This window comes from Amaranthus tricolor, chromosome 5 (genome assembly GCF_026212465.1).
Source record: "Amaranthus tricolor cultivar Red isolate AtriRed21 chromosome 5, ASM2621246v1, whole genome shotgun sequence".
NCBI lineage: Eukaryota > Viridiplantae > Streptophyta > Magnoliopsida > Caryophyllales > Amaranthaceae > Amaranthus > Amaranthus tricolor.
Genome location: NC_080051.1, coordinates 28494493 through 28778598, shown reverse-complemented (window position 1 = coordinate 28778598; position 284106 = coordinate 28494493). Strand labels below are relative to the sequence as shown.

Sequence of the window (284106 nt, the reverse complement as noted above, 5' to 3'; positions counted from 1 at the left end):
ACAGATCAGGTAAAGTACTAAAATCAGATTATGATTTTCGGATTAAAAACAAATAAAAGAGAAAATCAAAATACATAAGATAAATCAAAATCATAATCAGATCAACATAAAACTGAGATAAATGAAAAAAAAAAAAAAAGCCAGAAGAACTAGAGAAATTTCGAAAAACCCAGATGTAAAGCTTAATCAAATACAAAACCAAAGATCAGAAACAAAACCAGCTCTAATCCCTCTTTTCGTCAAATATAGTGAAAGAAAACCAAAGAAATGAAATCAGAAACAAACCCAGAGAATTGAAATCACAAACAAAGCCAAAGAGTTTAGGGTTAGGAGTTTTCAGAGATTTAGAGATTTAGAGAAATCACAAAAAAAAGTGGGGGGGGGGAAACGGCAATGGACGGGAAATGTGATTAGGGTTAGGAGTGGGTAGGGGTTAATTTATATAGTAAATTAATCAACGGTTACATCAAGGCCAAATAAAATCCAACGGTTGATATCAATCCCACCATTAATATTAGGAAGTTGGAAAGGTTGGTTTAAATGGGAGAAATAATTAATTGGGATAGTGTATTTAAATGGGGGAAATAATTAATTAGGATGGTGGGTTTAATGGGAGATTAGGTGAGTTTTTAATGGGAATAATAAATATGGAGTGAATATTAATTTTAGTTGGGAATATATAAAGATTAAATAATGACAGGTATAAAAATTAAAGAGGTATAGAGTAGGATAAAAATAGGGGTAGGTAGAACTTTAAATGATTGTTTTATTACTAAAAACGGAAATGTAGCAAGTAATATGAAATTTTCCAAAATGAAAAATGTAGCGAGTATTATGGAACGGAGGAAATATTTTGACTCTATTTTAATTGCATCAACACAATTCATCATGTTTCATCATTTAATTATCAAATACTCCCTCATATTCTTCCTACTTGTCTCATTTACTTTTTAATTACTATTCACTAACCACTATTAATTTGTATTTTGTTATAATTATAAGTTAAAATATAGTAATATAGGATGTTATTTTATTCGTCTCAATGAAAATATCAAATTTTTAATTTTAATCATATACAATTAAAGATATTACAGTTAAATTGTTATATGCAAAAAAAGTAAATAAGACTATAAATAGAAAAAAATGTTTACATTTTCCTTTAAATTACACATATTTTCTCATTGCTACTGGTGTTATGGTAGAAAGATATAGGAGTACTTGATAAAAGATGGTGGGGCAAAGTGTCCTTTCTCCGTACGCGTTGTCACGCTGGCAGTCGTAGTACTACTAGTTGATCTGCATTCCGTAGCATTCCAATTTCAAATAATGAATTATGCGTACGTCACTGCCAACAATAGCTCTAACGATTAGTCTAAGTCAACCTTCCTATTTCCAACCCATAAAATTCCTCCCTCTAATCTCCACGTCGGAAGATTATGCGTTCACACTAACATTCAGATAATATCCCTATTTTTAACACGAGTCCTCCCATGCATATTAAGAAAATAATAAAAATACTTAAATTATGTAATTAGATTTAAAGTATGAAAAAAAGAAAGAAAATATATGAATAAAATATTAAAGCACTCAAAATAAAAATGCCATACAATTAAAAAGACAAAATAAAATGGAAATTGTTGCAAGGAAATACTAATCCAACAATCCTAACTACACATACTACAATTATGTCCTCAACTCTACAATTAGCTACATTAATTTATACTGTTGTTTATACTTGACCTTTGCTTTCTTTTAGTATTGTTAATATGACTTGAATTTGTATTAATTGCCTTTTATATATATACATATCATACCCAATGTATCCTGCTTATAGAAAACTATGATCAGAGCCTGGAAAAAGAAAAATGACGACAACTCATACCCATAGAAGAGAGTGTGGTTAAAGAGTCCCTCGGCTCGAGATCTTCAAAGAGAGAGAAATCTGCAACTTACAAATAGAATACGTACAAAGAACTAACAATAAAGATAAAAGTAACAAAGGAGGTAAAGAGCGATAATTATAGGCAATGAACAATAGCAAACGATGGGTAAAAGGGACGGGTTTAGTAATCTAAGACGTGGATAAGGTCCCGCCAATTGCCTCTATCCCTGGTCAGGTCCTTGGAGAGGTGAAGTTTATGCATATCACTTTTAATTCGTTCCTCTCACGTTCTCCTAGGTCTTTCTCGACTTCTCTTGCCCTCCACTATGATGCATTCGATCCTTCTTACTGGGGCATCATGTGTCTTTCTCTGCACATGCCCAAACCATCTCAACTTATTCTCCCGCATTTTTGCGGGGAGAGGTGCAACCCATAACTTCTCCCTAAACTCCTGGTTTCTTATCCTATCCATCATAGTATTACCACATATTCACCTCAAAATAAGCATTTTTGTTACTACATTCTCTGTTCGAAAACCTTTTTTACGGGCTAACATTTAGTCTCATATAACAACGCCGACCTAATTACAACGCGATAAAAGACTAGATAAAAATCAAACTTGATATTTTATCAGAAAAGTGGGATATTTTACTCCATTCAAATAAGAGCAATTTTATATTGTATAGAATATTGAACCAATAGCATATGATTTCTGAAATTTTAGCATGACAGAGTGGACTACATTGTTTGGAGCCGAATGCAGCGATGAGATACAATGGTAACATTATTTTTTCCTTTCACATTTTCTGAAATCCAGCTGCAAAATAGAGTAGTAGAGAATCAATTCCTCCCCAACAACCTTGAGTAATCAATGATTTTAATTTAATGCGGCACATAATGTAGCATGTAACTCTGTTTTGAAGGATCCAATTTACATAATTTTAGCCATATTGGTGATAATAAAAAACTTGTTTTTAATTGTTATTCTTTGGTAACAAGTTCTGCTACTTTATATAAACAAGAAGTCCACATATCATAATAAGTCATTTTTAAATAGTCCGTTATAATTCAAAACCAAATAACTATGAATTTGCCATCGAAAAAAGGACATTACATAATAAGCTAAAGAGAGGGAACGAATAACTAATAAGAATTAAAATCAAATTTCTTATGAGAAAAGTGCACTACAAGCTCCAATTAAAACAAAACTCAAATTTTTATGTTTGTCTTTTTTGGCTTTTTTTTTTATCTTACATTTATATTTGTGAATTTTTCGTGCCAATTCATTTTTAGTTCAAATTTCGCCACAGACATTAAGTGTACATAAAAATTATATTATAGCAATTTCTTCTTAATTTTTTTACAAACACGATAAATTTCATATATAACATAGTCATTTCAGAATTTGGTTGGAACAAAAAATATAAAAATTAATCTCATTCACAAGATGATTATTTTTCCATATTAAACACATGTATAATAATTCAAAATTATTATGTGAGCCAACTAACGTTAATTTGCTATTTTGCTACTTCTCCAAATTCTCCAAAACAAATCACAAAACTTGTTAATGGATTTCAACATTAGAAGACCATAATTAAAACCGCCCAAAAAGAAATGACCCACTCTTGTACTTTGTTGCTGCTGCATATTTCTACGCAATTAATGCTAATTAGAAACATAATCTTGACCATAATATTTGGTTGTGTCTTTTCCTCAATACATTCCTATTTGTATCAAGGAGATAATATAAGAATGTTAAAAGGAGATAATATAAGAATGTTAAAAAATAACTCAATCAAATATTACAATTGAAATGAGAGGTATATAAAATTCTAATTTATAATTTTCTGTTATGTTGATTTTTAGTATAATGTAAAAACTCACAAAAAACCGTTTTAGTATGATGCGGGTACTAATGGATTGGCCCAAAATAAAAAAAATTTAATTTTGACTTTAAAATTATCAATTCTAACATTAAAGTGATCAATTTCAACGAATAGAATTCAAATGAAATTGCAAGATATCATGTTTTTAAGGCACTTTGAAAAATCAACTTCTATTAAGAAATTGCATTATGCAAAACCTTTTACTGATTCAGAAGAATAATAATGGTTAATTCTAATTCTATTGTAGCATTGGTAGCTCAATGTTTCTAATATAACAATAGTAAAAATAATGTTAGAGCTTTAATTCTGGAAAATTGAAGTCGGCTTCATAATTCACTATATGAGTTTCAATGGTCGTCTACATAAATTTTTCTACTTTTCACTATACCAAGGCGTAAGAAGCGTGAAGCAAGTAGTTGAGCAGTGGACGCCCCATAAGAATTGATTTTTGGATCATCATGGGATACGACTAAGTTTTACATAGATGATTGTCATTAACCTGGTAGTTAAGTGTAATTGAAGAAGGTAATTAAAGGAAATTCAATTTATTATATTAAGTTGATTTGCTTAAAGTCTGACTTCACCCGTTAATTTTCTCTATGGGTCAATCCGTTAAAGACCAAGCTATTTAAAAAATAACGTGCTTGACTCTTTTAAAACGGACTAGATCACAACCTTTTAAAGATACTGGCCCGTTGCATAACTTTACAACTGAATACACACCTCTTCTAGCGGCCGGAAGGGAGCTAAGGAGTAATAATAAACTAGCTACACAAGTACACAACGAGTAGGAAATATAGAATAAGCAAGCTAAGAGCGAATAGCGGTGCGCAATGGGCATAGAATACAATGAAGCACAGTAGACCGCGTATTCTCTATTTGTATGACTAGGAAACACTAATACATTACTCTTAACAAGTACTATATTTGTAATCAATAAATTAACACAGTTGTATATTACACAAAAATTAAGAAATTATGAGGGAAAAGTTGAACTGTAAGATGAGTATAAAATAATTAAAATAATAGAAACACTTCTATAAAAATAAAATTATAGCAAAGTAAAAGAGACAGATTAAAATGAAAAGTGTGACAATCTATTAGAAACAAGAGAGTATTATCTTACATTTAATGCTAATATTGACATTATCATATGCAATGATCCCACACCATTCTCACGTTCTTGGAAGGAACCTTCATCATTCTATAACCAATTCTTATTCTTATATTATATATAAATACATAAACCTTTCTATATTTCTACCATCACAAGCAAACAAATAAACCAAATTAAACCCATTTGAATAATTCTTCTATATTAAACAAAAACAAATTAAATTACCTAAAAATAATCAAATTAAATGGCAGGTGGAAAAAGGAGTTTGATGAAGCTTAAAAAGTTTATAGTGAAGCTAAAATGGTGCATAAAAATGTTGCAACCAGTACAAACAATTCCAGGGAATGAAGAAATGCTTATGTTTCTAGCAAGACCTAAAGAGCCCACATTAGTGCCTAAAGGTCATTTTGCAATTTTAGCAGGAAAATGCAGTGAGGATGAAGAACAAAAAGACCTAAAAAGGTTTGTAGTAGACATCAAGTATTTGAGAAGTCCACAAGTTTTGAAACTTTTACAAGAAGCAGAAGAAGAGTATGGGCTCCATCAACAAGGTGCATTGGTTGTGCCTTGTACTTCTCAAGAGTTGCACAAGATTTTAGACAACTTGTAACACAATTCGACTCGTTTCTTTGAATTTGTTACATTGCGGACTAATTAATTCAAAGAAATAGAGGAATTACTTTGTTCAATATATTTGATGCAGTCTACACTTAGCTAGCTAGTTCTAGGCTGTCCATATGATTTAATTATATCTTTTTTTTTACTTTTATTTTTTAAAGTGAAAATTGATAAACTTGTAGTTCTTTGTAGGTGAGTTGTGATCCCCTCATTAGCAAGATGCATTGTGTTTTTGAGTTGCTTATTGCTATGTTGGGATACATAAAAATACATGATATATATATATATGTTTTGATTAGTTTTGTAGTACATCATGATGTTCAATATTCGCCTAAAATAACATTTTTGTTAATTTAAATTTAAAAAAAAAAACTATTTTCAAAATATTTTTTTAAAAGACTTATTTTTGAAATTTTTAACAATTTTGATTATGTAGTAATTATATGTGAATCTTTTTTATTTCATTCTAGCCTATAACCTATTACTTGGCGAGGGTAGAAGTATACTTAATTTCTCATCCACTCAAACAAAGAAATTGTTAATATTGTCCGTGATACTTTTGATATTATTAGCGATTTTCTTTGAGGTAAAAATATAAATTAACTTATTTAACTCTGAGCTAAAACAGGACGTACTCCTCAACTTTAACATATATATTTCTAACTTATTCAACTCAATTGCTCACTAACAAGCCAATATTAAAAAGAGAAATTTAATGTGTATATACTATTTAGAAAAAATTATGCAGAATAATTCCACTTATTTTCCATCTAATGTGAATAATCCCTACTATTGGTTATTTCTAAATTATCCAACCTTTGTATATTGTTTGCTGATAGCACCCGTTTTTACATTTTAACTGGCTATTATAGGTAACTACCACCAAAGAGGACTAAGTTAAGATCAACCAAGAAGCATAAGGGAGAAGAAGTGAGCGTAACGACTAGTAGGTACCTACAGTAGCCAGTTAAAATGTGAAAAGGGGTGCTGTTAACAAATAATATACAAAGGTTGGATTATTTAGAAATAATTAATAGTAGGAATTATTCACAGCAGATGGACAATAGGTGAGATTATTTTGGATAATTTTCCCTACAATTAATACAAGTTTAAATGAGCCGTTAGAATTTTTCTATGAGCAAGGTTATTCAACCAATAAAAATAATGTTATAAAATTAAAAATGACTACAAATTTAAAAGATAACTACTTTTATTTAGAAGTGATATTCAAAAATAATTTATCCGCAGTCCATATTGAAGAAAAATTATACAACATGAATATCTATTTCTTTTCCATCTCATAATATTTATGATAAATTAAATATATCTAATTTTAATTTTGTGTTTATGTTTAGATAAATTAAAACATTACACCTAACAAAAATAGATCAAATGGAAAAATAAAATAGAGCAAAATGGAGAAGAGTAAAATTTCTTAAAAATTGCAGTAAAACCATCCAATAAAAGGTTTGTGAGCTCGGTTATCTAACCAGTTGCGAGAGTTATTCATGGATTGAACAATCCAGTAGTACACAACAAGTATAATCCTCTTACTGATCTCCAGATCTCATCAATGGTGTACAAGGCGCCTCCACCGCCATCGCCAACCTCAATCACCAATCCTTCATCACCAACCACCACATCCCAACAACAATTCTCCATCAAATTTGGAACTCCAGAAGCTCTATCTCAACTCCACAACCTCACCGATGTCGGTACAATCACTCGCCTACTTCATGAATGCATCGCTTACCAACGTTCTCTTGACTTCGATCTTGAATCTCTCCTCTCTCAACGTTCTTCTCTCGATAATCATCTCTCTTCTCTCCTCAAATCTGCTGAAATCCTTTCAATCGTTCAATCTGATGCCGATCACATCCTCTCTTCCGTTCGATCGACTTCTGTCCTCGCTGAAAATGTTTCTGCTAAAGTACGTGAACTTGACCTAGCTCAATCGCGTGTTTCTTCTACTCTTCTTCGCCTTGATGCCATTTCTCAGAAATCTGCTTGTATTGATTCTGTGAAAATGTCATTAGAGTCTGATGATTATGAATCTGCTGCTGAACATGTTAAGAAGTTTCTAGAAATTGATTCCAAGTTTCGAGATTCTTCTGGAACTTCTCAAAGAGAAGAGTTGATTGGTTATAAGAAACAGTTGGAAAGTATTGTTAAAAAGAAGCTTCTTGCTGCTATTGATCAAAGGGATCATCCTTCTGTTGTTAGATTCATCCGCCTTTATCCTCTTCTCGGTATTGAAGAAGAAGGATTACAGGTAATTTTCTTTTCTTTTTCCCCCTTTTTTGTGAATTTCTTTGTGTATGACGTGAATTTGGATGAAATTTTATAAAATTTGCGAATTATTACCTGTTTTTAACATAGACATTAGTTTCGTAATGTTTGATATCGTTTGTTTGGTCGTAGACTTAGGTTTTGAAATCATAGTGGTATTGATAAATATGGACAATGTAGGTATGTTTGAATGGATAAAGTTAATGATTTCCCCTATTTTTCATTGATTGATTGGTGCAGGTGTATGTGAGTTACTTGAGAAAGGTAATTTCAATGAGGTCTAGGATGGAGTTTGATCAATTAGTGGAGTTGATGGAGAGTAGTTTTTCGACTAATGGTAGTGGTAATAATTTGGTTAATTTTGTTGCTTGTTTGACTAATTTGTTTTCGGATATTGTGTTGGCGGTTGAAGAGAATGATGAGGTTTTGCATAGTTTATGTGGGGAAGATGGGATAGTTTACGCGATATGCGAGCTTCAAGAAGAGTGTGATTCAAGGGGATATTTGATATTGAAAAAATATATGGAGTATAGGAAATTGATGAAATTGACGGAAGAGATTGTCTCTTTTAGCAAGAATTTACTTTCAGTTGGGAGTGCAGAGGGTCCTGATCCGAGGGAGGTGGAATTGTATTTGGAGGAGATTTTATCTCTTTCCCGGTTAGGTGAAGATTACACAGCTTATATGTTGTCAAAGATCAAAGGGCTGAGTTCTATTGATCCAGAGGTTGTTCCTCGAGCAACCAAGGCTTTTAGAAGTGGGAATTTTAGTAAGGGCCTTCATGAGATTACTGAGTTTTATGTCATTTTGGAGGAATTTTTCATGGTGGAGAATGTGAAAAAAGCTATTAAGATTGATGAGCATGTGTCCGATAGCTTGACAACTTCCATGGTGGATGATGTTTTCTATGTATTGCAAAGTTGTTGTCGAAGGGCCATATCCACTTCCAAAAGCAAGTCTGTGGTTACTGTTTTGGCAGGCGCTGCCAACTTGTTAAGCAATGAGTATCTTGAAGCTCTACAACAGAAGATGAGGGAGCCCAACCTTGGTGCAAGGCTGTTTCTGGGAGGCGTTGGTGTTCAGAAAACTGGAACAGAAATTGCTACAGCTTTGAATAATATGGATGTCAGTAGTGAATATATCACTAAACTCTGGCATGAAATTGAGGAGCAATGTACAGAGGTAAAATCAAAACTTTCTTTTATATATTGGCTTAACTACATATTGCAGTTTTGTACTACTATTTTACTTGCATACGCTTCTGAAGTACAATCCGTTCGTGGATCATCCACCCTTTTTGACAGTGCTTAGCGTGTCCAAAAACTAAGGAAAAATAATTAGTTTAGTCTTCTGAGTATTTTCAGTCTTAATGCTGACTGTATTTGAATCTTGTACAAGGATCAGGCTCATTATTTGTTAATGTAATTTTTGCAATTAGTGTTATAGGTGCATGAGAAATTACTTCTATATTTTTAGGCTTCTTTCCAATTGATTATGGAACTTTTTCACACCCTTCCCTTATAACTAACATTTTTATAGCTTTATGCTTTAATTTTTGGAGATGCATTTCACCCTTCCATTGTTATTTTCTAATAGCTCTCTTTTAGTTTCTATGTTATATCTTAGATAAATCCAGCCTTTCTTGCTTGTCTTGTGTTAACAGGCTTATTTTACATGTGACTGGCATTGAAGGTTAAATACTGATGATTTCTGCTGATTTTCCATGTTTTTACTTGCTTTTTTCCTCTAAATACAACTCTAAGCCAGACCAATAATATGAATGATCATAGATGAAAACATAACCAGATGTTAATAAGAAAAAGAGCTTAACCATGTATAAGCTTGAAAAAATTCAAGAAGCAAGGGAAGATTGAGAGAAGAGAAGAGAAGCTGGAAGGTACTGAGTTACCTTCTAGTTTAGGCACAACTAAGAGACTGCAAATTATTGCCGATTTGCATCTTTTTTGTTAAATTAGTTTTTTTTGGGTTAAAAGAAGATAGACTTGAAAGAGGGAGAGATAATGAGTGGTGGTGGTGGTGGTTGGTTTATGTTTTGTAATGATGATTACAGAGCAATTGCATGACTATTAAAACATATCGAAAGAAATGATGATTTCTTTCATTATTATTTATATGTTGAGGAAGAACAAAAGTTGTGAATACGTATTTATTGAAGAAAGTGATGGTTTTTTGGTTTGTGTATTTCATATTAAGTCTCTCTACTTAATATTTTGAGTAAATATTCTAATGATCTAATCTATAAATTCTCTCAGAACCAAAGCTTCATTTTGAACTATCATTATTATTCTACTAGTATGATTTAAGCTTTTAATGAGGAAAGTAAGCTTTGAATGGGGAAAGTAGTATCAAAGTACTAATCGCATAACTAAGTTGTCCAATCAAAATGGAATCTTGCTGCAATATCGGTTTGTTAATGAGTATTAAAGTCTGGGTTTTCCGGATAACACAAAGGTCGCATTGTATGAGGAAAGCCACTAAGAGGTTGGATTATACAAATCAATATTTCCTTATCTTCTATGCATTTCCAAATTTGGCGTTGTGGTTTTTTTTGGCCTGCCAACGGAATGAATTATAGCGAGATTGTTAACATTTGGTCAAATGTCCTCTAGATAAAGATGCTGTAAAATATCATAATTGTAAAATAAGAATGTCCTTTAATAACTTTCAATATTTGGTTTTAACAGTTTTTCTTGTCTGTTACTCTTGCTGATATGATCAGTTTTAGTGGGATATCTGATATCCATGGTGTCCTTTCTGTTTGGACTGAATGAGATTTTCATCAAAAAAATTGTTGGACAACTTGCTTTCTTGGTTCATTCGTTAGAAAAACTTCATTTTAAGACATATCTTTGCTTTTGGAGAAATAATAATGATTTCCATCTAATAAGTACCAATTCACCTTTTTTGTAGGTATTCCCAGCACCAGCTGATAGAGAGAAAGTAAAATCTTGTCTGTCCATGTTAGGAGAGGTGAGCAACAGTTTCAAGCAGGCATTGAATGCTGGCATGGAACAACTTGTAGCTACTGTCACACCTCGGATACGCCCAATTTTGGACAATGTAGCAACAATTAGCTACGAGTTATCTGAGGCTGAATATGCAGATAACGAGGTTAATGATCCTTGGGTACAAAGGCTTCTTCATGCCGTTGAAACTAATGCAGCTTGGCTTCAGCCTGTAATGACTGCCAACAATTATGACACCTTTGTCCATCTCATCATTGATTTCATCACCAAGAGGCTTGAAGTCATTATGATGCAGAAAAGGTTCAGTCAACTTGGAGGTTTACAACTCGACAGAGATGCTAGGGCTTTGGTAAGTCATTTCTCAAGCATGACTCAACGAACTGTAAGGGATAAATTTGCTCGACTTACCCAAATGGCAACAATTCTAAACTTGGAAAAGGTCTCTGAAATTTTGGATTTCTGGGGGGAGAACTCGGGGCCAATGACCTGGAGACTGACTCCTGCCGAGGTGAGAAGAGTGCTGGGTCTCAGAGTTGATTTCAAGCCTGAAGCTATAGCTGCTTTGAAACTGTAATTTTTTTGTAGATTTTATGTTAAATGTTCATATTTTCTTTTTTCCATTTTTCCTTATGATAGTTCCCTTTTGATGCTTGTATGAGCACCTTTTATGGGGAAGAATATAATAACTCCTGAGCTGTACCATTTACCAAGTTTCCCCCTTGGTTTCATAAAAAAAACTTCTTATTCAAGAGGTACCTCTGTGAGGCTGTGTTCTACTTTTGTACTTGCTTGGTATTTAGATTGTTCTTCGGGTATTCTATAACTCTAGCACAGCGCTTTGTGCATAGTGCAAACCTCGGGTTAAAGGTCTTTTGTCACATTAGCCACTTACATCATTGACACCTAAAAGGTGAAATCTTCAGAGCTGCGCATAATCAAAACCCCGACAACTGAAATTGTCTTCTTGGTGCGGTCTTTTTTTCGCTTCCAACTCTTTAACAGAATTTCCTTCTTTTACTGCTTCATGTACCGTGCTCTATGCACCATGCTCCATTCTCCATTCTCCATTCTCCTTGCTCCTTGTTCACTACATGTTTTTCAGTTCAGCAAGGGCTTGCAACAAGTTATGATCTAAAACTACAGGTGATGCTTCTGAAAATGTCTGTAGAAAACTCGCTGCTCGTGGGCTTATATCTAGGCCTGTCAAACAGATCAAGTTGGGTCGGGTTTGAGTTCGGGTCATATATAAACAGGTCAAAAAACCCTTGACCCAAACCCAACCCATTTAGTTAATTGGGTCGAAAATCACAACTTTGACCCGACCTGCAACAGATCAAGTTGACCTGATTTCGACCCACTTAACCCGTTTATAATTTTTTTTGTTTTTGTTTTAAGGTTTTTAACGTTTATTAAATCTAATTTTTTAGGCTTTAAATTTAACTTTATGTTTTGTTGTTGTTTTTGTATTTACTATGAAGAATAAGAAAATATTAAATGAACTAAGTTTAGTTTATACTTTATTGATTTAACTCGAAATCAACACATTTATTAAATGAGTTATATAGGTTTTTTCAAATTTAAAATTTTGACTTGAAACTAACCTATTTAATAAACAGATTAGGTCGGTTCGACCCATTTAATTAATTGGGTCAAAAGTCTCAACCCAAACCCACTTATGTCGGATTAGATTTAGGACGGATCAACTAATATCTGTCCATTGTCCTGGTAAGTATACTGCAATCAATTTATGTTTAGATATTTTTAGCTTCGACTTTAAGGTAGAAATATTGCTTTGTTCCCCTTCCTCCCTTTTTTGTCCAATTTTACTGTAGCTGGTATAAAAGTTAGAATATATGTCCATTTTAGTTGATATAGTACTACATTAAATTTTCGATACTAAAATTACCATTTAATACCAATAAGATCCTTAAAGGCTGATTATCCTCTTGATGCTTAGAAGTTAGAACCATCCAATATGTTGCTTAGTGCAAATCATTACATTCAGATTTCAGATTATCATGATCAATTTCTGATAATTTTTACTATACATCTTTTGATTTCAGATTCACATAAAAATTTTTAAACGAAAACATAAAAACTGTTGGAATACATGAAATTTGAAACCTTATACATCTCTTGAAGCGATTTGAATCTTAACGGATGGAACACAAATAAAATTACCAGGAAGAAAGAAATGGCAAACCGGAGAACCATGCTCATATGGAAAGGACAAAGTGTGACAAGCTACCCATTTTGAAGCATGCACTTCTCTTGGTTCATGCATTATTGTGTAATTTCCGAATAAACTACCAAATTTTGCTTATGGTTGGGTGTATTAGTCTTTTTGGTTTGAAGATGACATAAAACAAAACACAAGAAAAGAGTAAAATTGGTTACATTGAGTATCAGCTATGTTACTCGGATTCTTCATTTTGCTTCATGTACCCGTGTCTAATTCTTGATGCTCGAACATTGGTATGACACTTAGGCATTTTATTTTAGGCATAAAATTGAATGTATTTTAGATGTATACGACACTTTTAACACGTAATAGTATCAAACATAAGTACCCGAGTCCAAGCAACATAGAGTATCAGTTATGTACTTAGTTTCTCATGCTATTCTGTGTACCTCTTTGTTATGTTAGAAGCCCAGTAAAACACACACAATCAAAAGTATCTTAACTCTTAACCCTTTTTGTCATTATACTTCTATTGAACATCTACTTCCAACCTTAGGGAAAGTTAGTATTGGATTTCCCTTGACTTAGCACGGATAAACTCTATAGGGCAAAACAAAAAGTCACAACTAAGACTCATAATTAAGATGTCCAAATTTAACCTGATTAATCAAAAGGTCCAAAACTGAGTATGACTCTACTCGATCCAAAAATATTCCACAAATAAATATCAAATTAGATTGGCAAAATATTTACTTACGCACATGTGACATGACCTAAATTAACTCGACCAGAATTATCGTACCCGAAACACACCCGAACACCCAGTTGTACACATTTGGTCACAACTCACAATCATCATGTTGCCTTATCTTTTGAGATTTCATATACAATCATGCTTAGTAAGAGTTATTCAAAAAATTAGCAAGAATTTATATTATGATAATATGGAAAAGTAAATCCTAGCTCTATAAGGTGGAAGCAGCATACTAGCAACAAATGAAGCATAAAGTCCATGAGTTATTCCCATGAGCTGATCATGTGTTCCCTTTTCAGCAATCACCCCATTTTTCAGTAAGGCTATGGTATCAGCACGCTTAATGGTGGCTAAACGATGAGCAATGATCACCTTTGTTCGATCAATCATCACAACGTCCAAAGCATCTTGCACGATTCGTTCAGACTCAGCATCAAGTGCACTTGTGGCTTCATCAAGAAGCAGAATTTTAGGATTCTTGATTATGGCTCTTGCAATGGCTATTCTTTGCTTTTGTCCGCCTGACAACTGCACCCCTCTTTCTCCCATCAAGTGGTTATAGCCTTGTGGTAGTCCCGAGATGAAGTTTTGCGCATTTGCTGATGTCGCAACTTCAATGATCTCTTTTTCAGTTGCATTTCCTTGCTTTGCATAGGCTATGTTGGCTCGGATAGTGTCATTGAATAATATTGGCTCTTAACTTACTAAACCCATTTGTTCTCTCAGCCAACTTAGCTTGAACCTTTGAAGCTCAACTTCATCTAACAGCACTTGAATCGTATAGCTCCGAGTCGCGATCGCGTGGGCACTTGAATCGCCCCAAAATAAATTCGTATGAGAGAATTATGTCCAAAATACTAACAGACTATCATGAAAATCGAGAATAATCAGTTATGAGAATAATTGTTTAAATTGGGAATTCAATTGGGTATTCCTTTAATCAAGTATTTAGAATTATTTTATATTTTTTTATTGGGTAACTATGGATGGTATGAATTTTTTGAGTATTATTGATAGCGATGCAAAAAGGTAGCTTGTATTATTATCTTTTGGAGTTAAAAGTTGATGCACACAAGGTGTTTGTTCAAATGCATCAATGAAGTTCTTTGGTATTCTAATCTGATTTTCGGTCGAAGAATTTACTCATAAAGGTAAACTACAAACATCTAATATCTTTTAAAGCTAATTTAAGCATTTTTATGTTCAATTGATGATGGGAAAAATATTGGTTTGATTGCTTTATTTATGTAATAATATTATTATTATTGTAAAATGATCTTAATAAAAATTAATCCTGTTATAAAAATTCTATTTTATTAAAAAGTATGTTAATATTGTATTTATTTAAAGAGATAACAAAAGCATGTTTTATATGTTATTGACTTATAAAATATGAGTCTTGAAATATCGTATTATGAAAATGAAGTATGATTGTTGATTTCAAAGAAAATCAAGTGAATTATTATTTTGTTTTATATTGAACTATTCAACACTGAAAAACGTCCATTTTTGGGAATTGGCAACGGATATTTGTATCCGGATTATTGTGAAATCTTATAGCTTGATAATAGGTAATGGTTATTCGGATCGGTCTCGAGCCCCTGACCGTTCGTTCTTGCAAGAACCGTATATTCGGTGATGACGATCACCCATGTTCTCAGGATTTAGATCAAACCTACTTCCTGACGGTCCATATATTCCAATGTTTTAAAGTGTAGTTATATTGTTGTTTTAATATGAGTTTGAATAAATACGTTTGGTATAAAGTTTTGTTTGTTTCGCAAATGAAATCATATGTTTCATTTGCCGTATTGTTTCGCTATTGACTTGTAAAGTAATAGCCGCATTTTGATTTTCGCTATTAACTTGTAAAGTTGTAGCCGTGTTTGATTCACTATGAAACAAGATTCTTATTCGTATTTATGTCGATACCAAATGGTATTTTAAAAGAGTTTGAGTTTTGATAAATTAATGTTTCATAAGGAGATACCAAACAAGGCGAGGAGTTCTTTTTGAAATTCATAATGTAAATTAGATATTTGTAAATTAAATTGTAATAATTTTATAATGTTTTTTAAATATTATTCACTTATTTAATGTAAAAAGTTTTAAATACTCTGATATTGATTTGCTGTGGCTATCCAGCCACAGGTCGGATTCAGCCCAAACTTCAATAAGTCTTCCACTGTGCTTTGTAGACAGTATTATTATACTGTTTAGCTGGTTTGGGCTGTTTCAAATAAGTCTTCCGTTGTATTTTGTAGACAGTATTATTATACTGTTTAGTGGGCTGCTTCACAAGTCAAAATGAATTATTGGTGAAAAACTAATCTCATAAAAATCTTAATATGAGCGATAATCACCCACCTACATTCTAAACACCAAAATGCTTAATAGCTTGGTGTCAAATAAAAATAGCTTGGAAGAGAACTTGTGACCTAATGCATCACATAGGTTATCATACTAATGAGTTGTTATCACTTAGGTTATCAAACTAATGAGTTATGATCACTTATCAGCACAATAGTAGTGTAAAATCTAAAAGGAAAATGAATAATATGAAATCCTTGCCCATATTTTATATGCAATAATATATATATATATATATATATATATATATATATATATATATATATATATATATATATATATAGTAGAATGAGAAAAAAAATGGTGAAAATGATAGTTATCCTGCCGTTCCAGGCAAGTTTTAGGTCTTAGACGAAAAATAAAAAAAATCTTTATATAAATAAAGTTTTAATTTTTCTCTTAGAAGACCGACAGTTTTTAATAACAAGAATAAAAATTAACTCAATTTGAATTCTTTATAAAGTGAATCCGAAGCAGTGGTACCATTAAATTACCCCAAAAATGACCCAGATTGACAGTAGTTATTGTAACTTTGACAAAAACCAATCGGACATATCTTGAGCGAGGAGGTAATCATATTTAATACTATAAATAAAGATATTATGGTGTTGGTGGGTAAACTTGTGCAATAAGTTATGGAGTACTAAAACTCTTCTGAATAGCAAGGAACTCTATATACTTCACATCTTCCATTACTCCAATATTCTCGCTCAACTCTTCAACTCTCTCTCCCTATTCCTTTCTTTGATCGATTCATCCAATCAATTATGGCTCACAATCCTGAATCTTCTGATTCGTAAGTCTCAGATCTATTTATTCGTCGTCTTCCCTGCAATTGTTTTTCTTTTATATAATTTTTGCCCTAAATTTAATTGAATCTGATTTCGTTGATTTGATTTTTATTTTGGGTTTTGGTGGGTACAGAAAGGGAACGAAGAAGGACTTCAGCACTGCGATTCTCGAGCGTAAGAAAGCCCCAAATCGTTTGGTTGTAGATGAGGCTGTTAATGATGATAATTCAGTTGTTGCGATGCATCCTGATACCATGGAAAAACTTCAACTTTTCCGCGGTGACACCGTCTTAATCAAGGTCTTATTTTCTCGGCTTAACTTACTTTTGGGTTTGCATTTTAGGGTTTGTAGCGTTTATGTTCCCGATTCATGTTTATAATCTTTATGGTTTTTGTTTGAGGATTATTGAAATTGAAAGGATTAAGTAACTTTTACTTGGGAATTATAATTGGGTTTAGGTTTTTTGACTCGGAAAGGCCTTCCTAGTTTTTCCAGATGTGATTTAGGGTTTGATTTGTGCGAATTAGGTATTTTTGTTCACCAAGGGGGCTATTGGGCTGAGATCCTTTTTCATAAGATTTTGTTTGTGGGTCAATGGAGACTTTTTTGATGGAAGCCTTATCCGATGGGTTTGATGTTTGTATTATCAAGTATTATTGAATATTACTTGACATTGAGATGGTTGTAATGACTATGTTATGCTTTCTTTAGAATCTTCTACTTAAGATGTTGAATGAAATTAAAATTTGAGTTGAGAAAATTTCGATCCTGTGCCTTACTTTATCTATTTGTTACTTCTCTTATGAAAGTTCCATTAATACAGTGGTGACTTATACATAATTAGAGCAAAAAGAGGGGTCTGACACCTCTTCGATCTAGTAGTTTAAAGAGTGGAAGGTGATCTAGGATAGTATAAGTGACATGTCATGTAGTATTGTTATGTGAAGATGTCTTACAAGCTTGATACTATTCTTAGTTGATGGTTAGGATTAGCACTGGCCACTGTTAATACAAGAGCCGGTAGAGTTATTATAATTGATTGTCCATATTTTTGCTAGAATTTGGTTTTTTTGTTCATGTGTTCTGTTTTTTGGACAATTTTCAGGGGAAAAAACGTAAAGATACAATCTGCATTGCACTTGCTGACGAGACATGTGAAGAGCCTAAGATTAGGATGAACAAGGTTGTGAGATCTAATCTAAGGGTGCGGCTTGGTGATGTGGTATCTGTACACCAATGTCCTGATGTGAAATATGGGAAGCGTGTCCATATTCTTCCTATTGATGATACAATTGAGGGTGTCACAGGAAATTTGTTTGATGCATACCTGAAACGTAAGTTTCCTTTCTTGCACAACACTGAAAATTTTCTATTGCAATGCAGTTAAGCTAAGTCAACTACATTAAAAAGCAGTGTTGATCCCATATTATTTTCTGCTCATTAGCTACGGTTTTATTGTTTATGAATATTGATTACTTTTTCATCTCAAATTATGTCATTATACTGGTAATACCAAGTACTAGTATTGTTGTGTGGTTAATTAGACTTTACAGTATTGATTTTAATCAACTTTAAAAGGAAATAACAACAGTCACATAACACAGCTTTTTGAGATAAATGTTGATTCATTATTGTGATTTTTAGAGCTCAAATGTAAATGCTTGTTGATAAATCACTTGGAGATATTCTATGTACTGCTCTTTTCTTGATAGGTTTCTTTTAGAGAGCTAGTCTGATTAGCAACTAAGTTTTGGTACTTGTTATAAGAGGGTCTTGTTGAGGGTTGTCTCATTACTCCTAGTTCAGTAATGCAATTTGACTTGTTGAGCATTGAAGGTGTATCTCTCATCAAAGGTCCTTCCATTTTGCTTCGTTTTTATTGTTTGAAACAAATTCTGATGTTGACTATTCTAATTTTATGGGGCAAGTAGTTAGTAGATCTACTGATCTCTAATTTGATACTGTGAACTATGAAGGCTCTTAGACATCTACTGCTTTAGTTCCATACTTCATACTATAATGGTTTTAATGCTTTATTAAAAATGGACTGGAATTTGCAGATATGATAACATTAGAGTCTTAACAGATGTTGTGTAGATTTATTATTGCTTCTAATGCAGTTGCTTATCATGAAATTTCTAAGCTAAATTTCCTTCATGTATCATCCTTTTTATTTGTATTATGTAAATTATAGTATAATAGTGGCTAAATTGTTTTTGTTTATTTTTTCAGCTTATTTTACTGAAGCCTACCGTCCAGTGAGGAAAGGGGATTATTTTCTTGTGAGAGGGGGAATGAGAAGTGTTGAATTTAAGGTTATTGAGACTGATCCTTCCGAGTTTTGTGTGGTCGCCCCAGATACCGAGATCTATTGTGAGGGTGAACCAATCAAAAGAGAAGATGAGAATAGATTAGATGAGGTTGGGTATGATGATGTGGGTGGTGTTAGGAAACAGATGGCCCAAATTAGGGAGCTTGTAGAATTACCATTAAGACACCCACAATTGTTTAAATCTATTGGTGTCAAGCCTCCTAAGGGAATTTTGCTCTATGGACCTCCAGGATCAGGAAAGACTTTAATAGCCCGTGCTGTGGCAAATGAGACTGGTGCATTCTTCTTTTGTATTAATGGGCCAGAAATCATGTCAAAATTGGCTGGGGAAAGTGAAAGCAATCTTAGAAAAGCTTTTGAGGAAGCTGAGAAGAATGCGCCTTCCATCATTTTTATTGATGAAATCGATTCAATTGCTCCCAAGCGAGAGAAAACTAATGGAGAGGTTGAGAGGCGTATTGTTTCCCAGCTTTTGACTCTTATGGATGGGCTTAAATCTCGGGCACATGTTATTGTTATGGGTGCTACTAATCGTCCCAACAGCATTGACCCTGCACTGAGAAGATTTGGTCGATTTGACAGAGAAATAGATATTGGTGTTCCAGATGAAATTGGGAGACTTGAGATTCTCCGGATTCACACTAAAAATATGAAGCTCTCCGATGAAGTAGGGATCTCTTTTTTTCGTTTGAAATTGCTGTTAACATATATCTGCTTTGATTTATTTAATTCAGTTCCCTTCATTGAACAGGTCGATTTGGAAAGGATTTCCAAGGACACACATGGTTATGTTGGTGCTGACTTAGCTGCCTTATGTACTGAAGCTGCACTTCAATGCATCAGAGAGAAGATGGATGTAATTGATCTGGAAGATGAGACTATTGATGCTGAGATCCTTAACTCCATGGCTGTTACGAATGAACACTTCCAGACTGCTCTTGGGCAGAGCAATCCATCCGCACTCCGTGAAACGGTTGGTTTATGTTATGATTTTATCATTAAGGAGTTATCTCTTAGTTTGTTGTGATTGCTTACGACTGGCTTGTCTTTCAGGTCGTGGAAGTTCCTAATGTCTCATGGGATGACATTGGTGGTCTTGAAAATGTCAAACGGGAGCTTCAAGAGGTGCTTATTTATTCTTTAATCCTTCGTTTTTACTCTGAGTAATGTGACTTCTTTTTCTATTAAGTACTGTAACTTATAACAATTTCAATTTTTTCCTATTTCAGACTGTACAATATCCCGTGGAGCACCCCGAGAAATTTGAGAAATTCGGGATGTCGCCCTCCAAGGGAGTTCTTTTCTACGGACCTCCTGGATGTGGAAAAACTTTGCTGGCAAAGGCTATTGCTAATGAGTGTCAGGCTAACTTCATCAGTGTGAAGGGTCCTGAATTACTAACAATGTGGTTTGGAGAGAGTGAAGCTAATGTTCGAGAGATTTTTGACAAGGCCCGTGGGTCAGCTCCCTGTGTTTTGTTCTTTGATGAGCTTGATTCAATTGCAACTCAGGTGCGCTTATCAAACTGTTTGGTAGTAACTTGTTATAGCTTTTCTGTGCTATTTACTGATGGAAATGGTGTCAACTTTTTTGTATTGGTTGATAGTGGTGAATTTTCTGACATGTGGAGTTACTGAATATTTTTAACATTCTACTTCGGTTGAGGAGTCTATCTCTTTGTTATTACAAGGGCAAGGTTGCATACTTTCTACCCCTGTGGTACTGGGGCCGTGTAATTTGTTATTTTATGGATGACCTTGCCTCAACCCATGCTTTATTTGGTTCTTACCATATTATCAATGCAAATTGTCATTTACAAGTTACATATGTAAGTTTCTTTTCACGATCATTCACATTGATTGCAATTATGGTCTGTGGGTGTATTTTACAGAGGGGAAGCAGTGTAGGTGATGCTGGTGGTGCCGCTGACCGGGTTTTGAATCAACTGTTGACTGAAATGGATGGCATGTCGGCCAAAAAGACTGTTTTCATCATTGGAGCCACGAACAGACCGGATATTATTGATCCAGCTCTTCTGAGACCCGGACGTCTTGATCAGCTAATTTACATACCTCTTCCGGATGAGGAATCTCGCTTATCCATATTTAAGGCAGTTCTGAGGAAGTCCCCTATTGCCAAAGACGTTGATCTTAGAGCGCTTGCCAAATACACTCAGGGGTTCAGTGGTGCAGATATCACTGAAATATGTCAGCGGGCTTGCAAATATGCCATCCGAGAAAACATTGAAAAGGCAAGTATCTTTTGATTCTTCAAATAAATGATTTCATCGTCATATCGTTCTTTCATCATTTACGTTTCTTTTCGAAATTGCAGGACATTGAAAGAGAGAAGAGGAGAAGTGAAAACCCGGAAGCAATGGAAGAGGACGATGTAGAAGACGAAGTTGCTGAAATCAAGGCTGCTCATTTTGAAGAATCAATGAAGTATGCTCGAAGGAGTGTTAGCGACGCTGATATTCGTAAATATCAGGCATTTGCTCAGACATTGCAGCAGTCAAGAGGATTCGGCACTGAGTTCCGGTTTAACAACACAAGTTCTGGTGGTACGACTGGTGCAGATGCATTTGCTGCCTCAGCTGGTGGAGCTGATGACGATGATCTCTATAATTAGATTCTCTTTGGTTTCCTTTCTATTTTCACATTTCTCCCAATATAATACTTTTCTCTATTTTTATTTTCAAGATGACATTTATTTATGTGGTTCAGCCCATCTTTTTTTCACCTGTGACTGTAGAATCACATCCTGATGTTGGAATTTTATTCAAACGTTTAAGTTAATCTTTAGACGTTAATACTACATTTACTTCTATTTACTATAATTAACCCTTTTCTTTTAATGGGTATACCGTATACGTATACTCTTCAAAAAATACGCATGCGGATAGACATTTTATTTTTCATTTATTATATTTTTGGGTATACCATCTAATATAATATTTCTGGTTATACATAATAATGAGAACTGAAAAATCAGAGTTTGCTTACACAATAATTTTTTAAAGAGAAAATGTTTTGGCTGTTCAACATGGACAACGCAACATAATAAGTGGGCCAATTACCCATTCACCCAATCCTTGCTACTTTGATTTACTTGTATTTTTTAATCTTTGTTCAAAATAATGCAAATTATAAACCAAGTAATAGAAACTTTCTTATAAGTCTCATTTTTCTTAGGATATTATGTTATTTTCTTAAAATATTGAAAGTTTGATTGAGTTTTTTTTGAACATATGAACTCATTTGATCTTCATAAATTTAATTTAAAACAATTTACTCCATAAAATTACAAAATATGCAATGTCATTTTTTTATTGTTAGAATAAAATACAAATAAACCACTAAGCCATTGATTTATTTATAAAATACAAATAAACCACTAAGCCATTGATTTATTTATTAAATTTTTTAGCAAATTTTTTATATTGAAAACAAAAAACTAATAAATCGCCAAATAAATTAAGTATATTTTATAAACTATTATGTGATCACAATTTATATTAAAAAAATTAAAATATTCTTTAGAAAATCATGTTCTATTTGAATACACAAAATTTTGTCATTCATTATTTTTTGGAAAAAGATTCTCTATTTTTACTAGTATATGGAGTAGTAAACGGAATACAAAAACAATGATTCGAGAAGGTCCACGCAAGCCAACTTTGACTATTTGTATACAAAGGCTGCCAATTCATGAAAGCAATTCATATCCAACACCAACACAAACTCGGTCATACTTTCTCTTTCATAAGTATTATACCCACAAGTTCCAACCCATAATAACATCTAATATTATATTCACTTTTATTCATTTTAAGTGTCTCAGTTATTTTATATTCTCTATTTTATATTCTCTATGTACTTATTCAATTCTTAATATATCGAATTATGTATAATTAAAAATTATAAAAAGTTAATATTAATAATTTTAACATCAAAACAAATCAAATAAGATCCCACATGACTATATTTTAACTTGTAGATTAATAATAAAATGCAATTTAAAAGTGATAGATAAATAGTGTTTCAAAAGTAGATGAGACATCTAAGGTAAATAGGAGGAAGTATGTCATTTAAATAATAAATATTTCAATATTATATGTCATGTTAATTAAAAGTATTTTAAAACAGAAATAATACTAATATATACTTTTGGGCTTTTTTTTTTTTACTACACCTATTATTTATTCTATTTATAACTTTAATCTTTTTTTTTATTACTATTCAAAAGTTTCACTTTCATTGCTTTTTTAACCAATATACTCCTATATCCTAGGAGTATTATTTTGCAAATGGTAACAACTTTTTTTTTTAAGGAAATCATGGTAGATTTGTTAGTAGAATAAGGTAAAAAATTAAATTAAATTGTAAATATTAAAAGAGATAAAATATATAGAGTATGAATGAAGATTTTAAAAGTAGTATGAGTGAATACAATGTGATTATTGTTCAAATATTAAAAAGTAGTAAATTGATTAGAACATGTAAAAATAAAATTTGTAATAAAACATTTAGTTCCGAGTGAGTACATAGCACAAACTCCATATGTTTAAATATTTTCAAACATCAACTATCTATAATTATTTAATTCCTAGTTAATAAATGATAAAATAATATTGATAAATACCAACAATTAAACTTTGTATTGAATATTGATAAATGGAGTATTAAGGAATTATCTCATTACAATATCTCAATCTATGCCCACTCTGCAAAAACAATTACCCTGGCTTTAATTATGTATCATGTTTTCGTACAAGCTTCTTAATCCATTGCTTACTTGTTTATTATAATACATTTTAATCTCCGACTTATTTTTCACATTAACGACAATGTTAAAGCTTTAATCCAAAAAGATTGAAATCGACTATATAAATCAATACATTAATTTCATAATCGTTGATATGAATTTTCTTCTCCGCTTATTTCGATTTTCTAAACTTGATTAATAATGGAAAACTTGATAGTATAAAAAAAATAAATGAAGCAATTACAATATAATGCACTACCAAAAAAAGTTCATTAAGCAAGACAAAAGAAGGTCTACATCTCCATATATTTAACATTTGGCACAACAATACTAGACTTAAAATCTAAGAATTGTAACAATAAAAAATAAAAAAATACACATTATTAATATGTGTTTCCTTTAATTTGTTAAATAAATACTAGTACTATTTAATTCATATTTATTTATTGTTGTTGCAATTAAAAGTCTAACCTTCAACATTGTCCCGCCAACAAAGCAAGATTGCTACACAACGACGAAGAATGTATAACTTTGTGCGTTGTTTCTTGACAACATGGCTGCATTTCTTCCCAAATGAAGCCTTATTTATGCTTCTTTCTTGTTGTTGTTGTTGTTTTTGTGTTGTTATTGTTTCTGTGGTTGTTGTATTCATGGTGTTGTAGTTCAATAACCATAATTATTCAAAGAACAAAATCAAGCTAATAGAATGCTGAGAAAGTGTATGTGTACGTACGTTAATATAAAGCTGAAGACAAGTAGAGAAGATTAATATAATAATGAGAATAAGTAAAGGGTGAAGGACACTGTTAGATGGTCAAATGATTCCTTAACTCTACACATATTAAGGTACGGTTTTCCTATTTTCAATCTATTTCTTATTTTTATGTCTACTTTTTGCCTTTTATTTCACATTTTCTATGTCCTTTTCATTGGGGATAAACCATCTTTTAATTACCACCAACTAATTACTATGCCTTAAAGATTAACAATACATCATCATCATCGTATACTACAATATATTCCCCCATACGAATTATTATTAGGGTCTGAAAAAAAAAAGGATAGCCGCAATCTATGTCCATATATAAAGGAAGATGTATTTAGAGAGTCCCTCGACTCGAAAAAGGTTCTCAAAAAGAGATATATATTCCTAAAACAAAAAGAAATGTATGAAGTTAAATTCGCAAGCTCGCATTTATCCTCTCAGTACATAGTGAAAATCGAATTCTTATCCCATTTTTAAAATGTTTTGTAAATCAATATTAAATGTTTTATAAACATTAATCCAAACTAACTTGTAAAAATAATACCCTTTCAAAAAAAAAAATAATGCAAGAAAAACTACGGCCAATTGATTAGATTAATTACTTCCTTCATTCGTTTTTATTTATTCACTTTAGTTTTTTCATGCTTTTCAAAAAACTTTGCCTTAATATCTTTAAGTACGCATTATAAAAATTGTAAGGGTTATATATTAAAAACCTTTGTATCAAGACGAATCTAACAAGATCTCATATAAATATATTTTATCTTTTATATATATATTTCAAAAATTAAATTTAAATTTCTCTCTCCTAAAATAGAAAAACTTAAAATGAATAATTAATTGGTCGTAGTTATTTTAATGGATGATTTAATAATAATAAAATAAGGGCTTAAAAGTTGTAGTGAATATATGTACATTGTCATAAAATTTAATGTTCATTTATGAAAAAAAATAAATAAAACAAGTAGATATAAATAGAACTTTAAGAGAGAAAAAGCTAGTAAATAAAATTTAAAAAAATAAATATATTAAAACCGAATATATATATATATATATATATATATATATATATATATATAATTGTAATTATTTCAAAAAAGAGTATTAAATATGTTTGGTTGTAGACATTAAAACATTAGTTGCATCTTGCATCACTTTCAAATTCATGTTAAAACTAGAAGCATAGCAGCAGGGTGGTCAAACACGGACTGTGACTGTCACTCTGTTTATATTGACAAATATGCAGGGATCAGGTTTTTTTATTTATCACCTGCTTTTAATTAATTATTATTTTATCATCACATTAAATTTGACTTATTATTCCTATCTCATTGAATTTACAACATTTAATATAATTTCTGGTATTTAAAATAAAATGTGCAAATTCAATGCAACATAACAATGTATTTCTCCTTTCAATCATTTTGCGCCACTGAGAGCACATGCTCACTTCGTTTCTTATAAAATCACACTAATTTTTTTTATTTTAATTTGTCTCATTTACTATGTAATATTTTCTTTTTTTGATAATAGTCTCACTATCTTTTTTTATTTTCGTCTCAATCACCTATTTATCTAATTTACGCGTATTTTGTTTTATTTTTCAATCACAAGTAATATTTACACACCATAAAAATGAGAGCAATTTCATAGGGGCAGAGATAGTATTAATCACAAATTATTATAGGGAAAAAATGATGAATATTTTCAATATTATTCTTAGTTATAACGACATTAAAAACAAATAAATAGGCAATAAAAAGATAAAATAAAGTTCATATATGTAAAATATCCCTAATTTTGTTTGGTATTAGAAAATTTTTCAACATTACTCTTGTATAAGAGCTGGATAGTGAGTAATAAAATAGAAGTAAATATTATGAAGGAAAAAAGCGTAATAAGTAATAGAATGTTGTCAATAATACAAGTTAAAAAGATCCCGATCACATATAATTAATCTAGTTTTTTAATTAATTCTATTAATATTGTAAATGATTGCAACAAGATTCTAAGTGATCATTCAAAGACTAATAAAAGTGATCAATTCAATTTAATGTAGGGTCGGCACTGAGACTTGAGAAGTCCGGAGCAAAATATTAAAGACAATGTGAAACAAATAAGCAAAATTAACAAAAAAAACAAAAAAAATGAGATTTGGGTAAGCTTAATTCTAAAAATAAGTGTCTCTATATCCGAGCCTAAAGTTAGGTTAGTTCGTAGTTACTAACAACAAATAAAAAATTGGTCAAAAAAAGTCAAAATTGTTTGTTCGCAGTTATTAATTTCGAACAAAAGAGAAACAATGTTATACTGTTAGAAGAGACAAAAAAATGAAAATCATGTTAGTTCGTAGTTACTTATTTTTGGAATTAAGTTTACTTAAAGCTCATTTTTAAAATTTTTTTCGTTAATTTTGCTTATTTGTTCACATTTTCAATATTAAATACGAACGTTGACCCCTAATTACAAAATATACTATTATGGAGAGTCTTGTCTCTTATTGGGCCGGCTCTAGTTTGATGTAATACTTTAAAATTGATGTGCATATTAATTAGATCAATCAAATAAAAATTATTTCATTGTGAAACCTTCTTATTCCAGAATTTGTGAAAAGAAATATATTGCTGAATGCAAGAGCCATGGGCCCATGGAGGGTTTACTTACAAACAGTAGCCCAGTAGGCAGTAATCAGCAGTTAGCAGCTCCCTGATCTTCAATTTTTGTACAACTAAAATTTACCCAAAGTTCACGGTTCTTTTTATTTTTGTCACCACCTTTTTTTTTATTCAAATTACTAAAATATCTTTAAGTCTATTTTTAAATATAAAATCAATCATCATTACTACTAAATTAAATTTTTTAATAATAATTTAATTAAAATAAAAATATTAATTTTAAAAAAGAAAACAATTTTTTAAAATCGGAAAATAAATCTAATCATACGTTTTGTGTTGAAATTTGATACATGATTACTCTTTTGGCCAAATCGTTTAATACGAAAATCACATTACAACAATGTTTACGGCATTAGAACCTAGACTTCAAGATCTTTCCAATGATATATTATATACCCAATTCCGACAACCGAGCAAGAAATGATGATCGTTTAAAATTTGCTTGTACTGAAATTTGATATATATTCAATCTTTTAGGCATAACTTTTTATAGAAAATTGTATTAATGTAAGGTTTGTGGCATTAGAATCTAGACTTCAAGATCTTTCCAACGACATATTATACGCCCAATTCTGACAATTGAACGAGAAATGACGATCATTTAAAGTTTGCAGTGATGTCTGATATCCAGTGGCACGTGACGGGACCACAGTATGGTCGCGTAAAATACACGATCGGATCGCGGTCGAGTCGCACGTTTTGAGCGACCATATTGCGGTCCGGTTGCGCATTTTACGCGACCATACCGCGGTTCGGTCACACGCTTTACGCAACCATACCGCGGTCCGATCTCGCGCGACTAGATGTTAAAAATCCCTGCAAACTTTAAATGGTTGTCATTTCTTGCTCGATTGTCGGAATTGGACATATAATATGTCGTTGAAAAGCTCTCAAAGTGTAGTTTCTAATGACTCAAATCTTGCATTAATACAATTTTTCTATAAAAAGTTATGCCCAAAAAATTAAACATGTATCAAATTTCAGTACAAACAAACTTTAAACGATCGTCATTTCTCGCTCGGTTATCAAAATTGGAAAATATAATATATCATTGGAAAGATTTTGAGGTCTAGTTACTATTTCCATAAACACTACAATTATGTGATTTTCCTATTAAAAGTTATAGCAAAAAAGTGAACATATATCAAATTTCAACACACTTTTTTAAATTAACAATCGTTATCAATGCTTACCGAATCATTTTGGTAATTATTTTCATTTGTCACAGTAATTCGATTTTTAGTTTTAGCTTGTTTTAGTTCAATAAGTGTTCGGAGAGAGTTTTTAGAGAGATGTTAGAGATTGAAAGTTTGAAAAGTAACAAAGATAATTTTGAAAGTTTAATAAATAAAGGGTGGTGACAAAATAAGAAGGACTACAAAGTATAGTAATATCCAAAATTTATACCAAAGTATATTTCATTTTACAGTACAAGCTTTATAAGTTAGGATAATTTCAATACTTCTAGTCTCTAGGTGATTGAACTTTAAAATATTTAGTTTTTGTTTATCAAATAAAATTTCGACCTTTATATATTTTTTTTTCCTAAGAGACATTATTTTTGTTTTTTATTTTAAATTTTTAAGAGTTATAAGTGATAAAGTCCTTTAAAATAAATGAGATAAAATTTTTAAAATTTAACCTTTTCTTTTTTTTAACGAAAATTAAATTTTTTTAAAGTTGATCGCCTAAAAATAAAATTTTTAAAATTAACTTTTTCTAATTTCTAACGAAAATTAAATTTTCCTTATTATTCTTAAAGGATGATAAAAACTAAATAATTATAGTTCACATTTAATACTGATTTTAGTCAATTGTTAGTTTTACTTGAAAACATCAACTTATAAAAAAGGTGTTAATAATATTATCAATGTTGGGGGTTTGTACACTTAAAATTAATATTTCAGCTATATTATTTGGATGATACTATTTTTGTCTTTTGTACAAAATTAGGGGCGGCAAAAATTGATCTGACTTGCTAATCCAACCTAAACTTAACTCGAAATAAGTGAGTTAGGGTTGAGACTTTTGACCCAATTAATTAAATGGGTCGAACCGACCTGATATGTTTATTAAATGAGTTAGGTTCCGGTCAAAATTTTAAACCTGAAAAAAAACTTGTATAACCCATTTAATTAAAATGTGTTGATTTCGAGTTAAATCCATAAGTATAAGCTAAACTTATTAGTTCATTTAATATTTTCTTATTTTTCATAGTAAATACAAAATAAACAACAAAAAAACATAAAGTTAAAATTAAAGCCTAAAAAATTAAATTTAATTAACGTTAAAAACCTTAAAACGAAAACAATAAAATTATAAACGGGTTAAGTGGGTCGAAATCAAGTCAACCTGATCTATTACAGGTTAGGTTAATGCTGTGATTTTCGACCCAATTAACTAAATGGGTTGGGTTTGGGTCAAGGATTTTCTGACTTGTTTATATATGACCCGAATCCAAACCCGATCCAACCTGATCTGTTTGACAGGCCTATACAAAATATAAACTTCAAGCATATGCTAAATTTTGACATATTAAACATTGATGAATACTGATTACTGCAATGACGAATTCAAAACTCAAATTTGGTGAAAGAAAAAGTATACAAAATAATTCATGATTATCAATAAATCAAAATTGAATTGATAATTACTTTTCTTAGTCTTCTAATAGGAACATGATGATCATCAATAAATCAAAATTGCCTTTTTGAGTAACTTGTCTTCAATATTTACAAAATGAAATAATATCTATATGAATTTTGATATATAGCATGTCGATTTTTTTGGCAATTTTATTTAAGCATGTATGTCATGCATAAAATAATTTTTCAGGGTATATATAATTTAAACACCATTACAACTAAGGTTGATTTAGGACAAAAAAGCCCGTAGCACAAACATATATTGTTAATTCAAAACAATAAAACGTAATCAATAATCGTAACAAATTATCACAATAAGATAGAAAAAACAATAATAAACTAAACAAAATAAAAAAAAAAGTACACTAAAATCATAAAAATTTCATCCTATCAAAATCTACCACATAAGAGTGATTTGTTAACTTTACAAATCATCGTTATTTACTAAGACTTCCTCAATTAAAAAGAACTTGTCTCAATCAATATTATGCATTTTGATAACCATATCACCTCATTATTGTATGATAAATTTAAAGGCAGATCCTAGAAAAAGTGATGTTAGCAATTTATATAATAATAATTACATTCAACAATGTACAATTTAATTAAGAGTGTACTATTATCCAAAGGCAACTATTTTGAATAACTTATATCCCTTTCAAACTAAATGCGAAATGTGATTTGGAGGCCACTCTTTTAAAAAAAATTTCCATTTTAATCTGTAATATGAATATAAATGAACAATGTATATAAATGCTAAGTTAATGACTATGATTATGACTATTACTATAACTACTGCTAATATAAATGAAAAATAAAATATGAGGAGAGATGGCGCCTCCAAGATAATCAACAAACACATATCAATGCATAGAGCATAAACGTCATACATGCATGCTTGATTTAAATCAACAAATTCAAAGAAGCACCATTATTATTGTTCATGAACTTGTAAGCATAAAACTATACACTATCAGCCGCTATGTATATATGGTCTTGTAAGGTGTTGAAGAGCAGCTACTGCTATAAGGAGCAATAGCATTATTGTACCCTCATCCATGTTTTGCATTGAAACTTGTTCTATATTTACTTTATTTGCTATATTTTTGTCCACACACTTCTGGTACACGGTACTAAAGATAGTAATAATTATCTAGAATAATCTAATGTTTTCATAATTGTACTATAATTATCACACCTATTGATTAACCATGAATAATCTCAATTTTAGGGGTAATTTGCCCGATGATTTGCTATATAGCAAGTTTTATTTTTTAAAATAAAAGATAAATTAAAATAAAATATCGAAAAAATGTTAAAAAAATTTCTGATTTTTTTTTATTATTTAGAACTTTTTATGTAAATTTACAAAATTTTTTTATAATTTTACATTAATTTTCAATTTAAATTTTTGGTGAATTATCTATCATAACAGGTCATTGGGTTAATCAAGTTTATTCTAGGCAAATACCCCATAAAGTTGGGATTATACATGATTAATCAATAAGTGAGATTATTATAGAAAAATCATGAAAATTTTGGATTATTCTAGAAAATTTTAATGTAATATTGGTCGGAAAATTTTCAATTTTATGCCATCATCATAATTAATTAAAACTTTTTCTTAATATTAGATCGAATTATGCATGTAATGTAATCTTAGATATTGTATTCTTTATGGTATATGTATTGGCAATGTTAACAATATCCCTAATACCCATTCTAGCCCTCACAAAAACACTATAAATACATACTCTTAGCCTTGTAATTCTAGTAAGAAATATATGTGTAAATTCCTTTCTTTTTTATTCATATGAAAATCTTTCTTGTTCAATCTTATATTTGTAATATTCAATCTTTCTTCAATATAGATCTACAATTGATTTGTCTTTCTATTTTGTTTATCTGTGTACAATTTGGTTCTTTTTACTGTTATCAACATGGTATCAGACGCCTCGACATGTTATTTCGTCTCGTTGGTAAACAATTTACTTTACTAATTGTTCTTTCCTTATTTTTTTTCTCTTTCTTTCTCTGTCTTACTTTATCTATTCTTTCCCTCTTTTTCTTCATCTTCTCTGATTTCTTTTTCCTTTCTCTGATTTTTTTTATTTCTTTCGTTTTTCGTTCTTTTTTTTCCTTTTTCTCCATTTTTTTTTTCTCTTCTTCATCATGTCTGCTACATCCTCTAATTCCAACAACAAATCCCTCGATCCTATTCAAGATCCTGCTTCACCATATTACCTTCATCCTAGTGATTCTCAGCTTTTGTTAGTTCCAATCCCGTTCAATGGCACTGGCTTCAACGACTGGAAACGATCCGTCACCATCACTCTTTCTTCCAAAAATAAACTCGCGTTCATCAATGGCCAGATCCCTCAACCTAATTCTTCTGACGCCAATTTCAAATCCTGGGAAAGAATAAACAGTACAATAATTTCTTGGTTTATGAAAGTTCTTGATCCTCAAATTGCTCGGAGTGTTTTATATTTTCCTACTGCTCAAGCTATTTGGCAAAATCTTGAAGAAAGATTTGGGGTCACTTCTGGAACACAGATCTATTCTCTCACTCAACAAATCTTTGCTATTGATCAAGGTTCTGATTGTCTTTCTACTTATTTCACCAAGATTAAGATGCTATGGGATGAATTTGATGCTTCATATCCTCTACCTATCTGTTCTTGCACCAATTGCACTTGTGGAATCAACAGCAAACTTACCCAAATGCGAGAAGAACAAAGATTGATACTGTTTTTAATGAAACTCAACCCTACATATAAAACCATTCGCGGAAATATACTCATGCAACAACCTCTTCCCAACATTTCTTATGCCTATCGTTTAATTATGCAAGAAGAAAGACATTCTGATTTAGTCTCACACATCAATCCCACCATTGACACAGATATTGGTCTTGCTGCTGTTCATAAACCAAGCTCCTATTATAATTCAAACCAAATATCTCCCAAACCTTCTCTTTATGGCAATAAGAACATCAACACAAGAAAACCTAATCCATTCTGCAATTACTGTAAGAAACAAGGTTATACCAAAGAAAGCTGTTACAAATTACATGGTTTCCCCTCTACATCTACAAGGAATAATTGGAACAACAAGAAGATTGCCGCAACAGTTCAAAATGAAGTTTCTACCTCCAGTAACACTGTATCTCCAAACCTTACTGTTGAACAATATAACCACCTTCTTTCTCTTCTTGCTCAACATAATACTCCTAATATCCCAAATGAAGCTGCTAATGAAGACAACGCCTGCCTTTTAGCTGGTACATCATGCTTTCTTTCTGTAACTAAATCGACTTGGATAATTGATAGTGGTGCTACTAACCACATGTGTTGTGATATTTCTTTGTTTTCTTCTTACATTCCTGTTCCTCCCAGCACTCATAATAACATCACCATCCCCAATGGCAATCTTGTTAAAATAACTCACAAAGGGACTATTATTTTAGGCCCTGATCTCACTCTTCACAATGTTCTTTACGTTCCCACTTTTCATTTCAATTTAATTTCTGTACCCAAGCTTTGTAATGATATGCATTGTTCTATTAATTTTTTCAAAAATTGTTGTTCTGTTCAGGGCCCTTCTCTGAGCAGGCCAATCTTGCTTGGTAAGCTCGTTCAAGGTCTCTATCATCTTGTTGACAAATTCCCTGAATCAACCCAACAACACCTCACAGACTCTCCTACTTCCATATGTTGTGCTGCTTCAGACATTGAACACACCAAGCTATGGCATCTCAGACTTGGCCATGCTCCCTTCCCTGTTATCAAACATTTATTTCCTTCTTTGAATGTTACTAATTGCATAAATAATTGCCTATGTAAAATTTGTCCTTCAGCTAGACAATCTAGACTCCCTTTCCCTCATAGTTCCATTAACACTAATCAACCTTTTCAATTGATTCATATGGATGTTTGGGGACCTTATAAGCATTCCACACATAATAATTGTAATTCATTTCTTACTATTGTTGATGATTTCACCAGAGTCACATGGATTTTTCTTTTAAAAACAAGATCTCAAGTTCATATTTTTTTTGAATATTTCTATTCTTATGTTGCAACTCAATTTCACAGCACCATTCAAGGAGTTAGAACTGATAATGCTCCTGAACTTTGTCAAGGCAAAATCAAAGAATTCTATCACAATAAAGGCATCACTAATTACAAATCTTGTTCTTATACTCCTCAACAAAATGGTGTTGTGGAAAGAAAACACAAACATCTATTAGAAACTGCTAGAGCTTTATATTTTCAATCTAATCTTCCTATTCAATTTTGGGGTGAATGTGTTTTAACTGCTGCATATGTCATTAACAGGATGCCTCTTCAAAGTTTAAATAATATTTCTCCTTATCAAAAATTGTTTGGCATTGCTCCTACTTTAAATCACTTAAAATGCTTTGGTTGTCTTTGTTATGCCACAAATATTTCACCACACAAAACAAAATTTGAAACAAGAGCCAATCCATGCGTTTTTCTTGGTTATCCAAACAACCAAAAAGCCTACAAATTATATGATCTCACTACACACAAAATCCTAATTTCCAGAGATGTACATTTTTATGAGAAACATTATCCTTATCACCAATACTCAGATAAAACATATAATCAGCCACATTATCCTTTTTTCTTACCTATATCTACCTCCCATAATATTTCAGTAGATGATATTTTTGAAAATCCTATTTTTTCTGATCCACAATCTTCTAATACCCACATCATTCCAGAGGTTCATTCTCATCTTCCTCCTATTGCTGATTCTTCTACTAATACTAATACAAATAGCAATATCACACCTTCTGCTTTGATAAGACATTCCAACAGACCAACTAAAACACCTAATTACCTTTCTGATTATATTTGTAACAATGTATCTTGTATTGCTAACAATTGGTGTTCTTTAATGTCATGTAATGCTTTCACCAACTCTCAGCAATGTTTTATGGCTCACCTCCCTTCTGATACTGAGCCCACTACATATAAAATAGCATCTCAAGATCCCAAATGGGTTCATGCTATGCAACAAGAATTAAAAGCTTTAACTGCAAACAACACCTGGATATTAGCTGACCTTCCTTCCCATAAGAAACCTATTGGGTGCAAATGGGTATACAAAACAAAGTTCAAAGCTGATGGTTCCATTGAAAGACACAAAGCCAGGTTAGTTGCCAAAGGTTACAATCAAAAATATGGTATTGACTATGCCGAAACCTTCTCCGCTGTTGTCAAAATGGCCACCATCAGAAGCATTCTCACTCTTGTTGTTCACTATAAATGGAAAATATTTCAACTTGATGTAAATAATGCTTTTCTTCATGGTGATTTACATGAAGAAATATATATGAAAGTCCCAAATGGTGTGCCAAATCCACACAATCAGGTATGTTTACTTAAGAAGTCAATATATGGTCTTAAACAAGCCTCAAGACAATGGTTTCACAAACTTCAAATTTTTTTAACAAATCAAAATTTTGTTCAATCAAGAAATCATTATAGCCTCTTCATAAAGAAGGATGGCAATAACATTACCATCATTGCTGTTTATGTTGATGATATAATTCTAACTGGAAATAACATTCACTGCATTTCTCAAATCAAGAATTACCTTCATGAAACATTCAGTATTAAAGATTTAGGCATTTTACATTATTTTTTGGGCTTGGAAGTTGTTTACATTGATGCAGGAATATTTCTTTCTCAAGCTAAGTTCACCCAAGATCTTCTTAAAGAATCAAAACAACAAATATTCAAGAAAGTTGTTACTCCTCTGCCACACAATCTACAACTAACAAATGATCAGGGACTCCTTTATGATGATCCCAGTTATTACAGGACTATGGTTGGAAAGTTGAATTTTTTAACCAACACAAGACCTGATCTTGCCTTCACAGTTCAATACCTCAGTCAATTCATGCAAAATCCTCGTATTCCACATGCTTCTGCACTCCAACATACATTAAATTATGTTCATTCTACAGCCAATCAGGGCATCATCATCAAAGGATCTGTTCAACTGCAACTACAAGCTTATTCTGATTCAGATTGGGGATCATGTCCAAATACCAGAAGGTCCATCACAGGATACATATTACTTTTGGGTTCATCGCCAATCAGCTGGAAATCCAAGAAACAAAGCACAGTCTCAAGATCTTCTAGTGAGGCTGAATACAGAGCCATGGTCTCTGCAGCAAGTGAAGTCACTTGGTTGGTCAGGCTTTTGGAGGAACTTCAACTCACATCCTTGAGGCCTGTTCTTCTTCACTGTGACAACATCAGTGCCATTCACATTGCCAAGAACCCGGTCTTCCATAAACGTACTAAACATATTGACATTGATTGTCACTTCACAAGAGACAAGGTCATGGAGGGGCTCCTGCAGCTTTCCTATCTTCCCACTCAGAATCAGTTGGCTGATGTTCTTACAAAGATTCTACCTTCTCATCAGCATAATCAATTAGTAAGCAAACTTGGTATGTCATCCATCCCTAGTTTGAGGGGGGGTGTTAACAATATCCCTAATACCAATTCTAGCCCTCACAAAAACACTATAAATACATACTCTTAGCCTTGTAATTCTAGTAAGAAATATATGTGTAAATTCCTTTCTTTTTTATTCATATGAAAATCTTTCTTGTTCAATCTTATATTTGTAATATTCAATCTTTCTTCAATATAGATCTACAATTGATTTGTCTTTCTATTTTGTTTATCTGTGTACAATTTGGTTCTTTTTACTGTTATCAACAGGCAATATTGCCTAACCTAGGACTTAAAATAATATATGTAATATTCATTTTATAACGCCTCTTCTTCACTTAATTAAGACTAGTCTCACGTAACTGAACACACGATTTGATGTCGTATAATTGAATTTGACTTTGATTTTTACTTTAAATAGAATTTAAAATTATGTGAAATTCAATATGGACACAAGAGCTAATTTTAAACCAACCCCAAACATATCTAGTCCCACGCTTGTTCTTCACTACCCCATCATGTTACTTGTCGACTGTCGTCCTTTAATTTCTTCTTGTAATTCTCCTTGTCGTGACTATTCAATTCGATGTACCTTGTATCAATACCATTTAAACTCTAAAAAAGTCATATTGGATGGTAATAAAATTTAGGGGAAAAAAAATCCACATATATTAAAATGAAATATAATTTTTTAGAGTCATTATAAAATAAAAAAAACGTTATGAGTAGATTATTATATCAATTTTGATAACATATTTTTTTGAGTTAGTATAGTAGTGGCCGGGGTTTTTTGCTTTCACTTTTGTAATAGGGTTTAAATTAATTCTTATCGTCTATAAGAGCGAAAGATTAATTTTAATTCGAAATCAGTAAAAAAAATAATTTTAAAAATAAATAAAGGGAATCATGAAAATGGAACATTGATTTATGATAAGTTGTTTGAAATTGAACCTTTAAAATCAATTGTCATGCAACGTTACAAAAGAAATTGAAGCATATGATGAACATGGTCGTTACTTTCAATGAGATGGTTTGCCCTTTTCAAAGAAATTTTTTGGGTTTCCTGGGTCTTTAATGTAAGTCATGATAATGCCGGATACTCTTTAGGAATTTGGATAATTTTATCTTAAATTTTTAATTAATCTGTCTTCCCTTTGGAAATTAAAACTTTTTCCTTGGATTCCAATCTTTTAAGGGAAAATTGAATAGAATTCCTCCTATGAAATATATAATATATATTTCAATCACAAAATCTTATGAAAGACTGTCCTCAAATGGGCCAGCCCAACAAAAAATTAAATTAAAAATATAATTTTTTGATTTTATTTGATTAAATAAATGCATTTAATTAAATGAAAAACTGTAGCCATCATTTGAATTGTCTCATTGTTACCCGGGCCAAATAATGTGATAATTTCTACTCATCATTAAACCAAAACAACTATAGGAATTTACTAATCTTTCTTTCTCTTGAGACAAAAACCCTTTTTCATCTTGTTTTCTTCTTCTTAGTTTCTGCCATTTTAAATTACTCTCTTTCATAAAAAATCTTGCTTAGTTTCTGCCAATTTTTTTCTTTCTTTTGCTTAGTTTTCTTTCTTACTTTCTGTCATTTTTGAGTTTCTGCCATTTTCTTTCTTTCACCAAAAAATCATAATTAGTTTTCTTTCTTTTTCTTAGTTTCTGCCATTTGGAATTTAATCTGATCTAAGTTGGGATTTTTTTTGTTTTAAGTTGTCATTATATAACTTATAAGTTGGCATTAGTATGATGTAAGCTGACATTTAGTGTGATTTGAACAGAGTAGAAATGATTGATTCAAAACGTTGAATTGTTTGCTAAGGAGAAGAAGAAAATAATTCTATTTTTAAGTTGGCATTAGTATGATGTTTTTATCTGTGCAAATCGAAATTAGGTTATCTGTGCAAAATGGCTTTAGATTATTGTAAGTTGGGATTAGGTTATCAGTGTAAATGGCATTAGATTATTGGAATTAGGTTTTTGTTGCATTATTGTAAGTTGGGATTAGGTTATTGTAAGTTGGCATTAGATTGGCATTTTATACAAAATAAATTGGCATTAGTTTGATGTAAATTGATATTTATTATATTATAAATGCACGTTAAGTATGCTATAATTGTATGATATATGTTGTTACAAATATATTGTACATGCATGTTTAGCGTGATATAAGTTGGCATTAGATCAGTGTAAATTCCCAATATATAACTAATAACTTGGCATTAGTTTAATATAATTTGAGATTTAGTATAATACAAGGTTGACAAATTGAGAATTAATATAACTAATAAATTGGCATTAGTTTTGTATACACAGGGTTGACAAAGACATCTGTACTCATTGCAAACCAAATCTCTTCTTGTGTAATAGTAAAGAAGAGATCAAGCTTACATTTGCTCAGATTGTTGTTGTGAATAGGCTTCAATGGTTGTTAATGGTTCGAAGAAAATCAAAGCGAAAAAATGTATCATAAAAGAAGAAGTTGTGTGTAGGGGATTGAATAAAAAACAATTTAATTGTGTGTATTAAGAAAATTTATGATGCACTAAATTATGTGAGATCGTTTATTGTTATTATTTGTATATGTTATGACAAAGATTTTGTGTATCTTAAATCCTTTTACATTTTAAGGATTTTGTGTTTTAATGCCTACTTATATCATCTTTAGTGCTTACTTATACTGTACTTAATGCCTAATTAATCAGATTTAATGCCAACTTACATCAGACTTAATGTCAACTTACAATACACTTACTGCCTACTTACATTAGACTTAATGGACACGTACATCAGATTTAGTTCAAACTTACAGCACACTTAATGTCTACTTACATCAAACTTAATGCCAACTTGTAGTACACTTAATATCTACTTATATCATCTCAATTTATATTTATATTATATTTATGTTTCATACTTAATACATACTTATATCATATCTAATACCAATTTACAGCACACTTATTGCCTACTTACATCAAACTGAATGCTAACTTACATCAGATTTAATGCCAACTTACAGCACACTTAATACCTACTTACATCATACATAATGCCTATTTACATCATACCTAATGTCAATTTACATCAGACTTATAGCCTACTTACATAAAACTTAATGCCAACTTACATCATACTTAATGCCAATTAACTCTAATGTAATTTGGTACTAAGTCTAACTTAAGTTTGCACTGACCATAATATAAGTTGAGATTAATTATGCTTTAAGTTGGTATTTATTATTAAATTTAATGTGTTATTAGACATTCATAAAGAAGCCTTTAAAAAGTTGATATAAATTGGCATATAATATGATGTAAGTTGGGATTATATATAACATAAGTTGGCATTAAAAAAGATGTAAGTTGGCATTAAAAGACGAATCCCATTGAGCCTGTGTCACGAAATCTTCGAATTCTTGCATAAAATCATCCATGTTGTTGAAGATGAAGATAAACGAAATGGAGGGAGAATACCATTTGAATCTGATATTTTTACCTTTAATGGATCCAAAATTAGAAAAGTTTTGTTAGTAATTACCTTATCTCAGTTTCCAATGAGTTTTGCAATTATAGCCTTAGAATATGTAAGGTTTTCTTGGGGACTGTTGTTAGCTGCTGAGATTGCTGTTTTTTTTTTTAACTTTTGATTTATATTAATTCATAAGAGGTAAATGGGCCTGAACTAATAAAATACGATTTTGCTAAATTTGCTATATATTTTTCCAGAGATATTATTATCTTGATTAATTTGCTACAATTCATTATACAAACATACCCACTCACATTTTCTAATTCAGGATCCTACATTTTCACTTCTATCTTATCCATATAAATCTTCATCCACATGTGTTTTTTAACTTGATAGAAAGAATTTTAAGTAGTATGTCCTTGTCAATTTCTAATTTGACTCAACATTATTTCAAAATCCAGATAAGAGTTATGACTCATAATTTAAAAATCAAAAGCAAAATGAAGTCAATCGTAACCCAAACTTAATCGTTTTAATTTTTTCAGTTTTGACAAATTTTCGATTCTGTATCGTTATTTATCGAAGTCCACTTTATCTCTTGTCAAATTTTTAATTTTATTTTAATGTTAATATCTTATCTTCAAAGACACAAAGTTAAATATTTATCCAATTTTTTTATAGAAAAAACCCCAAATATATATTTTATGATAAAAGGAAAATTTAAATTTAAAAATCTTAGCTTTAACCCATAAAATTAATTCGATAGTAAAAATGACTTGACTAAAAAATAGTTAGACTAATGAGAAGTCTAATAAACAGTCTTAGTGTCTTATCCAATAGGAGAATTAACAATTTAATGTTTCTTTGGTTTAACAAGAGCTCATGGCTGATCACACATCCCAAAGTTGAAAGAAGACATAGAATAGTGGTGGCTGGTGGGTTGTAGGTAATTGGTACCCTCCTAGGGTGCTACTTGGAGTGGGCTTTAATCAAGGGTGTTTGTTATAAATCGTCACTTTTTTATTTTATCGTCATTTTCTAATAAAATTACAAATTTGCCTCTAAATTTAAATTTTGTTTAACAAATGTAAAACGCACTTAATAACACTATTATCACTTTAAAAAAATTAAATTTAAAGTTTAAACGTAATCCCGAACATTTTTATCGCGACCCTGTATATATTGAATTTTCAGTAACGCCCTTGCATGATGTACGAATTCAAACACGGTACAATCTCTCTAAAAACGTTCTTTGATTTTAAACAAGCTGATAGTTGTAATCGATTTACTATGGCTACCGAAAACGACTATGAATCGGATTGGGTACGTACTTTAATCGATTTGAATCGGTGTATTTTTTTGAAAAAAAAAAAATTGCAGTCGCAAAAAACGTGCGAGTGAACCACGGTGAAGTCGCACAAAACGTGCGACTCCACCGTGGTTCACTCGCATGTTTTTTGCGACTCCACTGTGGTTCACTCGCACGTTATTTGTGACTGCACCGCGGTATACACGCACATTTTGTGCGACTGTTTTTTAATTTTTTGCATTATAATTTTTTATTTGTTTAGTAATTTATATTCTTATTATGTTTTAATATACGTTGTAGTAAATTAATAATAATAATAATAATAATAATATTATTATTATTATTATTATTATTATTATTATTATTATTATTATTATTATTATTATTATTAATTTAAGTAATTTATAACTTATATTATTAAAATTATTATTATTTTGTTATTATTAATTTAAATAATTTATAATTATATATTATAATTTATAATTTGTATTAAATTAATTATTGAAGTAAATTATGATTTTTAATTAATATTAATTTGTATTACTATTATTTTAATATTAATTATTAAAGTAAATTATATTTTTTATTTATTATTGATTATTTTTATTATTAATGTTTGTATGTATAATTTTTTAATAACCTAATGTATGGTCTATTTAATATTTTAAATTTGCATGACTTTGAAAACTTAGGAGACAATGTAGATTACTCCGGTAGATTTGTTACGGATAGGGAATTTGATTCCATAGATGAATTACATAGTTGGGAAGATGAGATAACAATAACAATTGGTTTTCAATTTATACGTGCTTCTTATAAACAAAAACAAAGACGTTCTAGAGTTAGTTTGTATTTAAGATGTCACCGCTATGGTAATATTAGGGGTGATTTGCATAACCTAGATAATGCTGCCCGACCTGGTTCTAAAAGTAGAACATGTTCATGTAAATTTATAATTGTAGCAAGTAGTCGTAAACCAGGAGAAAGACCTTGGACGGTGAGGGTTTGTCCTGGGGTAAAAGGTAGACATAATCACCCGTTTTTAGTGTACAGAGATGGTCATGTAAGGGCAAATAGGATGATTGTAGATATTCGGGAGCACACACGACAACTTTGTGCAACCGGCATGCAACCTGTGTTTATCATGACTTCAATTAGGGAAAATTTTTCTGGTTTTTTAACTAGTATGAATCAGATATACAATGCTAGGCAATCAATAAGGAGATAAGAGATGGAGGGTATGACTCCCCTTCAACACTGTCTTTATATGGCCACAGAGCTTAATTACGTGGTCTAGACAGACTTGGATAGTGAAGGGGGATTGAGCAGATTATTAGTTGCAAATACTATCTCTATCCAAATGATACGTACGTGGCTGTATGTTGTGTTGATAGATACAACGTACAAAACAAACAAACAAAATGTGGCCACTCTGTGAATTAATAGGAATGACGCCAACCAATCACAACTTCTTGGTTGCGTTCTGTTTGATGCGAGATGAGGCGGTTGTGTCATATTCGTGGGTGTTACAGGGATTGAGAGATATTTTAGGCACAGATCAGACTCCTAGCATCATCGTCACTGATCGAGAGGAGGGTTTATCTGCAGTTATTCGTGATGTCTTCTCAAGTAAAAAAGTTTTGTTGATTAATTATTGTTGTTCTCTTTATTGAATATGTCTTAATTACGTTCAATGTTGTGTTTAATGTAGATGTGCGACATTTGTTATGCATTTAGCATATTGCCAACGACGTTGAGAATACGGTGGATAAGTTGTGTGGCGGAAAAAGAAATCAACAAGGGCAAGTATTCAGGAAAAGTAGATGGAACCCCTAGGTTGAAATTTCTACACTCGACGAATTTGAACAAAGATGACAATCGATTGTGACTACCTGGTCGGTTAGAAACAGAAAGGTCGTGTGATATTTGGCTGGAACTTGGATTCCACTTAAAGAGAAATTTATGTGTGCATGGATGAATGACTGTTTACACATGGGTAACCAGACTACCAGCAGAGTTGAAAGCCAACACTCACCTTTCAAGTATTATCTTGGTAGCGGTAATAGCTCATTTGACACCCTCTTTAGAAGGGCACACGCATAGATAACAAACCAGCAAGCCAGGATCCGACAAGCTCTACAGGAATCCATGAATTTTGTTTCAAGGTCGTTGCGACATCATTTCTTTAGACCTTTATATCACCATGCATCTATTTTTGCCTTGAAGAAGTTGCGGCTTGAGCATAAACGTATGTTAGATTTGGGTGATTATGTATTTAACAAATGCGGTTGTGTACTTCAACGCACCCATGGATTGCCATGTGCTTGTTATTTATATATGTCGATCGGTTCACAAGGTGCTTTGTATTTGGATGACATTCATCCATTATGGAGTACTTTGACATACACAGAGGTAGGAGATGACCCCCAACGAAGGAGTATGGCACGCAAACGCCGATGGCAAAGAGTATTTTCAGTCGTTGGTCGATGAAGTCTTAAAAGCTGATCCCGCAGTTGTAGGAAAATTGTCTCAGGTATTTGAACATGAATTACACCCTAATGGAGCCGATATACCTGAGCCTTACGCAAGTCTACCTAGAAAGAGAAGACCAACCACACGCAAAACCCTTAGAAGAAATAAAAGCGCATTTGAACATAGTAGATCATCTTCTCGTGGTCGAGGGTCTAGATCTTCATCCCGCAGGAGATCCAGTGGTAGATCTAATGGTCGAAAAACACAATCTTCTGTTGGAATTAAGTTTAGTTTCAACTTATTCGGTGACTTTCTTTTTCGTTATTTAAATTAGTTTGTTACAGCTTAATCTTACTAACCTTATTTTGAATAATTACAGATGATCCAGGAGGTCGTGATTTTTCACTGTTTCCATGGCCCAATCACATCCCGCACATTCTCCCTCTTTACTTGTTTGATTGGATTGATGTTATAGGTGATGGTAACTGTGGTTTTAGAGCTATTGCTGCCACAGAGTTGGGTGGTCAGGAGGCATGGCCTCTTTTAAGACGTGCAAACATGAATTAATAAAAGGCATTGACGTAAATAAATAAATAAATAACTGTGGTATAGTAATGATGTAAATTAAGAAAAGCATTCATGTAAACATGAATTAAATATAATGTAAAAGGCATTGACGTAAATAAATAAAAGCATTAATGTAAATTAGTTTAACTACAGTCTATGAAGGGTCGTGCCCCTTAAAAGCTTGCCGTTCGGCAAATAAATCTTTTACATCACCAAGGTATACATTTAAAACATGTCTTTCCCGGAGGGTCATTTCTGCAACAAGAGGCAATGTCAACAATGGAGCGACTCGACTCGGCCATTCATTTAGAAACTGTGAAAAAAAAAAGCGAAAAAGGGTGTGAACAAGATATTAAATAACATCAAAATAACACAAAGACATAATAGAAAACAAATAAATTCAAAAAAACTTACGTATTCCGATCTACTTTCAGCTGGACCAAAACCGGCACTCGGTCCTTAGCACGAAATGGATGAGTCGTACGAAATCCGCAATACGACCGCGGGTCAATCTCACGAAACCCGCGACTCATCCATTTTTTAAAATTTTTTTTTCTTTTTTTAATTAAAATAATACGATTCAAATAAAAATTACCTCGATTATTTGTTTGCGAATTGAATTTCTTAACTTTTGCTCCAAAAATTTTATGTTGTAATTTCTTTTTTTAAGTGTGGTAAATGAGTTATTTAGTGAGGTTAGAGTATAAATAAGAAATTTTTAGTTCAGTGGCAAATTCGTAATTTTTTAATATTCAAGGGTAAATTCGTAATTTCAATGAAGGTGGCGAAAAAATACAAAAAAAAATAGCGATGTTTAAGGATCGAGTTAATCAACCATTTCTTCCTCTTTGTTTTTAGAGTGTTTCAGAGTCACATCTCAAAATCCAACATCAAATGGACTCTCTTGCCTAGAGTCTCCCTAATACCTATTCCCTACTTGAGTTGTAGTAGAGCTATATATTTAAAATTAACCCGATTAATTGAATTAGAGTATGATCTAATCTAATTTGACTCGAAATAATCATATGTAAAAGTTAAAATTAAATTGTTCATATATTAACATACTTAATTTCAAAGTTTAGAATGAAACTCCGTTTTCTCTTTATTGGAGAGCTTATGTACCCTTAAATGGGTCTTTTCTATTCATTTATTGGATTTTTAAGTCTTTCTATGTGAAAGTTTAGGGTGACGATTTTAATTTTATGGATGTAATTAATACATTGATGAAGATCTTTGCGGTGCTAGAAAATATGGAAATTGCAGCTAATCAAAAGACTTTCTTGTTGAAAGTTATTGAATCAAACAACTATGTCAAATAGGATATGCAAAAGACTTTCTTTATTTGATTGTTATTTGATCTCAAAATTTATGGGGTTGCTTGTTGTTAATTAAAATAGATATTATATGACTATTTTTATCAATGAATATTATCTTACTTCGATAAACAAAAAAAAAACATTCTACTACAAAATTTTTTGTCCCCATGAAATTACCTAACTTTTCAATTTAGTTTCATCTTGATAGAGTCTTCACATTTTAGTAAAATTGTCGAAAACATTTACTTCACATTTCAATGAGAAAGTAATATTGACATTTATATATCGATGTTTGTGTGATTAAAAATTTATTTTTTGTAAATATATTCGGAAAAATGTGGTTATAGCAATATATGAAATAAATCAAAATAAGTGAATAAAATAATATTGTCTCCCTAAAATAGTTCCCCAAGATATAGGAATAAAATAAAGCTAGTATATTCTTGAATCTTGGCATCACGTGATGTAACAAACGCATATTATATTTCAAAAATAAAATAAAAAAAATAGTAATTGGCAACAATCGAGTATAGGCGTGCAAGAGAATTACAAGTATGTGGAGTAGAAGCGTGTGAGGAAGGCAAAGTAAGCGTGCCAAAAGGGTTGTGGTCAATCACGTGCAGCCACCAACTCATTTATATATACGCATGGAGAGCAAAGCAGCACAAACTCAAATCACCCAACAAATGAAAATTCCTACTTGCAACTCATCAAACCACCCAATAAGACTAATATAAACTTAGTGTATAAAATTATTATTTATTATGCTCTATTTTAAAATTGTCTTTTAGTATCTTATGTTTTTCACTGTCCACTTGATCAACTCACACTTTTTAACTCCTACTTCTTATGTTTAATATTGGTGTATGCTATTTTAGTACCGTTAACACTTTTTAAAACTGATGCATGTTATTTCAGTAACGGAATGTATTGAAGTAGTTTTTCTAAGGAAGCAAAGAAAAAAGTGATTTTTGTACTTCTTACAAGCTTTTTGTATTGTTGATTGTTGTGTGACACACAATATAAGAGAGTATTGACAACAAAGTGGGACAGAAAAGGAGATTCTTTTGTACAAAGTATATGCGATCAACCTTTAACTAAAAAATGGAGGGAAATTTTGAGATGAAGTCATCAAAGTTTAAAAGAATATGTGTGTTTTGTGGGAGTAGACAAGGCAAGAAGATTAGCTATCAAGAAGCTGCCATTGAACTTGGCAAAGAATTGGTATTCATGGGTTTTTCTTTCTTTCTTTCCCTTACTCTCATTATATTCATTTTCATGCTTTTTTTTATGCTTGGATAAGGCTGGAAAATCCTCTATACACTAAAAAAAAAAAAGAAAAATTGTAAAATGTAGGTGTCAAGGAACATTGACTTGGTATATGGAGGAGGAAGTATAGGATTAATGGGTCTAGTCTCTCAAGCTGTTCATAGTGGAGGTCGGCATGTTATAGGGTAAGTGCTTTCATTTTGTATATTGTAATCATATTTTTCTCATTCAATTTTCTCCCTTTATTTTACCTTTTTGGTTTTGAATTAGTGGATTCGTTTTTTTTTTTAAATTTTTATACACTTAATTAACACAAAAATTAATAATCGAATTAATTCAGCACACGTATAAAAATAAATTTATATTATTATATTTCTAAATTCGGCTCGGAAAGAAGAAACATGATGATTGAAGAAAGCATGCTTTTTGTTAGTTAATGAAAGGACTAATTGATTGAATTTATGAAATAATATTGTTATTGTCATGTTTGTGCCTCTGTTTGCAGAGTGATTCCCAAGACTCTCATGCCTCGAGAGGTATGTCTGCCTGTGCTTATTTCCCTACAAAAAGTCTTCAACCTTTTTCATTCTTGCACTATTTTAGTACTTCTAATAGCAATATCACTACAGTGCATAGAATTACCTTTTTGATCGCTTTTAACTGCCTTATCTTAATGCTTAATTCTTTCTGTTCTTCCAACTTACTGCTTTCTGTTCATTTGTTTACTACCCAACATTCGTCTCTAAACGTCTACAGAAACTAACTACACTACCATTCTTCTGTATTATGTTGCACAATTTAATATTAATAAGATTTTACCAAAATGGCTCGAATCATGGCCCAACAAGAATTAGGCAGACTCGAGCTTAAATTCCTCTTGCTAGTCGCCTTATCCATAAGATCACATTAAGACCACTTGTTTAATGGAGAATCAAAGTTTTGATACTCAAAGGTTGATAGTGTTCTTCTTGTTTCCTTTCTTTGTGTTTTATCTTCGTGTGACTTTTTTTGCTTGGCTTATTCTGTAATGGTAACTTTTTGTATTCATTCTAATTGTAAGGGAATCAATTAGTGGACAGGGAATAGCTCAATGTAAGATATCTTTGAACCATAAAAATGAAAAAAAAAAAAAACAAAAGAAGTTACGTCATTTCTTCTAATACGTTCTAACTTCCTTGTTGTTTTAGAGGTGTCCAAAATTTATTTGATAAACAGAAGTATAATATATAATCTAACTTAACACGAAATAAATAAATTATAAAATCAAATCAGATTGTCAATATATTTATTTTGACACGAGCACCGAAATTAATTGAACTGATATCAGGATATGATTTTCAAAACGGTACCCTCTAATGTAAGTGAGACTCATGATTGCCTTTCCTGGTTAGGACAATCACTAAAAAAAAAGTGTAATTGGTTGTTTATTGAAAAATGAAGGGCCTAAAAAGGTATTTTGTTTGTTTCTTAGGTTTTGAATGATGGTTTTACAGATAACAGGTGAAACTGTAGGGGAAGTCAAGGCTGTGGCAGATATGCATCAAAGGAAAGCTGAGATGGCTCGCCATTCTGATGCCTTTATTGCATTACCAGGTCTTATTCATTTTCAATTATCTTAGCTAATCTGTTGAGACTCTTTAACAAAAAACAAATTTAAAGTCTAATCCATTAAAAATTAATGTGTATTTATTGTATTCTTAATGCCAATTTATATTATTCTTAATGCTTACTTACCGCATTCTTAATGCCTACTTTCAATATCTTAAATGTCGACTCACATTATTCTTAATACCTATTTGCAATATTTTAAAAAATATATAATAGACCGGTCCAATTAGAGATGGTCTCTCAAAGGGACCATCACTCACAAGAATTTGTGTTATCTTTTAGTGTTTTATTAAGTAACAAAGTTACACTCAAGATGTTCATTCGGGTTATTATATCAGTTTCGAGTAAAACATTTTCAGTGAATTTGGAATTAGATTTTGGGTTCATATTGACATTTACAAAATTTAAATTCATTTTCAAAGTCTAGTCAAGGTAAGGTTTAATTATAAAGATGAATAAATGTCAAATTGTTAAGTCTGTTTTAAACACCACAATTCAATACATATATAGATAAGTATTCAACCCACTTAATACTAATATCTTAAATTTAACCTGTCTAACCAAAAACTTAGATAAAAAAAAATAATAAAATACATATTTTGTAGTCATAATCATCAACAAGTGACAGAAATAGAAAGAAGTAACATACTGGCAGACCATCACTAGGATAAAGCACTAAACAGGTTCATTCAATGAGATGCCTACCTCACTTTATTTGAGTCATATACAACCTAATTTAACCTATATCTTGTATCACTTAAAACAGGTGTCAAATTATCCAAATTTTTAACAGGAAAATTAAAATGAGTCACAATCATTTAGGCAATTACAGTCTTCTTTTTCAAATTAATTATAGTTTATTAAATAAATAAATTAGATACATATCATGTAGCTACAATTCAGAATTTTATTTCCTACAAGCCAAAATTAGAGAGCTAAAAGTTCAAGGCATTGTCCTTTTCTTGAGTGATCAAAATGATTCATTGTATCGGTTTTAAGTCGGTTAAATTTAACTTAATAGAGTAGAAATTATATAATATCTAACAAATTCTGAAAGGTAATTAAATCATTTTTGTATAATAAATCCTAACTAAAAAATATTGACGTAAAATCATATCTCAAAGATAAATTTCAGATTTAATAAAGTTTTCAAGTAAATTAGAAATTGGGTAGACTATCTTGACTATTCAACATCTTGCTCTAATAATTATAGTTCTTAATAGTCATCAGATCATGGAATATCCACCTTTCAAAGTAAATATGTAGTCCAGTCTCCAGAGCATGTTACAATGTGATAATGTTGTCTGTTGTCTCACCCTTAAATGGTAAAAAACATTAGGTAAAGCAGTAGCTATTTTTATCATGATTCCTCACCAGTTAGGCATCAATTATTCTCCCATTCTTTCCCAAATACTTGATGATCATGTTGGGATGGTTTGTCCTATATTGATAAATTAAATATAGTATGTATATTTTATAAGTCATTAAAGCCCTTCTTCTTACCGTATAATTTTGAATAATTTGTAAATTACAGTCTTAAAGTTTAGCACTTTTGCATATTAGAGCTTCAATGTTTATTTTTTGCAAATTATAAACACCAAAGTATCAAAGTTTACAAGCTCAGGTCTTTCGAACACTTAACCTAAAATTTCGACCATCAAAATGGTCGGTATTCGGTATTTTGGCCTGAACCTGTAAACTTTGATAGTTTGATGATTGTAATTCGCAAAAAATAAATATAGAAACTGTAATTCGCAAAAAATAAACTTTGATACTTGCAAATTATTCTATAACTTTAAATGGTATCTTCTTGGCTTATGAAATGTGTGCATCCCATATTTTTTCAATCATATGCTAACATTGGCAATAAGTCCAACAAGATCAATCCCTGATCAAACCTCATCATTTCAATGGGAGGACCTAATAGCATTGGGATAATGACATATATGTCTAGCTTGGAATCAAATATTAGTGGGTTGATTGCTTTTCGTTAACCTTTTTCATGGGCTTCATATGCAGGTGGTTATGGAACTCTAGAGGAGCTACTAGAGGTGATTACTTGGGCTCAACTCGGCATTCATGACAAACCGGTATAATTCCTTATTGATCTTTCTTGAATTGAGAGTCTCAGTAATAGCAACCTCTTTATCTCCTTTGATATGGGTATGGTGTCTCCCTGTCTTCCAACCCTTCCTAAACCGTGATCCTAGCTTCTATATATGCGCGGGATACATAGTTATCAAAATCCCAATTCTGATCTACGATTCAACGATCTTATGATCCAAAAATAGGCGACTAATCCGAATCGTAGGTAGGATCTTAATGTGGTAGAATCGTGCGATCCTATTTAGCTTGAGAATTTAGGTGGTGAGATCATAACACGATTCTACGATCTTACAATTCATCAATCCGATCCCACATAGATAGTTTCAATAGTAAAACATTTTTATGTAATAGAGATTTCACAAACATATAAATAAATATTAAAATAATTATATCAATACCTAATAAAAATCAAGTTTTTCTTGATTTGCAGTTAAATGATTACTTAAAGTATTTTTTATTCAAAACTTAATAAATGATGTCAAATAAGTTTTTACTCTTACTTTAAAACTTAAAAAAGAACAAATATAATTGATAATCAGTAATTCAAATCACATTAATACACATTTGTAGGATCACACGATCCGATTCCACTAATTTTGATCCTACCCCCTCAATGATCCTAAGTAAAATTTCGATCCTAATAACCTTAGCGGGATATACTAAGTATGATGATAATAAATAATGCAAATGTGTGCAAATGTGTAGGTGGGTTTACTGAATGTAGATGGATACTACAATTCCCTTCTCACTTTCATTGATCAAGCAGTGGAAGAAGGGTTTATCAGTCCTAATGCACGTCATATTATCGTTTCTGCTCCGACAGCTGCAGAATTGGTAAAGAAATTGGAGGTAATAAAACGTATTTTGTTGGGATTTATCGGTCAATTTGTACTTGTACAAACGACCTGTTTGGTAACCGATACTAAATGATGGGAATGAGAATAATTTGAAGTGTAAATTTTCATTATATGTATCCTGTCATTTCCGTGGTAATGAAAGTTTGATCATCAAAAAGTTTTTTTTCACAATCTTTCATTACCGCTTAATACCACATTTTGAAATGGTAATGCATTGAAATGAATTTTGAAACGAAAATGAAATCTTTAAAGGGGAATAAGCATGACTAAGAGATATTTATTTCTACTAAAATTGCACCAACTTTTCATCACTATTCAACCATTTAGTATCGATTATCAAATGGGTCGAAAGTGCTTGGCATATAGCTGAATCAGGTAATCATTTGGGCAGTAAAAACTAGAAAGCCATACATATTAGCATTTTCAACTACTTAACGACCAATTTCGTGGTTGATACAACCCACTCAACGACTCTCTATTGTCGGTTGCAAATGCTGACCAAATTTCGACTGAATAATACTCCCCCAATTCACTACTAATATCTTATTTGCTTTATAGATTCTATCCAATGCACTTATTTAATTCTTAATATTTCTAATTGTGCATAATTAAAGATTATTAAAAGTTGATATGAATAATTTTTACATTGAGACGAATCAAACAAAATACCACTTGACTATGTTTTAACTTATAGATTAATAATAAAATGCAAATTAAAAGTAAGATGAATAGTGTCCAAAAAGCAAATGGACATTAGTGTTGGAAGGAGTATTAGCCACCGTGCTAAACCCGTCCACTCAAAGTAGTCGGTAACTGATTGCCAGACTACTTTAGGTGGTCGTGTCTCACTCGTTATACGGAGTGATTCTAACTTGGGGTTCAATTACCAACATAAAAGCTTTTAACTTTGGTTCGAAATTAGAGACAGAGGGAAGGAAATGGGTTGGATCTGAATCGAGACTAAGTAGACCCGAATCCAGATGCTGGTCCAAATTTTTAAGATCCATATCCGTATTTGTGGATCTGACGGATTCAGGATCGGGTCCGGGTCAAAGCTAGTTATCAAACAAAGACTTCAAATTAACACTTACAACTAGCACTTATCACCAAATTAAACCCTAAAACAATCAATTACATAAGCAGGAAAAAAAAATTCAAAAAGCCCCAAAATTTTAACCCTAAAAATCGAAAATCAAATATCAATATTAAACCCTAAAATAATCAATTACATAAGCAAGAAAAAAATCAAAACGCCCCAAAATTTTAACCCTAAAAGTCGAAAATCAAATATCATGAAAAATATAATTGAAAAATCTTGAAAAATTGCTAACCCAAAAATTCGAAAATCAAAAATCATGGAAAATCAATTTACACCTTAATAATCAAAGTACAACTGATAAATCAAACCCATTATATCAAAATCATCAAAAATACTATAGAGAAGAGAGAGAAAATCCCTAAAATTAACCGTAAAAATTCTACAATAAGCCAGAAAAAAAATCACAAGAGAAGAGTATTGACCGGCAGTGGTTAGGGCTGCAGTGAGAATGAGACAAAGAAGTACAGCGAGAACAATAGACCTGCCTGCGGTGGTTGGGAGCAGTGAGACAGAGAGGAGCAGTGAACCAACAAAATCATCGAACCGGCAAGATAGAGGGTGGATGAGTGTTTGAGGGAGAAAGAGACACAAGCTGGGAATTGGGTAAGTGCCACTGCGGGATTCCTTTAGTTTTTTCAATACGACCAAATTTACTCATTAGGGATAAGACTTGGGAATTAGGACATTTTATTATATTTATCCACATTTTATTTATCTAGTTGAAAGACTTTTTGAGCTTTTTTTTTTTTTTTGATTTAAATTGTCTTTGTTCTTCTCTTGTTAAACCCTGACTATAATTTATATGAGTGGAATATAATAGGTAAGATGGTGATTATGATCCTAAAAAAAGGCATTTTATTTTATTTTCATTAATACAGATTTTTAGGATTTACGGATCTAAATCTAGATACTTTTATGAGAACCAGACTCAGATTCGTCAATTTTACGGGTTCATAAAATGGACCTATACCTGGCAAAACGGATTCAGATCGGGTCTAGGATCCATTGTTATCTCTTGATACAACGATGCTCGTCTTATGGTAAATTTAAGTTTGCAACTAGTTGAGATGATGAATTGACATGGTATGACGTTGAATTTGTGCTAACAGGAATATAAACCTTGCCATGAAGGAGTGAAATTGAAAATGTGCTGGGAGGTGGAGCAGCTAGAATACAACAAGCAAAGTGATATTTCAAGATGATAATCATCAGAAGCATAGGATCTAAATGACTTACTAGTAATGGACTGAGGACTGAGGGGAACCGGAACATCACTAATTTTATAGACTTATTAAAAATCACTTAAATGAGATTTTCTTTTTTTTATTTTGTAAATTATCATTTCAGACAATTTGCTGTTATTCAATGAAATTGTAACTATCAAATCTAGTGGAAAATCTCCTCTAATTTTCTCATATTACATGTAAAATGAATTATTTCTCACATTTTTCTTCAAAGAAGAATGGTATTAGCATGTATTTATTTCTTTTTATTATTTTTTTATATGTCAGAAAATAACTAATATTTAATTTCACGACAACAAATAAGAGAGAGGTTGACTACATATAATCTTAGTGGCCTACTCTTTCTATAACCATTTGGCTTTAGAATATAATCTCATCAATTTACATGCAGTTAATTTTCTTCTTATATGAGTCTTATTGTATACAAGTCAAATAGCAAAATTATCGATAATGATTATATATCCAATATTATTTAATTCTTTTGTTTCTTTTGATCATTGAAAAAGAATATTACATTAATGGTACACTCTTAATTTTCTCATTTTCAATAACTCAAAATAAGTGAATTTTAATACAACGATCACAAAATACAAACAAATCATTTACTTCCTCCATTTCAACTTAATTGTAACATTTGCTTTTTCACGTAGTCCAATGCACTAATTTAATCCTAAATATCTCTAATTATGTATAATAAAAAATTATAAAAATTTGATATTAATAATCTTTGCAATGAGACGCATCAAACAAAATCTCACTTGACTATATTTTAACCTATAGATTAAAAAATAATCACAAATTAAGAGTGATGAATGAATAGTGTCATTTTTACCGATATTACAACTAATATGGAACGGAAGAAGTACAATAACTATGATTCAAATAATTTAAATTTCTATTTTATTTTAATATATTTTCCAACACTTTCAAAAGTATAATCGAAATAGAATTGTGAAAAGTATTCTTACATATTTCCCCAAATGATCATTGCATCGATTTAATAATCATCCGTTTGCGATTCAACAATGATTGGGCTTGGACACTTCAAAGAAAACATGATTTTAAAAATTGATCCAACGGATCAAACACATATTGGCCCAATAAAAATAACGATTGTTGGTGTTGTGGTTGATCCGACATGAGAAAGAAAAGCAGAGAAAATGGTGAAGCATCATTTTTAAATTTGAAACATGACTCATTAGAAAATTATTTGTTTGTAATGTCTCATGGCACTAATACAAAATTTGTTTTAGTTTTGTAAATGGGTTATACTTCCTCCATTTCAATTTACTTGCAATATTTGTTTTTTTACGCAGTCCAATGCATTAATTCAATTATTAATATCTCTAATTATGTATAATAAAAAATTATAAAAATTTGATACTAATAATCTTTGCAATGAGATGAATCAAACAAGATTTCACTTGACTATGTATTAACTTGTAGATAAAAAACTAATCACAAATTAAGAGTGATGAATAAATAGTGTTATTTTGTCTAATGTTGCAACTAATTTGAAACAGAGAAAGTATGAAGCAATTAAAAATTTCAGCAAATTTTGTAACAGATCGTCTCACTATGAGACGAGTTTTTTACAAAAGGCTTATTAGTAAAAAAAATCATTAAAAAAACAATGAAATCTGAATTCATACTTGTACAAGTTATAAATAGTTTTAGCTAACTCAATTTAAGTCGTCTCACAGTGAATGACCTCAATATAAAAAATCAGCAGCCCGTCTTTTATGAGATCGTCTCACCATGAGACGAGTCCATACAAGTAAGCCCATTTCTCTAAATAATCACTTTGAAATTATAAGTGATCACTTTAACTATAAAGTGATAACTTTAAAACTATAAAAAGTCATCACTTTAAAAATAAATGTATATTAGACCAACCCAATTAAAATAGTCTCACCGTGAGACCGTATCATATGAAAATTTGTGAAAAATCTATCACCAAATGGCAAGGCATCAAAATTGAAATGTAGTCCAATGAGCAATGGTTTATGGAGTCTAATGGAACCGTTGTGAATTACAAGTTTGAGCCTTTTGTGTAAAATTGAAGTGGACGGAAAACTTCTGTTTTTTTTCATTAAAATTATTGACTTATACATAATAATGAATTGTTGATTATGATGATGATAATATTGATTATATCAATGATTTCAGCTAATAAAAAACCACTATCTAAGCTTGTTGGGATACCATGCAAATAAATTCAAATTAAATATCAATTTTACGTGGATGGTATTTGATCATTTATGAGAAAAATCATAAAATTAACTAAAAAAATAGAAAATTTCACTTCGCATTCTAACGTAAGTTTTCCATATAAAATGATCATACTGGTTAATTGTATTAATAATGCATTAATGTGGGGCAATCTATTTAGATCATTAAATAAATTTCTTTATTCTACAACTAACAAAAGAGAAAACAAATATCACTTTGATAAAGTAATAATTTCATTGATTTACAATTAACTAAAAAAGCAAAAAAATTGTTGCAGTATCTTTTTAGGTCATCAAATAAATTAAAATTAAAAATTTGGTTATATTGATTTTTAATATCAATTCTTCAAAAAAATTTGTAATAGTATTTGTTTTTTATAAAATAGCAATGTTTAGCATTTTAGGTTATTATTTCTTTATTCTACGATAAATTATATTTATCATTTTACTAAGAATTATGTGCATTATATTGTACGGGTTTTATACTAGGGTATTAATAAAGCTCTTATCCTTAAATACGTTTTCTTTTTTACATTAGCATTCCCACATTAACAAGTGGCAATGGATAAAAACAAAGAAGAAAAATCAATTAGTTCACTACAAACATGATTATAACTGTTTCGGTTGTGAAACGAGGAAGTGTAAAAGACACTTAAAATACCTGGAGATAGGTGGAAGTGTGATCAAGAGGAGCAACTCGTGGAAGGAAGCGACTTGAATTCCTGCGAAACAACACGTTAGCCTTGTCCGGGGGGTGATTTCCCGGAAAACCCCTCCGACGCTCAAGTCAGATCGGGAGACAGAAAGTAATGAATATATGATAATGAATGAATACAAGATTAACGGATTGTAGGATGAGTTCAGATCAATTGAAGGAATATTTGATCAAGAATATAGATTGTAAGTAGGAGGGTAGTGTCATTTTTGTGGAGTAATGATAGCAATATGAAAGCTTAGTCCGGTGCAAATGATGTACGCGACATGTATTTATCATGGTAGAATGGAGGTTAAATGGTGAATAAATGTGGGAATCATGGGGATGATGGGTGAGTGGTAGATTATGGTGAGTAATGGGTAGTTATTTTAAGAAGTTATTGGACCGAGTTGGGTGGTTAGGGTTTGACTAAATAAATTACGGGTTTATTTATTTGACCCCATAACAATAACTCTTACTATCTCAGTTCTTTTTGGATTACAATAGAGTCATGTTTGTAAATAGAGTCATATTTGGAAATGATGATTTTATTTGAAAATTTAGAATTGGCTCAAATTTATTGCTTGACAAATAAAAAAATTTCAAATTAGGATTTTGATCAAATTCCACCATTGTTTTTAAAGTAATTAAAGTTGAAAATTTAAGAATAACTACTCAAACCTATTCTTCATTTATAATTTCATAATTGAAATCCATAATTTGAAATGAAAAACGTGTTCCCAAACACTACATAAAGGACCTTTACATAAATGTTAAAAAATGATGGAATCAATTGAATCATGTCTATAAGACTAAATGAGAGTTGAAATGTATGGATGATAATAAATAAAAGTGATGAAGATATTTCCACAAATATAAAATTATAGCAAATTAAAAAGTCCAACTAATAAAAAAATGACAAAATTAGGACTCACTTAGATTGATTGTAAATATTTAAGAGATAAATAAAAGCCAAAGTAGGAACATAGAGTTAATTAGATAGAAGCTTAAAAGAATTTGATTGGATACAATCATACATTCTATTAATTTTATTGTATAATAGCAAAACGCAATTTGATTGTGAGCATGTGATTTGTCTTTTTTTTATTGGACAGTATTAATGAAATTTGATTAATTTGCATTTTCGAATTACCATATTTACACATTTGCATTTTTCTAAACATTTTTATATTAATGGATGCAATAAATCACAATTATTCCAATTACACTGATATATACATATATATATATATATATATATATATATATATATATATATATATATATATATATATATATATATATATATATATATATATATATATATATATATATATATATGTGCATATATATACATATATATATATATATATATACATATATATATATACATACATATATATATATACATATATATATATATATATATATATATATATATATATATATATATATATATATATATATATATATATATGTATATATGTATATATATATATATATACATATACATATATATATACATATACATATATATATATATATATATATATATATATATATATATATATATATATATATATATATATATATATATATATATGTACATATGTATATATATATATATATATATATGTACATATGTATATATATATATATATATATATATATATATATATATATATATATGTATATATATATATATATATATATATATATATATATATATATGTATATATATGTATATATATATATATGTATATATATATATATATATATATATATATATATATATATATATATATATATATATATATATATATATATATATATATATATATATATATATATATATATATATATATATATATATATATATATATATATATATATATATATGTACAATTTAGAAAATTATACTGGAAAATAGATAAAATATTAATTACACTGGTAAAAAATTATATTGCAAAATAAATTACATTCATTCCAATTATACTGCAATTTATTAAATTAGTAGAAGTACATAATTGTCCTTTTTCCAGCAATGGTTGTTAAAAACAAAAATGACATAAATTTCATTTTATTAATCATTAAAATTAGTCATTTATATTATTAGACTATCATAATTACAATTTTGAATTGTTGGGAAAATGTCAAAACTATTAAACCGGATGACAATTATGGAAACAAATAAATTAATGCAAAAAAATCAACCAACTCCAATCATTGTGTAGGCAATCAGGCTATCTTAGCTACCAAATATAGTGCAATAAAAATCAATCAACTAAAAATATTGTTTGATTTTTAGAAATGTAATTATTCATTTATTAAAATAAAAATGTATAAACACTTTCATGACATAAATTACAATATAAATAGCCCCATATGGCCATTCCAATAATTTGCTCATATCATTTCTATTCTCTGAACCTTTAGTGTTTAATAATATTTTTTAATATAACCATAAGTTTAAATAACATTCAAGAAATTCAGAATGACAAGTGAATATGGAAAATCAATGACTATTAGTAAAAGTCAAGGACAAACTATATCCCATATTTGTCTGTTCCTATTTAAGCTTTTTTTAGTTATGGACAATTTTATTTCGCCATTTCTAGAGTGACTATTAGAAAAAGACTAAGAATTCTCATATGCGACAAGGATGGTGAATTATATCATCGTACTGAAAATGTAATATATATATATATATATATATATATATATATATATTTATATATATATATATATATATATATATATATATATATATATATATGTATATAAATATATATATGTATATATATATATATATATATGTATATATATATATATATATATGTATATAAATATATATATGTATATATATATATATGTATATATATATATATATATATATATATATATATATATATATATATATATATATATATGTATATATATATATATTTATATGTATATATATATATATGTATATATATATATATATGTATATATATATATATATGTATATATATATATATATATGTATATATATATATATATGTATATATATATATATATATATATATATATATATATATATATATATATATATATATATATATATATATATATATATATATATATATATATATATATATATATATATATATATATATAAAGAGGTGTTTTAAAACCCATAAACTGTTTATTAACAATCTATTTTGGGTTTCTTTAAATTTAATTATTTTTCAATTACAATATACATATGTAAATACTTATTACCTTCATTTAATATTTTTATTAATCTAAAATTTCATTAAGATATTAACGTATTTAAAACTCCGTGTATTACTCGGGTTTCTATACTAGTAATAATTAGTTTTTTTACATTGGGGTATAAATTTACCCTCATTCTATTTTTTTCACAAGTATTTCTATTATTTGATTTGCACCTCTACTCACTTTTATTTCAATAGTTTGACTTTTTTTTCACCCTTATATATATACACTCAATCCAAGCTAGAGAAAAAAAAATCAACTAAACACCAAACCAAATGATTTTATACTCATTATATTCGTTCATTCCATTTTTTAAAGCCAATAAATAAATTAGTTATTGTTACATTAGTGTATCATTTTGGAACAAAACACTAGAAGTATAAACTTTTCAGGGGAAATTTTATGTTTGTTAAAAAAAAATAAAATTTATGTGATAACTTTAAATTTTCGGCTTTTTCATATGGTAGAATTTTTTTTTTAATCTACGTGGTGACCTTGATTTTTCAATTTATCTATGTAGTAGACAAAAGAGAAGTTTTTTGTTAACTTTACGCTATTTTTACCTAACGTAATGACATTTTTTTCAAATAACAAAAGTTGTGATTACACTAATTGACCACATATTTCGAAATTTACTCGAAATAAGTATTTAATTTAACCAAAAATTAAATATTTTATCTACCACATAAAAAAATTTGAAGCTCTAAATTACTACGCATATTAAAAAAAATACAAAAATTTAAAATCACCACCCAAAATTTTCCTATATTCATTGAGCTTATTAAAAATTACTAAAAGAAAAAAAGAAAAAACAAACCCAGTAAAAGGATTTGATTTTATTAAAATATACTCCTCTAACTCCTAAGTTAACCAAAAGGGACAAAGGAAAAAACAAAAAGAAAAAAAAAAGAAAAAAAAGCTTTTTTATACAACTGTGCTGAGTGTTGCTGCAACTATTTGGACCCTTTTGTTCTTCTGTCTTCCTTTTTCCATGATCCAAAGCTTCCATTTCAATGAATCTTCCCAAGTTCTAGAGAGAGAAAATATCCAGACTTAGAGAGAGAAACAGAAGAGTGAAAGAAACAGAAGAGTGAGAGAAACAGAAGATTTTTGTAAAGAAGAAACAGTCAGTGTTACACTTCCATTTGTAGGGATGTCGGTAGAGAGAGAAAACTAAAAGAGTGATATAATCCTTTGGTATTTCTATTGGGTTTATTATTTTCAACCAATTTTAGAAAGATATTTTTGTTTTAATGGTGTTTTTCTCTGTTTTTCCCCATTAATGTTCTTGTAAGAACACAAATTATGTGCAGATCTTGCTCTTTTTTCTGCTCAAAACTGAAAATAATTCTTATTCATCCCTCTTATTTCATGAAAGTTTCAACGTTTTGTGTTTGAATTTTGATTTTTACTTTACCCAATAAACAATTTACCCTATTATTGTTTTTTATGGTGTTAAAAATGAGATATAATATTTCTATTTTATAAATTTTGGAACAATTATTGGTAATATTTGTCAGCAATGCTAAATTTTTTGGTGGGTTTTGAGTTATTTTTTAGTTTTTGGGGTTTTTGTTTGTGGGAAAGTTATTGAAGCCTGAAACTAGAAATCAAGAGAAGAAATATTTTACAGCAAAGTCTGAATCTTTTTGGAATTTTCCATTGATGACAACCTTATTGAGGTAAGAAAATTATTAAAATTGTAAAAATATATAGTATTCATTTATCTGATTTTATTTATTTTTTTCAGATATTTTTCATTTGTGGCATATGATGACCAGATGTTTAAATATTCATTCATTTGCTTTGTTTTGTTTTGACAGATTTTTTTTGATTAAGAAGTTTGTTGTGGGGTGGTTTTGTGGGTTGAAATAAGCTTAAATAGTGTAACTTCTCTTAAGATATTTACAATGATTACCTTTATGGATACAAAAGATAAAATAAAGGAAACTGATAATTGTTTAGATTCTCAATTATGGCATGCTTGTGCTGGAGGGATGGTTCAAATGCCAACAATTGATACTAAAGTTTATTACTTTGTCCAAGGTCATATTGAACATGCTAATGGAAATGTTGATTTTAGGAATTTCCCTAGAATTCCTCCTTATGTATTGTGTAGAGTTGAGGATATAAGATACTTAGCTGACCAGGAAACCGATGAGGTTTATGCGAAAATTCGATTGATTCCTGTGGCTAATGATCTTGATTATAGTGATGAAGATAGTAGTGTTAATGGTGAGGTACAAGAGAATAAGCCTGCTTCATTTGCTAAGACTTTGACTCAGTCTGATGCAAACAATGGGGGAGGTTTTTCAGTCCCTCGTTATTGTGCAGAAACTATATTTCCGCGGTTGGATTACTCGGCTGATCCACCTGTTCAGAACATTCTTGCTAAGGATGTTCATGGGGAACCATGGAAGTTTAGGCATATATATAGAGGGACTCCTAGGAGACATTTATTGACTACTGGTTGGAGTACATTTGTGAATGCTAAGAAGCTAGTTGCTGGAGATTCTATTGTGTTTTTAAGGACTGAAAATGGAGATTTGTGTGTTGGGATTCGGAGGGCAAAGAGGGGAATCGGAGGAGGGCTTGATACGACTTTTGGGTGGAATCCCGGATCCAATGTTTTGAACTATGGTGCTTTTTCGGCTTTTCTTAGAGAGGACGAGAATAGGGTTATGAGAAATGGTAATGGGGTTGGTGGTAATGTTTCGGTTAAGGGGAAAGTGAAGATGGAGTCTGTTATTGAGGCTGCAACTCGTGCTGCGAAAGGGCAGCCTTTTGAAGTTGTTTATTACCCTCGTGCTGGTACACCTGAGTTTGTTGTGAAGGCTGGGCTTGTTAGAGCGGCACTCCAAGTTCGTTGGTGTTCGGGAATGAGATTTAAGATGCCGTTTGAAACGGAAGACTCTTCTAGGATAAGTTGGTTCATGGGCACGACTTCCTCTGTTCAGGTTGCTGATCCTGTGCACTGGCCCGATTCACCTTGGAGGCTGCTTCAGGTACGGCCTTCTTTTTTCATCAATGTCGTCGTTATCCTTACTTCTGCGATGTTTTGAACTTGAAAAGAAGACGCACTTTACGTCCTTTGCATATGTGAATTGCGATGTTTATTCATTGTTAGTAACATTGTCACATGATTAGTTTATCATAAAGCGAATTATAATCAGTTTCGAGCTATTTTTGGGCCGTTTTGAGCTAACTGTGAATTCAAAAAGTGAATTAGTTGCCGAATTATGTTACGCTGATTAGGAGAAATTGTTTTAGTTCTATACTCATTTCATAGATTTTGTCGAATAGAAAACCTGGTCAAATAGACCAGTGTCACATGATTCACTAATCTTCTCGCGAAGCGCGAATTGAAAAAAGCGAATTATGATCAGTTTAGTGCTATTCTTGGACAACTTTAAGCGGATTGTGAATTCAAAAAATCATTAGCTAGCAAATCATGTTACACTGGAATATACCCCGACTTAGACGGGCATAAACTAGTTGAATAGAACCTTTGTCTTGTGTTTGTAAAGTTGCCTTGTGCAAGTGAAGTTCAGGACTGAATCTGGCTTCATTAACCTATCCAGCTGGAAGTCTTTTGCCTAATAAATGTCATCAATGATAATTAAAATTCAAATGGGAATTTCTTATCAATAAATTATTCCCTTCAACATCATGTTTGAGCTGGAAGTCTTGATTTATTTCTTAATCTGCTTTGTTTTATTTGATGATGTACATGTTTTTGTTGACTTTACAATAATTGACTTTGCTAACAACCTGCTCTTTGTTGAGTACTAGGGCAGTTTGGTGTCTTTCATTGGGAATATTATACTGGAATCCTAAATAAACATCCAAAAAATGAGATATATTATGACGAATCCGATCAAGTTGAAGTTTCCTTGTAGATTTGGACAATCATTGTTGTTATACCTTACCATATTCTTATGTTTCTTATGTAATCCTGATGTTTGACTTAGCACATTTGTGTCTATATTACTCGGGCTCTTCATTTTGCTTCACGTACCCGTGTCGGATCCTTGTTCCTCGGACATTGGTATGACACTTAGAAACTTCTTTTTATGCGTAAAATTGAATATTTAGACGTATCCGACACTTCGACATGTACCAGTATCTAACGTCAGTACCCGAGTCGAATTAACATAAATATGTATACATGTAGTTTACAATTTTACTAGACGCTTGACCTTTAACGAATCGGATATAACCACTCTCTTGATATTCGTCGATTGAAATTCTTTCCTTCTTTTTCTGAATCATCTCGGTTTATCGGATTATGTTTTCTGGCATTCTATAGATAATTCTTAGATTCTTGGTTTTGCAGGTGACATGGGATGAGCCCGATTTACTGCAAAATGTAAAACGTGTTAGTCCATGGCTTGTGGAATTGGTATCGAATATGCCAGCCATACATCTGTCTCGCTACTCGCCACCCAGAAAGAAATTCCGACTTCCCCACCATCCAGATTTTCCTATGGAAGGCCAACTTCTGGTCCCCACATTTTCCGGAAATTTTTTAGGGCCAAGCAACCCTTTCGGATGTTTACCCGACAATTCTCCTGCAGGCATGCAGGGAGCCAGGCATGCTCAATTCGGTCTTCCACTGTCCGATCTTCATATGAGTAAATTACAGTCGGGTTACTTTTCAGGTGGCTTCTCAGCACTTGATCACAACACCACACTGCCCAATCGACCGTCCAGTTCTCTAAATTTTCAAAAACCCAGCACCAACGATAATATATCGTGCCTACTCACGATAGGAAACCTAAACCAATCAGGTAAGAAATCCAATGTGACTAAACCACATCAATTTGTGCTTTTTGGTAAACCAATATTGACAGAGCAGCAAATGTCTCTAAGTCGTTCGGGTGACACTGTCTCACCCGCTCCTACGGGTAATAGTTCATCTGAAGGGAATGTCGACAAAGCAGGTAATGTTTCTGATGGTTCTGGTTCAGCACTAAACCAGGATCATTGCTCTACGGAACGACTTCCTTCTCTCAAGGAAAACCGCCTAGAATTAGACATGGAACTAGAAACGGGTCACTGTAAAGTTTTCATGGAATCGGAGGATGTTGGCCGTACTCTTGAGCTAACGTTGCTTAATTCTTACGAAGAACTTTGCAGCCGGCTGGCTAACATGTTTGATATAGAATGTTCCGACATACTTAACCGTGTAGTCTATAGAGACAGGAAAGGTTCATCGAAGCAAATTGGAGACGAACCTTTCGGGTAAGAATTTCCGATGAATTTTGTATAACTTCAATATGATATATATGCTTTTCTAACGCTAATATCTATTTGCACCCGATTTTAATGATCCTACAGAGAATTCGTGAAAAGGGCAAAGAGATTGACGATCTTGATGGATTCAAGCAGCGATAACATAGGAGCGTAGAGAGTAGAGATGTTTTAGACACCAAAAAAACAAGTGTAATTGTACAGGTAGATCGTCTTATGGCTGTTTCTAGCTTCACTAGGATTGATGCCGATGTTAAAGAAAGCATATTCGAGCCAATTTTGATCCTCAACTGTTAATCTTCAAATATGATTTCCTTACCTATAAATTTTCGTATGGATTACGTTTCAATGTGCACTAGAAATGTTTCCCATTTCATAATTTCCTTCGTTTCTTTGAGCTTTCACATCGATTTACGTAATGTAAGAGCATGATTATTGTTACTCGTCAATATACCTTCTAAGAGTTCCCATTATTTGGGAATGTCAAATGTGAAGAATGAAAAGTTAAAAACACCTTTTCCATGCTTTTATGTCAATACTGATTTTGAGAAACAAAAATATTCTACTACTGTAAACTCTTTTTGTTTTCAACTTACGTGCGCTACTTCTAAATTAACTTGGCAACCTAATTAACTGAATTTATTGAACTTTTATAAGTTTTTTGGACAATTTTTTAGTTCGAACGAAACCGATGTGTTTGTTTACAAAAAAAAATAAATTTTAATCACTGGATTTTTTCAGATGACGTTTATGCTAACTGAGACAGTAAGTATCTTTTATATAGAAAAAAATGTAGATGAAAAATAATAAAGAAAATACTGAAAATGATGTGTTGAAATAATATTGTGGGTTTGCAAATTTTTATTTTATTTTTTTGTTAAATTTGTGGGGTTGTAAATAGGAATATAAAATTCAAGGAATTTGGTGTTGTTGAAAAAAGAACAAAAATGCTTTTAGTTTAGGAGTAACACTCAAAGAACAAGTGTTTAGGAGTATTTTTTGGCTGTTAGGAGTGGAAAAGGGTGTGTGGATTAGACATATTGTAGTGTACAAAAAAGACAAAACTGTAAGAGGACAAAGAATAAGTATGTTTTTACAACATTTGATGAATTAATTTTTCTAATTTATTGTAACAACTTTATTTTCTTCAAAAAAATTAATATTATGAATAAACAATTTAATTTGTTTATAAAGAGCGTATAAGCTAGTGCTATTGTCATTAGTATCAATTTTACTCAGTTAATTGCTCCATCATGTCTTTGAATTTGCTACATGCACCTTCCATCCTATTAATTTGTATTATTTTTTATTTTGGTTTGTCCTATTTAATTTGCATTATTTTTATTTTTAGATGATGGCTCTCATCCATGCATTTTAACTATTTTTTAATTTCATCCACACAATTCATTCTCTCTTTATTAATTACCATTTTTTTTAAACTTGCACACTTTCGCTTTGATGCCATTCAAAGAGGACAGATGATTAACATTTAAAATACTCTCCTTCTAATTTGCCTTATATAGCAAATTCAAAAAAAAAAAAATGATTATCTATTATTATCCATAAATTACATAGATTGTACTTTTATACAAATAGTTTAGTAGAGTTGAAATTAGAAGACAAGAAATAATTGAGTTTTGTCTCAATTATAATCATTATTTTTTTCGAGTAAAATCTTAACTACACTTCCCTCATACTAATTCAAATCATTTTTCCCAAGTAAAATCTTATCTACAATTTTTAGTGGAATATTCTTTCTTATCTTGATTCTATGATAAAAAAAAATAAAGAATAAGGAAAAATTGTAAAAAATAAATTAATATTTACCCGATCCACTAAAAATAAATAAATTAATAATTTATTTTTAAATAAATTCACCTATTCGATGTAATTATCAAAAATAAATTTATTAAAAAATAAATTATAAATAATTTTTTTTTCGGCGGGATCAAGTAAAAAGTAATTTATTAACAATTTACCATAAAGAGTAAAGGAGACGTAAAAAAAAGGTAGGGCAGTGAAAGTTCACAAAAAAAGCGTGACGAGCCTAACATTAGCTGACACATAGTAAGTTGTGATTTCAACATCATGTCGTTGGTTTGTTTCCCACCCTATTCGCAAATATTCCTGTCCTTCCAATTTTATTTACAATTTCTTATCTAATTTTAATTTAATTACTCCCTTTTTGATTTTTTATATGAAAAGAATCAAGAAAGGTATTATGGATTGAGATAAAAAACAATCATTGTTGCTTGAAATTTTAAAATTAAGTAAATTTATTTTAAAAAATAAATTAATAATAATTGAAGGAGTATCATCAATATAAAACACATATTAATTTAATTCGTTATGGTACCTTGAAATAATAAATAAGTTGATGATAACATATAATACTTTAAAGATAAGATTAAGTGAGACTTAGGATTTATACATTAGGTTAAGAAATAAATTAAGATAATGAAAAATTGTAAGGTTAAATCATTTATTAATCTATCTAAGTGAAAAAGTTACATAATTATATCGCTTTGATCCATATATTTTGCTATAGTTTTCTTATTTTATTAGAAGTATTTTTTTATTTATATTTAATTTTTTCTAATCTAATTGACAATTTTATATCTTTTTTTATCCCATAGACATTTCTTACATCTACTTAGAGCATCAACAATGAAGAGGATAAATATATCCTCTTCACAATTTTATCTTTTTTTCTCCATTTGATCCATTATTTTCTCTTTCCTCCACATTATTTTTCACTATTTAGATCCCCTTTCTCATTCTATTCCTTTAATTGTCCAACATCTAAGGGTATACTCTTTCATCCTCTTTTCACTTTCTCTCTCCTACTCACATATACCCCACCATATATTTTTTTTTCCTATCCAAATTTAATAATTGTAATTTGTGTAATTATTGAATATAAATATTTGGATCCATAATTAAGGATAGGATAATGTGAATGAAATTATCAACAAGAAAATGAGTTTAGATGGGTAGTATAGAAGAGAGAGAAAAGACCGAAAAATTAAAGTGTGTGAAATATAGGCAACTTTATGTTCATTTTATAGAAAAAAAAATAGAGCCGTTGGTGAAATTATTTCGAAGTTTTACTTTACCGTTTTTTTATGACCGTTTTAAATAATACCGTCGTAAAAAATCAAACTTAAATGCAACTAATCAAATTGTGCCAAGTGTACCAATTATTGCATACCAAATCCTTTTTTCTTTTTTTTTTCTCTCTTTTTCTCCCTTCCAACGTGTGAAAGCAATTTTTTTTTGTTTTATTCAATTCTCTTCCCATCATCTTCATCCTCTTCATGAAGAGGATCAAAAGTATTCCTCTTGCCTAAGAGGATTGTAATACTCCCTCCACATTCAAGAGGATATCCTTAAAAAGGAACTAAAAGGAAGGGATATCCTCTTCATTGTTGTTCATGATCTAAGAAAAAATTGTCTATAATTTCTATATAGAATTTTATTTGATTTGTTTTAATATATCTTTTCATAATTTTTTTTCTTTTATAACTTTTACTTTGTGTGTTTATATAAGTTTGAAGTATAAAGGAATTAAGAAATGATTTTTTTTAAAAGATAATTATTATAGAGTAACTTTTAAAAGGATGAATTTGAGTGGCAAAAAGGTAAATGTGGTATAGAATAGAAAACATATAGAAAGTAGTAATTTTTTTTTTCCCAAAAATTAATACTATTGCAAAAAAAATTCAAAACAATTAACATAAAAAATATAACAAATATAAAAAAAATAGGAGAAAGTGATTAAAATAAAAATTGTGGCAAGTTGAATGTAGAGAACGTACAGTAGTTCTTAATCCTTATCAAGTTTAGAAGTTGACTTTAATTCAGAAAAAATATGGGGATTTGGGACGATAAGAAAAAGAAGGAAGGATTTACAGAGAACAAACCGATGAGCGCCATGTGGATGTTTGTACGACAAATCTGACATAAAACATCTCTTCTTTCTTCTTCACTTATATAAGACAGCAGTCACGCCACATCACTTCTTTTCGTGTACTACTAATCCACCCATTCATGTCTCCTTTTTTTTTACGTTTTTTTTTTTTAAATACTTTGAGTTTTTTAAATGATGCAAAATAAATAGAAAAATATTATTATTTGTGTTTTTATTAATTTTTTTTGAAGTAAAATTTGTGCTTTTATTTTATATAAAAGTATTTTTTCTGTTGTTATACGTATTTGTCTTTTTATTTATGCAATTGTTTCACTTATTAATATATATTAATTTTATAAAAAATTGAAATCACAAAATATAGTGTCTATTTCTCCTTGTATTTAGGCAAAAACTTAAAAAAATGGCTATGTGGAGATTCGCGCAGCAAAATAACACAAGTCCGGTTTATTTATCAAAAATTTTTAAACTTGTGGCCCTTTATAATTAAAATAGAGAATTTTTAAAATCAAAATAAAAATTCAATACAATTATATGTTAAATATTATAATTAAATAAAAACTCAAAATTTCTAACTACTGTAGTACTAACTTTATATTTTTGGCAAATGTCATATGTTTAGGGCTACATATAACCATTAATGCTAATAAGATTTTTTTATATTCCCCATATAAATCATGAGTAAATTTTTTTTTTCAATATAAGAGCAATTTATTACTTTAATTTTGTGGTGAACTTGTCAAAGATTAATTATTTTACAAGGCTAATTTAATGAGTAATTTGTTGATCTATTAATAAACTTGTCAAAGATTCCATTGAAATTAGTCCATGTACATTTATTATAGGAATTAAGGGCTATGTATAACAAAGTCCTATATTTTTAAGTACTACAATTATATTTTCAAGGATTAACTTTATAAAAATAACTTAAATTATTTGTTAAATTAAATTTTTATCTTTTATGTTAAGAAGGAAGAGAAAAAAAGTAATAGGTTGATGAAAAATTATTGAATTAGTTGGGATGACTGAATAAAAAAATATTTAACTTCATACTATTTTATCCGATATAACTCAAGAGACTAACAGAAGGAATAATAGTGAAAAGTAAAGTGTAAAATAAAATTATTTTTATTTTGCTTTCATATGTAAAATAAAATTATTTTGCTTTCAATAATTAGATGAGAAAGCGTGTTAATAGGTATAATGAATAGGCACTAAAAAGTGAGCACAAAAATAGGGAAGTGATAATAGTAGTATCAGAAGAGTATTAATGAAGAAGAGGCACATAATTATGGTATTAATTAAGTTATCGGGATTGCAACATTTTAATTTTTATAAGGAGCAGCTCCAAACACAAGGTCAAGGATAGTTATGAAAGCAAAGGAAGCCGGGCCCCATTCATTTTTTATTATTTTATGGTTGAAATTTGTGTAAAACAGCATCACTAACTCATAACATCTACTAAATAATAACATTATTAATGAAATAATTAATTAACTACAGAAAAATAAAAAATCAGCCACACGTGAGAGTTTGAGACCCCATGGCCCACATGGAGTATTCAACAATTATGAATTCACGTGTGGGTGACGTCATTGTAAGAAAACAGGTTCAGCATTTTGCGGCGTTTTGAAGATCGAGCTGTTTAATGTTCCTTTCTTCCCCATGTTTTGACCGTTTTTACCTGGTTCATCTTCAATTTAAAGCTATCATATATAATTAATTTGGTTTCATAATTCAATATTTTAAATTCTTAAAAGAAATTTTTTTTAAAAAAAAGTTTTCATTTGTTTCTCTTTAACTAAAAGTTTTCATTGTAGAATCAAATGAAAGGAGTAAATGAAACTATTGTAGTGTTGCTTAATTTACCAAAGTACACGTTTTGGGGGGATTATGAGATACAAGGAAAAAAAAGGAAGAGACAGATGATTCCAATTTCCAACTTACAAACTACAAAGCAGCATTGTTTTGATGTTTACTATTTTTCACTTGTTTTCAGCGCCTAATTTGTTATGTTTGCTATGAGGTTAGAGTGTATATTTTCATCATCATTATCAACAATTTCATATCTCGCTCGAAAACAGGGTTTAGGTGACGGACAATCCATGTCCATACTTCCTTGAGTGGGAGTGCCAGAAGAAAGCAGCCAATTTAACCCCCAAAAGGTGAGAACCCTGCATAAAGAGAAATGTGATTGACATTATTCTCACAAGAGCAAAACAACGAAACAACAGTAGCCAAAACAAGGGGTGAGACAATATAATAGACTTGCTGGGTAAAAAAAAGGACAAAAAAGGGCGAATAAGAGGCAATTAGACATCAGAGTAGAAAGGCAACTAAAGAAATTATTAATAATCTAGAATGCAAATCTAACGTCTCCAACTTTTCCTATCTAGAGTATATATTATATTTATAAAAAATATATATAAATTCTATATATCGAGACACATTTAATGAGAAGGAACATGAATATATTTTAAATTTAAATATCCATAAATGATACATAATTTATCTCTAAATGTATAAAATATTTTAAATGTAACCTTCAAAGCGAAAGGAATAAATGTGAAGTACTTCTATAAAAGAGTCCTAGAAATAATAAAATAGAAAAAAAAAAAAAAAAAAAAGAAGTTTGCTTAAAAATGACTCCAATGGCAATGGCATAGAAATAGTTGTAAAAATTGTAATCCCAATGCAAGATGAAAAGACAAATGAGGAGGGAGAGAAGACCAAACACATCAAATTTGGGGACTGACTTTGAGAGATCCGAGTCACGCAAAAGAAGGATGTCCACCCACAACTACATCCGTGCAATCCTTCTATCCCTCTTCATTTGGTTTTTCTTGTTTTTCCTATGTTGCTTTTTTTTTCTTTTTACTTTTTTTATTAAAAAGTAAATACAATCTCCTATTACCAAAAAAAAAAAGAAAATTTTAATTCATCTTATAAGCGGTAAAAAGGAAACCCGTATTCAAAAACAAAAACTCATTTTACTACATATGATATTTAAATTCGTTTCCTAAAGTTTGCTACATTATCTTTATTTGGATATGATTTTATAATAGCCCACCGTTAGATAATTTCATAAAAAAGTTGCTCAACAAATATCAATGCCCAACTGCGTTACCCCAAACAATACCAAAGTCAAGTTGGGCTTCTTGATGAGATATTTAGGCCTCTTATGTACAAGCACTCTTAAGTTGTTTTGCTGTTATCTCTTTGTCAATCCCCCGACCACCAGGCACCAACATTATATTATCCTATTGTCATATGGGAGGAGTTTGGATGTCGGATATGCACAACCTCACCCAATCAAAAGAAACAGCAATCATTCCGTGGAGTACCAACTTTGTTGAAGATTCAATACTTTAAATTCTTTTGCAGTTACAGATTCAATATAAAAACAATAAATAATAGTAAGGTATTTACAATGGGATGAAATTGTAGAGTAGGTCATGACATCTGGGGGGAAAATTGGGGATAAACCATTAAATTAGCTACTATTTTCACATAAGGTAGCAGAAACATCAAGAAAAAGACGGTAGTTTCTTACGTGTTTTTTTCCTTTCTTGAAAACCAAATCGACCAAATTACTCATTTGAAAGAGAATCCGCTTCCTTCAGGCACAATCTCATGATTTCAGCAAGCTTCCTGCTAGCATCCAGGCAGAGCTCCATTCCCTGTTTTAATGTATCAATTAGTAGGGCAAGGTAAGAAAATATTTGTCAAACTAGCAGAGTAGGATACACGTTAAGCAATCAATTCATCCTCGAGAAACGCGTAGGCAGTTTTAACACGTAAGCAATAGAAACAGAAACACGTAATTGTAGCAGAGTCGACACAACAGCACAATGTTCAATATAATGTTTCGACTTGCCTTGTAATCTCACCAAGTCGATTAGGAATGTCAAAGTTCAGTTTGCAAAGAGCTATTCGCTCAACGGTTCATGAATAAAATCTGAAAAGACTCCTGTATGAGGGTTCACACTTCACATTAGAGGTCTTCATTTGGGTCATCGGGTTAGGTGTTTCGGGTTGGTTTGAAATCGGGTCAAATCGAGTTCAGTTATGAAGTCGGGTGAATTTCGGATCATCGGGTCTGTTCTGAACACCTCTACTTCACATGAGCACCACCATTATACTTGCGTGTAATAGAGAAGTGATTTGCATCAGACTCTTATCTACAATGAATTGAATGTCAACTACTTCACATCAAAAAATTAGCACAGTCTAATTTGTGACTTCGATTCAAAACTATCACTATTGTCACATGCAAAAACTGATAACGGTGTTATACTTACACAGATGGGCAGGAAATACATCCAATATAGAGGAGAAAATGGACGGTTATACCTCGTGCATTTTGGGGGCTGTCCATTCTCCAGTAATAGTCAACTGCGTAACCTCTGACCGAGAAGGCATATAGGTAAGCATCAAGCTTCCATCTTCATTGCGTTCCTCTTCTAGAAGAGGATCAATGATGAGATTGTTCCCAAGAGAAGACTACAAAAGAAAGAATATATTGTTAGATAAAAATAGCAGTCTAAATCACTGGTAAAGTTTATTTGCTGCAGATTGTACACAACATACAAGGCTCCTTCACAACTTACACAAACAGCAAATCTAATCAAAGACACCCTAAAATTGGCAAGGTGGAAAATAGTAAAGAGCGAAATATTGAAGAATCTGATTCATTTCCAATCATACCCCTCTTTGGGGAATCAGAATTACTATTGAATACAAAAGAATAGTCATACAACCAAACAAATGATCATAAATACGCAAATACCAATTCTGGGTCTCACATCTGTGTAAAACTGCACCTAACTAAGAAGGGTTGTGAGGGAATTGTCTGAATACCAAACATATAAAGAGCATCCAATTAGTACACTACCAAAAAACTTCTCAAACTGCACACATTCTGTTAGCAACAGCATTCCAATACCCAATATCATAAAGGGCACCCAATTGTTTAAGTCGGGTTGAACAGGGTTGAATTTTCATTGACATTCAGCTCCGTGGAATTGTCGATTTCGAGAAGTACTAGCTCAGGTCAAAGCCTTCAAAATTCAAACTTAGATTATTAGAGCCAAAGATTTATAGTTTTTTGGTTTTGAAGTTTATAAAAGACTAGAAAAATGGCTCATTCCATCTTATTTATGTGAGATTAAATATGATGTTTGCTTTCATCTGTCAACCGGAACCACGTTGTATGGAGATATTGTATGCAAGGGTAATGTTGTATGAACCAATTAACCATCAAAACTTGTTTAGGTAGGAGATACTTAATAGCATTAGGTTGATGGAATGTTGTTGTACAGAATTAAATATGTTGACGGTAAAAAATGTCCATTTGCAAAAGCAAAAGTCAAAGAAAGAATAATGGATGTATTCAAGTGCAAATAATGCCTTATTAGTTGTTAGATCACATTATTCACAAATGGAAGATATTTGGATATAACACAGGCTTGTGCTTAATTTTATTGACATAAGACCATGTTATTTTATTTTACATAATGCTGCTGTGATGTATTAAAATATTGTAAGAGGGAAATAGGTAAGAAACAAAAGAGGAAGAGAAGTTAAGAGGTTGAAGAATTGAATATGGGAAAGAGAAGAGAGAAGAGGAATGTTCAAAGTTGATTGTAATTGCAGCCCAGAGAATTTGAGTGGTCAGTAGTTGGAAGTTGGAACAACCTTACAACAGAATAAAGATTACGCTCAAACTATGTATGCCTTAATCTCCCTACCCCTCTTAAAATCTTACACTTGAAAAACTTCTAACGTCTAACCACAACATAATTGCTCTGATTGATTTTCCCTTCTAGCTGATAACTTCTTTACAATAACTCGGTAAAGTCTTGACTCTAGAGAATAGGACGTTTCTTATGGTGATCACAGCTGTCTACTAGTTAGTTTAGTTAACATATCAAGCTCCTCATCTTAATTACAGCCCACAGATACAATGATAGTATCATATTGCAAAAACACAAAACAAAGCTTCAATATAATCAAAGTAAATGCCGAGTTAATGATATACGACTATGTAAAGTGTTGCTAAGATGGCTAAGAAGCTTTAAAGCCCGAAGCCACAATAAGCAGAGTGAGCCATACATAAATCGACAAAGTGTGTGGTAACCAGGAAAAAAGATCAAATATTGGAGAATGATTGGCTCCTACACATACCATGGGGCAAGTATAAAAATTAGGCATCATTATGTTCAAAGGGGAATGAACTTCAAACAAGTACCTACGGGACACTCTATACAAAAATATAAAAATCAAAAAAAAGGGGGAAGTAAATTGCTCTTACAAGTTACAAGCACATACCGCAAAATGGATGAAAGCTCTCTAGGGTCAAAGTTACACCAAGTCACCAATTTATAAACAACATTTTATTACCCCCAACGCCATCATGTAGATCCAACCTAGGTGGGGCTTGTAGGGACTAGGATCAAAGGTTGTTTCGGATTAACCCTCGGTAGCAAACATTATTTGCAACTTCACATAAAATAAAAAGTGCATGTGCTTTAATAAGCCTTTTTTATGTAGTCCAATAAGTTTTTAAACGAAAACAACTACAAAAGTAAATTAAAAAAGACACGTATATATAAGAATCATATAACCCACCAACGACAAATGAACCTTCTCTTATCCACCTTACACCGCAACCTGGTCACATAAATCACTTCTCCATTGGTTATACTCTAAGCAAACCAAGGTAAATAAGAGAAAGAGAGACCAGTGTCACATGGTTCTGTGGTTTCACCCGCGAATCACGATTCGGTTCACCCGGCCCAAATCGGGGTTCGTTCGCCGGATGAATCGCTGATGGGAGCGAATCGGTTTTCGGCTACCTTAACTGAGAAGAGTATAGCATGAAGACGTTGCTGAATGTTCTAGGCTTTGCTCTTCAAAAAGATATTGTATAAAAAAGGAAAATTTGCAAAGAAACACCTTTTAAAACCCCTTTTTTGTAAAGAAACACCTTTTATAATTTTTTTTGTAAAAAACACCTTTTAAGAGACTTTTTTTAAAAAAAAACACCTTAAACCAGTTTCCGGTGACTTTTGTCAACTTTCCGGCGTTGACTATGCCAGTCAACGACGGAAAGTTGACAAAAGTCACCGGAAACTGATTTAAGGAGTTTTTTTTTTTAAAAAAAAGTCTCTTAAAAGGTGTTTTTTTACAAAAAAATTATAAAAGGTGTTTCTTTACAAAAAAGGGGTTTTAAAAGGTGTTTCTTTTAAATAATAAAAAAAAATTTTAAAAAAATTATTATTTTTTTTTTGTTATTATTATCATTATTATTATTATTATTATTATTAAAAAAAAAAATTATTTTTATATAATAATAAAAATAAAATTTTTTTTCAAAAAATAATATTAATAATAAAAATAAAAATAAAAATAAAACAAAAATTTTTAAAAAAGTTAAAAAAAATTTTTAAAAAATTAATAATAATAAAAAAAATAAAAAGTATAAAAAAATATAAAATAACAATAATAATAATAAAATTAAAAATAAAAATAAAATTAAAATTTTTTTTTTAAAAAAAAGAATAATAATAATAATAATAATAATAATAATAAATATTATTATTCTTTTTTTTTAAAAAAAATATTTTTTAAATTTTATATTTATTTTTAATTTTATTATTATTATTATTATTTTTAATTATTATTATTGTTATTTTATATTTTTTATACTTTTTATTTTTTTTATTATTATTATTTTTTTTAACTATTTTTAAAATTTTTGTTTTAATTTTTATTTTTATTTTTATTATTAATATTATTTTTTTAAAAAAATTTTATTTTTATTATTATATAAAAAAAAAATTTTTAAATTTTTACAAAAATTAACAATAATAATAATAATAATAATAATAATAATAATAATAATAAAAACAAAATAAAAAAATAATAATTTTTTTAATTTTTTTGTAAAGAAACACTTTTTATAATTTTTTTTGTAAAAAAACATCTTTTAAGAGACTTTTTTAAAAAAAAAACACCTTAAATCAGTTTCCGGTGACTTTTGTCAACTTTCCGGCGTTGACTTTGACAAAAGTCACCGGAAACTGATTTAAGGTGTTTTTTTTTAAAAAAGTCTCTTAAAAGGTGTTTTTTTACAAAAAAAAATTATAAAAGGTGTTTCTTTACAAAAAAGGGGTTTTAAAAGGTGTTTCTTTGCAAATTTCCCTATAAAAAATGAGAAAAGAGAACAATAAGAAGAAGAAATTGAAACATAAAAGAACAAAAGTCTTACATGATGAATCAAAATAGAAGATTTTGAGACTACATATGATTTCAAGATTAAAATTTCACCATTAAAGGCCTTTTTTAAGTTTCAGCTACTTGAGGGGGAAGTCCATCGTTTCAGGTAGGAAGAAGAAAGAGTTGATTACTAAGGAAGGGAAAAAGATTAGAAGTAGCTGAAGTAATTTACTGTAGAAGAAGAGTAAAGGGAAAAAGAGTAGAAGTACTTTCTAAATAAATGTGAAAAAAAGTGAAGAAAAGTAGTAAAACTCTTAGTATACCATGCATAACTTATATCATACACAATTCTCAAATTGAAGTTGTTAAAAAAAGTGAAAGTACTTTTCCCCTCCTATTTATTATTATTGTCTCATTATTATTGTACATATTCAATTGTAAAAATTTTGAATTTTATTTAGTTAAAAATTATAAAATGTTGATTGTAATAAAATGTTTGATATTTTAAATAAAATAATATGAAAAACTCTGAACAAATAAAATGCATGAATCATGCAACTAAAAATCGAATCAAACAATCTACGCGAACGAACATATATGTCAACTAGCAAATCGCGAATCCGAATTCGTACAATGAATCATGTGACATTGAGACAGACCATAGATGACACACCTAGTCATGTAGCAATAAAGAAGAAAGCGTGTCCAAGAGACCATGACAATACGCTCAACAACTATCCTAGTCAAATTCATAGACAAATCCATTGTAAGATGTGAGAGCAGCTCGAGAGTTGAGACTAAGATAAACAACAGTATAGCCGAAATTCTTTCTATTCAAATTACTATAGGGATTTTCCACCATGACATATCCTAACACTTGAGAAATTTTTATATATTTCAGTGCTGAAATGATCAAAGACATCTCGTCCACAAGACTACCAATTCAAAAAGGGCTCGAGGCACACTTTGAAATAAATCATCTCTTAGAAATCCAAACAAAGTTTAAAAAGACTTCGATACAGAATTCTGGATGAGAAGACATTTCTGTAGGTGGTTTTCGGAATACAGGAACTTGTTCTGGTGGATAATATTCAGTACCTAAAACTCTAGTAAGTTTCATTTTGGTATGAGGCATTCTCAAGATTCTAAGTTAAAAAATTGTATAGTTGCAGTGATCAATACTCATAAGCCTGAGTTATGATGTTCGCGTAGATTTCGTCTCAATAAACCAAAATGACGCTCAGATTACAAGAGCTGGTTATGACTTGAAAGCGATGCTAGTCTTTACAATTCAAAAGGTTAGTCAGCGAGAAAAAACAAAGACAGAGATGCATACCAGAGAGACTGCTGCAACCAAATCATACATCAAGATCCCTGCATCAGCTAGAGCAAGACTCGCACATGATACAATGACAGGAAGTTCGCCTGCCGAAATGAAATACAGAATCAAAAAAGAGAAAGAAGGGAATCCATTTTAATGACACTACATATTTTGCCAAGAGACCAACATCTGGCACGTCATACAACAGTTCTATTTTCAGGCATGTATACATCGCAAGTTATTGGTAGATTAGATCCACAGATGAAACGGTTCAGATAGTAAGGGCAAGGAGACTCTTCCATGCTCAGGTAGCAAAGTAGCATAGCAGTGGAAGGATGATCGTCTTACCAAGAAAACCAGGGAGACAATAGTAAGATGGTGAGCAGGGGGAGGTGATGGGGCACACGGCTAGTTTACAGATAATCAGAAGATAATGTTGGGGATTCAGTTTCTTTTTCTTATCCAAGAAAACACTCTAACGCCCAATGGATGGTTTGAGCATGTAGGGATCAAGTTTCACAATTGAGTTCGAACAAGCCTATTTAAACCAACCGTCTGATTCTTGACTCAACCGCACAAACGGTTCATAAAGAGTCAAACCAAATTGGAAAGTCAAATTCATCCCGTGAAATCAAACCGCCTCATTAAACCAACCCTATAACTAATAAGGATTCAGCACATTAACATGATTTAAAATCTTTGCATCCTCCTGAGTCTTCTGGCCATCATTGCTAAAAAGGTATTATCTTGAGAAATCTAGTCATGGTATACAATGCTAATATTGTTTTTAAAAATGTGTTACTTGCTTTGTTCCTCTTCAAAAATGTGACAGTTCTTTAAAGTAGGTTGCATGATTTTAAAAATATACACTTTATTTCTAGTCTTCTACGGAGGAGCCGATACAGAAAACAAGACCAAGCATAGCAAATACATGAAAGCATAAGCTGAGAAGATCTCAATTTCTAGAATCATTCTCAATCACCAACTTACTGTGTAGGACAAAAACATTTGCTTTTTGAAAGGAGCCTGATATTCCACAGGAAAAATATTATTTAAATACTTACTTCCACCAGATTCCGTAACTAACGCAAAAACATCAACTGTTGTCTTGGGAAAGGATTCCAATATTATTGCACCCTCCAAAGCTTTGTGAAGCACTGAAGAAAACTCTTTGTGTTCAGAAACCTGAAGAATAGTTTATATTAATAAATAACAAGAGAGCTCGTCATGAGCATCAAAAAGAATATTAACGGAAATACACCATCCATTTAAAGTTCAAGTTAATCTTTACCTGTCCACGAACATGGGTAGCAAAAGGTGTATAGCTGACACTGCAATTTAGTCGGCCAACATTACTGTACATCATTGCCTTCTTACTTTCTCTCGGTCCAAATCTGAAGCGAGAAAAATGTGTTTTCTTAAAAGGACATTTTGAAAAAAATTATTTGAAAAAGGAAAATGAATAATAATTGAATGCTTATGCTGTATGTTGCAAAGGTATACATTTGAAAGACATTTATTTAATGTTAAAAATACAGATAATACATACTATATTAATCAAATGAAATAATAATCGAAGTTATCTTTTGTACTCCCTCTTCTTAAAATATCTCCAGAATTCCACTTGCCAATCTAGTGAGTGTTATTGTATATGCCCAAACCAACATTTTCTGTTCTCCTATCCTTAATTTTGCTACTCAAAGATCTCTTATATCCACTTTTGAATTGTCTCTTATAGTATGCTCACACAGCCACCTTAGATTATGCATCTCAACTATCTCTACCTTCTTACTATGATCCCTCTTAGAATAGGCCAGATGCTGAAACTATTTATCTCGGCCAAACTGCACAAATTATAGAAAGTGTGTTGCAACTTTGCTATGCTCCTTCTTACTATTTATCTCAACTATCTCTACCTTCTTACTATGCTCCTTGGAAAAAGTGTGTTGCAACTTTGCTAGATGGGCTTTCAAAATAATGGAAGAAAAAAATATGTGTATGAGCTTGCTTATGACTTCCAAGTTCCCCCCAAAAAAATAAATTGTGATTCCTACTAACTGCTACCTCAAGTTTGAGTCAAGCTAGCATCATAATCACCCAAACTCCAACCTGCTGTTGACTTCTAGCTGAAGCTTGGCAGACAGCCAATCCCCCAAAAGATCCAAAAGAACCCATTTATTTCTCTTACTAGTTTCTATAAAAAAAAATGGCGTCTTTCTTGGAGTAAGAACCCTTGACCAAGGATGAAGCAATTAGGGATTCCATTATATCATGACTCATCATTTACATGCAGTGAAGCCATTAGGTTACATAAAAGTCATGAATGTTGGGATAAGCAACAGGTAAGAATAACATACAGTACACTTGACCAAATAAATGGAACTAAAATTTGAGGATTCCTAACCAAATGCAAGGCATAAATCATAATTCAGAAAGAAAATGTAGTCTTTTTCCAGAAAGTGATGTACTCACACAGACACGATAACCTTGGTGTTGCCAAATTCAGCACATGCAGAACCAGCAGCAGCACTAACGACACCAGTTTTCAAGTCTGCAAAGAAAGAAAGAGAATAATGAATAAATAATAATGTGATCACATAATCAGGTCAATACAAGAAAATGTATGTTCCTCAGCGGATTCAATTAGTCACCCCGACTACTATATGATAGACTTGACTAAATTTCATATTCTGTATTCTGTACTATTTATTCATTGCTGGGTAGCAGAAATGCATACCATGCTTTTGTCATTAAGCCTATGTACTTGCACAAACAAAGGTGCAAACCCCTTCCCCAAGGTGGGAAACTCCTCAGAGATGCTAGGTCAAAGGTGAGTTTTGGTTTCAGCCAATTCTACATAAGCTCACTAGATGAATTGTGATCAACAAAGGTCAAACTAAATCACATAAAACAAGGAATCACATAGACCTCTTGAACAATTCAATAATAAGACACAACTATCTAATAAATGGCGCTATCATACACTAATTTCATTGGGGATGATTTCCGGCGAGTAATATACACGAGTATTAGATGATCAACAAAAGTTTACCCTTACGAAAAAGTAAGCGCACAAGTGTAGAGATATAGAATGCAAAAGATCAAAAAGAACCAGCAGGGACGAAAGGAGAATAAAGCAGAGATGAATCTGACAAATCTACCAGAGTAAATAACAAAGATATCAAGTTGAAATCAGCAAGAATTTCATCCTTACTTTAAAAGGTATCAAGTCAAAGAGGCCCATCAAAAGAGGCAACCAAGTCCTTAAGGTAAGGAAGAGTGAAGATCTTATCCAGGCTTTATTATGGACTTCAGATCAAGGGAAACACTTCACAAAACTTAAGTGCCTATTTTCACTCTTTTATTCTTCTTATCAACCATGAAGCTTAAATAAAGGAAGAAAGTATCGATAATACTACCATGAATGTCTCGACTTTGGAATCTCTTAGTTTAGCTTAGCCAATGTCAAGGCAGGAAGCAAGTAACAATGCATTTCAAAGTTACGACAGGCTACGATCATTTTAGAATTTAGAACCACAAGGTCCAGCAATAAGCTATTGACACTAGACAGAGAAAATTGCTCGAAAAGCTACCAGAAATAGCAAACTAGTTCGCTAAAATCATCTACTTTCGATGTCAAAATATACTGAGTTTTTGCCTGTAATGATGCAATAAAGTTGGTAAATGCAAGATGAATCTTATACTATCAATAGCGAAACATAAATACATAGAGAAATGGCTTTCAGTATTCTGTTGGTCAATATTAAATACTCTTGCATTCAGGTTAAATAAAGCTTTGATCACTAAGATTGAAAAGAAATATACACGGTATTGAACATAGAACGGTCGAAGAGACATTGAGCTTTAGTACAACGAAATTACAGAATCTGTCTCCAATGTCAACAAAAAAGTGGCTGAACATGCATTTACTCTTCTTCCCTACAATGAATCAGCTGGTGACCATCGATTATCTGTCTCCAATGTCAACAAAAAAGTGGCTGAACATGCATTTACTCTTCTTCCCTACAATGAATCAGCTGGTGACCATCGATTTTTAGATAATCTTTCAGTCCATAATAATTGAAAAGTTCCTAATTTAATTCATTCCTAATAGAAACCACTGTGCTCTATGGGAAATTAAAAGAAAGAACGAGAGTATGGGAAGAACAAAAATGATAGATTTTCAAGAAATCAAACAAACTACTTCCTGGACAAGGCAAAGGCTACTTGAACTGCAAGATTTGATCGGCAGACTTACCTGCCATCAGTATGACATATTTCTCTCTTTCTCTCTTTCTCTCCCCCTCTTTCTTGCATTCTATCCCTATGGAGCTGAGAGAACACCAATGCATGTACTCTAACAAGGTGTACAGGGAAAAAATATACAGTGATCGGTACCTTCTTGAAAACAGTTCAGTGAGAGTCCTTCACCTCCCTAAGCCACAGATAGTCCATTATGATTAGCCTAAGTCATTGCCTACCAAATGCCGAACATTGAGGCAAATTTGTTCAACCACTGCACCCACAAACTGAACTTTCCATTCAAACTGTGTTACTCAGACATGGGCAAACGCGCCTGATACAAGAACATCCAACTGTTGGGCATGTGATTTGTCAAGGCTTGATACATTGAACACCACGACAGTACTCAAACTAGACAAGGATGTAAAGACACACATCATTCATGAATCATGTTCCACTTTATAAACGTAGCGTTAAAAAAAGGGTATCGCTCATATCAACCAAAACACCAAACTGCAATACCCACATATGGATTCCAAGAGCAAAAAGCAACCCAGAACCAATATGACCAAGAAAAAATCAAAACACGCATGGAGCATCCAGTATTAGCAAGATAAAAACAACCCATCTTCCAAAAACGAAAACAATAAACCACCAAAGGCAAGAAAGTAGACGTAAATTAAAATCAATAACCCACAAACATCAGAAAATGCAGAAGAAAATGGAGACTTAAAAGGGTAAAAAAGAGGAATGAGAAGGGAACATACAGGCAGGTCTACACTGGTAAAAACCACGGCCATCGGAACGGACTCCATTAGAGGAATTGAAAGTGGCGTTTTGAGGTTTCTTCTTTTGGGTAGAAGGGGAGTATGTTGGAGTTGTTCCTGGTTTAGTTGACATCTTCTGGGTACTTGTACTTGATTCAGTAGTGAAAATCACTAATGGTTACTCCAATCAGCCTTGATTTTGTTTTCGTTCTCTGCCGTTATTTGCTCGGTGGCCGGTGGCGTTCTTCGCGGCTTCCGAACTCTGCTATGAAAAAGTGGCGGTGACCCGGAGAGTTTTAGGTTTAAATTCTAAGTCGGTGCTGTTTTCCTATGATGTCCTAATACATTAAATTTTGTTATTTAAAGATAATTATAATACAGAGATATAATGTAAAATAAATAAATAAACAAAAGAGATATGATTCTTTTCCCAAAATATTGTAATTTAGGAAAATAATTTTCACATGTCAAAGTTAAAAATAATTTTCTATCTACCGTCCACGTCAGACAGATTTTTCAAAAGAAAAAAATATTCAGAGCAAACCGCCATATTTGGTAATTTTACGATAGCGGTTTGCTTTATTTTATTAAAAAAAGCAAGAAAAATCTAAAAATATAGAGCACAAGTTTTGATCCCATAACCTCACAACTTAACAACTTAAGTGCTAACAACTAAAGCTTTGGAATTTTTATGAAGGAATAATACTTACGCACTAATTTAACTTTTTTGAGATGAGGTAAATCTCAAAATTATTACACGAAGCAAAAATAAGTATACTAAATGTTTTCATAACCAACTAATGAAAACACCAAACCGCCAGTGTGACGGTTTAGTAATATTGTAATTTTTTTTAAAAGTATTGTTTTAAATAAAACGCCAAGTGAGGTAGCGTTTTATATTAGATGTTACACCAAAACTGCTGTTTTGAGTGGCGCTTCTAGCAAAAGAAAGGCAAAAAAAAATTTTTCTCACCAGTCCTATGTGGACGATAGATAGGAAATTATTTTTCCCTTTGATATAAAGTGAGAATTATTTTTCTAAATTACAATATTTTGGGAAAATTCAAGAGATAAACATTAGGAGTTTTTACTTATTTTCTCTTATATTATAAAAGTGGCGTATAAATATAAATTTTTATGGATGATTTTTTACTTTATATTTATTTTTGGATGTAAACGCATTAAATATCTTAGACTTTAAAACGAATTTCTCATGTATAGTTGCAAATTAAATTAAATTGTCTTGACAAAAAGATGTTGAACTATACTAGCATGCTAAGTACTAACCTATTTATTCTAAATATTAAAATCGTTAATTTCAATGACATTCTGAGCTAAATATTTCAAATTCAAGGAAAACAATCAATTTTCAAAACATAAAAACAAAATATGCATTATGCATTCATGTTAAGTTTTGGGAGAACTATGTACATGAGTATATCCGATAAGAAACCAAATAGAACTAAAAAGGTAAAATGGTATTTTTAGCCCCAAGAAATATGTATAAAGAGCTAAAAATTAAGAGTATTTATGAAGCATAATTAATCATATAAAATTCACAATAATTCACTATGTAGATTTTAAATTTTTTTTTAAGTATTATAATTAACCATACAAAATTTCTTAAAAACACGAGTTTTTTTGAATTTATAAGTGTATTTCATCTGAAAATATGATAAAAGCACATTTACTTGTATACCATATCTTTCTTAAAAGACAAGGGATGACTAGCACTTTACAATTTTGCAAACATTTCCTAAGTTAACATTCTAATAAAAGTAGATGACTCTTTAATCAACAATATGCCAATTCAAAATGATCGTGGTTGAAAGCTTTTTTTCGCTCTTAACAAAGAGTTTCGTTTTCAAGACGTGTACGAGGAATTAGTTTCCCTTTCCACTGCGATAGGGTTCTCCAATCTTACCTCCGGGTTGTACATTAAGTAAAAAAGTTCATAGAAGCATTCAATTTGACACTTAATGGAACAAAAAACATTTTTCTTACATCATTAATTTACCCACAAGGCCACAAAACCATTCTTTACATCAGAGTGCTGCATCATGAATTAGTGCCATTCATCCTCACAAGTAGAGAAACAATCTAATGAAGGCAGCCCAATATGAAAGAGTTAAATTAAGCATCCAACCTAGACTGCATAATGCATCGAAAATACATAATCCAAACAAAAAGGATAAAAACATCCGGAGCATATTCAGAACTTCTCTACGCGAGGACTATAATAACTAAGTAGTTTTCGGGCACCTAATGCACAAAATTCACCAAATCAAAGCACAGTTTACTTTGTTATTCTGTGCTACTAGTTGGATTCATCTGCAACAATTAACTAGCAATCTTCCTAGAGAAAAGTTCAGCCTTGAGTTCCTCTTAAAATTGGCGCCTTGGTCTCGACTCTGCAGCAGACACACGGATAGATCTCCCATTTAGATCCTGCATATGCAACCATGGGATTCATCAATCGAACGAAGGAGAAACTAATAACTAAGCATTATAGTTTATAGTTTGAGATATTTTATATGGTAAGCACCAACTATTGCAAAAGGCGAGTGGTAGTAATTCTTAAAATTTTTTCCACAAAATAGCACCCAACTCTTGGAAAATTAACTACAGTAACATTATGGAGGTAAAAACGTTTAATTTCTGTTAAGTTTTGGTAAAAGTCATAAATGCCCCTAAAAAGTTCCAAATTTTTTTCATAAAATAGCACTCGACTCTTGGAAAATTAACTAGAGTTATGTTTCCGTTAAATTGGGCTTTACATTTGGTTTTTTTTAGGGGCATTTATGACTTTTACCAAAACTAAACAAAAATTAAGCGTTTTTACCTCCATAATATTACTGTAATTAATTTTTCAAGAGTTGAGTGCTATTTTGTGGAAAAAAATTTTAAGAATTACTACCACTCACCTTTTGCCATAGTTAGTGCTTACCATATAGAATATCCTTTTAGTTTTGTATTATTCATACTTCTATAAGCTAGTAGATTGTAGCAAAAATCTAAGGGTGTGTTTGGTAAATAGTTTTCTATTGACTTTTGACTTTTTGATCAAACATACAAAAAAAAATGTTTAATAAATGGTTTAAGCAGACTGAAAACCCGACTTTTTAGCCAATACCCAAAAGCTACTAGGATTAAATTTTTCATTGACTTTTGGTTTTTTATCCAATTTTTTTCTAATAAACAACTAAGAACTAATAATTATTTTTAAGCAAACATCTCAATGGTCAAACTAGCTAACAACTCCAACAACCACCATTTGCCAAACAGAACACTAAGAACAGCAGGAACTTCATTTATCTCGACTCCATACCCAAGTTAAACAACAAAGAATTTAGTCTCAATACTCCATAATTATGTCAGCCAAAAGAAGCTGAATGATATTCAAACCTTCAATAAGAAAAAGTGATCAACATTTTTTTTTTTATAATGAAATTGTTTTTTTAGTATTTACCTCACTATCATTATATACCTTAAGTATATAATGTAAGCAAGCATTTAATTTATACCATAAGCAATCCCCTAACCAAGGATGAAAGAGACGAGATAATGTTTCCGTTAGAGTATAAAACATATGCTGACGCCTCAACCAAATAATTGCATAACATTACTACCAGGGTTTTGTTAACAATTGTTACGATAATATTATGCAACTCCACACTCAAAAGCACTAGAAACCACAATGATATATTCTTCAGCGTGAAATCAAACCGAAGGATATTAAAAGATGTAACTTACCACACCATCCAAGGATTCAATTGCATTGTTGACCTCATCGGTAGAACTGTAAGTTACGAATCCAAACCCTTTGGAACGACCACTATCCCTGTCATAAATCACCTTTGCTTCTAATACATCTCCCATTTCACTAAACAGGGTCTTAAGGGCAGCATCATCAACTTTCCATGAAAGATTGCCAACATGAACCTTGTTGGCGCTTTGAAAACTCGGTCCGCCTCTACCAACTCTGGGAGAAAAATCATCTCTTTTTGGTGGGGGAGGTCCTGCATTTACCCTTAAGGATCTCCCCTCAAGTTCCTACAATCATTATAACATTCTTTAGGTGAATAAAGCAGGGAAGGTTGTAAGCTATCCATTATGACTAGTGAAAAGATTGAAGTAAGAAACAGCAATAGTGTTTCCAATTGACACAACACTTGCACAAAGCTGTAACAGTGCACTTTTTCCCTTTGAAGGCCACAACGCCCCTTACATTGCTACGGCAACTTATCATGGTATAAAAAGCGGGGAACAGAAGTGCACACTCATCATTACATAGGTATTGTTTCCAACGCGTTCTTCTTTACATTAATAGGGAGGTACAAATATCTGAATGACTATGAGCCATACTCAATAATCTAGCATTTTCATCCACAAAGATAAGCAAAATTTACAATTTACACAATTGCAGACAATCTTCTTACTGTTTTAACTTCCCTACTTGAAAAGACTACCCTTGAGAACACATGCAAGTACATTTCTAAACCTTTTTTAAACTCTCTCCAATTGCTTCACATTAGTAACAGTTAGTAATCTAATCTTAAAAGTGTCGAGGAACCAATTCAACCAAAAGCTTAAGCTGATGGTTGAGACCCCAGAATATGTTATATACTCTTAACAACGCCTCTCACACAAGATCCCTTTAGGCTAAAAGTGTGGATGCGACACAGATCCTCCCCATAAATGGGGCTTACATTAAACATCAAATTATGTGAACTTACTTTAGATTAAGGAAAATAATCATTTAGAGGGGAACCAAAACACCTACAAATTCAATCACAAAGGGGCAAGCAATCCACATATTATCTAAATTTTATGTTGAACAGATAAACTTCTCAACTAAACCAAGTTTAGTAGACCTAGTATAACCTTATCCAAATCTGTCCTTATTAAACATTAGATTTAAACCTGTGACATTTCGTCAAATTAACTTCTAAACAAACTCAACCAAAAGGTCTAAGCATATGGTTTTAGCCCCGGTATATCTTACATACTCAACCAAAAGATGTAAATTTATGTTACAACAAATGTATCTTTCACTTGGTGCACACAATATCAGAAAATTCAAGTTCAAAAAGTAAAAGAATTTACATAGCCATTGAATTGTTGGGCAGCTGCTTCTACATCCTCAACTGTGGACATAGTCACAAATCCAAACCCTCTGCTTCTTCCAGTTAATTTATCATATATAACCTGTACAAACCCAATAAAAGTATTTGCTTAGGAGAATTACCCAACAGCCAAAAATGATAAATTCTTGGAAATACCCAAAATCAAAAATGGGTACTGATAAACGATCACAAAATTTATTACCTCGACCATTTCAACAGTACCAGCAGACCCAAAAAGATCAGCAAGTTCAGCACTGTCAACATTAAAGGGAAGATTACCCACAAAGAGCTTAAGGTCAGGAGAAAACTGAGGCTGTTGTTGTTCTTCTTCACTCAATACATCCTCTTCTTGTTCAAACTCAGATGAAACGGCGACATTTTGCACAAAACGAGCAGAAAGTGATTCATATCGTTTGAAAGAGGGAAATGCGATGGAATTGGGTGCAATTATGGATGGTGAAGAAGAGAATAAGGAGAAGAAAGGAAAAGAAGATGATGGAGGTTTAGAGAGGGTAAGAGTTTTAGGTGTAAGGGAAGCAATAAAGGATGTAGAAGCCATGGTTATCTGAAAATGGAAAAGCAAAGATAAGGCTGCCACTAATTGCAAAGAGGGAGACGAAGAGGGAAATGAGCGATAAGGTTTTCAAAGCAGCTGCGAGTTATCTGTAATTCTGTAAGATATTTATCCTCACAAATCAAGCAACTTGAAACTTGGAATATAGATATTTTTCCATGATATTTTGAATACAATGGATCTTGTTTAAGTTGTAGTATAACACTATTAACATATAAAGATATGGGTTTGATGTTTATTTAGTTAACTCTTCTTAAAAAAATATTCGATGTGTAAGTGTAAAAATATAGCGTATACATATATTTGTCACTCTCATTTTCGAATTGCAATACTCCTAAATAATGTTTAGTAAGTGAATAATTTATCATGATTGGGGTTCTCTAAAATATATTCCATCCGTTTTTATATGTTCTTCTCAAATAGAATTTATGAATATTAGTATCAAACTTTGACTATAATTTCTCATCAATCTATATAAAAAAAACATGTTTATGTAGAATCTTAATAAAAGAATTAACGTTTAGTCAATTATTATTTGCAAGAATTCTACTGCTTCGTCTTTATTTTATATAAGTTATTTTCGATTTTTCTTTAAACTTCAATGTTAATATTTGTGTTAAACCCTTTGATAACAAAGAACACTACTCTTAGCGTGCTATAGGATTGCAACAATTTTCTTTTTGGTTCAATCCACAAAATTTGCTATGATTCAGTTTTGGACAATGACTTAAATTTTTTTTTAGTTTTCAAATATTTAATTTATTTTTAAATCTCTTCTAAACATATCTTTCATTTTCTTATAATGCACACTTTTTAGCTCATAACATACAAAACACTTAGCTTATACTTTTAGCAATTTTCACGGGAAAAAGAGATATTAGGGTGCTTATACTTAGCTTGTACTTTTAGCTTATACTTTTTAGCTTACACTTAGCTTATATTAGGGTGTCAAAATGAAAAATTATTTTGCATTGTTTTTTCATTGACTTTGACTTATTGATTCTCTTATTTCTAATAAACAACTATTCGACATACCTAAATGACTTTTTCAACTAGCGTAAAATCCAAAACAATAAGAATTCAGAAAAATACTTTCAACTATTCAAAGAAACCAATTAAAAAACTAACAATTAATCTCCAAGGCTCCAACCACTCACAATCAAATACCAATGGCAAATAGTTGTTTTATCATACACCCTCATATGATTCAACAACCACATTTCATTAGCATGGGATGTATTCAACTATTTATATCCCAATACAGAAATTCCTAGTCAATAATAATGATTTGTAAATTACTATAAAAAGACAATAAAAATAAATAAAATATAAAAAGATATATAATTCCAAAATCTCTCTCTTATCAAATCATAATACATAAAGATAATTTATTAAATTAACAAATAACCGTAATTTACTTAGAACATTAACAACTTAAATTGCAACAACTGCACGCCACACGCTACACGCACGCATCAACATGTAGTTTCAGTTTCTCGCATAAACATTTAGGTAGGAAATTGGCGTCCATTTTCAAGGAATCTGGAAACTTAGGAGGATTCGTTCATCTACTCTTGATCTTGCTGTTGTACTGTCTTGCTGTTGAAATCCCTTGAGGTATAGTCCATTCAAAATCTCATCCTTTTTACAATACTGTATTTTCATCAATTACACCCAATTCAAGCTCTTATTTCTTCCATTTCCATATTTTGATCAATTACACCCAATTCAAGCACTTATTTTGGGAAAAAGTTCAAATCAATTTTTAAGCAAGCTATAACTGCTTCTTTTTTGTGACATGCATAATGATGACTGACTGTTCTTTTTCCTGTGGTTTATTATCCAATAATTATAGTAGCTTGATCGAATGTGTTCTTTGTTCATCTTGTTCACCTTTATTCGATAAATTTTTCACTTTTTAGTGTAATACTGTTTTTTTTATTTCTAGGGTTTCATCAACTTATCAGGCTAGAGAATTGAAGTTTTACTTCCTGTATTTTTTATACACTCATTTGATCATTTTCCAGTGCTTTGTATTGGTTTGCAAGAATGATTTGATTCCCAGTAATTGGGTGAACTATTGGCAATTGATTAGAAAGTAAATTCTGTTCTCTCTAAGCCAATGTGAGTGATTATGTTAGGCGCTGTTTCTGATAAAATTAAGTTGCTACTAGACTACAAGCTGTGATTCGCAGGCGGTACAATTTGGTCTTGTGTTAATTAATTATGTTAGGATGGGAGAAGATAGCGGGAAAGGAAGGCGAGGGAAATGAAAGGATATTATTTTGCTTATTTAGATACAGAGGGCAGGTAGGCGGGAGGGAAAGGAGTTGGAGGAGAGAGTTCCTTAACACTTTGTACAAAACAAATCCTTTTAACATAGGAAACTTTTGGAAGGAAAACACGTCAATCTTCCCAGATCCCTTCCCTCTCTTTTCTTTTCTTCTTAAGATGTTGTCAAAACATACTATTATTGCTGTTGATCTTTGAGGAAATTTCTATGCAATGTGTGATATGGTGGCTGGATGGTTCATCTATGCTATGTGTCGTATTGATCAGTTATTCTATGTTTGATAGTACTCCACCACTCCTTAACTCGCCATGGTTCCTTGACACTTTTTATGGGTATAGACACTATTTTTGGAATTATGCAAAAATGGTTAATTTGGAAGATTATTTATGTACCCTTGTTTGAGATGAGTATTCTTGTCCATCATACATAACTCTTCAGCTTTGGTTCTTGTCTTGTAAGAAACTGCTATTTTTTCATAGCAATAACAATAAACAATGCCGAACCTTAGTCCTTTAAAATGTAGTCTAGTCCTGATGATGATTCGCATAAATTCACCTCCTCTATGCATGTCTTTCTATTGTCATATGGATATCTAGGCCTAGGTTTTCATATCTTCCCTCAATCATTCCATCTCTCTCCGGTTGCCGCCTTTGTTACACATCACTAACCAACAAAGTCGGTTTCGGCCTTTGAAGGAAAATGAACTGACTATAGATCAAATGACATCAAACATGGAGTGTTCTGTTCTGTACATGAGTGATTGGCTTCTTAAGTTAGGAAGGTAGTATTCATAGAATTTGTTGACTTGTTGTGAGGCGGTGTATTTTGTACCTTGTTTGTTTGGGTTTTTCCACACCCTTTTTCTTAGTCTTTGCATAGTCGGAGGATTCTCATTATGGGTGCCTTTTGTTGAAGGTGGCTTATCGACCATTGCTTGGACATTGAGTTCAGTGAAAAATAAAAGTTCTGCTACCATTTTCCGCACTGAAATTTGTTCTAGATATAGGACTTGAGGTGGAATCCTTCTAGCAAGACCACAAGATGGGTTATCTAGCTCCCATCTGACTATCTACCTTGGTAGAGTTTGGTAGTATTAGCTGCTGGAACAAAGCTTACATAATAGAGATGTAAACGTTACTCAGTAAGCATGAGTTGGAGTTACAATGACTTAATCATAATGCACAATATCTCCCACATCAGCGTATCATGAACATATTGTAGAAATTTTTGAGCTTACCACAACTGATTTATAAGCCATAAAGCCAAGTCAACTTTACTTGTACTTAAAACTTATAAGAACATAATCTTCTGATACGAGGGGAGGTTCTGAGCATGTTCAACATGTTCGAGCGCACCTGGGACCTGGCCCCGGGAAATTGGAAAATCAATATTAAATTATGTAGTATATGCTAAGTGTTTAAAGATACAAAGTTGTTAGAAAAAATATGAAATTGCACAAGCCTTCAAAGAATTTGTCAATTATTGCTCTGCCCCTGGCTGATACATTAGTTACTAGGGATGACTTTTAGTCTAACCGCTTTGTTTTAACATTCACACACCACACCTTTCAAGTTTGTGTCTATCTTGTATTCCTTGCAGAATTTATATGAAGCCTTGATCAAGCATTCCAAATCCGGATTAGTAGGATCAGGTAATCGAATAAACGAAGCAAAGATGGGGTTTGTCATAGTTATCTCGGTGCCATTGCTCTTACTACTCTTGATCATAGTTCTAGCTGCCTATTTGCTTGTAAGGGCTCGGCGTCGTTCTGTAGCGACACAGCATTTCGGCCCTCCTGCTCCGCCACCATTTGCAGGCCCACCGCCTCCTGAGGTAAAATCATCACAGGTTTAATGTTTTTGAACGAGGAATTAAGTGCATGGCTATTGGAGATGCTTGATAGTGTGTTCTACTCGAGTATGTGATACGGTTTTGAAGTGTCATTTGTGTAAAGAGAATTAATTTATATATGTATGTTTGCATAGTTACATATGTGGCTGTAAAACTTCAGGATGCTCAAAAATGTTATTTTTTTTTTAAAAAAAAAAAAAAAACAGAGCAGTTAGTAGGCAGTGCTGGAGTTGTGAATATGAGAAAAAGAATACTAAAGCTATGAACACGAAATTAATTTGTATTTTGTGTTCTACTTAATTTGCATTATTTTGAATTACGTTTACAATGTAAGAGTTTTTTCACCTAAATGATACTTATAAATAAACACAAATTGTTATTTGAGACCGTCTTTTATAAAGACGGTTTTAAAAAACCCAGCTCAAATCTAATTTATGTTAATTTAAGAAAAAACTGATGCGCACGTGTGAAATGAAATGTGAAAAATCACATAATATATTTGAAATTATAACATTTATTTGGGGTTATAACATAATATATTTGATGTTATATCAGCATATATTTGGGGATTATATCATAATTTATGTGGGGTTATAACATAATATATTTGAGGTTATAACATAATATATATAGGGTTATAACAAGATATATTTGTGGTTATAACATTATGTGTTTGGGGTTATAGTATTATATATTTGGGGTATATAATGATTGAGGTTATAACATAATGGTTTGTGTTTGTAATTATAACATCATATATTTTGGTATATAATGGTTTGTGTTTGGGGTTATGGTATTATGTATGTGGGAGTTTTAAAATTATATAGTTGGGTATATAATGATCTATGTATGAGGAGAGTATAGTATTTTTATAATATCAAATATATTATGTTATAACCCCAAATATATGTTGTTATAAACCCATATCTATTATATCATAACTTTAAATATATATTGTTACAACTCTAAATATATTATGTTATAGCCCCAAATATATATTGTTATAACCCCATATATATTATGTTATAACCTCAAATATTTATATTGTTATAATTTCAAATATATTATGTTATAACTCCAACTAAATTATGTTATAACCCATATATGTTGGTATAACCTCAAGTATATTATGTTATAACCCCAAATAAATATTGTTATAAAACCAAATATATTATGTAACTTTTCACATTTTATTTTACACGCGCGCGTCAATTTTTTTTTAAAACTAACATAAGTTAGATTTGAATTGGACCTTTAAAAGTCGTCTTAGGTCTCTTAAGAGAGCACCTGGTAAGTAAAAGAAAATTTGAATAAAATAAGATGTTTTAACAATTTAATTCCAAAAATAAGCTTCGTGAAAACTTAATTCCCAAAATAAGCGTCCGTACATTCAAACCTAGCCTTGGAGTAAGTCGCTGTTACTAACAGCGACTTAATATATATATATATATATATATATATATATATATATATATATATATATATATATATATATATATATATATATATATATATATATATATATATATATATATATATATATATATATATATATATATATATATATATATATATATATTTATTATTATTTTTTTTTAAGTCGCTGTTAGTAACAGCGACTTAATGCGTTTTAAGTTTTCATTTCTCAATTACTTCCTCATTCCAACCTACGAGATTAAGGAGTTGAATAGTTAACCTTAAAGTCGCTATTACTAACAACGACTTATGGAGTTGACTGGTCAACTCCCTAAGTCGCTGTTAGTAACAACGACTTATGGTTTTTTTTTTTTGTTTTTTTTTTTTTTGCTCTTTCGCTGTTAGTAACAGAGATTTACTCCAAAGCTAGATTTGGATGTACGGACGCTTATTTTGGGAATTAAGTTTTCACGAAGCTTATTTTTTAAATTAAATTGTTAAATAATCTTATTTTATACAAATTTTCGTAAGTAAAACAACAGAATATTATGGGATGGCAGAACTTTGTGGGCATCAGTTCCAGGACGCCTTCAATACTTTTGGACTATGTTGGCAGCCCAAAACCTGAAGGTGGGCTTAGACTGATGGTTCTGGAATTTTTGAAATTGTTGAGCGAAAAAATAAAAAAAATTAATCAAATAAGCGATTTTTTAAACTTTTCCCAAAAGTAAGCGTCTAAACCCCAAAGTTGTGCTTTGGAGCTGTTCGCAGTTACTAACTGCGAACAGGTCAAAAAAGACAAAATAGCTGTTCGCAGTTAATAACTGCGAAAAAAAAAAAAAAAAAAGAAATTTTTTTTTTTTTTTTTTTTTTTTTTTTTTTTTTTTTCTGTTCGCAGTTAGTAACTGCGAACATCTATTTTGTCTTTTTGCTGTTCGCAGTCTAACTGCGAACAGCTATTTTGTGTTTTTTGAACTGTTCGCAGTTACCAACTGCGAACAGCTAGTTTGTCTTTTATAGCTGTTCGCAGTTAGTAACTGCGAACAGCTCCAAAGCACAGCTTTGGGGTTTGGACGCTTACTTTTGAAAAAAGTTTAAAAAATCACTTATTTGATTAATTTTTTTTATTTTTTCGCTCAACAATTTCAAAAATTCGATGATTCTGTACATTTGGAATCAAGCAATGGCTAAATAAATATACTTGGAACTTGGCCAAAAAAAGTGGCTATCTCTTAGTTGGGTTGCGTTAACTAGTCATAATGAGTATGACTTATTTTTATTTTTATTTTTTTTGAATTTGCTATAATTTTTATATATAAATATGAATTTACATTATTGCTCTGTATATCATAAACTAGAAATTCCTAATCAATCACGGTGATTTGCAAATCACAACAAAAAACAAAACAAAGAAAATAAATGAAATATAAAACAAAATCCCAAAGTTCCTCCCCTCAATATGCCACATAAGAGTGATTTATCAAGTTAACAAATAACCGTAATTTACCTAGACAAACTCTATCATAAACAATCTTTAGCTTTATTTTCATCTAATCCACTCTTTTTTCAATCACTTTTCTGTCAATATTTTGCTTATCCTAAACGACATTTAAAACTTCCTTTATTTCATTATACTTGTTACGTTTGATTTTTACACAATTCAATGCGTTTTTTGGATCCTTTAATCTTGAATTACGTATATTTTAAAAATATAAAATTTTAATATTATAAATGTATGTGATTAGACGATTTAAATAAAATTTCATTTGACTATATTTTTCTTACACATTAATAGTAATATATAAAATAACCTTCAATAATACATAGTATTGATAATCGTAATATAATGAGTAATTTGTATACGAGAAAGTATATAATAACAAATGTAACATATTTACTATGACAGAATAAATATGCACAAAAAATAGGGGTTGGAAACTATGTAAACCGCTTGCTAATGCACATGACAAGTATCTTTCACATGGATGTATATAAAAGTTAGGTGCACTCAAATGCATTTTAGTTTATTTTTATACTTAATAATATTATTTTATTAGTATTTAGTTTAAAAATGAAAGTCATTTGTCTATTTCACAATGAATCATAATAATAACAAACCAAACATTCACCTATATTTTAGATGCATCTAAGGACTACTTCTCTACCTTTGAATAAATAAGAAAGAGAAAGTAAGTTATTTACTTATTTTTAAGAAAAAAATAAATATTTGTTGAAAATAGATAAAGAGAAAAGTTAAATTGTATGAATAATATTAAAAAGAGTTAAAAAATTATAAATAAAACTAAAAAAGAACAGTTTATTTTCAAAAATAAAAATAATACAAAATAAGACCAATAATTTAAAACAGTAAAAATAACCATAAAAGGTGTCCATTTGTAGATAATTGGGGGTGATTGAAACGTACAAAGCACCTTATGTTGTGAGGTTATGATGAAAATTGATGGCGAACTACTAAAAGGCAATCAATTACATATGCATATGGCCATATGGGTACATATGGTTTAGGGCAAAATATTTTAAAGTGTGCAACAAGTGGGTTTGATCATAGGAGTTCTATTGTCTAATTTTAATAGAAGGAGAAAAAGTTATTTTAATTTTTTGATAGGATTATTAATAAAACAAATAAATAAATAAATTTGTGGATAGAGCAAAGAGAGATAAATTTATAAATAAGATTAGGATTTGGGAAAGTAAATGTGAAATCAAGGAACATATCAAAATAGAAAAGGCAACCATAAAAAATGTAACGAAATTATCAAAGAACCAATTCAATCAAAATTTAAGCTAGTGGTTAAAGCCTACGATATGTTGTAATAGTATAGTCTATCAGAGCTCAAATGAGAGCCATTTAGACTTAATTATAAATGCATCATAATTTTTCCTTATGTTCAACGCTTATAGTTTCAGCTAAAAGGAGGGGTAGATGAGCTAGATCTAATTTTCTCATGTCAAACAATTACGTGGTTACAACTTAGTAAATCGTTAGATATTTGTACATACCAAATATAGAAATTATAATACTGTTATGAGCTAAAACTAATATTTATTTCATCTGTCCATAAAATTAACTCTATTTTTATTTTATTGCATGAGCCCATGAAATACACTCTTTCTTTAAATTATTTTTATTTATTTAACTTATATATTTATTTTATTTACATATTTTTCTTACTTATCAGTAATATAAAAATTTATATTTTTTTATTTTTTCCATCAAATATATGTATGGCAGATTTGGCGGAACACCGTACACACAATACATGAACCTAAAAAACAATACCAAGAATATGGCAACAAAAATGAATGAGCAGAATTGAAGGAGATTGAAGATTAAAGATAGATAGTGGTGAAGTATGCCCCTTTATGTTAGGTCAGAATTCAGAATTCAGAAGTGGTAACAGTACATACAGAAATTTTTGATTAATTACCCTTATTTATAAATTATAAAAAGAAAAAATAAATATCAATAAAATAAACAAAATAAAAAGATAACTTAAAATTATAAAAACCTATTGCTATTAAATTTTTCTACATAAGAATAGCTTGCTAAAATTATAAATTACCGTTATTTACTTAGGATAGTTCTAATTCCTAATAATAGGTGCTACTGTTATCTGCTATCTGCTTCCTGCTACTTCTATCTTACGTGAATTTCTCAGACTAATCCAGAAACATTCAAATCATGACAAGTTATTCAGACTCCATACTCAAGTGGTCAGTAGTCATTGGTCAGTAGTTATTGGTCAGTGGTCAGTGGTCAGTAGTCAGTGGTCACTACTCACTTCCTCACTGGCTACTTTTCTCCACTTCAGTATTTAATATGGAGTTGCTAAATTTCGCCAGCTCTTTTTATTTTATCGTCACCCCTTCAAAATTACATATTTACCCCTGTAGTTTAAAAAATTACAAAATTGCCACTGGACTTAAAAGTTAATTAATAAATGTAAATCACGCTTAATAACACTATTAAGAATTTAATGCATAAGATTTGTCTATATATGTCGAATTCTGAGATGCGTATGAAGTACGAATTCAAACACGGTACTATCTCTCTAAAGTATCTCTCTAAAAAGTGTTAAAAAAGTTGTAACCCGTAATTGGTTAAATATGGCTAACGAAAGCGACTATGAGTCGGATGCGGTACGTAAAATTGTCGTTGGAAATTTTTTTTTTAAAAAAAAAGTCACACAAATGTTGGCGATTGAACCATGGTTCAGTCGCACAAATCTGGGCGACTGATCCTAGGTCTAGTCGCCCAAATTTGTGCGACTGACCCATGGTGTAGTCTCCTCATTTTGGGCGACTGTTAAATAACTTTTTTTTTATTTACGTATTAATGTTTTTTTTAATTACTATTATTATTATTATTGTTAGTACTATTATTATTATTATTGTTGTTGTTGTCATTATTATAATTTTTATTGTTGATAATTTTATTTTAAAATTTTTTAAATTTTTTTATTTACGTAATGTTTTTATTATTATTAAAATTATTATTATTATTATTATTAATATTATTATTATTTTTATTATTATTATTATTATTGTTGTCGTCATTATTATTATTATTATTATTATTGTAGTCATTAATGTACTTAATTTATATTATTTATATTTCAAATTTGCAGGAGTTTGAAAACTTTGGAGACAATGTAGACTACTCCGGTAGCTTTGTTACGGATAGGAAATTTATCTCCTTAGATGAGTTACATAGTTGGGCCGATGCGATATCAATAACAATCGGTTTTCAATTTACACGTGCTTCTTATAAAAAGAAAGAAGGACGTTCTAGAGTTAGTGTCTATTTAAGATGTCACCGCTATGGTAATATTAGGGGTGATGTACATAATCTAGATAATAATGCCCGACCTGGTTCTAAAAGTAGAAGTTGCGGGTGTAAATTTATGATTATAGAAAGTAGTCGTAAACCACCAGAAAGACCTTGGACGGTAAGGGTGTGTCCTGGTGAAAAAAGAAAACATAACCACCCGTTCTTGGTGTACAGAGATGGTCATGTAAGGGCAAATAGGATTAATGTAGATATTCGGGAGCACATACGACAGCTTAGTGCAACCGGCCTTTATTATGAATTCTATTAGAGATAATTTTCCTGGTTTTTATGCTAGTATGAATCAGATATATAATATTAGGCAATCAATAAGGAGAGAAGAGATGGAGGGTAGGACTCCCCTTCAACACTGTCTTCATATGGCCACAGAACTTAATTATGTGGTCTGGACAGACTTGGATAACGAAGGGCAATTGAGCAGACTATTAATTGCAAATCCTACCTCTATCCAAATGATACGTACGTGGCCGTATGTTGTGCTGATAGATGCAACGTACAAAACGAACAAACAAAAGTGGCCACTATGTGAAGTGATCGGAATGACGCCAACCAATCACAATTTCTTGGTTGCATTTTGTTTGATGCGAGATGAGGCGGCTGTGTCGTATTCGTCAGGGATTGAGAGATATTTTTGGCACTGCTCATACTCCTAGCGTCATTGTAACCGATCGAGGCGAAGGTTTATCTGCAGCTATTCGTGACGTCTTCCCAGGTAAAAAGGCTTTGTTGATTCATTATTGTGGTTATATCTAATGATAATGTCTTAATTACGTTCAATGTTTTGTTTAATGTAGATGTGCGGCATTTGTTATGCATCTGGCATATTGGCAACGACGTTGAGAACATGGTGGACAAGTTGTGCGGCGGCAAGAAAAATCAACAAGGGCAGGTATTCAGGAAAAGTAGATGGAACCCCTTGGTTGAAAGTTCTACAATCGGGGAATATGAACAGAGATGGCAAGTGATCGTCAGTAGGTGGTCGGTTAGGAACAAAAAGGTCGTTCGGTATTTGACTGGAACATGGATTCCACTTAGAGAGAAATTTGTGCGTGCGTGGACGAATGATTGTTTACACTTGGGTAACCAGACTACCAGCAGAGTTGAAAGCCAACACTCGTCTTTTAAGTATTACCTTGGTAGAGGTAATAGCTCATTCGATACCCTTTTCAAAAGGGCGCACGCACAGATTACAAATCAGCAAGTTAGAATCCGACAAGCGCTACAGGAATCCATGACTTCTGTAGCAAGATCGATGCGACAGCATTTCTTTAGACCTCTATATCGCCACGTATCTCTCTATGCCTTGGAGCAGCTCCAGCTTGAGTATAACCGCATGTTAGAACTGGGTGATTTTGTATTTAACCAATGCGGTTGTGTAAATCAACAAACCCATGGATTGCCGTGTGCATGTTATTTACATATGTCCATCGGATCACATGGTGCTTTGTATTTGGATGACATTCATGAATTCTGGAGTGCATTGAGGTACACGGAGGTAGGAGACGACCCCGATGAAGGAGTACGATACGCGAACGCCAATGACAATATATAAAACTTACTAAAAAAAAATTAAATACACATTACAACATACAAATTTACACTAATAATTTATAAAACAAAACATGAACATATATTTAATAATAAAAAAATAACAATCACAATAATAATAATAACATTAACATATATTTAATAATAAAAAAAATAACAATCACAATAATAATAATAAAATTAATAGTAATAACATTAACAACAATATTAACATACTTCAAAACTTAAATTAATTATTCCTAAATATACGGAAAAATTAAAAAAAAATTTGAAGAGGAGCCGCCCAGATCTGGGCGACTCCTCTTCAATTTTTTTTTCAATATCATAATTTCAAAACAATATATAAAACTTACTAAAAAAAAAAAATACACATTACAACATACAAATTTACACTAATAATTTATAAAACAAAACATGAACATATATTTATAATAAAAAAAATAAAAATCACAACAATAATAATAAAATTAATAATAATAACATTAACATATATTTAATAATAAAAAAAATAACAATCACAATAATAATAATAAAATTAATAATAATAACATTAACAACAATAATAACATACTTCAAAATTTAAATTAATTATTCCTAAATATACGGAAAAATAAAAAAAAAAATTGAAGAGGAGTTGCCCAGATCTGGGCGACTCCTCTTCAATTTTTTTTTTCAATATCATAATTTCAAAACAATATATAAAACTTACTAAAAAAAAATAAATACACATTACAACATACAAAGTTACACTAATAATTTATAAAACAAAACATGAACATATATTTAATAAAAAAAAAATAACAATCACAATAATAATAATAACATTAACATATATTTAATAACAAAAAAAATAACAATCACAATAATAATAATAAAATTAATAATAATAACATTAACAACAATAATAACATACTTCAAAATTTAAATTAATTATTTCTAAATATACGGAAAAATTAAAAAAAAAATTGAAGAGGAGTCGCCCAGATCTGGGCGACTCATAGTTTTATTTTTTTTTTCTTTTGCAACTAATTAAATTAAAAATAACTTACCTCGATTAATAATTTGCGGATTGAAGTTAATTTTTGCTCCGAAATTTAGCTTTTGTAAGTTGATTTTTAGTTGTAGTGAGAATAACTTTAGTTGGAGTGTGGTATATATAGAAAATTTTAACTTTAATGGCAATATTGTTATTTTTTGAAAATCTAAGGGCAAAAAGTTTGCCTACAGAATAAATTTATACCATATAATCAAATTTATCATGCCATATAATCAAATTACCTCATGTAAAATTATGACATTTGACAAAGTTTTAAAGAACTATTATTTGTCATTTTACAATTTTTTTCCCCTCAATTTTACAATTTTTTTAGTAGTACTTATGATGATGCTTTCTAAATGATAGTAAAATACTTATTTGTTCTAATCAAATTACACTTTTCATTCTAATACAAGATTATTTAATGAAAACAATATTAATTGACTAAAATGAAAATTATACATCCATAAGGTCTTTCAAGAAAAAGTTTTTATTTGGCGTATTATATTATTTGTAAGAAAAAGTGATAGAATACTAAATTAGAAAAAATATATATTCATGTTTATTGGAAATACGTGATGTAATTTAGCTGTCTAATCTTTGCCGTATTATAACATTATTATTTATTTTAGTCAAATAAATGCATTTTAATATTGACCATTTTATTTATTTTTCTAAATTAAAATTGACCTAATATTAAAAAAATTTAGTCAATGTTGAGGTGCTCATCTTATACGAATAATAAATATAATTTCAACAATAATGTTTATTGGAAATACGTGATGTAATTTAGCTGTCTAATGTCTTGTACATTGCTTGGCCACATGAACCTACATGTGGTTGATGAGATAAAGCCACATAAATTTTTCTGTCTTACTTGATTACTATTAATAACTAATGATGATTAATATTCTTAAACAATTTATAATTACTTAATAATACTTTTTGATTTGATAGATGCAACATTTCTTCTTTAAACACGATCTAATCGAATTCTAATACAGAAATTTGATAATAATTAATAATTATTAATTAATAATTAATTAATTTTGTTGGCCGTAATTTAGAATGGATCTCAAAAGGACATTGGGATGAGAATGATCCATAATATTTTTGTTAAAAAAATTATATTTGAAATTAAACTATCAATTAAGACGAATTTAAGTTTATATATATTAAATAACTAGTAGACTTGCTATTTATTATATATATATTTTTTATTTTAGGGTAGACCGAGGAAAAGTGTATCAGAATTGGATGAAAATCGAACTTATAATATTTATTAAAAAGAGTATTTACTCTCTAAATAAGATAAAATTCAATTCTCACGTACTATTTGTTATAGATAATATAGATTACTTTGGAGGGTAAATTAATATTTATTGACATTGATCACCTATTTGATAATCAGTCAAATATTATATGCATATTTAATTAATAATTGGAGCTAGAATTAATTTTGATTGTAAGGAAACATGGAAAGAAAAATCAGTGAAAATTTGATGACAGTGACTATGAGTCAATGAACACTGTCGATGACTAAGAATTAAAATGCATAATTAGTTTTTAATTTCATTATCCCAACTTACTTCCTCTTGTATTTCAATTTGACCAATAATTTTCTTATTTAGTTTTAATTTGACTTTCCTATTTATAATGAAGAAAAAACAGATAAAATTTTAAAACCAAAATGTAAAAAGTTAGATGATCTTAATTAGCATGTCATTTTATGGCATTGTTAGAACTAAGATCAAAAGTGTACAGACTATTGTTAAGTCATTCATTATTATTGGCTTCTTATAAATACACCAATTTAATTTGATTTTTGTGATATATATTTTCTATATAATATATTACTATTAAATATTTACATTAGAATATATATTATCTAAGATGAAAAATATTTGATATTAGTTATTGACTATCTAAAATATTTTATTACAATCCCCCATTCCACTGAAAATGTTCTATTTACTTTTTGACACTATTTACTTATTTCTCTTAATTTATATTTTATTCTTAATCTATAAATTAAAACATAATCAAGTGAGATCTTATTTGATTCATCTCAATACAAAGATTAGTAATATCCATTTTTTATAATATTTCATTATGTATAGTAAGAGAAATTAAAAATGAAATAAGTGCAATAAAATGAGACATTGTTCAATGGAATAGAGGTAGTAATATATATTGATTTAAATATTATTATACTTATGATTTAATTATCATATATATGATCATATATATATGACGATGACCCAACATAAAATGGGTGCTTTGGCACATTCTTGAAGGTTATTAAAACATTAAAAGATGAAATGACCATAACTGTAACACCCCGATATTTTCCGATATATTAAATGATTTGCTAGTAATATTATTATTATTATTATTTTTTTAGAAGAATATATTATTTATTAAATTATATTAAATTATTTATTTTGTTAGTAGGTTAGATCATGAGACTTCAACCTTTAAGGCAATTAAAACCATTTTAAGTCCAAACCTTTTTCCTAATCTATATTTAATTTAAAAAAAAAAAAAAAAAAATTAAAGTGGGAAGGTGATTGGATTTGGCCAGCCATATGGAGAATTAAGAAAATTAAGAAGGATTAGTAACTTCTTAGGAAGATTGAAAGATCAAGGAATTATTGCCTTTCATAAGTATTGCCTTAATTTTCCTTAATTGCCTTATTTATCTAATCTCTTAATTTTCATTACATCTTTTCATTCCAAGCCATTGCAAGTAAGAAAAACACTCCCTAAACCCTCAAATGACCATAACTTTGTGCTCAAGACTAAAAATAGGGTAGTATTTTATTTTTGAATTACATGGAGAGTGAAATCACATTTCATTTTTGTTAAAAACAAGTGTTTTATGTATACATGGTTATTGTCTTTTAAAAAAATGCATTAATTTGATAATATTTTTAATTTATATATTACAAATTTTTTTCTAGACATTATTAGTTGATAATACAGAAGTTATGATACATATTTTTTATAGAGGAAGTAATTTATTATGAGGGGTGTGAATTGAATTTTATTTCAATTGAAACATGTATCATTTTTCAAAGGTAAATCCATTAACTTGATTCTCATATAACGTCTTAAATTTTCAGCCTATCTTATATTAGGAGGGGATATGAGTAATCAAAACTCTTGTAAGAGACCGTTTCTCAAAGAGATAACCTTAAAAGCTTAATTTCTTATTTTCTCCTTAATTTGTATTAAATGGACTATTTAGTCTAAATATGTAATGCGTCTTTTAAAGAGACTGTCTCTCACAACAATTTGTGATGAGTAATTAATATATTTAGTTATTGATTTCTTGAACTATTTGATGAGAAGTCAAATATATATATACTATGTGCATATTTGGAATAAATATTGAGAAATAATCTTTATAGTTAGGAAATTTAAAAAGAAAAATCAGTGGAAATTTAATGCCAATGACTAATTGACTACGACTCAACTAACACTAACTGATAAGTGATGATTAATATGAGTGGTAATAAATTATTAGTTCTTATTTTCAAGGCAACTTACCTCCTCTTATATAATTTTATTTGACCAATTTTCTTTTAGATAATTTGACTTTCTTATTAATAAAGAAGAATAAAAACAGGTGGAGCAATAAACATGTAAGATTTTTAGAGTACATATACAGTTAAATGATCATAACATGTACTTCTTCTATTATTTTGAGTTTGTTATAAAATTGGACAAAGTTTTTATTAAAATCGTTTTATCGTGAGACAACTTAATATGGGCTGATTTAATATTTAGTTAAAAAAAAAAACTAGAAAAAAAATACTACTTTCTTTTACTTAATTCTTATTTTAAAAAAGACATTAATTGGGCTGCTAATAAACCTGTTTTATGATGAGACGATTTCATACAAGATATTTTACTAATAGTGATATTTCTCTTCGCAACATACATTCTGCTTTTTCATTTTAATTTGCTATTAAAAGTGAACATTGTGTGGCATTAGTGCATTACAAATAGAATTTCAGAAGGAAAAATTATAGATTGTGTGAATGCAAATTTTAGTAAGACAATTTAGGGAAGGATGATGTAACTTCTTGTACTTTTTTTTTTAAATGCTTTTATGATATATTTAGTCCTTATATAAAAAAACAAACTTGGATTATTATAAATAATTATAAGGAAAATAAAATACGTTCCTGTATATAAAGAACGAATAAGAGGACTAGATTTTATAACGATTATTAAATATTGACTTAATAATGAATATTAACTTAATAGTTATAGTTAATATTGATTTATTATAGGACTAGAAATTATAATTAATTTGATAATTAATATTATTATTTTTATAATATTTAACAATTATATTTATTTAATATATTATAATTAATATCATTATTTTGATAATCAATTTAATATATAGATTTAATATAATTAACAATACAAAATATAAAAATTATTATATATTTTTGTATATAAGATCATCATATATGACCAAGACTGAAACATAATCATATGGGTGATATTAAGATATTATTAGAGGTTGAAATTTCAAAAGACGAAAGACCACAATTTTGCACTCAAGATTCTGACCAAAGCGATTTTCTTAAAATCGGTTGATTTTTCTAAATGGAAAGAAAATTATATTTTGAAATATTTATATGATGGGAAAGATTTATTTCATTACTGTTTAAAATGTCTTTCTTGTTTCTTGAGGTAAAGGTGTGGTTTTGATTTTCATCTCGTTTTTTTCTAGTTTTTCTGGCCTACTTTGTAATAAAATAAATCCTCTCACCTTAGTTTTAATATATTAGTCTAATTCATTGCAATTATTTTTTTTTTCTTTTTATTTGTCTACTTTAAATTTTTCAACTTAAGAAACGAATTTAAATTAAGTTTTTAAAATATATATTAAAGATAGAATATATTCATATGAGATTTATTAGATTTGTTTTGATGTAATGTTTTTTAATATATATTTTTGACAATTTTTTAATGTTATATATTTCGAGATATTGAAACTCATTTTGTTTTGAATTGCATATAAAAAATAATATGAACAAACAAAAAGAAACCATGGGGAGTATTTTCTTAAAGAGGAAACAAATCATCTACATACGTAATAGATTTCCCTTCAACGGAATTCAAATTTGCTTAGATTACTGTTAGGTTTGAATTTTTAGTTAGGTGCATGTTAAACCCAAATAGGACTAGGTTAGTGTACAAATTAAACTAGGATTAGGAACTAGCTCTCATAACTGATTAAAAACAAATTCACACACATCGTAAAAATTTTTTTTTTTAAAAGATGACTCTAATATTTTTTTTGTTCAAAAAGAAAAATTATTAGAGTCATAATTTTTTTTCAAAATTTTAATATTAAACCATTATTTATTTGATCCGTTGAAAATAAATTTATTATTTATTAAAAAAATAATCTATTAGCTACATATCGTATTTTAATTTGTAAGTCAATCAACTAAAAATAAACAATAAGTATGTTTATTTTCAGCAATTATACCTAATAGTTAAGTTTTTCTAATAATAAACAATATGTAAATTTATTTTTAGTATATCGTGTTAAAATTGTATAATATTGATATTTTTTATTTATATTTATTATTCTTGATTTGTGAATGAAATTTGAGTAAACATGTAGTAGCTCAAAAGGTTAAAGTGTGAACAGAGTATATAAGAAAATTAGTGAATCATTCAAGTAAACTTCATATGTAAACGGTTCGTCTAATAACTATCCTTTAAAGCATACTAGTATTTTCTAGGTGAGAAGTCCTGTGGCACTTTATATCGTTGAATGATCCATCAAACCTATTGCTTCGACTATTCCGAGTTTTGATTATCGCTTTTTAATTGGTCTTAAAAATATTATTTTTTTAATAATTTATAATTTTTTCCTAAAATTTTCTCTAATAAAAAATTAACTAACTATTAATTTTTACCAAATACTAACAACTAACTTAAATAGTTGACTTATCAGTTAATATTTTCAATTGGTCAAACCAGCCAACAACTTCAATAAATAACAATTTATTAAACATATCCTTAGTTTAGAGCGAATAATATGACTCAGTACATCTATAAGCTAGTGAAGAAACAATTGAGGAGCTAGCAATGCACAAAATAATATTGTGCTTTTAGTTCATAGTAGACTTATATGCATAATACACAGATGTTCAGGTGGTATTATGCTTGTGTTTGCCTATGCTATGACTCGAGTGGTTTAATTAAAAGCTTTATTAATAATGAATTATGCAACATATAATATAGAAAATGAACAAATATAAAAATGAGTGTTCGACCTACTCTATAGTACATTCAAGAATTCATCACTGACATGTCCATTAGAGAAACATAAAACCTGAGAGTATGGATAATTCACATTAATTAAGGTGAAATTTATATCTGAACTTATCTAGATCATGACATGACTTGCGTCATTTAATAAAAAAATCTATCAATATTATATTGTGTAATATATTAAAAAAAAATAACAAAGTAGAATTATATTCTATATGCATATAGAGATAAGTGTTTGGTCCATTTTATATAAATATTCTTAAGTTGTTCTTTTTCCGTTACCATTATACTTGTTTGTGACAAACTGATAGTAATATTAATTTTTCGATTATACATATCAGTGCAAGTGCAACTATTTCAAACCGAAGTTAATATACTTGATATGTACTACATGATAAAAACATGAAATATGGAACAAATAATACACATAAGAAACAGTCCTTTTGATTGGTTGAATTTTCAAAGACATTTTAGGTTCAGACTCGGTGGGTTGTGAATAAGCCTACATATCATAATGTTTTTTTTTACTGAAATTTCCATCTTAAGTTGTGTTTGGTACCATCTTCAAAAAAATGTGTGGAAAATGTGATATACAAATAAAAAGAAGGAAGATGAACCAGCCACATAATACTGTGCTGAAACTTCCCTTACAGAAAAGTTGTGGGTCCAATAAGACCCATTTTATAAATGCTTAAATCATATTTGGTCATGTACTTTACCAAACAATTTACTCAAATATTTTTTTCCTTCAAAACTTCTCACCTACCAAACCCAACCCAAACCTAGTGGGCTCAGGCGGGCCCCTTGTTCAATTTTTTTAGAATTGAGTTATCATATGACTCGTCTTTGTTTGACTACAAAAAAGTGAAGGAAATCACATATAAGTCATACTTCAACAACCCTTCAATCCCACTTACTTACCCCTTCATTTCCTAGTAGCCTAGTAGTGTGTTTGGGCTCCGTTTTTCATTCTTTTCATTTTCCACCCTACGATGATCTAACTCACTAATCAACGGTCATCCTTTCCCCCAACCAACCCCTCCATTCTCTATTGTTTTCTTAATAAAACAAGGTGTTTGACAACGACTATAGCTGATAGCTGATTAACATGACTAATTTAACCAATTAATTTGTTACTTGATTTTACTAATTGATTTTGAACACGCTGGTGGAAATATATTGGGTCAACCCAATATGGTCTCACCGTGAAATGGTTTCACCGTGAAATCATCTCATTTGAGAATTTGGGGCACAAACTGTTATATGAGACGAATTCATCGTGAGATGCACCTTCTACATGGGTTCAATAGCCCAACTAATACAAATTATTAACATATAAACTTCTTGTTTCAAGCTCATCTCACTAACAAATGGTTTCTAAGAAGAGTAGCCCTACTTCTTACTGTTTCAAATATCAACCTAAATTTTTAGGCTCTAATGGAGTTCGCACTTTAACATAGTATTAGAATTCTTAATTATAAATAAGTAATTTCACTTATAACTCGAAAAAAATACAAGTGAGATGCAACTTCTTGCTAGTGGCAATGTTTGATCCTTAACATCTTATGTGAAAGGTGACCACCTAATCAACTCAACTAATATTTGTTTTTTTATTTTCTATTGCAGTACTATTAAATTTTTGGCATATTTTATGTATCATTAGTTACTTGCCTACCCAAACAACCTGTTACATCTACCCTTGCCAATATCAGACATGAAAATTAGCATTGATCTCTATTCCATTAACACTTTTGAGTTAACAAGCTTTCACAATACTAATATAAATTATAACGAAAACTTAAAAATTAAAAATCTCACTTTTAATCTATCCGATAATAAAAACTCATCTTTTAATTAATACATAAATATCTCACCTTTATATCATTTGTTCATTTAAAATAATTTTCGATAACTTTGTATGTTAAAATAAGTTCTTGTGACTCGCAATTGATGCATATATACGTCGTGAAATAATAAAAAAGAGTTATAGATATAAATATAAAGCTAAAAGATGCAATGCAATAACAAACAACAAAAAGAGTTATGGATGTAACTATAAAGCTTAAAGATCCAATGCAATAACAAACGACCAAAAGTACTTCAAATGAACAAATAATATAAAGTTGAATTATTTATATATTGATCAAAAAATTGTAATTTTTTATTATCCTAAATGTAAGATTTTTAAGTTTCAATTTTCAATAAAAAAATCTTAGAGTTTCAACCATCCACAAAAATTCTAAAAATTTTAGTTGATGTGGTTTTTTAACAATTAGAAGTATTTTTATAATACAAGTACTTTTTTTAATCTAAATGATAAACAAAAAAAAAAAAAAAAAATGATTGGAGGCCTTGTTGTGTAATCAGCCCACCACTCTCCTTACCTACCACACCCAACACCTTCATCTTCCAATTCTATTTAAAGCCCAACCTCCTTTCTCTCTCCTCCTCAGCTAAACCAACAAATTACACTTAACCAAAAAAAAAACTCTTCTCCTCAATTTCCCCCATTTCTCTTTCCATTCCTCCATTAAAACAACCTTAAATCTTCAACAATGGAGAACTACCAAAATGGATCATCCGAAACAGGTATTTGCATCGCCAAACGCACCAAATACGACGATCCATTAAACTGGGGGAAAGCAGCCGAGTCAGTCACCGGTAGCCATCTCGATGAGGTCAAGAAAATGATCGAGGAATACCGTAAGCCGGCTATTCGGCTCGGCGGGGAGAGTTTGACTGTAGCTCAAGTAGCCGCTGTTGCTGGCGCCGATAATGCTTCGGTAGAGCTTGCCGAATCGGCTCGTGCCGGAGTGAAAGCTAGCAGCGATTGGGTGATGGAAAGCATGAACAAAGGAACTGATAGTTATGGTGTTACCACTGGTTTTGGTGCTACTTCTCATCGGAGAACTAAACAAGGTGGTGCACTTCAAAATGAGCTTATTAGGTAAACAAACTTTCCTAAATTATACATTTCCGTCTCTAGTTTTAAGATCTTATAATTATTGTGTGTTAATTTTAAATTATTTCTTAATTTTTCGTATATTAAGCTGATGATAGTATAGTTGTACTAGTATATTGAGGTCCTTTCATTTACTATAACATTTTACACATGTTAAAAACACTCTTAATTTTACATAAAATTTGAATAAAATTACAATTTATGCAATTAAAAATAATGTTAAAAAAATGTAGCAATTTTTAGTAGCATAGGATTTTGATTAGGTAGCACGGATCAATGATATTCAATATGAATGTTGTGGGACCCAATATTCTAATATGGATCATGCAAAAACGGTGAATTTTTTTTTTTTGGAATTTTAGTGTTTTTTATGTCTTTATTTATGAATTTTAAGTTCCAGTTATCGAGAAGATGAAAAGTGTTGCATTAATTACTCAAAAATAATTATTGATATTAAAGCAGTAAATAGAATTAGACCAGAAATACAGACGGATAATGTATAATTAAGTGTTATTACCCACCTTTCCGTACTAATAAATTTATTTTTTTATATTTCAGTTTATCTTAATGAATTTTTTAATTTCTATTTTTGGACATTTATACTCCTTATATTTACTCATTTATTATTAAATTCTAAATAAGTCCACCACTTTAATCCACGAAATTCAATGCCTTAATCTCTATGCAAAAAATGGGACAAATACATTGGCAGTTGTACGATAAATGAGATTAGAGTAAAATAGTTAATTAGCTGAACCATCATTTTCAAGAAGAATAGTAGATCCAAATTTCATGAATAATAATACACATTTATGCTATTCAAATTGCGGAAAAGACTAAAAATACCCCATCAGCACAAATCGAGGGAGACGTGAGTTGTAGTATGTAATTTATTAAAAAATATCACTAATAATGCATGTCTAAATTAAAATAATAATATATTTCGCTATTTTCATTACATTTTCTTCAAAATCAAATTGATTAAATCAGAATTATTTGATAAAAAATCCTAAGATTAATAATCGAATTGATTTAAAACACGTGTAAAGTCAAATGTCGGAGACATCATATATTAGTATTTAAATGATATATTAGTATAAATAATGAAACAATATTATAGAATGATTTGATGAACGCGTCGTATAATGAACTGTAAGAAGCCATGTGCCAGTTATAGTTCGATTATGGCGTTGACATATTTTGCTAATCATGCTGAGGAATCTGTTCATTGTGCGGTGCCACCGCTTTTTTTTTTTTTTTTTTTCTTAGTGCTTAGCCTCGAATAGTATTGGACTAAGTCTAAATATTAATATGTGTGACAGTCGGATGCACAAAGCGAGTATTAATAGTCAAATAGTATTTAAGAAATTTTTAAACAATTAGATGGTATATATAGCGTAATAATCAAATATTATCTTTGGTGAAATTTTTAGGTGTGGACAAAAGTTATTAAATTTATTTGGAAAAATACATTATATGATAGTTAACCCAAAATAGTATTTCTATTAGATTAGATTAACATCAAATTTGTGAATGACTTTTCATAATTATGTATTTGAAAGTTAGTTGAAGGTCCTAATAGTAGGTTGTTTAGCTAAATATTAGCTTAAAATGGCATGGCTCAAAATGTTTAATACTAGAACTTACACAAATTTATGCATATGGGATGTCCCTCAAAGTTTGGAAAAACCACAACCTCAAAAAGTTTGAATTATAACTAACTTTTCTCCCTACCAATTAGGCACTAAAACATACGGCTCTTATATGGAAATACAAATCTATCAATTATATGTTTTGTTTTGAATACTCCTAACTCAAAATAAATTTTAAGAAAAATTTGGCTATAATCTAAATATTGTAAAATAAATTTTTAATGCAAAATATAAAAAACTGGTGTTAAATTTAGAAAATTTTATTTGAAAATGACTCATGAATTTAGGAGTATTAGATATTGATGCGTAACATAGTCCTTACAATTTTCACCAAACTTGTAGAGAAAAAATCTAGTGAATTGGGTGTTGTGAGGTGTACCTACTTCAAGGCAGACAATATTGCCACTCTTGGGGAGAAGTTGACAAAAGCTTTTGGTGAACCATCCCTTTTATAGTATAGATAGGAGTATAAAACTTGCCTACTAGGATTACTAGACTTGTTGGAACAATTAAGTGGGTTGGTTTATATTCAGTCGAGTTTTAAACAAAACAGATTAAGGATTCATTTTTATCTTATTTGTATCACTATAAAATATATAAAAAATTAAAAAAAAATTTAGATTAATTCTTATAATAGTGAGACTACAGAGTTTTTCAGTCTTAATTGTAAAATGTTAATTCAAAATTTAAAAATTAATGGAAAAATATACTATGAAAATTAAAAATTTATCAAAATATAAAAGCGGTCTATTTTCATAATATAAAAGCGGACTAAATTGATCAGTTCTCAATATGATGAAAATATGATGAAACTTAGTCGGATCAAAATTAACATGTCTACTCCTAAACCACTTAGAGGAAGCTGAAATTGACCAAATAGATTTCATTGTCATGGACAACTTGGAACGTTGTTATCGTGCAAAGTTGTCTCTACTCTTCAATTGGATAGAGATTTTGTCTTATTATACATTAACCTTTTATTTTTAATTGGTTCTGTGTTTATCAACTAATTCTCCACCGACGCTAAACCAAAAGAAATGGGTTGGTGGCCTCTTCAATGAGCATTACTATCATCCACAAAGTTGGGGTAGTTAGAATTTTAACAATTACACTTTTTCTTAGTTAATTAGATGTTAAATGTCATGATCATCTATGACTATTTAAAGCTTGAATTTGTTTTTTGATTTTAATTATTGATAACGAATAACAAATATAATAACAATAATGTCAAAGTCTTAATCATAGCAGATTGATGTAATTTTAATTGTCGAAGAACGAAGCTTGATAGTATAACTAATAATACTAATCGGTAATTAATTGACACTGAAACAGATTTTTGAACGCTGGAATTTTCGGCAATGGAACCGAATCAAGCCACACATTGCCTCACACCGCAACTAGGGCAGCCATGCTTGTGAGAATCAACACCCTTCTCCAAGGTTACTCGGGCATCCGCTTTGAAATCTTGGAAGCCATCACCAACTTACTCAACCACAATGTCACTCCTTGCCTTCCCCTTCGCGGAACTATAACTGCCTCCGGGGATCTTGTCCCTCTTTCCTACATTGCTGGGCTATTAACAGGCCGACCAAACTCCAAGGCCGTGGGCCCTAATGGAGAAGTCCTTAACGCGGAACAGGCATTTAAGTCTGCCCAAATCAGCTCAGGTTTCTTTGAACTTCAACCCAAGGAAGGTCTTGCTCTTGTTAATGGTACTGCCGTAGGATCAGGGATGGCATCCATGGTTTTGTTTGAAGCGAACATTCTGGCTGTTCTATCAGAGGTAATATCAGCTATTTTTGCCGAAGTTATGAATGGGAAACCCGAGTTTACAGATCACTTGACTCACAAATTGAAGCATCACCCTGGACAAATTGAGGCTGCTGCCATCATGGAGCACATCTTAGATGGTAGCTCATACATGAAGGCTGCTAAGGCTTTACATGAGATGGACCCACTACAGAAGCCTAAGCAAGACAGATATGCTCTCAGGACATCACCCCAATGGTTGGGCCCACAAATTGAAGTCATCCGTTGGGCCACAAAGTCCATCGAGCGTGAGATCAACTCTGTTAATGACAACCCTCTTATTGATGTGTCCCGAAACAAGGCGTTGCACGGTGGAAACTTCCAGGGTACTCCTATTGGTGTGTCGATGGACAATGCAAGATTGGCTCTTGCAGCTATTGGTAAATTGTTGTTTGCGCAATTTTCAGAATTGGTTAATGACTTCTACAACAACGGGCTTCCGTCAAACCTTACAGCAAGCAGGGACCCCAGCTTGGACTACGGTTTCAAGGGGGCCGAGATTGCAATGGCTTCTTACTGTTCCGAGCTTCAGTTCTTGGGTAACCCGGTTACAACTCATGTCCAAAGTGCCGAGCAGCACAACCAGGATGTTAACTCCCTTGGGCTCATTTCAGCTCGTAAGACTGCTGAGGCCGTGGACATCTTGAAGCTCATGTCATCCACCTTCCTTGTGGCGCTATGCCAGGCTATTGATTTGAGACACTTGGAGGAAAACATCAAGCATTCAGTGAAGAACACCGTCAGCCAGGTATGCAGACGGGTATTGATCACAGGGGCCAACGGTGAACTTCACCCAGGAAGATTCTGCGAGAAGGAGCTCATCAGAGTAGTCGAGAGAGAACACGTGTTTGCTTATGCAGATGATCCTTGCAGCGGAACTTATCCCTTGATGCAAAAGCTCCGTCAAGTCCTGGTTGATCAGGCTTTGGCTAATGGCGACAGCGAGAAAAATGCCAGCACTTCAATCTTCCAAAAGATTGGAGCCTTCGAGGAGGAGCTCAAGGCACGGCTTCCTAAAGAAGTAGAGGCAGCACGAGCAGCATATGATAATGGTAACCCTGCTATCCCAAACAGGATTAAGGAATGCCGGTCTTATCCCTTATACAAGTTCGTTAGAGAGGAGCTTCAGACCACCTTACTGACCGGAGAGAAAGTGAAGTCTCCCGGAGAAGAATGCGACAAAGTATTCACTGCACTATGCCAAGGAAAGATCATTGATCCTCTTTTGGATTGTCTCAAGGAGTGGAATGGAGCTCCTTTGCCTATCTGTTAATAAAACCCCCAAAAGGGGTCGCGTTTTCACTATCATGTTAATCATGTATCTGCTTCATTTTGTTAAAATCTAATGTTCAAAAATTTATTTTGTCTTGTGAGGATTATTAGGGTAAACAACTTTTTTTTTCATCCCCTTTTATGTAATGTCAATGTAATCATTATCACATATTAATTACTTTTTTTTTTTTGAGCAAATCACATATTAATTACTTATCCCTTAAGAACTTACAAATTGGGTTGTTAAATCCCAGGAGATAAAGATTTCAACTCTTTCTTTTGGAATAGTACTGTTTTCTGATGAATACTCCTTAACATTTGGGTACTTTGACATTTAAACAATATAATGGTACTTCTATATTCTAAATCTAAACCACTAAAAATCATGTTGAGGAATAAGGAATCGTCATGAATCAAATCTCTTTTTGTACAAAATCTTTAAAATAAGAGTTAAAGCTAAAATCAATATGCATGAATTTCAAATTCATGTGGAGACTAGAGCAAAAATAAGTTCAGCCAAGTAAATTCAAGTCCAGTTGGCAAAAAGTATAGCTAAATAAAAGTAGTTTGATTAAGTAAAAATAAGTATAAAATTTAGTAATATAAGCTCATTTTAATAAAAATAAATTCAATTCAATAAAAATAAGTTTATTCGGCAAAATAAGTTTAGTTCGACAAAAATGGATTCAGCTAAGCAATACCAAGAGTAATGGAACATTAGTTCTCGCTTTTAATAACATCTGCACATTTTACACTTTTTTTCTCTAATTCATCAAACAACTAGCTTTTTTTACATAACCCCAATACCATTAAATTACTCTCATCCAAGGTGAGGTTTGAAAGAGTCATATTTATGCAATTTTACTCTTGTTAATGATTTATTAATAAAGAAATTATTTCTGATTGGTCCATTGTAATACCCCTGAATTTCCGACCCCTTGTACAAAACAAAAACCTTAAAGGGCGGGAGGAAATTCGAGTGTTACATTAAAATAAAATAATAATAAACTTTTAAAATGTCAGTGGAAAATTCGACAACATCTCTCCTAAAAATCGAACATGTGGTAGAACAATTAGCACAATAAAAACATTAAACATAATCTAAGGCATCATTGCCTTTAAAATCTCACACCACGACAGAATGATTTGTCGCCGGCTTCTCAAGTCAACATGCCAAGCATGGATCGTGGTTCCAGTGTCGACGCTTGCGTTTTAAAGTGACTTAACTCCTTAAAACCATACAGAGTTATAAACTACGCAGCGGAAATACAAATATACAAGGGAGGACACAAGGCCTCATAACAAAACATATACAATCAAAGTTTACAAAAGATAACAAGAGCTACAAAATCGAAAGATAATGGTATGACACAGGTTATGCTTCGCCCTCATCACTCTCCTCAATGCAATGCAATGCAAAAGAAGCTCCAAGACCAACGTGCCATAGCAGAACAATCATAGAAGGTCATCAACAATCAAACATAAACACAAACACGTATACGTCAGTAACTAGCATCAAATATAATAAGGCCAACTACTAGGTAACATTATGTTATACAACATAAGATGATTTCATAAGACACAAGCACAGATAGTAACCGTATATCGTCCACTTATACTTCTTGATCTCATTACGTCCTATTTAACCCGAACCATGTGTTCTTGGGTAGAATGCAGGTCTTCACGCTCCTCTTTTCAAAACATAAACTCTTGCAAAACACGCTTAGTATCAACTTGACCAAGGCATTAACAGAATACCTAACACATGACTTTATAGAGCTTGTCTATCTTAAGGTAAGTGTGATCATAGTCTGTAATATCCTTGAGGTAACTTAACTTAGGCACACTTCATACTAGCACAAACTATTCTATCAAGTAGTAGATATTCTATCAATGAGTAAACGTTCTATCAATGTGTAAGTTTTCTATCAAAGAATGAACCTCCTATCATTAAATAACTTTCGATCAATGAATAAACTTTTTATTAGTGGATCTTTTCTCTACTTGCTAGCATAGTGACACGGCCAAGGGCGTTATCGGCCATCCGGCGCCCATGGCAAAGAATGAGCTCGTGCCCCCTCTAGTTGACCCTCTCGGGTCCTACCTTCAGGAAAAACTAACACACTGGGGTACTAAACCAGTGAAGAGGCCATCGTATTGGCATTTGAAAGGCCCGTATGGTAACACCTCGGTCAAGGGGCGGTATCGGCCACCCGGCGCCCAATGACAAAAGCATGCTCATACCCCCCTTATGGTGATCCCGTCGGATCTCACCTAGGGGACTACTAAATCAACCGGACATAATCCAATTGAGTCATGCCAGTTAATCATAATCTAATACTTTATCAGATGGAAATAACTCCCACTTTCGACTATTAATGAGCGCCCTGGGATAGCAGCACGCCAAAACCCACTTAGCCACTCAATAAAATATGAAATTCACTTATAAAGGAGTCATTCTAACTCCAAGTAAGGCATAATCCAATTCTTAAATAAATAAAGGGGGTGGTCCCCGCCTCCTACTAACACTCTCATTCTCTATAACTATTCTAAGCGCAAGGATTTCATAGTCGATAGCTTTTCGTATAAAGTGTATTCAGTAGTACCTCATAGTTTCGATACAATGCATATTATCACAATAAACAATAATGTCTTAAAGAAAATTGTATATAAGGGTTCGTTACTGCGTGTACATACCTGTAAGCGTCACTGCATGATCAAAAGTCACAACATCACCCAACTAAGGCGCTACTTTCTTCTTATGAAATGGGCACCTATATAAGTCATGAGTAGAACTAATAAGTTCCTTAACTACTTTGTTATACCAAACTAAATGCCCAATTAACCACTATCACCCTTTCAACATGAGTTTTCGATTACTCTAGCACGCACACAACTTATTTAATACAAGTCAAAATTATTAACTCAACACAACATAAGTCTTCCCATCAATTTAAGAGAAAAAGGATCGTGTGAGTCATTCCTTTACATCAACCAATTTGAGTTATATCGATCCACGTTACTTTAAGATAACATATCAATTCACACTTAAATCTTGCAATGTTAATGTAATGACGAATCTTAAGTTTATCACATCGCAATATCATCTATAATATTCTTCAAGGTTAGAAAGAACTATAATCAAGACATCATAACAAGTAACTTCAATAATTCTCAACAAGTTGACACTATGTTCATAGCCTTACTAATATTATTTACTTATAACTTCGATAACCTAACAAGAGTACTTATAATCAACATTAATACTTTCTTTTACTTCAACAAGGCCAAATAAAATTACCATGCCTAACGAAACTCCAATATTCAACACAAATAAAGTTTCTCATGTACTAAGACATCATCAAAATAGCACACAACCATTATTTTCATCCATACTTCAATCTCTAAGTCATAAATATGTTCAATTCATCAACACACTCTTACCCACAAAAAGATTCAAGGAAAATAATACAAGTTCAACACTTTTCATTCATATTTCTAAAACCTAATTCATAAGTACATTCAAGTCATCAATCTATTCTCACTCATTGCAAGATTCAATAACAATCATACCAAGTTCAACCCTTTTCTCATAAACTTTATAAGTTTTCAATTGGAAATAAGATGAAATCAAATAAGAGAAAGGAGATGGCTCACAAAAATAAACTAGCAAGAGGTTGAAGAAGTGAGAGGAGGTCGCGGAGGTGGTGGCACAGGGCCAAAAACCGGCTGCCTGGGTCCTGGGTCCTGTTTCTTTGCTCAGGCGTACAAGGGGTCAGAAATTCAGGGGTGTTACACCCATGATAATAAACATAATGTGCAACTTCACATAAATAAGAAGTGTACATAATTTAATGAGTAATTTAAGTTTAGTCCATTGTAATACGAAATCAAAAAACTATTGATCTCCTAACAGCTAACTACTCCTTAATATTTCTACAAAAGCCCTTTGTAGCAACGGAAGGGGACAAAGAAATAATGGGATTTTAATTGTTAGACCAATGCTCTTAAATGAGGTCGAATATAAAAAGGATTTTGGACCTCAAGCTCATAGTCATACTCTGTCGGACTGTCCCAAGTACCACCACCAATTCATATATGCCGATTCTTATTTGTCGCCACCCTTTTCATTTTATCGCCACCCCCTCCTAATGAAATTACGAATTTGCCCCTGATCTTTAAAAATTTACAAATTTGCCATTGAATTAATAACTTTTCATTTTCATTTTTTTTTAATTTTTTTTAATTATTCTTATTTATATTATTATTGTTATTATTATTATTATTATTATTATTATTATTATTATTATTATTATAACGATTATTATTATTATTATAACGGTTATTATTATTACGGTTATTAATAATAATAATAATAATAATAATAAAATAATAATAAAAATAATAATAATAAAAAAAATTTAAAAAAAAAAAATACCAGTCGCACAAAACGTGCGACTGACAGTCGCACAAAACGTGCGACTGACAGTCGCACAAAACAGTCGCACGTTTTGTGCGACTTATATTTTTTTTTTAATTTTTTTTTATTATTATTATTATTAATATTGTGGTTGTTATTATTATTATTATTAAATTATTATTTTTGTTTTAATTATTATTATTATAATTGATGTAAGAAAGAAAGCGTAAAATTTTATTATTAGAGGAAACCCAAAATACAAATATTGGCTAGATTATAGAAATTAGGAGTTTATAAATTACTCCAATACAGAAAATCTTAGCCAAAACAAATTTTTTTGGGATGATGCAAAAATAATGCCTAAGACTCCTTTTATAAGGAGAAGAATAACAAGCCTTTGTTATTCTTTCGATGTGGGATAATGATAAACATTAATCTTCCAATGTGGGATAATGAAAAACATTAATATTTCAATGTGGGATAATGACAAACATCAATCTTCCAATATGGGATTCAAGACATAACCTTACATTGGAAGATTGATGTTTGTCATTATCCCATATTGGAAGATTAATGTTTTTCATTATCCCACATTGGAAGATTAATGTTTATCATTATCCCACATCGGAAGAATAACAAAGGCTTGTTATTCTTCTCCTTATAAAAGGAGTCTTGGGCATTAGTTTTGCATCATCCCAAAAAAATCTGTTTTGGCTAAGGTTTTATGTATTGGAGTAATTTATAAACTCTTATTTTCTATAATCTAGCCAATATTTGTATTTTGGGTTTCTTTTACTAATAAAATTTTTCTCTCCTCTGCATGTGGACTTAGTTGACACATTGTCGGTGAACCACGTAAATGCTGTTTGTTTTGTGTTTGTCAATTTTTATGCTTTCTTTCTTACATCAGTTATAACAATAATAATTAAAACAAATAATAATTTAATAATAATAATAATAACAACAACAATATTAATAATAATAATAATAATAATAAAATTAATAATAATAACCGTAATAATAATAATAATAAAATTAATAATAAAAAAAAAAAAAAAAATATCAGTCGCACAAAACGTGCGACTGCTTTGTGCGACTGTCAGTCGCACGTTTTGTGCGACTGATATTTTTTTTTTTTTTTATTATTATTATTATTTTTATTATTAATGTTATTATTATTATTATTATTAGTATTATTATTATTATTATTATTATTAATAACCGTAATAATAATAACCGTTATAATAATAATAATAACCGTAATAATAATAATAATAATAATAACTATGATAATAATAATAACAATAATAATATAAATAAAAATAATTAAAAAAATTAAAAAAAAATGAAAATGAAAATTTATTAACTCAATGGCAAATTTGTAAATTTTTAAAAATCAGGGGCAAATTCGTAATTTCATTAGGAGAGGGGGTGGCGATAAAATGAAAAGGGTGGCGACAAATAATAATGCCTCATATATTTGTTGGTGAAAGTTAAAGCCATGAACCATCCTTCTATTCACTTTTTAGGTGTTTGTTTTTATGATGATACATGCATCAATCATTTAGTGATTATTGACAGTTATTCTTGTTGGGTAGGGAATGAATCCTGTGGTTGAAAATTTTGCATCATTTATTCTCAGAAATTTTACTCCATTGACATGATCTATCAGTATAGTTATTGCAGTTTTCCTTTGATCAGGCTCATTTATTGGTGCTGCATTATTTTAGATTGCTGGATAGGCTGAGAGAAGGGAGACAACATGAAAATTAAAATCAAAACATTACCTAAAAGAACAATATTTATTCCAACTGAAATAAGACCGGCGTTGCGTTATAGGGTTTCTTCAATTTGTGCTAACAGGCTTTACCAAAACGAATACTCTTGCAAGTAGAAAATGTTTTATTTAATACTTGTATGGGAAATTCAACATTAAAACAAAAGGTGATTCTTATACTCTCGTCATCAACCCACATATATTATTAACCCTCAAACCCTCGAGTACAAATAATCATTTGATTAAAAATCCTATTAATAGGCAGATACAACTTTCAAGCTTAGATTTCCCTTGTTACATACTGCCAAGCAGAAGTAGAAGAAGATATTGCATCGTGTAATCAAGCTGATGTGAAGAGTCATGCAGAATCTCCAGCTGATGGGAGCTGGACAATGATTCATCTGGCCAAACAACAACCTCTGCTGATACATTGAAGCTAAGCCATTTGATGTAGACACAAAAGTGACTGACCCAGGTGGACAGGTGTGAGGCTGAAAACCTTGCGTGGTAATAAGCAAGAGCCAAGATGATTCGAAGTATTCATGCCGTATGTAATGTAGTAGACTTCCCTGGTCCGATAAGTAAAGCTTTTGGTTGGATTGTTGGGATGATCCTTTGACATGGTATCAAACGCCAGTATGACAAAAAGACTTTGATTTGACTCAATAATTTTACTAGTAAGTTTTGTGTTTTACCCGCACTTTAAGTCTTTCTACACTTCTAGCCTAATAGGCTATCGTGTGAGGAGGCATACATATAACACATTTTGGGCCACCAACTATTTATTTAAGCTGTTAGTTAAGTTGGTTTATTAACATGATTTTATATCTATAAGTACAAGTTGATATAGATGGTGGACCTGAAAGGGTTATGCTGCGGCTTCAGCACTTGCCACCAATATCCCATGGGCAGGGAAGTTGAACTACTGCGAAGAAAGAAACGTAGGATTGCATTCAATATATCATCTGCAAGCACAAATAAGTCTCATTTAGAGCTATAGTCCAAGAGGACTGTGCATTTAAGTTGTCAGAGACAATACAAAGATACATCACTGATTTTGCAAGATATATTGCTAAACTGAACATTATATGAGAACACTAAAGACTGGAATTGCACACCTAATACACTCAGAAATGTCAAGCATAAGTTCAGCAAAAGGGAAGGAAACATGTGAACAACAACTTACTGAACAAACAGAAGTATGTCCACTGCACGGCTAAACTAAACTCTAAAGGAAAATTCGAATTACAGCTTCATGGAATGTGGAAACTGGAAAGTGTCTTTACATGTCATTTTTAAAAGGTTGTACTGCCAAGTAGATTAGCTCAAATATAGAGATGGTTTCAAAAAAGCACCACAATCCAATTTGGGCTCGTCTCGGCTCGACTTGACTCATCCAGAAATTAGTTTATCAGCAAAGTTAGAACTCATTATCACATTTTAATTATTAGAAGAGTAGAATTTTTAAACTATTGATTTCAGCTTACAAGCTAGGGGATCACATTAACATAAGAAAAAATAATACACATCCTTCGAAATTTACAGATATTGTTAAGTATCCTCTAGCCCCAAAATCTTACGTATAATATATTAACCGTCTGAGAATAGAGCAAGTGGTTAGAGCACATGAGGTCTCAGATTTGACACCTTTTACATAGCAATTTCGAACATGCAATTGTATGGGACACTGTTGCGAGGGTTGCCCCAAGGAGACCGGAGTCTACCACCCACGTATATGTATGTGCTCCTGGGTCATAAGTGCAAAAAAGATATAATTACAAAGAGACAAGAAAAGTATTACCATTGAGCTGAATAGCATACAAATTCATACTTCATGCTTGTTTGAATATTGTTTAACAGGTCGAGCTCAAGTTCAGCTCAAAGGCTCGAACTCAGTATAAACTTCTCAAGCCAAGCATCAACAAGCTATTCTAATTTTAGCTGAGTTCAAGCTCTAACGTAGTGATTATGAATCATACAAAACCAAGCCATGCTTAAGTTCGGCTTGACTCAGCTGACTGGCAGTCTATAAGCTATTTGAGCTGTGCCTTATAGAAAAAAAAAACAGGCTGCATATACTATAATAAACAAACAAAACTCTTGACTTTCAATTCCAAAATTCACACAAAGCCGAAAAATAGTCAAATTTTATACCTTGTAACATCAAAAATGACCTCTGCTTCTGAATTATGGACATCAAAGTTCAGAGTATCAATCAATAACTTGTTTGCATGAGCTTTATTAAAATGTAACACCAATTCTAGTTTCATCTGTGTCAATGAACCCTCGGACTCTCTAAGCAAGAAATCATATTTCTTGTTAGCCTCCTGAATTTCCATTTCATGTTTCGTCTGTTCATAAGATGTAGAAAGATAAATTAAGGATTTCAAGGCAAAAATAGAGTTTTAAAGACTAAAGAATCATATACCTTAACATTGTGAATCTAAACAACTTCTACCTCTTCTTTTAGTCTCATTAGCTCATTTTGAAATGGATCAGCACCAAGAAATGGAAGCAATCTATATCTCGAAGTTGAGGTTCTTGCATAGAGCTATCAGCTGACTGCAGGGTACCTGTACAAGCAAAATTTGGAATACGAGGCTGCTTCCAAACAGCAGATGATTGCCGTATCGATGGCATCACAATCTAATCACAAGACACCCAGGCCACAAATGCTCGAGGTTGACAAGAATACTCAATCTGAAGTACAATTTGATACAACAGAAGCACCAGCAGGCTGCATGAACCCATTACAGGAAGATTTATAGAGTAGTGCCTGCGCAAACAGAAATTATATAATTAGAGCAGCCAATCAAACTAACAAGAAACTTCACTACAACCACTATCTTGAAAATTAAATGATATAAGTCACATTTAGTTCACCTTAAAAACAATAATATTTGGTAAAAACAAGTTTAGGTCACCTTAAAACAATAATATTTAGTAAAAGCAAGTGGCTAGCACAATCCTATTCAATGTTGCAGTCAGGTTGAAGGATAGGGAGAAACAAATCTTACTGAAGTAGAGTCTCTGCCGTCTGTGGCCTTCTGTCCTGCTGCTATGTATAGCAATGGACAGCAGTGGTCCGTTTTGCCTTTCTTTGCGTTTTACTCCCTATTGGATGCCGTCGTGGCCAATCTTTATTGCTTTTGGGCTCCCCTTGGTGTTTACAGGAGTGTGCTTGTTTAGCCTTAGGTTGTATCAAGCTTTTTTTGGAGATAATAGTATCCCACATTTTCCAAAAAAAAAAAAGTTTAGGTCAGGCAATATAAGCTCTCTGTGGTTAGAATCAACAGTGGGAAGAAGAACACAAAATCAGTAATAACAAGTTCAATCCAGGAAGAAATAACCTAAGTTGGGAAGGTGAGCAATAGAGAGCCTTGGCTGCCTGTCGGTCTACTCAGTAATCTTTATCTAGTGGTCAGATAATTTGAGTTTCAAGGAACATCCATATTCCATAACATGTGCAATTGTGCATGCGTTAGAAGTTAATAGATCCAGAAAAGAGTGAGCTTCAAGGAAAAGTATTAATTAGATTAGACACACGCCACACACCAGAGTGCATGAAAGAAGGCCCTCCAGACTGCAACAAGCGTAATGCATTCTGCAAACAATTTTAAATAAAGCCCAGTGAGCTCGTTTGAACAATCCTCGAATTATGTTTACACCCTTGTACCGTGCATTTCTCTCTAGTCTCATAAAATATATCACGAATCTCATTCAATCCTAAATCCTCACTAAAAAGGTAATATTTGGTGACAAATGTCTCTCGTGTGAGAGGGTGTGATACAAAATACTCCATGTATGTTGGGCTTCAACAATCAACTCAAACTATTGGTTGAGTTGGATTTCTGACAACGCCAACTTAGAAAGACAATGAACGTTTGGCAAAGGAATTCAACGATATTACTCTATCTTACACAAAAATCTGCACAACTACGCTCAAAACATTCTTTTTGGGTAGAACCTCTATCATAAACTCAATTCATCCTCTAAAGTCACCTTATAGTCAAACTGCAACTGGACTTGCATAAATTTGAACACCACAGCTATGGCATTAAACTGAACCCCTAATCTATTTCAATTCTCTACTTCTACTCCTGTTATTTGGATTATTGTTTGGAGTTTGGCTTATTGTTACATTAATTTGCAATCACGTTATAATTGCTTAAATACGATCTACAATCACTATGATGTCTAAACTATAAAATCTTGTAAACAAATTATAATTCTTTTAAGATTAAAGATTGTAAAAAAAAAGGAGATCACCAACGAATCATACGATAACCAATACAGAATAAAAGCAATGGCATCATAATCTTCATCTAAAAAGACTACCTCATAAGCAATTGAATAAGACGATAACCAAAATGACGATAGAAAACCTAATTTTAGCGTTTTACAAAAAAAAATCCTAAGTGGATGTTTAGGACAGAGAATTATCCCAAATTGTCTTAAGCAACACAATGAACAGAATTGAAGACATTTCAAAACAATGGAAGACGTAGGGATTTACCTAAATATAAAGAATGAACGAGTACCCAGACTATACAATGGCAGGAGCACCCCACTCCCCAGGAGCGACGAACAACGTGCAACAACCAAAGAGCAGCGGAAGGGAGCAGCACAGAGAAGGGGGAGAGTTAGTATTTGATTCGAAGAAAGGACGGGGGAAGAGAAACTGATGCATTGTTTAGATCATTAGATGGAAAAAAGGGGGAAAGATGGGATGAATTTTGGTTAGAAATAGATAAAAATGTGCACCATTCTATTTACTTCGGTTATGTAGGACCTTTGACAAAGTTTTGCCAAGTTCTAATGTTAAATCTTTTATCACTTATATATGATATATAGGATAATTATCATTCATGAATTAAGCATTAGCATATATTAAAATAACATATATATTTATACATCTAATATTTTTTAATGACTATAATGATATTTTACTATCAAGAAATTAATTTCATACAACTCGTGTCAAATTTAAAAATGCTAGTATTATAAAGGAAAAATTATCATAATAATTCAACTTTTACTCGATTTTCCTGTAATATTCCTAATTATTAATTAGTCAAAATAATCTTAACTTTGAGACATATTTACCTAGAGTAATCCATGGGGTTGGTTACCTGTCATATTGGTAATTTTTTAAAAAAAAATTAAATAATTAACACAAATCGAAAAAAGGTAAAAAATTAATTAAAAAAACTAATTTTTTATTTTTAAAATTAATCAGCCACGTCCTACTCGACAAACCCTACCCCCACCGCATCCCCTCCCCAACAGCAGCAACCCACCACCCCATTCCCTCTCCCTCTCCCTCCCAACCTGCAACCACCGCATTCCTTCTCCCTATGTCTCCCCAACAACCACCACCCCATCCCCTCTCCCTGCCCCTCCCCAACTGTCACCACGCAATCCTTCTTCCTACCCCTTCCCAACTGCTACGGTGACCGCCCACAAGCTTGAAATTAATGGCGGTAATGTACCAACAAAGATTTTGCAATCTAAAGTGGTTAAGATTTCTCTTATTTGGTATATCTTGTAGGGATCAAATTCTCATTCTGATCAATCATCATCAGCTTTCATTAATTGTCTCCTAATTGCTCTTCTAATAGCAATTGTGGTGGTCTAATCTTCTACCCAAGATGATAAAATTGTGGTAGTGGTGGTGGATAGGACTACGCCGAGGCTGAGCCTAGTTAATGGTTGGGGGGGAGGGTGGTAGTGGGGTGGTGGGAGAAGGGGTGGCAGTGGGTAGGGCTGGGGTATTCTAATTTTTTTTACTCTTTTTTATAATTATTTTTGTTATTATAATTTATTTTTCCTTTTTTTTGCCAATTAACCTATAAAAATAGGTTATATTTTAACATTTTTGGATAAGTGACCTAATAGTTTTGGATATGTGACTTAATTATTCATAGTTAATCAATAGTTGAAATTATTATAGAAAAATAAGTAAAAATTTAATTACTCAGAATAATTTATATGGTGGACTTGATAATCCTATTAATTTGCTCCACTCCTAGTCTCCTACAAACAATGGCAATTGAGTCATTGACATTGGTTCCTATCCCTAATTGTTGGTTTGTTACTTTGTTTAGCCTTTGGTTTTTGGCATATTACTTCCTACATTTGTATAGAAGTCTATACTCAATGAAATCCCCTCCTCACTCGCGTTCCTTTTCCTAACTAAACCAACAACCAAACACAATCCCCAAACAACACCAAATCTCATCTACCAAGCTCAAGAAATGAACATCAATGGCGACAATACCCCCAACAATCCACTTCCTCCTACCAGATGGGATCACCGTTCAACATCCGGAATCCTCAAATCAACCGCCGTTATCTTCTTCTCTCTCTTCCCTTCATTCTTCTTCCTATCTCTCCTTCTCTTCTCCTTTCGTACCCTCCTAGAGAATGGCACCGTTTATGTCACTTCCTTCATCGACCGTGACCCATCTGTTAAATCCCTTCTTTCCCGCGTCGACATCGCAGCCAATAATCAAAATATCAATAACCCATCTTCAGATTCTCTTTCCCCTTCTTCTGTTCGTCACCGTCGTCACCGCCCTTTTCTACATCTTACACGTGTCGGAACCCTAGATGATGATTTCTTTTCTGGCGATGATGATGATGATCACCGATCCCTTTTCTTTAATTCACGAAATTCGTATTCTAATTATACTTTTGTCACTCTTCAAGATTTCAACCCCGTATTTAGGGTTTCCAAGATTGAATTGGAAGAGAATCTGAACAAGAAAAACGGTTATAATAGTACCAGTAATTTGAGGCAGGATGATATTCAGGAGGAGGAGAGAGAAAATATTGTTGATTTACGATTCTTTGTGGCGGGTTTGGAATTGGGTCGTCGTGATGCTGCTGCGTTGTTAGTTATTGTGAGTGTTCTTTCTGCTGCTTATGGGTGGATTATTTTGGGGTTTGTCATAACTTATTCATGGGCATTTGGTATTGTTTTCATTTCTGTTGTGAATGATTTGTTAGGAAGGTATATTTCTTTTATTGATTCTGTTTTGAATGGGTCTAAATTGGGGGTTAAGAAGCTTTCTGGATTTATTCTTATGAGGTGGGCTGTTAGGGACGCATTGACTCAGATTCTAGGGTTGTGGTTTTTCGGTGAAATTCATGATCAGTACTCGTTTTTTAAGCTGTTTTTGAGGTTAAAATTGATGCCTTTTTCGGTTAGTTCACCATGGGTGCCAGGTTATGATAGGGAGGTTTCAGGGTTTCTGTTTGCTTGGTACTTGATGGATACAATTGTGTCGTTCGTGTTTGCTGTCGATTCGTGGGTGACGATTGCAAACACGAGGCGAGGTGGTGGTCGTGACATCATTAAAGAAGGGTGTTATTTGTTGGCAACAATGATTCATCAATCTATTCAGCTCAAGTGTTTGGAGTTGATTTTGTGTGGGGCTTTTATGAGATGGGTTATAGCTGGATTATTTGGGAGATCATTTGCTGTTCTTTTACAGGCCTTGGTTGAGGTTTATTTCATGGTGGCGTGGTTGATTTATTACTTTTCGGCGAGGTCTAAAGACGCTAATTTCAATGGGAGAACATTTGGGAACAGTGATATAGAAGGGTTGATTGAGGGCCTTAGATGATGCTAAGTATTGGCCAGGTGAAAAATTCACCTGTTGGATTCAGTCTATGTTTGAATCGAAGGGTCGTGCTAATCTTTGGACCCGTTTTGTCAAGTGTGATCCTGCTCCGCGGATGTTGTAAGAGTGCTTGATTTGGTGCCGCCTTGAGCAATTCGTTGTATGTACTACATACCAAGGCAAGATATTGCTTGTGTACATTTTTGAGAGACCTGCTCCATGTGTATATTTCTTGCCATAATTTCTTAGCTTTATTTTTGAATTTCTAATTGCATTGATGCCATATATAGCAGGTTGCTGATCCTCTGCAGTATGATAGGAACTTGTTGCCCAATGTATTGGTTCTTAGTGGGAGTCTGTTGAACAAATAGGGTTAGTCTTTGCAGCTCCTCAATTTAAAACTTAGTATGTATAAAAGGAATGAAACATGATTATATCCAAGCATAAATTAAAACTTGCTTGCATTTCAGTGTGGCCTTAATCTCGCATTTTTTTGCTGATTTGCTCAACTTTGCCCTAAACTTTCTTCACAAGTGACAAGGGGTAAAATTTAACACAATGGGGAGGATGGGAATTTTTTTTCCTTGAGAACTGATCATAGTGTAAAAACAAGGCCGAATGGCATCGCATCGGCGCGTTGTAAAGGTTTTTAAAACAAACAAACAGATATTTCCCGTGTTGTATAGGTGTAAAAAAACCCGCGTTTTGGGCCATATCAAGGGATATCTCATCACTCTCGTTATCAGATCACTGTTCTGTTACCGCGATTGCGATCGTTTCCGCATTTTTATACTATGGTACTTACGTACTACTATGGTTATGAGGTGTGAATATCAAAGCTTTAATCTATGTGTTGATTTATGTTTCATGGATTTTGGACACAATATGTCTGGGAACCATTATTTGCTCCTTAACCTGGATTATGAAAGTATGTATGTTACTTGGTACTGATGTCGGTTATTTGTACATGTTCAATTGTCGGTACGTTTAAATATTCAATTTTACGCCTAAAATGAAGTGTCTAAGTGCCATACCAATATCCGAGCTTTAAGGATGCAAAATGAAGAGTCCGAGTAACCTACTGTTTGTCAAATTGATAAACAGCTTTAGTTCATAGCGAATAATCTTCTTTTGCTAGTAATTTGGCATGAGCTGTTAGATAATTAGGTTGCTGATTGTTTACAATTCAACATTTTCATTTATATCTTTTGAAATTGCTTTACCCCTGTTTTGTGGTTGTTTGGTTTTTAATAATGTTTATTCTGATATATACAAATTTTCTATTATGTAAGTCGTTACTTCTTGTTGTTGAATTGGTTCTTAGTTTTGCAAAACTTCTAGAACATATTGTAATAGCTATTCTATTTTCCATTTTGAAGTTACCTTGATAATTTTGAGATTATAGCTAGGTTCTTGCACTTTTGAATTGCTATCATGTTGTGGTGTCCCTTTTTTGTTCAATAACATTGTGTTGGATTTATTCCTTTTTTTTTTTATTGCTTCTGATGCGTAGCTGTATTTGAAAAATTGTGTTGCTTCATTCTACCGTAACATTGTGTTTGGATAGAGAAAAAAGGGGAAAAAGAAAAGGGAGAGATTTAAAAGAATTAAGGATCTCTTGGTTAAATAACAAAAAGGGATGGGAGGGATTTGGAAGGAAAACATTGACAAATTTTACAAAGAATAAAATCTCTCCTAAAGTAGAAAGATTTGGAGGGAAAACACTAATTTCCTTCCTTTTATCTTTTCTTCCCTTCTAAACAAACAAGATGCACTCTTTTCTTTACCCTTTCCCTTCCCCTTCCCATCCCTCCCTTTCTTTTCATTTTTGATTTGCTATGTGTAAAGATGATAGATATTTAGATTTGTGCTCTCAAGGCATCTTTGCTGCCTTTTTAGTTACCTGGAAGTATTTAGTTTACTTCCAAAGTGCGACTAACACATCTTTACATGTGTTGCATCAGCTTCCCGAAGCAGTAGTGGCGATCGTTAGTAGTTATTTTTCTCGGAGGGGTTTGTATTTCTTTTTCAAATGTATTTCTAATGATTGCTTTGTGCTCATGTTGTGTGGCCTACAGATCTAGAGACTAAGTTGATTGACGAATCTTGTTTGTTATAGCTCTTTGGAGGAGGTAAGCTGCTAGACGAAGAGTCGCTCCGTTAGACAACTTGGGTTTTAGGCCCAAGTCGTAAGAAAGGTTTGGTGTTGATAGTAGGCAAGTATAAGGGATTTGGTTGATTGGTTTTCTTACAACATCATGTGCTTTGGGACTCCTAAAGTTGTTTTCCTTTCCAAGAGCGCTCAGCCAAACCCATGGAAATGTCTCTTAGAGGTCGTTTTTGTTTCTTTGTTTCATGATAGGTATTGGGGTCTGAGTAAAGTTGAGATTGAGAACATCTATATTTGTATCATATTAGTTCATCATGCTTTTTCATGGTAGGGATTGATCTTTTTTTCTCCTGTAGGATACAAATTAAGATCAGAAATGGGTAGAAACATGGAAGAAAGTTATTTTCAATTGCTTTACGTTGTAGTTTTGGTAGGTTGGTGCCTTGGCGGGTGCTTATTTGTTTTGCTTTTATTGGTGCAAAGAGAGCCATGCACAAGGGCTACGATGTAGATGTATTTGATCCCAAGCCACGATTATGATCAATACAAGACAATGTGCTTACAATGGTACTTAAATTGGTCTATTTTCGGTGTTAATTTTGCGTAACGACAATTGCAGCTGGGTTATGGCTTTTTTGTTTGAGCAACACTAGGAAGGGTGAGTGAGTTTAGTTTCTTTCCGAGCTTGGAAGATTTGGCTTAAGGTCAAATGTGGCTCATTTAGTCGTTTGCGTTTGATCTTGGTTCCAACGCAGGGCAAGTACATTTCCTCTTCATTTTAACGCTCAAAGTTTTGTCATATTTCTACATGTTTGAAATGTATTTTGATTTTGTAGAAGTAGAAATACATTGCATTATCAAAGTCTTGTATCTAAAATTTTCAAATGAATAATAGTCGTTTTAGATAAGCAAGTGAGTCGATGTTTCATGTGCACGACTCGTTTGTGTTTTTAGGCGAACAACTTAAACCATTAAAACACAAATCCCTAAAGTTGATTCTTACTATATCCAAAATTGTAAGAATTTGAACATTTGATTTGAAATGAGCAAATTGAATAGGAATATCTCTTGTCCTAATCAATTCACTCACACTAGGATAAAAAAATATCTAGTGATGTCGATAATTCACATAAAAATTACATTAAATAATATTTGATTACGATAATTGTCCACGTTGAGCTATAAGTAATCATTAAAAAATTCATTAGTAATCAAGCAATATTTACATCAATAAAAAACTCATTAACTTATTGTTATTTGCATCATAAGGTCTTCATCTCTGTTGTTTAAATGATGTTAATTGACATCAAATTAGAGCTGTTCTAATTACACCATCAATTATCAATAAACAATATAAAAAGTGAGATGGGAGGTAGAGGAATTAATTAATCAGAAATTTTTAAATAAAACAGTTTCATGGTGAGACTATTTCTATTGAGCGGACTCATACAATTAGTGTGTTAAAATGATCACATACAATTTTTAAGTGATCAATTAAGAAAATAAAACTAATTATATAGACTCATCTTATGGTGAAATGATCTCATATTAGCCGTTAAGTAAAAACCCATTTCCTCTTATGACCAGTTAGTTATAAAATTATCTTTGAACATCTAACAAGAGTGTCTTTTAATCATACAACTTGAAACACATTTTAAAAATATAGAAATAGCAATGAATGATCTTATGTCTGGTTTCATGAGAGACCATCTCTTTGAGAGACGTCTCTCATGTCCGGTTCTTTAATGCTTAATGTTTACTCTTAATTTACATTTTTCTAGTATGGGCTGAGCCAATTCATAGTCTAACATAGACTAATTTGCATAACGTTTATTATTATGCACCATATCTGAATCACTTATACATATCCTACGATGCACCCTTCACTCTCCACTCCACTTTCACGCTTACCAACCCATCTCTAGTGTAAAGTTAGTGCATGCACGAGCACTGTTTGCACTGAGTTCATATAAGACCAACTCTTATTCCGATACAAATAACGAAGAAATGAACCTATATTCTTAACTGGTACTCCAATAATCAAGGAGATTAATTACCAACATATGCCAAGAATGTGAACACCTAAAGAGAAACAAGAAGGAATAATGTTTTGAGAAGCTTGGTGAAGAACATCAATGAAAACAGTTTCATGACAAGGAATCCAAAGCTTGATTGGTGTAGGAGAATCATCAACATATTTATCTCTTGATAATTCTAATAAATCTACAAACAAAGGATGGTTCACTAACCCTATTTTTACTACAAATCTTTTCATATTGTCTCCAACATACACAACTGTATGACCCTTTGGAACATCTTTTGGGATGAACGGTTTTCGGGTTTTTCCTTTTTTGTTGGGTTTTTTATCCCAAAATCTCCATGGAAAACGACAACAACAAGAGTCGTTTTGATGCAAATGTTTTAGTAGAAGCAATTTTTTGCTTTGTTTTCTCCATTGCTTTATTGTAAACAACATATTAAACCTTGTTGGTATTTTGGTGTTTTTCATAGTTGAGGAAAATTAAAATAGAATTTGTATAAAAAAAAAATTGAATGAGATAATGAGAATTTTATAGAATGAGAACAAAGATGAAAGGATTAGGTTATTTATAGTAGGATTAGGTTCTAGAATATAAAAGCAAACAGCATATGGGATTTCTATCAGGTGGCTAGCTAGCAGTGTTACTCTTATGACTGACTACTTAGACCAATGTTTACCTTTTTCAATCACTACCTTCTTGTTACTATGCATGATTCTTTTCTTAATTATTATTTTCTCTTGTTTTAATCAAATTATTATTTGATAATGCACTGGATTTTATGGAAAATGGGAGATAACCACGTGGGACGAGTGAGTAAGAGAAAAAGTGATAATTTAACAGTAATGTACTGGTTTTAAAGTGGTCATTTACAGTCTTAAAATAACCAATTTTAAGTAATCACTTATTAAATTGGTCTTAAAGTGATCACTTGCGACCTTTAAGTAAGTTTTATGAAATTCACCCATATAATCCATCAATTTCTTTAATTGATTACTTAAAAATTATAAGTGATTATTTGAAAACCATAATAAGTGATCATTTATTTAAGATTTTAAGTATGCATTTTAAGACTGTAAAAAATTTAATCAAAAAGTTAAATAAAGCTTTGTTCGCTATTACTAGCAGTGAACAAGAGAAAACTTTTTTATTTTTAACTTTTTTTTCTCCTAATTTATCTCTATTTCCCGATTAAAGTGGAGGGATGATTGTTTTGTGATGTGTGTGATTAACTTTTGACTATGTTTAGGTGTGGCCCACTTTGTAATTTTTAGTAAATGATATAGAAATTCTTTTAGTTTATTCTTACAAATCATAAATAGTCAGCTTATGAAGACCAGCCGTCATTAGTTAAACATGTGATTTAATTTAAATCAATATAATAATGTATTAGTGTTCTTAAAATGATAAAAGAATTCCACCAAGTCATCAGTAAACAGTAATAGAATTAAGCACTACGGAGTAAGGAGTATGACTTCAGTCTTCATTAGTATTTAGTGGTTGGTATTCAATCTTATGTAATTTTTATTTCCAAATCCAGTTGGTTATTACTAACGGTAAGTAGCCGCACCCATGATCAAAATTGGTTTACTTGGAATAATAATAATTATATCTTTGTGGAGCCCACCAAAAGCATTTGATTTTATGATTTTATCTACTTTTTGATGTTAAAATAGCTTTGTTACTTTCTAGTTTCTAGTATCAATCAAAATGGGCATACTAGAAAGGAATTCATTGAACAATTGAACTTTAATTTAATTTTTTATAACCTGAATATATTGAGTATGATCATGATGAGAATAATTATATTTGTAAACAGTCGTGAGTGTAGTAATTAGAATCAAATTTGGGTGTTTTACCATTGTTTTAAATTAATTTATTTTTAATTATTTTTAGTTGTGAAATTAACAATGTAGTAGCACGGAGAGAACATTGCATTTTGCATTGGGCATTTGCCCAAAGACAAGATGGTCTACATTCGGTGATGCAGTTTGGGCGCCCAAAAACAAGAAAGTTTTACGTCATACTTCATAATAATAAAAGAAGTAGATATCCACTCATTCTTTGTTGATTGAAAAGTTAGAATAATTAATTAAGAGTATTCCTTTCCGGTTTTCAAGTTTTTTCTAGAAATTGATAGTACAGTACAGCTTGCCCTACAGATAATTGGTCCTTATTATATAGATATTTTCATAAAAAAATATATAACAAACTCAGTAAGAACAAAAATAAAAATATAAAACTCAGAGGATTGACGAAGTAATGTAGTAGGAATAACAAAGAATCCAACCCTAATCTGACTCGATCCAAGAAAAATAATTCGATTCGAGTCCAAGGAAAAAGTTATCCGACTCTGACTTCAACTTTACGATCCGACTCCGAATTAGAGACGGACCAGAGTTGAACCTTATAAAAAATCCGACACTCCGACCCAATTCTGACCCTGAAGGAAATTTGACTTTTACTTTAATATTTTGTTTCCTTTAAAACTCTAGACGTGACTAATTCAAGCTCTCTCTCATACTAATTATAATTTTCGATTTTGAAAAACTACTTGGTATTTTTATTTAGATTAATCAATCAAAATACGACAAATCAGATCAAGAGAAATAAAATACGCTATGCGATAAAATTTTGTTAACTTGTAGTAGTAGGACTATTTTTCTTGTTAAACTTAAATTTAAAGTATATATTTTTTTTGTCAAATTGTATTTGAAATATATATTTTGTTAATTTTGTATGCTTTAAAATCATTAGTACAATATCACAACGATAAAGTTTGATAAAAAACCGACTCCGCATCTAACTCCGTTGGAAGCCCGAGAGTCCAAGTTGGGGCAAACTTAGAGTTTGCATAATCCGATTCCGAGTGAAGGTGAACTGAAAAAAAGTCAGACTATTATTCAACACAAAGTCGGAGTGTGTATAATCTAAGTCGAGTCCGACCCATCGCCATCCCTATAATGTAAACAAATGTTCAAGGGTCCTTTTATGGAAAAAAAAATAATAATAATAATGATTAATTTAAGCTTATATATTTTCACCCCTTTTTCAACAATTTTACTTCGTTGATTTTATTTATATATTTTCACCTTGTCAAAGAAATACATATGTAAACATATCGAAGCTGGAATCCAGGCCCCGGAAAAATGTAAGCCAAAAGCCAGTCCTTTAAATCGAGAATGAAATGAGCACCTATCACGAGTAGCCCAAATTTGAGAATCATAACAAGTGTTTCAAGAGCAAAAAAACAAAAACGTAAAGCAACTCACCTTGAGGCTTGAGTGTCAACAGTCTGTAAGAGAACAGTGTTCACTTGTGCATTAACTACACTATAAGAATGGTTACCATCTAAAATTACACCAAAAAGTTGAACATTTAAGTACAAGGCTCAAAATTCAAAGGACCTCGGTCCCAACAGGCTTTACAGGTTTAAATGACAAAATATGGCATCGGTCATATCATGCGGCTGGATCCCTGATGTCGAAGGTATTTACATAACCTCTCTTAGGCGATGAGTTGCTTGACTGAAGGACCTTTACAATGCTATATATGATTATCCTTTTCGCTGTCACGTTAAAAAGCTAAGCCTCTGGTGAAGAAAAAATTATCATCTCAACAATTAGAGATTACTTCCTGCCTATGTAGCTACTCAACAAATCTGCTTTCTAATAGAGATGAACACATCAGTTTAACCCGGCTAAAGAAGGGGGCATACTTTATCATTCATCTTGAGCCTGAAAGTCGTTGGCCTCTATTACATGTAGACTTCCGAACAGGAGGATCTTTGACAATTTCCGTCACGCGGTCCATCAGTGTTTTTGGAAACGGTTGTGAGCCACTCCTCTGACAGTTGTAGTGATCGGAAGGGGGTCACAACGACACCCACAATGTCACTCACAAGACAATCAACCAATAACTCTAACAAATCAACCCTATCAATTCACCAATATTAATCAACCAATAATACCAAATTGTGGACAGCAATATGACAGTAAAAATAATCAATAATAAGCGAGAAATAAATCACAATCAACACACACAAATTATACGTGGAAAACCCCTTCGATGTGAAGGATAAAAACCACGAGACCTTTTGAGGAGTCCACCCTTATTTCTCTTACTGATAATTGAGGGAAAAAGAACCCTAAATCAGTCTAAAAAGGTTCATACACCCACCAACAATAGCCAAGAACAATAAGAGATCAAAATAGAGTAAAAGGTGAAGAATAGCACCAAAAACGTCAGGTCTGTTCTGACAGCAATCCCGACCAAACTGGAGCTCCAAACGACGATCAAAACCAGTCAAAACGAAGCTCTAGATGTCAAGAACAAGCTCACCAAATTTCAGCAAAATCGGACCACGGGAACTCCTCCGATCGACCACTTGATCAAGCTGGTGCTGGCTGAAACGAAAATCACAAAACCCTCTTTTTTCCTTCCTTTTTGTTTTTGTGCCTTTTTCTGTTTTTTTTTTTTCTTTGCTGATTACATCAAGCCAAGTAAAAAATGACCCTTAAGCTTCTCTTAGAAGCCCCATAAATAGGTCCATAAATAAAAACCAAAAAAAAAAATATTACCCAAAGCAATACAAGTATTGAATAAATGGGCTGGACTCATAACACATCAGTGTTTTTGGAAACGGTTGTGAGCCATTCCATTGATGCTGATCATCCTGAATAACAATTTGCAGATTAACGCATATTTCAAAGAAAATGTTTACATAATTTGTCATCCACTTCACTTTCATAACACATTAACAGCAATTTGCAGAACATTCATATTCTACAAATAACATTTCTAATCGGTGTGTCATGCACAGAGCTTAGTTTTTCTTTAAGAAATCAAAGACCCGAATATAGTAAGAAATCGCACTAGAAAACAATTTTATCCAGCATTTGGTGCATTTAATCAACTATGTGAAGTAACAAATAGCCTTAATGAGAGAAAACAAACAGGATTTAAAAGTGCAATCCACACCGCTAATTAAAAAATGATCAAACCTTGTTTTCAAGAAAAGCAAGACATCTCCTCTCGCATCTAAAAGTTGTCTATAAGGTAAAGTCTATAAGATTTAAAAGTACAAACCTTGTTTTTAAAAGGGTAATGGTTCCCTCCAACTTATTACCGCTCATTTCTCACTCAACATTAATAATAATAGCACTAAACCATTACCCTTATATCTCTTTACGTAATCCCTTTCTGTTTCATTTGTCATACCAATCTTTTATGTAGCTCGGTATAGAACTTAGATTCGGAAATAAATTGAAGAGGACTGATCAAGTTAGCTATCGCTTTCCCTCTCCTTAATCCACCTTATGGTTTGCTTTAACATTTTAGTTGTGAAGCATTTTACTAGATCAATCCATTTTGGTGGGGTAAAATATCAAAGTAGTTTATTAACTTTCTAAGTTGTGACAACTTATCATTTCTCGTAGTCTATTGATCTGCTTTAAAGTTAACTTTTATCTTTTACCTTTCTGTGGCCTACGTTCTACACGTTGTATGATTGTTCTCTAGGCCTGAAATGAACAAGTGTAGTTTTAGTGAGCAGAAGACAACAAAACCGCCGCGTGTTTCCCTGGTTTCAAATAATCAGCCAGCTTATCAAGTTGCAAGTATGTCTGTAACCGTGTCATCTCGTGCCCTAAATGTTTTCATAGCCAGGCTACTAATTTTGATGTTTTCCTCTGGAGGAAAAAAGAAGACAAACATTAATTCAGTTCAACAGGTTGGTGTTCAAGACATCAATGTTCCTGTAATCGGTAAAGACAGATGATTTCCTTATAATTTTAGGATTGAGGCTTTGACATTGTTGTTGTGAACCTTCCCCAATATAATTTTGTTTCCTGAGTAGATTCAGTATACTACTTTTTCATATGATGAGGGGAGAATTTGTCATACGGAATAAATCAACTTGATATACACAGCTGTTTGGTTTTGCATACTGTGATAGCAAAGATTTAGTTGATGCCATCAAAAGCACCTTAAACAATGCATTTACCCTTGGAGGTCATGCATTCAAATAATGGGATAGATGGCCTAGTACCAAACTATTAGCTAATAATGAATTATTAATACCAATAATATTTCAATCAAGGAAAAGAACATAAAATGGTCAAGCAAGTATCCAATAAGCACAGCTCTTCTGTCAAAGACATGTTCTGGTACAATGGAGAATGAGTTTTGTTAGTCATATAAGAGAAACTCACATAGATAGCATTATGTCATGGTACTGCTCCCATTTACGCATATTAAAGCCATTGATTAGAAGTGAACGAAAGAAATTTAAAAATACAAGGAATGAACATTGAGAATCAGATAAAGATGCAGTCAAAATGACATTACTTATGTCAGAGATGTATAAATATATGTGATTGACATTACTTATGCACACGTCAAAATGACTGCAAGTCACAAGCATGAAATACAAACCTTTCCTGCCTTTGAAATCTGAATGTTTTTCTTCACAAGGTTGCGCCACTTATCCTGCGAAATCCATAAGTTGTCAATAAAGCACGTATAAAGAACATGTTGAAAAGATGCAAATGGAAACAGCTAGAACAAACACTACACTGATATCAGTAGCTGTACGACTTGAAGATGAGAAGAAGGCTCTCTTTACACTAGTCCATTGTCCTGTACCAAATTGTGACATACCATTAATCAATGCTGCCACTTCATCCAATGTCCAGGGCTTGGTGTTCTTCCTCCGGTCACTCCTTTTCATTGATTTTCTGATGTTGAAGCCAGAAGATACAGGTTCATATTCTTCATCTGAATCAAGTTCCTGCATACAGCGTGTCTTGTTACTAGAACCAAAAGTAGCAAGTCCAAAATTAGAACTGTAACAAGCTTGTAGGAGTCCCTAGTATATCAAGCTTCTAGTCCACATTAAATAAGGGAATTTAAAGCTGGATAATTGTGCTTCATATATCAAAAGAGATTGTGTGGAGATGGACAAATTAAATTAGGAACTGAAACTTCACAAAATTTTTTGATTAAGAAAACACAATATCGCAAGTTGTATAGCACTTCAAGGATCCCAAAAGGTCCAAAGGTTTACTGTTAGCATACGGAGCAAGTTGTTGATGTCCATCTGTTAATGCTCACATCCATGATCATTTCCATGCATTCATATGCTTAAGATGATAAATGTTGGAACAAGATAATAACCCAAAATTTTCTAAACAGCTGAACTAACTTCAACTGCAAACACTGGGCAATTTAAGAACCTTTTGAATTACTTAATGTAAAAAATTTAATGAATTCGAGTAAAGGTAGGAACATAAGAAAATTAAGATATTGAATAAAATCCATATACACCAAATTGCTTGCCAGAGCCTTTGATGCTTTAATTTCCAATGCTTTCCTTCCGTACTTCTTCTGATACCTAACTTCAAGATCTTTTTCCTTTGTCAAGCTAGTAGGACGTTTCTTTTCCCCATAAAGTCTTGACTTCAGCCACGGTGATCCATCAAGATACCTAAGTGGAGGTCTACTCGATCTCCTTTGTCTAGTATTTGCTATTTGGGTTTCAGCACAGCTGTCGGTTGATAAGTTATCTGTGCATTGACTTACTGAGCCAGCATCATCAAGAGTGCCAATGGAAGTGCATGGTGGTTTCACAGAGATGAGAGAACAATGACTTTCTTCTCTATTTTGACCAAAGGTGCAAGCATTCTCCAAAGAGCTTTGAGTATCACCAATTTTCAAAAAATCATCAATTTCTGTGAGCTTGTAAAATTCATCTTATCCTCCACTGGTCTCGTGCCAACATTTGCTCCTAGAGTCACCATGCATTTCATCAGCACTTGATTGTCTAAATTGATCAAACATTTAGGCTCTAGAATAGGTGATTCAGATACCCCTACTTCATTGCTAGTTCCTGGAGAGTGGATCTCAGATCTCAAATCACCTGAACTCAATTCATCACAGAATCTATAATCCAAATCAGGGACCTATTTTGCAAAATCAACATCTGGATTTACATAAAAACTGAGTTATCTCTCCCAGTCGTTCGAGTGCCAAAGTAAAAATATCAAGCACATATCAAACTGATATTCAGAAGCATGTGAGAAGCTGACTGCTACAGGTAAGTTAGTCATTTCATCTTCAAGCAGCATTCCATCAAAATCCTATACGAGTAAATTCATTATGCCACATAAACATAAACACAAGCTAATAATCCAATGGCGAAAAAACAGAGCCTCATGTGCCATGTTACCAAATACAGAGAATCAGAGTACTTATTTCCAAATATTCAGAAGTTCAAATTTTTTTATTTAAGTATGAGTTTCCATATAGCATCAGAAAAAATAGACTTCGAACTTGTCATGAGGCAAAGCTTGATTAAGCATCAATATGCATCATGTAAAGGGTCTCATAACAAACTTACATTGCTATAAAAAATGAGTGACAAAGAAGATATTAGTTTTATTTGTACATTCAAAGTTACAGTGGTAAATGATAATTTTCAGACTTACAAAAGGTCTGATTCTCTCACAATGACCTAAGCAACTCCTAATAACACTCATAATATTTCAATGCCTTTCTCTCTTTACTCTCCAACATTTATACCATTTTCCCTCTCATTCCCTGACTTTTTACCTTCGATTGCCTACCGCTATGCCTGCTTTGCAAGCCAATCTAAACAGAATTACTAGCCATCCCCAAAATTCTCCCAATTTGCCAGTTCATTACAAGGGTGCAAAACACAAACTACATGATTACCAAGCATAACAGTAAGATATAAAATATAAGAAGATTCAGAAGTAAGAGCAAAAATTGACCAATATAGATCACAAGCAAACAAAAGAGTACATCAAAAAGTGTAAGATAAGAGAAAAAAGAGAGAAAACAAGCATTGAATCGTATTCTGAAAAGATGGAAAGCACCTAAGCATCAACTCATAAAATAATTTAAAGTCCATACAAAGACAAAACAAAGACAAATTAACGTTAAAAGGGACCATCAGACACCAAGCAGTATTGTTATATACTTGATGAAAGAAAATTGTAAGCACATTGACATACAATGTGACAAGATTACTTTTACATTTACATGAGAAAGAAAACGAGGAAAGGGAGACATACACTGCATCTTATTTCGCCGTTCCCTTTTCCTGTCACATCAGAATTCAACCCACCTTCAGGAGCACATGAACCATGCAATTTAGAGTAGTGTACTATCACTATATAAGGTATATAGTGGAAAGACGAAAGTAGAGAAGAAACAGATGTAACTGAGAAACTGAGATACTACAATTACACAGGTTTTCGGTGCTTTATAACTGATAACTCTCAAGAAAATTAGTCTTGCTAGAATACATCAAGCCTAGGGAGCATTCTCAGAAACCAAAATTCATTCTCACATTCAGGTTTGCTTTACTCTCAAAGTATACAGGTACAGCAGAAACAGCAAACTAAACAGGAAGTGTTGTCAATACATGGTCAAGAAGGATTAAGCATCAATGCAGCATTCTGCGAATAAAATTCAAAGTCCTCCCCCCAAATAGAAAGCAATCTTGGGCTTTCTTCTTCAAAGGACATGCATAAGACTGGTTTTTCCACAAGATTATGAAACATAAAATCTCATTGCATGTTGACCATAAAGATTGAAGTTATGAATACAGAAATACAAGTATATAACAAATGCTGAAAGTGAATAGCATTAATTTGAAGCACAGGAACAATCATCTGTTAAATCCACAGAAAGGGGCCATATTATTACATTTATGGACACAAGGATTTTCATCTTTTGTTACTTTACTCAAAATCTTAGATACTCAAAAGATGAAAAACAAGAATAAGCTATCTCATTACCATTTTTAATAATGAGCTCATAATGAAATACTGAAGAAATATCATCAATTCTGAATGTTTTATCAAAGTTTGCATCAACATATAAAGCAGGGGAATCATCTTCTTTAGGTTGAGTCCATTTATGTCTAAAACCTCCATAAGGAAAATCAGCAATGCACCGTTCTCCTTCCTTAACCTGAGAGAAAGGAAGGGGTGAAAAGGGTTACAAAACAAACACTAAATCTCAGATAATAGTGGAAGAAGTAAAATTAAGAATACTCTTTCATGTCTTTTTATACTTGTTTTGTTTTCACAATTATAGCAAATTTGAGACTGCCTCAACGCCTTGAATAGAAATGTTCATTGGGGCATCAGATCAGTTTCAGGTTAGGTGTTTCAGGTGTGGTCAAATCAAGTCTTGAGTCCACATCCGTTTTTACGTCATTGTAAATCCATTTTTGAATTCGGGTCAAAGCCGACTTCCATTATACAAGGTCGGGTAAAGGTCAGATCGAGGCTGTTTAAAACAGTTCTAACCTTAAAACATTCTACTGCTTTAATAGCCAAAGTAAACATTTGAATTAATCGAAAAGTCAAAAGGCACAACATAACGAGAAATTCAGAAATCAAAAATAAGTTGTGCTTTAACAGGACCGATATTGCTTTGTCTTAAAGCTTTCTCACAGCTTTACAAATAGCCCATGTGAACATACAAATTATCACGTGATATAATTGACACCAAAAATTATTCTTGGGTTCTCTTATTTTGGTTGGTATTTAACAAACTTGAAACATAATTCTAAAATACAACTTCTTTCCATCCCTGATTCTTAAACTCCAATAGTATTTTGCAATTTACATCCACGGTTTTGCTCCATTTACAATGATTTCAAGATAGAAATTGCATTTTCAAAGTTAAAGCTCTTCATACAAGAGATTACAAACAGAATATCACTATATACAAATTCAAATTGCCTTTTTTGACCAAGTAAAAGCTCGCCTTCCTAAGAATATGTAATAATAAAAACACAGGTAATTACAAAGATATCATTCTGCAATCACGTTGAAGTAGACTTCAATTTGCATAATTCTTCCCGATCGCTTTCTAGGTATCTTCATCAATTTCATTTCCTATTACCAGCAATAAGTAGCACAAGAAGTTCCAGCATAGTTTGTGTTGCATTCAACATGAAGAAAGTTCTGGACTATGTTAGTTGGACTCGGTTACTAATGTTGGATACTGGTAAGTGTCTAAGTGTTGGATACGTCTAAACTCTAAACAATCAATTTTACACCTAAAATGAAGTGTCTAAGTGTCATACCAATGTCCGAGTATCGAAGATCAAACATGGTTACGTGAAGCAAAATGAAGAGTCTGAGTAACATGAGTTCCGGACAACTACATTTCTCATCCTCAAGCACACTGGTCCCACGTCTAGAAACTCCCAGATACGATAACCTTATATGCTATGAAGTTTTCAGGTCCTAGCATGGAGTAAAAATGAGCTTGTTCCTTTACATAACAACCACTTATTACATATTTTGAGTTTACCGAACAGCAAAACCCCATTACGTATTGTATGATTTAAAATTATGAAGTAACAACCATTATAAGTTGTTGTTTTAACATATCTCCCAGTATATTCTTTATTATGATATGTATTAGGTTCTAAAAAGTTTATTATAAGCTTTAATTAAGATATTTGTTATAGAGAACTTGAATTATTATGATAAAAGGAACATTTTTAAGTTGACGCATCACATTTTGATAGCTAGGAAACAATTCATAACACCCAAAGGTGCTGCGGCTATCCCGATCATTACCACAATCTTTCCCTTATGGTTCCAAGTATCACTCGCTAACATGATTAAATAACACATAATTTTTAAATATGACATGGCTCAATTACAAAAAAATGCAATTGAACTATGTAACAGTTGTGCAAATGAATTATGCATGTACGCTTCCACACAATCTTTAGTGGTCATGCAATAATTTTACTTTGGATTTTGGAAGGCTACTACTGTCAATTCTACCTCTGTTCGTTTTTTTATAAATCTTTTTTCCCTTTATCATCCATATTTTTTGTTTTTCCCCTTCACAATCTTTTCAATTTTTTACTTTCTACATTCTCACCTTATTTATCATTTTTGGTCTCCTTCTCTCCGTTCAATACCCATCTCATATGCATGTAATGTCATACGTGCATCACCAACATCAGATTTTGTTGCCATAGTAATATGGAGTATTAAATAAGAGTGGAGGTAGTAATACTGTCAACAAGGAAACACCAGGTTCATTTCTTGTCAGTTTCATATTATTCATAATGTATTTTGTAAACATGAAATAATAGTTCTCAACGCGTGTATATTAGATTAGACCACCATCATATTAGTCTAAAAGCACGGGCAAGGAAAAAATAGTCGTCAAAATGATCAGACAACTAAAAACTTGAAGTTTCAGACAGCATAGATTAAGTCAAATCTGCAGTATTCTCCAAGTACAAAACTAGCTCTTAAAATCAGCAAATTGGCAAGTACAAAGCAAGCATAACAAAATGGCTAGTAAAATCCAAGCAACACAGGTTATTTGAAGACATAGAAATTAGTCACTGAACTTAAAATTCTCTTACAGGGAACTATTTGAACCACGTTGAGCATAAATGCAAGAATAAAAACACAAACATTATTTTTTGAAATGATAAACAATTGCAATTGTATTCATGCAATCAATTGACACCGACTTGAACTGTTTCACTTGATTAGTTGATAATATCAAGCAAATTTAGCGCACATTTTTCAGACATAAGATGGCTAAGAATATAGAATTAGTTATCAATCACTATATACCAGCACCAAAAACAGCGAAATTTTATGCATGAAAATTTAAAATCACAACTGAAAATTAATAAAATTACAAGATGATGCAACGTTTCAACTTTCAAGCAATTAATCGCAGCACAACTAAAAAATAGAAAAACTTAAATTTAATACAAAAGTAAGAAATCATGGAATTGCGGAAGTGAAATTGCACAAGTAATTGAAGTTCGTTGTACAAACAGAAGTAGAATAAGAGAGCGAAAGTAAAACCAAGAAAGGAAGCATGGTAAACCTCATTCATGGCGGTGAGCAGCAAGATTGAGAGAGGAACCCAGTAATTAAGTAGTCTGAGACTCAGAGGAAGAAGAGAGAGAAAGAGGAGGCAATAAAAAATGGCGCATAAATGGAAAGCGAGGAACGTCGCAACCGAATAAGGCTCCACCGCCTCACACAGTCACACTTGATAGCATAGCAGATTGCTGTCTTTCGGAATTCAGATTTTAAGAATCTTTTTACCATCGGATAGACGAAAATGTACTGTTTATTTTAGCTGAAATAGGATTTAATTTTAAAGGTTAAATATGCTTTTCTAAAATGACAAATATTGTAGTATGAACAAATAAATTAAAATTGTCTATGTTATAGCAAGGATAAATATTTATAGATGGAGTAGATATACATTAGAAATGATTTAACAATATCTCACATGCTAAAGTTTAAGTTTCTAGATGAAGATAGGTGAGTCGAACAAGAAAGTGTCTATGTATTTATACTTGTTTTGAGTTAATGCAACATGTTTATTACAAAAAAATATATTCATGCCTATGCATTTTTTAGATCATTTATATATATATATATATATATATATATATATATATATATATATATAAATAATCAAGAATTGATACATTAAAACTATATATTAAAACATAATTATATTTTTTCCTTAAACCCTATTCAATAAACAAGGTTAAAATACAGATTCTGAATGGTATAAAAGTCAAAAGTCAAACGGTTGCAAGTATAAAAACTTAGAAAATATTATGTTAGATTTTTTTTCTTGATTGTATTCTAATTTTTTTTTTGTTAGATTTTAGCTAATTTATATTTGTAAAGATCTATGAATTATACTATACTAGTGTAGAAGAATTATATAATACGGCTCCTACACTATTATTATCTAATTGATTTTCGAACAGTATTCATCAATTACTTTTAATATGTGTTTTGTTCTTGATTTATAAATTAAATATAGTCAAATGTAATCTTTTTTTATTCATCTTAATATATATTTTATTAAATAAAACTTTTATAATTTTTACTAAAATACAATTAAAAACATTTAAGATTGAAATAATACATTAATAATTGATGAATAGTGAAGTATTTATAATCAAATGAATCGACATCTTGTCCATTGGATTTAGCGCGGACCCATGACGTCATGACCCCTTGACCAATCACTTGAATCGAAGCATACGTGTCTGTTTAATATCTAAGATTTTATCATACTTGTGTAGTTGTGTTGCTTGTGAATTGCTAATACAATAAATTAGTTAATTGAATTAATGATAAATTAATGAAGCTTTTAAATTGAAAACATGAAAAAGACAACTCAATAAATAATAATAGAAATACTTTATTAAAAGACAAACCATATTCATAACTATTTATAACTACAATTGAAAACACAAGTTGAAGTTTATATATATTATTTTTTTTTTTATCCATTTCATTCAACTAATTTTAAAAACACTTACAAATTTTAATCAAGTAGAACAAACTATAAAAAAGTATATATTGTATAAGTAATTAGCTACAATAAGATAACCTTGAAACATAAAATGTATAGTCACATAATACTTCTATGTTTTTTTAAATTTACCAAATTTAATAATTTTATGTGAAATTTTTTTATTTAACAAGGAAAACTCTAAATAACAGAGAAATTGATGTTCAACGATTCATTAGTTGATGGTAAAAATCAATTCTATCTTGTTTATCATGAGGAAGCTTGAAGGTAGTTTGGTCTTCATTGTGAAGCCAACCAAACTTTTCCATGAAAGGACTAACCAATGTTGTAGGAGGGTAATCTTGAATACAATCCTCCCATACATTATCATCATCCCCATTTAAGTCCCTCATCACCTCCCACAAACAACTATTACACTTAAATCCTGACCCAAAAGCAAGCATTAAAACCCTATCTCCTCTCTTAAGCCTCTTTTTAGCTTCCATATAGGCTAATTCATACCATAAACTACAAGCTGACGTGTTCCCAAACCGGTGGAGGGTCATCCTTGCCGGTTCAAGATCATACTCATCTAACTTAAGATTTTCACCTATACCATTAATAACAGCTTTACCACCAGTATGTAAACAAAAATGATCGACTCCAGTTTTAAAATTAATAAACGGTTTAGATTTATTACTCTTTTCACCTATATAAAATCTCCTTATCATAACAGCAACCACAAACTGAGCTAATTCCCTTATCGGTAAAATCTTAGGAGCTAATTCTTTAAGATTATCAACCAAACATCGGGTCGCGGCTTTAGGAATATTTTTACTTAGGTAAAACCCTAATCTACCAAGAGAATCCTCAACTTGCATACCACTTTCATATGAATCATCCTTAGCCCCATGATGTGTTCTTACCAAACATTTGAGTTTGAACATAGCCTTCTTCCTTAAAGACCATTTATTAGTCAATAAAACAGCACACCCACCAGATCTAAACAAAGAATTGGTTAAAATCATGGATTTATCATTACCTGTATACCAATTTGGGGCTAAAGATTCAGATGTCACAACTAAAGCATATCGACGCTTTTCATTTCTAAAAATGTTTTGAACTACATTTATAGAAATCATACTAGCACTACAACCCATCCCACTAAGGTTATACACCTTAATATCATCCCTCATCTTATAATGATTCACAATTCTTGACGCTAATGAAGGGGACGGTGAAAATAGTGACACATTCACGACTAAAACGTCGATATCTTGCGGAGAAATGTCGGATTTAGCGAGCAGATTTTCGACGCATTTATCTCGGAAAAACTCGTCCATTTCGTCTAAACCGTCTTGAAGCGTCGGATTTTCTTCACGACCCATGAGAATACTTCTTGGAGCGTACGTATCTTCCCCAATTCCAGATCCGACTACGGCTTTTAGAAGAAACTGAAATTCTTTAAGACCCAGATGCTGATTTCTCATCAAAATTTCCCCAGAAAATTCAATGCTAACTTTACGATCATCAGTGGGTTTGAAGCATTCATACCCAAGAATGTAGCAATCTTGGTGTCTTTTTATATAAACCCATTTTAGGAATTCGAAAAGGAAATAAAGGGTAGGAAAGAAAATTACTAAAATGAATAAAATCCCCATTTTTAAATTTTTTTTTTTTTTTGTTGTTGTTGTGGGATTGGGTTTTATTACTTGTCTAAATTAGCAAGATCATGAAGTTTATATATATATACATATATATATTTATGTGAAGATTAGAAAAGTTTGATAAGTAATAAATGTGGTAAGAAAAGCCAACTTCTAACAACTAAATATTATGTGATTGGAGGAGGTTTTAGCTTATAAGGTTGGACATGTGAGTATTGGAAGAAGAAGCTATCAAGCCAGACTGTTTTCCATTGGGTGCCATGGGTGGAGTTTGTTTGGGTTTGGGACCATATTGCATTGATGAGAAAAAAGGTCGTTTCAGAAGGGACGGGTTGGGGAGATGGGATTGACATTTTAGTGTTCACGAGAAATGCTTAAGGTTGGAACTTTCTAAAACTAAAAGAATGACATGGTAGAAGTTTCTTATTAGTTTATTGAGCAGCAGAGCTCATACCTTCGTTACCGTATTGCGACTGTATTGTAAAGATTTTTGTGCTTAATGCAATTGAAATATAAGTCGTTTTGATTGTGAAATTATATGTATTGACCGTGATACTTGTTTCTCGATCATTACCGCAATTGTAACTAAAATTGTATTTTTTCACCTTGGTGGAGATATTAGTAGGCAAAGTCTGACTACGGTGAGTCGGTGACCCTCCGTTAAAATTTGTGAAAATATAATATGTATAATGTATTTAACTTATAAATAATTTTGGTTTAAGTTTGAATCACAATACTCATTGTTTTTACTCTCTACTTACAAAATTGTTTAGAACACTTAAACTCCTTGCAAGTTTTGATCCCCTTACCTTTTTTTATGTTGATACAATAAATTTCGAACCCAATCAACTAAAGTCTAGACTTTTTATTCAAATCTTTTATCTGGTTAGTAGTAACAATATAAATACACTTATGAATATATATTGTCGGTTAGAGGTAATACTGAGTTGAAAACTAAATACATATAAATTGAATTGAATTGACTAAATGTAGTTGAAATAAATTAAACTTAATGAAAATTAACTGATATAAATAAAGAAATGAATACATAATTAAATATAAGAGTAAAAAAAAAGCTAAATTAAACCGAAAGCTCAAAAGGAATAGAGTTGAAATGAAAAATTAAATATTAACTTATTTAGTCTAATTAGAATGATATTTTCCCTTGATCAAAAAATCCACCACATAAATTAAGATCATTGGTGACATAATTTTTTTAATAGCCAATAACAATGACAAAAGTCCATTGTTTACAATGTCCTAATACCTTTATCTTTACTTCAAGCACTTAATATTAACAACCACCAAGTCAATGATACACCAATATAGAAAAGCAAAGATTTCAAAATCATTAATTTGTTCAAAAGTAAACACGGTCCAAATTACTCTTTCAATCAATCAAATATGGGTCATTAAAGTTAGAGGAGAAAAACAACTAATAGGCATTTAGTTTAAATTAAATAAAAATATAAAAAACAACGTAAAATGATCGATATAAACTCCATAGCGATTATTCTATGACTGTTTTGTTGGTCGAAGCTCAAGCGTTTATTTGCAATGTCTATCTTTATTTTGAACCAATTCATTTTTTTTTTTTGAATTTTATATATTATAATTTAATATTAACAAATTTTAATTTAAATAGTTCAAATTTTATGATAAAGTTCATATAGTCAACTAAAAGGTAAAATTTATTACATGAGGATTAAATATATGGGCAAAATGCAGTGATCTATTGTACACGAATGTAAGTTACTTTAATGTCAGTTCATCTGCACAGCATAGTGCATATCGATGATAAACACACAGCTACAAGGACACATACGTTTAACAACTTTCAGCGCATTTATCCTCACTCCAACCATTTAACATTTCTTTATTCATACTGTCTCATCAAAAAGTTTATATTCTCTTAATTAGTTGTGGATCGGGTTAAATTCGAGTCATATATTTCAGATTAATTTAAAATCGAATCTTACGTTCACATTATATTTTTACATAATCGTAAATTCATATTGCAATTGGTTCAAAGTCGAATTCAATTAAAAGACGGTGAATGTCAAATTGTCAAATTTATTTTGAATATTTCTATTTATAATTTATATTAATTGGACTATTTAACTCATATCTTGACGGTACATAAAACTGTCTTACATTCTTGTATCCACTTATTATTAACAAGTTGGCAACCATCAACCCGGGCCTATTCAATTTATTTTGTTTAGAGTTGAATGTCTGGAGTATGTTTTGTCCTGGGTCCGGTGTTGACTATCTTCATAGAGTAAACTAGCAAGCATACAAAATCAATGCAAAGTTTTTGTGGGTGACCGTTTTTGTAAAAGACTATTTTTAATTGGGTTGACTTATTATATATTTTTTAAAATATTATAAGTAAGTATTAAGAATAATTTAAGTTGACATATAAGATATTGAAAGTAGCCATTAAGAATACATTAAGTAGGCATAAAAAATACGATAAGTAAATATTAATCTGATGGGCTAAACGTAAGATACATCTCTCAAATAGACGGGCTTTCAAGAGACTAGCTGCAAAATCAATATGTACGTGGAAAAAAATCCCTATTTGTCAATAAAAAATTTCCCATTTGGATTCAAGACATATCTTTAGTTTCGAAATAAAATAAATTAAATACTTTGATTATGATAAACTTAACCTATTATAATTGAGTTAAATTTTTTATTTTTTTATTTGTTTGGCGTAGGATAGTGTAGGGAAAGGAATCTCTATAAGCCCAAGTCAAGGAGAGAGGAAATTGAATCCTTCACATAGGTCGTAAAAAATAATTTTCAGTTAAAAATCCTCAACTATTAGACTAATATATGATATTTGATTGAATTTATTTAATGAGCTAGTTTATTTTTGTCAATTTATGTTTTTTTATATTTACATACTATTGATTTTAACTCGATCAAATGCGTTATTATTTCTCCTTAATTGAATTATTATTGTACAACACTATTGTAGGAGACTAATCTAATGAAAGAAATTCACGCATTATATTTTTAATGAAGATTTTATTATATTTTATCCATTAAACTTGACAATTTGTTAAGACTTGAGAGAAAGAATAACACAACCATCTTCAAATATTAGAGTAGGCTGTGAAATTAGTTACATGAACCTAAACATTATTTCTAATGATCGACATGTAAATTTTTTTTTATTCGATTTGATTTTTAACCATCTCAATCTGTATATCAACATTCTTTATATTTATTTTCACTTCTATCCTACACATTTTGCACAACATTAAAGAAATTATTTATAAATTTTTAAATATAAAATAGCTTATATTATATTGATGCTATAAAAGTGAGTTTCATCTGAATAGAGTAAAATGACTCGCATCTAAGTAGAGTTAAGTGACTGTGGATGTGGACCAACCATAGGTTAAATCACAAGATATCTTGCTTTTAATAAAAATTGCCATTAAAAGTTGACATTGTGTTTTGGTCTAGACTGAGGCCTTAATTGCTATCAAAATCAGCAGCACAAATTCAAGAAGAGTAGTTGTGGAAGTGGTTTAGCCTTAATTGCCCAATTGCCAACCAAACCCTATAATCATACATAGTTCACCACATCTTGACTCATTTTATATGCAAGTTGACAACTGCTACCTTAGAACCTAGATTCACAAAATTTCATTGATTACATACGTTTTTGCTAGATGTGAGAGCTTTTAGATTAAATAAGCAAATTTAACCAAAAGAGTAGTATTCACTTTAATGAAGAGTTAATGTCTAATTTTCTTTTTTACACACTATTTATTTTTTACTTTTAATTTGTATATAATTTTTCATTTATGATTTCAAACATAGTCAACTGGAATCATGTTTTATCAGTCTTAATGTAAAAATTATTAATATCAATTTTTTATAATTTTTTATTATGTACAACAAGATATAATTCAAGATAATGCACTACTCATTCATCACCCTTAATTTGTGATTAATTTTTAATCTATAAGTCAAAACTTATTGAAGTTAAATCTTGTTTGATTCATCTTAATGCAAAGATTATTAATATTAGATATTTATAATTTTTTATTATACATAATTAAAAATATTAAAAAATAAGTTAATATATTAGAGTACGTAAAAAAATTAAAAGCTACGATCATATGACAAGACTAGACTTGTCCACTTGGAACATTGAAGATACATCTTCAACGGTTGGGAATTTACTTGCTTCTAAAGCTTTTGTGAAGAGTTCTCTTGCGTGAGGTTGACGATTTGTTGGATAGTCGTGAGGATGAGGATCACCACGACCATAAATGAGTCTTCCTCATACAAGAAAAAATAATTGTTTTAAAAGACTTTCATAGTAGATTTGTTGGAAATGATAGATTGTGTAACATTATGAGACTCTGAATTATCAATATAAGTATTTGAGAGATTATATAATATAATATTATAGTCATTATGATAAAAATGATAGAAGATTATATATTCGAAATTTTTTTAATTTTTATTTTAGTTTACAAGTTTAAGAAAATGTTAATAAAGATAATATGAGTGACATTTAAGTGATGACAAAGCTGCTACTAGGTAAAATGGATGAAAAAGTCAAACTAAGTTGTATTATAGCCTTATACGAGTGAGAATTAAAAGGTTACAACATACTCCAATTAAAGAGGCCAAAATCTACATATAGGAAAGAAAATTTAAAACCTATTAAAATTAAACATTTAAACTTAACAAAAAATATTATTTGATTATTTAACATTTTTTCTTATTTTCCTACAAAAAAATCTCTTATTAAGTTATTGGGAATAATTTTTTTTACAAAAATATGAATGTATAAGCTAAAAAAAATAATTAGAAAATAGATGATGCTAACTACTACAAGTCTACAAGTCATGCATTTGTTAGTCGGTTGTGACTTGTGATGGGTTGTTGGTATTTAACACTTCTATGATATGACTAGAGGTGTTTAATGGGTCGGGCTTCTATTTTTAGCCCTTATCTAGCCCGTTTTTAGAAGAGCTTTGTAAGAGTTGGGTAAAAAATAGGCCGGGTCAAAAACGAGTTATACCATATTTAAAATGAAGCGGGTTATAAAACGGCTCAATAAGGGCCGAAAACGAGCCTTTGTAAATAGCATAATTAATGTATAATTTACATATTATAAATGACATTGTCAATAAAATTAATATTTTTTCAATTTAATTATAAATGATAATTTAATTGTTATAAATTGATAAATGACGATTACAATAATTTATAGTAGTAAAAATAGGCCGGGTTGGGCTTTGAAACCCGTCCCATTTAAAGCCCATATTAATTTTAAAGGACCCTTATCCAGATCGGTCCAATTTTACTTAAATCCGATCTGACCCTTATCCAGTCCATCAAAGATATGACACGCACCTCCTTTGAATTGAAATACTTCTACGAGACTACAAGTGGCCACTGGCCAGTGGGGAGCTGCTTTGGTACATAAATCTCTAGGAAACTAAAAGTAAAAGATGTTTTAGAATTACAATCACTATTATTATTTCCTTTATACTTCCTTTATTTTCTATATTCTTTCCTGTTTAAAATATTTTATTTTAAAAGAAGAAATTTGATTAAGATTTTTAAGATATATATAGATGATAAAATATATTTATATAGGACCACATTAGATTTATTTTAATGTATACTTCTTTACTATATATTTTTTATAACTTTTTATGATGTGTATTTAGAGATATTAAGCTCAAAATTTACTTTAAAATATATGTAAAAGTAAACAAGAAAAACAAAAAAGAACATAGAGTATTTTATACTTATATTGTATGGAAAGCCAATATAAGAATGTTACGATTTCAAATCTCATTCATCTATATTTATGATTTTATTTTTACTTATGCTTCTTTTAATCGTTTATTTATTATTTATAAATTTTGTTGTATTCATTAATTTTTTATTCTAACAACTTCCCACTAGCCACCCCTTATATTAGAAGGCCCTATGTTTTTTGAGTCTCTTTAGCGGAGATATATGTATGAACCGTTTATTTTCTATCCCAGACCCTCTCTATATGCAAGCTTTTTAAGATATAATAGTATGGTAAAATACTAAAATATGCTATACCTAGATATAGAAAATTTTTATAATGCATTTGCAGTTAGGGTTGCACACGGTCCGGTCTGGTCTGGTTTGACAGAAAAATCAGACCAGACCAGAAATTCCGGTCTGGAAAATTTTCAGACCAGACCAGACCAGAACGGTCTGGTCTGGTCTACGGTTTTTTTTTTTTGTATTTTTTTAATTGAGTGAGAATCTAAAATAAACGATAATCTGTAAACAAAATACATCATCAAATCCGAAACATCACAAATTAAGGCCATTCACCCAAAACTTAAGGTATGTCTGATCATGAAAACTGGGTAAATTCTTGTTCTTTATAACTTGATTCCTAATTTTTCTTTAATGGTAGAATTGATTATCATTTTCCAGATTTCTGGTATCAATATTCAGATTTCTGGTAGAATTGATCTCTCATTCCACTTTTCATCTGATGAACATAATGGCTCCCAATAATGCGCTACCTGATCTTGTAATGAAGATTCAGGCTTGATGATATCCTCTTTTAATTTGTATGTGATTGGAGGAGGAGCGTCGAAGCCTCGAAGAAGCACAGAAGCACTGTCGACTGTCGATGGGTTGAAGGCTTGAAGCTCAAAGAGTTGAAGCCTCGAAGGAGGCGAGGAATTAGAGAGGAGGCGAGGAATGAGAGAGGAGGCGAGGAAGAGAGGAGAATGTCACGATTTTGGAAATGGAGATGGAGGCAGCCAGCAGGAGTTCACGAGTAGTTGCCCTAATCCCCTAAAATTTGATTTTATTACGGTTTTCCGGTCCGATTTGGTTTGAAAATTTAAAAACCGGGACCGGACCGTAAACCGTTTTTTTTAAAAAAAACCGGACCAAACCATTTAGACCGTAGACCAGACCAAATATTTAATTTACGGTTTAGACCAAACCGTGTTCAGCCCTATTTACAGTTCTATCTCAAAAGATTCTCATACAGTCATAATATATATACATATAAGATGACAAGAAGCTAAGACCACCTACATAAATGTTTGATTGAGTTTGAGTTCATACATTAACACGTTATACATTATTTATTTATTTCTCTTAGTTTGTTAAATTTATATGGTTTTAGAAAATCATTTTTAAGTTGATTAGTGAAAAATAAAACTATAACTTTTAATAATGTGTGTAAATTTTGAGAAAATGAGGATGAATATCCACAAATAAAAATATAACAAAATCAATCAAAATAAAGAAAAAGACAAATGAACGACAATACATATTAAATACTTATGCAAGTGAGTCAACCTTCAAATCAGAGGTCCCTAGAAAGTCTACGCAATCAATGAAATGTATTCATAGAGATAAATTATTAACAATGATACATAACATTAGAATCTAGTCTCACATCATTAAATTGGCAAGATTTGTACATCAAATCTATATCTAATCAATAACTAATCCCAGGTCAAAAGCTAAGATATCATCCAATAGTACGTTTATAATTGCTTGGATAAAAATGAGTCATTAGATTTCGAATAAGCCAACTACTTCCGTTTCATAGAATTTGCGAAAATTTGAAAAAAAATAAATTTATTATCAAAAAAAATTTAAAATAAGCTTTAGAAAATTTTAATCTTCAAAACAAGTAAATGAGGATCTTCATTCCAAACTAAAGTCAGGTATGTTCATTGTTATAACAGCTGGTGAACGAACATGTTTTAACTTTTTTCGTCCCTTCTAACGCTATGACATTGCCTTCATTTTATTCGTTATTAGTAATAACGATCACAGAATTTTGACTTTTTTTGACCAGTTTCTTTGTTTGCTATTAGTAACAACGAATATACCTAATCTTAGACTCATATACAAAAATGCTTATTTTAGGAATTAAAATTTCCCAAGTCTTATTTTAGGAATTTTTTTTATAGTAAGCTTATTTTATCTATCTTTCTAGAATTTAAAACATATGTTTAAAAAGTTTGAACATAGGAAACCTAAATGTATATAGACAATGTCCCTATCGATATAAGTTTAAGGAAAGTCAAGCCCTCAAATTAGACTAAATGGTAGCCAATCAATTAAGAAATTTTCATCAAAATAGCCCTCAAAATTATTATTTAGCTTTCTAAAATATGCTTTAATAATCATTTAGTTTATGCTCCTATTAACTTTGATTCCACTCAAAATTATTCGAAATCCGCCATCTTCGGGACTATCATTACATAGCAATTAACTAAACTAAAACTCTAATGTTATTCATGAGATATTAATTTAACTTCTTTTTGAACAATTTTAAATTATTTGAAGAAGTGTTATAAATTGATAAGAAATATAAAAACTTGAAACTTAAAAAGATTTTAAAAAGAAAGAGATAAATTCCCAATTCCCAATTCCCCTTCAATGCTCTAAATTTATTTTTACAAATAAATTATTACTAAACTAATAAGAAAAAAAACGTCAACTATAAATAACTCCATAAAAAGGACACTAAAGAACATTACCAACAATCAAATTCAAGTGTGCAAACAAATAGAAGAAAACAAACAAATTGGTTCAGAAGTAACCAAATCATTTCAGATACTTCCCCAATTGAAAACCATTTTAAGGATATGTTTTTATAATATTGCTACTTAAATTTAGACCTAATAATTTTTCACTTGATCTGAACTCTAAAATATTAGGTCATTTCCCAAAAATTTTAACGCAACCTAAAAATTCAACACGTAAATGATTGCATCAAATCCAATCGCAACACAAACCCGTATTATTTTAATTTGTTTTCTTAATTTTGTCAACTTTATTAATTTCACATCATCATTTTTAGTAGGAATCATTATATTTTAAGTTAATATTTCTTTATTAAAGCCTTAAAATCAATATATTAGTCCATTTTAATACAAAATAATTTCTATAAAAAAAAAAAACTGAATATTGTAAATAAGTTTAATGAAAGGAAAAAAAATAAGAAAAATCTGTCCAGAAAACAATTTTGGCAAATGTACTTATATTTGTATTTCTATTTCATTACAATTACACAAGTCTCGAAGCTGCAAGTTTCCCTAATCATACGCTAAAATCTTAAACCACCTAATCCTACAATTTGTACCCAAACCTAATTCATCAATTTAATAAAGGTGGATCCAAAATTTTCATCAACTTTCCTCCTTTTTTCTCTTCACATTTCAATACAGTTTCGAACCAAGCCTTGAAGCGGTTCAGGGTCAGCTATTTAACTGTACCGAACCATCAATTTACCGCTTATGATGTAACTGGCTTAGCTACAGATAATCATACCGATAATGAATTAGCGGTTAACCACCAACTAAAATATGCCTTGTTACAAGAACCACATACAAAACTCACATGGTTAACCATGACCCCCAACAAGATCGCCAAAACGGGAGCAGTGATTTACAGGATTTGGTGAATCGACCCCAAAACTACCCCAGTCACAAGCGATGTGTACAATTCTCATCGTTAACCTCTTGGTGAGAGTAAATAAATGTTAAGTTTAACCCCCAAAAACCCACTAAAGAGAAGAGGAAATAATAACTAAATGTGCACATGCAACTACGATTCTCATAAGGCTGATGTGCGATCAATTCTCGATTCTTCCTAAATTTCATACATAAAAGTCGGCGCACAAATTTTGTATCTTCACCTTTCACCATCAGTTTTTTCACTAATTACATTTATCCCATTTTTCCTACAGAAAATAACATTAATGGCCTACAACATGCATGGATTATAATAAGAGATACCTCACAGAAATTCCCAGCCTAAGGTCATCCACAGCTTCACTGATGTGCTTTAGAACCAGCATTATCTATCAAGCCTCGTATCTTCACATCATAGTAAACTTCTTCCACTCTTTTCAAGTCATACTTCATACCTGCGATGAGGCGGACTATGCTTAGACACTTTTAAGGTCAACTAAATAATATAATAAAACTGGGTTGCACTAGCAACTTGCATATAAAATGGTAATACACAATAGAAGCAGCTCAAAAAACAGATTAACACACCATCAAACTTTTTTCGTAAAAAGTCATTCTGAAGGTTTAGCGTTCGAAAGGCTGCATGAAGTCCAGTCAAGAGGTTCAAAGCCTCTCTCGGAGAATCATAGTCTCCATATGTCACCCTATTGACCACATATCTAGGCTGCATAAAAAAGGCTATATCAATAAATAGTCACATTTATCTTAAGAAATCACCAAAAGAGGAAGTCACTGTTAAAAGACTACGAAATAGCCTGCATTTCCACACAATAGTCAACAATCGTGACTAGATTGCACAATTCATACAGGCGAGATACAGCTAAAATACATGTAAAAACAACTGAAATAGTCATTCGACATTCAGTGAGAAAAATACCACCAAAGGCCACTCTTCAGAAGACAACAACTAATTCCTGTACTCTGCTCTTCAAATTGACAATCCAAACCAATTCAACAACTTTCAAGACATAAGTAAGCAAAACTTGCCAAGGAGACATAGAAAGCTATAGCTTGAAAAACAAATTACCAGTTCATTGGACATGAAACAGATTCCTACAAAAGAAACAACCTTACATCAGTATTCAGTAGAAATACAATCAGCAAGCTATTTCGAAAACAGTGTGCTTAAATAATAAAGGCAAAAAATTAGAACAAAATCACTTAACATTATTCTCCTAATAAAGTCTTTCCAACATTATTTTTGTAGAGGTTCTCTTTAAAAAAAATAAAATAAAAATAAAAAAGAACTTTAGCTTCATCTACAAGAAATTTGAAAATATTTCAAAAGGCTAGTATATGCAAGTCCAATAATAGTGAAGAAGCTGAATATATACAATAATTTCACCAATAGAAGTCAACAGCACCAACAATGTCAAAGTTGTAATCTCAAATAAATGATATCTGCAGCAAGAACCAAGACTTATCACCTCCACTGATCTTCCTCAAAATTCCCCCCCACTCTTTCCGTTCATTTGTATTGACTACAAAGTGTTGGCAATGTATTAACTTTCAATTCGTAAGTAAAATTTCTATTTAATATCCCTGATAATGCTTATTCTCTGAAAGATGTATTCCACATAAGTTAACAATTAACAATTAGCAGGGGGCAACTAGTTTTCTCTAGAACATGCTTATCCTCTGGAATATGTCTTTCCTGTATAATGTTTTTCTCTTTCAATAAAGCCTTCTTTGAAAATTGAAATACTCAAAACTCCAAAAAATAAGAACATAAGAACGAAACTTAGGGAGTAAAATTTAAAATTAGTAGGGGGCGGCTTGTTTTCTGGAGAAACAAATTTGTCAAATTGCTAGGGTGATGCAATTCAATCATTGCCTATGACACTCTCAAAATGTAACTAGAGAATATGTGCACCACAAAAGAAAATAAGCACTCTATGGGTGAAACAGTATAATATCAGTGAAAAGGAAAGAGTCAACAAGTTGATTATGTTATTTTCTTTTTCAATTCCCCATCTTCCTGTGTGTGTACATGCACACAAATAATATACATACATGAACTAACAATACAACTATAATTACTGCAGTCTACATATACTCCAGCATCAGAACTTGAGCAACAACAGCCAAGTGCTATTTGACCATCAACATTTGAAGCTATAACATGCAAAGCGTAAGAGCAATAGCACAGTAACTTAAAGCAGTGGATGCTATGATTTTTTCCAGAGTTGGGAAGATTCTAAAAGCATATCTTTTAGGGTATTTTAATATTTTGTTCATAAGTATACATACTAATGCAGTCTTAATTTCTCACCTACTAGATAGTCTTCGATGTCGAGACCAAAGTTCAGCTCATTTACTGCAAGCAGAGAAAAAAAAAGAGGCAATCAGCAATCAGCATTGAGAGGCTACTCTGTAGTCAGTATCCCATAAACATAGCCAACAGCAAGAGATCATGGATTTTACACACTTTTGCAATCGCAAAGCACTTTAGCTACACAAAGAAAAGTTACTTATTTAGTATCAAATGATATCTTTTATATTCAAAGATTAGCAAGAGCAAAAGGAAAAAGGCAATAATCATTCCGTTACCCCAATGCCATTAAGGTTGTCCACTTAGGTGGGGTTTAGGTGATACACAACCTTACCATTGTTAATGATAACAAAAAGGTTGTTTTTGATTGTTTTTGATTAATACTTAGTAGCAACTATTCCCTCTATCCCACCAAATTTTCCCCATATGCATTTGGAGTGAAAACCAAGAAAATTGGATAAATTGATATTTTATGGAAAAGTGAGAAAAATGTGTGATTGAGATGAAAAGGTAGGTTAAATACATGGATGAAAGATAATAAAGGAGTGTGAGACATAGCCACAAATAGAAATAAAATAAATTTAGTGGGACACACTTAAAAGGAAAGTGGGGTAAATTTTCGAGGACTAAGAGAGTATCAAACATCATCTACAATTTCAAATGAATAAGAAATCCACATGATTCAATAAAATATTTTAATATAGTCATTATAATGAATACAATATGGCATGGTTCCCACATATCACCTTAAATGTACTAGTTGACAAGACATATCTTCCTTTGTCCCCAAGATTTTGCTCCATGAGGAAGGAGATTTTAGAGAAACGTAGTCGTGTGGGTGGGCCAAGGAGAGTGGGAGAAAAAAGATATAGAGTTGGTAGCACAAGCTTCCAAAAGGCCAATTGGGAAACTCACAGGGATGAAGAAATTACATAGCAGAAGCAGATTATGCTCAATATCCAATGTTCAAAATAATATCGATGAGTTTTGCACTTATGATGTGAACAAAGTGTACTCCTAAAGCTAAAGAACAAATTCTATCGAACGACCATTAGACTAGCGCTACTATATGGATCAGAATTAACAACATTCTAAAAAACAAAAAATACGCATAAAATGATGATTAAAATTAACCGCACATCCAAGTTTCTCTTCTACTTCAGGATGCAGAAGAAGATTTCCAGTCTCTAACCAATGCATAAACGCAAGCAGAGATACTGCAGTTTGCGTTTCACACCTCCAATCATTATGGTATCTACATATCATACAAAACAAAACATCAAAAAATCATGGTGCACTCCTAAGTCCCATGTAGTACCAATCGACAATCAAAGTAAGAAATCATCAGAATAATCTACTAGTTTCAGTCGTCAAACCTGTAGTACTGACCAGGACACTCTTGAACGATCCCAGAAAGCTGATTATAATGCTCCTGAAGCACACCTATATGTGACCTAGCCTTCTCTAACACCTCTGTTTTTGCATTAAAAAGAACCCAAATCAATGACAACCGTATTAACTGGTTTGGTTATTGGTATTAACTGGTTTGGTTATTGGTACTAACTACTAAGTGATAGTAAGCGCAATCAGTTTTATTCTTAATTGTCAAAAAAATATGTATGTCATTACCATGCTAATGAAGTTACCATCATAAACATTTTCCAGTACCACCTAATATATTACATAAGTGGAAATAGATGGAAATGAATTATTTGTAGAAAATAGAGTTTAACTAATTAAAATTCATTAAAGGTCCATTACAATTATCACAATTTAAACCCAAAACAAGCAAGCCGTAAATGTAGTTCATAAAACTAAAGTTTATATACCAAATGCAAACTCCATAAATTCATCATTCATACAATCCTATAGAAAAAAAAATCAGAACTCATCATATTTTCATCAAACAGGAAACCCAGAAAATGTGAAGAACAAGATATATACATTTTCTATTTCAAAATTTAAACGAGTTTGCATTTTAGTTAGAATAGATAAAACCCAGAAAAAACAATGCAAAATTTGATACAAAATTTACCAGATATGGAACGAGGTTGATGAACAAGAAGAAGATTGGCGAGCATTATTCTAGTGACGGACTCAATTTGAAGGGCAATATTACGAATTCTATCCCGCAAGTTGCCGGATTCATCAAGTTGGCTTCGGAAGCTTTCAAATTGGTTCCCTATGGTACCATTGAAAGGAGCAGTAGTAGCATCGTCCGCCATTCAAGTTCTCAGAAAAGATGATGAAATCAGAGAACGAAACAGTAGGTTTATTGAGCAATTAGAAGGGAGAGAAAGAGCAATGGTGCGAGGTTTAGAGGGGGGGGGGAATTTGGGGATATATGAGGGTTGGGGTCAAGGGAAATGGTCGAAACACTATCGAGTACGCGTTTCGAAACGCCTTCATTTTTGTACTACGTCTATGTTTTGGGTCGGTTCTGCGTTATATAAAATAAAATTACCCGGGACGTTTATTTTTTCACAAGATTCAATATACTAATTTAATTTTTAATATTTTTAATTATATAAAATAAAAAATTATAAAAATTTGATATTAATAATTTTTGGATCGAGACAAATCAAGAACCTATTTGACTATATTTTAACTTATAACATAAAAATGAATTACTAATTAAGAGATAAGTGAATAGTGTAATTATTATCTACGTTGAAAATAAATCAGAACGGAGGAAGTACCATACGTTTCTTTTTTATAACATTTTTCATTTCTAGTACAAGTAGTTATTTGTGACAAGTGCATAAATTTTTTTATTAGTCTCCAAGTGGATATTTTTTTTGTCGTGATGTCCTTCTAAATTTGTATTTGTGAAAATCTTTTTATTATAGTTATTTTTTAATTTGTAGATGTAGACAACTTTTTATTATGATTTTCTTCTTGTTTTAATATTTGTGCAAATTATAAATTAGACATTTACTTTGAATTGGATTGGGTATATAAAAAGGTTATGAATTCTTTAATCTAAACATAACTATTTTAGTTAATTTGATCGTAAATCACAACTCTAAATTGATTAGCAACATATTAAGTAGACCTAATTTTAACTCAATTAAAAAAGATAAAAATAATATACCGACACAAACACCCCAAGCCTTCATTAGCATGATTCATTTATAAATTTATAGAAGTACTCCTAGTTTTTATGACTAATCATATGATCTGTATATTCTCCACCTATTATAAAATAGAAAAAAACATTTTAATACTCCAATGCCCTCGCTTAAATTGAGTGTGAATATTTAAGGGAGTAAAAAAAATCAAACTAATGAAATAAAGGTAAATATAGGTGCAAATGATGTAATTGTAATAATTGTGAAGAGATAAAATGAGAGTAAACTAAAAAAAATGAATAAAAAAAGAGAATGATCTCTACTTCCCCCTAGGGTAAATTTGTATTCAAAATGGAGGAATTAATTGATATTTTATCCATTTTAATTACTTTCTAACTAATTTCTCTACCATTCTAACAATCAAATTTTTTTATTCTTCTATCTAACTAACTTTGTTTTCCTACTTTGATTTTTATTTACCTCATTAAATATTTACCCTCAATCCAAGCCGCGCCCATAAGGTAACTATTAAATTTCAATGAAAAATAGCATCAATGTAAAAATATTATTTGACACAATTACTTAATTATTAAATAAAATTTATTCATGTACCCTTAATTCCCCAAGTCTAGGTAAAAAAATTAAATTAAAAAGATTGGCTAATGCAAAGATATTTTCTCTTATCCATCAAAATAGCTGAGGCAACATAATCCCTATATAGCTTCCTTGAATTTAGGCAATCGTCACTCATTACCATTTACATTATAATTCAAAAATTAAAGTGTTCTTCAACACAAAAAAATACAAAAAAAAAAAAAAAAAAAAAAACTTAATACCCCAGTTTCAAAAAACCAAAATCATGTGAAAGATTATTTATTATCTTAAATTCCATCTAATATTGAATTAACAATTTTAATTCATATTCTTGAATAATCTTTGTGATTGTTCTCTATTAAATGATTTTGTTTTGATGAGAACTCTTAAGATTTAAACATCAACACCAAAACTCATAGGATAATGATCATCATTTTTTGTTTTATTTTCCACTAAAAAAAAAGCCCTTAATCCTAAGAGTTCTTTCTTTAACATTTATTATTATTATTATTATTATTATTATTATTATTATTATTATTATTATATTAATTAAAATGAAGAAAATAAGAATTTTGAAGTGTTTACAATATATTTTGTTATTGATAATTATAATAAATTTATCATCCACATGTTTGGTTAATTCACAAGAAGATTTAGCTGAAGATGATGATGGCCAAACAAGAAGTCCAGCAGCACTTCAAGTTGTTGCGCAAATGTTGTTCAATCAACTTGCTAATATCACCCATGTTTTTGAGCCTGATATCAAGAAACATTTGGGCTTTTGCGTTAAAGATGTGTATGTAATTTTAACATTATTTATCATCTCAATGTCATTCAGATATATTTTTATGAAAAAAAAAAATGTATTTTACATAAAAATTTAATTAGTTGTTATTATGTATTTATAGGCAAGCTGATTGGAAATCGGCTTTTAACTTTTCCGATGACCTTGGATTTTTGACATCCTGTATGCAAAAAATAAAAGGTAAATCCTTAAATTAACTCATGTTTATTCAAAAACAATTCTAATATATGCATGTCATAATTATTAGTTTGGTTTAAATTAGAGAGATTTTAGGCGCTTATGTCTTTTATTTGAGTCTCAGAAAATGATACTTCATACATTCAAATATGTTAATGTAGAAAATGTGCTACAAAGTTTATTTTATTATAAAATATACCTATATTTTGTTAGTTTCTTATAATAACTATTATTATAATAGTAGATTTGTGTGTTTTATCGTGTATGTTTTGTCTTGTGTATATACGTCAATAAATCAACTCAACTAAAATTTTCAATTATGGTTGAATTATGGTTGAAGCTCTAGTATATGTTATATACTCTAACATGTCTTCTCACACGATAGCCTTTGGGCTAAATGCAACTCAAACTCTCATCATACCTTGCGTTGAATGTTTTACTTTAAATAAGGGGTAGTTGAGATTCAAACTCGTAATCTCTTATCACACTGGCTCTGATAGTTAAGGAATCAACTCAATCAAAAACTGAAGTTAATTGTTGAGGCCCGTGATAACTCTAACAGTATATGTATAACAATAACACTCATTAGCATACCCAATATATTACGCTAATAGAAACTATGTTTTATACGGTATAATATAAATATAATACTATCTCATGTATAATTAAGCTTAAGTTGAAATTGGATGCAGATGTTCCAAAAAGAGTATGTAATGCAGCAGAAATAAAGATTTACATGTTAAGTGTAATAGACGGAAGTCAAAAGAGTTCAAATTACTTAAAGCCAAATAAGAACTGTAATTTGAGCTCTTGGATTGATGGGTGTGAACCTGGTTGGGCATGCACTGTTCCGAAAGACAATAAAGTTGATATGAAAAACTCTAAGGATATTCCTGATCGAACCCAAGAATGCAAACCTTGTTGTGCTGGTTTCTTTTGTCCTAAGGGTATCACTTGCATGATTCGTAAGTATTATTTTTTTAATCTGTTTTATTAATTTTACTATATTACCTAAATGAATAAATAAATAGATAAAATAAGAAAACATGTTAAATTTATTGGTAGATGAAATAAAATTGTTCGAGATAATTTAAAAGTATTATAGGACGTTCGAAAGAAATCGTACTAAATTAAGTAGGATATAATAAGTAATTATTGGAGAATGTATTGGAATTTAAATGGATCATTATGAGCAATTGACAACAATCACATAACAAAATGATGTGCATTGCATACTATACTCCCAAGTTGCTTTTTTTTTTGATTGCAATATTTAAATTTAAAATTCTAACTTTAATAATAAAGTTTTTCTTATCTATATAATAAAATATAATTATGAGAAATCTTAATATTTAATTTATTTAACTATTTTTTTATAAATTTTTAAATCTTACAATTAAAGTTATTAATTTGAATTCAATTGGCATTGATATATGCATAGAAGTAAATGAAACAAAAAAAAAAAAAAAAGGGAATAACATTACGAAATGAATTATGTAATTTTTTGTTTATTATTTAAAAGATTGTCCATTAGGCTCATATAGTTCAGAAGCTACACTCAATAAACTTTACTCTCTTAATATTTGGAACCCTGATCGCACACATAACACATCAACAATGGCGGACCAATTCATCCAATTCTTTGTCAAACTATTCGACAACAAAACCCTAACTCTCCAATTCCCAATTAACCAACTCATTTCTCCACAATTAATCAAAAACCAAATCGAATCCCTGACTAATTTCCCTTCTCAATCCCAAACCCTAACCCTATATGGCAAACTCCCTCAAAATACATCCCAATCCACACCAAAATCCCTCTTTTTTTCAACTCTCTATGTTAATTTTTCTCTCCTCGGTGGTAAAGGAGGCTTCGGATCTCTCCTTAGAGGGGCAGCAACTAAAGCGGGTCAAAAAAAAGATGAATAACTTCAACGCGTGTAGAGATATGAGTGATATTGATAAATTTGTATGATTTTTTATATAATTTTTAGAAACTAACATTTTATTACATATTGAAATTATGTTTCTTTTGTTTCTTGAATTTAATTAACCTATTTAATCTTTTTATATGTTGAAATTCTCTAATAATTGTGTTTTTTTGTTCATTATTTTAAAAGCTTGTCCATTAGGCTCATATTGTCCAGAAGCTACGCTCAATAAAACAACAGGCAGATGTGAACCGTAAGTAAATTCTCCTTAAACCATACGTTAATCGAAGAAATTAACAATTCTTGATAAATGCAATATACACCGAAGTATTATTTTTTATGTTTTTTCGTTTCATTATACTAGTTAATATTTTTTACCTAAAATGATATGATATATTAAATTATACACAGCTAAAAATTAAAATTATAAAAAGATTTTATTATGAAAATATGTGATTAGATAATTAAAAAAATCTACTTAACTACACTTTTTCATACGCATTAGCAAGTATCTTAGAATGAAAGAACCAGAATGTATTATAGGAATTTAATTGACATATACAAAAATCTTACAGGTATACATACCAAATACCACCAGGAAAGCCTAATCATACTTGTGGAGGAGCTGACATATGGTCTGATGTTATAAATTCTAATGAAACCTTTTGCTCACCCGGATCATATTGTCCATCTACAATAGAAGAACTTCCATGTACTATGGGGTATTGTTTTTCATTCAATAAACAATTCACTTTCACTATAAAAATTTAACTCCATTTTTGCAATTATGTCATCTAGACTAATTAACTGGGGCGAGAATGGAGTGTTGTCTTAGTTTGGGAGCCACTATTATAGATTTAATTCTCATGAATTGCGGTTGTTAAATTATACCTCAATGTGTTATTCTTATATTATTGTGAATTTTCAGGCATTATTGTAGAAAAGGTTCCACTCAACAAAAAAGTAAGTTTTAAACTTTTCGTCACAATATAATACTTTTAAAAATGTTTATTCTCCAAGTTTAAATTAAACGTTCTACTCCCTCCATCCCAAATATGTTTTATATTTTTACTTATATGAGTCTATTAATTTAATCAAACATGAACATATTGTTGAGACGAGATTATATAAGTTTTGAGTAAACTTTTCTAGCTAGCAATAACATTTTTAGATATAATTATTTTCGGTACTTACAATTTTAATGAGTTTTTTTTTTTTTTTTTTTTTTTTTTTTTTTTTTTTTGACTCTTTTCTAGTGTGCTTCAAATTAGCAAGTTGTGATTCAAAAACTGAGAATCAAAATATACATGCCTACGGTATATTACTTATTGTAAGTGTTCTTCACCTTTGACAAGAACTTTGAAATTGCAATGTATAGTAAGAAGTTTTAAATTCTTACTTAAATACAAGCATGTAAACAAACATTCAACATGCATACGTATGAAAGAACATAAATAAATGTGTGTCGATGTATATTTAAAATTGACTTTTCGTTCATGTTCATCTATACACACGCAAACAAACATATAAACATATATTAAATATATCATGAGTTCAAAGGGGAGTATTTGCCCTCATATATGAGGAGCTATGTGCTGCATTTCATGCCTCTAACAAAAGACTTTTGTGTTAAGGGTGTGATAGAATATACAACATATGTTAAAGAGATGGTTCAAAATTAAATGTAGGACTCAAAATGTTATATATTCTATCAAACACATACAAATGCGTGTATAGATGCATATTCAAAATAACTAATTAACAACATAATATTTAATTATAGGCAACATTATGTACAAGCCTACTACTGGTGTACAATTGTTCAGACCAAGTGCTAACAACTAGGGAAAGAAGACTAGCAAGATCAAGAGAACGTGCAATAAGAAGTGCAAAAGAAACAGCACAAGCTCGTGAAAGATGGAAAGTAGCAAAAGAAAATGCTAGAAATCGTGCAATTGGATTACAACAACAATTATCACGTACATTTTCGAAGAAAAAATCTACAAGACAAGAAACATTAAAAGGATTTGGTGTAGCAAAACCAGGAACTAGTAATGACAATTTGGATCCAAAATCAAAGAAAAAAGGACAAACAAATCTATCTAAAATGATGCAAGAAATTGAGGATGACCCAGATAATAATGAAGGATTTAATGTAGAAATTGGGGATAAACATATTAAAAAACAATTTAAAGCTAAAGAATTACATACTAGAAGTCAAATTTTTAAGTATGCTTATGGGCAACTTGAGAAAGAAAAGGCTATGCAACAAGAAAATAAGAACCTTACATTTTCTGGGATTATTTCTATGGCTACTGATGCTGAAGTCAGAAAAAGGCCTTTGTTAGAAGTTTCTTTTAAGGACCTTACCCTTACTTTGAAGGGTAAGAATAAAAATTTGTTAAGGGGTATTACTGGCAAACTTATGCCTGGTAGAGTTTCTGCTGTTATGGGTCCCTCAGGTGCTGGAAAAACTACTTTTCTTTCTGCAGTTACTGGGAAAGCTACTGGGTGTAATGTAGCTGGTCAGATTTTGATTAATGGGAAGAATGAATCTGTTCATTCTTATAAAAGGATTATTGGGTTTGTTCCACAAGATGATATTGTGCATGGGAATCTTACTGTTGAAGAGAATTTGAGATTTAGTGCCAGATGTAGGTAAGAAAAATTATTTGCTTTTTACTTCTTTCACTTTTTGATTGAATATTACACTTTTTTATGTTCTCATTTTTCCGATATAAAAACATAATAGCTTTGTCAAATGATTGTTAATTGGAGCTGATAACAGACTTAACTAGATGGAAATATTGATAATAAGTCAATTCTTCAAGTCATCTTTATTGAGTTTGTGATAAACTTTTATTTGTTGGTTGGTGGCTGTTTAATAGAGAAATGATAGGTCAAAAGCCCGATAAGCTACTACTATGAGTAGCTTTTTGATTTTCGCTTAAAAACAAACTTTTCAGTTAGCTTAAAAGTCACTTGTCAAACATTATTTTTGGCTGTTTGACCGACCAAAAAGTCAAAAGTCACTAAAAAAACCTAATTGCCAAAACACCTTCTATAACAATCTTTTAGTTATGTGTTATCACTAATACTTAAAATTTTAGGTTATATTATGGCTATACACAGATCAGTTCTGGGTTAGCTTAGTAATTGATAGTTTTTTCTTTCACTTTTACTTGTAAAGAAGATTTTCTTGGACTATGTGCAATGGTAAATTAAAAAGTTTTTGGGATGCACATAACGTAAAACTAAATGATTAAAACATATTTCAGGATTTCCAAGTAAAAATTTTAATCATTTAAAATTTTAATAATTGGTTTAACTTGGTGCTTATGCATGTTTTAATGTAGGTTACCTGATGACCTTCCAAAAGCAGAGAAGGTACTTGTTGTTGAAAGAGTCATTGAAGCATTAGGGTTACAGGCAATAAGAGACTCTTTAGTTGGAACAGTTGAGAAAAGAGGAATCTCTGGTGGACAAAGAAAAAGAGTTAATGTAGGGTTAGAAATGGTTATGGAGCCTTCCTTATTGATTTTGGATGAACCTACTTCTGGTTTGGATAGTTCCTCTTCTCTTTTGCTTTTAAGAGCCCTTAGACGTGAAGCTCTTGAAGGAGTTAATATTTGTATGGTCATTCATCAACCAAGGTAATCCATTTTCATTCTTATCATTTTCTCAAGGTGTTTTGCAATTGGTTGCTAGCTGTTATACCTAGTTGATTAGTTGACTTATTTGACTAGTTAATAACATCGGTTATTTTTTATTAGTTGTAAAGCTAGCTGAAAAAATGAGTTTGACAAATTGCTATTGGCTAGAGCCGATGGCTAGTTTGACCATTGTAAAGTGTTGGTTGATACATTTACTAAGTATTAGCTATTAATCGACTTTTTAAGCCATTTGCTATGGATATATTTGGTAAAATTTAGTTTTTGATTGTTAGCTTTTTATTATAGAAAAAATGGATGTAAAAAATAAAGGCAATATTTAAACACTTTCAGCTAGCCTAAAAACTATTAACAAAACTCTTATTTTGACTGTTTAATCAATTTTAAAAACCAAAAGTCAATCAAGAAGTCATTATTCAATACACCTATTATAAAGCTCTTGAAACAATTTTCTTGGCTTAAAAGTCATCCACTAAATAAGAATTTTTACTATTTGACCAACTACAAATTCATAAAATAAAAATCAGCCAATAAGCCAAGATGTTGCGATGATTAATGAATTAAAGATCATGAAGTGTGTGCGTTAGCCTTGTATTTTTCCGATACTATGGTGACATTAAAAATTAGTCCATCTCAATTAAACGGAAAACAAATTTCAAAGAGATTTTGAGACTAATGACTTGTATTATTGATTGTTGTTCAGTTATGCACTATTCAAAATGTTCGATGACTTCATACTACTAGCAAAAGGAGGTCTAACAGTATACCATGGATCAACCAAGAAAGTAGAAGAATATTTCACAGGATTAGGAATAACAGTACCAGAAAGAGTAACTCCTCCAGATCATTACATTGACATTCTAGAAGGAATAATAAAGTCAGGATCAAATGTTACAAGAGAACAACTACCAGTTAGATGGATGCTTCATAATGGTTATCCTGTACCACCTGATATGTTACATCTTTGTGATGAAATTTCTAACACTTCTCCAGATAGTTCTGTTAAATCTGCTGCTGATAAACGTTTTGACAAATCTTTTATTGGTGATCTTATTCAAGAAATTAAGTGTGCTGTTGCTATGCGTAGGGAGCATCTTAAGCATAATTTTTTAAGAAAACAGGATTTGTCGAATCGAATTACTCCGGGAATTCCGAGACAGTATAGATACTTTTTGGGAAGGTACGTACCTTTTTTTTACTTTTATTTTATTACGATTATGATTTTCGTTACAGATGGTCTTGTATGAGATCGTTTCATCATGAGACGGACTCATAATTAGTTTATTTTGTAATTGATCACTTTAAAATGGCAAGTGATCAATTTAACACACTAAACATATATGGGCAAATCCAATAGAGTCTCATTTAAGAATTTATGTTTTCGATAGGCTTGAATTGATAGTCAAGATTCTAAGATCGGTTTTACACTTTATTAATCTCCATTGAAACTTTAATTTTTTGGTTGAAAATCAAGACAGATCATTGATATGATATCAGAAGTTTAAGTCAGAACCTCACAGTTTAATTTAATTCTTTTACTTTTGACTTTTGATAGAGTTGGAAAGCAAAGACTACGTGAAGCAAAATTGCAAGCAGTTGATTATTTAATTCTTCTACTTGCTGGAGCTTGTTTAGGATATCTTGCCACAAAGAGTGATGAAACATTTGGTGCTCTTGGTTATAACTACACTGTCATTGCTGTATGTAAGTATTCGCTCATATTCTATATTCAATAACCCGAGCCATGGCCTAGACATGCTCGTGCGCACCTAGATTTTCTTGCCCAATAATGCATATACTTTTCAAATAAATTTTGTCTGCAACTCGTCTTATATGAGACCATCTAATCATGAGACGAGTCCATATAATTTACTCATTTCTCTAACTGACCACTTTAAAATTATAAGTAATCACAATAGCAGACTAAATTTATCTGTGCCAGCCCAATAGAGATAGTCTTACCATGAGACCGTCTCAATTTGTGTTCAGTTTGTAGTATATTTTGTAGCACCATCTAAATACTTATACTATGTTTGGATAATAATGTTGGAGAGAAAAGAAAGGGAGGGAAGGGAAAGGAAGGGAAGAAAAATAAGAAGAAAGGAAAGGAAGGGAAGAGAAATAAGAAGAAAGGAAAGAAAGGGAAAGGGAGGGAAGGGAAGGAAGGGAAGAGAAATAAGAGGAAAGTAATTCTTATTTATTTATGAGAAAAGGAAAAGAAAAATCATCCATGCAATCCCTCTAATTTCCTTCCCTTCCATTTTGTTATCCAAACAAGGAATCTTTCATCCCTCCCCTTCTTTTCCTTCCATTTCCTTCCATCTAAACACACGCTAGAACTGATTGTTGATTGTTGAACATTCATAATATGTTATATACTCTAACACGTTTTATGTTGATTCACAGCGCTTTTGTGCAAGATTTCAGCTCTAAGATCATTTACACTAGACAGATTACAGTATTGGAGAGAAAGTTCATCAGGAATGAGCAGCTTAGCATATTTTATGGCTAAAGATACAACTGATCTTTTCAACATTCTTTTTAAGCCTTTGGTTTACCTCTCTGTTTTCTTCTTTCAAAGTAACCCACGATCAACCTTCATGGCCAATTACATTGTTTTGGTTTGTCTTGTTTATTGTGTCACCGGAGTTGCTTATGGTTTAGCTATTCTACTTGAGACTGGCCCCGCTCAACTGGTTCGTATTCTTGATACTCAAACATGTGCTTAAAAACTTTATTTTTAATTTTTATAAATAGCAGTCGAGTCTGACGTTTTGGCATGTATTTATGTCGAACACAGATTCAACAGTTTGGTGAAAACATAAATTAAGAGGTGTTTGACAATTGACTTTTGACTTTTTGGATAGTCATTAAAAGCGTTTTGTAATTGATTTTAAGCAAGCTAAAAGGCTGAATTTTAAGCCAAAATAAAAAAACTGCTTTTAGCAACTTTTTTTTATCTACTTTTGGCTTTTGACCTACATTTTCCCTTATCAATATTTTTATTGGGTCAAACTGGCTAACAACTTCGCTAATCGTCCTTTGCTAAACAAAATTTAATTGTGAATTTGTGATTATAATCACTTTTTTACATTAACTATATACTAATGTTTGATGGTTTATTATACAGTGGTGTGTGCTCCTTCCAGTAGTGTTATCACTCATTGCCAGTCAAAGAAAAGAAGACAATGAACTCATGTTTGAAGTAGGAAAATTTACGTATACAAAGTGGGCTTTAGAGGCTTTTGTCATTGCAAATGCTGAAAAGTAAGTTTTTAAAATCTTTTCAATGATTACAATATTTCATAACTCTAATTTTACTAAGGGGCTCATTAGTTATCATTTTTTGTTTTAAGTTTGAAATTTTGAAAACATAAAAAGAAATCAAATAAAGTGGTTTTCACTTTTAGTTGTTGATTTTCACAATTATTATTTTTTCATTAAATTTGATTAATATTTATTTCTTAAAGGACATGTATCATGTGCTTTTGAAAATTTAAAAAAACTAAAAAAAAAAAGACAACCACAATTATAGTGAACCAGGCCTAAATAGTCATTTTATTATCGTCGTGAGGATTAAGGTGTTTATTTATTATTTATTTATTATAATAAAAAATCTAAATGTGTAGGTATGATGGAGTATGGCTAATAACTCGTTGTGGTTCGTTGATGCAAAGTGGATATGATCTTGATCATTGGAGTCGATGTCTAATATATCTCATTTTAAGTGGGATAGCTAGTCGTTTAATGGCTTTCATTTTCATGATAGTAGTTCAAAAGAAATGAAACCATTAGCAATTTTGTAATAGGATTGTACAAACAAATTAAATGTCACTTGTAATTGTTAATCACTCTTAATTTTTTTTAACAAACTCCAATTAGAATTAATAGAATGATTAGGTGTCATTTTATTTCAAAATGAGAGAATAAATACAAGAGTAATCTTGGAGAGTAAGGAAATTAACTATAAGGATAATCTTGGAGAGTAAGAAAACTAGTTAATTACAAAATAATAACCAAAATATAAAGATTTACAAGCTATGTATAATATTCTATTCTATTAGATTTTTTTTATAATTAAAGTAGTTAATGTATTATGTCTAACATTGTAATTTTTTATGGTTAATTAATAGTTAAATTATTATAGGAAAATCGATTACAAATTAGATTATTTTGGATAATTTTTTATTGTTATTTGTTAGATAGAATTTTGCAAATGATGGCCTAAAATTAATTTTTCAAGAAAAAAAGGTATAATTCGACTATACCGAAGTCTGAGGATCCGAGTCTGAATAAAGTCGGAAAAGACGTAAATTCGACTCCCTGTCGGAGGTGGGGTGAATTAAAAAATTTTACTCATTCCAAAACTCAAAGTCAGCAGCCGTGTATAGACTTAAACTTCTTTTGTTCTTTTTCTCTTTCTCGCATACCATCCCAACTCATTTTCGTAGCTATTTCCTAGTAATGGCTGCTCATCTAATTTCCTTACTTTTATCTACTTCTTTACTCCATTATTTTCTCTTCTAACCGGTCAAGGATTCGTGAGAATTAAGTAAGTTATCATTAATTCATCGTTTTGTTTGGTTTGGTGTTGAATTATGGAAAGCTCATAGGGCTTTGATCTTATTGTTATTGAACTTTTTGGATGTTCTCTTAACTTTCTATGCTATCCATCGTTTTTGTTCATAATGTAATTCTTGTAGATCATACTTTATATTTTTTGTTGAATAAAATCAAAATTTTATTCTACAATTTGTTTCATTTAATAGAATTTCCGAATTTTTGGGTGTTCAGAACATTCCTGTCTTTTTGCCTGATGAGTATATCAATTGGGGACTTTTATGTGTATGGGGAACGAAGTAGGGGTTTTGCGTATTTCTCTATTTTGATAATTTGTTTATTAGTTTTGTTTGAGGATGTATTACTTTGAAAATTGTAATTGGATGAAAGTTTAAAGCCCCAATTGTAACAAGATAAAACCTTATTTATTATGCCCAATTATCATTAATCAGCTTTTAAATGAACTACCCAGCTGGTTTCAGTTCTTATTAATCGATGAAAATTCTTGCTATGCATCTTTTGTGGTAGCCAAGGTGAAATACTGAGGAAATTAGACTTGTTAACTTTCTTTACCATATACTCTTTTGTCCTAGATGATTCTGCCAGTTCCAATAGATGAATTTTAATTTGTGGTTTGGTGTTAATTGTTACCGAGAATTAGAAAAGTGTTTGAAATATGTAGATGGGACGGAGACAGAGATTAAACGTGTATATGAGAATTGATGAGGAAGTCAGAAGTGTCGGTAATTATCAAAAAAAAGGAAATGTAGCAAATTTAGTAGAAAAACTAATACGGAAAATGTAGCAAATTCAAGGGGACGATGGAGTATTGAATCGAATGTTTTAATGTGTACCATGTCTTAGTTCCCTTTCATGGGAAGGGGCGGGTCTCAGGCTCCTTAGTCCTTAGCATCTGAATGTTAATAAGGGCATTTCAAGATATAGCATTTCAATGCACATAACTTAATAACTATGTTAGTAACCGTCTTTTTTGAATCAGTGGCTATGTTTATTTGTATTTGGCTTACTTTCTTCATGTATTTGAATCATGTTCTTTGGTTTTGGATGGATGTTATTTCATTTGGCTATGTTCATTTGTTTTTGGTTTACTTTCTTCATATTTTTGAATCATGTTCTTTGGTTTCAGATGGATGGTTATTTATTCTATTTTGCTTTTTTCTCCTTTGCTCCTTTTATGCAGTCGTTGAACTACCGTCTAGTAAATTAGAAACTATGAGGTGTCTTCCTTTCTTTGACGAATCTAGGAAAGGAGAGTCAAAGACAATTAAGGTGGTATCTAATTTGTCGTCAAGTTCCGCCCTTGGCGATGATGAAGTAAATAGATCATGCTCCGATCTGAATTCACAATGTGTCTCTGATACAAGCACAGATTCCATCAGGAAAAACTCGTTTCTTAGTATGTCCCAAAGATCCACCTCTAATTTGAGAGTGTTCGCATTTCAAGAATTAAAAACTGCCACCAAAGGTTTCAGTCGGTCAGTTAGGATTGGAGAGGGGGGATTTGGATGTGTATATAAGGGGATGATAAAGAGTTTAGAGGACCCATCAGTGAAGGTGGATGTTGCAGTAAAACAGCTAGGGAAAAGGGGCCTGCAGGCAAGTAATTTCAATATCCGCTTCTCTTGTTGATCATCTTTTCACTTGTTTCAAAGGTTATTAATAAATTGCTCCTGATGATAAATTTTCTCATATTGAACTAAGATCAAACTTGTCAAGTTGATGTAAGGGCATCTTCGCAACAGGAGTTCCTTTATGTGTTTTGACCAACAGGAGTTCCTTTATGTTAACTAAATCACATGAGCTACATGGGAACAGGAAGTCTGTAATATGTGAGTAGAATAAAGGAACCTTAGAATCTTATTGAAATTAGGAATTAAATGTATGGTCAGACTAGTATTGAGCATGCATATAATTAATATATCTAAACACATTCTATGATTAGCTAGTCTCTTGAGAGACCGTCTCTTTGAGAGACGTATCTCAAGCCTGACCCATTAAAGATTAATACCTACTTGTATTCTTAATGCCTACCTACATTATCCTTAATGCTAACTTACCGTATCCTTAATGTCTATTTTTAATAGCTTAAATGTCTACTTACATCATTCTTAATGCCTACTTATAATATTTTAAAAAAATATATAATGGGTCGGTACAATTAGAAGTGCTCTCTCAAAGTGACCGTCTCTCACAAGAATTTGTGTTCTATGATATCCATCCTGCTATACTCATAATTTTCATTTGGGCCGACTTGTGTTAAAATGAGCTAAATCTTCTTACTCTAGATTTAGGCTTGGAATGAGTTTAAACTTAATTAGTTTAGGTTTAATCATATCAAGAAATTCTGTTATTTTTGTGTAATATTTATAACCCATCAATCCTCATTATTCTGTATCTGTTTTTCTCCCTCACACTAACTATTTGTTTTCTATTTCTTTCTTGTATTTGTTTTTGTTATAACACAACCTTTATTGTTGATCCTGAGTAGATGTCACATTTGATGTAGTCGAATATTATAAGTTCCAACTTATAACATGCACTTTCTAAACACCCACTTTATAAAGTTGTGGATCCTCACTTATTTAGTACGAGGCGTTCTTTGAGTTTGGATATTAGCAATTTTGGACATATGGGGAACTTGCATTATCTAGGTAAATTTAATTGCCCTAATTTGTGTAGGAAAGTAATAGAAGCGAGATCTTTCAAGACCTTATCTTTTTGAATTGGTAGTACAACATTTCATTACGCCAATGAAATTAGTGGCTCACACACAGACTGGATTTAGGAAGGTTGGATGTTCATAACCTAACCACATTTAGGGATACCCGATGACAGTGGATCCAAATACATACTCCCTTTGTTCCCAAGAATTAGCCCCATTTTTTTTAGTATGTCCCATTAAAGTTGCCCCATTTCTATTTTTGACCATGACTCGCACCCTTTCTTTAGCTCTCAAACACATATTTAACTTGCCTTTACATTTTATCTACTAATTTCTCTCGCTTTCCCAAAAAATTATCCTATTTGTACTAGGGGCTATTTCTTTGTGATAGGGGGAGTATATGCTTTTGGGACTGAACCCAGATCTGGATTCGGTTTAATATGTTCTCATATATGAGTTGTGTATTGTGTGTATTTGTGGTTTGTAAAGGGGAAGTTTTGTTAATCCAAAGTAAGTCATGAAAAATTATCTGTTACGGTACATTCTTTCATGAAAGTAAAGTTTCTTTCTAGTTGCACAAAAATAAAGCCAGTTCAATTAAGCACATAGAATCTTTTATTTTTCTTTTAGTTCTACACAAGTTCATTATAGGTCTACGCCAATAAATTTTGTTGACAAAGAAGCAAATTTGTCCATTTTTACAACTTGCTGGTTAACTTTGCATATCACATAACTTGCAAATATTCGTTTTTTGAAGAATGGATGGATTACATTTATTTAACAAACAACGTAGATGTTTTTTTATCATGCTAGATTTCGTTTTCTTTCAATATACAATGTCACTTCTGATTTTCTGTTATTCTTTTCTTATAGGGCCATAAAGAATGGGTTACAGAAGTCAGTGTTTTAGGTGTGGTAGAGCATCCCAACCTAGTAAAATTATCGGGCTATTGTGCAGACGATGATGAGAGAGGTATGCAGCGTCTTTTGATTTATGAATACATGCCCAATGGAAGTGTGGAGGATCATTTATCTTCTAGGTCTCGCACAATTCTTCCTTGGGCTATGAGACTAAGAATTGCAAGGGATGCAGCTCGTGGTTTAAACTATCTTCATGAAGAAATGGATTTTCAGGTAGCTTCATGTCCGTGACTATTAGAAGTCAAATTATCGTCTTATTTCAGTTCAATATCTTCAAAAGTAACGAATTATAAGTAGGAATTGTTTCGTTTACTTTTTGTTCACTTTCTTCTCTTGTTATATATCATATATGGTGCCCCCACCACTAGATTAATGTTACTTGTTAATCATATCTTCACTACCTCCATGTTCTCTAATAATTTTGTTACTGATAGATTATCTTTAGGGACTTCAAATCCTCAAATATACTGTTGGATGACCAGTGGAATGCAAAATTGTCAGATTTTGGGCTTGCGAGGTTGGGCCCTTCAGAAGGATTGACCCATGTTTCAACTGCGGTATGTTATTCGAATTAATTTTTGACTTCTGTCTCAATTCTTAAGCCCATTTTTTGAACTTTCTGAGCTTTTTAATCTTGAACGTTTGGTATCGTAATCATCTCATATGGGTCACAAATTGTTTGGTATTGTTGGCTGATTTAGGGGACACATAAAGATTATCTTCTGTCCATAACTTTTTCCAGGGAACAGAATTACTCTTTCAACAAGTTTCTTTGGGTTTGATAGCTAGTTGTCACGACTCAACCTTTTAAAACCTAAATATCGAGAAAATTGGCCCGGAATATTCTAGAAGAGACTTTTTCTAGAACATTCTAGACATTCCCGGAGTATTCTAGTCACTTCTAGCTATTGTGTTGGTCGTTGATGATTGTCCACTGAGCAGTACTTGAAGAAATTTTTTTCTTTGTTTAACAAATGTTATCCTTTTCAGATTGTAGGAACACTAGGATATGCTGCTCCTGAGTACATCCAAACAGGACGCCTGACAAGCAAGAATGATGTGTGGAGTTATGGGGTTTTCCTATATGAACTAATCACCGGGAGGCGTCCTATAGACAAAAACCGCCCGAAGAGTGAACAGAGACTTTTAGATTGGGTGAGGCCATACCTTTCAGACTTGAAAAAGTTTGAGCTGATTGTGGACCCAAGGCTTGGTAAAAATTTCTCTCTCAAATCCGTACATAAGCTTTCATTAGTTGCAAATAAATGCCTTGCTCGACAACCAAAATCACGTCCTAAGATGAGTGATGTCCTAGACGTGGTTAATTCTATTGTTGGGTCATCAGCTGAGCTAGCAGTACCACTACCGCTCGTAAATTCAGCCACTACAGAAGCCTCCAAAGATGAACATGCAAAAAGAATTGCTGGCTCAAAATATAGCGATGATAAACTGTTTGGCCGTATGTGGAGATACATCCGTCGGAAGATACATAGATAGCGGCGGTCTTCACCACGTCTGTATTCTAATGTAAGTTTATATGTCTTCTGCAAATACTAAGTCAGTAATGTTGTATGAGTTCACACATCGTTAGCAATGAGCACAGATGGTTTAAGCGGTTCCTTCCGAGTCACGAGCAAGAAATATCATTTTGAGACCATCAATTGTACATTTATTACATGTCATCATCATCATCAACCCACTCTCCTGCTCGAAAATAGGGTCTGGGTGAGGGAAGATGACATACAATTCATACCCGTACTCCCTTTAAAGGGCGAACATTTGTTACATGTGATAGTAGTTATTTGTTTGTAATGTATTGGGTTGGCGGAGTAAATAAAGATTATTTGCCTAGTGTATATTGTATATTGGTTGTTATAAGAGGAAAGATTTGTCCCTGGAAGAGGTACCCTGTTGTTTGAAGAGCTAACTAATGAGCAGCTAGCAGCTTGGGAGGTTTAGCAAGTGTTTTGTTCCACTGTTGTAACATACAAACATCCGTTATATATAGATCATGGTTTGGCTGACATAATCTGAAAGGTATAAAATTAATGGTTTTGCATCATTGGGCACTATTATGGATAAAAATTTTAAGTCTTTGGAGTTGCATGTAGGAAGTACATGTGCTTCTAAAACTTAAACACAAATGATATTTGGGGTTTTGTCTTTGTGAGAATAAGTATTGTCTTTTTTAAATAAGCACCTGGGATCGAATGTTAAATGCTCTCTCCTTTCTTCAGTCTATCTCGTAATAAAAAAAAAATCACACATATATGAGATGGCCTCATCATAAGATGGGCCTAAACGATTTGTTTATTCCATGGGATGAACTTATATGATCAATCTACTTCACTTAAATGATCACTTTGAGACTGTAATTGTTTATTGAACCAGTTTAATAAAATTCAACATATTTGACTTAGTAATCACTTTAAATATGTAATCAGCGTGTCTTGTATGAGACCTTCTCACTATGAGACGAGTCTATACAAGTAACCAATTTAATATTTTTTTTATAAAAAATTGTTTAAGTAAATGAAAAATTCTTTTTTAATTTTTTTTTTAAAAATTAAAATATTAAACACAAATTCTTGTGAGAGACCATCTCTAATTGAGTCGGCTCATTATATATTTTTTAAAATATTGTGAGTAGGCATTACGAATAATGTAAGTAGATATTTAAGATATTGAAAGTAGACATTAAGAATACGGTATGTAAGCATTAAAGATTATGTAAGTATGCATTAAGAATACGATAAGTAGACATTAAATTTTAATGGGTTAAACTTAAAATATATTTCTCAAAAAGACATTTTTTCAAAAAACTAGCTAAATATTAAATTATCTATAATAAACCGTCTCACGAAAATTTGTCATATATAATTGTAAATTGAATCAGCACAAAAAAAATTTTATCGTCAAAGTGTCTTGTTTGAAATTTTATCTTAAAAATCATGGAATCCGGGAATTTTTGAAATTCTTAAGTGAAAAAAAAAAATTAATTAAATAAACTAACTTTCAAACATTTTCCAAAAGTAAGCGTCCAAACCCCAAAGCTGTGCTTTGGAGCTGTTCGCAGTTACTAACTGCGAACAGCATATAAGACAAACTAGCTGTTCGCAGTTAGTAACCGCGAACAGCTCTTTTGTCTTTTATTGCTGTTCGCAGTTACTAACTGCGAACAGACCTGATCTACAATAGTTATGATTTACATTTTACTATTGCGTACATACAAGTAACTTATTTATATTTCAATACTCTTAGGTGTCTGATGCGGAAACGCTGGGCACCAGGCATCCAGATTCTGTACCATGGGTGATCGATGATAGGATCATCCCATACTTAGAGCTAACGAGGTTATACGACTTTCACTTCGTAGCATACGGCAGAGTTGACCGTGCCATTATCACGGCACTGGTCGAGAGATGGCGTCAGGAGACGCATACATTTCATCTCCCTCTAGGTGAGGCTACCATCACATTGCTTGATGTAGCCTTACTAACGCGGCTTCCCATAGAGGGACGTGCCGTTTGTGCAGGCGGACGCCAGCTATCAGGCTGGCGTGACATGGTGCATCGCATTTTGGGAGAACGCCCCAGATGTGGGAGCATATTCTTATCGGCCAACCTTATAGAACCGTTGGTCGTGGTGATACTGCTCCTCCACCACAACCAGCCCTAGATGTTGCGTACGGTTCGAGGTGGAATTTTGCCCGCCGGACGCGCAAGCACACCGGCAGCGGTCTAGGATTCTACCGAGATCAATTAGACCTCCTACGACCCAACCAGGTAAACATTTCAGTACTCATTAACATTAGTACAATTTAATCAACATATCACTTATCTTTTTCATAACATGTATTTTAGTTTTTGTGGGACCCATACCCAGCGGAAGCCTACGCAGCTGTACCCGAACACTCGAGGATTCATTCCGGGGCGTGGAGGGCTTCTGTGCCACTCATATGCTTCGACATTGTCGAAGTACATCTGCCAGAGCGCGTAATGCGCCAATATGGGTTGGTACAGGGCATTCCACCGCCTTGTGACACTGAACCCCAGCTGCACCTAATTTCGCGAAGAAATCAAGCCGGGGCAAACTGGATGGAGATCAACAGGCGCCACATCGCTCGTCGGGATCATAGACTTGAGCTACTGGCACAAGGTGCGCCGATCGATGTTGTTGGCGCACCTACTACACCTGACTATATGCCGTGGTTCCTCTCCATCACGCGCCGATGGATGACACCACGTGCCATCTTGGAAACAGCACATTACGCACCTGCTGCGCCTACGATGACCCAATTTGTAAGTCTTCATTTGCATTTATTTGATTAAGTTGCCAATTAAATAATAAAATGTTACATTAGCTAAATATTAATTGCAGACACAAGGTGCGGCAGACGTGATGCGATACAGCCAGGAGGAGCCGGTGAGGGAGATTGCGCATGGCATGCTCTTCGGCTCGCAGTTCCAGCACTTCATACCAGAAGTCGCTGCACAACACTCACCGACTACCTCCCATACGCACATGGCATGCTCTCCTTCTTATGACTACCATTTGGAGGAGATGGATCATTCATATCCCGTTGACGCTGCGGGGACCTCGCAGGCTGTGCCATCACGGCCATCACAGTACCAGTCCCCTCCACTGCCAGAGCGTCACGCGAACGCCTCTTTCTATCGTAGGAGGCGAAGGAGACCAACTCAGTTGGATAAGGTAGATGAGGGTTCGTGAGCGTTAACGATTATCTTTTGTATATTTGGATCAACTATATACATATATATATATTTTAATTGACTTGTACATCACACATTTGTATATATTTTGTTGTATATACATGTTTAATTACTTTATCATAGCCCCCAGACTTTGACTTATGAATGATCGGAGTTTTGGCGATGAATCATGCCGCCTTAAAGATACATCGACTTGTAATTACATATTCTAATGTGTCTAGTGCAATTATAACAAACAACAACTCAAAAATAAAGGAAAAAAAAATTAAATCAGGTCTGTTCGCAGTTAGTAACTGCGAACAGCAATAAAAGACAAAAGAGCTGTTCGCAGTTACTAACTGCAAACAGCTAGTTTGTCTTATATGCTGTTCGCAGAACAGCTCCAAAGCACAGCTTTGAAATTTGGACGCTTACTTTTGGAAAATGTTTGAAAGTAGTTTATTTAATTAATTTTTTTTTTCACTAATCCGGTCCCCACCCAGAAAATTTTATAGTGGGCCCAAACAATAACTCTTTTCTCCAACTAGTATGAGTATTTAAACAATTTTCTCTCTCTTGTGGGGTCATCAGAATCTCAACCCTAAACCCCCTTTCACTTTTCTCTCTCCACCAATAATGGGTTCCGAAACCACCATCATCCCCGCTCTCCCCACCTCCGACCTCCATAACCACCGTACTCTTCCTCCCCCTTCCCAACCTCCTCCGCTATCTCCCCCGCCGCAGAATCAAGAACAAGCACCATCAGCTATTCCTCTCTCCTTCGCTCTCCCTTATTCTCCCTCCACAATTACATGTTCCACCACCAAAACGGCCACTAAACTCGCCGTCACTCGTCGCACCAATCCCTCCACCAAAGACCGCCATACCAAAGTCAACGGTCGAGGTCGCCGTGTTCGCATGCCTGCACTTTGTGCCGCCAGAATCTTCCAGCTTACTCGCGAACTCGGACATCGAACTGATGGTCAGACCATCGAGTGGCTTCTGCGTCATGCTGAACCGTCCATCATTGCTGCTACTGGTACTGGTACTGTTCCTGCTGTCGCTAATTTTAGTTCTCCAGCGAAATCGTCTTCTTATATTACTACTGTTGAAACCCCTTCTTATTTTCCATCACCGGCTGTTGTGGAGTTTGGATATCGGCATGTTCCGTCGTTTACTGCGCTTTTGATGCAACCTGATGATGGAGAGATGAAATTGAGGGTGCAAAATGATGAACATCAACAACAGGATGATTCTAATACCGTTGCTAAAATTGAGATTCAGAATTAATAATCAATTTATTGTAATTGTTTTTCGATTAGTTATGATGATCAATAGTAGAGGAAGAATGCAATTTTACTGGTTTATCTATCTCTAATGGAGTATCTATCCAAGTTTGTACTTTCTAGGGTTAGGGTTAGGGTTAGCGTTAGGGTTAGGGTTTGTATTAAGGGATTTTTGTTCTGGGCTGAGGAGGAGTCTGGTGCGATGTTTTTTCATCTCATTGCTGTGAAATCAACTGTGAAGCCCGTTTTGGTGTTCTGAATTCCCAATTGTGTAAATTTTCTGAGTAAATTCATAGTACTATGACAATAACTACTAAATTTTTGGGGCATATATTTTGTTGTACTCAGTTTTACGGTTTATTGGTACGCTGTTATCCAAACCCGATGACCCATTATTCAAATTACTCCTATAACCCAAGAGTGAACTTATCCAAACCCGATTATCCATTATTATTCACAACCTATCTTATACGAGACCGTCTCATAATAAGATAATCTCAAAATAAGAAGTTTATAAGCTAAAAATTTCTATTTGAAATCATGTCATGCAAGAATTTGTATAGTCAATGCTCCTATTTAATTGCACAAATTCTTATGTGGGTGTAAGATAGTTTCATCATGAGACTTTTTTTTACATGGGCTGAATAACCTAATTAGTATAATTATTAGCATATGATCTTATTTTTTCACAAGAATAGCTCTTTATTTGTACTTCAAATTCACTATGCAAAATTGAAAAATGCTTTCACTTCTTCTTGAATACGATAAAAGTTTTTGTTGAAGCGAAACTTAAGACTATCTAATTTCATTGGATATGATTTTAAATGATAATTAAATTAGTGCATTACTGTAGATCGCCACTCTTTTTAGTATGTCGCTATTCTTTATATAATAAATGTTCAACATTGTATCTGTTGACTTTTTAAACTTTCACTCTCTAACATCCTCTAAAAACACTCATCAAACGCTCAATGGAACTAAAACTAAAAATCGAAATACAATGGCTAATGAAAATGATCAACAAAATGATTCAATAAGCATCAATATAGATTAAAAATTTTAAAAAAATTACATATAAAGAGGCAGTCGCGCGCGATGGGACCGCAGTTGAATCGCGTGAAACTCCAAGTTCACTGTAATTACAAGTAATATACAATAAATACAATAATTACGGTGAATATAATTACAAAGAACAACAATACAACAGTTTTGTAATAATGAACTATTTTTATTGTTGTTCTTTATTATATTGCTTGAATAATCTTTAAGAAAAATTATTGTGAATAATACAATTTTTTGTTAATTTTTCTATAATAATACTAATTATTGATTAACTATAAATTATAAATAATACCAACTTAGGGGTTTTTTTCCTAGAATAATACCAACTTTAGTTTTATTAACTAATTTACCAATTTTTTTGTCATATAATCTCCTTTAGTTTGATTTTTAACATGTTAGGTATATTTTAGAAAAACACTCTCAAGTTGATATTATTTATGGTTAATCAAAAGTTTGTATTATTATAGGAAAATAATAAAAAATTGTATTAAACCCGAATAATTTTCCTAATCTTTATTATATGTAATATGAATAATCTTTACATTTTATTGAGCTTTTTGGCCTTCTCTTGATTCCCTTTTGTTTGTTCTTATTTCCTAGGTTCATATATGCACAAAAATATGATACAATCTAAACAATGCAGTAGGGGAGTTTTGAGTGTGAGGCCTATTATGCTCTTTTTTGTTTTTTGTGGGTTGATGGGAAATACAAAATGAAGCGCTTGTGGCTCAATGGATAGAGTATCTGCATGTAGAGTAGAAAGTTTGAGGTTTGACTTCTATTAGACGCAGGTATTAATTGGGGGTTTCTTGATTGCGGTCATCTCTCTTTTACTTCCTCCTTGGGGAAACGAGTATGATTTGTCCGCATCTTTCAGGAAAATAAAACCCCCACCAGAATCCTGCCTTGTGTGGGATAGTGGGATTGTCCTTTACCTTTACTTGTACGTGGGAATTATATGCTAAGCTTTGAAGTAGGAGTATTTCTTTATCTTTAATTACTATTATGTTTCATTAGAGAAATTTTCACTTCTCAATCTTTTAGTATGCACAGAAAACTACATTCGATCATTCAGCAATTACTGTCATCAGTAAGTATTCTTCACCATCTATATTAATGTCAAGGCTTTTCGTTGAACCATGATAAACCGCTTGTACCGATCCATTGTTACTTTACTACTTTCACACACTTCTGTAAAATGTACATGAAATAGTATGTTCCAATCTTTGAGCTGTAGTGTTAATGATGATTCCATTTGCATTGTTCATAACTTTCAGATATAATCTAGCAATTTCAATGGGTTCCGAGGGAGTATAATCTAAATCAATTTGTTAAAAGTTAAAAATTTCTCTAATAGCTAAACTCAAAGGGTAGATGAATACTTGATAACATAAAATTCAAATATTTATAAATATTCCAAGGAATACAGATTGATCATCTACTTGGTGTAGCTATTTCATAAGGTTTCCACAATCAAGAATTAAGATCTAACTTTATCTAAAAAGTAAATATGGGTGTTTGACAAACGACTGATAGCTGATTACGTTCGCTAATTTGATCAGCTAATTTTGAAATCACTGCTATGAGCAGTTTGTTCAAAAACAGCTTAATCATAGCAATAAGCTGTTTCAACCGGCTAACTTACCAAACATTAGCATAAGCTGATTTGACCATCCAACCCTCTAATTGTATCAAAATAAGCTAGCATTGCCCAATAAACTATTTTGCCAAACACCACAATTACTATGTACAATCTCTTGAACTTCTATTTAGCTGAATGAAGGCTTCCCACAAGTGAAGTATATACTGTACTGTCTGGTGTAAGGCCTGCCTGTGTCATTTGATCATACAATTTGAAAGCTTCATCTGATCTCCCAGCCTTCGACAAACCCGAAATTATTGCTGTATAAGTAACAACATTAGGGACTAACTTCCTAGCTGGCATCTCATTGAACAATTCTAGGGCATAATTTATCTTTCCATTGATACATTCACCATGTATAATCGAAGTGTACGAGTGCACATCCAAAATTATTCCCCTTTCTGCCATCTTGTTCTTTAGCAAATGAACCTCCTTCATCATACCCTTCTTGACGTAAGCATCAATCAAAACATTGTACGTTACGACATTAGGACTTACTCCCTTCGTTTCCATCTCTTTAAAAAGTCGTCTCGCTTCAACAAGGTTACCTTCCTTACAATGCAAATCAATCAAAGTTGTGTAATTGAAAGTATTCATTGTCAATCCCTTGTCTAACATTGAGTACAAGAATCTCTTGGCATCCTCAAATCTGTTCAATCTGCACAACCCACTAGCAATAATGTTATATGTGTATACATCAGGCACCAATCCTTGCTTCTCCATCACATCCTTGAGTTTCAATGCTTCGTCGATTTTCCCTTTTCTGCAATAACCATCCAACAATGTATTATATATAACACTATTCAACTGGATACAATTTTGTTTCATATCTTTCACAAGCATTTCCGCTGCATCCAACTGTCCGGCCTTGCACAGCCCGTGTATCAGAGCTCCGTAAGTGTGAGCATTCGGAGTAAAGCCTTTCAAAGTCATTTCATCAAAAAGATGACAAGCCATTTTCATGTCCTGTTTCCTGCAATACAAACTTATCATCACAGTATACAAATGCATATCAACCTCCACACCGTTGTCACACATTTCCTGGAACTTTTTTTCGGCTTCTTTGATCTTCCCATTATCAGCATATCCCTTGATTATAAGTGTATATGTAGCTGCACTAGGTTCTACATTCACCTTCTTCATCATCCTCAATACTTCACCAATTTGGTCAAATTCCTTTGTCTTTATGTAAAAAGCTATCAATGAGTTATATGGATATGAATTCTGTTCAATTTCTTTACTACACATTTCATTAATCATTAATTTAGCGTTCTCAATCTTCCCCATCTTACACAAGCAATCAATCACAATCGACATCGAATGCACTGTTATTTGGACACCTGAATCAACCATCTTGGCATGAAAATCCAGCAAATACTCGAATTTCCCGGAATTCTTCAGCGCAACCAAGCAAACCATACAACTCTTTTCCTCAACCAAAAACTTTCTCTCAGTCATATAATCAAACACCTTAAGTGCATCATGGAATTGCTTATTATCAGCAAAAACCCTCATCAAAAGGTCATAAAATTTTGCCACAGTTGTGGGTTTATAACCAAATTGTTCCAAAACAGACGCCATAACTGAAGATGGGCATTTGAGATTTACAGTCATATATTTCATTACGTTTTTGGCAGCTACAAATTTTTTAACTTCTAACAATCTAAAAATAAGGGTAATGTGGGCATGAAGATAGGGTATTTGAGTAGATGGAGATTGTGAATTTCGTAGAAAATCGAAAAAATACAAGCAAGAATTGACGGGAATTAGTGGATCCGAAAGAACCATATGGGTTATTTGTGGATTCAGATTGCGAAGGAGAGGTGATTTCAGGAAGCCATTAAAGCTCGAGGATATTAAACATTTGGAAATGTGTTTTGCAATCTCTTCATTAGAAATATTTATTGGTTTTGGGACCTGTTTTTTGAAGAAATTCGCTAATTTTTGTGCAGACATTCTTTCACAGGAAGAAATTTTTGACAGAATTATGATTAGTCAGTGAGCTCCGTCCCACTTAAATCTTAATTTCTGAATTCAGAATTTGCTTTCGCCGCAAGTGCCGTATTAATGAAAAAAAATTAACCGAAAATTGCAAAAGCCTAAAAAAGTAGTTACTACGAGAGACAAATTTGATTAAGATTTTTTTAGATATAAATAGAAAATATTTGTATGAGATTTCGTTAGATTCGTTTTAATGCAAATTTTTTTATTATATATTTTTTATAATTTTTATAATGCGTATTTAGAAATATTAGGGCTAGAAGTAAATACTACGTGATTTACAAGAAAGTGGGACAAAATATATGGAAAGAAGGGGACAATAGAGTATACATAGTTGTGTTGAGTTTGCATGGTACTCACTATGTTTTATAGTGATTATATTTGACTTTTATACAATCATATATGTTATTTTTATTTTCGATATGTTACCACAAATTTTACTATATATTCACTATCGTTTTATTAAAAAATGTCATTAAAAATCTCACATATTGCCTAATTATTATGAATAATTTATAGTATTAATTATTTCTAAATAAAACTACTTTTGTATAATTTTTTTGCTGACAATACGATTTGCCACATTTTAACCAGTTACTGTATATATTACAAACTAGTCGTTACACTTACTTTTTATTCCTCCTTATACTTCTAGTTCTTGTTGCTCTACGACTACTTATCTTTGGTAGTAGCCTAGTAGGTATCTACATAGCCAGTTAGAATGTGACAAGGGTGCTGTTAAAAAAAAATACAAAAGTCGAATTATTTTAAAATAATCAATAATAGTTATTTATTCATAGTAGATACGAAATAAATAATGCTCCATCCCTTTTTTTGATGAAGTTCTCACGAAAAATGTTTACATGGATTAAGAAAAATTAAATATTTTAGATAGTTGATATATTATTTTACTGAATAATAAATTTGAGGGATGGAAAGTGAGAATCATAAATATTAAAAATAATATATTAAAAGATCTTTAATGGAAAAAAATATAGGAACCACAGCTAATAAAAAAAGATTTTTAAATGATTATTTTTGTCCAAAATTTATGCTAAAAATATTAAGATTATTTATAAAAACAACAAATAAAATACCTAAAAAAATGACATATAGAAACTTTTTCAAGGATTGGAGGGAGGGAGTATTTTTAAGACAATTTAAAAAATAATATTATTCTATGCGTTCTTTTTTTCTTATATAATTTTTGTACAATTTTTAAAACGACTTTTAAATTTTGATATCTCAAAATACGCGTATTATAAAATTATAAAAATACATAATAAAAAAATTCATATTAAAACGGATCTAACAATATCTCACATGAATATATTTTATCTTCTAATTATGTCTTAAAAATATTAATTAAACTTTTTTTCTCCTTGGAATAAAGATAAAAAGAACATTTGGGATTTGGGAAAGATCTAGTAGTAGTATAGAACGAAGTGTTAGTACTTGAAAAACGAAGAAAGAATTGATGGGGAAGCTAAGTCGTTGTATGAGACCTAGCGCTAGCAATGCCACTGCTCTGATTGTTTGATTCATTTAATCTGCCCTAAATTCTTCTTCCTCATACCAATTTCACTTCTTTTGATCATATTTATCGCTATTAATAATATATCATCGCCAAAGATCTCGAATCCGAAGCAGCAATCTACGTTTACAATTTTCAATTTTCCTGGTATTTCCCTCCCTCCTCTTGTCCAATTTAGATTTTCATTGTAAGAAATTCAAATAAAAACATTCAATATACTCTATAGATCTAATTCTACGCATTATTTTTCCTTTTAGTTTAAACATATTTTGTTTCATGGTGCCGGTTTATTATGGTGAGAGAATTGTTTGGCGATGCTTGAATTAGAAAGAGTTTAAGTAATAGTTTGCTAATGACATTTTTTTCTAGATTTACTTTATCATAATTCATAGCCCATTTCTGCTGGATTGATGATTTGATTTTTCATGGGTAAATGAGGCACAAAACAAAAACGAGGGTTTTTTTGGTTGTAATTTCTACCAGTAAAAATAGTTTTTTTTGTAGTTTTAAAATTTTTGGTGCTTAAATATCTCAAAGGTTCCTTTTTTTTTTAATTATTGTCATAAGAATTGAAGGTAAAGGGTAAATTCTTATTATGGGTTGATTTTTCTGGAATACTGAATTTATGGCTTTGAGAATTTGAGTGAAATAGCATTGGGGTGACCATATACCTTTTTAACAATTAATGGTGTGTTTGAATGGACGGAAATTGAGGGAAAGGAAAGGGAGGAGGGAAATGAAAGGATGATATTTCCTCATTTGGATACCAAAAGGAATGAAGAAAGAAATGGAAGGAAGAGTTATGGAAGAGAGAATTGCTTTTACATTTTGAACAAAACAAATCCTTCCAACACTTTCCCTCCCATTATTTTCTTCGTCAAATGTAATCAAACATACTCCAAGTTTTGTAAATTTTGCGAATATATGGTTTTGATCTTGTTTTGAAAGAATAGATTTATGAATATATGATTTCAATCTTGTTTAGAAAGAACGAGAATTGGTTCCTGAACATCCCTTGTTTTGTTTTTTATGTGTAGAAGACGATACGATTCATTAGAATTTTGGTTAGATTGTTGTGATGGATTCAAGCAGAGATTCAGGGGGTAGAGTTTTGAGAAACAGGGATCTATCATCATATGCTCCATACCAAAAAGATCGCAGGGGTTTCCGGTAATCTCTCTTCATTTGGATCTTTTTGTGGGGTGGGAGTTTGGGGCTTGGTTGGGTGTTAGTATGTTCCAGTGAAACATAATTTGCTACTTAGTTCGCCTTTTGAATTCGCTATTTGCTCAAAATGGTTCAAAAATAGTCTAAAACCGACCATAATTCCCCTTTTTCGATTTGCGATTCGCAAGGCAATTAGCGATTCATGTGACACTGGTATGTTCATTGTGGATTTATTCACTCATATTTGTCGAGTGGCGAGTTCCAACAATGTCAATTTTGGAATCACTCAAGCTCAATTGAGTTTTAATTTTGTTTTTTAAAATTTGGCTCTTTTAGTTTTGGTTGTTCAAGCTTTTGGATTAAACTTGCTCCTTAAGCTCAAGCTCAATCTTGAGCTGAGCAAATTTTTTTCTTAGGTAGTGTATGATGGAAAATTCTTAGAGAAAATGGAGATTTTGGGATTAAATAGTGGATGAAATATGTGTCCTTTTAATTTGGAGGATAGTGTTTGCATTGCATAGTTATAGTCATCAACCACATATCCCACACATGTTAGAGTATAGGGAGTGTCTGCATTGCAAGGAATAAGTGAATGCTTGATTTAACATCAATTCCCCAATTAGTGAATGCTTATTATTATTGCAGACAAAGTTATCTGTGTAAGAATTGCAAGCGGTTAGGGCACTTTGCTAGAGAATGTGCAAATGATTCAGTATGCAACAATTGTGGGCAACCAGGGTACGCTTAAGAAACTTTGATTCATCACTAGACATTTTATTTACATGGCTGTTAGCCAACTGTTTTATCCTGTTTAACTTTGTCATTGTGTTGCGGAAATCTCTTAGAAAACGCTTGTAAAATCGCTTTTTGTTATAAAAGAACGAAGTATCTCCTTTGCAGAGTTTCTTAGCATCATCAAATCTTACACATTTAACTTCTTATTAGATTGTGTAAGCACTAATGCATAAAACTGTTTAAAATTCACTAAAAAATCTGACTTCTCTTTGATAAAGATTACCCAAGTAAACCTTAGAGCCGTCTTGAAAAATTCGGGAGCCTGTGCAAAACTTTTATTTTGTGCCTTATTTATGGTTAATATATTTATTTTATTATTAAACTTAACAAATTTCTTTTTTTGATTAACTTTTTCATATGCGGGAGAAAGAGGGCCCTGTGCGGTCGATCACCTAGCACAGCTTAAAAAACCCCTTGATTAACCTTGAGTAATCATCGACAATAGTAATAAAACTTTTATATTTTATTCTAGAATTGTGCCTTAAAGGTATGATATAGTATGTAATAGTTGAAAAGTTTCAATTGTTCTTATTTCATCTCTAAGAAAAAATCTCTAACCTTGGCTAGAGGACAAATTGTAGAAAAACCTTCTTTATGAAATGCTTTGATCTCTAGATCAGGAAATAAAATGTATAATTGATTGAATGGTAGTTGCTTCATTTTTATATGAAATAATCTCTTGTATCCTTACCGTCCTGAGTCTGAGTGTAGCATTTGTTCTTTTCCTCATTACTTGAGCATTTATGAATATTGTAGTCTAAAAGAAAGTGTAAAGCATGTTCAACTCTACCAATAAGCAAACACTTCGTCATGAAAGACCCCTGAATAAACCGTCTTTTATAGTATCAAATCACAAATAACAATCCAAATTTTTAACAAAGACAGAATGAAGCAAATAACACTTCTTCATAGGATGCCAGAAGAATGGAGGAACAACACACTAATACCTCTGTTTAAAAACAAAGGCGATGCACAAGTATGTGGGAACTATAGAGGTATCAAACTTTTAAGCCACACAATGAAATTGTGGGAAAGGGTGATAGAGAGGAGAATTAGACAGAAAACGGTGATTAGAAAGAACCAATTCGGTTTTATGCTAGGAAGGTCAACAATTGAGACAATTCATGTTTTGAGGAGACTGATGGAGAAATATAGGGAGCGAAAGAAGGATTTACATATGGTGTTCATTGACTTGGAGAAAGCGTATGATAGTATACCACGAGGCGTCATCTGGGATAGCCTCAGCCTCAAGGCTAGAGGTATTTCTTCAGTATACATTAAGGCTATACGAGATATGTACGATAAAGTGTCGACTAACATTCAAACACCGGTGGGGATAACAGAGCCTTTCCCAGTTAAAATTGGAGTAAATCAGGGATCGAATCTAAGCACGTTCATTTTTACTGTCATTATAGAAGAGATTTCTCAATCTATTTGGGAAACGGTATCGTGGTGCATGCTTTTTGCGGACGAGATAGTGCTGGTAGCAGAAACTAGAGAGGAGGTTGGTAATAAATTAGATGAGTGGAGGGAAGCTTTAGAAGGTAAAGGGTTGCGCATTAGTCGTACGAAGACCGAGTATCTGTGATGTGACTTTAGTGGGACAACACAGGTAGGTGAACCAGAGGTGTCCATTGGAGAAGCAGTTGTTAAATGTACGACCAAGTACAAGTATTTGGGATCGATCATTCAAAGGGATGGAGAGATTGACAGAGATGTTAACCATCGCATACAAGCGGGTTGGATCAAGTGGCGTGTAGCCACTGCGGTGTTATGTGATAAGAAATTTCCAAGCAGGTTAAAAGGAAAGTTCTACCAGATGGCTATCAGGCTTGCCTTGCTATATGAGATTGAATGTTGGCCTGTTAAGAAGTTTTTGGAACATAAGATGGAAGTTACAGAAATGCGTATGCGGAGGTGGATGTGTGGGCACACATTGATGGATCGAATTAAGAACCCAGTGTTTAGAGACGAACTAGGAGTAGCCCCTATTTCTGGAAAAATGCGCGAAAATAGATTGAGATGGTTTGGTCATGTGCAGAGAAAGACTCTCGCTGCCCCTGTGAGGAGAGTAAAAAGCATTATAGTAGAGGGTAAGAGGAGTCGGGGAAAACCCAGGAGAATTTGGGATGAGCGGATAAAAGTTGACTTGCCGGAGCTAAACCTCTCCGAGGGTCTGACTAGGGATAGGGGTAGTTGGAGGCGTCATATCCATGTTTTAGATTACTGATGTCCTCGTAGGTTCTTGCCATCCTGCTCCTCTCGTTTCTTTTATTAGCTTTATTATCTTTTTGTCCCCTTTTATTTTGTAGGTGGGTCTACTTTTTTTTTATAGGTCTTTTTTCCCATGTAGCTACGTCTCTGTATCTTTCTCGAGCCGGGGGACTCCTTTGGCCGCGCTCTCTTTTATGGGTATGAGTTGCCGCCGTCCTTCCCTCCCCAGACGCTGTCCATAGTTTTTCTCTATGAACGGGATATAATGGATTGGATGATGACAGAAAGAAGCAAAGAACAATATATTGATGTTAATCTTATTGTATATCATATAATAGCTATACATAAGGCTTAAAGTATAAAAAACAACTTTAAAATTAATAGTTAATTATAACCAACTTAGTTCATGATAAAATTCGTTTTTAAGTCATAACAGCCTATACATGAGTAACAAACTTATTAATAACTATATAACTAATAAAATTTTTATTCCGTGTCTTGCAGCTGTTGCAGTTGTAACACTTATTGCTGTGTTACTTACCGCTATTGTTGTTAGGTGATTATAAGCAAACAGCTGATCTTTATAAAATTTAAAAGCCAACTGATTTTTTTTGTTGGTAGATATGTTAAGTTCAAATAAACATTCAATAATGTTTTCTTTAGTAAAATGACCTTCCACTCTTGGTGTAAGCTGTCCAATCTAATTTAGTGAAAACTTGTAAGACAAGCGTGATGCTTCATATTTTTTTATCCACGTATGGAATGAATATAATTAGGGTGTGTTAATCTTTTAAGAATAGAACAATCCCAAAAGATAGTCAAGTTTTCTTGTGTTGGGGTAAGTTACTCAATTTAAATTAATAAAAAGTTGTAAAACAATCTTAATTGTTCATAATTTTTTGTCCAAGTGTGGAATGAATATAATTTAGGGTGTGTTGTAAAGTTTTTGTAATTTGTTATTTTAGGGGTTTATGTAAATTGGTTAAAAGTTTGAATAGTGTAATAAATTTCTAGCCTGTTGTGAGTTGGAAAATTAAGTTTGTCAATAATTCTACTATGGAGTAGCAAGTTGCACCAAATTAAGGGGTTGCTTGCACGCCTTAGTTTGCTCCAAAGTGATGACAATGGATTGGAATGAAATTGACACAACCAGAACACAAAACGCAGCACAAAACCAGCCTCAAGAAATCAGTTCTTGATTTTCAGGCTAATGGATTACCCTCTAATGGCTTCACTCACCACCTTCGTGTAATGGATAATGCAACCCAAGGATTGACTACCTTGTGGTTTGCAAGATAAACTTTGAAATTGTATGACTAACAATTCAAAGGGATGAGTGTATGACTAACACTCAGACGTTCCAAATGCATAGGCAAAGTTTAGTAATTTGGTAGAGGAGGTAATAGTGTTTAATAAATCTGTTATCTACTTCCATTATTTTTTTGTTGATTCTTGGAATATTGAAACTGAACCAATAGTAACAAGCTTCTCGTTGAAAAATCAAGCAGAACTCTTGCAATTATATTCCAATTTTTTTTATTAAATTCTTTGAACATTGAAATTGAACCAATAGTGGAGAAGGTTTTCATTAATAGATCAAGCATAACACTTGCAATTATATCTCCTTGGTGTGTGCTTATTCACTATTATTTACCATTATCTTTTCATAAAATACCAATAGCTACATGATTATTATGGATAAGGATTTTCACCTTACAACTTTATAGTTAAACAATTTCTTTTGTTATTTTTGTAGTGTAGCAGTAGTCGATTTGGATAGAATTTTGCACCGTGCTATATTTTTTCTTAGTTGATGTCATGGGGGTTATTTGCTTACAGTCTTATTGCAAGGCAAGTCAAGCCTCCCTAGAGATAAATGGGTGAGGTTGTTATAAACAAAAAAAAAATGAATGTATTGTTAGACTTTACAAAGGCTTTTTCCAAATGTGTTGTACAATTGACCCATAAGGGTATTTATAGGCCTTAAGGCCTTCTAGATATTTTTAACCTCCATGATGGAGGGTTAAATAGGGTAAGGATCGTGCTGCATGTCTACATTTAGAACATCCTAATGAAATATTAAAAGTATTTCCTGAAAATTATCTAAGATATTTATAAATGTAAATCTAGAATATTCTTTTAGATTGTGTCCTAAGAATTTCTAGATTATCTTAGACTATATGATACATTAAGTATTTACCGTTACAGGGCATTGGAGGTGAATCGTGACAATTTGCTCCGCTTCTGTAAGTCACCAAGTCACAAACTAGTTTTAATGTCTTTTATGCCATGTGTTCATTACTAACAAATCACATGTTTATGCAAGATCCAAATTTGAAACTTCGTCCTCAGTTCTTGTCCATTTCCAAAACCTACATCACTACATGGACAGTTCCATACACACTTTGTGTTCGCCCAACATTTTAAGATGTACTAGATTAGATATAATTCTTATCTTTGCTCTCTTATCTCTAAACCGTAATAATCTTTGCTCATTCAACAAATATATCACACCATTTTTTAGCAGCGACCTTCTAACAATCTAACCCTTGCATACTTAGGTGAAGCGTAAAGCCATTGCTCGTTTGTCACCACACTAAAGCCTGCATACTTCTCAATATACTCAGGTTTAAGAAATGCAGTGTGTCGTAGAGTACCAGACGCCCCTGCGCTAATTTATATTCAGCTCTTGTCATAAGATGTGAATTGATATGATTGTAAGTAACCTACTACAACCCTCTTCCTTTACCGGGTTTGGATCAGACAATTAATCAGGATCACTCACAGGCAGAGATCCTTGGTTTTCCAGCATTTGAAAAGTTTTGTTTTGGAAAATGAGAAGGTAAATTGTCTTCACATTGTTTCCTTCTATTTCCTTTTGTATGCCCTTTTAAGGGAAAATGATCTCTTAATATCTTTCCTTGTCGCCTTTCCCTATATTCTCTTATTACAAACACACTGTTAGTGACACATATGTTGCCAGTACTTGCCTTGTCTAATTGTGCATGTTTTTACGACTAGTTGGTTAAGCTCTTCAAATTGTTATATTGCTCTTGACGAGGAAAATGGTGATTTGTGGTTCAAAGGGTTGCAACTTGGGCAGTGATCTTTCTGTCCCGGGTTTTCTTGTTGGTTTCAGAGCCTGTTAATATAGTCTACTGAATTTGCTGATTGCTGTGCTGTCCTTTGTAACTTTTGTCTGTTTCACTGCTTGTAGGCACATGGCTGCTGATTGTAATTCGAAAACAATGTGCTGGAATTGTAAAGAACCGGGGCACCTGTCTACTGAATGTAAGAATCAACCTATATGCCATTCCTATGGAAAAATGGGTCATTTAGCGCGCGAGTGTCCGAAGTCTAGCGATCCTAGAGTTTGCTGCAATTGTTTCCTGCCAGGCCATTTAGCAGCAGCCTGTGTCAATGAAAAGGCATGCAATAAATGCCGAAAGCCTGGCCACCTTGCTCGTGACTGCCTCAATGAGCCCGTTTGCAACATCTGCAATTTAACTGGACATGTGGCCCGGCAATGTTCGAATCCACTTCTCCCACCGCTTTTCCTACCACCACCAATGCTTGGTGGTCCACCACTTATTCGTCCTATCATTGGTGGCCCATTTCATGATATCTACTGTCGTAGCTGCACACGTCCAGGCCATACAAGTCATCAATGCATGTACATGATCATGTGTGCTGCCTGTGGTGGTCGTGGTCATCGGGTATTTGAGTGCCCTTCTGGTCCAATGCTTGATATGGTCTATCATAGATTTTGATTAATTAATGAAATATGAACGGTCAAATTTATAGCGTTTTTGTCACCTCCACCTACTATGATACAAATACGGACTACTGAATTGTAAACTTGATATTTTAATGAGTTATGGCCTATAAAATTCGCAGATTACAGCTTCATTGGCGTAATGTCTTGAAGAGGGATTCGACACTGATCCCTTTGTACATGCAATTTTGGCATCATTTTATTCCCCTTTTGAAAAGTAATTTTAAAAGACAAATTGTTGTATGAGACGATCTCACCAAGATACATGCTTGATGCATGGGTTAATAGCTCATTCAAATTACAATACATATTATGAGAATATATAAAGAGAGATGATCTCTCACAAGAATGACTCATTTCGAAAAAAAAAAAAAAAATTTGCAGATAACTTGAGACTGATTTGGAAATAGATTGGTCAACAATTGACTCAATTAGTGTTTTAACTTTGATAAACTTTTCATTAGCTGCATTTGCACATGCTTCTCTTGTCATTACCTTTAAATTGGTTTTGAACTTTTTCTAAGAAAAAGGTTTTCGAGATTTACTTTGAACTTTGATTTGGTTTGTTTTAAGGAAAATGGGATTCATTCTGATTTCAGCAGCACATATTTTAATATTTGCTTTCAAAATCTATAAAGTATGTATATATATTTTAATATTTTTATAAATATGTCAAATTCAATTATTAAAGTAGCGCTTCCCTCAAATTATTGTCTTATTAAATTATTAAATAAAATCTCATTTAAGACGACCTTCGAGGTTCATAAATTAACTATTAATCATTGCCTTTCTAAACATTAGCCTTAGAGAGTCAAGTGTTAACTGTTAACTCAATTAAAGCAAGTGCCACTTTCTCAGGGCAAAGACTTAAATTCGATTCTTACTTAACTCTTTCCATTTCCTCATTCTACTATATGATCTAAAAAACACAAATTCTCAACTAATACGGTCTCACAGTGAAATCATTTCTATTAGGCTAACCCAATATACACTTAATGTCTTAAAGTGATACTTATCGTTTTTTGGTGATCACTTTAGTCTTATAGTGATCATTTATAACCTTAAAGTGATCAATTCATAACCTTATAGTAACCATTTATAACCTCATAATTTTCAATTAAAGAAATAGATTAATTATATGAACTCGTTTCATGGTTAAATATTCTCCCACTATAGTTGGTGAAAAAACATTAGCCTTACAAATGCCCAAAGTTGATCCTCATAGAAGCCCAAGGAAAATTTGAAAAAAATAAGATTTTTTAATAACTTTAATCAAAAAATAAGCTTTGGCCAAACTTTATTCTCAAAATAAGCGTCTTTGGCCCCAAAATTAGGCTCGGTACGTAATTGCTGTTACTAACAGCGAGTATAAAGAAATGGTCAAAATTTTAGTTAAGCTGTATGTCGCTGTTACTAACAGCGAAATAATGCTTTGACTGGTCAATGGTCAAGTCGCTTTTAGTAACAACGACTTTAGGCTTGACCTGGTTTGACTTTTATTGACTTTTTTGTATGATTTAAACTAGCCGTTATGAAGTTGAAAATAGACGTTGTTATTATGTTCTATAAATAATTCCATCATTTCCCTACTTCATCGTATCCAAACTCCATCATTCTTGTTCTAGTTAATCGATTTTGAAGGTAATTTGATATGGATTCGTTGAACAAGAATGAAATTGTGTTGAATTTTCGAGAGCATTTTCTCTATTTGAATATGAGTGTCTGTTTGATTTTGATTTAATTCACACCTAATTCTTGGCGGATTGATTCATCGTCGAAAACTCTGAGTAATTAACATCATTTTACTCATAATAAACATGTGATAATACGATAAACATATATACACATCTACATATATATTACAAAATATACATAACAGTCCACATGTTACATATATTCAATATATACAAAACGTTACTAATGTTTAATATATAAAAACGTCACACTAATGCTAATCCTCCTCCTGTACCCTGTCTAACTGTGACGGTTTATGACGCCTCCTACGATGGTAAGAGGCGGTCGCATGACGCTTGGGTAGGGGAGGTGATTGATACTGGGATGATCCAGCTCCCTGTGAGAACCCGACACCATAGTCGGGGCACGTTAAGTCTACCTCCTCAAGATGAATGTCGGCATGATGAGGAGATGAACCCTGAGTGTCCATAGTGGTGTCAGGCACAACAACTTCTGGAATGAAGTGCTGAAACTATGTCCCTAGGAGTATACCTTGGGCAATCTCTCGTACAGGCTGCTTCTGGCTGGAGCTGATGACAGTTGCAATGCCCTGTACCTGCATTCAATTTGGAGTTAATGAAATCTATAATATGTAAGTTCTATGGATAATAATCAACATGGAAGAATACTTACAAACTTTGTCATCGTCGGTGCTGCGGGAGCGTACTGAGCGGCTGCGATGATACCTCGTGGTGTCATCCATCGACGAGTGATGGAGAGGAATCATGGCATGTAATCTGCTGAAGTAGGTGCGCCTACAGCCTCGATCGGTGCACCTTAGGCCAGCAGCTCTAGCCTGTGATCCCAACGAGATATATGGCGCCAGTTGATCTCCAACCAGTTCTTGGGTTTCCAACCCTTGCGTGAGGTGTGATGGAGATCCACTACTGTGTCACAAGGCGGTGGGATGCCCTGTACCATCCCAAATTGGCGCAGTACGCGCTCAAGGAGATGCACTTCGACTATGTTGAACCATATCAAAGGTACAGAGGCTCTCCACGCCCCTGACAATATCCCTGAGTGCTGAGGCAATACAGTGTATGGCTCAGCGGGGTAAGGGTCCCATTGAAACTACACGTGAAAATGTAATTAATAAATTATGCAATGTGATAGTTACAAGACTAGTAAGTGAAGCCTTTACTAGGTTAGCTCGAAGTAGATCGAATTGATCGCGATAGAACCCTACGCCAGATCCTGTGTGGGTCCTTGTACGTCTATCAAAGGACCGCCGCGATCCATACAGCACATGTGGGGGTGGAAGAAGTGGTGGCTCAAATGCACCACGTCCCTCAGTCCTCATTGGCATCGGTTGCCCAATGAGAATGTGATCCCACGCCCAAAGCTATGAATTATAGATATAAGTAAGTAAACGAAACATAAGAACAAATTAAGAAACAAAAGCGTTAACATGTAAAGTTAGTATTACCAGGAGAATAATCAAGGGCCCAGCGATCTCCTTCACGTTCTTCCGTGAAGCGTCACACAGCCTCCTGTACAGATAAGCTAGGGCTGTGGAACCCCAGCTATAACCGGAGATGACCTCCCATGACGTATCAAGCAACGTCAAGTACAATAGTTGTACCCTGTTGCCAGTCTTGTCGGAGAAGAAGACAACACCAATCAGATATTAGCGTATCTCTCAATGATAACCCCATCAGCACCTTCAGGGAGGTGCGAGAAGTTCTGCGCAAGCCATGTTACGCGCAACCCACTCCCTTTGGCTACTTCTGGGGGAGGTCGGACTCCTAATACCCTATGCAGTATGCACTATATCTTGCCAAGTTTCGAGTTGGCGTCCAACTGTACAGACGGCATGTCCCTCGATGGGAAGCCGTGTAAGCACAGCTACGTCAAGTAAAGTGACAGTAGCTTCACCTAGAGGTAGGTGGAAGGTATGTGTCTCTTGGCGCCACTGCTCGACTAAAGTCGTGACTAAAGCCCAATTGACTCTCCCATAAGCGATGAGGTCGAAGTCGTACAATCTTGCTCGCTGAATGTAGGGGATGATCCGTGCGTCAATCTGCCACGGAGCAGAGTCGGGATGCCTGGTGTAGATGGTCTCTATGTCGGACACCTGAACGCAAAGATTATATTAGCATAAAGTTAAAGTATTAAGGCATATACATTCAAAATACTAAGTTGACTAACCTGGACATCCCATAGTACACTACTCCTGTGATCTGCCTGCATCGTCAGCACACTAGGGTCGCGAGGGCCTAGCGTTGTTGGATCCATCTCTACTGTAATTCAATAATAACTTAGTTGCAGTTATGATTATACGTAAAAGACTTAAGGAATACTCGAATTGTTTACTTATGTTATTTATTTGTTTCCATAGGATCATAGGAATACAATTCTCCACTCATATTGTATTTAAAACTTACATTAACAGTACTTCTTGTAGTGTCAATGCCAATCTTAGAGCATATAAGATGTTTAAATTCTTTCAAGTCCATGTTTGAGTTGCATGCAAACAGTTTACGTCTTCCCCCAACATACTTAACATTGCTTCTACTTGATCGAGTTGAACCATTCCAAAAATATACAACAGTCACACGAAATGAAGTCATTTCTACAACAACACGTACAAAATCAACATCACCATCAAGTTCATATATATATATATAACTCAAATTTAGGGTTTGCATTCAAACATTCTCTACATTAAACTCAAACATTTTCTACATTATATTCATGAACAAACAACCTCATTATGAAGATCATGGCAAATAACAAGTACATTTGACATATTCATAGAGTTTAAGTGTAAATGACCACTATAAGTGACATACTTTTTAAAAACAAAAAGAACTAATAAATCTATAATAAAAAGGTACCTTAATAAACTGTAGATCAAAAAGAAGTAGTAAATTGCAAGTTTATGAACCTTGAAATTTGATGAGATTAATTGAAGGATTGAAGTTGATTTTAATGGTGGAAAGAAGAGGGAGAATTCGTGGGTTAGATCGCTGATACAAAATCGAGTGAAATGAGGAAGGAGGAAGAAGGCTGCTGTATTTAGGGTCGCCTAAATTCGCTGTTACTAACAGCGACTTGACAAGTGACCAGTCAAAGCATTATTTCGCTGTTAGTAACAACGACATATAGTTTGACTAAAATTTTGACCATTTCTTTGTACTCGCTATTAGTAACAGCGATTACGTACCGAGCCTAACTTTGGGACCAAAGACGCTTATTTTAGGAATAAAGTTTAACCAAAGCTTATTTTTTGATTAAAATTATTAAAAAAAATTATTTTTTTTCAAATTTTCAAGCCCAAGCTCCAAGAAAACACACACCGGCCCAACCAAACTCACTCCCGTAAGCCTGCGAGCTGCAACCAAACACCCACATATCAAAAACCCTAACTTTATAAACGCCTCCCTTGAAAAACCCCAATCTTCAAATCTTCCCATTTCCATTTCCCCAATTCACCTCCATAGCCGCACAATCTTTCTATATCCTTAGTCAATTCTCTCTCTAAAACATGCCGCCGAAGTTGGACCCCTCGCAGGTAGTGGACGTCTTCGTCCGAGTCACCGGTGGAGAAGTCGGAGCTGCGAGTTCACTCGCTCCAAAAATCGGTCCCCTCGGTCTTTCCCCAAAGAAAATCGGAGAAGATATTGCTAAGGAAACTGCAAAAGATTGGAAGGGCTTACGAGTTACAGTAAAGCTTACTGTCCAGAATCGTCAAGCAAAAGTAACGGTTGTTCCATCTGCTGCTGCTTTGGTGATCAAAGCTTTGAAAGAGCCAGAAAGAGATAGGAAGAAGACGAAGAATATCAAACATACTGGTAATATATCTCTCGATGATGTTATTGAAATTGCTAGGGTTATGAGATCTAGATCTATGGCTAAAGAATTGAAAGGAACTGTGAAGGAGATTTTGGGTACTTGTGTTTCTGTGGGTTGTACTGTTGATGGTAAGGATCCTAAAGACTTGCAACAAGAGATTTCTGATGATGAGGTTGAAATTCCAGAAAATTAAACAGGTTAGATGAATTGTTTTTTTGGTATCCCTCAAATGATCATTGTCTTTAATGAGAGAATTATTGTTAGCGTTTTTATGGATGAAATTTGCATTGTAAGGGATCAGAAAAACTAATGTTATTTTTGAATGTTTTGGATATTTGTTTTCTTTTCCTTTGTTCCCTTCTATATTTCAAATGTTTTCTTGGATAATTTGGGAATTCTTCCTTATAGTTTTTTACGCAAATAAGTCTCTTTTGTGTTATGCATTTGAACTAGTAGGATTTGCAGAATTGTTTATCAAGCTTTTTGTTTGTTGATGATTGTCTTTGGATAACCTTGGATTGTTGTTAGGTTTTGTTTTAAATTTGTCAACAAGTTTAATTTTCTTGCAATGCTTTAATCATACTTGTCCATTTTCAATAGTTGGGATAGCCAAGCCAATGTTTTGGAATCAAGTTTGTGGCTTTGGAATTCCTTTGCAAATTATTGCCAATGTTAGTTTGCGTCAGTAGTTATGTTATCGATTAACCATTGCTTTTACAGCTACAATTTCCTGAATCTCTCAATGTCTACAAAATTGTCAAATTACTGCTATGGTATTCTTGTTGTTAAACTTTAAAGCTTGAGCTAAAAATGATGAGGCTGTCGAAGGTGAACTGTTTTTTTTTGTTTTTTTTTTTTTTTTTTTTTTTTTTTTTAATTTGTAGCATTCTTATAGTGCTTGCTTGAGCTCTAAAAATGGATATTGTCCATAGTTTCTTGTATAGATGGTATACATTATTATAATGGTAATATATCTGTTCTTTGGTCCTGTTAATCACCTCTTTTCCCCTTATTCTTTTCCTTCAATCCAAACATAGTGTTAGTATTTTGGAGAATTGGCCCCCATAGTGTTCTCGATTTCCCTATAAATTGTATGAATTTCTGAGCTGATGGAATAGAAAACTTGCTGCGTCAAACATTGCTGTTATGGAGTGTATAGAATATATATGCAGTCCAGACTTTAGGTATAGACATAGTGATGCACAACTGGTCTAGGAGTCTAAGCGATCCAATCTTTTAGTGATCCAAACCATAAATAACCACATTTCTGAGAGGAACTGAGCAGATTTATGTTGCATTGCCCAAGTGAAATCAGATTGATCTTTGGTAAGCAGTTGCTGTTTACTTGCTACAAGCAGAAGATTGCCAATCAGAGCAAAATAGCCTACCCGATCACATATGATTAACTAACCTTAAGTGGCCCCTATTTACATTTAAGGTAGCATTTTGAAATCATTAAAAGATTTCTTTCATATGTAGTATTAATGATTTAGAACTATTAAGTTTTCATTTTGTCTTAGACTAGCAGTCAGATACTACATTATATCTTTTGTTGAAGTTGAAAGCTTATGTTATTATCGTCCCTTCATTAGTGGGAAAACCCTGTTGGTAGAACCTAGTCTCCCCACGGATAGTTGTGTTTAATACTTCTATTTAGTAGGGATCTTGGGACCAAATATGTTGCAAGTTACATACGAGCTATCTGTGTTGCAAACTCTCAAATTACGACAAAGTGAATGCTTTAATCTTAAATTAAATGTCTTAATTACCAGGTAAATAATAATTATTTCATTAACTTCCAATATAGGAGTGATAAACCAAGTGCCGTTCCTGGTAATTTTTGGGTCCTAGGCGAAAAATATAAAACAACCCTTATACAAGTAAAGTTTCAGTTATTTTTTCTCCAACCATATAGTTCAGTAGTCATGCGAAAAATCTAATGCTGCAAGGCCACACTAGAAACTACTTATGCAAATATTAATTTTTAATGATAAGTATTAACTCGATTTTGGCCCCTTTATCAGCTGAGTTCTAGGCGGTTACCCCTCAAAATTACCCTAACCCTGAATATACCATAACTTTGGTGACTTCATAGCTCCCATTCAGACTATGGTGCCTATGACTGAGAAGTGAAAACTGGGTCTTGACACCTGGATAATCGGTTCGTTGAAGTTGCCGCTCATTTTTTGCTTTAAATCATTTGGGTGTCTGGTAATTCAGGTTGGGATTTATGTATTTGATTTCCTAGACGTTTTGCATATAGAAAGAAGATTGTTAATGTTTTTGTTATTCAGATTTGGAATCACCATTTCACATCAATTCAGCACATCACCTGCAGTTGAGTAGCCTACTGCCCGTTAAGATTGTGCAAACACATGAGCATCTATGTAATTTTCTGTACAAACTACAAACTGGTACTTTCTCCGTTTTTTTAATGTGCTTTTCATTTAGAATATTATATTTTGAAGAGAGAAATTTGATTAATATTTTTAAGACATATAGATGATAAAATATATTCATGTGATATTTTATTAGATTCGTCTTAAAAAATACTTTTTTATTATATATTTTTTTATAATTGTTTATGATTCGTATTTAGAGATATTAATATTCAAAGTTTGCTTTGAAAACTGAGCAAAAAGTAAATGGGAAGAACATTAGGAAAGGGATTACCTGTGTTTTTTTTATGGGTTTTGGCCTATTGGTGACATATAAATTGTAATGTATTTTAGTGATCTCGTAAATAATGGACTCAATTCTTTTAATGTGGCAGTATCTATGGTAGTGCAAATGACTTTGTTCATTATTTTTATTTTATAATTAGTTATAAAATTTATTTAATATTACTTAAAATTTAGTTTTTAAATTACTCATTTATTTTTATTTTATTTTATTTTATTTTAATTCTCATTTATTTTGAAATATTTTTTTAACTTAATAAATTAGATTTTACAATAATAATACCTCATCAGCTTTTTATATTTTAAAACTGGTTTTAGATTACTCCTTTTTATTTTTTATATCTTAGTAATTAGTAATAATAAACTTGTCAACAATCAAATGTCAAACACTATTATTTTTGTATAATATTCATTTATATGCCAATTCATAAAGATTTTGATAACATATACATTCAATGACTACAAATTTGATCCTTGGAACGCTTAGCCTTGTCATAAACATCGTTACAACGACATACTTCCTTTGTCCCACTATTTGTGCCAAATCTGCACCAAAATCACTCTAATTTATCAGTTTTGTGTGTTGGTTTTTGTTTTAAATTGACGGTTTTGCTTTTGCTTCAATTGATGAACTGAAGTTCAAGTGAAGATTGTTGAAGTTAGTGATCTGAGCTATTCAAATTTGTTATGTCTTGGAGTATTGATTATGTAGTTGGTTGCTTTAAACTTTGTTCATGTGTTGCATTAAGAAAACCTTGATCATAACTTTGATGGTTAATGGTCAAGTTTGTGATTTGCTTATGAATTTGAGTATCTTCATGCTTGAGACTTTAGGTGGAGTGTTTCTTTGGCAATTGGGCATTAAAACATGATAACGTTAGGTACTTTGGAAGTTACTCAGGTAGCTGCTTAGGCGAGCATGTCATGTTAAGGCTATTCTTGATATTTTATGGGTTATAGACCAAATGTTAGAAATAAACGCTTTTTAATATAGAGGATTAATTATGAATTTTTAATTGATAAATGTTTTAATTATAATTTATAAATGTTTTATAAATTATAGAGACGGACCCTTGTATATATTATAATTATCATTATAAATTTACACATGTTATATACTTTTTAATTAATAAAAAAATAATTTACGAATTATAACTTTAAAGTTTATGACTGTTGCGACTTACACCAATTTCAACCCCATTTTCTGCAGTTTTAGCATACTCGCTATGTATGTGCATATTTTGCATAGTTAAGTAAAGCCAAAATATTTTCATCCAAAAAAAAAAAAAATTTAGTTTAGGTTCACTTTGCTTAGTTTTGTTTGTATGCTCTCTCTATAGATTCTCTTCTTCATTCCTAAGTGTAATTTTCATTGTAATACCTTTATTAGTACTTTAGTATCTAGTGACCATTTTAATAATTCCTAATTTTAATAATTCCTAATCAATAAACGTGATTTGTAAATCACCATAAAAAACAAAAAGAAAATAATAATGAAATCCACAAAATTAAAAAAGGAAAATTAAAATCACGAAACTCTCACCCTATCAAATTCTACCACATAAAAATAATTTGCTAACTTTATAAATCACTATTATTTACTAAGACTTCCTCAAATACTCTGTCCTTAAAATACATTAACATACCACTTAAGAGAAAGTAGCCAAGTTGATAAACCCCGCTGAAATCCAATATTCTTGTAAGCGTGATTTCATTGTTTTCTATCTCATTACTTGTCTTGTTCATTTAGTTCATTAGTTGCATTATTAATAACAATATTCAACTTGTTACCTCTGCCATTAAGCTTCATTTAAAGAAAAAAAAAAAAGAAAAAAATTCGTAACTTGAACTAAAATTGAAACTCAACTCAAACTTATCATAATATTTAATAAATCTGTATTTTTAACCATTAACTTTTGCACAAATTTTTGTATAAGACGATTTCACTGCGAAACGTCACGCACCTTATACTTGAATTAAATAGGCCAATAATAAAATTTTTACCATATGAATTTTTTGTTTTAAAATCATTTCACCGAGAGACAATCTCTCACAAGAATTTACGATGTTCGCCACAAATGAGTTCTAACAAAAATTTTAACAATGAAGTTATTGAAAATATTTACTCGTTTGCCTCATAAAATGACACATTAGACTTTTTTTTATGTGAGAACTTTTTGGGTTAACTGTGGGCACAAAGAGAATTATTTTTTTTTGTTTATGATTGCATTAATTGTTTCCATAAAAAAGTATATAATCTATTTTTTTTGGTTTCATTAATTGTTTCTATAAAAAAATATATAATCTATTTTTTTTTATGATTGCATTAATTGTTTCTATAAAAAAGTATATAATCTCGTGCTCTATAAAAGGGTTTACTTCTTACCAACAACAAATAATTCCATACTTTGGACACCATTAATTAAAATTGAAAACTACAAGAAGATGAATCCAATAAATATATTCTTTCCAATATAATGACTTTATACTTGCGTGGCACAAAATTAGCCACAAAATTAGTGAATACTTTGGAGCTCTACTTTCTTTGAACTTCTAATTGTGCGTTCATAATGATGGCGATGCCTAATCATGATTAAACATATTTTTTATTGCAACTTTTACGATGATAACATTCTATATTATTCTTTTGCAAAAGAGTTTAATTACTATTAAATAACAATGAGGTATAATCGACAAGAAAATAATTAATATGTCAAATAAAGAATTTTTTTCAAAAGAAATAAATAATAAATATAAACAAAAAGACATTTATAAGGTAATTATTAAATAAGTGTAGCTTGTACACTAAATGAATAAAAATTAAAAAAAGAAAAATTTATTGAGAACAATATTTTATTTTGGATGATATAAGCAAAGATAATATAAAAATGCATTTAAAATCTCAAATCTCTTTATTTTCACTTAATTGGCTATAATTTTTTAAGAATTTTAATTTAAAATAATTATTTTTTAATTATCTTGTATAAAAATATAACTATTTTTAAAAATTAATATTTTCATAATATTGATAATTTAAAGAGACAGATAAATAACAAGAACAAGAAAAGAAGGGGAGTCTTCAAAAGAACGTGGCTAAAAGAAGTGGTTGGAGTTGGGACGAAAAATAAAAATAGAAATAATAATAAGAAATGGTGGCTAAGTAGGGTTTGGGCGGTGAATTATCCAAATAGTGAGTAGTGTTGTTGTGGACTTGTGGTGCGCATTCATTGGGGCGGTGCCTCACATTCCTCATGTGATTAGGACAGCCTCGAGGCTCATTTCAACTAATCCCTTTTAAGCAATAACATATACTTCTTCCGTTCCTTCTTCCGTTCCGTTTTAGTCGTTACACTTGCATGGACACGGAAATTAAGAAAAGTGATTGATGTACAATGCAGCTGATTGTTTACTTTATAGAGTATAGTATTTTATTATTGTTAATTGAAAAAGAAAAAGGAAAAATAGGTTGTTAGGTTACTTTATAGAGTATAGTATGGTATTTTATTATAAAGTATAGAGTATAGAGTAGGATAAAAATAGGGGTAGGTAGAACTTTAAATGATTGCTTTATTACTAAAAAGGAAATGTAGCAAGTAATATAAAATTGCCAAAAATAGAAAATGTGGCGGGTATTATGAAACGGAGGAAGTACTATTATAAGGATTACGCATCAATACAAATTTCCAACAACTCTAAATCACATTTTTCTACCCATATTGTTTGGAGCAAGTTTGTACGAGACTCTCACCGTAAGATGAATTTATATAAGCAACACAAATCTTTTATATTTAAAATAAAATTTATTGCGTTAAAGTTATACAACAGACAACTAAATAAAAATTGTTTTTTATTAATTTTTAAGAAAATAAAAATTAATTCAGTTTATATTAAGTTGTTTCATGATGAGACGGTTTTAATAAAGAATTTGTCTATTGTTTTTATAATGAGTAGAATGAAGGGGAAAGAGAGAATTAGATGCTACCTAATTAAAATTTCTATATTAATAATTTATTATTATTATTATTATTATTATTATTATTATTTTATTATTAACTATTATTATTATTATTATTTTTTGGCAAAATAAATTTTATAAAATGCCATAAAAAAACCAAATCAATACAACTCAAGTCTAAGACTTAGAAGCCGCAACACAACGAAAGCTCCGAGGGTGCGTGCATGCAAGCTCCCATCATGCGCTTGGAAAGACGCGACAACTCAAAAAGATTGAGGTATCATCTAGCCAATACATATCAAAGTTGGTGATCCGATACAACATTACTAATACATCCGAGAGACATAAACAAAGCCAAAAGCCTTCCAAGTCAATCCATACGTTTGCATAGAATGATCAGAACGAAACGGCAAGTTTAGCCGGTAGTACAGTCACCATTCAGCAAAAACAAGAAGCAAATAGCATCTTCATTCATCAAAATACTATTGAATAGCAGGAGACTTAAACAACAGCATCAGGACCCAAATGCGCCAAAAGACTTAAACAATAGCCAAAACACTTTATTCTATCATTTTAAATGGATGGTTAAGACAATTGTATTAGGAATTAAAAGCTATTGAATACTATCAATTTACTCATTAATTGACGACTTATAAATGCGCCAAACTGGTAAAAAGCATCACGCACTACAAATACATAATAAAATGGCGACGATATTTATAATTGCCATTTAATTGCTAAATTGGCAAAAAGTAGCTTAGGCAACAACCCAAGAGTAAACGCCATTTTAGTGGACGCTAAATGAAAATTGAACGTAAAAATATAATATACCATTAGCATCACTCCACTAATATATTATTCTCTCAATAAGTAAATGCCAAAAGTAACCAACTTGAAAATCAAGAAAGTTTCAACAATGAATGTGACCAAAAAGGCCTAATTTAGCAATGTCACATGCAATATTAGGTGAATATTGGCAATATGAGGGTGATATCTATCTAATAATTAATTAAGCCGTTCAGCTCCTAAATAAATAAACAATCTATTTTAAAAAAGGTTTTTTTTTTTTTTTAATAGAAAACTTCTATTAACACTATTTTAATATTTTGAATGAAAGAGAGATCGATTAAATTGAGAGAAAAATAATTAAGATTGAAATTTTTTTAAATTAGTTTTTCATTTGAAATTTCTTAACAAACAAAACACCTAAAAATTAGAAAAATTATCCTGAATAATCCCACTTGTTTTCCATTTGCGATGAACAATCCATACTATTGATTATTTCAAATAATTCAATCTTTATATATTTTTTGCTGACAACACTCCTTACCACATTTTAATTGTCTACTAATGTATGTATCTATTAGTCGTTAGACTAACTTCTTCCTCCTTATGCTTCTCCTTTGGTGTACTCCTACTCTTCTTTGGTGGTAGGTTTTTACAATAATCGATTAAATTGTCGCAAGAGATGCTCTCAATGTACAAAAGTTAAGTTATTTAGGAATAATTCTTATTAGGGATAATTTACATTGACAATAGGTAAAATTATCTAGCACAAGTTTTCCTTAAATTATGTTATTTATTTAATTAGTTTTGAAATTTAGTTTTCCAAAAACAAATACCCTTATCAAGAATCAAGATGTACCTACTAAAGGACTCTAGAAACTTAGTTTTATTTTTATGTGTGTATTATTCAAGTAAAAGGATGGAGTCTAGAAACTTCATAACACACAAGTAAGGAATTTTTTTCTGAAAGGAAGGTAAAGAAAAAAATGAACAAAAAAACAAAAAGAGAAAAATGACAAAAGTAGGCAATATGAATGCATACGCACTACTACAGTACGAGAGCTACAGTAGTCCTTTTTATAGAGAGTTTTTTTTAGTTAAATTTCACAAATTTTATGAGATAATATATTTTAATTTTGTATTTTTTTTCATTTTTATATTATTTTTCTTTATACTATTGCTTCAACTTTCTTATTTTTAATCTGATTGACAAACTTATTATCTTTCTTCATCTTAACTACTTATTTTTATCATTTAATTGTATATTATCTTATTCTCCAGTCTAAATACCTTTTTACTAAATTTCATGCAAAATATTTTGGTGCATTCTTATAATGAGGAAGGGAGTATTATTTATTACTCATTTTGTGGTGTTTAATCATCGTCTTAAGAAAGGTTAATAAAACATGTGGGACCTACTCCTTGGTCTAGTTTCTACCACTAAATAAAATAAAATTAAAAAATCTTTAAAAATGAATATTCAGTACCATAAATAGGCATTATTATTGAGTACTCACACACTACTCACAAAATACAATTACACACCATTATTATTTCTTCCTTGCAAGAGCAAGCTATCAAATAGAAGTATCAAAAAATGGGTAAGGACATGGATGTTGGAGGAGCAATGGTGAAAGATTACCAAGACCCACCTCCATCTCCTTTGATTGATGCAGAAGAATTGGGAAAATGGTCATTTTATAGGGCTGTTATAGCTGAGTTTATTGCAACATTATTGTTTTTGTATGTTACTGTCTTAACTGTGATTGGACATAAAGTCCAGAATGAAGCTGATCAATGTAATGGTGTTGGTTTACTTGGTATTGCTTGGGCTTTTGGTGGCATGATCTTTGTTCTTGTTTATTGCACTGCTGGTATTTCTGGTATGTATCCTAATTCATTCCTACTCTTTTTATTTCTACTTTCAATGTTTCTGAATTTGCTATGCTTTTCTTACATTGATTATGATACCGTAGGATTAATTCTGTTGGAAAAATAACTCAAGACACGGTGTCATTATGAGACCGTCAATTTGAGCCGGTCCAATTCGCGGGCATAATAATATTTTAATTTTTTTGGACATTTATCAATTTTGACCTTGACGATATTAATTTTGAAAATTGATACTTTAAGGTTAAAGAAAAAAACCGAATATATTAATATAGGTGAGGTAGTGGAAGATTATAATATAAAATAACAAATAAGGCCTTAAATAAAATAGAATGATCGACTTAAAATTAGAAGATTTTAGGAATATATGGGAAGATTTTAGAAATTGTTATATTGACTTTGATATCATAATATTAATTGAACCAAATTAAAGGATTTTAGTATTAAAAGTTACAAATAAATTCGAATATATATATATATATATATAGATTAGATGTTGGAAGATTTTAATATAAAATAAAATAATTCAACGCCTCAAATATAAAAAACACGTATAAATATAAATTTATTTGTCATTATATTGTAACTCTGGCTCGTTGTAATTTATTTGTGTGGCTTATTGTATGAAGTTGTGAATTTGCTACATTTGTTAAGGAGAATATATATATAATGGGTGAAAAATAATGGTTGTGATTGGCAGGTGGACACATAAACCCAGCAGTGACATTTGGGCTATTGTTGGCAAGAAAACTAACACTAGTACGAGCCATTCTATACATGGTGGCTCAATGCTTAGGAGCCATATGCGGTGTTGGGCTCGTGAAGGCCTTCCAAAGTGCTTACTACAACAAATATGGAGGCGGAGCCAACACCTTAGCTGATGGTTACAGCACTGGAACTGGTTTAGGTGCTGAAATTATTGGTACCTTTGTTCTTGTCTACACCGTTTTCTCTGCCACTGACCCTAAACGCAGCGCTAGGGATTCTCATGTTCCCGTAAGTTCTTTTTCTTTATTAACCAAAGGAACGTACAATAGAGGTGTTTATATATTCTTGGTAATCGGGTCGATTTCGTGTTAGATATTTCAGGTCGGTTCAAAATCGGAACTTGTTTCTATCTTTGTTTTACATAATTATTAATCAATTTTTGATATCGGGTCAAATCGAGTTTAATTATTAAATCGGGTAAAGATCGAATCATTAAGTCTGTTTTGATCATTTGCATTCATCTATGACCCATCTTCACCGTCCATCCAAGAGGACCCATTTTTTACAAATAGTAGTCAAAAAACTCACATTCCACAATTAATGCATTACATTTACTCATCTAGGAAAAAAAAACGTCTTGTTCGTTGATGATGATTGAAACTATAGTTTGTTATTCATACATTAATCTTAGATATTTTACTAATAATATTAGCGGATTTAATATTGTTGGCATTAACACTTTTGGTTATGGACGAATAAATGGTAGGTATTGGCCCCACTACCAATTGGTTTTGCAGTATTTATGGTTCACTTAGCCACAATCCCAGTAACAGGAACTGGTATCAACCCTGCTCGTAGTTTCGGTGCTGCTGTCATCTACAATTCCTCTAAGGCTTGGGATGATCAGGTATGTACACTTTAGTACCACTAATAAAGGCGGAATAAAATTAACAAATTTTTTGAGGGTTGTGTGTAATTTCAAGAATTATGATATTTTTCTAACAATTTTATATTATAAAATACATAACATATACTACGGAATTTAATAATAAGGGCCCCAATTTTTCAGGGCTTTGCGCGGTCAAACATGCTGAACGTGAACTTGACAAATTTTTTAAAGGCCCTGTGCAATTTAAAAAATTGTGATTTTTTTCTAATAACTTTGTATTTTAAACACTTATCGTATACTATATAATTTAATATTGATGCTCCTAATTTTTAGGGTCTTATTGCGATCGAACATGTTGAATATACTAACAACTTGACTTTATATTTTGATTACTTAAAAATAAAAACTAATAATAAAAATTGCAACATAAATGCAGTGGATATTCTGGGTTGGACCGTTCATTGGAGCTGCAATAGCTGCTATCTATCACCAATACATATTACGAGCCGGTTTCGTGAAGGCTCTTGGATCATTCAGAAGCTCTTCTAATGTGTGATCTTCATCATCATAACCATGGGTTTTGGTTATAAGGATTAAACAGGATTACTTGGTTCAATTTTTCCATAAATTATGATCCTAAAGTTGTATATATATTATGGTTTTAATTTGTATTTTGGTGGTAAGAGTTTGTTTGTGTGTCTTGGCACGATTTTTATTGTGTGCCTTTAGTGGGTCTTGTCGCATTTTCTATTTGCTTTTTTGGTTGTATTCTGTGGTTTATGTACCAAGTATTAATAAATAAGTTTGCAAGTTTTTTCCCACTAATTTATGTTTGGTTTTATTACATCATAGAATAGGAAAAAATTATGTTGTGAAATTTGACTTTCAAATTAATTTGAAAAAATACTTTACACGTAATGAAGATTTCACATTATTAACATACTGAATTGTAATTATGTAAGAAATTACCTAAAAATAAGTATATGGAATAATTATGTGAAGAATTATCACGATATAACAATCAAAAGAAGAAGAAGAAAAGATCAGAGTCATAAAAAAAAAAAACAAAAAACAAAGCAAGAAATTCAAAGGTTGAAAGTGTTTATAGGTATTTTAGATGACCGTGTTGACTGTCGCATAGTGCTCGTACTAGTACTAGTGCGTATTCTACTTACCCGAAAGACAAGGCGAGGCTTTTGTATTGTTATTGCTCATTGTTGGTTTGATCCGAGTAGTTATTCCTAGTTATTTGCCTCATACCTTCTATTTGCTCGTAAGAGGTAAATGCACTCTTGCTTGATCAATCACTCACCTCTTCAAAACAACTTTTACTTTTTCTTCATTTTGACTCGTCTAAATTCTTATTAGGTCGTGTAAATATCAAGTCTAGCCACTAATACTTAGGTCCCTGACACAACTTAGCATAATCATCTTCTTTCCTAAGGATGTGATTCTTGATATAACACATTCTAAGGAGAATGACTAGTACAGTCAGCTATATAAACTTTGCAATCTAAAGTTAGGGTCTATGTTGCCCTAAAAATTCAAAACTGCTCATATTTTGCTACTATACCTATGATTAGAACCGTATTACACTTAAAATGGACCATTAAAAACAGACCTTCAAAACCCAAAATTTTAGATAGAATATACTTCTTATAAAATTAATATTTTGCTAGTATATTATTATTTGACTATAATTATTTTGCGAGTATATTATTATTTCGACTATAATTATTTTACTAGTATTTCACTTATTCAATTATAATTATATTGCCACCATATCGACTATTTGACCTTTCTAATTTAAATTTTTGTCTTCGTTTGACTTAGAAGTTACAACCCTATTATACTAAAATAACTGGTTTTGGACGAGACGACCTCATAATAAGACCATCAATTTGGATAGATTACACCATTTATAAAATTAATTAATATAACAATTCTCTATAAATTAAAGTCAAAAATATATTAAATTCTTCTATCACAATCCGGAGTCCAGAGTGGAAGATAGTAAATCTAAAGAGATAGTGGGGGACAAATTATAGTAAACAAAAGTTAGTAAGAAATAAAGAGCAACCATAAATGGTTGATATTAGTGCTTTATTAGACCACCTCATACTATGACTATGAGTGCACTACAGCCATAGGAGTAATTGTTAACAAATGACAGTCTGTTTGTATGGTGAATGTTCAACAGCACCATGCCATGCTTGATAGCTCAATTGATTGGACCCATTTGTGATGCCTAGCTCTTGAGAGCTATGCAATCATATTTTATGTCGCGATGCCATTAAATGACTCATAACCATGGAAATTATGTCGTGTTGGGTCGCCCAAATGTCGTGTCTGTTGCGCCGATAATATTATTATTCCACTCAAAAATAAGGTTTAATTATAAAAATCATATCATGCTGAACTGCTATGTTTGTGCCTATCATGCTGAACTGCCAAAAGAACAGGATTTAAACCTTTACCTCGTAATGATCTAGAATCTATCTCTCCTCAAGAGCATAGTAAGGACAATAGGCATGGGATTTATGCTTGGAAACTAGATGCTTCTTTTTGGAACATGAACCAGCCTATGACTCGGATTATTTGATAATAAAATATTATTATTGAATTGTGTAACCAATAACATAAAAAATGATAGTTGAGCTGGTTAAATACACATATAAAGATGAGCGTTTAAGACTAAATTATACCAATGTCCAAGGTTGTCTCGTTTGTTTTAGGGCCTCAGAGCGAAATATAAAAACCTTTTAGGTGTAATAAATAATATAATACTTTTTTTTATATTTTTATTGTTGATATTTTAAGCACTTTATAAATAAGCACTAATAAATCATACTCCCTCCATTTCATTTCAAATGTCCAATTTGCTTTTTGGGATACTATTTATCAATCACTCTTAATTTGTATTTTATTCTTAATCCATACATTAAAACAATCAATTGGATCTTGTTTGATTTGTCTCAATATAAGATTTATTAATATCTTATTTTTGTAATTTTTTAATTATACATAATTATAGCTATTAAATATTGAATTAATGACAAACGTGCAAAAAACAAATGGTACATTTGTAATGAAACAGAGTGTTATTTAGCAAAAAAAAATAAATTATATCTAAATTAACTAAGTTAATATCAATTTTATACATGAAAATATAATTTTTTAATCCTAAAAAATTTAGGCCTCGAGTGGTAGCCCACTTTACCCTTTTGCTAATCGACGTACATGCTTGTGTCCTTGATTCGCACCTGCATTGAATCATCATCGGAAGCAAACGGTTGTACCAATTGAGTAGTCCTGTTATCTGCCATGAGCAACCTCTTGTATCAATGTGAACACTTGATCGTAGAAAATAATTTAATTCTAGACTTTAAAAAAGGATTTTGGTGTTCACACTAATAACTATTTTAGTCCAAGTCATCAGCCATAATTCATTGGAGTCCTTCATTCAAAATAATCAAGTGTTATACTACTTTTAATTTTTTTCAATTGTTTCATTTAAATTGGATACGAATATTAAGAAAGTGGAGGGACTATCTTGAATAGTATACTCATGTGATGTAGTGAGTATTGGGAGGTTAAATAGTATAATTTAGTTAAAAAAATAAGGATATTTTGGTAATTACATAAATAATATAAGGAACAATTTGATTCAAAAATTATGTTTTAAAATAGAAATAAAACAATTAAAGTGAAGTGCTCAAATAAAAAAATGAAAACAATACGAAAAGAATTGGAGTGATTATCATATCCTGGAGAAAACCTCCACTAAACCCTCCTTTCCAAATATCCAATTCAAATTCCTTTTTTTCATTGTCCCACCCGTACTCATAAGTCTTAACTCTACATCTCCCCTCTTCATACTTTTTGGTAGAAGAAGAATAAGCTATATTTGATGAAACATGTTCAATTCCCAAACAGACTCATAATCACCAGGTGCTTAATATTGCGCTCTTTTGCTTTTAATGTATTTACTTCTATTTTCCAAATTCTGTTTATTGTTTTTTATTCTTTGTTTGTTGCAGACCTTTTTATTATCAGTATTAACAATAGTAAGGTGACTCCTAAATCCCACCCTAGAACTTGTTTGTTGTTGCTCTTTTCATACCTTATTGTTCATCATCATCATCCTATCTAATATATCCCGCTCATAGAAAATTAAATTCAACGTCTTGAGAAGAAAAGGCGGCGGCAACTCATACCCATAAAGAAGAGCGCGACCAAAAGAGTCCCACGACTTGAGGAAGATAAAGAGCCGTGATTACCCGTTATAGATAACTCATACCTTATTGTTAATGGTTTAAATTGTGTTAAAAGCTTTATGATTATTGAATACATGATGTCATGATCAGACAAGGTAATTAGTACTGTATATCCATCAGTCAACACTAGTTCACTTTCTAATTTCTATGTACTATTTCTGTGTTTAAATTGGCTTCTATATCTGGAAATTTTGGTTTGCTACACTGTGATATCAGAAATTCTGCTATGAAAATGTTGCATCACCTAATTTGATTTGGCAGGAATTAGGAAGAGGGAATGGTGAAGTGGGTTTGCTTTGAATAATTTATCGATCAACATTTTTTATATAATAAAATTTTATTTTTTAATTCGTGCAGGTTAGATTGTGAGAATCAAATCATTATAATAAAGATTAAAAAAAAATCTTTAATCACTACACTAACTCATATTCTCCTAAAAGATTTAAAAAAATTAAAAGATGCTAATTACTTAGTTTATGTAGTAGTTTATTGTATGGTGAAGTAAGACCCAATTTTAGTTCATGCCTTTCAATTCAATTTCATTGTATTTGACTTGTGGGTTGTAGTGGTTTCTGATTTGGTGTATAGAATAATTTTAGAAATCTCATATGGATATTATTTCTTATTACTACACTTATCAAATAATCTATCCTACGTCTTAAGTCACTTGAGTTTCTGCTATTAAATTTACTTCATTTCTATTTTTAGTTATAATATATATTTATTTTTTATTTTTATCCCAATCATATAATTAACATTTTTTTGTTATCGATATGTCTCCTATTTTCCCGTAAAAATATCAATTTATCTACTTTTCTTGATTTTCCGCTAATGCATATTGGGCAAATTTGATGGCATACAGCTACTAGTATACTAGAAAAAATATAAGTTTTACAATTATTTAAGGCATTAAGGCATTTTTGTGGATCTCCTTTGTTGTGAACTTTGCCGCCTTTGTTGTGGCATTATGGCAAATTTGGTGCACTTGTTGTAACTGGGCCCCAAAAGTTTCTTTTTTAATATATTTTTTAGGTATTGGTGATCAAGATAGCATTTCAACTATGTTATTTTACAAAAGAGAAAACCAATATTTACTTAGTACATTATATTACTGCAATGTCATTAAGTTGCTCCCGTTAGGAAGTAAACACTAACCTGATGTTGTTTCTGATTAACCTTTGATAGCAAACATCATATGCAACTGTTGTATGTAATGAAGTCAATAATCAATTGTGTGTCATACTTCGTGCAATTTTGGATATGATGATATCATTGATATTATATTTTGCTGTATTTGTCCTTGCAGATGGAAAGATCAACTGAAATAACTGAAGAAAGTCCCCTTGGCCAACGCAATAGGCCTTTACCACAAAATCTAGTCCTCGAGATACCATCACGAAGTGTGCAGAACTCACCGGAGGATTTCGTGAGAATAAACGTTCTTCCAACACCAAAAAGAGTGAATTTCTCACCAATGAACAGCCCTAGCATTGCTACATTAAACAGGTCTTTAAGCTCCACCATTCGTAGGGACAAATCTTCGATCAAAAGCCTCCTCCCGAGTCTTAGTTTTAAGTTCAAGAATTACCCTTCAGAGATCGAAAATGCATCCATTCTTGGCCTCTCCCCATCTTTAGTAAGGGGAGGAAGACCGGGAGTGACCAGGACATTTTCTTTTTCAAAGCTATTCACACCAAAAGGAAAAAAAGCATCATCTTTGCCTGTAACTCCGATTGCACACTCTAATCCAGGATCTGCACATGGAAGCAATGTAAGTGAATAGGTTCTTCCCCTCGAGCACATCAGGTCTCTTTTGTTGGAAAAAATAACCCCCATGTGATCCCCCCTGAAACCTCATTGGGTTTGTGTGCAATCAACTCTCCTCTTGTGTGGGTCTTGTAGTGTACAAGCGCAATAAAAAATTTATCTGCTAACTTAAAGTCTTGTTCATAAGAAATGTCCTACAAATGCTAACTTTTAATTTTGAGTAGACTACTTTGTATCAATGCTTTTGTGAGTCTTTGTGCTAGTTCATTGTTCTACCTATTATATCATTACATTCTGATGTAAATTGACCGAAATATGAGCCCCTTACCCTGACTTGTGCGGGATACTGGGTTGATGACTATAACTATGACTATATGAGCCCCTTGCGTACATGATAGATGTTTTTCGTATTTCCATGGCAAATGTGATAACGTTTTTGCTTCTACTTGTATTTCATTTGCAAGGCAGAGTTTTGTGTACTTGATTCTCAACAAATTTGCTCACTTTACAGAAAGGAAGGCTCCGACTACCTATTCATCGTTCACGTTCTGTTCCAGATCTTAACAAAGATCAAAGTGCACGTCAGATAGATTCTTTCGGTGGGATTTTTCGTGTGATCCCAACAACGCCGCATGTTAAAGATGGAACATTGGTGGCGTCAGGTGCAACAGTAAACGATGCAGATGGTAATATTGTCGTACTTTTCTGTATATTTCTTTCTTCAAATTATGTCGATAAATGACATAAACCTACTGATTCAGAAATGGATGATAACGGTGAGAACATTCCTGAAGAGGAAGCTGTATGCAGAATCTGCCTAGTCGAACTTGGGGAAGGCTCGGAAACACTCAAAATGGAATGTAGCTGTAAAGGTGAACTTGCTCTTGCTCACCAAGAATGTGCTGTTAAATGGTTTAGCATCAAAGGTAACAAAATTTGTGAAGTATGCAAGCAAGATGTTCAAAACCTTCCTGTTACACTTTTACGTATTCAGAATAATCAGGATCGACCAACAAATAATGGCGAGCATATTGAATTGGCGGGTTTCAGGCAAGTAAAAGATCACCCGTTTGTACGAAATATCTAATAATATCGCCATGAAAAGAACCCTGTTACAAGCAAAGACGAGGAATTCTTTAGCATTGAATGGAACTTAAGTGTAGTGATATGAACGATATTGGTATCTTCATCTTTTCTGTACTTAGACATCATCGATTTATTTTTCTTTTCAGGGTTTGGCAAGATGTTCCCGTTCTTGTAATTGTAAGCATGCTTTCATATTTCTGTTTCCTCGAGCAACTTTTGGTGAGTCTTGTGTACGAATTCAACATACTACTATTTCGTAAGAATTGATTTTCGTATCCTATCTGACCCTTTAAATGTTCTTGTAAACAGATTAAGAAAATGGGTTCAGGTGCAATCGCTATCTCACTTCCGTTCTCTTGTATTTTGGGCCTTCTTTCTTCCATGACGTCAACAACAATGGGTATAATGGCTTGATCTCATAGTGTCCTAACTATCGTCTTTCTGTTGTACGAATTTATCATATTAACAGTGCTATGAAATCGTGTTTAGTTGGACGAAAATTCCTTTGGCTGTATGCTGCGGCTCAATTTTTACTGGTTGTTGCCTTTGCACAAATTCTGTACTACCTGGTAAGCTCTTCCTTCAGCAGTCTCGAGTTTGTTATAATTGTAGTCAGAGAGTTGTTTCCATCTTCGAACTATGCTGTTTTCCATGATCTCGATCTTTTATGAGTTTATAGACGTAATGGGGTCAATGGATTGTTTCGTTGGAAATGTCGACTGTAGAGTGTTGGAAACAGGTTTGGGGTGTACCCATCCATAGGCCAAGAGTGTTCCATCTTAGAACCATACGGCAATAAGGAGGGGGATGTCTTAGCCTTATGTATATAGTCAAAAACGATCTCTTAGATTATCGATGTGGGGTGCTTTTTATTTAGAGAGGAGTCGAGATACATTTCTTCGTAAGTGCTTGTGCAAAACTAAGATTAATTAGAGACGATCTCTTTGTTTTTCGGTATACAGCTACACATGCAAGCAGTGGTGTCGGTTTTAATCGCTACGTTTGTTGGCTTTGGAGCTGCAATGTGTGGATGTTCCTTTCTCTTTGAGATTCTGAGATGGAGAAGAATATGGCAAGGTCGCTCCAATACGCAAGCTTCTGCTGTTCGCGGAGTTTCTGCACCAACATCTGAAATCGGGAGCTTGGCACAAGCGAGCCCCAGTGAACCTGAAATTCTAGCAAACATTCCTAGTTCTCATGGAGACTAAATTGTATAGAGCTGATTTTTTTTTTATTTTCTTTTAAACCACTAGGCTCACCAGTAATTCTCCAACCAGTATAGACTTAAATTATGAAACAAAAGTAGATCAAAAGGATCACTTATTATAGAGAATGAAAAATAAGTCATATTAATTTCCATTTTGAATTTATGTAAATATTATAAAGACAGCGTATAATATCATGTATGCTAAATTTTGTGATTTATGTATAATAATAATAATGATGATGGTGTATTTATATACTCAGTACTTTTGTTGATTGTTTATGTATATAAATTAATGTTGTGTATGCATATTTTTTTGCTTGTGCGTTCTCAGTGCGTTTAAGTCTTATCTAAAATGCCTAAAATGTCGTGATTAGAACCTTAATTAATGCAAAAAATTAACTAAATGATTGTCACAAATGAGACGCAATGCAACAATTATGGTGGGCAAAAATATCAGATAAAAGTGAAATTTCAAAAGTTGAGAAGTGGTGGTCGACCCCGGCCATCCCTAACATGAAGGATTAGTGTATATGATTGTAAAATTATTGAGTTCAAGTGGATTTGAGAAATTAAGTGATATAGAAAGGACAAATAATTTTACTTTCACTTTTAAATTTAATTTTCACCGTTAATATGAAGAATTTGTCCCTTTCTTTTCTTATCAGCGGGAAAATCTCTAATATACCCCCAAATTAAAAAGAATATTAACTACGAAAATTAACAATTAGTCTAATGATTAATTAATTTACACCCTTATAACATTAATTCACTCTATAAGTGAATATTATAAAAGGTGATTTAACAAAAATCTACATGACTAGTAGTTGTTATAATTTACTAAAAAAAAGTCAAAATCACCTCAGAATAATGTAAAGCTCAAAATGTTTTCATTAAAATGAAATAATTTATTGCCCATTGGTAAAATTTATTGAGAGCATAAAAATACACAACTTAAATGTAAGTCCGGAATAGGACAAATGGAACTACTTTTACTTCCAATGAAGATGAGTCACAATTTACGATACTAATTTACCATATTAGTAAAAAAAAAAAAAAAAAAAAAAAAAAAAGAGAGAAAACAAGAACAAAAACAAGATCTGGACATCAAAACATGGGATGCTTAATACTTATATTAGCAACCATATTATACCCCCAAATCCAAGAATTGGGTGATTCATTTGTTGAGTCGCAACCCTAACGATTGTAGATGGACGGTATAACCTTTGGCATCGCAAACTGTGAATCATTTTCCTACCAACGACATTATATACCTAACCCGGTTATTAAAGAGTTTCAATACAGGTTAGCTTTTTGGTAGTTTCAGCTTCATCAATCCCATTTCTTCCGGGAACATAGTGAGGAGAACCAACTCATTTGACCAAGCCATGGGAACTACTAAGCAGATGTTTTTATTGCTTAAAGCTAGATGTATTATTTTTCATTATTACAGGCTTTTCTCTCGAATTGACGTTCAAGATTGTTTCTGAATTGCTGGATTGGTTCTCCGCACACCCAGGCCTCATCCACACTTTTATGTGACCTTCCCGGCATGCAGTTAGCACAGACTCTTCAGTAAATATCACACCTGAAAGAGGTTCATTGTGAACATGCTGAACCACCACAGGAGAAAGCTTAGGTACATCCCGCATGCTGGGAGAAGGCTGTAGTGTACCAGTGGAGCAGGCACTATCCCAGTGAGGAGACTGGCTTGCAGTGCTATAAGTCGGTGAGCCAATACGAGGTGAGCCGCCAGGAGCTCGACGAAGTGGTACTACAATCTCATTCATTTCCAAGTCCCAAAGGAGAAGTTGTGTATCCTGCTCGCCAAAAGAGCTTAGTCAACACATTGTGCAAGACAAAACTATGACAGTTGTCGAGCTAAAATTAGATTGCAGACCAATTATAAGAAACCAAAACTATGGCACTTTCATTTACACAGCCCACACAATACAGGTTTACAAAAATTAACCAGACCAAACACACGTTAAAACAAAAATGTCAACAGGCTTTCTTTCTAGCACTTAAACTGAAGTTTCGTACCAGGTTAACGCTGTGAAAGGGGAGCAGGCCAACGTACTCAATTGATTCCAGTGATACATAAAACAATTATACAAAATTGTAGTTCCGCTTTTAGGTTGACTGAATAAGTTACATCGCCATTGTTGTGATGTCCCCTCAAATACTCGATCTCATTTCGATATTACATCAGCCTAAACACCAACAACCTTGCAATAACAAACATCTTAATTTGAAAACGACAAGTACTAAAATTGATCCAAACCCCTCAAAATCAAATGTAACGCATTAAATTTTTATGTGGCAACATTCTTCAAGCAAGTCACTAAGTTTTGTCCATGTTTTGCCCTGCTTTCCACCAGTGTCCTTGAAAATAGGAGACGTTAACCACAAGTCCACAACTAACTTATTGATGTGGGATCGGACTGTTCAATATTTCCATCCATAATTCTTCAATGGTTCAGTTTAACCAAAATAGTGGCTAGCAGACTTTAGCCAACTACCATGTTGATCACAACATGGTTTTTGAAAGGATGCATCTCTCTAATCACTTGATTAAGAGACGAGATCAAAATCCACTCATTTTGTCGTGCCTATGGTGCGTTTTGAGTTTTTTTTTTTTTTTTTTTTTTGCAAGTTTTTCTCTAGCCGAAGCTCTCTTGGCTGCAACCTCCTTAAATAAGGGTATGGTGTGTTGTCATCCACTCAGGCCCTAATCATAGTTTCTATAAGCGGGATATACCGAGTATCATAGTTTCTATGAGATTCGCATAAGTACCAAAACCGTTAAGCATGTATATCCTCACCAAGTAAGCAATCAATCAGATAAGTAATATGACTCCACCATTTTGACCACAGGTTTTAGAGGACAAGATACCATAAAAAGGGCGTGTGGTGTTTAAAGGAAAGCCTTTTTCCATGGAAATTAGTTTTCCATGAAAATACTCTCCAATAGAAAAATGCAAATGATAAATAATTTTCTTCTGTGTGGTTTGATGGAAAAACTATAAAGCAAAGGGGGAAATTGAGGTCTTGGGAATGAAACAGTGGAGGAATATGGTTTGCTACTTATTTTGGAGCGAAATGTTTATAGTGAAATGAAAAACTCTTTTACACCCCTAGTATTCCATTTTAAATCCCTTGTCAAACCAAACAATGAAAAATGAAAGGGAAAAGTATTCCCCCAAACCAAACACTTCTGATGCACTCATGAAGTCCCATAGTCAGGATCAGGAAGGAATGCCTATTTCACAGTCTACACTCCTTTGTCTAGAACTCAGGAGGGCAGAAGCCTCTCAAATGCATTGTACTTACAGTTCAGTAAAATACACATTACCCTGTAAAGTAACTGAAACACAACTAAAAGGTATATCCTATAGTGACATATAATTAAAGTTAAAAATACAAGGCCAGTTTTGAAAGGTCGGCATTCTTTGCAAAAACATAAGGTAACAGCAAATGAGCAAGAAATTCAGCTTACCTGACCAACAGAGCCAAAACGATACACAGTGTTCTCCTCAGACTCATCAGAATTTGGTGGGGACCAAAAAGGATCAAATGCCACTCCACTAACCTGTCAAAACATTAGGTCCCCAGGAACTATTTTTAAAATCAGCACATCAAATGAAAATCAGATGACAGAAGCAAACAGAAAAGTCATGCACAGCAGGATTATGAAGCAGTAGCTTAATGAAAAAAATACAACTTACCCAAGAGTTGTGACCCTCTCCCCAAGCCACAACTTTTCGGTCTATCATACTCCACACTTGAACCAAGTCATCTTCCCCACCAGTCAAAATATACTTGCTGTCCCCACTGTCAACCAATAATTTACAGTCAACCATACAGAATCTTTCAAACATCCAAACAATTGGATAAAAAATGCTCGAGGTCTAAAGAACACAATACTTTCTTTCTTGGATGGGGAGGGGAGTTGAGAATTGAGACCAACGTATCCAAGAAGTCAAGAACCCAATACTTTCTTTTCCCAATATTTTTCAGGAAAACTTGGAACAAAATTCTTTCAGAAATTTAAATGCCTAAACATTTCAGACAAAGTACTATTGGCCAAAAGTACAAACCTGAGAAATAAATGGGCATTAAAGTGAACTAAAAAAGATAATATCAAGACTAAAGCACCAGACAAGTACACATTTAGAGAATGAGAAGACCATACCTCCAAGCACAGCAAAGAAGAGCACCATAATAACTTTTTCCACCATATATAAGTTGTTCTTTCAAATAATCAAAAACTCGTAAATATCCTGCATTCAAGCACCAACTCTAGATAAGCTGTCAACATAATATCAATATTGAATGAAAACTCCTCAATATTTTACCAGAAAAGCATATTCAAAAGGATACCATCTCTTCCAACAGTAGCCATGTAGACAGCATCGTTTGAGAATGCAATGCTATTAATTGAACCTTGACATATATGCCATCTAGCAGTTGGATTACTCTGCACATAAGATGCATAGTGATCAAGTATCAAAATAAAAGTTCAGAATTTAACTGATACATACACATAAAAGACAAGAACACATGTTGTCTGATCACAGTTCTTCAAGTCTTCATTAGGTGATTGCAATCTGTTTTCCTTAATTCATGCTGATCAACAAGCATTATCAAGCAATTGTCCATAAAAGCCCGAATTTTGCAACAAGAATCACAAAATACTATTCCCGTAATGAAAAGAACAAAGCAATTGAATTCACCTGTTGATTTAGAAAAACAAAAGGGCAGCTAGGTGTAAAACCAATGGCCCTATTCTTGCAAAGTGATTGTTTATAAGCTGTCTAGATGTAAGAATAAAAACAAGGAAAATACCAAATTTCCTTAAGATTTGCTTCTACGTGTTTTTTGATTGACAATATATCGGACACTTGAGAGTTGAGACTTGAGAGGATAATTTACATTTGCTCATAATGATTCTCCGCTTCCAAAAATATCAATAACATGATACTAGCACCCATGCATTAAGAACATATGAAAAAATACAACATAATACATAGGATATAGGAAGATTTTCAACTACAAAAATATATCTTGGGAACAACATGCAGATGCTACAGTGTCATGATTATATGATGTAGCCACTCAGTTTCACTAATTGTTCAAAGCTCTGTTTCGCTAATTGTTCAAAGCTCACCAAAGAAAAATCAGTACAATCTTAAATTTCAGACAGCATCCATGCCATCAATATAACAAAATTATGGTCAACAAAAAAATTTTGCTCAAGCAAATTACATGATGCATTCTTAATAAACATAAATAGACAGTGTACCTTACTCGTCCGTGCATGGGCTACAGAAAACTGATTCTGATCCTTGGTAGCAGAGAATGAAGGATCACCTACACCTTCCTTGCTCTGGAAGAATTTTAAAAAATAAGCTAGAAAAACAATAAAAATACAAGACTAATGTTAAATATATCAGGTGCTGTAGCAACATAATTAGGCACACCTTTTCATACACATACATATTTCCATCTGCATGACCAACAACAAAGACACCGTCACTCTTGGGAACCCACGCAATACTAGTGCAACGGCTGCATGAAACAACATTTTTCTACATTATGGCACAAATTATAGAACACAAAGAAATTGTTCAAGATATTCTTTAAGTAAAGAAAATAAAATTAATCTCAAAGTAGAAGACTTGTCAAGGATAGAATTCAGAAAAATGTTGGCAAGATAAATGTTTCATCTTCAGGCCTTACCATGGAAATATATAGTTCGTAATACATAATTGGCCCTGGAGTAACACGTACAAGTGAAATAGCAACCATTAGAAGATTGCTATTTGCAATCGATTTCTGTTCATCTTGAGTAATAGACCCCAATTGTTGGAATTAAGACTTTTAGCAATGTCGTTGTTGAAAGCAATAAAACTGAAAACACTTAAAGATAGTAATGACTAATGAGGTCACATCCATCAGGGTGAAAGGGCTAAGTACAAGAAAACCCATGCTCTTAAACTATAATAAAGTAGTAATTCATTTACAAAATCAATGAACGCCAAGATAAGTCAAAACATGAAATTTGAATAAGGCTACACCAAAATAGACTAGTTTGTTCCTTTCTAGGAGCACAACTAAACTAAAAACTAACCATCTTCCCTATACTAGCAGGTTGACCACTCCATCCATTTTCCTGCTAGAAGAATTTTTCCACTGATCAAGGCTGCCCTCAAATCATGACAAATGCCAAAGACAATGAGCCTAAAGGGACAAAAAATTAAGTTCAGAGAATATTCCTCCTTTGGACAAACTATGATGGCTTGCAATGGAAAACTTTTTTCTCAATTGAGATAAAAAGAACCATCATGGAACTATAAAGAGGCAACCCACAACACTGTGGCTCTCGAAATGCTACAACAATCCATTACTCCAATGTAATTGTGTAACTCACAGGGTCCGACTTCGCAAACCTACCATTCTAAAACAAAGAGACTGCTTTCGATTAATACATGATAGCAAACATTATTTGCCACATCACCTGGACAAAGGATGCACATGATTTCAAAGTCCATTATAATTCAAAACTGCAAACTATAAAATTTTTGCCCCATACACGATGAATACATGCTCTCACAACATTAATAACCAAAACTGAAATATTTTGTTTTTAATAGAAGTTTAAGTATTTAAAATAAATAAAATTTTGACATTATACATGAAATCATTTACATAAATTTTCATTCACCTAAAAAACATCCATGTTGACACTTAGATAATTCAATGGGGTAAAAAGAAAATATATAGACTTCATTTGGCTCAAAACACTAGAAATATATCATAAAATAATAAAGCCAAACACTAGCATATGTACGCATGTCCAACAATAGTAATAGTTTCACTAGTAAAAAATACGCGTTTGGGCATGGAAAGATTATAATTCCTATGTAGACAACACAATGGCCTATATGGACATCTTGGAGGTTTTTTTAATAAATGTTACAGGATACATTTTCATGGATTGAAAAGTTCAAATTGAAAATCATTTATACCAAGGCCTATAAAAAGTCAAGTTAAACACTTGGACATGTACCTTTGTCTGTCGTGGACCATAGCAACACTTCAAAAATCCAATAAAGGGAAGACATGTTTGAAATGTTTGCAACACTGTGTGAGAGCTATGATCTAAGTTATCTCATTAGATTAAGGAAGAAAGCTCGAGTTTATAAAAGAGAGAAATGACCTTGTTAGCTTTGTAAACCAAGAGATGTGAAGAATAATGAGGAGTCTTAATGGGCTAATGCGCTTATTAACATTGGTGAAGAATGGTGATGCACAAAAATATCATATGAGTTGCATAAATACCATATTTGTTAGTTAAAGGTAAAATTTAAGCAACATTATTAATTTTTGTTTGAGATGAAGGCAATATGGGTGAAAAAGTGTTTGGCAAGAATGGCAGTCATGCCATAGCCTACAATGTTTTGGAAGTAGGCTACGCAAATAATGTTACCACACGACTATGCTTCTTCTTATAGTTTTTTAAGAGGGAGTTCAATATTAAACTCGCTAAAAGTCCCCTCCATTCCTAATCATTATATCCTCTTTTCGTTTCTTTATGTTCCATGTTAATGTACCCCATTTTTTGTTTTGCTATTAATGGTAAATTTATATTATTAGCTCTTCCATTTCTTGCCCAACCTTTTCTCTTTCTCTCTGTTTATCTCCATCACCTTTTAGCAACAGCAAAGAGGTACATCATTAGGAATGGACAGAATAGCTATAAGAAAAAGCCCCTTACATTAAAGCAACCTAAAGTAGAAATGTAGCCAATTATTAGGGGAAAAATTTACAATAAACCATAATGCAAGTAATAGTTTAGGTTCTCGTGCCTTATACAACACAATATAATAGAATCCTTACCTGTTGTTCAAGGACCCATCTTTATTATAATGATGTGCACCAACAAGCTTCTTCCCCATATCTTGTAATTGTTGCCTTAAGGACACTGAATACACTATCAAACAAAAGCCACACAAACATTAGTAATTTAAATCTTAAAAGGTAAAGAAAAAAATATATGTACTTACCATCCCCTGAGTTCAACCCAATAAGGAAATCATGACCATCCTTGGCATCTGGATCAAATGCATGGCAAAAAGGGTTCGAATTACTAAAATTTATTGATTTAATTGGATCCTGCATAGAGAGGCAGACATATAAAAAAGACCTAACGCTGAAATCAATGAGCACCATATTTTTAGAAAAAGGCTTTACCTTATCTTGAGAATTCGAATCACTAATAAAAATTGTGTCACCTACATTGTATATTAAGTAAGTCCCCTTTCCATCAAAATTTAGATTATTGTTTGTATCACTCAAATTTGAAGCTCCCATAGATCCATTTTTACTAGTAGTGCTTGCATATTTACTTGCACCATTTCCTCCAACAAAACTAAGTGCCCTGCCATTCCCAGCACCTAAAATTCGGGCAGCTGCTGATCTTACCCCACTGGTAACACCTGCACTTGACGTTGATGCTTGTGTGTTTTGGTTAGGCTTATCTTTCAAATGAGCAAGGGTCACCTACAAACAACAATTCCTCCGATATAATGAGGAAATAAAGTACTTGCATATGTCAAAGGGAAAGAATGTGAAGACATTCCATAATGGTGAATTTGCAACTCAATTCAGTCAACCAAGAATTCTCCACTATATTTAATAAAACGAAACACCAAAATAATAAGCCTACATAATCCATCAATGAAGTAAATACAAATTCAAAAACCTAAACTGATCAACACACCAACAGAAATGATAAAAGAGTTGATAATTTCAAGGAAACTTCTTCACATTTTTGGCTTCAAAAATCAAAAATCATGTTAAAAATGATTTCACGACAAGATACTAAGTGTCAGCTACAATGAAAATGTGTTAATGCAAGAGTCAAACTACCCATGTTTGGAAATGACTTCAATCACACATTGGGCAATTCACTAGCGTGCCGTGATGAAGGAATTGTGGGGAATGCAAGGAAGGATGTGTGGGTTAAAGGAGGGTCTTTGATGTGCCATGGGACCTTGGTGATGAGGCAACAAAGAACAAGGTGGGAGTACGTGAAGAGTGCCTTGAACAAGGCAAGAAGGTGCACAATGGGTGCCTTGAATGAGGCATGAGCATACCTTGTCTAATGGGATGCAAGTAGCGTGACCGTGCAAAGACCCAAGTCGAGTTTTCTGTTTTGTGTTTTGCTTTGTGGGAAAGTTTGTCTTTTGGGCTAGGGTCATTTAAAATTTTTAAGGTGCTGTCTATTGACCATAAATCAGATTTAAAAGTATAGAGAGGTGGCTAATACAAAGGAAAAATAGGGTTTGTGAGTCTTAAAGGAGTTATCTAGTATTAGTATGAGTGAGCTCCATTAAAGGTGAAAAAAGTTTTAAACATGATAGTGTATGATCAAACATTGTGAGTGATATTTCATTAATGGAATGTTAAATTAGTTAATGAAATATAATTTCATTTGAGAGGGGATGTTCAAGACACTATTTATCTTTGTGTGTGCTTTGTTCATCAAAGCTTCATTCTTCTTGATTGCTATTGTCTATACTCTTTTTCTTACTTTCTTCTACATCTTCTCTTACCATTGTTGGGTCCAAATGCCTTCCCTATCAAAACCTATTGTACCATCAACACATCAAAATATTCTTAACGGAGAATCACCATCAAAATCAAGAAATATCAAATATAACAATCCCTTCATTTCAAATTAGTTGCTATATATTCCTTTCAAGGTCAGTCTCAATTTAGTTGCAACATTTCTTTTATAGAAAACTTTCACCCATTATACTTCAAAATCTAACCTAATAGTAGATAATAATTTATCCAATTCTATGTTAACGCGGTTACCCCATATACTTAATTAAAATACTCATATCTTAGTGCATTTAAACTATCTAACCTTAGGGCACTTTAAACTATCTAACTCAAAGCATCAATCCAAAAATACAAACAAACAACATAACATAATATCCTAGGTAGCAACTAATTTGGGACAAACAGAATACTTGATTTGCTAATTAATCACAAGAGACATGAATATAAAACCCACCAAAATTATATGCATTTATCAATGTTATCACCAATTAGCGAATCGATAACGGTTTCCATCCGAAACTTCCTTGAAAACGTAAACAATCAAATGTGTACTAAAAAGTAGGGGGAAAACCTGAGAAAAACTCTTTCCATGAGAATAATGAAGAAGACCAGAAGGATAAGATTTCTCATACTGAAGCTTGTAACGACCTTCAGGAGTTTTAAAGTAAGTCTTCAAAGAAGTCGATGACTGAGTATTAATTGCTCCGGAATTCGACGATGAAGAAGGAGACATGATTCCATTGGAGGTGTTCATCATTTTTGATAAAATTAACACTAATTTTGACTATTTCAGAACCTGCGATCATCACATAAAAACAAAATTTCTAGGGTTTACGACTATTTTTCTTCAGAACAAAAAATTGGAATTACAATCCACAGGAAAGAAATCTGGAGGAATTTGAAATGGAAGTGGATTCTTCCAGTGCGTGCTCCCTTGTTGTGACTTGTGAAGAAGATGGTTGGCTATGGAAACTGGAAAGTGCAGAGAAAATTGGGAGGAAGAAGAAGAAATGGGGGGTGAGTTAGAGAGAGAATGAGAAAAAAGTTCAAAGTTGACAAGTTAACAAGGAATAAGAGGCATTTAAAGCACTCTTTTTAGTTTACAAGTGGGGGAGGGAAGACTGAGAAGCATAATTTTTTCGGCTCGGTTTCGTGAGAGATGGCCTTTTTAAGTAACGTTTTTCAAGTTATTCATTAAAGTTTGGAGCTCATCTCGCATGAAATCGTCTCTTATAAGAATTTGTGTAATTTTTTTGATATGGGATAGGCTCGAAAGGAATGGGTATGCAAAGAATTTTTATCATGGGGTCGCTATTTGTTTCACTGATTTTTAAAGAAAAATAAAAATAAATAATTAGTGAATTTTATTCAAAGAAAAGTTCAGGAATTCTATATAAATTCGACGATATAAAAAATCTCATAAGAAAATTTTCATTGACAAACATAAGATAATGGGGCTCCCTATAACAAAAATGATACACCAAAATAGTGGATTAGACCACAAAAATACATCGACACCACACTGCAGGACAACGTCCAAATAAACACCAAGATTTAAAAGTCAAAATACCGTAAGTAAAGCCACAAATGGGCCCACCAAATACACTTAATACTAGCTGGCAACCTGGCACACCAAAAAGACTTAGTAACTAGGCCCAATACTAACAATATGGCCTAATGGACCAACACCACAAGGCAACACAAGAGACCACCAACACAAGTTACGGCCACACCAACCTTGCCACCCTCGAACCCCTAGCCACTGAAACAAACAAGGAGGAGTGAACCGTAAACACCACCTCGACACAAGACAAGCCAAGAAGAGACGACCGACACCGTCATACCTTAACACGTAGAGGGGGACCTCAACACCAACTCATAGTGAAGAAAAGCTCTATGTAGTTCACACATACTCAACCGAAATATAACAGGGCAAAGGGCTTCGCAACGCCAAGTCACCGAGTCAAAACAAGATAAGTGAACCACAATCACCACCACCACACCACGAACCAGTTTAAGCGTAATTCTAATGAGACATGCTCACCTAGGATTTTGGTTTTCCTCATTCTAGGAGGCCCTCGTGGAAGGTAGTGCCTTTTGTGCTGTTGTCTGTTTTTTTATTTTTTGTTTATTTTCAATCTTCGTTTCTTGCAAATCCTTTTGAGAATCAAATCTTAAACCTCTCTCAAGTGAAATATTTAGCACAAAGTGTGAAGAGGACATGTTTTACCATACATCTAACCAAAAGAGTTCCCACACAAGTTTGCGTGTTAAAGTATATATAACTTATCATTTGATGCATGGGTAAATATGTGATGTCAAATTGCTGAATGAAATGTGTTGAAGATGAATGTATGAGGAGTCTACTTTTCGTCGTGAAATATAGCTCCATTAACCTAAAATAAATGAGCTTTTACTCATGAGAACAAATCAAGGACTAAGCACAAATGTCACTACAAGCCTACAACCAATAACGAATTTTTGCTGAGGTTAATCGACTTCAACTCGTGTCCCAAAAAATATATTTGTAATTAATATAATATATTAGCTTGGCGTCTTGAATATATATACTCAATCATTTTCTCTCCATTAAAATTGTTCAAGATGCCGCATGCGCAATAAAAACAAATATGCATAATTCAACACTACCAGTTTCCCTTTCCAACAATTAACACAGTGTTAAAATTTTTCCTTCGTCCTCGTCAATCCACCACCATTTCAATCTCATAATCAATTAACCTAACGCTATATTTGAAAACAATAATTTCATCATAAAATTTATAATTGGCTTAAATTTAGAATTTGGCAACAACAATATTGCATTATTCCATTGCTATTCTCTGGTGGAATTTGAGGGTTTGAATGTAAACAACCTTACTCTTCATAAGGTAACAAAAAGGTTGTTTTTGATTGACCTTAGGTAGCAAATATCAATATGTCATGTTCAATTTCACATAGATAAGAAGTGCACGTGATTTATTAAGTCATTTTATTTAGTCCATTACAATTTGAAACCAAAAAGCTATAAATCTTAAGCCATTAGTATTTGGCGAATAAAAAAAATCAAATTTAGATTTAAATCAATTAAACCATATTGTTTTAAAAGTAGTTAAGTTGAGAATCTGAGAATTACTTTTCAAACATTCTCATTCTCAATTCTTCATTTGTAACTTCATAATTAAAATCTACAATTTGAAATTAAATAATTCTTCTCAAACACAACCTTATAAAATATGCAATTTTTACTCCACGAACGAGGTAGCTAGACATGATTACCGATGCTGCTTAGTTTTGTTTGTAATTTACTAGCTACTTAGCTAGACTCCCGGGCAATCTAAACTCGAACCTGCATACCTATTACTCGATCAAGTCATTTGATCAAAACTCCAATTAATATCAAATCATTGGTTCAACACACATGCATATTACAAATACAGCTGTTCAACTCACCCTATACTAATATCCCAGATTAACCCTGTAATCTTCATATAAACCTAATTATTACCAAAACCAACATCAAATCGTCCCATACTTGAGCTCATAGAACCAAAACTAACTAAATCTTGAGGTAAAAACGGTCTAGTACCCCCATCTCCAATTGGTCTCATACCAAGAAAATCTCTAGTTAGCCCATTTGCTCCCGAATCATTATGTGTTTTTGTACCAACCATATTGGGATTCATCATCAATTGACTTAGATTACTCACTGATGTTGCCGCCATAGATGACCCAACAGTTGAGCTCCCAACGAACCTCCCATCGCCATTGCTAATGTTTTCAGAACCCGAGAAAGCTTCAGGAACTCCCATGGATGTTCCTTGAAAAGATGAGTTATTGTTGCTTCGTGTGGAACCCATTTGAGCAGCTTTTTGAAGGAGTGCAGTTGCGGACATGGGAGTTAAAGTATTGGAGTTTGTTTGGTTGTGTGAATATAATGAACCTAAGGTTTGAACCAAGTTGGTGTTATTGTTGTTGTTTTTTCCTTTCTCTTTTGGTGTAAGTGAGAAAGATGAGCTCACATTTGGGGTTGAACATGAGTTTAAAAGGTTTGTTGTAGTTGCCATTTCAATCATTTCTGCAGGTAAACCTGTAAAGATTAGTTATATCATGTGACATTGATTAGGATACAAGTATGTACAAATATGGTTGAAGCTTTGGGATATATTATATATACTCTAACACGATCCTTCATATAATAGATCTTTGGGCTAGAAGTATAAATACAACACAGACCCTCCTTATATCTATCGTTAAATATTTCATAACGCGTGACTTCTTATCATGGTGGTTCTGATACCATGTCAAGAAATCAATTCAACTAAAAATGTAAATTGATAGTTGAAACTCAAGACATATAATCTTACAAAATAATGATATGAATTTCACTACACCAACAAAAGGTTTAATTGTTCTACTTTTACATGCAACACTTAAAAAAGAAACTTATGACAATATTATTCATACAGGTTTGAGAAACTGGGATAATGATGTAGTTGATGATTCTTATAACAAGTTAGAACAGCAAATGATTATAGTTGATTTAAGTTATTACGAATGGAGTATATATAAGCTATAACCATCAAATTGAGCTTTTAATTGAATTAATTCTTCAAATAAAATATCAATTTGATATATTATGGTTGAAAGTTTTTATGTTTATCTGATGCATTGAGTGGATTCTATTAGATATTGTGCATAATGTGACCATAGGTTAGATCATACAAGAAGTGTGTGCCTATTCTTATAAATAACCGGTTTGACATCTTTGATATATGTCATTTTTCAGGGCTTGTTTTGTTTGGAGTTTAATTGACCGAGCGCAATTCTCTTTGTTTTCTCAATGGAGGAGGTACGAGTATGATATATTTACTATTTTTCTCCCCGAACTCTAACTTTATACGAAAATACTGGTTTCTCTAGAAATGTACCAATTTTACGAGAAACGCATAATTTTGACCAACAATATTATATACACTAATATTATTATCATAATTTTTGGATAAAATAACGTGCTTATCAACTTCTATGTTTAATATAACGATTTTGCCATCCTACATATCAAGTGTATAGGTTTAGACAATAAAATTAGTTCAAAATACAAAAAGTTAGGTACAAACCTGAAGTGAGATTAGCAGGAGCCATGTTGGTAAAATGGGGTCGAAAACCTGAATTGATGAAGTGTGAAATTCCAGGGACATGATGTTGATCAAGTCCTTGACTAACAAACCCACTATTATTAAGCATAGATTTGTTAGTAGGATCAGTATTGAAACTTAGAGTACTTGACGGAGCAATTGTATTTGTACTTGTACTTTCTTCAGCAAGAGCATCACAAAAAGCTCTATGTGTAATAAAACTATCTTTCCTACAATAATTTTAAACATAAAATATAACATTAATTCATTACCCCAAATAACATTTATTGCTCAAAATTAAATGAAACCCTAAAAATCATTTATATTGATCGAGCTAGGTGTTCGACAAAATAGTTTGCCGGATAATTTTAGTTTATTTTAGTACAAATAGATGGTTAATTGGTGGTAAACCATCTCATACTAATGTTTGATAGGTTGGCCAGTTGAAACAACTTATAAGTTATAATTTTAGCTCTATGAATAATAAAACCATCTTTCCTACAAAAATTTTAAACAAAAAACACAAGGTTATTGCTCAAAATAAAAACAAACCCTAAAAATCATTTTTATTGATCTAGGAGTTGGGCAAAATAAATAGATAGTTGGTGTTCAAACCATCTAATGTTAGTGTTTGGTAAGTTGAGCGCTAGTTGAAATAACATATAATTGTTAAATCAGTCACTTCAATCAACTATCAATCTCCGATCCTTTATTTACGAAAAGAAGATCCATAGGGTTTGGTAAGTTGGCTACTTGAAACAACTTAAGCGGTTTTTAAATCAGTCACTCCGATCAGCTAAAATTCTACTTTATTTAAGAAAAAAAATTGTTTAGGTTACCTGGAAAAGAGTGTACCACAATCACATTTGTACTCCCTAGTACCACAAGTTTTAGTATGAGCTTTCCAATCAGATTGTACAGCATATTTCTTAGAACACTTTTCACATTTCCATTTTTTTTCACCATGTTTTCTGCTGAAATGTTTTTTAATACCAGTAAGATCACCAAGAGCTCTTGAAGGGTCATGATGTACACATGTTTTTTCAGGGCAAATGTAAACCTTCTTCTTTACTACTTCTTTATTGCTTCTTTGTTTTAGTTTCCATGGTAAATTGTGTCCTCTTCTATGGAGTTGAAGGTTTTGATCCCTTTGAAACCCTTTATTGCATATTTCACATATGAATCTATTTGTTGCCATTAGTGTCTTTGGTGATAATGCTATCACTTCTGCATCTGGATCTGTAATTCATTCATTTTTCATATCATTTTACATATATTAATGATTATAATAATAATAATAATAATAATAATAATAATTAACACTGATAGAAAATATAACATATCTTAGGGTTAATTACAACCATTAGATTATATTACACTTTTGATTGAGTTGTTTGATATCATATCAAGCGCCCAAATCAACAAAAATGATCATTGACTCACAGTTTTAAGGTATTTACATACTCTAACACACGCCATCACTTAAGAGCTTTAAGGTTAGAACCGTGGATGCAACACAAACCCTAATCATACATGGCTCTAAGATATCAGTGTTTAAGTGAGGGGTGAATAGAATTCAAAATCGTGACCCTTTTGTCGCGTTTTGGCTTCTAATACGATATCAAGAAACCAAATCAATTAATAGCTTAATCTTATGATTTTAGTCTCAAAATATGTTATAAATTCTATCAGAATTATAATATGTTATATACTCTATTAGAAAATGAATGAAGTTACCTGGTGTTCCCGGGAGATTTCTCTTCTTCTTGGAAGGAGGAGGAGGATGATTAGGATTATTATTGACATTACTAGGTTGTTGTTGTTGAAGATGAAGATGTTTTTGATGAGAAAATCCTCTAATAGAAGAAGATAAAGAAAAACCATCTCCTCCAATAGCTTGCAAATTCATGTTTGTTGTTGGACTTATTGTAAGTTTATATCAAACAACAAACTTCCAAGAAACACAAAACTATTTAAACTTTAATAAACAAAAACAGGTATTACAAGGAACTAGGAAAGAAACAAGGGAAGTAATATATATATATATATATATATATATATATATATATATATATATATATATATATATATATATATATATATATATTCTAGAGAAACAAACACAAAATATTCAAATTTTTCCTCTCTTTAATTCTATTCTCACGGATTATGCCAAAAGAACAACAAACCCCCAAATCATAGAACAAACCAAATACATACTTCAATTTATTTACTATTCCAATAACCATGTAGAAGTATTAAGTTGTGTTTGTTTTTGGTCTTTTTAGGTCTACTATGTAGGCTAAGAGAAGAAAAAGGTCTTATATCGAGAATCAAAGGTGTTAGATTGTATAACATACTTTATGATATCATGTCAAGGAACTAACTCAATTAAAAGCTTAAGCTGATAATTAAGATTTCAAAATATATTGTATAATCTAACAAAAGAACATATTAAATTGTAATATATATTTTAACTGAGATAAAATTTAATTTTATTGTGTTAATTTTGAAATTGAAAAAAACAACTAAAAGTTTTCTCCTAGAGATTGTAGTACTAATGTTTGTTTATGTCTGTTTCTCTTGTGTACGTCGTCTTGTTTCTTTTTTCATACAAGCTCTTTAATCAAAGTTGGTCAGCCATAGTTTTAAAAATGGTGGGCCCTTCCTTTGTTCACATTTCATGGCATTTTCTCTCTCTTCCTCGTGATAAGAAAGAAAGATTTCATTCGTTTTACATATTGCAATATAAATAATTGACATAATATTCGATATATTGATAACACTATTTATCTTCAATTTTATTATGGGAATTTCTACTCTTGCATATATGAAATAATATATTTAAATAGAATTTTTTTTATTCTTATTCTTAACAATTAGTATTTTAATATATAATTTTTATAATTTTTATTTAGTCAAAATAAAAATTTTTTATGTCAAAATATATATTAAATTGCGTGCAAAAAGAAATTAACCAAATATCAGATAACGAAGAAAGTATTAAATTGTATAGGTAGATTTAAAAGTGAAAAAAAATAAAAAATATATATAGATAAAAATTAAAGAAAGTAATAAACTATCACTAACTTAAAATAAGAAATATTACAAAAGTTAAATTAAAATACAAGGATTAACAACCAGAAGTATAAGGATTAGGTATGTGGGTGAGAGAGAGAATCAAAAATGGTGTAGGATTGTATAGAGTACCACAGATTTACTGGCTACTGTGTTTTTCTTATTGTCCTCTAGCTAACTGCCCTTTCTTTTTCCTATTTTCTACTCTTAAATAATTTATTATTATTTTGTAATTAATAAATTTGATTACTTTTATTTATATAATATAGGTTCTTAATATACTTAGCTAGGTAAAAAAATAAGTTTTCATTTGTTAGGGTTAAGTAGTCTATGTTGACTTTCAATTCACTTAAAGTTATTCAAATTTATGTGATATAATATAGTTATAAAGTTAAATATTAATATTAGTATCTAAATAATATTTTATGAATGGATAATACTCCGTATGAATAATAATTATGAGATGAAAAATATCTAAAAAAGGAAAACATTCTTTTTAATGGTTTCATAGCTAGTTTGTCAAATATATTGTATATCAACGAATGATTACAAATTAGCGTCAATAATCAAAAGATACTATTATAAAAGGCAAAAGGCTAATGAACGCCTTAAGGGGTGTTCCTTAACAAAATAATAATAATAATAATAATAATAATAATAATATTAAATGTATTTGATATAGTAAATTAGAAAACAAAATAAAAGATAAATATAATATAATATATTCAACACGTGAGTTGGTGATAAATTCAAATTTATATTTTAACAATCCTCAAAGTTTCCATAATAATTGCACACAATTACAAGTGAATTTGATGTGATAAGTTGATGATATTTGATATATTTTTATATCCATACACAAGACTAAATATTCTATTGTATTATCATTATTATCATTAATGTTATAGGTCAAATAATATAGTACTTCTATATCTCATTTAATTTGTCTTTTTTTTTATTTTAGTTTGTCCAAATAAATTTTTTTAAATTCAATTTTAATTTTTTACATTTTATCTAATTTCTAAATATTTTATCACTTTTTTATTAAACTAATTTATTAGTTTTTAAACGGGACAAAAGAGTATATTTTTTTTAAATAGATAAAGGGGGAATTTTTTTTGAGTATAAGATAAAGAGGGAATTCTTATACTTAATCCTTATAGATTTAAAAATTATGGATTTTGGGGATCATAAGAAAAGCTAAAAGGTAAAGAGAGAAAGGCAAATATTAAGCAAATGCAAGTGTGAATTGGATAGAAAAAGGTACGAAAATAGGAAGCTTAGAAAAGTGAGTTGGCTTTCTTATGGTCTTTTCAATCACCATGATTATATCATAATTACACTACTCTCAGCTGTGTTGTGTAGACCCAAAAAAGTGATTGTCAGCAAAACTGTTTCAGAAATTGTAGTACTCTACATAATCTACACTTTTGAGTGTTTGCACTCGTTTTTTGGCTTTTTTTGGTCAAATAATTAAAACAAAGTTTTTCATAAATGATTTTTAAGTCCAAAATAAAATGTTATTAGATGTATTTGGAATAGTTTTTTCATTAATTTTTAGTTTTTTATTTTTTCTCAAATAAATAATTAATACAATTAATTTTTACTAAATACTTTCATAACAGTTGATTTATAGGCTAATATTTCCGGTTAGTCAAACCAGCAACAACCATTTATTTAGATATACTCCCCATTCTACATGTTCTGTTAGATGAAGTATGTATTTTCCCAAATTTGATACATTAATCACTTGCGTATTGAAGAAATTCAAAGGACAAAATATTAGTTCATTTACATATAAAAGTTATACCAAATAATTTGCTACTACTCCGTTCTATAATATTTGTTACACTTTTTTCTATTCGTTTCACAATATTTACTACCTTGTTATGGAGTGTCGTAACTTATTAATTATTTTATTTATTTATATTTTATTCCTACTCCATATCTCAGTAATTCATACACTTATGTCATTGTTTAAAGAAAGCAATAGTATCTTGCTATCAATCAATCATTTCCTTAATGCTTGTATCAAGCCGAATAAATAATAGTGCTAATACTACAAGTAGTAGATCTATTGCATGGGGTATTTCATGTGTATAAAAAAACTGAAGTACTTCCTCCGTCCTGAATGATTTGCATTAAAGAGAAATGTGTTGTTTTTTAAGAAAAAGATAGATAATGGTAATAAATAAAGAGAGAGAATGAATTGTATAGATGAAATTGAAAGAAAGTTAAAATGTATGAATGTGATTAAAAGGAAGTGATGAATCATAGTTTAAAAATAAAAGTGATGCAAATTAAGTAAAACGGACTAAAATAGAAAATGATGCAAATTAAAAGGGACCTAAAGAGTATTGGTATAGTGATAGGTGAGAAGTGAGAATGGGATAGATGAGTGTTGGGATGCAGTCCATGTGAAATGATGCTCTCTGCCTCTCTATATGTTGTGTTCCTTTCCAATTTCCATCTTTTTTGATTTACTTGCTGCTTTGGTTACTGCCTTCATCGCCTCATTCACTCACTCATTGCTCATTACTATTTGCTCATAACTGATCATCATTGTATAATCATATATAGTAATCTTCGTAGTGGACAAATGGGACCCATTCAGTCCCAATTAATCTATAGTCCAATCAATCTGAAAATATAAACCCATATAAAAAATAAAATTAAATCAGCATATAATTAATTTGTCGAGCTATAATAATGTTAAAGCCTTAAATTTAATAAATCCAAATTAAACTAAGCATAGAAATAATTTAGTTTTTTCAAAATTTTCTAAAACGAACATCCTCTCATAATTTAAGTTTGAGAAAATTATTTTTAAGGTGATATCATTTTTGTACAAAATAAATATAATATAGAGTTTATTATAGATAATATTTGATATTCTATAGCATTCCTATAAAATGCAAACCGTTCTTTTCCAATATTTTTTTAATGTATATTAAAATTGCTCTCCGGCAATTAGACAACCAAATTTGCTGATGAATAGATATCTTGACTTTGACAAGAATGGGTGTTTTTTGTATTTGAAGGTATTTTAAAATAGATAAAATAACAATTATTTTAGAGTATATTTAAATTTTTACTTTATTTACATTAATTTGGATGCATTTATCTCTAGAGAATCGAATTTTATCTCAGTTGAAATAAATATCACTTTTTCCGGATAATATCGTAAACTTAATTTTCACATAATCTTCCCTTTTTCTCGGTCTACCTGTCATAAAAAAATGCAACTTATCTCTATGTACACCTTAATTTGTAAATTGCAAGTAAATTAATTATATCAAGACGTAGACATAGTCTTCATGAAAGCTTGAAAGAACAAATTTAAAATTGAAGTATAAGATGTGTACCACACAAAATAATATTAATCTAAAAACTTATTTTGGCTGCATGCATTTGGAGCATTCTACAAAGAATTGGATACTTTTAATTATCAATTAATTAACAAATTAAGTACAAGGATGAAGAACATGGGATTCTCATGCACACGTATGGAGACGCAAACTACAACAAGTCTTCTTCCCAATGAACCAAACCCTAATTCCCGGTGAACACAAATAATTAATATCATATAAGACATCCCCAAGAAAATCAACATATATTAATATACACCCAAAAATCTAGCTAGGTCGAAATCTGCATAGAACATTGCTCGGTTCATTTGTTTTAAAACCAGTAATATTAAATTATATAGGGAAATTATCAATGGTACCCTTGTACTATTGAAAAATTACAATGGTACCCAACTGCATTTCAGTGGTACCCCCCAATTATATGCTAATTACAACCGTGACACTATTAATCAATTTTCCGTTAAGTTGCCGTTAAATCTCGAATGACTTAACCATGGTTAGGTTCTTCTTCTTCTTCCTCCCTTTTCCTGCTCTCCTTCCATGGCAGCTTAGTATGGAATCTAAGAGACGGATACTCTTTTCTTTAAACCTTTAAGATGAGCTTCCAGTATTAAACCCCCCAATTATCTCACCCAAAAACTTCATAGTTCAAGAAAAAATTAAGAAAAAGCTTCCAAATTACAAGACAAGACAACTCCAGCATAAATTAAAAATTCAATAATCTAACTGGGTATATTATTGGGTATTCTTCAAATAAAGTCTTGGCTTTAAGTATTGTAAGTTTTGTGTTTTACAATGATACTCTTTCCGTAACCAATTAAATCCCTTCTACTTTGCAAATGTGTTTTCAAGAATTGGAATTTTATAATCTCAACCCAGAATTTCGCTTCTTTACACCTCAAAAATTCCCCTTTTTCTGATTATCAATCCATTCTAATCAACACAAAAACTTTCTTACTGTCATTTGATTTTGAAAATCATCAAAATCATCACAAAATTTAATTCATTTGAGAAAAATCAACTCAATTTTCTAATATCTTTTCAATGGTAGCATCAAGCCATGGATTAATCTGCTTAAATATTGAAACTACAAATCAAATCCAAATCCCATACCCTCAAATTTCGGGTAAACCCCAAATTATCTTGAATTAGTCCTGAATTGATTGCTGATTATTGGGTGTGTTTCTATATGCAGCAGCATGAAGCTAATTTCCAGAAATTTAATGCCGAGAAAGAGCTTGTACTGGAATTAGGATTACACTGAATTAGAAGGAATTGTGGGGTTTTGTAAGTGTATTTCTAATGCAAAGATTCAAAGACTAATTCCATACTAACCATGGAAGAAGAGCTGCCATGGAAGAAGAGCAGCCATGAAAGAGAAAAGGGAAAAAGATGAAGAAACTAACCATGGTTAGGTTAAATTCCAAATTTAACGGACATTTAACGGAAAATTCATCATTAAGGTCACAGTTGTAATTACCATATAATTGGGGATACCACTGAAATGCAGTTCGGTACCATTGTAATTTTTCAATAGTACAAGGGCACCATTGATAATTTCTCAATTATATAATATATAATATATAAAAATAAAAGCTATGGGGTCATTTGACCCAACTTTACTCTTTCGACTCTTGAAAATTTATGTATATTTGATATGTATAATAAAGAAAAAATAAAATAAGCCTATTGTGTTGAACCCACTTGACCATTTATAAACCTAAAAAATATCTAAGATTGAAAATATTAGTATAGTGTTGTAGATTGTAGTGACATTTAGCAATCAAATTCGAATTTTTTTATTTTGACAAGAGTTATGTTTAATTTGGTTTCATTATAAATCATATTTCCTCCTATTTACTTTAAATGTCCCATTTAATTTTAACACATTGTCAATGTATGTTTTCAATATAAAAAATATCTCTAATTGTGCTTGAATAAAAATTATAAAGTTGATATTAATAAAATTTACAATAAGACGAATCAAACAAGATCCCACATGATTATATTTTAACTTATAAATTAAAAACAAAGCACATAATAAAAATGAATGATAAATAGAATTAAAAAATCAAATTAAACAATTAAAGTGAAAACGAGGAAATACGAAGTTTTTATATTTTTGTTATAAGTTGGTCTTATGAATGTGTATTTGGAACCTTTTCATAAAGGTTTGGAATCGTATTTTATTGTTATAAATTGGAAAATGCATGAGATCTTTTTAGAAAAGCAAAAAAGTTGGATTTGTAGCATCAAATTTGCCGATACAATAATATCTATATACAAAACAGAGTTTATTAGTAGTGATTAATACAAATCATATTAATTACTCCCTCTTATTCATAGAGAATGAGACATTTGAGTTTTGCACTAAAATTAACAAGGAGTGGAGAACCACTTAAAAGTGGGTGGAAAATTCTCTTTTTCCATAAAGGACATTGATATTTATGTGTTATTGCGTTGTTGTATTAAGGGTAAAAGGGTAAAAAAAATAACATAAATAGAAATGAGACATTTTCAGTGAATTGGTCTAATAAAAAATGTCCAGTATATTATAGGAGTTTGTATAATTAGTGTTACTAAAAGCATAAAATAATAGGGGTACACCACAAAATGCGTTGGCATGTCACATAATGTAGTCCAATTTTATTTGCAATACTTCTATGATTTAAATTTTTGAAATAGGCTTGGAAGTATGTGTTTATTTTGATGTAATCTACTCACTCTATCATAAAAAAATAGCCTCAAGTATAGATGAGGTGAAAAACAAAAAAAGTAAAAAGAGTTAGTATAGTATATGAAAAAGCGAAAAAAATGTGTAAGTCATAGTTAATAATAAAAATGAGGTAAATTAATAAAAAAGACTAAAAAATCAAATGAGTTGTCGCGCTTTTCTTTATGGGTATGAGTTGCTGTCGTCCTTCCCTCTCCAAACTCTAACCTTAGTTTTTTATAAGTAGGACACACTGGGTATGATGATGACGACTAAAAAATCAAATGAGACTAATCCTTTGAAATAGAGGGAATGTGCCTCATCAATCTACTACGATTCAACTATTGGAAAACGCTCGAGTAATTATGAAAAAAAATACTCCATGCTTTTATAAGTTTGCTAAATTTTTTTATTTTTCTACAAGCTTGATTCTATGTAATTGAAAGTAATTAAGGTAAATGCCCCCTGAGAACGACGATGTATTAGAGTTCGAACGATGTGTTTCAAACTCTAATATTGCCAAGATCAAGTGTATGAAGTTTAGTGACAAACAAATTACGCTAACAATGATTTCGATGTTTGTAGGAGAAAGTAAAGCAATAAAAACGACACAAAGATTTAACGAGGTTCACCCAACTAAGGCTACGTCCTCCGGTGTGTAGTATCTCTTATATTATCAAAAGGAGTTCAAAGAACTCTCAAATATGGAGAATTACAATAGAGAAGAGATATAGGCTAGTGTTTGGCTTGGGGTGTATTTGTGGATGTTTCTTTTGATGAATGAGAGCTCTATTTATAGGAGAGATCACACTAAGTTACATTAAGTACATTAAAGCTATGATTAAATGATAATGAAACATCCCTAAGTACATGAAGAGTCATAAAACAACATTTTAGGAGCATCAGAAACATCGCTCGACCAAAGCAGGGGCTCGCTCGGTCGAGCGGCCTGGTCGAGCGGGATACAGGAAGTGTCTGTCTGCATTCTGTCTACTCGTTCGACCCATCCTGAAGCTCGCTCGGTCGAGCGAGCTGGTTGAGCGGTACTTCAGAAGGCTTCTGTCTATAGTTGCTCGACCTTACACTGTAGAGCATCTTGAACTAAACCTTTGCACTTCTTCATTAAGTCCCATAACTCCCTTGATTAACTCATACTTCATTTCCTCATTAATCCATACTTTAATCATCATCATAAACCACAATAATCAACTTAATACTCTAACTTAACACATTCATGGGATTCCATCCCAAAGGTTACACATGAATGCACTTCATCAAATGTGCACTCAAGTCACACCAATCACAACACCCCCAAATAGTAAATAAATGAAAAATATATAGAAATGATCAGACAAAGAGAGAGTTGAGGATGTAGATAGAATGGAATTGAGAATTGAGGGACACCATATAAGCCTATACCCAAATGTAAAAATGTAGTGAATTGGGTGAAACAAACTTAACATTAAGGCTGCACACGGTCCGGTCTGGTCTGGTTTGACAGAAAAATCAGACCAGACCAGAAATTCCGGTCTGAAAATTTTTCAGACCATACTAGACCAGTCAAAAGACCAGACCGGACCAGACCAGACCGTTCTAGAACGGTCTGGTCTACGGTTTTTTTTTTATTTTTTTTATTGAGTGAGAATCTAAGATAAACGATAATATATAAACAAAATACATCATCAAATCCAAAGCAGGCTGTAGAAGGGTTTTTCGGTTTGGGAATTGGAACGGCAGAAAAATAAAATCAAAAACTTGAAGATTAATTAACAATCTTAATAGTCTTCAAACTTGATTGAAAATACTAAATTTAGTTTTCAACAGAAAAATAAAATCAAAAACTAAATTTAGGAGTTCATGAGTACTGTCACAAGCTCCTCTCAATTCCTCTTGATTAACAAATAGGTTCCAAAAATCACAATTTTTTCCAAGAATATTCATTAACATGAGATGAGCATTCCAAATTGAATCTATCCCTGATATAATTCATAAAATTGAGATGAAAAATAAAAAAACTATTAATTTTCCCTTGATCAGCTAAATGGGTATTCCAAAAAGTTGAAAATTTTTCCAAAAATATTCATATACATGAAATGGGCATTCCAAAATTTCAATCTACCCCTAAAACATTTCATAAAATTGAGATGAAAAATAACAAAATCTATTCATTTTCTCTTGATTAGCAAATTGGGTATTCCAAAATATCATTTCCTATAAAATTCATGAACAAAAGAAGGGCATTCAAAAATTCAATCACTCCCTAACAAAAATCCAGTAAAAATTGAAACGGGCAACTACATAATTAAATAATTTGAACAGAAAATCAAGTAATCAAGATAAAAAAAATATCCACATTCAAGTTACTCAGATCAGAAAAACATCAATGAAAAAAGAGGCAAAGAGAAGGACCTCATCTTTGAGCATATGAAGAAGGGTAGTTTTCCCAGACATAATTAACATTCTTCATATCAACCAATATCAACAACACTCGAAGGAGCACAGAAGCACTGTCGATACTCGATTGTCGATGGGTTGAAGGCGAGGAGGCAGGCGATTATCAGAGAAGCCAGAAGCACAGAAGCCTCGAAGAAGGAATGAGAGAGAAGGCGAGGAAGTCTGAAATGGAGATGGAGATTGGAGTGGAGAATGAGAGTGAAGGCGAGGAAGTCTGAAATGGAGATGGAGATTGGAGTGGAGGCAGCCAGGTTCATGAAATGAGTATTGACTACTGAGTAGTTGCCCAACCCTAATGCCTAATCCCCTAAAATTTGATTTTAAAACGGTTTTACGGTCCGGTTTGGTTTTAGAAATTTTAAACCGGGACCGGACCGTAAACCGTTTAAAAAAAAAATAATCAGACCAGACCATTTAGATCGTAGACCAAACCAAACATTTAAATTACGGTTTGGTCCGGTTTGGTTTACGGTTTAGACCAAACCATGTTCAGCCCTACTTAACATAACGAAATAAACTTATTGAGATTAAAGGAAATAGATGTGCTTAAAACTTATTTTAGTACACTATTTTATTCTGTGATATAATATTTTTAAATGTGTATAGTTTATAATTACGAATTATATAAAATTTCATTTAATTATATATATTTCTTATACATAAAGAATAAAAAATAAAACAAAATTAATTGATGACTTGAATAATAATTACTATACAAGCATACCATGATACAACTTTTTTGACAAGAAATAGTAAAATCGAGTATTTATAATATCAACTAGACTAAATGGTAAATACAACACGGGTGGTTATCAAATTCACATGCATATCAGCATATGGCACAGGTTGGCCCTCAATGCTTACTCAACCGTTAGACATATCCGAAGTCAACAAAACTCTTAATTGAAATTCATGAGTTCACCTGATGATCGAAGATTTTTCCGATTTTTTCTTTCACTTTTGAAATAGAGGTTTGATTCTCACTATCTAAAAAAAAGTTGTTTTCCCTCTCCTCCAAAGCAAATGAAGCATTTTCTGGCCTTACCTTTGAATTAAAAAAAAAAAAATCAACCCGTCTTGTATGAGACCGTCTTACGGCAAGACGATCTCAAAACAAGAATTCTATAAATTAAAAGTTCTCTTATTGGGCTATTTAACCCAAATATGAGACATGTTTCACAGTGAGACCGTTTCATACAAAAATTGTGAAAAAAAACTCTTTTGGTTGGGTTTTTTTTTTTTCTTTTACAACTCTTTTGGTTGGTTTGAGAGGCTGAGGCCTTTGGGTTGGCCCAAATAATTACTTCTAGGCCTATGTTCAAAACGATATTATGGGTAGTATAAAGTTCAACTCGTCTGTATGAGATTACATCCAAGGAAGAGATATATCAAAATGATGAGAGTAATAAAAGAGAATTATAACATAAAAGTTGAATTTACATGAGACAATAAAAATTATTGAATGAAGAAGAAAAACATATTTAGATGACCCTTCTAATTAATTTTGGATTTTGTATCCAAAGTGTTTTGGCAACAGCCCTCATATACAATAAGAATTTACAAGTTGAGGGACAAGAAAAGACAAGACGATTTTGGGTTAACTACTCCATAATTGGTTTTGTCAACAACTCCATACGAGTATTATTCTGAGAGATGATCATGGGTCCAACATTTTGCTGAACTCATTTCAAATTCGATCCTATTTACAAACTCGAGTCTCAGTTTTTGAGATTCATTAAGTATAGGTCAGTTTTGAGTCTATGATTAAAGAACGAGTCTAGTATTGGGTCTAATATATGCTAACATAGACTCGCCTCAATCCAAACTCAGACTTGATGATCTACTTGGACCCCTCTCAGGCTCAAAATCTGAATTCGACCCCTAACCCATGTTAAATCATTAAAATTATTTAGATTCATTTTAGACTTGTACATAACCCATAGCCCCATTCATTTTTACACTAAAATTGCAAAAATTGTGAAGTTAAACCCATTTAGGACCATTAAACTTAATACTCCGTGATTGTTCTTTTTAAATTAAACTTGCTAAGAATTTTTCTTTAATTCTTATAATTCTCTAGGTACTATTTTATCTCATTTTCACTCCCCAACTTAAGTCTAAGGATCTGTTTGACAAATAGTTATTGATTGGAGCTATTTCTATTTAATTATTCTCTTATACTTTCAAAGCTATTCCTATCCAACTACTGTCACTTCCTAATCTCTTCAATCAAACAGCTCCTTAATAAACTAAACAATTGGTTTAACCATTTTGCTGGTTCAAAAAGCCCTTTTTCCATCGACTTTCTTGGTACATAAAGGGATTTTTATGGGTTGTTTTAATGAGATCTAAGTAATTTAAAAGAGTTCCTTATTTTACCATTAGCAAACAAGAAAAGAAAAAAGAAGTAAAGTAAATTTGAAAAATAAAAATCAAAGGAGGTGAAAAATGACATAGAGATTAGCATTTAGAATCTTATGAGGTAACACAACTAACAACAATTCACTTTTTTGATAAAAGGTCAACTTGTATGGAAGACTTTGTTGTGAATATAATAATACCGACAGTCAATATGTCTTTTTTCAAAATCAAATTGTCGGCTTGAAACCTTTTAGAAAAAGTCAAAACAGTAACCTACTTTTCCTTCAGTATCTTAAGAAGTGGACTTTTACTTCTACTTGCTTGTGCTCTTCTTTCTAACCTATACACTAATACACAGAGAATAGGAGGCTACCAACCCAACAAAAAATTAATGAAAACCTAAAAATATACTCTTTTGTACATTGAGTATGTTATCCACAGAAACTCTTGTGTTAATTTAGCGTGCATTAAAATGAGTTTATCAACCTTTATATGTTAGTAGGCTTGTGAGGTGAAGATTGAAGAGTACGAATGTGGAATAGTAATAATGAAAAGTGAAGGATGGTTCACAATAAAGTTAATACACACCAAGTCTATATTAGACTTTGTCGTAGAAAATTTGAACTAAATAAGCAAAATAATATAAAAAAGTCAAATAATAAGTAATATTTTAAAACATTTCTCAAAGTAAGCACTTTTTTTCCAGAGTTGAGGTTTGGGTTGTTCGTTGTTACTAACAGCGAACAAAAAAGGTGGGTCAAAAAAATGTCAAAGTTCTTTGTTCGCTGTTAGTAACAGCGAACAAAGGTTTTACCTGGTCAAACAGGGTCAAAATTTTGTTCACTATTACTAACAGCGAACAAAGGCTTACCCTTGTTTGACCAGATCTCCTATGTTCGCAGTTATTATAAAGACTTGGTGAAAAACATCAAAGTCTTAATTCGCTGTTACTAACAACGAATAAAAAACTTGACTTTTTTTTGACCCACCTTCTTTGTTCGCCACTAACAGTGAACAATCCAAACCTCGGCTTTAGAAAAAAAGTACTTACTTTGAGAAATATTTTAAAACATTGCTTATTTTTTGATTTTTTTATAATTTTTTGCTTAGTTAATTCAAATTTTCATCGTATATAATAGGCTTTATAATGGTTCAATGTTTATGTTTGAATCATAATTGCAACAAAAATAGAAGTTTGGATCAATTGACATTTATGTGATGAATGAACCCAAGTCATCAAAGACTGTTGATGAAAAATATCAAGATATTTAAAAGAAAATGAGAACTATAGTTTAGTTTAGTGATTAAGGGTTTTTTATTTCACCCTTATGATTAGGATATTATACTCACCAGTCACCACCTACAGTTTAGTCTAGTGATTAAGGATTTTTCCTTTCACCCTTATGATTAGGGTATTAATTTTGTCTCCCTTTACCCACGAATTTTCTTATTTAAGAGAAAGTGAGAACTACAATTTAGTCTAGTGATTAAGGGTTTTTCCTTTCGCCCTTATGATTAGGGTATTATTCTCACCCGTCACTACCTACAAAAAGGAAGTAATTTTGTCTCCACTTACCAATAGAGATTCTTTAGTGTATCCCCGAATTAATATATGACGTAATAGTTGTTATGAATGGTACCATGTGTGACTTGAGTGCACAATTGAAGTATGTATTCATGTGTGTGACTTTTGAATTGTGGAATCCAAAAGGATGTAATTATATGGAAGAGTATTCATGGAAATTATTGGTATTAATGAAGGTTAATGAAGAAGTAGAAAGGACTTGGTTTATGATTGCTCGATCAGAATTATGGCAGAGGAAACAGAATGGTCGCTCGACCGAGCGAGCCTTATTGGTTGGTCGAGCGGTCAGACAGAATGCATCCAGAAGGTATCTGCTGCTCGCTCGACCGAGCTCTCTGTTCCAGTCGAGCGGTTTCTCTGATGTGCAAGGAATGCTGTTTTTTCGACCTTTCAAGTTCTTGGAGTTATTTCATATTATTCATTACTATATTAACTCTGTATTCAAGTGAGCTATTGACATTCATGTACCTAGTACTATATATAGAGCTCTCATATTCACTCAAACATACATCAAACACAACCCCCAAGCCAAACACATAGCCTTTTGTTTTTATCTCTTACACAATTGTAATACTTCATTTGTAAGTGTTGTTTATACTCCTTTGATATAATATAAACAGAAACTACACACCACGGAAGACGTAGCCATCATTGGGTGAACCTCCTTAAATCTTTGTGTCTCTTTTGCTTAGTTTACATTATCAAACATTGTTTTGTTCATTGTTGTTTGTATCGTTCTTAACATCGTAACGATTTTGACAAACATTTCAATAGCTCTCCACCTCTTTTGTCCTAGTCAAAATAGGTACAAATTACAGCAGCTTTCAATGATCTTGCAAGTAGCCACAAGATGAGAGACTAATTAAAACTTAAATAAAATGAACAGATTAATTATTAACAATAGAGATAGAGCCTTACAAGGATAGATATACATCAAGTGATTATAAGCAAGACTGACATTTGTTTTCGAAACATAGAAGCAAAGGCACAAAAAAAGAGCTGTAAAAAAGCACACCAGTAACTCGCACCTGCAAACACGCAACACCATAAAATTTAATTGGCAGAAAGCTCCTCTTTCTCGATTATTTCTTCAACACACTGCAAAAAAAAGTGGCTGCCTATTAATAGAGTGTCCGTTTGAATGAGCAATAATAATATTGGAACCATAATTCATCAGCATACCATTTATACTTGAAGCATGCACAAAAAATAAGGAAAATGTAAACAGCATGATCGGATAATGGTTAGAGGTGATCAAAGAAAATTTAGGAGGGATACAAGGAAAGGAGGGTTATCGACCAAGGTTCACCATAACAGAGAAACAACAGGTAAAAAATAACACCGGTACGACAGCAGTCACTAAAACATATCATCGCTTTCTAGAATAGCTTGCCCATTGGCAAGTACAAATATTCCATGGGAAAGAAAATTTCGAAATAAATAACTATGGTAGTAGGGATTTGGACGTAAAAAGGAACAGAGAAGTGATATTAAATTAACTTAGAATTTCAACAAGGAACAGACATTTGTTAAGGAAGTAGAAAGTTAACCTTCATATCTAATTCCACTACATGCATGCAAAATTAACTGTTCTTACAATAGTAACAATAACAGGTAGCTATAGCTTCCAATATTTATATGAAAAAGAAGATTTTACATACATCTAAACAACTTTTGGCTCCAATTCAATTTCCTAGAACAGCCCTACTCAATATTTATAGATGATAACATTACAAATATGTATTAGGTAGTTAGGAATTAAGACATGGAATGCTCCGTTTATCTTTCTCTGATTTGTAATATTTTCCTTTTGGAAAAGTCACGAGCCTAGGCAGCACATGAAGAACTCTGGGTCGGGCACACCACACATACAACTCGTCAACTCCCTTCGTCCCAAAATTAGTTTACACAAATTCTTTTACGTTGTCTTATCACTCATTAGTTAGCAAGTTTCTAAATTTGTACATAGGACCGCTATCCAAAATCACATCTACTTTCCTATCTTCATATTATCAAGTATTTTCAAACATAACTAATTTCCCTACACATACCCCACACTCATAACCATGTCTGAGTAACATAGTGAGTGAATAAATGGCATACTCATGAATCTTGATCTTGCATGAACTATAGAATTAATTGTTGTGACAAAGTCTAATATTGAATATTCATATATTTAACTTACCCTACAACTAAAACATGGCATTGCCAAACTTGACTACATGAGCCTTGCCCATTTTTCACCTATTAAGAGGTAAACTAATAGAGCTCCATGAGAGATTAGAAACCTAAAGAGTTTGCTCCATCCTTCAGAAGCTTCTAAGTATATTAGATCAATTATGAATAATAAGAAACACATTAACTAAATGAAAAAAATAAATTCCATCTCTCCATAATTGCTCATCCCTTTAGCATTCCAATTGTTTTATAAACTAATTCTCTTTTTGGTCCAAGAAAAGAAGCATAATATTCTTTCTTTCACATAGTACAAAATTGCGGTTTCGAGGTCACACTTGTCAAATGGATGTTGTGGTCAATGTGAATGGTTTTGCGCTTGTGTCTGCCTATTTCTATTGTGGTAAGCTAAAAACCTTTACAATAACGCGATTGACATACGATAGTGTGGGCAATATTTGGCACTATGTTAATTCATATAAGCTAAGTAATTGCACAAATGAAAAATCTCTTGCCTCATATGTAAAGTCTTTTAACTCCATTCCAACCATCATATCTATAGAGGTCTACATCAAGTTCCCACAATATTAACCAATCTTTCAGTTTTGAAGTAGAAATGCAACAATCAATCATTTCAAAAGAAAAGATTTCTTAACTGAGCACAATACACACATTGATGCACATGTAGCATAAAGTTTCCTTAATAAATACAAACAATAGAGCAATTCATCTATAGAGGAACACGAGTACCATTTTTTTTTCCCTTATATACACATCATTCTTTCATTCATCAGAAACATTCTCATCCATTTAACCATTGTCAAGGGTTAATCGTCAATTAAAATTGTGAATAGCCTCACATGGTAATGTTTTTGTCCCTACTAGTTTTAATAAGGGTATCATTAACCTAAACCATGGCTAAGCTAGAATTTTACACATCATAATCATCATTCCCCTTACAAAAACATTGTAAACAATATATAAGCTAAGTTGCAACAAAAGCTAGTCTAACAAGCTAATTTTATTGTGCAAAATGTTTGATACTTTTTTGCATCTTATAAGAGTTAAATTACATATAAACTTGACATAATTGACAATTATATTACATAATATTAATGATACTAAATCAAGTACATTTCCAATAACAACTACACAAGAATCATTATATAATTATGGTTTGTGAAGTGAACTGAGATATTATAGAGAAACAGAGGGAAGACATTCAATGATTTCCCAACTCATGCAATATGCATTTGATCCATATTGACATTTAACAATCAACGTTATGATTCTCTCCTTTCCACCATAAGTTAATGCAAAATAGAAAGCACAAATTTCAACAAAAAGTAACAAGAGAAAATAATTGTCTTACTTGTACAAATATGCTGCAATCCCGAGAATTATACATAAAAGAATGATATCAATGCAGAAGTTTCGACTGGACCTCAGCTGGTAAATGTAACAAAAAAAGCTTGTCAATCATCATATCATAAATCATAAATCATAATCATAAACTATACTAAAACAATAAACTATTGTGACACGTGTCACTACCACAACGCATGTTTTCCCGCCCGTATCATGCATTCAATTCAGTTTGTGTATCATCATAATCATAATCATAATCATCATAAACTATACTAAAAAAATAAACTATTGTGACACGTGTCACTACCACAACGCATGCTTTCCCGCCCATATCATGCATTCAATTCAGTTTGTGTAAAATATTTTACGCATTTATTTTTTCAGTTTTACAATTGAATTCAAATTATTTTTAGAAATATTCTTAATTGACTAAAAATTTACTAATTCCCTCAATTCAACTCATATCATGCATTCTCATATAAAAATATTTTGAATATAGATTGTAAACTTCCATAACTTTAGCACCTACAAACTAAAATTATGCAAAATAATTAATAGAGTCAATCAATATATTAATTTAATATTCTTGATTGAACGAGTATATTACGGATTTTAAAGCTATTTTACAACTTTCTAAAATTATGTCTTTTGAGATCAAATAAGCAAGATTACAAATGATATTTTTTTATTATTTCTGACAAATTTAGGTTTCATTTTTATGCATTTATTATTTTAGTCTTACAATTTTAGTTCATATTATTTTTAGAAAATATTCTTAGTGGACTAAAACTTACCTAATTGCATTCACTTCCGCCCATATCACACATTCTTCATATAAAAAGATTTTGAATATAGATTATAACTTTCCAAAACTTTAGCATCTACAATCTAAAATTATATAAAAGAATTAAAAAAAGTCAATCAAAATATTAATTTAATATTCTAGATTAAATTGGAATGATTACATTTTTTAAAGATATTTTACAACTTTCTTAATTATGTCTCTTGGGGTTAAATAAGCAAGATTTCAAATTTATTTTATATTATTTCTATCAAATTTAGGTAATCGACTGATTTATTAATTCAAACAATCAATTCAAAGTAATTTAAGACAATATTTACATTTTTAAAAAATTGTGATAAGCTTTGAAAACCTAACTCGCTGTCCACTTATCATTAAAAAGACAATTATATTTTAGATTCGATTCCATCTTTAAGATTGAGACAATTATTACACTCCTATTGTTACTGATGTTACTTATTAAGTTTAAACAAATATATATTTATGCAAGGAGAATGAGTCCGACATGAAGAGGCGAGCACTAAACATAATATTAATGAATGAAAAAGGTATATTATTTAATAATCATATTTTATTTATTTTATTCAAACCAATAACAAAAATAATTTAATTTTTGTAACTAATAAATTTTAAATTTTATTATTTTTTTCTAGTCAGAGTACTATCAAGGCAACAGTTAAATTCAACTACAATCTTCATGCACACAAAGTTTTCAAAAGTGGTCAATATTTAATGCAACGTTTTTCGTTATATTATAATGATCTTGATTACAAAACAACTAATCACAAGTATAAAATTTTAGGCGTTTATTGATTTCAATTTTGTTTTCTATTTTGTAGTGCTAATCACAATTTTTGGGTTTTTGATTTCAATTTTAAGTGTAAAATTACATATTTAGTTTTGTTGATTTTGAAAAAAATTTTTAATCAAACATTAAAAACAAAACAATTGAATCAATTTAGATTAATTAAGAATAGTAGAGAGGGAAAAAAAAGATTGGTATATATCTTGTGAAAACAGCTACCTTAAGGATAAGAAATTGATTGTTCTATCCTAAATAAATCATTATATATGAAGAGGAGAATAATTAGGTTTTTCATTGGGTCTAATATGTGATGGACTAAGTTTTGCAGAAACTTTTGATAATGTTCGATCCATTACTATTTAAGAAACAATGGAACAAGTTTAGTCTTACTAAATAAATTTTTGGAATAAACAACTAAGTCCATTTAACCCATGCTAAATAATGGTAAATGTAAACCATAAAAATGAAAGAAATTGTGTATTGAAAATAAGAAAAATTCTCAAATGAGACGGTGAGACTGTCTTTATTCAAATGGTCCAATGTGCATAGAGTCTTAAATAGATTACTTATAACCTTAAAGTGATCACTTACAATCTTAAAATGACCAATTATAACCTTAAAGTGGCGTATTAAAGTGCTTACTTATAACCTTAGAGAGACACTTACAATCTTAAAATAACTAATTAGATAAATGAATTGATTATATGAATCTGTATCACGGTGAGACGTTTTCAAACAAGTAAATATACTTGATGCAACGATGCAGTCTTATTAATTTTCTTTGTAGTATGATAAATTTGCATTGTTGTAAATTTACTTTGGTTTTAAAACTTTGTCGACAATTATTAAGAGGGTATTGGTTATTCCAATTTCCAATTATTTTGTCGCTCATATTTATTTGTTAACTCTTTATAAAATTAAGTGTATAATATTAATATACCCTTTTTTTAATGATTATATTTCATATTTAATATTAAAAAAATACTTTAACATAAAAATAGTTATGATCCGTGCATGGCACGGGGAAGTACCTAGTAAACTATAAACGACAAACGAAGGATGGACCATTATATTGTAGTTCAAAATACCTGCGTCACAGTATCTTTGAGTCTGACATTTGTGTTTTTTAGATCAGAAGTTGCCTTGTCTACCTGAAAATAAAAGAGCAAATACGCTTAGAGTCAAGAATCCCTTCAGCAATATATCAGCCATACGCCCAAACCACTGAACTCTAAGAGTTCCTCACCTTGGTGTCAATCTCATCCATCAAAGGAACTTGCCTGTCTATTTCCTGCAACCACAGCAGACAACACCCAATAGTTGTTGACAATTTGGCAGCATATTCGAAATCTAATAAAAGATGGAGGTAAAACAGAAGCAGAACCTCATTCATATCATGTGCCATGTTTTTCAACGTGTCCAAACCTTCTGCTATCATATCCAGACCTTGATCCTGTCAATATAAGAATATCATAATCAATCAATGACTGTATAATAAGAAACAGGCAAGATAGAACACAATTTCAAACAGAACTCTGCGCAAAAATCACCTGCTTAATTTTCCTCATTTCATACTCTTGCCTAAATTGGCTTGACTGTTCAGTCTCTTGTAAATATTCATCATCAAATCTTCCATCTAACATTGATAGCAAACAATACAAAATTGGTTATATCTATCCCAGAGCACTTCCACACTTCAACTTTAAACTTAACAAAAGCAAAATCAAACTCCAGACCACAAGTTGCACAAATAGAATTGAACAATCACCAGAATCAAATTTTATCTCTTGTCGAGTAGTTGAAGCAGACCACCCAGATGTCCAACCCCCATTTTTTTTAGGTGCAGGAGTTCCATCTGGTATCGACTGAATTCTATCAGGCAATGCGAGGACCAAGTCATTACGAGCAGAAAGCTCCTCAATTGAAAGGCCTTTCACCTACATCAATTCAAAAACAATCTCAAAAACAAATCAAGACAATCACCTTGAAATAAACAAAAACTTTCATCTGACAGTAAAAAATTCAAATAACTAGCATCACAGCACAAAACAGAAAAATGGAACTCTTCACCAAAATCAACATAGGAAGTAAAATTGCAAAACAAAATTAAAAATTTCAGCTGACATCTCTAAAGCAGTGAGACTAATTCTTATTCCATGATACACATTTAATCTAAAAATACAAAACACATGTCTTCCTTTATGATTAGGGTTTTTTATGATCATCAATAACAACCAACCAACACACTCCAACCGATGTAAACTACAATCAAAAAACGCAAAATTAAGAAAAATAAGTAACCACCCTTTTCTGAGCCAATCGCTGCAATTTAGGGACTTCCTCGAGTAATCGAGCCTTAATACGACGAATCTCAGCATTCAAAGCGACTACAGATGCCCTGTTCGACTCATTTGCAGCCAATTCAGCTTTCTGCGTACATTAAACAAGCATACATCAATTCCTACATTCACAAACCCTAAATCGAAGGAAAAGAAGAGAACGAGTTAGAAACCTGATGAGCGGTTTCAATGTCGGATTCAACAGAAGAGTAGAGACGAGCAAAGGCGTCGTCACCGGAGATATTGGAATCTCTTTGCTTTTCAACATCGTACTTGTCGTATTTCTGGCAGATCGCATCAACTCTAGTGAGAAGATCAATTACACTCATTGTTATCTGAAAATTCTTGCAATTGGTTGTAGGATGATTGAATAGTTTAGTTAGAGATCTTGAACATTGAGCACCGTCCGGCGTCTAGTACAGGAGAGAGAGTGCAGCGTTAACCTGTCTTGCTTTTTTAAAAAAAGAAAAAAAAGATTATGACTAAAGGGGAAATTGTAAATAAATTAATTTAATTTTTTCTCAATTAGTTGAAAATAAACCTTGTTATTGTTTATTGTTGAAGAAATTCACTTATTTAGTATAATTATTAAAAATAAATTCAATTATCAGTTAATTTTAATTTATTTATTGAACATTTTTAAAGTTTGTTATAAATAATAGCTTGGTATACTTTTAACAAATATACCTAATAGGTAAATTTATTTAAAAATAAAAAAAATTATAAATAATAAATTAACCTATGCCCTATCGCTATAAATAAAGTGACATATTCATGCTCATAGCATTGAAGGATGACCTGCAACCTGTAAGTGATAGATTAACCCATTGTTGCTACTTAAGAACATCCATCAAACTTTGAGTTAGATTGAACAAATGGTCTTAATTAACAAACCTACTCATTTTTAAAGAGATGAATAGTGCTATGATATAGAAGAAACCCACTACTACCTGTTAATAATCCGGTAGCAATGCTAAAAGCAACTATACACCTTAAATATTATTTTCAGCCAATCAGACAAATATTGGTTTATTATTAATGATTTACCCTAAGAAAATTGTGGAAAATTTTTAATCTTAGGTTTTTGATTTTGTTAGATGGTGGATAATTATTTTTTAAAATTCATATGGTGATGCCGAACTTTTAACTTTTTCGCATGGTAGATAAAAAATTAAGTTTTTTGTTAAATTAAGTGTTCAATTTGAACATATTTTTGAAAAACATGCCCAATGAAAGTGATGGGATTGTTTGTTTTCATGAAAAATCGTTATAATAGATAATCATAACATATATTTAACAAAAAGTTGACTTTTTACCTACCTGAAAAAGTTAAAAAGTATGAAGTTGCTATACGGATAAACTAAAATGTTTCTCATCATGAGGAAAAACCATAAGTTTCAACATTGTTTAATTATAAGGTGATTGAAAAAACGGACCTAAATGACAATCAAACATAATAAATAAACTGTTTCATTATAGCAATAGTTAAATAGTAAATGGACAAATAGATAGAAAAATTGTAAATGGATAGTAATAATGACTTTAGTCTTATTTAGGTTATGGGTTGATTTTAGATCGGTTTAAAATTGTTTTTTGTGTTCATGTTGCATTTTATACAAGTTTAAATTTTTAATGTGTTATATAAGTCAAATCAAATCAAATTCGATTAAAAAATAAAATAAAATCTCAAACGCTATCTAGGACAGATAAAAGTGATTTACTAATCTCTTAAGTAACCGTTATTTAGTTATACATCCTACTTAACTTCCTATCTATTAGTATGGATCAACCAACAAAAAATTCCTAATCAATCATCATGATTAGAGGTGTTCAACGAGTCGGGTTAGGTCAAAAATTAAACAAGGAAGGTCATATCAAATGTTAAATGGGGTGGGGCGGGTCATAGCCCGTTTAATTCCGACCTACTTTGACCCGATTTTTAAAGTTCATAAAATTGTTTTTTTATTATATTTTATGGCCCGTTGGATCGTCCCACTTATGTATATAATAGTATTATTTAAAAATATAAAAAAGTAGTAAATTTTTTTTGCAATTAATTCTTATAATTATCCGATCCAATCGGGCCCGACCCTCTACACCAAGGCTCGTCAATAACCCGCCCCACTAATGACCCGTTAAAATGTGATCCGACCTTTGACCCATTGGATCGACTCGCCCTGTTAAACACCTCTGACCGTAATTTATAAATCACCACAAAATACAAAAACTAATAATAAAATAAACAAAATAAAAAATAAATAAAAATAACAAAACTCAAACCTTATCAAATTCTATATTTACTGACACCTCCTCCCAACCAACTAAACCTCTCAGGCCCGCATCACATACGACACCGCACCGCAGGTCCAGCACGCAACCCCTTTCCTTTATATCTTCTCAAATCCCAACGCTTATTCTATTTCTTCATTCTTAGAACCCAACCCTTTCTTAGCGAGATATACCCTTTTCTCTCTCTATTCCTCCTTTAGTTCAACCGCATGCGAATTGTCCGATTCATCGCTCACCAGAATTTCACTCCAAGGTTTGGTTCTTCTATTCTACTTTGATCATTGTTTTCTGATCATCCTCTATTTTTTATAGATTTTTTTGATTGTGTTGCTGAATTTTGATTTATTTTGATTTATATATATTTTTTGCTGTCCGATCATGATTTTTGTTGTGTCGATCCTTTGCTTGATCGTTTGTTTCTGTGTTGTAAAGTCAACTTTTTTTCGTCCTCAATATGTTTATGTTGTGATCAACATAGCTTATACTCCTGTCGATTGTTTGTTATCGCCTTTATTTTATTTTTGTTGTTATTATTTACAGGTGTTTGCTTTTTAAACATTGTTATTATGATCAATTTTATGTTTTTTTTTTTCGCTATGACTAGTTTGCATTGACTAGAAGTATTAGACACAAATTAGCTAAATGATCAGGTGGCCAAAAAGAACTTGAATTCTTTGATCATTTTCTTGTTACTATTGATCAGTTGTTGTAAACACTGATGACAGATCTTCATCATCTTCATTTAGTCATCAGTAGTCTGATGGTTTTAATGAATTATGATTTACATTATACTTAGATGATCATTTTTAGGCTGGGTGATTGTATATTTGTATAGCTAGTTGATAGCTTTGTTGTCAGCAGTATCATTTTTAGGCTGGGTGATTGTATATTTTTAGGCAGGGCTAATTGCTGAATGATGATTCACGGGTTATGATGGCATGATTTTGTGTTAGGTCCTGGCATATAGTAGTATCTTGTATGTATGTTGTAGACGGTTGTGTGAATTTAGTTTCGAGGAGCAAAATTGTGGGTTAGAGAGAGAAAGGAGCAGGTGGTACATGCTAGAAATATATAAGATGGGGGGGGGGGTGAAGGGAGACTGGGAGAGTGTTGGAGCCATAGTGCAAAATCGTAAATCCAGTATTGGTCGCAAAACCATTTTCGTGGTTGATGTTGATGGTTTCATGGTTTTAGCTGCTTATAGTGCAATTGTGATGCCGCCATTAGCGGTAACGATCGCGAAACGGATTTCACGGTCGATACGGATGATTTCGTGATCAATGTGGCGTATATTTTGGTGGTAGTGAACTCAAAGACCTTACCAATACGACTACGATAAGGTGATGCGGCCTTGTTTTGGCACTATGGCGGTGATGCAACCAATATTTTGCAATATGTTAGGAGCTTTTCTAATTGCACAACTAGCTAAATTAGTACTCTTATAAAGTTAGCACCTTGCTAGCAATTGGTGAGTTTTGGTTATATTGTTTGTGAGAAGTTGCCTATCAGTTTAATCAGTTTTCATTTGCTATTTTCATCCTTTGCATTTGAATACCTTTTAAGATTACTTGTTACATATTCTATTTAACTTAAATTTTATTGTTGAAACAACCAATCATAGTCTTTATCATCATACTCCTCTCTATTTCTTTCTTCCCACTATCTTTATCCCTATTCTAAATAAGCCCCTTCCCAAGTTATTCTTTATTTTGATCTTATTTGATGAAAGAAACGAGTCAAATTAGAGTGTGTACATTGAACATTGAAGCTAGAAAGAAAAAATAAATGTTTTTTTCAAGGAAGTAACCTTGCAACCAAAACAAGTGTGGATTGTTAGGGACGTAGGGTTGATACTCACTAAATTTTACATAAGGTTTATATATGAGAGCAGGGAAAGATAAAAATGAAATTCTTAATTATCTTACAATTATTACATTTATTTTTTCAAAAACTAAAATTCTAACAAATTTTCTTTGTTACTTTTATTTTAGCCCTATACTTTCAGTTGAATGATACGAAGAAAAAGAAAATGGAAAAAAAAAGAGATGAGATCTACCTATAAGTAAAACAAAAGAACCAATTTTTATGATGGCCATCTTTTATGGCAATATATTGCCATTGTCAACTTTACACCGATGTAGCAAATATATGCAAACTTCCACACTAATTTGGTTAATGGCCAAATTCTTTGACTAGTTAGGGAGATGATGTGTGTTACTGTTGAAATGCACTATAAAAAAATATCAACAATGTTTTGATTGGGATTTTTATTTTTGTGTTGAGTGCTTGTGGTGGTAAATCAAAGGGCTTTCAATTAAGGATCCAAGGCAATATCCTTATCTTAATTCTGCTACAACGAGGGATATTTGTTTATTAATTTATAGTAGAGCAATTAAACAAAAAAGGAACGAAAGGAATGTGTGGATGACACGAAGAAGGAAAATTAGATTAGAGGAGAACATGTAGAATCGCAACCAAAAATTAAAATATTGCATTATAAAAGGGACAACTCAAAATGTAAAATGTAGCAAAAGCAAAGAGATATGAGTAGTATATGCGATGCCTCTTATCAATCCTAGGCGGGAGCCGGCACAAATGTAGATTGTCATAATAAAAGTTGAAAATTTTTGGTTAGCTTTGGGTTAGATCTTTTTGGCTGATGATTTATTTCTGAATTTATTTTGCTTCACGTAGATAACTTATAAGGTTTGAAATATTTAAATTCTATACCATTGTGGATTCGTGTGTTATAATTTGGTTTATGCGTTCAAATTTCTTTATCTTTATACAAGTAAAAATGAATATAGCTTCGCTAATTATGAAGTTTTTCTTGGCTGGTGATAGCTTATAAGGATGAACCCTTTCAATTTATTTTTGAGAGGAGAACAAGAATTATTCAAACTGTCTACAATAAGTTCGGATTAGAAAATGGCAAGTCTCACTATTTTGTGCTAATTATCTATTATCTTATTGCAGAGAAGCTATTCCAAATGGACCATTTACCAATGTCCTAAACATTGGTCCTTTACGCCCAATTATCTTATGATACTTTGAACTCCTTTCCTTGAGAGAGGGGAGTTTGTTCAAATTGAAGTTCACATTCTTAATGTTGGGGGAAATAGAGAGATTTTCCAAAGGATTGCCTCAGGTAGTTGCCGACATCTATATTAGTTTTGTGGAGTTAAATCTTTCCTTGGTTTGAATAAGAGAGAATTCATTAGTTTGCTTTGGGAGGTATTTTTCTGACTAGCCATTTCCTTACTGCCATGGATTTATATGCATTATGCAGATCCTATAGCAAACTTGTTTTCAGTTGTCCTTAGGTTATGCTGGCCTCTGACTCAGAAGAACCTACACTTGAGCCTTGAGTTGATGGGATTCTGTATGCAAAGCCTGTGCACTTAGCACCTAAGATGAGCAATGCTTCATTGTCCTGAGAGAAGGAAAGCTGACAACTGTTGTGGATTAAGCAGGAAACATTTATAGTTGTGGTTACCAAATATGTGGTGCCTTGTTGAAGATATACTATTGTTCTCTTTAGAGATTGTTGCTTTTGTAGAATTTAGGCGACACGCCTTTGTTATATAGATTTTTTCTTTGAATGTTCAATAGTTGATTAGAGAATAAAGTGAAGTATTTTTATACTTCTGAAGGTCTATATACTTATTTTTCACATAATTTTTTTTTGCATGTCCTCCTTTGCTTCTCCCTCTTTTTCTAGTTTGTAAGCTAATTTGCCTTATTTTTGGTGGATTTAAATGATGCTAATAGCACTAAGATAAAGCATCCTTATCCCAAGCATTTTCCTTTAGTTTTATCTCTTATTTGAGTATATTCCTAAGAATTAGTGTTCTTCTGTGGAAGTTTGTGTAAATATATGATCGAAAGACACAAGAGAGGCTTTATCTTGTCAGATATGTTACTTTAGCTACCATATTAGTTTCAAAATTGACATGGATCTGGATCTGGAGTTTAGTCATATGCTTTGTTGTGCACTTGGCCACAATCAAACTTGGAATGTAAGAAAGCAATGAATAGAGAGGTGAGATCAATTTCTGTACTTGCTCTACTCACAGTTGCCTCTCATTACTGAAAAGATCTATTGCTCTATGGAAACAACTCTGAACAGATTTGAAGTCTAGCTTGTGAATGAAGGTGAAAAGTGAAAAAATTATATTCAGGTTAAGTTCTATGGTATGTGTTTTTTTTTTTTTTTCATTTTTCTTATTTCCTACCGATATCATTCATTTAACTAGGTGCTTTTCTCTTGAGAGTTTAGAAGAGAGGTAAGGTGAATATAAGAATTAGACGAATGCATTTGGTGTTTGTCCTTTTCTTTTCTTTTATTTAAAATAACAAAAACCTATAGTTGAAGTGAAGAGGTTGATTTGATAACTATTTTTGTCACAAAACTGAAAGAGCAATATCCTCAAGGGCATTAGGTTATCTTGCTCTACTTTCCCCCATTTACAAAAAAAGAATTTAAGTTTTACGTTTTGAGGTTAATAAAATATTTACTCTCTTTCCTTATATATTTCTACGCTTTTCCTTTTTGTTTGTTCTTCATAGTTCTTTTGCACTTTTACTTTATTCATTATCGGCAAAGTCTTTCTTTCATGCTCTCTGTACTTATCAAGTGTTCTATTCGATCACCCCTAATCTTGCCAAAACATCCCAGGCTACAATATTTGTAAAGAACTTTTAAGATGGTGGTTTGTGTTTTTTCTTTATGGTTTATCCATTTAATTTTTATTAAAAATTTTATCTCTCGTCAAGTTTGTACAAAATAGTTATTATGTGATATGTTTTCCAGTAAATTTTTAAGTGAAAATTTATGAACTGTGTTTGAGACTTTCTTCACATGTAACATGTTTTGAAACATTTGAATGGTGTCCTCTTACCTACTTTTTTCTTAAAAATGACTTACCGAACTCTCGTGAGGCCAGGTGAATAATTTTGTTACAATGAAGAGGATTTTTAAGATTAGCAATTGTCAGATGTCGATGATTAGAGGTATTTCTTGCAGCACTAGAAGGTTTAAATATGCTATTGTTGCTGAATATATTAATTGACACAGTTGGAGTTAGTGGTATTACTCAATATTTTAGGGACAACTTGAAAACGAGGCTTCTTTTGTTTTATGGATTTTGGATATTTATGATGAATTCGATGAGTACCGTGCATCATAACACTGGTACAAAGTATTACCTGATGCGAAACTACATTGATAATTATGAGAAATAAACTTCTACACACAGTACGACCTTTTTACTATATCTTCTATGAAAAAATGAATGACCATTGATCCATAATATATTCACTTGAGAACACATGCAATTCAGAAGAACTTTGCTTACTGTGGATGCAGCATGAATCTGCACTTTTAACTTGTGTAAGCATCTGAGTTATGGAGATTACCTCCATTTCTTCTTTTCCATAATGAGAGTGATTCAGTTTCATAAGTTCTTTGTAATTGTATTAGATTGAGTGAATGGACCTTTAGATTGTCATAGTGGTTGATAAATGCTTCAATATTCCTCTAATTGTTGCATTTACCTATCATTATTTGATGTTATTCATGCTTTAGCTCCCTGTCAATGAGCGCATGTTCTGTTGGCTAATTTTCGTTCAAGTGCAGCTTCAATTACAGATGTGCTGTTAAGCTAAGAATGGCGAAACACTGATTAGAAGTGACACCAGCAAAAATATAATACCACTCTTCACTGTAAAGTGAACATCTACTGCCCTAGCTTGAAGAAGTAGGTTTAAATTCTATTTAATTATTTGTTTCCCTTCTATTTTTTGGGGTAGGGGTTATTGTGAGTGTTTGGTTGGGGAGGTAGAAACAAGCTGTGTTTGATAAAATAGGACTTGTAGAATGTAGATAGAAATGTCCAACTTAGCTTAAATAATGCTACAAATTGACAATAAGCTGAATAATATAGAGGTGAAAGGGAGAGGTATAAACGAATCCTATTTTATAGGAAATTGACCATAGAAAGGTGCAATAGAAGCTAAATAATGTAAAAGGCTAATGCTATTTCGAATGTGGTGGAGGAGATAGCGGGAGCTATTAAAGAGTAGGGTTTTATAAAACAAGGATATGTCTGTACAAAGGTCTAAACTTAAACGTTGTAAAATATGGATAACATTTGAATGTTAGATATGTTTCTTGCAGCTAGTTTGGATGTGGAGGAGCTTGGTTTTTGCTTCAGAGGAGGTGAGTTATTTCTTTTTTTGTTGCGCACATACAAGTATGAAGATGTCAATCATAGAACCCTTTGAAGGGATAGGTTGTTGTAAATTATACTATTTTGGATGATATACGGGTCTCTGATTCTCTGTCTGTATCTTGGTTATTTGCCTCCTAGGTTAGGTTATTCTGGCATCTCCGACCTGTTTAGTTCACCTTAAAAGAGTAATTAGTAAAAATAAGTTTTAATCAATAAAAATCAGTTTTAAGTAATTACAATCAGTAACTGTACTGTGCAAACTGTAACAATGAGAACTCTATTATAATTTATAACTAAAAAACTGTTACGATTATTAAAAATCAGTAAAAATCATAAATTATTTACGATAGTAACAATCAGTAAAAAAAACTAAACAGGGCCTCATCGGGTAGTTATCAGGTTTACCACTCTATTTTCTCTAATTTGGGAGCTGGAAATTTTTTCCCTTGCTTTTTTGGGGACATGGGGGGTTTTGTGATTTGAGTCTTTGCTGGTCCATTTGAGTTATTCAGAATGACATACTACTCAATGTCGTATGTGAGCTTGAGACTCATGCATACTAGGATGGGAAGATTTAAAGGCTTGAAGAGAAGAACAAAAGAGGTTCAAGAAAAGGGTTACTTGCTGCATATCTTGGGTCACTTTTGTAAGAGAAAGGCCTGTTTTGAGGGTGGACGAGGTAAACAGAAGCTGCTGTATTGTTTCTGGTCTTTTGAGGATATTTTAGAAGGCTTGGTTAAGGATTACTATGGGACTTTGGAATGAATGTAATTTAGGTACTTATGATCACTTGATATAGTCACACCACAAGCAAACACAAGTGGAAACAATGGCATTGAAGTGTAAAGAAGGATAATCAACAAATTTTGAACTCAATAATTTATTTTCTTTGTAATTCTTGTTTTACCTTTGAAGTAAATCTCAAGAAAATTTTGAGGTTTTGTATTCTCCGTGTTCTTGGTATTTGGTTAGTGACGTTTATGCTCTACAAGGTTGGTTGCTTTTATACTAGAGTAGCCTCCTTTTTGAGATTTTTGGAGGCCATTCTAGTGATTATGAAGATATTTGCTAATTTTTATCCAGACTTTATAAATTGCTTTTAGAGTCAACCGGAAGCCACTTGCATGTCTTTTAATTTGAGTATATCATGATGGCATATTTGCTTTTGAAATATCCTTATATTTTGATATTTGGACTATTTGATATCCTTCTTTTGTCAAGTATTTTCTTATACGACATTGGAAGGCTTTTCCTTCCTTCTTGATTTGTTGAGGTGTTTCAGTGACTTGAGTATTTCAATTGAAAGTATATTGATTGTTTTGGATGATGTGGATTTATGTTGAGGCTGGTCATGTCATAGTGCACATATGTGGTTTCGGACGCAGTAAGCGGTCAATGGAGATGGTTTTGCGGTTGTATTCATCTTTTTCTTGGTTGCTATAAGCTCAAAAACCTTTACGTTGAGGGCGGGTGATGCGGCAATATTTTGGACTATGGGTCATGTCAATCTGTAATGGCATGCAATTTTCTTGATGAGGGGCTTGAGGTGATATTTTCTTGACATGTGAATGGGTCATAAAATTACTGCTGGTTATAAACAGCCATCACATTTTCTGCCATGCTTATATTTTGGAGCTTGTGCAGTTCCTCAGCAAGCATGTTGTAGTAGTCTTCTTTTTGTTTTTCTGAGACGTACCATGTTTATCAGGGAGGATTTGCAGCTATCTGTTGTCTTTGAGGAGTGAGAGATCACTTTCTTTGATTTTGGCTTTCTTGCATTTTGGTTACTTTTTGCCATTTGCATATTTTCTTTGAAGATTTAACACCGCACAAGCTCATTAAATGTCTGCCGTCATCCTTCTTCTCGTACACTTAACTAGTTGTTTATTTCTTATGCGGAAATTTTTTTAATTGAAGGAAATACCTTTAGTTTTTTGCTTCGTGTTTCTAATATATCTGCTTCTGATTTATTCGTGCTTGTATGTACACAATTCTGTTGCTCACACTTCTGGCTGTCGATCGATTATGCTTTTCAAATATGAAATTAAATTACTTCAATAAGTTGATTGACTGTTTCTGTTTATTTAGTTACGTTTTGTTTATCCAGGCTATGAACCAAGCAATACCTCTACATTCTTGGTGTTTTTGTGGCTGAGTTTGTCTCATCCTTTGATATATGTTACTTAGATTGTTCATCTGATTTGCCTAATCTTCTTGTTTTTTCTCATTTACAGGCTCTTTATTGGTTGGTTTGTTAGCTAAGGCAGTATTTTGCTGGACGTGATTATGGCACACAGACACATATATAATACATCACAGATATTTGACGCAGAGTCTGATCAGCACTGGAATCTTTTACACTCTGAAGATCCATACCACCGACTTGGTAATCAGAATTCGATAGTATATAAGCTTATTTATTGAAGTTTTTCGCGTAACTTTCGTGATCCAAGTGATGGTATATAGATATGATAGTATCAGTTACATGGTATTTTAGGCTCTCAATTAACTTCTCAAGTACACAACTATATTATTGGTTTATTTAGTAACTTGGTTTTAGTGCCTGTGATTATTAAATTAAGGCATCTGGTAAGTATGATAATAGATTTTTGTCCATGGAGTTAAATATGTGTAGTTTTTTGGTTTCGAACTATAATGGACAAGTAATGGAGGCAAGGCTTATCATTATGACAGAGGGTAATCTTTTTCCCTTTTTTTTGATGTATTAGGTTCTAAATGGTCTTTTATAAACTTTAATTTAATTATATGTTCTAGAAAAATTGAACTACTATGATAAAATGGATATATTTCAAGTTACCAATTTATATTTCAATGTGAGCGACGCAATTACGATGATATCCACCATTTTTTCGTAGGAGCCACTTGATAACGTCGTGTTAATGGAATGTTGTTGTGATAGATTCTTTTTCGGAATGACTTACAAGTATTAAAGGTGCGATTTTGGTGTTTCGTTTCGGCTGAATGGCCTTATATCAGCATTGGAACATGTGCTAGTGTTGTGCCTTCATTCTAATGTTTATGAATGTTAATCAATGGTCACATATCGTGCACAGTTATGCAGGGGTTTTTGTGATGTTTTTTTTTGTTAATAAATAATGATGTCATGCAAAACAGAGATGTGTGATAGGGATGGGATGTTCTTTGGAGCTACTTTGTGTATTCTATTCGGATTTCTGCCTTTTCACCTGCTCAAGAGTAGTTTACTGTATTTTTTTACTTTCTAATTCAATCACAATGTTATGCAGCTAGGTCTAGCTCTGCAGAAAGTACCACAATATTTCATCCTGCAGATAATGGACCAGTGAATCGAGCTCATTCATGGAATACTGCTAGACTGAGTAGATATCCTTCATCTGGCCAGATGGCCAATGCACCACATTATCAGCCTGATTCTTCTGATCTTACTCGTGATTTTGTACATCCATCTGCTGCTGGAAATGCCTTTATAGTTCCAGAACGCCATGCTCACCATCCATCTTCCTCATATTATGGAGTTGAAAGCAATTTCCTTAATATTTCAATGGGAAACGGAAGGGGCCCTTACAAAAGGAAAAGACCTGGGATTCCTGATATCACCGAGAGAGGCAGCACAAGCAGTTACTATTGTGCTGGAAGTTCGTCTGATGTCGCGACATCATCAGCACCGCGGCAGGAAAAATCAACTGTGGATACTCAACTTGATCACTGGGAGGCTCTACCATCGATTGGAGGTGAAACCTCTACAAGGAATGTGAGAAGCCGATCTGCCAATTACAGGACCAATCAACCATCAATTGGAGGTGAAACCTCTACGAGGAATGTGAGAAGCCAATCTACCAATTACAGTACCAACCAACCATCAATTGGAGGTGAAACCTCTACGAGGAATGTGAGAAGTCAATCTGCCAATTACAGGACCAATCAACCATCAATTGGAGGTGAAATCTCTACGAGGAATGTGAGAAGTCAATCTGCCAATTACAGGACTAATCAACCATCAATTGGAGGCGAGACCTCTACGAGGAGTGTGAGAAGCCAATTCACTCTAGACTTAGAGTCTGATGCGTTTAGGCCTCATCTACCTGCCAATTATGCGCACCATCCGAGTCCGAGTGCAATTCCTATTGATCATTTTGGAACAATTGATTCTTTTCAAAACCAAAGCGTTCCTTTACCACAACGGACTCCAATTCATGTGCCTGGTGCTCCTGTTGGTAGGACTGTGGTTCCAAGTAACTTGAATCATGAGAGTAATCAATTATTTGCTGGAAGCAGCATTGCGAATTCTTCTTGGGAAATGGCTGGCTATCATCATGAACACATTGCCAGCAGAAATTCTCTTTCACAAAGTTTACATCCTACTCCATCTCATACTAGGGGTGCTCGCAGTAGCTATTCTCACAGATCCGCTTCTAATTGTAGAGTTGCGATGGGCAATTTACGTATGAGCCATGTTGCTTCCTCCAATGATGGTCTTCAGTTACCGGGGGAGAATCATTCCACAAGGCATCAAAGACCTTTTGGCCCCATAGGATGGCACAATGGTGGCAGGATTGGTAGATCTAGGTATTCCTCTGAGAGATATCGTTTATTTTCTGAGGATGCTGGTGAACATGATCGATTGACCCCTGAGGTATAAACTTTTGATTTATGGTACTTCTGATCTTTCCTGCTTTCAGTTCAAAAAATATTTCAATAGTAAGACTAATTTACCAAAGTTTATGGATGGGTGATGGAGGTGCATTATGCGGAATCCGATATAGATTTTATTTTTGATTTAAATTTTGAACTTTTAGTTGAGCTCTAATGATAGTTAATAATATCAAGGATTAGTCTTAGAAATGCCTCCCCCCCCTGCTTTTTTTGCTTCTGGTGTAATACAAGCTAATAGTGCAGAATGCAGATCGTATCAAGGGTTGAATATTACCTTCTCTGTAACAGAGTTAAATAAGCCCTTGGGTCATATCCTACCTATTCTTTATCCTAAAATTTATGTTTGACTTTGAATTTATTTTCACTGACATAGATTAATGGAATCTTAGGAAGATGTTATTGAGAACTAGAAGTCAGCCTTCTTCCTGTTTTGATTGTTAAGAGTTTGATTAGTCTTATAACACTATTTCGAACCAGTTTCCTGCTAATGGACTCAATCTTTGATTATTTAGTATTTTGTTTTGTTGGGTTAAGCTGTGATTATGGACTACGGTAAACTTAGCATGTAAGTTGAACAAATATATTTCTTCACGTGGTGGCCTTGTTTTTGCTGAATGAAGGGTGGGGACTGCAGCATTGTGGTTGTCAGATCCCTCAGTTTTAATTTGTAATATACAATGATGTTTTTGAAATTTATATCTTCATATGATTTGATTTTCAGGGTCTGATGGTTATTGACCATTCTCTGTATGGCTCAAGGAATTTTTCGGATCAACATCGAGACATGAGGCTAGATGTTGACAATATGAGCTATGAGGTTGGTATTGCACACAAGGATTTTTTATTTTTTTTTTCTGTTAAGGGTGAATGAATATTGTTTATTGTGAAGGGAGGGTGGGTATGTTGTTTCCCTCTAACTTGTAGCAATGAGCAGGAATTACTTGCTCTCGGAGAGAGGATTGGAAGTGTCAACATTGGGTTGCGTGAAGATCAACTGCCCAAATGTTTGACGGAGACAGTATACGGTTCATCAGATCAAGTGCAGGAAGAAGGAAGATGTGTAATATGCCTGGTACTGCTCCATACCTAGCTGTTATGTTTCTTGCACCATGCTTACATATTTAGCAACTTCCCCCACCTATTTGGGAGCGGGAAATGAAATGTTGTTTGTTAAGTAGTGTTACTGGCTTACTGCTGCTGCTTCTGAAATTTTTGGCATGCTTGCTTGGATTGGTATTCTTTTCAGAAACACGTTACACGTTACACATGAACTTGTATCGAACGGTGCAGCTTGTTCATTGACTAGGTGATTACTTGAATAGCTCCCGAGATTTAAGATTTTTAACCCAATTTCAAACGGCTTTATTGAAACATAGTACGTGATTTTGAGTATATTCCGTTCCGTCCATGGTTTTCCCATGAACTTATCGGTTTTTGTTACCAAACTTGGCTCACCTAGGTTTCTAACACACTGGTTATATTTGGATGAGTGTGAGCTAACCACAAAAATCTGTCATCCAAACCAGAAAGATATGGACTGCAGAAAACACACACATTCCCTGAAAGCTAAATCTGATATGGTCTGAATTCCGCTTATTTGGCTTCCTGGAAATCTAGAACAGCCAAAAATATCCGTAATCCAAAGATAGCCATATTCGGACTTAAAATTAAAATGAGCCTATTCCTTACACTAATGAAGCTACTCCCTTGTTATTACAGGAGGAGTATGAGCATATGGATGATATTGGAACCCTTAAAGCTTGCGGTCACGATTATCATGTAAGCTGCATCAAAAAATGGCTATCGATGAAGAATACTTGTCCAATCTGCAAGGGTCCAGCCATGCCAGATAGTATAAAGGAGACATGAGCTGAAGCTGCTTATGTTATTCTCTATTCTTTGTAAATATCCTACCTTACGTAAAAAGGTGATTGAGACTTTCCTCAATTGGAGGAATCTCATCTAGGTTTATTATAAACTATTATTAGTAAATTTGATCATGAACAATTCAAATTAGTAGTTTATTTTAACTGTTGTTTTCTTGGACTTAGTTATGTATGCAAATATTATTAGTTAATATTTTAAATTGAGGTTTTCTCATTGTACTTTAGTTCAATCCATGAGTAACAACCAATATTTAGAGGTGAATTACATTTTGTGGGGCTATTACATGACATTGCTTCTTTTTTTTTAAAAAAAAAAAAAATGTTGCTAGGGTTTAGAGTGAATCCTTATCAGCAAGAGAATGCATTTATTTTTTTTGTAAATGATGAGGGATCAAGAACAGAATTTTCATCATAAAGTGAAAAAGAAAGTTTTTACTTATTAAGTTGACTCATAATTCTCTTATTTATCAATTTAAGGGCAATCTTAACGGCGAAATCAATTACTTGTTTGACATTGCTCGGTTTGGCCTTTTTATTAACTTATTAAAATGTTTCTTTTTTTTTTGGTATTTAAATGTTTCTTCTTTTTTTTTTTTTGGAAAAGTTGGTCCCAAGAATGTTGCTTATATATAAGATGTTAGAATGTTGTAAACTAATAAATCAGTCACATAAGCTTGCCCCAACCCAACCTAAAAATAAGTTGTGTAATTTATGTTGTGATTACATTAATTTATGTTGTCAAATACAATTAAGTATATTTGAACTATATTCGACCCCTTAAATTCAAAGGATGTGAAATTCACATTATGAATCAACACAAACCCATATTATGGATCAATTCTTACTAACTAAGATCTATCAAACAAGGAATAACTCAAGAATATCCAAAGTATAAACAAATTCTAGAAAAGCATCCAATTTATATACCAGATATAACAACCTAACAATACCTCAAATTAGAAAATAATTTGATAATGATAATCTCCTAGATGTCCTAATAAGGAATTTTTATAGTAGTAGTTAGGTATATTCTAATTTTTAGGGAATTTAGACCCAAGTTTGCATAAGCTACGCCTACTCATCAGATTAAAAACTCAATTAATATTAAACTGCGTAACATAAAAAACAAATGTTTGACAACTGAGTTGACTCAACACACATACAAAGACAAATATTCAACACGCCCTAATTCCTATACTAATATCTTGAATTCATCCCTGTTTCGAGCTTTTAAGGAAATAACTATTGTACTCCATAGTATACAATGCCCTCACTCAACATCATACCATCTTAATCACAAAATAGGAGTAATTTTGTCAGTACATAACTGAGCCGTGATAATATTTTCCACTATACAAACTAATTTGGCATATAGTCCTACAAAACTAAGAACAAGTGGACTAACTTGGTTTGTTTTATGACCACATTTTAACCATTCTTGTCTTGTACAACATTATATGGCCCTCAAATTTGCTTTATACTACTCTTTCAGATTTTCTTAGGCCATATTTACCAACAACCATATGATATATATGATACAAATAATTGTATTATATGGTTATTTTTTTGTTCTAATCCAACATACTACTATATAAACAGAATCCTACATACATACGGGTTATCGGGTTGATATCGGATTGGATAGTTCTGTTCAGTTTGAATTCGGATTTTGCATCCATATTATTTTTTTACATAATTGTTATTTTGAAGTCAGGTTAAATCGGGTTTAATTACAAGGTTGGGTAAATTTCGAATCATCGGGTCTGTTTTGAACACCTATACCTACAGCCATGGCAGAAAGCTACTATTCTCAGATATTGGCGGCCATGGATAAGCGTTGGTTTGAGCAAGTTTTTCTGGGTTGTGATGAACCCATGTTTAATGAGTTACTAAGTGATGATGGTGCAGTGTCCGAGTTTTCTGGTTCTGATCAGGGTGATATTGATGCTTCTACATACTCTTCTACTAGCATAATGTCTCAGGTACCTTATTATGCCAATCTAGATTCTAGATTATGTTATTGTCTGAATTTTGATTGTGTTGTGTTAGTTTGGATTCAGAGTGGGTTGAACATTCATCTCTACATGTGTATTGAGTCAACTCGATTATTAACCTTTTGAATTAGAGTTTACACTTTTCAATATGAATTGGGTTTTTAAATAAATGATCCGAATTATGACGTAGCTATGAAGGCACAAAATAAACTAGTTAGACCTGAGCTCGGACCTATTAGTACTTGTCGGCAATGAATTATGCTCACTCTGTTTCTATTTGATGTTTTAGTTTTACTTTTAGTTATTTTATTTGTTATTCTCAAAAAAAATTATTTTTGTCACATTTTTTTTTGGATATAATTAATCTTAGTTACCTAAATTTATATTTTTTTAATGCTTATAGTCCTCATGTATTACTCACTAATTTTATTTTTAATATTTTTATATTGCTTATAATCTCTACACGTTTTCTACTAATTTTTTAGATTTTTTTTAAAATATTTGTATTAATTTTATTTTGTTTTTTTGGTTTTTTTTGACTTTTTGGCTAGTCAAAAAAAACAAAAATTGTGTTAAGTAATTAAAAAGCTAGCTTTAAAGCCAACATATAATATAAAAGTTCACTTGATTGGCTTTTTTCATTGTCTTTTGGCTTGTTGGCCTATTTTTCCTCTAATAAACGGCCAATAATCAATAATCAATATATAATTTTATCAAACATCTCTTTAAATAGGTGGCTTATCAAGCTAGCTTAAAAGCCAAAAAAAGCTAACACTTCTAGTTAATTAAATAAACCAACTAAAAAAGCCTACAATCAACAATCAACATTCATTTGTTAAACATCCCATTGACTTTTTTGTTTCATAACTTGTTATAAGTGTATGATATGTCGTCATTTAACCCCTTTTCAGATATCTTGATCAAGTGCGTTGATGATTATGATACAAGAAAGATCACATAAGACATTGCTTGTGAGTGATTTTCTTGTACGTATGCGATAGATTAGTGACAACCAGCATAAAACAACGTCAAGTACATTTTATGATGATCAAAAAAAATAACCTCCATACTATTTGGAATCAAATGTTTTATCAATATTATTGTAAGATGTTACCAACATTTCCATTTGAAATTGACAATTAGGATTCAAACATTGATCAAGTTGAAGATCATAAAGGACTAGCAGATCTCATTGGAAGAAGAAGTAGGTTACCAAGCATGACTCTAATAACCAACAAGACAAGGTCACACTCATCATCTCCATCAATAAACAGATCACAAAAAGCTTCAAATAATTCAACAAACAATGACAAAAAACTACAAAGATTCAGAAGTTGTAGCATTCTACATGATCTTGAACAAGAAGAATTAAAAGGGTTTATGGATTTAGGGTTTCGATTCGAGAAAGATCAGCTAAGTCCTCGAACCATGACTGTAATTCCTGCTTTACAAAGACTAGGAGGAGTAGGAGGTTATGCCCATGAAGGTACATTACATGACTTACTAAAAAAGGAAAGTTTTGAAGAGGGTAAAAGTATAGAAATTGATGATAAATTGCCATATTTATCTGAAGCATGGATGGTAAAAAAACCCAATTCTCCATTGCTTAGAATGAAGATGGCAAGAGTTTCTAGAGCTCAAGATATGAAGAAATGTCTTAAGCTTTGGGCTAGAACTGTTGCTTCTTCTATACAATCTAAACAATGAAAACTTTTTTGATATAACATTCGTTTCTATGAGTTTGCTACAATTGATTTGGTCTGTCTCGAAACCCCTCCTCCTCTATTATTCTCATCCACGTGTTTCATCTCGTTTTCCAACTAGTTAAACTAATTTTATGTTTGATGGAGTAATAAATTAATATTTGTAGCATATTTAGAGAGTCTGAGTATTGTGTATGTAAATTTTAGTTGTTTTGGACTCTATGTTATATGTTATTTTTAATTTGATTGAATAATTATTTAATTGAATAAATTGTTTTAATGAAATTGTTAAAATTTTATTAAAATAAGTATTTTTTGACTTGTAATCGCCTCGAATTATGAAGGCAAAGATAATTGAAATTTAGTATTAATCAAGTGGAAGCTCACTTTTGCCAGCACAATTAAGGGGTTACTTAAAGGTTAAACCAATGTCTAAGTAAAATACTTGAACCAAAACCAAAGCAATATAACGGAAGTTTTAGCTGTCCAAAATAAAGGAAAATTACAACCAAATTAAAATAAGTCTGAAGTTCGAATTACATCTTTAAAATAGTCCAAATTTAAACAATTGTACTAATACTCCCTCAGATACAATAAAAAGATCTAAACAAATGGGAGTCAAACTCCAAATCACGTTCATCCTTCGCTCACATATCACTTCTCCGTCGAGGTGCCATGGGGGTTCACTCTAAAAACAAAAACCATTGGAAAACATACAAAGCAAAGTATCAGCAAAAGGCTGAGTATAACACACTAGTGCTCGTCAAACAAGTTGTTAAAACATTTTGGTTTGAGTAAATTCATTTTGAAAGATGCTTTTTCATTTGATAAATCATAACATTATTCAAACTCAATTGAATGGTTTCATAATAATTCCAAGTTCTCATTTTTCATCATAAATCATAAGATCTCAATGGATCCAAATCGACTTCAAACTCAAATTATAAGTTTGCATGGGTACTCTGTGAGTCATCCTGTGACTCGGTTGGTAGTCGGTCTACCGTCCGCGACATGTCCGACAAGTGTAACACAATGGTATTGTGAACAATAAACGTTCAGCATTGGTGAGTCGTTTAATCATGCACACAACATTTGTTGTAACATATGTACCCATCATTTAGGCTAAAATATTTTTGTATATAATATATATCTTGTAATTTCAATAGCATTTGAAAAGTCAAAAATATTAACTTTTTTCCATATGATAAACATCTTTTATTTGCAACATAGCAAAATCAAATCATGATCTTTCCCACATGGGTAAAACATGATTAGCATAATCATATCATCAAACGTAACCTTTGTATTATATTAGGGCATCACTAGCATGTATGAAAATGCATCGTAACAAAGAGTGATTAAAGTTCAATACGATTTTTCAAGGAAACCATTAAAATGTTTTGTTTCAATCATTATTAAAGTAGATATAACTTAAAAGAATTTTAAAATTCATTCAAAACAACTAGAATATAGTTCATAAGTCTATAAAATCATTATCACAAAAGATTTCATAAAACACTATTTTCTTAAATACGAGATAGTTTTGCCAGTAATAAAATCGATAATTGATTTACAAAATACATATTAAGTTTCCAACAAAGCCCAAATTAATCAAGTTATTGTAATACCTTATTTAAAAATATTTTATGGTTGCCCTATAGAATTATAATTGGTTATGCCAATTTATAACGATTTTATGATTATTTTCGACAATTTAGACATTTACTGTTATTTAAATGATGTCTTAAATCCATAAAATTTATAAACCATCTAATTTAAAATTATTTTATACTATAAGACATTAGGT

The 284106-nt window shown here is 31.8% G+C and overlaps 27 protein-coding genes and 2 long non-coding RNA genes across 60 annotated transcripts; 18 read left to right on the top strand and 11 right to left on the bottom strand.

Annotated features, from left to right (window-relative positions):
• The first annotated feature begins 5043 nt into the window (after window positions 1-5043).
• LOC130813215 (auxin-responsive protein SAUR71-like) lies at window positions 5044-5776 on the top strand. The gene has a single exon (XM_057678990.1). It carries the CDS (start codon window positions 5133-5135, stop codon window positions 5496-5498), a length of 366 nt encoding a protein of 121 aa, XP_057534973.1. The 5' UTR covers window positions 5044-5132; the 3' UTR covers window positions 5499-5776.
• A 1189-nt stretch (window positions 5777-6965) lies between these two features.
• On the top strand, window positions 6966-11538 carry LOC130813217 (conserved oligomeric Golgi complex subunit 4). The gene is made up of 3 exons (XM_057678993.1): window positions 6966-7778; window positions 8036-8977; window positions 10727-11538. The coding sequence occupies exons 1-3, from the start codon at window positions 7080-7082 to the stop codon at window positions 11354-11356; spliced, it is 2271 nt and encodes a 756-aa protein (XP_057534976.1). The 5' UTR covers window positions 6966-7079; the 3' UTR covers window positions 11357-11538.
• A 2226-nt stretch (window positions 11539-13764) lies between these two features.
• LOC130813646 (ABC transporter B family member 9-like) lies at window positions 13765-15412 on the bottom strand. The gene is made up of 3 exons (XM_057679488.1): window positions 15398-15412; window positions 14490-14583; window positions 13765-14413 (listed from the first exon to the last, which is right to left on the bottom strand). Exons 1-3 carry the CDS (start codon window positions 15410-15412, stop codon window positions 13899-13901), a joined length of 624 nt encoding a protein of 207 aa, XP_057535471.1. The 3' UTR covers window positions 13765-13898.
• Window positions 15413-16629: 1217 nt separating this feature from the next.
• LOC130812856 (cell division cycle protein 48 homolog) lies at window positions 16630-22024 on the top strand. Its single transcript, XM_057678475.1, has 9 exons — window positions 16630-16884; window positions 17013-17178; window positions 17986-18214; window positions 19113-19879; window positions 19964-20185; window positions 20266-20337; window positions 20442-20723; window positions 21104-21463; window positions 21547-22024. Exons 1-9 carry the CDS (start codon window positions 16856-16858, stop codon window positions 21841-21843), a joined length of 2424 nt encoding a protein of 807 aa, XP_057534458.1. The 5' UTR covers window positions 16630-16855; the 3' UTR covers window positions 21844-22024.
• A 24233-nt stretch (window positions 22025-46257) lies between these two features.
• On the top strand, window positions 46258-54138 carry LOC130812508 (cytokinin riboside 5'-monophosphate phosphoribohydrolase LOG3). 3 transcript variants are annotated; one of them, XR_009042063.1, is made up of 7 exons: window positions 46258-46945; window positions 47078-47175; window positions 47496-47526; window positions 48484-48583; window positions 50618-50688; window positions 51410-53700; window positions 53792-54138. XR_009042063.1 is itself a non-coding variant. In XM_057677994.1 (7 exons), exons 1-7 carry the CDS (start codon window positions 46826-46828, stop codon window positions 53795-53797), a joined length of 570 nt encoding a protein of 189 aa, XP_057533977.1. In that variant the 5' UTR covers window positions 46258-46825; the 3' UTR covers window positions 53798-54138. The 3 variants fall into 3 exon arrangements, 2 of the variants coding, with proteins under 2 accessions (XP_057533977.1, XP_057533976.1); XM_057677994.1 differs by having other exon boundaries at window positions 51410-51553; XM_057677993.1 differs by having other exon boundaries at window positions 51410-51553; window positions 53770-54138.
• Window positions 54139-60998: 6860 nt separating this feature from the next.
• Window positions 60999-66030, top strand: LOC130812507 (auxin response factor 18-like). Its single transcript, XM_057677992.1, has 4 exons — window positions 60999-61772; window positions 61914-63095; window positions 64427-65334; window positions 65431-66030. The coding sequence occupies exons 2-4, from the start codon at window positions 62001-62003 to the stop codon at window positions 65498-65500; spliced, it is 2073 nt and encodes a 690-aa protein (XP_057533975.1). The 5' UTR covers window positions 60999-61772; window positions 61914-62000; the 3' UTR covers window positions 65501-66030.
• A 5095-nt stretch (window positions 66031-71125) lies between these two features.
• LOC130812525 (exosome complex component RRP41-like) lies at window positions 71126-84172 on the bottom strand. 3 transcript variants are annotated; one of them, XM_057678020.1, is made up of 10 exons: window positions 83822-83959; window positions 83211-83465; window positions 82638-82835; window positions 81285-81363; window positions 80104-80206; window positions 79877-79997; window positions 78828-78916; window positions 73625-73774; window positions 72825-72951; window positions 71126-71445 (listed from the first exon to the last, which is right to left on the bottom strand). In XM_057678020.1, the coding sequence occupies exons 3-9, from the start codon at window positions 82732-82734 to the stop codon at window positions 72862-72864; spliced, it is 729 nt and encodes a 242-aa protein (XP_057534003.1). In that variant the 5' UTR covers window positions 82735-82835; window positions 83211-83465; window positions 83822-83959; the 3' UTR covers window positions 71126-71445; window positions 72825-72861. The 3 variants fall into 3 exon arrangements, 2 of the variants coding, with proteins under 2 accessions (XP_057534003.1, XP_057534002.1); XR_009042066.1 differs by lacking the exons at window positions 82638-82835; window positions 83211-83465 and having other exon boundaries at window positions 72028-72951; window positions 83822-84172; XM_057678019.1 differs by lacking the exons at window positions 82638-82835; window positions 83211-83465 and having other exon boundaries at window positions 83822-84172.
• A 1631-nt stretch (window positions 84173-85803) lies between these two features.
• On the bottom strand, window positions 85804-89686 carry LOC130812524 (29 kDa ribonucleoprotein A, chloroplastic-like). The gene is made up of 4 exons (XM_057678018.1): window positions 89150-89686; window positions 88928-89029; window positions 87575-87874; window positions 85804-86269 (listed from the first exon to the last, which is right to left on the bottom strand). The coding sequence occupies exons 1-4, from the start codon at window positions 89504-89506 to the stop codon at window positions 86207-86209; spliced, it is 822 nt and encodes a 273-aa protein (XP_057534001.1). The 5' UTR covers window positions 89507-89686; the 3' UTR covers window positions 85804-86206.
• A 1273-nt stretch (window positions 89687-90959) lies between these two features.
• On the top strand, window positions 90960-93948 carry LOC130813700 (uncharacterized). The gene is made up of 2 exons (XR_009042225.1): window positions 90960-91138; window positions 93414-93948. It is a non-coding gene; the product is annotated as an uncharacterized LOC130813700 (long non-coding RNA).
• Window positions 93949-111189: 17241 nt separating this feature from the next.
• Window positions 111190-116732, top strand: LOC130812846 (phenylalanine ammonia-lyase). The gene is made up of 2 exons (XM_057678458.1): window positions 111190-111794; window positions 114794-116732. Exons 1-2 carry the CDS (start codon window positions 111403-111405, stop codon window positions 116541-116543), a joined length of 2142 nt encoding a protein of 713 aa, XP_057534441.1. The 5' UTR covers window positions 111190-111402; the 3' UTR covers window positions 116544-116732.
• Window positions 116733-122849: 6117 nt separating this feature from the next.
• Window positions 122850-127677, bottom strand: LOC130813343 (uncharacterized). 3 transcript variants are annotated; one of them, XR_009042211.1, is made up of 6 exons: window positions 127256-127677; window positions 125757-126343; window positions 125168-125515; window positions 124894-125090; window positions 124387-124486; window positions 122850-123704 (listed from the first exon to the last, which is right to left on the bottom strand). It is a non-coding gene; the product is annotated as an uncharacterized LOC130813343 (long non-coding RNA). The 3 variants fall into 3 exon arrangements; XR_009042210.1 differs by lacking the exon at window positions 124387-124486 and having other exon boundaries at window positions 125757-125945; window positions 126090-126343; window positions 127256-127664; XR_009042209.1 differs by lacking the exon at window positions 124387-124486 and having other exon boundaries at window positions 127256-127671.
• A 1052-nt stretch (window positions 127678-128729) lies between these two features.
• On the top strand, window positions 128730-130831 carry LOC130813172 (uncharacterized). Its single transcript, XM_057678932.1, has one exon. The coding sequence runs from the start codon at window positions 128997-128999 to the stop codon at window positions 130368-130370; it is 1374 nt and encodes a 457-aa protein (XP_057534915.1). The 5' UTR covers window positions 128730-128996; the 3' UTR covers window positions 130371-130831.
• Window positions 130832-136936: 6105 nt separating this feature from the next.
• Window positions 136937-147776, bottom strand: LOC130813258 (uncharacterized). 6 transcript variants are annotated; one of them, XR_009042197.1, is made up of 9 exons: window positions 147432-147770; window positions 146457-146593; window positions 144341-144515; window positions 143612-143664; window positions 141091-141306; window positions 140952-141005; window positions 139097-139191; window positions 138753-139000; window positions 136938-138451 (listed from the first exon to the last, which is right to left on the bottom strand). XR_009042197.1 is itself a non-coding variant. In XM_057679051.1 (8 exons), exons 2-8 carry the CDS (start codon window positions 146466-146468, stop codon window positions 138835-138837), a joined length of 771 nt encoding a protein of 256 aa, XP_057535034.1. In that variant the 5' UTR covers window positions 146469-146593; window positions 147432-147767; the 3' UTR covers window positions 136947-138834. The 6 variants fall into 6 exon arrangements, 5 of the variants coding, with proteins under 5 accessions (XP_057535038.1, XP_057535034.1, XP_057535037.1 ...); XM_057679051.1 differs by having other exon boundaries at window positions 136947-139000; window positions 147432-147767; XM_057679055.1 differs by lacking the exons at window positions 138753-139000; window positions 139097-139191 and having other exon boundaries at window positions 136937-138451; window positions 147432-147776.
• Window positions 147777-148821: 1045 nt separating this feature from the next.
• Window positions 148822-151049, bottom strand: LOC130813257 (3-ketoacyl-CoA synthase 12-like). The gene has a single exon (XM_057679049.1). The coding sequence runs from the start codon at window positions 150530-150532 to the stop codon at window positions 149096-149098; it is 1437 nt and encodes a 478-aa protein (XP_057535032.1). The 5' UTR covers window positions 150533-151049; the 3' UTR covers window positions 148822-149095.
• A 3496-nt stretch (window positions 151050-154545) lies between these two features.
• Window positions 154546-164691, bottom strand: LOC130813256 (uncharacterized). Of its 2 annotated transcripts, XM_057679047.1 has the most exons (7): window positions 164388-164689; window positions 163729-163825; window positions 163492-163607; window positions 162353-162397; window positions 161108-161133; window positions 160609-160744; window positions 154586-160475 (listed from the first exon to the last, which is right to left on the bottom strand). In XM_057679047.1, the coding sequence occupies exons 1-7, from the start codon at window positions 164575-164577 to the stop codon at window positions 160381-160383; spliced, it is 705 nt and encodes a 234-aa protein (XP_057535030.1). In that variant the 5' UTR covers window positions 164578-164689; the 3' UTR covers window positions 154586-160380. The 2 variants fall into 2 exon arrangements, with proteins under 2 accessions (XP_057535031.1, XP_057535030.1); XM_057679048.1 differs by lacking the exon at window positions 163492-163607 and having other exon boundaries at window positions 154546-160475; window positions 163742-163825; window positions 164388-164691.
• Window positions 164692-166571: 1880 nt separating this feature from the next.
• Window positions 166572-176811, top strand: LOC130812529 (ABC transporter G family member 28-like). Its single transcript, XM_057678027.1, has 14 exons — window positions 166572-166813; window positions 166926-167002; window positions 167692-167964; window positions 169120-169183; window positions 169506-169652; window positions 169859-169893; window positions 170187-170260; window positions 170714-171588; window positions 172287-172583; window positions 173305-173781; window positions 174157-174305; window positions 175008-175297; window positions 175732-175868; window positions 176231-176811. The coding sequence occupies exons 1-14, from the start codon at window positions 166572-166574 to the stop codon at window positions 176385-176387; spliced, it is 3294 nt and encodes a 1097-aa protein (XP_057534010.1). The 3' UTR covers window positions 176388-176811.
• A 131-nt stretch (window positions 176812-176942) lies between these two features.
• On the top strand, window positions 176943-182621 carry LOC130812527 (serine/threonine-protein kinase PCRK1-like). The gene is made up of 5 exons (XM_057678025.1): window positions 176943-177153; window positions 178363-178778; window positions 180718-180978; window positions 181200-181322; window positions 181756-182621. Exons 2-5 carry the CDS (start codon window positions 178395-178397, stop codon window positions 182260-182262), a joined length of 1275 nt encoding a protein of 424 aa, XP_057534008.1. The 5' UTR covers window positions 176943-177153; window positions 178363-178394; the 3' UTR covers window positions 182263-182621.
• Window positions 182622-183947: 1326 nt separating this feature from the next.
• LOC130812528 (serine/threonine-protein phosphatase 7 long form homolog) lies at window positions 183948-185526 on the top strand. The gene is made up of 3 exons (XM_057678026.1): window positions 183948-184550; window positions 184629-185066; window positions 185146-185526. The coding sequence occupies exons 1-3, from the start codon at window positions 184362-184364 to the stop codon at window positions 185494-185496; spliced, it is 978 nt and encodes a 325-aa protein (XP_057534009.1). The 5' UTR covers window positions 183948-184361; the 3' UTR covers window positions 185497-185526.
• A 352-nt stretch (window positions 185527-185878) lies between these two features.
• Window positions 185879-187347, top strand: LOC130812894 (transcription factor PCF1). The gene has a single exon (XM_057678530.1). The coding sequence runs from the start codon at window positions 186114-186116 to the stop codon at window positions 186765-186767; it is 654 nt and encodes a 217-aa protein (XP_057534513.1). The 5' UTR covers window positions 185879-186113; the 3' UTR covers window positions 186768-187347.
• A 1721-nt stretch (window positions 187348-189068) lies between these two features.
• Window positions 189069-191492, bottom strand: LOC130813716 (pentatricopeptide repeat-containing protein At2g32630). The gene has a single exon (XM_057679563.1). The coding sequence runs from the start codon at window positions 191421-191423 to the stop codon at window positions 189591-189593; it is 1833 nt and encodes a 610-aa protein (XP_057535546.1). The 5' UTR covers window positions 191424-191492; the 3' UTR covers window positions 189069-189590.
• A 1404-nt stretch (window positions 191493-192896) lies between these two features.
• Window positions 192897-201085, top strand: LOC130812850 (zinc finger protein GIS2-like). 3 transcript variants are annotated; one of them, XM_057678465.1, is made up of 4 exons: window positions 192897-193149; window positions 194040-194172; window positions 194815-194907; window positions 200396-201085. In XM_057678465.1, the coding sequence occupies exons 2-4, from the start codon at window positions 194081-194083 to the stop codon at window positions 200946-200948; spliced, it is 738 nt and encodes a 245-aa protein (XP_057534448.1). In that variant the 5' UTR covers window positions 192897-193149; window positions 194040-194080; the 3' UTR covers window positions 200949-201085. The 3 variants fall into 3 exon arrangements, with proteins under 3 accessions (XP_057534448.1, XP_057534450.1, XP_057534449.1); XM_057678466.1 differs by having other exon boundaries at window positions 192905-193149; window positions 194043-194172; XM_057678467.1 differs by lacking the exon at window positions 194815-194907.
• A 4979-nt stretch (window positions 201086-206064) lies between these two features.
• Window positions 206065-206925, top strand: LOC130813317 (60S ribosomal protein L12-1-like). The gene has a single exon (XM_057679127.1). It carries the CDS (start codon window positions 206175-206177, stop codon window positions 206673-206675), a length of 501 nt encoding a protein of 166 aa, XP_057535110.1. The 5' UTR covers window positions 206065-206174; the 3' UTR covers window positions 206676-206925.
• Window positions 206926-215136: 8211 nt separating this feature from the next.
• LOC130813356 (aquaporin PIP2-1-like) lies at window positions 215137-218228 on the top strand. Its single transcript, XM_057679184.1, has 4 exons — window positions 215137-215787; window positions 216495-216790; window positions 217269-217409; window positions 217828-218228. The coding sequence occupies exons 1-4, from the start codon at window positions 215502-215504 to the stop codon at window positions 217945-217947; spliced, it is 843 nt and encodes a 280-aa protein (XP_057535167.1). The 5' UTR covers window positions 215137-215501; the 3' UTR covers window positions 217948-218228.
• Window positions 218229-221120: 2892 nt separating this feature from the next.
• Window positions 221121-226023, top strand: LOC130814212 (uncharacterized). Of its 5 annotated transcripts, XM_057680291.1 has the most exons (10): window positions 221121-221342; window positions 221432-221463; window positions 221561-221763; window positions 222975-223439; window positions 223947-224121; window positions 224197-224485; window positions 224668-224740; window positions 224831-224921; window positions 225011-225090; window positions 225484-226005. In XM_057680291.1, the coding sequence occupies exons 4-10, from the start codon at window positions 222975-222977 to the stop codon at window positions 225727-225729; spliced, it is 1419 nt and encodes a 472-aa protein (XP_057536274.1). In that variant the 5' UTR covers window positions 221121-221342; window positions 221432-221463; window positions 221561-221763; the 3' UTR covers window positions 225730-226005. The 5 variants fall into 5 exon arrangements, with proteins under 5 accessions (XP_057536274.1, XP_057536275.1, XP_057536272.1 ...); XM_057680292.1 differs by lacking the exon at window positions 221561-221763; XM_057680289.1 differs by lacking the exons at window positions 221432-221463; window positions 221561-221763 and having other exon boundaries at window positions 225484-226023.
• Window positions 226024-226612: 589 nt separating this feature from the next.
• LOC130814211 (uncharacterized) lies at window positions 226613-236463 on the bottom strand. 2 transcript variants are annotated; one of them, XR_009042331.1, is made up of 12 exons: window positions 235930-236460; window positions 233982-234290; window positions 233795-233903; window positions 233628-233721; window positions 231209-231296; window positions 231031-231114; window positions 230109-230205; window positions 229921-230008; window positions 229454-229559; window positions 229225-229317; window positions 227769-227953; window positions 227405-227545 (listed from the first exon to the last, which is right to left on the bottom strand). XR_009042331.1 is itself a non-coding variant. In XM_057680288.1 (11 exons), the coding sequence occupies exons 1-11, from the start codon at window positions 236113-236115 to the stop codon at window positions 227138-227140; spliced, it is 1662 nt and encodes a 553-aa protein (XP_057536271.1). In that variant the 5' UTR covers window positions 236116-236463; the 3' UTR covers window positions 226613-227137. The 2 variants fall into 2 exon arrangements, 1 of the variants encoding a protein (XP_057536271.1); XM_057680288.1 differs by lacking the exon at window positions 227769-227953 and having other exon boundaries at window positions 226613-227545; window positions 235930-236463.
• A 2009-nt stretch (window positions 236464-238472) lies between these two features.
• Window positions 238473-242513, bottom strand: LOC130813693 (zinc finger protein JACKDAW-like). 2 transcript variants are annotated; one of them, XM_057679537.1, is made up of 4 exons: window positions 242231-242513; window positions 241333-241732; window positions 240476-240723; window positions 238473-239445 (listed from the first exon to the last, which is right to left on the bottom strand). In XM_057679537.1, exons 1-4 carry the CDS (start codon window positions 242400-242402, stop codon window positions 238853-238855), a joined length of 1413 nt encoding a protein of 470 aa, XP_057535520.1. In that variant the 5' UTR covers window positions 242403-242513; the 3' UTR covers window positions 238473-238852. The 2 variants fall into 2 exon arrangements, with proteins under 2 accessions (XP_057535520.1, XP_057535521.1); XM_057679538.1 differs by having other exon boundaries at window positions 238473-239433.
• Window positions 242514-256805: 14292 nt separating this feature from the next.
• LOC130813264 (syntaxin-71) lies at window positions 256806-264033 on the bottom strand. Its single transcript, XM_057679062.1, has 9 exons — window positions 263715-264033; window positions 263507-263632; window positions 262971-263139; window positions 262753-262838; window positions 262587-262655; window positions 262449-262493; window positions 262291-262353; window positions 259600-259676; window positions 256806-257150 (listed from the first exon to the last, which is right to left on the bottom strand). Exons 1-9 carry the CDS (start codon window positions 263868-263870, stop codon window positions 257135-257137), a joined length of 807 nt encoding a protein of 268 aa, XP_057535045.1. The 5' UTR covers window positions 263871-264033; the 3' UTR covers window positions 256806-257134.
• Window positions 264034-265888: 1855 nt separating this feature from the next.
• Window positions 265889-279280, top strand: LOC130814200 (E3 ubiquitin-protein ligase MBR1-like). 10 transcript variants are annotated; one of them, XM_057680272.1, is made up of 8 exons: window positions 265933-266083; window positions 268807-269872; window positions 269960-270024; window positions 274298-274449; window positions 275330-276696; window positions 277438-277533; window positions 277651-277788; window positions 278436-279280. In XM_057680272.1, exons 4-8 carry the CDS (start codon window positions 274350-274352, stop codon window positions 278583-278585), a joined length of 1851 nt encoding a protein of 616 aa, XP_057536255.1. In that variant the 5' UTR covers window positions 265933-266083; window positions 268807-269872; window positions 269960-270024; window positions 274298-274349; the 3' UTR covers window positions 278586-279280. The 10 variants fall into 10 exon arrangements, 6 of the variants coding, with proteins under 6 accessions (XP_057536256.1, XP_057536255.1, XP_057536254.1 ...); XM_057680275.1 differs by lacking the exons at window positions 268807-269872; window positions 269960-270024 and adding exons at window positions 271469-271589; window positions 272009-272050 and having other exon boundaries at window positions 265934-266083; XM_057680271.1 differs by having other exon boundaries at window positions 268807-270011.
• Window positions 279281-280041: 761 nt separating this feature from the next.
• On the top strand, window positions 280042-283029 carry LOC130813688 (uncharacterized). 3 transcript variants are annotated; one of them, XM_057679532.1, is made up of 3 exons: window positions 280042-280584; window positions 281508-281582; window positions 281740-283028. In XM_057679532.1, the coding sequence occupies exons 2-3, from the start codon at window positions 281529-281531 to the stop codon at window positions 282301-282303; spliced, it is 618 nt and encodes a 205-aa protein (XP_057535515.1). In that variant the 5' UTR covers window positions 280042-280584; window positions 281508-281528; the 3' UTR covers window positions 282304-283028. The 3 variants fall into 3 exon arrangements, with proteins under 3 accessions (XP_057535515.1, XP_057535514.1, XP_057535516.1); XM_057679531.1 differs by lacking the exon at window positions 281508-281582 and having other exon boundaries at window positions 280047-280584; window positions 281740-283023; XM_057679533.1 differs by lacking the exon at window positions 280042-280584 and having other exon boundaries at window positions 280591-281582; window positions 281740-283029.
• The last annotated feature ends 1077 nt before the right edge of the window (window positions 283030-284106 follow it).

Excerpts from the sequence above, each read along its gene's own strand:
- LOC130812524 (XM_057678018.1), bottom strand. The coding sequence starts at position 89,506 with ATGGCTTCTACATCCTTTATTGCTTCCCTTACACCTAAAACTCTTACC. Across the intron at positions 89,030-89,149 it reads GTACTGTTGAAATGGTCGAG|GTTATATATGATAAATTAAC; the intron begins GTAATAAATTTT and ends GGGTTTGTACAG. Across the intron at positions 86,270-87,574 it reads TTGAATCCTTGGATGGTGTG|GATCTAAATGGGAGATCTAT; the intron begins GTAAGTTACATC and ends TTGCATATGCAG.
- LOC130813646 (XM_057679488.1), bottom strand. Across the intron at positions 14,414-14,489 it reads CTCGGAGCTATACGATTCAA|AGCCAATATTATTCAATGAC; the intron begins GTGCTGTTAGAT and ends TAGTAAGTTAAG.
- LOC130813317 (XM_057679127.1), top strand. The coding sequence starts at position 206,175 with ATGCCGCCGAAGTTGGACCCCTCGCAGGTAGTGGACGTCTTCGTCCGA.
- LOC130813217 (XM_057678993.1), top strand. The coding sequence starts at position 7,080 with ATGGTGTACAAGGCGCCTCCACCGCCATCGCCAACCTCAATCACCAAT. Across the intron at positions 7,779-8,035 it reads TTGAAGAAGAAGGATTACAG|GTGTATGTGAGTTACTTGAG; the intron begins GTAATTTTCTTT and ends TGATTGGTGCAG. Across the intron at positions 8,978-10,726 it reads TTGAGGAGCAATGTACAGAG|GTATTCCCAGCACCAGCTGA; the intron begins GTAAAATCAAAA and ends CCTTTTTTGTAG.
- LOC130814200 (XM_057680272.1), top strand. The coding sequence starts at position 274,350 with ATGGCACACAGACACATATATAATACATCACAGATATTTGACGCAGAG. Across the intron at positions 274,450-275,329 it reads AGATCCATACCACCGACTTG|CTAGGTCTAGCTCTGCAGAA; the intron begins GTAATCAGAATT and ends AATGTTATGCAG. Across the intron at positions 276,697-277,437 it reads ATGATCGATTGACCCCTGAG|GGTCTGATGGTTATTGACCA; the intron begins GTATAAACTTTT and ends TTTGATTTTCAG.
- LOC130813172 (XM_057678932.1), top strand. The coding sequence starts at position 128,997 with ATGAACATCAATGGCGACAATACCCCCAACAATCCACTTCCTCCTACC.
- LOC130813688 (XM_057679531.1), top strand. The coding sequence starts at position 280,393 with ATGGCAGAAAGCTACTATTCTCAGATATTGGCGGCCATGGATAAGCGT. Across the intron at positions 280,585-281,739 it reads CTACTAGCATAATGTCTCAG|GATTCAAACATTGATCAAGT; the intron begins GTACCTTATTAT and ends ATTGACAATTAG.
- LOC130812527 (XM_057678025.1), top strand. The coding sequence starts at position 178,395 with ATGAGGTGTCTTCCTTTCTTTGACGAATCTAGGAAAGGAGAGTCAAAG. Across the intron at positions 178,779-180,717 it reads TAGGGAAAAGGGGCCTGCAG|GGCCATAAAGAATGGGTTAC; the intron begins GCAAGTAATTTC and ends CTTTTCTTATAG. Across the intron at positions 180,979-181,199 it reads ATGAAGAAATGGATTTTCAG|ATTATCTTTAGGGACTTCAA; the intron begins GTAGCTTCATGT and ends TGTTACTGATAG.
- LOC130813257 (XM_057679049.1), bottom strand. The coding sequence starts at position 150,532 with ATGGGGATTTTATTCATTTTAGTAATTTTCTTTCCTACCCTTTATTTC.
- LOC130812508 (XM_057677993.1), top strand. The coding sequence starts at position 46,826 with ATGGAGGGAAATTTTGAGATGAAGTCATCAAAGTTTAAAAGAATATGT. Across the intron at positions 50,689-51,409 it reads TCGGCATTCATGACAAACCG|GTGGGTTTACTGAATGTAGA; the intron begins GTATAATTCCTT and ends GCAAATGTGTAG. Across the intron at positions 51,554-53,769 it reads AATTGGTAAAGAAATTGGAG|GAATATAAACCTTGCCATGA; the intron begins GTAATAAAACGT and ends TTGTGCTAACAG.
- LOC130812894 (XM_057678530.1), top strand. The coding sequence starts at position 186,114 with ATGGGTTCCGAAACCACCATCATCCCCGCTCTCCCCACCTCCGACCTC.
- LOC130812529 (XM_057678027.1), top strand. The coding sequence starts at position 166,572 with ATGAAGAAAATAAGAATTTTGAAGTGTTTACAATATATTTTGTTATTG. Across the intron at positions 169,894-170,186 it reads AGGTTCCACTCAACAAAAAA|TGTGCTTCAAATTAGCAAGT; the intron begins GTAAGTTTTAAA and ends ACTCTTTTCTAG. Across the intron at positions 172,584-173,304 it reads ATGGTCATTCATCAACCAAG|TTATGCACTATTCAAAATGT; the intron begins GTAATCCATTTT and ends ATTGTTGTTCAG.
- LOC130813256 (XM_057679047.1), bottom strand. The coding sequence starts at position 164,577 with ATGGCGGACGATGCTACTACTGCTCCTTTCAATGGTACCATAGGGAAC. Across the intron at positions 163,826-164,387 it reads TCAACCTCGTTCCATATCTG|AGGTGTTAGAGAAGGCTAGG; the intron begins GTAAATTTTGTA and ends ATGCAAAAACAG. Across the intron at positions 160,476-160,608 it reads TTTACGAAAAAAGTTTGATG|GTATGAAGTATGACTTGAAA; the intron begins GTGTGTTAATCT and ends GCCTCATCGCAG.
- LOC130812846 (XM_057678458.1), top strand. The coding sequence starts at position 111,403 with ATGGAGAACTACCAAAATGGATCATCCGAAACAGGTATTTGCATCGCC. Across the intron at positions 111,795-114,793 it reads CTTCAAAATGAGCTTATTAG|ATTTTTGAACGCTGGAATTT; the intron begins GTAAACAAACTT and ends ACACTGAAACAG.
- LOC130812850 (XM_057678465.1), top strand. The coding sequence starts at position 194,081 with ATGGATTCAAGCAGAGATTCAGGGGGTAGAGTTTTGAGAAACAGGGAT. Across the intron at positions 194,173-194,814 it reads AAAGATCGCAGGGGTTTCCG|ACAAAGTTATCTGTGTAAGA; the intron begins GTAATCTCTCTT and ends TTATTATTGCAG. Across the intron at positions 194,908-200,395 it reads AACAATTGTGGGCAACCAGG|GCACATGGCTGCTGATTGTA; the intron begins GTACGCTTAAGA and ends CACTGCTTGTAG.
- LOC130812528 (XM_057678026.1), top strand. The coding sequence starts at position 184,362 with ATGTGGGAGCATATTCTTATCGGCCAACCTTATAGAACCGTTGGTCGT. Across the intron at positions 184,551-184,628 it reads ACCTCCTACGACCCAACCAG|TTTTTGTGGGACCCATACCC; the intron begins GTAAACATTTCA and ends CATGTATTTTAG. Across the intron at positions 185,067-185,145 it reads CGCCTACGATGACCCAATTT|ACACAAGGTGCGGCAGACGT; the intron begins GTAAGTCTTCAT and ends TATTAATTGCAG.
- LOC130814211 (XM_057680288.1), bottom strand. The coding sequence starts at position 236,115 with ATGATGAACACCTCCAATGGAATCATGTCTCCTTCTTCATCGTCGAAT. Across the intron at positions 231,115-231,208 it reads ATATGTATGTGTATGAAAAG|AGCAAGGAAGGTGTAGGTGA; the intron begins GTGTGCCTAATT and ends AAATTCTTCCAG. Across the intron at positions 230,009-230,108 it reads GGCTACTGTTGGAAGAGATG|GATATTTACGAGTTTTTGAT; the intron begins GTATCCTTTTGA and ends GCTTGAATGCAG.
- LOC130812856 (XM_057678475.1), top strand. The coding sequence starts at position 16,856 with ATGGCTCACAATCCTGAATCTTCTGATTC. Across the intron at positions 16,885-17,012 it reads AATCCTGAATCTTCTGATTC|AAAGGGAACGAAGAAGGACT; the intron begins GTAAGTCTCAGA and ends TGGTGGGTACAG. Across the intron at positions 17,179-17,985 it reads GTGACACCGTCTTAATCAAG|GGGAAAAAACGTAAAGATAC; the intron begins GTCTTATTTTCT and ends GACAATTTTCAG.
- LOC130813264 (XM_057679062.1), bottom strand. The coding sequence starts at position 263,870 with ATGAGTGTAATTGATCTTCTCACTAGAGTTGATGCGATCTGCCAGAAA. Across the intron at positions 262,839-262,970 it reads AGAGATAAAATTTGATTCTG|ATGGAAGATTTGATGATGAA; the intron begins GTGATTGTTCAA and ends TATCAATGTTAG. Across the intron at positions 259,677-262,290 it reads TCAAAGATACTGTGACGCAG|CTGAGGTCCAGTCGAAACTT; the intron begins GTATTTTGAACT and ends TACATTTACCAG.
- LOC130813356 (XM_057679184.1), top strand. The coding sequence starts at position 215,502 with ATGGGTAAGGACATGGATGTTGGAGGAGCAATGGTGAAAGATTACCAA. Across the intron at positions 215,788-216,494 it reads TTGCACTGCTGGTATTTCTG|GTGGACACATAAACCCAGCA; the intron begins GTATGTATCCTA and ends TGTGATTGGCAG. Across the intron at positions 216,791-217,268 it reads CTAGGGATTCTCATGTTCCC|GTATTGGCCCCACTACCAAT; the intron begins GTAAGTTCTTTT and ends AATAAATGGTAG.
- LOC130813693 (XM_057679537.1), bottom strand. The coding sequence starts at position 242,402 with ATGAATTTGCAAGCTATTGGAGGAGATGGTTTTTCTTTATCTTCTTCT. Across the intron at positions 241,733-242,230 it reads AAATCTCCCGGGAACACCAG|ATCCAGATGCAGAAGTGATA; the intron begins GTAACTTCATTC and ends AATGAATTACAG. Across the intron at positions 240,724-241,332 it reads TGTGGTACACTCTTTTCCAG|GAAAGATAGTTTTATTACAC; the intron begins GTAACCTAAACA and ends AAATTATTGTAG.
- LOC130813258 (XM_057679051.1), bottom strand. Across the intron at positions 143,665-144,340 it reads TGAGCTCATTATTAAAAATG|GTGGGTTGAATTCTGATGTG; the intron begins GTAATGAGATAG and ends GTGCTCCTGAAG. Across the intron at positions 141,006-141,090 it reads GTACAGCTACTGATATCAGT|GATAAGTGGCGCAACCTTGT; the intron begins GTAGTGTTTGTT and ends TGGATTTCGCAG.
- LOC130814212 (XM_057680289.1), top strand. The coding sequence starts at position 222,975 with ATGGAAAGATCAACTGAAATAACTGAAGAAAGTCCCCTTGGCCAACGC. Across the intron at positions 223,440-223,946 it reads GATCTGCACATGGAAGCAAT|AAAGGAAGGCTCCGACTACC; the intron begins GTAAGTGAATAG and ends CTCACTTTACAG. Across the intron at positions 224,122-224,196 it reads AACAGTAAACGATGCAGATG|AAATGGATGATAACGGTGAG; the intron begins GTAATATTGTCG and ends CTACTGATTCAG.
- LOC130812507 (XM_057677992.1), top strand. The coding sequence starts at position 62,001 with ATGATTACCTTTATGGATACAAAAGATAAAATAAAGGAAACTGATAAT. Across the intron at positions 63,096-64,426 it reads CACCTTGGAGGCTGCTTCAG|GTGACATGGGATGAGCCCGA; the intron begins GTACGGCCTTCT and ends TTGGTTTTGCAG. Across the intron at positions 65,335-65,430 it reads ATTGGAGACGAACCTTTCGG|AGAATTCGTGAAAAGGGCAA; the intron begins GTAAGAATTTCC and ends ATGATCCTACAG.
- LOC130813215 (XM_057678990.1), top strand. The coding sequence starts at position 5,133 with ATGGCAGGTGGAAAAAGGAGTTTGATGAAGCTTAAAAAGTTTATAGTG.
- LOC130812525 (XM_057678019.1), bottom strand. The coding sequence starts at position 83,954 with ATGTCAACTAAACCAGGAACAACTCCAACATACTCCCCTTCTACCCAA. Across the intron at positions 80,207-81,284 it reads ACCAAGGTTATCGTGTCTGT|ATTTGGACCGAGAGAAAGTA; the intron begins GTGAGTACATCA and ends TTCTCGCTTCAG. Across the intron at positions 72,952-73,624 it reads CAGCCCCCAAAATGCACGAG|GGAATGGAGCTCTGCCTGGA; the intron begins GTATAACCGTCC and ends ACATTAAAACAG.
- LOC130813716 (XM_057679563.1), bottom strand. The coding sequence starts at position 191,423 with ATGTCTGCACAAAAATTAGCGAATTTCTTCAAAAAACAGGTCCCAAAA.